The sequence below is a fragment of the Lissotriton vulgaris genome, chromosome 2_2 (genome assembly GCF_964263255.1).
Source record: "Lissotriton vulgaris chromosome 2_2, aLisVul1.2, whole genome shotgun sequence".
NCBI lineage: Eukaryota > Metazoa > Chordata > Amphibia > Caudata > Salamandridae > Lissotriton > Lissotriton vulgaris.
This window is the reverse complement of record NC_141688.1, coordinates 287,688,066-287,976,423: the sequence shown is the minus strand read 5'-3', so window position 1 is coordinate 287,976,423 and position 288,358 is coordinate 287,688,066. Positions and strand designations below refer to the sequence as shown.

At 45.9% G+C, this 288,358-nt stretch overlaps 1 protein-coding gene across 1 annotated transcript; it reads left to right on the top strand.

Moving 5' to 3' along the window:
• Nucleotides 1–244,654: 244,654 nt before the first annotated feature.
• Nucleotides 244,655–247,513, top strand: LOC147729321 (uncharacterized). Its single transcript, XM_086959914.1, has 2 exons — nucleotides 244,655–244,790; nucleotides 246,580–247,513. Exons 1-2 carry the CDS (start codon nucleotides 244,655–244,657, stop codon nucleotides 246,978–246,980), a joined length of 537 nt encoding a protein of 178 aa, XP_086816040.1. The 3' UTR covers nucleotides 246,981–247,513.
• The last annotated feature ends 40,845 nt before the right edge of the window (nucleotides 247,514–288,358 follow it).

Here is a 288,358-nt window from a genome sequence, read left to right as displayed (position 1 = left end):
ATAAGGTGACCCAAGCCAATCTAGTTATGCACCTAGGGTACATGGAATCCATTTTACAGAGAGAGCAGATAGCCTGGGGCCCTGATTAGCAGGGAACCAGGCCAACTAAGTCGAAAACCAGCTAAACACAGGCAAAAAATCTGGGGTAACCATAGTCAGGTAGCCACCTTCCTACAAATAGCCATCATTATTTCATTTCCAAAAGGCCTGCTTTGCCACACTCACCATTTAAGTGAACAGGGTGAGCAGGGCACGGTTGTTTCACGGAATATTAACTGCTCACATAACAGTGCACTAAATTAATTTCAGGTCCCGCCTACTGTTGGCTAATGGCAATATTTTCCTAATGGCAACACAGACCTAAGGGCAGCGTACACATAAGTGCAGATGATTTAATCATTATTCAAGTAACGCAGCATAGAGAACACATTTGCTGTGTGTGCAAGGGGATAACTACAGCACAAAGCCATGTCGACCGCATGGACAAGGGAAGGCCAGTGTGGCCTGGCACAGAATGTGGCTGACATTTTCCATTCGATCTGCTCTTGGATTTCAGCCATTAAGTTGTGCATGGTAGAGCTTTGCTAGGATATTGTGTGAGTATAGATCCCTAAGACAGATACAAAGTTTAAGCCAACAGTTGGGCACGTTTCTTCCACCCCAATCCTTTCCAACCATTTACCAATCGTTTGGCCAGCAGCATACTACATCGGTTACAGGGCCGTTTTTTTTACATTACAACATTGTCCTTTCTGTCTGTCCTTTCCTTTCGTGGTTCCTGTGTCCCTCTCCTATCTATCTTCCTTAGCCCTCCTCCCATCACCACTAGTCTATCCCATTCATTCCCCCTTTCCCACTCTCACCCGTCTGTCTCCCCCTCACTTTCTTCCTGCCCCCCTCCCCACACCCCCTTGATCCATCCTCTTCCCTCCCCTTTCTTCGATCCCTGTTCTCTTCTTCCTCACTCTTCCATTACTCCCTTCCTCTCTCTGCGTTTCCCTGCTCTCCCGCTCGTTGTGCCTGCCCTCAGTCAGCTCCTCCGCTCTCTTTCACTGTCCTCTCCCTGCCCCCATCATTCTTAGAGTTCCACGTGCCACAGGCGCACCGTGTCTCAGGTGTCTCATTAGACAGGTATCCCTCCCTGGGTAACCAAAGCACGCTCAGCTGGTAGAGTCCGGTGCATGACGTGACATACAAGCATCCGTCTTAACATCAGCTTGCGTGTGCCCTGCCCCCCCCCCCGAGGGAGAGTCAGGGGGAGTTAGTACCTTCTCTCTTCTCCTCAGCAGGTCCTGCTCCAGCCCCTTCCCCAACCCCCCACTAACCTGGAAATCTTAATAGACGTCTCTCTTACTTAACTGCCAAGGCTCACATGTCATTAGCAATACTTTCGACTTTTTAACCCACAGCATGTTGCATTCATGAACTTGTAGTTTTCCGCTAACAGAGGAATCATTCTAAAAATTCCAGCATTCTAAGTGCTGCTGGCTAAAAAGCCCAGACTCACCGAAGGTGTCACACATGGCATGACGTCACTTGGCGCCCATGTCCGCGCTCCACGTTAAAATTATATCAGAGACAGAGCTGGGCTCCACATGGCTGCACCCTGTCCAAGTAGCAGGGACATTATCAGACAGACTCTATGGGCCTCAAGCAGCCGTCTGGATGGACTGCTGTGGCTGCAGCAATCTCGGCTGTGCATTCCAGTCTCACCACCATAATCGCCGACAGTTTGCTTGCGACAGCATGGCAGCATGCATGTCACATTAAAAAGAATGCATTATCATTATGCCAGGCTTATCAGTGCTAGTGCTGGAGTGGCGGCACTGCGGCACCAGGAAAAAATTTTCTTACGTGGTGGTGGTGGGTGGTGTGTGGCGGTCCGGACCCGACCATCCGTAGTAGGCAGGCACACTGTCTTGGCACAGTCAGACTCTAGACACTGACACTCCCTCAGCACTTCCACACAACCAACGAAGAAGACGAACTGGAGACTCGAGTGGAATGAACAGACTACTGCTGGTGGTCACTCTCTACTCACTGGTCTTGTTGCGGTCCCCATGTCCAGAGCATTGGAGAGGGCGAAGCCGAGCGGCGAGGCCATGATCGTACACTACGACTGAGGGACTGACTGACTGTAGGTAGCAGCAGGTCAGTGCGCGTGACAGCATGGCAGCATGCATGTCACATTAAAAACTAGAATGCATTATCATTATTATACCAGGCTTATCATCAGTGCTAGTGCTGGAGTGGCGGCACAGGAAAAAACTTACATGGTGGTGGTGGGTGGTGTGGCCGTCCGGACCCGTACAGTCTGTGGCACAGTCTAGACTAGAGACTCCCTCAGCTCGCAATTAGTTTACACTGTCACACAATCAACGTTGACGAACTGGAGACTCGACTGGAATAAACAGACAGACTGCTGGTGGTCACTCTCTCTACTCACTTGTCTTGTTGTGACTAGACTCTTCTTCGTTCGTTCGTGATTCTCTGTACTTTACTACTTTCACTTTCTTTTCTTTTTACTACTTGTTGTTGTGCCAGGCAGCAGTGCACCACGCACGGTAACGTGACAGACAGTGTAGAAATGGCCAATCACCTCGACATGGCTGGAATTAGCCATATGGTGATTGGCCATACAGTGCGGTCCCTAAGCAGAGCAGCCAACAGTCACCCACGCGCGCCACCATCCTGCTGCAGCAGCCAATCCTGGCGCAGCGTTAACAGCAACACTGTGCCAGGATTGGGCTACGAGCAGGATACAATCTGCCCATTAGGAGACCGGGGGCCCCTGGTCCCTGCCTGGCAGTCCCTGTGTCTCGAGTACCATAGAGGGGGGGGAAGGGAAGGTCTACTACTATGCGCATGCGCAGGCAAGTAGAAATGTGTAAGGCTCCTGGATTCTACATGCGCATTGTTGCGCTGTCTACTCTGAGTCTCCGACTGCACTGTTGTGCACTGCCTCCTCCTGTCACTCTCCCTCAGCCCCGCCCCCCACGGCCCACGTCCTATACGATGCCCGATTCTGTCGGGCTTTTCCAGGCAGGTAGAGCGCAGTGCGCTAGATGATTTAATTATCAGACATCGATGCATTTTTTAAAAAGCCTTTAAATGCATTTGTGGCATGTGGGGTCGTCCATGGCTAGTGGGGCAACGCCCCAACGCCCCCAATGGACGCACCGCCACTGCATGCAGTGGGACCACAGGGGCCAGACAGCTGTGCAGGCCGCTGTAATAATGAGACTTGTGACATCAGATTGTGTAATTGTGGGAGAGCAGAGGGTTGCTACGGGTTCTCAGGCAGTGGGACCACAGGAGTCACACAGCTGTGCAGGCCGCTGTAATAATGAGACTTGTGACATCATATTGTGTAATAGTGGGGGAGCAGAGGGTTGCTACTAAGTATGGGCGAAATTTGCGAATTCACGGTCCGCGAATTCGTGCGAAAATGACAAAAAAATCAGCGAGTTCGCAAGTTTTCCCGCAAATTAGCGGATTTTTGTGCCATTTGCACAAATATGTGACCACGTGTGCCTGTAACTTTGCCAGCGCTCAAAAAGGCGCTGAGGTCCCTTGAGTGAGCTGGCCATTATAATGGGGATGGGCGGGAAGACGTTTCACACCGCTAGTGTGTGGTGGACGGGGCCAAACGGGCGGGGCTTCTATGCGAGTTCACATGCATCTTGTTTATAAAGGGTCAGAAACCGAGCAGAGCGGCAGATGAGGAGAAAGCAGCCTCCTAGTCACAGGAGCTACACAGGGATGGCCCTCGGGAAACTCATGGATGCAAAAATGCATTTCGCACAGGACCCCAGAATCCTTCAGATGTCCAAGATTACTCTGCTGCGCGTGTTGGTACAAAGCCATTCTAATCCTGCTCAATGGGTTCAGGCGCTGCTGCTGGACAATGTCCCATCTCATACTAAACTACCCCGTACAGGCATATGCTGGCGCTGGGCAGTAGGGTGCAGTGGCATGCGGGTGCTATACGCCTGGTACATGCGCATACAGGTGTCAGGGGGGACACGTGTATTGGTGTTGTGTAGCAAGTTATGACTTTACATTTTGACTGCACCAGACAGTGGTACCACCTACAAGGATCAGGAGCATCCAGGCACCAGACTTCATGGTGCAAGAGCATAATGGTGCTGTGCGGTACGGGTATATATGTACTGGGGGCCGGAGGGAACATAGAGCAAGGTGTGCTCACACCCAGAGGGCTCCCAGGCAATTGAGCACAAATGATTTTCACACTGGCACACCCACTGGCCCACGGGGCAATTCAGTAGCGCAGGTGCTCACACCCAAAGGGCTCCCGGGCAGTTTAGCAGTGCCACCCTCTGGTTCATCACTTCCACCCTCTGGTTCATCACTGTCACCCTCTGGTTCACCACTGCCACCCTCTGGTACATCACTGCCACCCTCTGGTTCACCACTGCCACCCTCTGGTTCACCAATTTCACCCTCTGGTTCATCACTTTCACCCTCTGGTTCATCACTGCCACCCTATGGTTCATCAGAGCACCCTCTTGTTCACCACCGCCGCTCTCTGGTTCATCACTGCCACCCTCTGGTTCATCATTGCCAACCTCTGGTTCATCACAGCACCCTCTGGTTCACCACTGCAATCCTCTGGTTTATCACTGCTACCCTCTGGTACATTACTGTCACCCTCTGGTTCATCACTGCCACCCTATGGTTCACCACTGCCACCCTCTGGTTCATCACTGCCACCCTCTGGTTCACCACTGCCATTCTCTGGTTCATCACTATCACCCTTTGGCTCATCACTGCCATTCTCTGGTTAACCACTGCCACCCTCTGGTTCATCACTGCCACCCTCTGGTTTATTACAGCACCCTCTGGTTCACCAGTGACAACCTCTGGTTCATCACTGCCACCCTCTGGTTCATCACTGCCACCCTCTGGTTCACCACTGCCACCCTCTGGTTCATCACTGCCAACCTCTGGTTCATCACAGCACCCTCTGGTTCAACACTGCAATCCTCTGGTTTATCACTGCCACCCTCTGGTTCATTACTGTCACCCTCTGGTTCATCACTGCCACCCTCTGGTTCACCACTGCCACCCTCTGGTTCATCACTGCCACCCTCTGGTTCACCACTGCCATTCTCTGGTTCATCACTATCACCCTTTGGCTCATCACTGCCATCCTCTGGTTCACCACTGCCACCCTCTGGTTCATCACTGCCACCCTCTGGTTCATTACAGCACCCTCTGGTTCACCAGTGACAACCTCTGGTTCATCACTGCCACCCTCTGGTTTACCACTGCCACACTCTGGATCATCTCTGTCACCCTCTGGTTCATCACTGCCACCCTCCGGTTCACCGCTGCCTCCCCCTGGTTCATCACTGCCACCCTCTGGCTCATCACAGCACCCTCTGGTTCACCCCTGCCACCCTCTGGTTCATCACTGCCACCCTCTGGTTCATTACTGCCACCCTCTGGTTCACCACTCACACCCTCTGGTTTACCACTGCCACCCTCTGATTCATCACAGCACCCTCTGGTTCATCACTGCCACCCTCTGGTTTTACCACTGCCACCCTCTGGTACACCCCTGCCACCATCTGGTTCATCACAGCACCCTCTGGTTCACCACTGTCACCCTCTGGTTCACCACTGTGATCCTCTGGTTCATCACTGCCACCCTCTGGTTCATCACTGCCACCCTCTGGTTCACAACTGCCACCCTCTGGTTCACCACTGCCACCCTCTGGTTCACCCCTGCCACTCTCTGGTTCATCACTGCCACGCTCTGGTTCATCACTGCCACCCTCTGGTTCACCACTGCCACCCTCTGGTTCACCACTGCCACCCTCTGGTTCATCACAGCACCCTCAGGTTCACCACTGCCACACTCTGGTTCACTACTGCCACCATCTAGTTCATCACTGCCATCCTCTGGTGTATCACTGCCACCCTCTGGTTCACCCCTGCCACCCTCTGGTTCAGCCATGCCACCCTCTGGTTCACCACTGCCACCCTCTGGTTCTTCACTGTCATCCTCTGGTTCACCACTGCCACCCTCTGGTTCATCACTACCACCCACTGGTTAATCACTGCCACCCTCTGGTTCATCACTGCCACCCTCTGGTTCATCACTGCCACCCTATGGTTCATCACAGCATCCCCTGGTTCACCACTGCCACCCTCTGGTTCACCACTGCCACCCTCTGGTTCATTACTGTCACCCTCTGGTTCATCACTGCCACCCTCTGGTTCACCACTGCCACCCTCTGGTTCATCACTGCCACCCTCTGGTTCACCACTGCCATTCTCTGGTTCATCACTATCACCCTTTGGCTCATCACTGCCATCCTCTGGTTCACCACTGCCACCCTCTGGTTCATCACTGCCACCCTCTGGTTCATTACAGCACCCTCTGGTTCACCAGTGACAACCTCTGGTTCATCACTGCCACCCTCTGGTTCACCACTGCCACACTCTGGATCATCTCTGTCACCCTCTGGTTCATCACTGCCACCCTCCGGTTCACCGCTGCCTCCCTCTGGTTCATCACTGCCACCCTCTGGCTCATCACAGCACCCTCTGGTTCACCCCTGCCACCCTCTGGTTCATCACTGCCACCCTCTGGTTCATTACTGCCACCCTCTGGTTAACCACTCACACCCTCTGGTTTACCACTGCCACCCTCTGATTCATCACAGCACCCTCTGGTTCATCACTGCCACCCTCTGGTTTTACCACTGCCACCCTCTGGTACACCCCTGCCACCATATGGTTCATCACAGCACCCTCTGGTTCACCACTGTCACCCTCTGGTTCACCACTGTGATCCTCTGGTTCATCACTGCCACCCTCTGGTTCATCACTGCCACCCTCTGGTTCACAACTGCCACCCTCTGGTTCACCACTGCCACCCTCTGGTTCACCCCTGCCACTCTCTGGTTCATCACTGCCACGCTCTGGTTCATCACTGCCACCCTCTGGTTCACCACTGCCACCCTCTGGTTCACCACTGCCACCCTCTGGTTCATCACAGCACCCTCAGGTTCACCACTGCCACACTCTGGTTCACTACTGCCACCATCTAGTTCATCACTGCCATCCTCTGGTGTATCACTGCCACCCTCTGGTTCACCCCTGCCACCCTCTGGTTCAGCCCTGCCACCCTCTGGTTGACCACTGCCACCCTCTGGTTCTTCACTGTCATCCTCTGGTTCACCACTGCCACCCTCTGGTTCATCACTACCACCCACTGGTTAATCACTGCCACCCTCTGGTTCATCACTGTCACCCTCTGGTTCATCACTGCCACCCTATGGTTCATCACAGCATCCTCTGGTTCACCACTGCCACCCTCTGGTTCACCACTGCCACCCTCTGGTTCACCACCGCCACCCTCTGCTTTATCACTGTCACCCTCTGGTACATCACTGCCACCCTATGGTTCATCACAGCCCCCTCTGGTTCACTACTGCCACCCTCTGGTTCACCACTGCCACCCTCTGGTTCACCACTGCCACCCTCTGGTTCACCACTGCCACCCTCTGGTTTATCACAGCACCCTCAGGTTCACCACTGCCACCCTCTGGTTTACTACTGCCACCATCTAGTTCATCACTGCCACCCTCTGATTCATCACTGCCACCCTCTGGTTCACCCCTGCCACCCTCTGGTTCAGCACTGCCACCCTCTGGTTCACCCCTGCCACCATCCGGTTCATCACAGCACCCCCTGGTTCACCACTGCCACCCTCTGGTTCACCAATGTCATCCTCTGGTTCACCACTGTCATCCTCTGGTTCATCACTGTCACCCTCTGGTTCATCACTGCCATCCTATGGTTCATCACAGCACCCTCTGGCTCACCACTGCCACCCTCTGGTTCACCACTGCCACCCTCTGGTTCACCACTGCCACCCTCTGGTTCATCACAGCACCATCAGGTTCACCACTGCCACCCTCTGGTTCACTACTGCCACCATCTAGTGCATCACTGCCACCCTCTGGTTCATCACTGCCACCCTCTGGTTCACCCCTGCCGCCCTCTGGTTCACCCCTGCCGCCCTCTGGTTCACCACTGCTACCCTCTGGTTCACCACTGCCACCCTCTGGTTCATCACTGCCACCCTCTGGTTCATCACTACCACCCTCTGGTTCATCACTGTCACCCTCTGGTACATCACTGCCACCCTATGGTTCATCACAGCACCTTCTGGTTCACAACTGCACCTTCTGGTTCATCACAGCACCCTCTGGTTCACCACTGCCACCCTCTGGATCATCACTGCCCCTCTGGTTCGCCATTGCCACCCTCTGGATCATCACTGTCACCCTCTGGTTTATCACTGCCACCCTCTGGTTCATCACAGCACCCTCTGGTTCACCAGTGCCAATCGCTGGTTCATCACTGCCACCCTCTGGTTCACCACTGCCACCCTCTGGTTCATCACTGCCACTCTCTGGTTCATCACAGCACCCTCTGGTTCACCCCTGCCACCCTCTGGTTCATCACTGCCACCCTCTGGTTCACCGCTGCCATCTTCTGGTTCACCACTGCCACCCTCTGATTCATCACAGCACCCTCTGGTTTACCACTGCCACCCTCTGGTTCACCCCTGCCACCATCTGGTTCATCACAGCACCCTCTGGTTCACCACTTTCACCCTCTGGTTCACCACTGTCATCCTCTGGTTCATAACTGCCACCCTCTGGTTCATCACTGCCACCCTCTGGTTCACCACTGCCACCCTCTGGTTTACCACTGCCACCCTCTATTTCACCCCTGCCACCCTCTGGTTCATCACTGCCACCCTCTGGTTCATCACTGCCACCCTCTGGTTCACCACTGCCACCCTCTGGCTTACCACTGCCACCCTCTGGTTCACCACAGCACCCTCAGGTTCACCACTGCAACCCTCTGTTTAACCCCTGCCACCATCTAGTTTATCACTGCCCCCCTCTGGTTCATCACTGCCACTCTCTGGTTCACCCCTGCCACCCTCTGGTTCAGCACTGCCACCCTCTGGTTCACCACTGCCACCCTCTGGTTCATCACTGTCACCCTCTGGTTCACCACTGCCACCCTCAGGTTCATCACTGCCACCCTATGGTTCATCACAGCATCCTCTGGTTCACCACTGCCACCCTCTGGTTCACCACTGCCACCCTCTGGTTCACCACTGACACCCTCGGGTTCACCACTGCCAGCCTCTGGTTCATCACTGTCACCCTTTGGGTCATCACTGCCACCCTCTGGTTCATCACTGCCACCCTCTGGTTCATCACAGCAGCCTCTGGTTCACCACTGCCACCCTCTGGTTCACCACTGCCACCCTCTGGTTCATCACAGCACCTTCTGGTTCACAACTGCACCTTCTGGTTCATCACAGCACCCTCTGGTTCACCACTGTAGATTATGGGGAGAAAGCACACCTGCCCAGCCTCAACCGGGGGCTGGTTAATGTGTCACTGAATATGAGCTTCAATTTGAGCTTCAAGTCCGGCACCTGCTTCCTTATCTGTAAGTGCTTCCTGTTCTGGTTTAATTTTTGTGACAGCCTGGAGCACTGTGCCATACTTGTAGTTGTAACTAATCTCTGACCGTGCTTCGGGAGTCAGAGCAGGGTCAGAGAATAGTTGCAAGTAGGCAACAACTCTGTAAGCACCACTCAAGAAGCACTTACAGGGTTACAGCAGGTACCCAAGTTGAAGTAAATTTCTTCTTAACCATTTTTTAAATGGTTACAAAGAAATTAGCTTCAACTTGGGCACCTGCTGTAACCCTGTAAGTGCTTCATGTACTTCAGTTTTTGAAAATCTGTCCCGGACGCGATTTCGCGGATTTTTCTTCAATTTCGCGAGATTTGCGGACCGCGAAATTGCAGAAAATCCGCAAATTCCGCGAACGGAACGGATTTTACGCCCATGCTTACTCAACTCCTCGATCACCACAGCCCATTTCCCCCAGAATTGTTAACACGCAATGAGAAGCATTTGTTGAAGAAGCCATCCGTGGACCCAAGAGTACTGAAGTACTTCCGTTCCATCTCTTTGATCCCCTTCCCAGCCAAGGCCCTTGAGTAGGCAATCAACAACAAGCTCACTGGACATCTGGAGAACTATGTCTCAGAAAAAGCCACAGCACCAAAACAGCTCCAGTCACAGCCACAGATTACATGTTGCTGGACCAGGGAGAAAACAGTGGCCGCATCCTCCTTGACCTCTGAGCAGTGTTCGACACTGTATCCCACCAGACTCTGATCAACAGGCTCCACCAGATCACAAGCCAAGTGGATTGCATCATATCTCACAGGAAGAGAACAGAAAATCCTCCTCCTCCCAACTCCTCGCTCGTAAAAGAACATCACCTGCGGTGTACCTCAAGGCCCATACTTCAGCCCAACTCTTATCAACACATATATGACCACCCCGTCAAACATTGTTAAAAGCCACGGACTCAATATCATCTTCCACACTGACGACAATCAACTCATCCTCTTGTACTAACAAAAACCATCAAGGACATGTTCCGAAGGTGCATGAAAGACATTGCCAGCTGGATGAATGACTGCCTCAAACTCAACACAGGCAAGACAGAAGTACTCATCTTCAGGAAAGGCAAGTACACACACTAGAACAACGAATGATTGCCCCTGGAGTTAGGCTCAACCCCGACAGCCACCAACAGGTCCGCAACCTTGGCATCATCCTCGACAGGCAGCTATCCATGAGGAAGCAAATCTGTGCCTTTTCCACTGCTTACTTCCTCATGCTTCAAAATGCTCAGGAAGGTTTTCAGATGGCTCCCTACCAACACCAGGCGAACTGTCACGCAGGCTCTCGTCATCAGGAGACTCGACTACGAGTACTCTCTATATGTTGGAATAACAGCCTGACTCATGAAGAACCTCCAGATGATCCAGAACACAGCGGCCAGGCTCATCCTTGACCTACCCAGATGGACGCAAATAACCCCTCACCTCAGCAAACACTGTTACTAGTCATGAAGAGATGCCAGTGCAAGCTATTCGCTACTCACCCACGCAACGAAGGCACTACACAACGAAGGACCTGCGTACCTCAACCAACGCATCACTTTTCACCAGACCACCAGGAAACAGCGGATGGCGCTCCTTCTCCCAGTTGGCGGTCAAGACCTGGAACAAACTTCCCCTACATCACAGAGCCTCACCATCGCTCCAGCACTCGAAAGTAGGACCTCAAAACCTAGATGTTCAACCAATAGAAGAACAAGCAGCATGATCAGACAGCGCCTACAGACCCTCACAGGTTAAGCAGCCGCGCTCTACGAAATCTGATTGATTGATCGATAAAAATACAGCAAAACGTAGGTCTCAGAGGCTCCCGATGCCACTGCACCTGCTGCACAAGTAGAAGCTGCGCCCCTGTGCACACTACTGGAGATGTGAAATCGAAAGACAGAAAAAATAGTTGAGATGAGGCCGCCAGAAATGGACCCATTAATGAGTATGTAAACTCCAGAACTGTAAGTTATAAGCCCGATGCTGCCTTCAGCACAGAGGACTATGAGTGCTGCGTCACCCTACTCGATGCAGTAACAACACGCGTACATTTATGACTCTGTCTGGACGAGCAAGAAACACTCGCTGTTTTCTTCCAGAGCCTTGAGATGCTTCAAGTATCCCCAAAGCCCTTGTCCTGTGTATAGGAAAAGAAATCCCTGGAGCACTGTCCATGTGACATCCTGCTCCTTATTTTCTTTGTGTGGCAGACGCAGTGTGTTTTCTTATACTAGAGAGGCAGGTGCTCTACATTTTTTTTAAAAAGTTAAAAAGGCAAACTTTATTGAAAAGAAACAGAGGAAATAAAACAGTAGTAACAATCACAGTATGTTAACATCCTCAGTTGTTAAATACATTAAGTTCTGCACACCATTTTGAATAAAATATGAGAATTATCCTATATGAGGTCATAATAGCATAAGGAAAATGAAATTAACATACCACAATAATGCAGGGAAAATATATTAATTAAGATAAAGTCAGTTAGGTACCTAAGAAGTAAGGGGGAACTGGATACTTCTTCTTTAATGGGTTGATGTAAAGGAGCAGTTACAGTGGAGGAGTTACCGGAGACCATAGACTCTCTCAAAAGCCAGGCACAATGGGGTGACATAGGCTCTGTCTAATCTATGATTGTAACAAATACCATACCACCACGCTTGGAAGGAAACATTGAGAGTGTTTTTCCAATTATTCGTTATTTGCTGAAATGCAACAGCTATTAATAAATCGTCAATGTGCCCATTGCAATCTCAATCATTCTAGTCAGGCGAAAGGCTCCCCAAGAAAAGGTTTTACATGGTTTGTATGTTGTTCACCAACTCTCTTGAATGCTTTGGGCACACTCAAAGTGGTACTCCTTTTAACATAGGGGACTCCCTCCTGCATAACAAGACTAACACTTGGCAGCTGCTGATTAATAGATGTGGGGTTCAGGGCTTTTTCTCTGCACCTCAGTCTGGAACCCCTGGGCTCTCCCTGTGTATAATCCCTGATTATATGTAGCTCCTAAGATGGCACACTGCTTTAGAGGTTCTGGCCCTTAATTCTGAGTGGTCCCTAACTCTTGATATGGCTGGCGTATGGAGTAATCATTCAAGTAGTGGTCTACTAATGCAAAAAAACTGCAGTCTCTCTGTCTGGACAGTTTACCAGCTAAGAGCTTGTGAAATATCTAAGAGGGAAAGCACTTGAAAATGAGGAATGGCAGTAGCGGCTCCTGGTGGGAGTGCTGCAGGGTGGCCGAGGGCAAGGGTGTGGGGGTCGTAAAATCTGGCATACGGATGATCAAAGTTAGTTTAATAAATAAATAAATAACTAAAACAAATTAAATTGTACGCGCTGCAACCCAAATGCATTGCAGCGCGCACCATTTTATTAATTTTATTTATTTATTTCTTCACTTTCCTCCAATCGGCCGTATGCCGGAGATTACTACCCCCCACTCTGCCCCTCCCCCGCCCCGCCTCGCCCACCCCCTCACCGCAGCACTCCCTCCAGGGGCCGCAACTGAGGATTGGCCACGGAATCAAGAGCAGAGACACTGATCCCCATTGTACGTCCAGAGTCAAGAGCAAATGTTGACAACCAGGGTGTCCCTGCTGCTCCGCATTACCAGTACCCATGGCGCTGGTAATTCTGGAGCAGTGAATACCGCATCTCTGTTCCAGCCATATTTAGAATGGACTGCAGTGGCGTAGGAAGGAGGATGCATTGGGTGTGGGCCGTCCCGGGTGTCATCACTGAGAGTGTAGGTGACAAAATGGCAAAAATTTGTGTTTTAAAATCATATTTTTGCCATTTTGTCACGCCGGGGGAGCAGTTCTATTGGTCATGGCCTGAGAGGAGCAACACCTGAAGAAAGACTCTGCCTCAGGGATCAAAAGCCACAAACTGAGGAGCAGCTCTATTGTAGCATGGCCTGAGAGGAGCAACACCTAAAGAAAGACCCTGCCCTAGCAATCACAAGCCACAAACTGAGGAGCAGTTCTATTGTAGCATGGCCTGAGAAGAGCAACACCTGAAGAAAGACTCTGCCTCAGGGATCAAAAGCCACAAACTGAGGAGCAGCTCTAATGTAGCATGGCCGGAGAGGAGCAACACCTGAAGAAAGACTCTGCCCTAGCAATCACAAGCCACAAACTGAGGAGCAGTTCTATTGTAGCATGGCCGGAGAGGAGCAACACCTGAAGAAAGACTCTGCCCCAGCGAGCACAAGCCACAAACTGAGGAGCAGTTCTATTGTAGCATGGCCGGAGAGGAGCAACACCTGAAGAAAGACTCTGCCCCAGCGAGCACAAGCCACAAACTGAGTAGCAGTTCTATTGTAGCATGGCCTGAGAGGAGCAACACCTGAAGAAAGACCCTACCCTAGCAATCACAAGCCACAAACTGAGGAGCAGTTCTATTGTAGCATGGCCGGAGAGGAGCAACACCTGAAGAAAGACTCTGCCCCAGTGATCACAAGCCACAAACTGAGGAGCAGTTCAATTGTAGCATGGCCGGAGAGGAGCAACAACTGAAGAAAGACTCTGCCCTAGTGAGCACAAGCCACAAACTGAGGAGCAGTTCTAATGTAGCATGGCCTGAGAGGAGCAACACCTGAAGAAAGACTCTGCCCCAGTGATCACAAGCCACAAACTGAGGAGCAGTTCAATTGTAGCATGGCCGGAGAGGAGCAACAACTGAAGAAAGACTCTGCCCTAGTGAGCACAAGCCACAAACTGAGGAGCAGTTCTAATGTAGCATGGCCTGAGAGGAGCAACACCTGAAGAAAGACTCTGCCCCAGCGAGCACTAGCCAAAAACTGAGGAGCAGTTCAATTGTAGCATGGCCGGAGAGGAGCAACACCTGAAGAAAGACTCTGCCCTAGTGAGCACAAGCCACAAACTTAGGAGCAGTTCTAATGTAGCATGGCCCGAGAGGAGCAACACCTGAAGAAAGACTCTGCCCCAGCGAGCACAAGCCACAAACTGAGGAGCAGTTCTATTGTAGCATGGCCTGAGAGGAGCAACACCTGAAGAAAGACTCTGCCCCAGCGAGCACTAGCCAAAAACTGAGGAGCAGTTCTATTGTAGCATGGCCTGAGAGGAGCAACACCTGAAGAAAGACTCTGCCCCAGCGAGCACTAGCCAAAAACTGAGGAGCAGTTCTAATGTAGCATGGCCTGAGGGGAGCAACACCTGAAGAAAGACTCTGCCCCAGCGAGCACAAGCCACAAACTGAGGAGCAGTTCTATTGTAGCATGGCCTGAGAGGAGCAACACCTGAAGAAAGACTCTGCCCCAGCGAGCACTAGCCAAAAACTGAGGAGCAGTTCTATTGTAGCATGGCCTGAGAAGAGCAACACCTGAAGAAAGACTCAGCCTCAGGGATCACATGCCACAAACTGAGGAACAGTTTTATTGTGGCATGGCCTGAGAGGAGCAACACCCGAAGAAAGACTCCGCCCCAGTGATCACCAGCCACAAACTGAGGAACAGGTCTATTGTAGCATGGCCCGAGAGGAGCAACACCTGAAGAAAGACTCCGTCCAAGGGAACAAAAGCCACAAACTCAATAACAGTTCTGTTGTAGCGTGGTTGAGATTGCCATGTGGAGCACCTGCACGGGATACTTTGCACGCATGGTTCTCTCTTATCATTGACAGCCATTGTTTAGTTTGCATGGTCCAGACGCAGGAGGTCAGATACCTGTTAACCGGAACCGGGTTGACTTCTTTGGCAGCGTTTATCTTCCAATCAATCAATCCATCAATCAGGGTTTCTAAAGCGCAAGCTACTCACCAGGAAACTGGTCTCAAAGCGCTGGGGGCAGGGTGAGTACTGCAGTGTCAGGAGGAGCACTGGGTTCTATCGAAGAGCCGAGTCTTGAGCTCCTGTACGAACTTAGGGAGCAATGCAGTCTGCCGGAGGTAGAGAGGGAGGGAGTTCCATGCCTTGGCCGCGAGGAGGGAGAAGAAGCACTTGGAAGAACTCTACACAACTATGTAGTGATAGCGAAGGCACAATAGATGATTGAAGTAGAGTTTATTACAATATTCAGCAGGTGCTGCGCAGCAGCGAGATAACACAGGACCAGCACACAGCCAACTGCCTTCAGGTTTTAAACCAACACGCTAAAAGGAATGCTCCTGCAGAACATCTTGGCAAAGCATTCCAGAACAGGGTAAGAGGACACTACAAACTGTTTGGAGGAAGCCGGGGACTCTTGTCTCTTTCCTCTGGAAAAGTAAAGCATGTCCTCCAGGAGTGCACATGAAGACTGTGCTGCTCCCACCGTACAAGGGAAGGAGGGTGGAGCCTTTCATTTCACAGGACCAGCTTTTTACGGTAAGGAGTTTGACTCTTGCAATACTGGAAGGACTGTGGTCAGTACCCAGCCTGACTTACCTTGCTCTGTAAGCGCCAAGAACTCTGAGGGGACCAGTGTGACTTCCCACTCGTAGCCCCTCTGAGAGGCGCTGTTGTGACCAGATCTTTGAGTGAGCCCGAGTGTCTACACACTCCTACCCGCACTTTAAGAGAGGATCCTTCTCAAAGCACTTTGCGTTGTATTCAAAGCCCTCCAGAATAAGGGTCCAAAGACATTGCAGACCAGACTGAGACGCTCCAGAAAGATGGCTGCATTCAGCCACAGCTAGTCTAGTGCTGGAATATAGATTCAGTAGGGAGCGTCAGGGGGTGGAGCCTTTACTATCAAAGCTGCTCAGGTCTGGAGTAAGCTCCCTCTTCAACTTAGATCTCAGACTGACTGCCTTAAGTTTAGGAAAGCCCTCAGGACCAGGCTCAGGACCAGGCTCTTCCAAAAATAATATTGATCTGATGATAGCTACCATCCACTCCTTTATTCTCTTTTGTCCTCTGCTTCTTACCATGGCTTTAGCGACTTTAGCATCAGGATACCAGTCTGGTCACAGTGCGCTCTATAAATGTATCATACAATACAGTATAATACTCCTCTCGCCACTGAGAGCTGCTACGAGCTATCACAACTCTACATCAGGGCCCATGTGCTTTCACTCTCTGAGAGCTAATGTGAGTGGCCATCACTCTGAGTGAGGGCCAGTGTGCCTTCACACCATTGTACTATCGAGAGCTGCTGTGAGTGACAACGACTCTACCCGAAGACCCATGTGCCCTCACACTTGTTCTAACCACGAGCACCTATGAGTAACCAGGACCCTGAACCAGTGCACCTGCGCCTCTTTCAGCCGTGAAAGCATCAGTGGCGTAGCAAGGTCAGGTGGTACCCGGTGCGGAACATTTCTTGTCACTCCTTCAGTGCCATTTTGCCACCCCCTCAGTGGTGACAAAATGTAAGAGGGCTATGTGCAATTCCTAAATAGCGTGTCGCAATTTATTTGCAACTCTATTTTTAACAATTGCAAATCGCTATTAGGAAGGGGCGTTCCCTTCCTAATAGCAACCCCATGTACAAATGTTTTGCGATCACAATTGCAGTCGTAAAACACTTGCAAATTACCACTCTCTTAAAGACGGTGATAATGCACTTGCAAATGGGATGGGGTACCCAGGGGACCCCTTCCCCTTTGCAAAAGCCGGGAAACATATTTTTTAGGGGCTGGCAGAAGTCCCAGGGACCACTGCCTGCCCTTAAAAAATAAAATGAATATGTTTCATTTTTTTAAATGCATCCCGTTTTCCTGCATTAAAAAAACCTACTTTATTTAAAAGCAGTTCCAGACATGGAGGTCTGCTGAACCCAGCAGGCCACCATACCTGGAAGTACCAGCCATTCCCAATTGGGTTGCAAATTGCGCATAGCTCATAAATATTAATGAGCCTTGCAATTTGCGACCCCATTTTACATTGGATTTAGTGCCACGCAATTTGCGGCAAATTGCGTGGCACCGGGGGCGGCCCGCACCCACCGCAACCCCCTTCCTACGCCACTGAAACCATCCACAATTCACTGTGACCGTCCTTGGGGGTCTCTCTGCCTCCACATTAGTCGCACCCCTGAGAGCATCAAGGAAGAACAAGGACCCCGCTGAGGAGGCCCGTGATCCTCTGCAGTCAGCATGTGTGCTTAGAACATTTGTAGGTGGCACTGAGCTGACCCTGGAGCTTGAGGGCCCGTGCCCAATGAACCGTAGGCTCTGCATCTCCTTCGTCCAATCAGAAGCACGGATTCACCGGTACAGTCCCGTCTTTCTATCCCTCTGCTCCTCCCCATGGGACCTTTCTCAGGAGTCTCAGGGCACCCAGGGGTTACTGGGCTCAGATTGTAACAAGAACAGCCTTTTGTCGCTGTGTGTTGGGCTTAACTACATTGAACCAAAGCTGAGAGCCAAGCCCAGCCCTTAGCAACAAGCTCCAGATGCTCAGGGAAGGGGAGCAGTCCAAGGCTTAGTCCTGGATGGGGGTGCGGTTAGAGACTTTTGGCCCAATGGAACAGCTGTCAACGAATAACACGTCACTGTCCAGCCAGTACTTTAATGCTATCACAGGGCATCAGAAGTCTTATACCAGTTCTATTTTATAAACCACGGTACTCTGCGGGCCACCCTGACTGCATCCTGTGGACAGGTGGTCTACGGTACTGCACACTGTCCCATGGCCCTGTAGGGGGTATCTCAGGAGAGTTGTCTTCATGAAGCTCGTGTGGTTCAAGTTTCCTTATGCTGAAAAGTTCTTGTACCAAAAATTGAACTATCCCTCCGGCTCGTCGGCGCCTCAGTGACGCAGGACCTTCCCATGCTTGATGGTGGTTTACGCAGGCAGGTGCAGCAGCTCAGCTTGGGTTGGTTGGGAGATTGGTGACGTGCAGAGCCCCCCTAGCAGGGCTCGCCTGCTCCTCCAGGCTCAGCCAGTGTTGGTTGCGGTCCATGGTGCGTGCTCCAGAGCACACCTGGGCAGGCAAGTGTCGGCTGCACCACTACTGATGGTGGAGCAGCATTGCTCATAGTTGGGTAAGTCATTCTCCTTTGGTTCTTTTCTAGACCCATACAGCAGCACCCCCCAACCAAAGCAAGGAAACACCCCTTCTACCACCCTGACTCCAATGGTGAGTCAGGATATGTCTGTGAAAGAGGAGGGGACTGCCTTCTTACTGGGCACCGTCCACTCTCTTGCAGCCACAGACCACTGCCATAATTAGACGTTATAGAACTAAAATGACTATGTGGGGAGGAAAACATACTTTCAACACTAACTACTTGTGTCTTATTAGTTGGACACATCAATCATTTATTGATGTATTCATGTTATAGGACAAAAGTAGTTGGCATTGAAAGAAATGTTTTCCTCCCAACAGAACCCAATGTCGTTCTATAACATTATATACCTAGGTTCTGAGGGACACAGGTCAACCCCACTGTAATTAATGGACATAATGTGGTGAGCACCTCACGCTTTTTGGTGCTAGCTTCTTGAAGTGGCCATTATGTGTGCCGAGACGAGGGTGAAAAGCCACAGCGCTGCTACAGAGAACTCAACGCAGGGCGCAAGCTCCCCAGAGCCACGCCTGGACCTTTCTACATCCCAAAGTTCTTTTGTCTACTGAGAAATTGGCTACTGCCCTCACTTCATGGAGAGAAAGAAGAGAGTTTGCTGCCAACAAAGACAGTGCCTGGTCAACAAGGCTCCTTTCCTGAAACAGAGTTGAGGACCGCGAGGGAAACTCTACTGAAAGAACTGAGTTATGTGATCGTGTGACCAGAGCTGCAGTAATTCAGTAATGCACATAATTGACACTACCCCTTTGTACCTTTACCTCTGCTTAGTTATGGGTAGGTCTTAGATACAGTGGATTCATTACAGATCAGTTCACAGTGAATATGCCGTCAGAATTCGTGAAGTTATTTCCTTTAATAATCCATGGCCATTGACACTGGTGCTGGGTGTGCTGTGTTCTACCCCTCACTGATTTATATTTTGGTGGACCGGTTTGTCCGTCACAGCCGTGATGTATATCAGGTACGCTAAAATAAAACTTGTATAGCATATGATAGAATTTATATTTCGGCAGACCGGTTAGTCCGTCACAGCTGTGATGTATATCAGGTACGCTGAAATAAAACTTGTATAGCATATGATAGAATTTATATTTCGGCAGACCGGATAGTCCGCCACAGCCGCTGGGATGCCCGAGGGTAACCGTGCGCTATATAAGATTCCAAATAATAATAATAATAATGTATATCCGGTACGCCGAAATATAACTCGTAAAGCATATGATAGGATTTATATTTCGGCAGATGGGATATTCATCACCATTGTGATGGAGTAAACCGCCCACCGAAATCTAAATAAGGCCATATGACTTGACTGTCCCACCTCACCACCCCCTGAAAGATAAAGTCATGTTGCTACTGTTGGATCTGTAAGCAGTGTTTGACACATTCACCCTTTCCATTCTTAACCACAGGCACCATGAGGCTGGCCTTTATGGCAGGGCGTTATACTACTTCAGGAACTTCCTTGCCAGTGGAACCGAACAAGTCTGTACAAACTCTTAGAAGTCTTGACTGATGCATATGAACAAGCGAGCACCTCAGGGATCGTGCCTGAGCCCAAGTGTGTTTAACTTCTATGTGGCTCTGGTGGCCCATATCGTGAGAGTCTGCGGTGTGGAGATTGTGCCGTATGCTGACGATACTCAACTTCTTATTTCCTTCAGCCCTGATCCAGACGAGGTGAAAGGCAAATTTGTAAATTGAATGAGGAAAATTGCTACCTGGATGAGTAACAACTGTCTACAGTTAAACAGCGATAAGACAGAGATCAGGTTGTTTGGCAAAGCGACTATGATATGGGGCCAGATGTACGACCCTGTTTTGCATGCGCAAATGGGTTTGCGAACCGTTTGTGCATGCAAAATGTAAAAGGGCTATGTGCAATTTCTAAATAGCGTGTCGCAATATATTTGCAACTCTATTGTTAACAATTGCAAGTCGCTATTAGGAAGGGGCGTTCCCTTCCTAATAGCAACCCAATGTACAAATGTTTTGCGCTCACAATTGCACTCGTAAAACACTTGCAAATTACCACTCTCTTCAAGAGGGTGATAATGCAATTGCAAATGGGATGGTGTAGGAAGATGGCTACCTGACTATGGTTACCCCAGATTTTTGCCTTGTGTTTAGCTGGTTTTCGACTTAGTTGGCCTGGTTCCCTGCTAATCAGGGCCCCATGCTATCTGCTCTTTCTGTAAAATGGATTCCATGTACCCTAGGTGCATAACTAGATTGGCTTGGGTCACCTTATCAGCCCCTGTACAGAGCACTATAGGTGCCCAGGGCATAGGTGCATCCAAGGCCCACCAGGGGCTGCAGCATATCTTTTGCCACCCCTGGCTGGCTATCTAAAATTGACACAACTGGCTGATCACTCAGCTGGGGCAAGGTGGTGTAATCACCCCTTGCTTAGATATAGTATGCCTATATCTAAACCTATCTGGACACATATAAAACTGTGAGCCACTCCTATGGCAGGCCTTAACAATCCTGAAGGCAGAGTGCGTGGTTTAATGTGAGATGGTGCTCTAGCATGAGCTGAGCCTGTCTGCAGCTGTCGGGACCAATTCCCTTAGCGGTTCCGGGATAATGCCAAACCATATACTATTAAGTGTATTATAATCCTTGCGGTTATATGTCAACTTTGGTCTGGCTCTATCAAAACATGTCGTGTAAGGTGTCATACGAATTGGAATACTACCCCCTTCGCCAGTCCTGGCGACGGGGGTAGCATTCCACCCCTCTAGAGGGGACGACATGTTACTTTTGCTAAAACGCAGTTGATTTTTAAAAGAGCCTCAGATCCACAAAATGGATGCTTCTGCCACAGACACATGTCTGACCTCCTCCTGCTGACCGAAACTCAGCAGAGGAGGCCTGGACAAAGGCTTTCCTGTTGTAGGGCGGTGTCACACCACCCCAGACAGGAGATAGTGGATTGTAGCAGGGAGGTTTGAAAGAAACCAGAAACCAGCAGGGAGGTTTGAAAGAAACCAGACAGTGCCTGGGGAGACAAGGCTTCCCCTTGCATAATCCGGTCAAACCGGTTCTGTGGCACACCAGCCCCAGCTCCAGTGTGACCTGGACAAAGGAAAGGGGATGTAACCGCCCCCCTTCCTGGTCCCACCCATAGGAGGGGACCTAGCAGGAGATCCGCCCACCAGATTGTAATAAGAGTGGGAGCAGTGCCAATGCAACTCAGATCATCCTGAGATAATCCTGAAGAAACATAAGAAACGAATTCTGGACCCTTCGACATCCTACTCAACGTAGAAGACTGAAGAATCTCCCTTGTGGTCAAGGAGTGACCACCCTGTGCAAACAGGCAACATCCAGCCCTCGACCCTTGCTTTGTTGCAGTTCCCGAGCAACAAAGCAGTTCCCGAGCAACAGAGATCGACGAGATCAAGCTTGCCTGCCTTCTCTCAGCCCGATCCACAGTCCCTGCAGAGCTGAGACCAGTGGACGCGACCGGAAGCGTGGGGTACGCCATCTTGAAAAGGCCACGAGACGCTGACCGTGCAGCCCACGAGTGACCCTCGAAGCTGTACACCGGGGTTTGAGAAGCCCCAACCCAGAGCTACACTTGCACCAAAGCTACCCCCTCCACACTCGACGAGTGCTGCGTGGGGCCCTTCTGCTTGTGTTGGCTTGACGCGTTGGCCCAGTCACTTGCCAGCTGGCTTGTGGCCCCTGTGCCAAAGAAAACTTGAAAACGACTCGCTTTCCTGTTTGCTCCAGGTCTGCACCAGCTCCTGTGAAAAGGAGCCCCCACTCTGACCCTTCTGGGCTGAGTGAGAAGCAATCTCCCGGTTCCGCGTGGATTGCTTTTGCCAAGTGCTGTTTGCTGCAATATTGAAGCCGACGGTGCTGACGGCGAGAGCCTACGTGGGACATATCGTGACCTGCTCCTGGACGTCGCAGATGCCCCAGAGCCCACGTGACAGTGGAGATAAGCCTCTCAACAACCATCTGATTGCGCCCGACATTGCCTGGTTCTGTCCTGGTTCCACCCTGGTCACTGCTGAGTGACCCAGACTCTGTCCCCTCTGCTTTCAGATTCATCTCGACTTCGATCCACCCTTGGATCACACCGGACACTTCTGCTTCCCATCGCCTGCAGCCTCTACAGCTCCAAGCACCAAGAACCTGCGTGTCAAAACCCGACGCCTCTTCGACCCTGTGCACCCACTTCCTGTGGGTGAGGTAACATTGCAACGCCGGTGTTCCCACACTGGTACACACCTCTAGGGTCTGTGTATTAAGTTTTGTTCCTCTAGGTTCTGCGGAAGTATCTTTAAACTAACTTTGTGTAACTTTTACGCACCATTGACTTTGTATTGGTGCAAGCTGCACTTTACGTGCTGCACCCAAATTCCGTGGGCTACTCCCGACTTCAGCATTGCTATACCTGACTGCTCCCAGCGATTCTCTAGGCCCTAGGCCTAACCACTGTTCGATTGGTATCTCTTATACCACTTTTTTAGTATATGGTTTGAGTGGCCACCCGCCCTCATCCAAAATTGTGCAACTTTGTATGTTATACTGTGCTTTTGATTTAACACTTGTGCCCCTTTCCTCATAAAGAGTACTGGGGATTAATTTAGAAATAAACACATATATTTTTATAATATATACTTGTGTGGTGTCCGTTCATTTGGTATTACAGGATTGTATGTGGTAAAACAGCTCTCTTAACACGACCTCTTAAGTTAAGCCTTTAAGGCTGCTTAGTCCATGCTAGCCCTAGGATAGCTTGTCTACAAGGTTGACTTACAACCAGACACCATAAGGGATTGTTTGGACTGATACAAGGTGGTTCCAGAATTGGAAACACCACATATCAGGCCAACTTCTCACAGATGGGGTACCCAGGGGACCCCTTCCCCTTTGCAAAAGCCGGGAAACATATTTTTTAGGGGCTTGGAGAGGTCCCAGGGACCACTGCCTGCCCTTAAAAAATAAAATGAAAACGTTTCATTTTTCAAAATGCATCCCGTTTTCCTGCATTAAAAAAAAACCTGCTTTATTTAAAAGCAGTCCCATACATGGAGGTCTGCTGAACCCAGCAGGCCACCATCCCTGGAACAAGTAGGAAAAAAGGCTGTATAGCAAACCAATTATTGTTGTACCGCCCTAATGGTACATAGAATCACAATATTTTGCGACCTTATATGATTCATGAATGATACAAAAATATATATCAAAATTCAGAGACCATTTTATTTATATTTTTTTCTCTATTTGTTATACATATTAGTTATCATTTTAAAATATTTTTTCAATTAATTTGACAAAATACATTCAACTACATACATCACATATAATCACATAACAACATAAGTAAAAAGAGGGAGGGAAGGAGCTATACGACATATTCAGTCGGTGGAAAATTTGAAGGAGGCAATGCGGTGGAATAGAACTATGAGCGTTTCGGCCAGTAGCCTTCGTCAGGTGCCCATCATTCGCTAGTTATAGACACGACAATGTGCAACATAAATCTAAAGAAAAAAGAACACAGAATTAACATATATAAAAATATCGGTCGCTATTATACAAAAAATCTTACATCTTAAAAAACTTTAGGGTCAGTATTTACATTGAACCATGTTCTCCATTTCATGATATAGATAGCAGCACCAAAAACATTGACAAATCAGTAATCTTATTTTTCATTTGTCAATCTATGTATTAATTTATAATTTCACTTATTTTTCACATCAAAACCCCCAATACCTACAACGTCAGTATGTGGGCATTCTCTTATCTCTGTAGATAGCTGTCTCTATTGTGTCTATGTTTTATTCAATAGACACCATGAGATGTTATGAACTATATGTTCAATATCTCACATTATACAAATTCCATCACCTTCTAACTTGGAGCCATCGTTTATTAATAAGACAGATATATGAAAATAAAGCATAGAAAAAAGGGGGGAAACCGAGTAGTAAGTAGGGATCCCCTTTTTCTAAAAATTGTATGCTCATGGCCTGTCCATGAGGGGAAATGTTGTCAATGATATATCAATCACATTTTTGGTAGCCAGCAGTGTTTCATGTACCCCCAATGCCAGTTGTAAGCTAATTGTACTGTCTGATTCTTATCTCCAACATTCCATTTTCCTTTCTAGCACTCTTTCTATCTTTGTATATAGCAGTTTATGCAAAGCATCTGGGATGTTATGAAGGGTAGATAATCTCCTTTATTGGTTAAATTGGCCGTACATTGCTTAAGACCTAATTCTCTGGGGGAATTAATCTAGACATTTCATCTTAACTAGTTTCTATTGCGAACTGTAAATTAGTAATTTAAAAACATCATCATCCCATGTTAAAAAATTGCTACACTAAAATCATATGGATTTAGTGATGAAGAATTTGCCTCTATGGTGGGATCATCTGTGAGCTTTGAAACTAGAAATACAACCAACGAAGAGCAAAGTGGAGACCTAATAAAATTACTAGCTCTAAAAAAGCCGGAGTGATCCCTCAAGGCCTCCAGATAAAAAACCTCCCTGGTTTATTTGTCTACCTTAAGCATTTTCTAGAACGTTGGTCCCTCATTGCAAATAGATGCTTGAGGGACCTAATGATGCTTATTGTAGAGACTGTAAGGGAAGTCCTGACACAATTAGCCCAGGAAATCACAGAACTCAAGGATAAAATCAAAAATTCCACTGTAATACTCGATATTAAAAAAAAGCTGGAAGACATAGAGATGGATCTCAACTCCTAAAGTGAGTATCTAACCAAGCGAAAGGTGGACAAACTACAAAAAGATCTTCACTTCTTTAGCAAGGAAAAAGTTTACCCCTATCTAGTGGAAAACTGTTAGGGCCAATCAGATGGTACAGATCAAGATAATATGACATACCACCCAGAGCCTAGACCTAATAAATTTACCACCTTCTCCAACTCCTCTGATTCGGGCAGCAACTCAAGCATGTCACCATACCAATCCAGAGGAAACCGCTTTAGATCTAATCAAGGTTATAGGCCTTGTTTAGGGAGGCGCCAACAGCGAGGCAATTGGAGACCGAATTATCGACCCCAATACCGGTACCAATATCAATACCAACAAAACCAACAATATCAGCCTCAGGGACAATATCCACAGAATCAACCCTACCAGCCTCAGGGACAGTGTCAACCCCACTTCCAGGACCATCAGCAGAATGCGGACAGATACTTGGAAACAATAAATGCCCGCTATTGGAGTGAGTAAAAACTATCCCTATATTTAATCTAAGCAGTCATGATGCTAGTCCTTCCACCTTTTCCATATTACCTAAGGGACTCTCATTTGTTCCCCATTCTGGGTTGAACAAGTTTGAGTTATACAATGATATGGTAAGTTTTTTCCGAAAGATTCGGCTCAAAAGTTTTTTCTCTAACAGAGAATGTGACACAATAGAACAAAATAAATCTGGTTTGGCTCCAAAATCGGTGTTCACACCCACGCTTGATCAGGTAGCTCCTGAAGTAGGAATTTTTGAAAAGATAGTGACTACAAAATTAAGAAACATAACCAAACATATACCACATACCCCTTATAACATCTCGATGGATGAACATAAAGACTCTACCCAAATAAGTGTCAAAAGTTGTGATAAGGGGGGTGGGATTGCCATTTTAGATACAGACAAGTATATTGACAAAATGGAACAAATGCTCAATGATACCACCTTTTATACTAAAATTTCGAGGGATCCTACAGCCAAGATTAAGAACAAAATATCTAAAGTTAAAGGCACTAAACAACGGAGATATTTTCCCCAAAGAATATGAATATATGAATGTGGACGACCCTAAAATGGCCAGTATATACGGCGTTCCAAAAGTACACAAGAATGAATATGATCCGCCGTTTCGCCCCATTGTCACCACCATTGGTAGTGTCACTGAACCAATATCCAAATATTTGGATGCAATATTGCGCCCACATATTGGGAAAATATTGGGATACATTCAAGATACTAGACACATTATTACCCAACTGGAAGGCACAGCGTTCAATGCTCACAGACAGTGGATGGTGACATTGGACGTTGAAAGGATTTACTCTAACATCCCGTGTGCAGGAGCCATTGAAGCCACTAAATGGTTCATAGAATCCTTTAACATTGATTGTAATATGTATTTTATCTTGGATTGTCTTAATATCATCTTGGAAGACAATATTTTTGAATTTAGAGGCAACCTTTACAGGCAAACAAAGGGAGTCAGCATGGGCGCTTCTTGCGCTCCTACGATTGCAAACATTTATGTAGCACATTTTGAAGAAAAGCATATTTTTAACGAAGTAGCACCATTTTTTGAATCGATATTTTACTGGTCAAGATATATCGATGATATCATTTTTATTTGGGATGAAAATGAAGACGTATTACAAGAATTTATATCTTGGCTTAACGCCTGTGACCCCAATCTAAAATTTTCTGAAAAAATAAGTAATTCAGAAATAGAATTTCTGGATCTTAAGATAAAACACCATGAGGGACAGCTTGCCATGGACCTCTTCGTTAAACCCACTGCTCGGAATACACTCCTACATTACAGCAGCTTTCACCCAACATCACAGAAGGATAGTATACCATTCAGTCAATTCCTTAGATTCAGGAGAAATTGTACCAGATTGATTGACTATGACAATAGGGCTGCTGTAATGAGGGAGAAATTCAAAGAACGTGGCTACCCACATTGATTAATACATGAGTCATACAAAAGAGCAAGATACTAAAACTAAGCGAGATGCTAGCTTGGTGTTTGTAACCAGACATTCCCTGTTGAACAACCTTATCCGCCAAATTTTGTATTCAAATTGGCATGTGTTGAATGTCAACAAAACCAGCAATGATATTATACCGAAACCTCTTTTTGCATACCGAAAGAACAAAAATCTAAAAGACCTAGTAGTCAGATCACGTATGCCAGCAGTGAAGGAAAGTAGTCAAAGAAACATTATTACCGGGGCTCCGGTAATAGGCAACTACAAGTGTGGAATTTGCAAAATTTGTCCGCAAGCCATTGAGACAAAAGACTTACAGTTCAATGGCATTTCTATATCTTCGACTTTTATGACAAATTGCAAGACAAAAAACATTATATACTTGTTAGTTTGCCCATGTAACAAGGGCTACGTTGGAGAATCTTCTCGCTCAGTGTGCACACGAGTTACTGAGCATAAATCCGCAATTCGTACTAGAAAAATGAATGCCCCACTAGTAGCCCACTATGTGGAACTTGACCACAAGCCAGAAGAGATACAGTGGACAGTTTTAAAAAAAATTGTCTCAAAACCAGGGATCTGTGTGGACAAAATCCACCGCAAATGTGAAGTATACTGGATATTCACTTTAGATACAATAAGATCAGGGTTAAATTAAATTCTGAAATCCCATGGGAACAAGCCATTATATATTGGTCTTATTCAAGTTCTTTTACTGATATACTAACAATGAAATACCAACATGCACTACGTTATTATATTGTACATATGTATTATCTATGGGAACAAGCCATTATATAATGGTCTCATTCAAGTTCTTTTTCTGATATACTAAGGATGGAATACTAATATGCACTATGTTATTGCATTGTACATATGGTTGGTCCAAACAAAATGATAAAAGTAATGTTGTCCATAATTTAAAAATAATAAAAAAGTTGTTAAGTCAGTTTTCCACAGTAATAATACGATCGGTTAGGGTCAGTTTGATTACAAATTGTCAAATCCGCCCCTTTCGACTGACCGTATTAGTTAATTTCATGCCATGTTTATGCGCCCGTTAAAACACTAAACGTGTGGTGTTTCACTCGAATAAATGTTTTCTAAGTTGGAGAAACACTAGTAAAGTTATTTATCCGTTTTTTACCTTCATAACAGAAGAAGCCTTGACTAAGTAATATCTGTCAAGTCTGCTTTCTATGTTTTAACCAACTAGAAGTCTCCCTTGGCAGCCAACCCTACGTTACGTGCATACGTCATATAGATGTGCCAGTTAACAACAGTACACCTGATATGCATTACCTGAAAAACGCGGGACTGTGGTTGTATATAAACGCCTTAAATGAAGAGATACTTGTTTAAACATTTGGCCACCGAGACAAGCAGATGTCAGACGAGAACCCCCGTTTACCGTAAAGCCGTGTGCAAGTAAAGGTACGTTCCAAAATCGGCTATAGTCAGGATGAGTTTAGATATCTAAAAGGTTGTCCAGTATAATAGAAGTGTAGACGCTTATTAGCGTTTTTCTCGCTATTTCTGTCTTTTCAGACAATTTATCCTACTCATCATAGAGAACGACTGTCCGCCATCACATCTATATCAGGTACCATATGTCCAGCATATTAGACGACCCAATATAAGGCCTATTGTCTTATGTAAGTTATTACATATTTAAACGATCTCATTGGCGGTTTTTCAGATTGAGAAGCTATAAGGTGGATGTTAGCAGCTAACACATCGAAAAAAGAATGTTGACATGTATGTATATGTATATGTATGTATGTATGTATAGGCATTTATATAGCGCACTACTTACCCGGAGGGTCCCAAGGCGCTTCGACCGCTGCGAAACCCTTCCTGGCTTCCCTGAGAGATGGTCCCTTAATGGGTATCTCCAGGGTGAGACCAGGCATCCCCGGCGGTCTGGTGGGGCCGTTAGTGAAGATGAGGCAAGCTAATGCCCAGAGTTGCCGAGTGTGAACGCTGATCAGAGTGGGCACCGAGGCGAGAGAATTATCGAGTCCGCTGACCCTGGTCCAGAAACCTGCCGCGCCGGGAATCGGACGCGCCGGGAATCGAACCCTGGTCCCGGGCCGTCCTCTGCTCTCAGGTCTGCCGCCTCTAACCAGTGCGAGCGAGTCTTCTACTCTTAAAACAAGGCACCGTGAAAGGTAATAACATTTATCTATAGGTCTGTTACTCTTGCAGGAACTGAAATGGACGCATATAAATGCAATTAGATGTAAATATCGTCTGCTTTTATCCTAGTCTGACTACTTGGGAATATCCAGCCCGTTTTTTCTGTGTATGAATTCATTAACATACTGTTATATTATCAAGGATATCTAACTATCTTGTCTCGATAAACAGATTAAGTAAGCCTCAACAGAAATTCATTACATCTTCATTTTTTAGATAAAGATGAGGGTTTGAAAAAACATACCCGTAACTGCATTTATATTTTAGGATACACAGGTAAATATAAGCTACTTGTGTGCCGTTTGTTTAAACTCGTATGCAGCTGATGGCAAAGGATACGTAGGCTCCCTATAGGGACTAATAGTTAAAGAAGGGTGATATTTAAGCAAAGTGAGCATAAAAAAGCAGATCCTCCTGTATTCATCTTAGGTATAAATGTCCATCGTTCTGCTTATATCTCAGGCCAAAAAACAACTCCCAAATTCGGAAATATCTTTGGCACTTCTTCCCGAGGGATAAAAAATATTGTCCAGTGCGCAGACGTCCACTAGCTGCAGGGACGTGCAAAATATCCCCAGAAGGTATAATTTTGAACGTAGTAAGATCCTTTCGTGATACTATAGGTCCATAATTCCTTAAAATGACTCTCTTTCTTCCTCTGCAGAAAAAATCAAGTGCTCTCTTCAATAATAACAATAAAGGGGAATACTAAATTGAAGCACCACTAGATACCACACTTGTGAGTACCAGTTAGTCATCTTACTGCCATTATCTCTTAAATTCACGCTACATTCTTTTTCCTTTGCCTTCCCCCCTTTTTTCTATGCTTTATTTTCATATATCTGTCTTATTAATGAACAATGGCTCCAAGTTAGAAGGTGAAGGAATTTGTATAATGTGAGATATTGAACATATAGTTCATAACATCTCATGGTGTCTATTGATTAAAACATAAACACAATAGAGACAGCTATCTACAAAGATAAGAGAATGCCCACATACTGACGTTGTAGGTATTGGGGGTTTTGATGTGAAAAATAAGTGAAATTATAAATGAATGCATAGATTGACAAAATAAAAAATAAGATTACTGATGTGTCAATGTTTTTGGTGCTGCTATCCATATCATGAAATGTAGAACATGGTTCAATGTAAATACTGACCCTAAAGTTTTTTATAAGATTTAAGATTTTTTGTACAATAGCGACCGATATTTTTATATATGTTTATTCTGTGTTCTTTTTTCTTTAGATTTATGTTGCACATTGTCATGTCTATAACTAGCGAATGACGGGCACCTGACGAAGGCTACTGGCCGAAACGCGCGTAGTTCTATTCCACCGCATTGCCTCCTTCAAATTTTCCACCGACTGAATATGTCGTATAGCACCTTCCCTCCCTCTTTTTTCTGATGTTGTTATGTGATTGTATGTGATGTATGTAGTTGAAAGTATTTTGTCAAATTAATTGAAAAAATAATTAAAAATGATAAATAATATGTATAACAAATTGAGAAAAATATATAAATAAAATGGTCTCTGAATTTTGATATATATTTTTGTATCATTCATGAATCATATAAGGTCGCAAAATATTGTGATTCTATGTACCAATAGGGCAGTACAACAATAATTGGTTTGCTATACAGCCTTTTTTCCTACTTGTTTACGTATTCCCTACGAATAGGAAACCGAGTAGTAAGTAGGGGTGCCCTTTTTCTAAAAACACCATCCCTGGAAGTACCAGCCATTCCCAATAGGGTTGCAAATTGCGCGTGGCTCATGAATATTAATGAGCCTCGCAATTTGCGACCCCATTGGACATTGTTGTACATTAGATTTAGCGCCACGCAATTTGTGGCAAATTGCGAGGCACTAATTCCAATGGTCATACATCTGGCCCATGGTCTGCAGAATGGTGGCATTCAGAACTCGGCCAGCTCCCTCTCCTAAGCAGGTAGTGAAAAATCTTGGAGTGAAGTTAGACCATTCTCTTTCCATGAAAGACCAAGCTAATGCCACCTGTGACCTCTGCTTTGCCACCATGAGGCTCTTAAAAATGCTCTCCCGTGGCTTTCTGACACTTCCAGGAAGGCTCTTGTTCAGGCCCTGATTAGCAGCCGCCTTCACTATGAGAACGCCTTGCAGACATCAGCAGACGACACTGTGCTGTCCAAACTGCATATGGTCCAGTATACTCCTGCGTGGCTAATATGTAACCTTCCTTCATGGTCGCCCTTCTCTCCAATTCTCAGGAAGCGTCACTTGCTGCCAATTAAAAAGCATGTAATTTTCAACATATGTTGTCTGACACATAAGGCGCTTCACAAGTCTCGTCCTTCTCTTTTGTTCACTCGACTGTACCCCCACCTGTCCTCGAGATGTTTAAGATCCTTAGATAAGGCACTTCCGGTGATCCCACGCATTTGTACTCTAAGATATGGCGGCTGATCTTTCTCTTATACAGCCCCCTATCACTGGAATAAGCTCCCCCTGAGTCTTCGCTCTTGTTCAGACTTTGCCACCTTTAAGAAGGGTTTGAGACCTGGCTGTTTTATAATACCCTATCCTTTTTCAGAGCAGCGTAGCGCCGAGATACTCCTCCGCGCGTGAGTCGTGCACGATACCAAATGTTCAAATAAATAAAAAAATTAGAAAGTCCAGAGGAGACTCTGGAAGAGGTTTGCGGATTATCGGGGAATATATAATCTGGAACAAATCTCAGCTCGCTCAATAGATTAATAACGACCACAACTGACACGAGATTAGAGAGTCTACCCTGCAATCTGGGGACGACTTGACATATACTGCTTTATATACTGGATTTATGACACTTCAGTTTATTGTTAATAAGATATGTTTATTTGCATATTATCTTTCTCTGTCTAATTGGTGGCAGAATCTCTACATTATTATGGCTATTCTGTATATTGTACTGTTTTGGCACTACACCTTGACAGGCATCTCTTGGCTGTTGACAATAAAATGTTGTTGTGAAAAAAAAAAGTCCAGAGAGGAGGTAGTTGGGAGTTCAGTCAGCTGCAGCAATAGGAGGCTCATTTGGCTCCAAGGACAGTATCAGGATGTGCTAATTGCCCTTGAATCCCACGGGCACTGGAGAACTGCCTGGCAATGCAGTTGGCATCCAGCCCCCTGCCCCTGCATTGCAACACTTGGCCTGGCATTACATATATATCTATACTACTATTATAAAGCGAAAACTTGGAACCTTTGAGGCGGGTAAACTCAAAAAGTACACTACCAATCACAACACCCATTACAGCGTTGGAAAGGGGAGGTCCAGGAGATAGACATAGGCTATACATATGGACACCATATACATTAAAAAGGGGGGGGCGTCCTCACTGGTACAGTAGTCCCTTGTGGGCGTGTGAAAAGATGTGGGCGTTAATCTGGCAAGATGTGGGCATTAACAATGTCCACGATGCAAGGATATGTGGGCGTTACATGTGGGCGTTAACATTGAGAGGGGCAAGATGTGGGCGTTAACATTGTCCACGATGCAAGGATATATGGGCGTTAACATTGAGAGGGGCAAGATGTGGGCGTTAACATTGTCCACGATGCGAGGAGATGCTGGTAAATCAAACTGTATTAAAACAGGTAAACCAAACAGAATGACAGCGCAGTGCACACTTCACGGTAAAAAACAAAACAGTACAACACAAAACAGTATTAGAGCGTATGCGAGGAGATGTGGGCGTTAACATTAAGAGGGACAAGATGTGGGCGTTTACATTGTCCACGATGCGAGGACATGCTACAGCGTAGAGATGTGTCGGTGTAATGGCGTGTGGGCGGGGCGTTACGGAAACGCGTCGTTCGGGGTCCGGACAAGAGAGCTGGAAGGAGCAAGGGACCCACACCCGACATGCTCAAGTGCCCAGCTAATGTACTGCCCAGCGTGGGGAGGAGCGGCGGGGAGGAGCGGCGGCGGCGATATGCTGGAGTGCCCAGCTAATGTACTGCCCAGCGCGTGGAGGAGCGGCGGGGAGGAGCGGTGATGCTGCTGGGGGAGGAGCGGCGATGCTGGTGAGTACTCTAGCAAAGCCTACCCGGACAACGTCTGCACGGGCTGCTAGTATATATATATACGAGTTGACCTTGATGTCGGTGTCTGGAGGATCTCGCTAACATCCATTGACTTACAAAGGTGCCATCTTGATAATATGTAGGAGGTGGAGAAGCCAGTCGTATCCTGTTTGCCACAAGGTGGACAGGTCACGTGGTTGGACCTGAGCATATATCCGCCAGAACAAAGCAGTAAATGAAGCAGGAAGTGACAGGTCCCCAATGTTGAAGGCACGTGCAGTGTGCCACATCCAACTTTGGCAGGAGACTTTGTTAAATATTGCATTAATTTGTTTGCATGAGCTGAAAGCCATTTTGTATTTCTGGCAGCCATCTTGTTTGCCATGTGCTGCCACGTGCTCCCTATGTGCTCTGTCCTCACTCAGTGTTGACTGCTCTTGTAATCTGCCTAGATACGAACTATATTCAGCATCTTCCACTTTCGTACATGCTCAGTTGAGCTTGCAGCTGTCCTTGCAACTGTTCCTAGTATGTAAATGTCAGGATGTGTTTGCTAAAAACAGCCACTGTTAGCTCCTCCCACTTTGTTAAGCAAGCAGATCTTGCATTCCCATCTTAAGCATTTGCATGCTTAGATGAGCCAGGACTGCCCCTTGGTCTTATTCTGACTATGTAACCCTAAGCATATATAAGGCCCCAATTTTCTGTACTCCTTAGACTGCCTCATTCATTTGCGTAGTCTCCCTCATCTAAGGTTTAATAAATATGTATTTTATATTACAGCTTCTGTGCCAATTTCTTCTTTGTTGGGTTAAAAGGACCAAGTTGTATCAGTGGGACCCCTGAGAAGGTTTCTATTTTTTTTACAACTAGAGCATTCCAGGGCAATCTGCAAGAAAGCGCTGCCCTACCCCTCCTACCTGAGAGGGCGGGGGCACTTACGGGTTTGAAGGCCGACCTCAGGCTTCTGAGGACGAGACATTTCTGCCAAGGAGTGTGAATACGCGTCTGTTGTTCCTTTACAATCATTGTCAAGTGACCCTCACATGCTTCTGCCCTGGCTTAGTTCACTCCCAGGCCTTTTATCTCTCAATTCTTCTTTCATCCACATAATAGTCTCTTTCCTTCCCTCCATCTAGGCATCTCCCATTGCTACCTACCACACCACAAGCAAATCTCCTTCTGCCTTCGCTCTGTCCCTTCTTCTCACCTTTCCTCTTTCTTCCATCCTTCATTCCCTCCATGCTCCAACTCTGGGGAACATCCTTTACAACGAAACTCTAACAACACGGTACCATTACAACACAGGTTTTACAACGAAAGTCGTTACAACGACTTTTGCTGGAGGGCGCTCTAGGATAGGGAATAGTTTAATTTACTATCCAACACCTTCCCTACTATCCACGGGGACTGGAGTTGGAATAGTAAATTAAACTATTCACTATCCAGCGCCCCCAACACAAGTCGTTGTAACGACTTACATAGTAAAACCTGCGTTGTAACGGTACGCGTGGTAATACCACGCGTTGTACCGTCATACATCCCCCACTCTTCTCCCTGCAATCCATTTTCTAATTCTCTTCCTTTCCCCTTTGTCACATCCTATGTTTCTCTTTTTTACCTCTGCTTCCGTTCTTTATCTCCTTCTTTCCCTCCTCCCCGTCATTTCTTCTTTCCTTGCTCCCTCTACTCCATTGTCCTTTCTTCTCTCCTTGTTTCCCTTTATCAAGGGACTCCACCCTTCCCTTCTTGCTTCCCTCTAACTTTGTCACACCTTCTCCCCTTATTTATGACCAGCTCACAATCCCCCACGACTCCGCTACATCCCATAATGCTCCCTTCTGTTTTTGCTTCCGTTTATCCCCACACTTTTCTCTCCCCTTGCTTCCTTCCAGCTTATCCTCTCTTCTTTCATCCCTTCTCTCAAGCCCCATCTTTTTCTGTCCTTCTATACCTGCGTCCATCTTCTCTTCCCACCTTTCTTCCCTCCTTCCTGCAATCTGTCTTCTACTCCTTCCTTCACCATCCTCTCCTCTTGCCTTCCTTCATCCCACACTCTCTTCTAATCTTGCGTCCCTCTATTCCACCCTCTTTTCTCCTTGTCTCGCTCCTACCTGTGGTACTGCTCCACTCATTGCTTCCTCCATCTCTGTATTTTCTTCTCCTCTATCTTCCCTTCTTTTAATCGCCATTTCTCTCCTTGTTTCCTTCATTCCTCTCTTTCATCTTTCTCTCCTCATAGCTTCCTTCATTCACCCCTTGCGCCTCTTCTACACAATTTCCCTTTTTCTCCTCTTCCGTTCCTCGGAAGAGGATAGAAACGGTGAGGAAGAAAGAGGAAACGAACTAACAATTTAGGGAAAGAAGAAAGAATGAGGTAGGATAAAATAAGGCATGGTAATAAATTAGAAGCGTGAGAAATTTGCATAATTTGCTTTTTCTAATTACATGGGGCCTTATTTATGAAGGTCTTGCGCGACTTTTACGTGACTTTTAAAATGGGAAAAAGACACGCACCGGTGGCGCAAGGCCTTCATAAATAAGGCCCATGGAATTTTAGCAAAATTCCGTAAAATGATGTGCTGTTTTTTAGCAAGAAATGCGTCGTCGCATCAGTTGTGAATGCAAGGACGCATTTAACAACAGAACCGCATGCACCCGTTCACGTTGCTGTTGTTTGCATGCATTCGCTGTAATTTGTTGCCGTATATGGCATGTTTCTCTGTAAATTGTAATTCCAAATGACGCAAAATTACGCAGAGTGGCGCAATTAGGGGAATTTCGCGACGAGCAGACCGCAGCATTCCCGAAATTACACGACTCACCCTAATGTGAAGAAGGGCGGATGGAGAAGAAGGTAATAGTGGAGAAGGGTGGCTCACTGGTTAGAGGAGGCAGACCTGGAAGTGATGTAAGGAAGGAGTTACTAGGGTTAGAAGAAAGAGGCCGGTAGAATGGGAGAAGGTGAAAGCAATGAGCTTTATAGGACCAAAGAAGAAAGTAGAGGAAGGAAAACTTAAAGAAGAAGGCAGTAAAGGAAGGCAAGCAGTAAGGATGGGAGTAAAGAAAACAGATGGACTGATGGAGGGTAGAACATTTATTAAGGGGAAAGATACAGGAATTGGAAAAGGTGAGAAGGAGTCAAAAGAAGACAGAAGAAATTATAGAGAAGAGCAGGAAAAGAAGTGAGACGAAAGGGATCAAGGAGAGAGAAAATAACTTACAGAGAGGAGAATAGAAGGGATCTAAAGAAAGAGGGAATCGATGAGATCGGGATGCAGATGGAAAGTAATGAGGTCTATAGTGAAGAAAGGAAGGACATGTTGTGGAAAGGTGTTCTTGTATTCTCTGTGAGGGTCCATACCAGGGGCTACAGTACGCACCAAATGTGGAGCCCCGCCACAAACAAAACACACAGCCCTTTCTCTTTGATCCGACGCAAAACACACAGCCCTTACTCTTTGATCCGACGCAAAACACACAGCCCTTACTCTTTGATCCGACGCAAAACACACAGCCCTTACTCTTTGATTCGACGCAAAACACACAGCCCTTACTCTTAACTCTGACGCAAAATTTGCAGTACTTACTCTTAAATCCGAGACAAAACACACAGGTGCATATAATCAAGAGACGGCGATGAATAACGCAAAGCACGCTTAGCGCTTTTTTATTTATTGCTGTCTATCTCTGGAATTTATCGCCCTGGTAGCACATTATTAACAGCCCATTTCTCCAGGGCGATAATAATTCAAGCGATAGCGGGAAAATCGCAGTTTTGCAGGGAACATCGCTGGTTTTCCAGCGATGTTCACTGCAAAACGGCAATAACTTTGCTGATACGACCCTGTGGTCGTACAAGCATAATCCACCCCCAATGTTAGGGATAGGTAAGTCTGCATTTTAGCAGACGTTAGTTCTTGGAGAAAACCGCTGCTTGTAAATATCGCGATGTGCACATCAGCGATATTTGCAAGGTTGTACTGCCCAGTGATGCCCACTTTGCATCTCATTAGAGGTGCAAAGGGAGGCGTCGGGTAAAAAAGTGCTAACATGCGCTAATGCATGTTAGCATCCACTTGTAAATAGGGCGAAAAGATTATCTCTGCTTTTTTTGGCTTTACTCTTAAATCCGACACAAATCACACATCCATTACTCTTAAACCCTCTGCTTTAATAGAACCAAATTACCCTTTTTAAAAGCTCTGAGCAAAAAAAAAAACAATTGTGCAGAATTCGTTCTATCCTTTCCAGCTGGGACCGTGTCCTGGGGTCACGGACCCCAGGGGGCTGCTATGCAAATGCTGCTCGCGGCCTTACAGCCTTACAGCCAAATCTCCCCATCTTCTCCAAAGGGAATGGGACACAGAAGCTGGTTTGTTCTCCTCCGTGCCGAAAGTGATGGCATTCAGAGCGGGCCCTGGGTTCCCTTCTTCCCTGAATCTTCTAATCTTAGTGTCCAGATGGGGTTCCCTCCACTGCTGGTTAAATGATACAGACTCCTGCTGGAGGGGCGCCTGGTGCTAGGCAGAAGTGTCATTATCCAATCACACTGGACAGCTCTCCCGCCATGTCTGCTCCAGGCGCACGCCCTCCCACGCGTCCCTGGGCGGGGTCGCTTATGGAGTCTGGCGCACGCGCCCAGGAATGCAGCCGCCATTGCACCCCTGCGTTTGGAGTGCAAATAGTTACAAATTAGCCGCGTCTGGAGCCGTTTATGGGGCAGGGACCAGGGCCCATCTTCCAAGCCAAGAGTTTAGCTGCAATAGGCTTGTTGTGTTCCTGTGCGAAAGGAGGGGTTGTTGGGTGCAGGACTAGGTGGAGAGCTTGTGCACAAGCAGAGGTTGGACCCGCTGGGCCATCCGCTACAAGAACTATCGCTAACCAGACACTTTAGGTTGAATCTTAGCAGTGATGGGCCCACGAGTCATGGGGCATATTAGCAAGGAGTAGCGATATTTATCGCTAAATGTGCTTATCGCTGCCTATCGCTGGATATGTTAGCGAGAAAACCTACTATTAGCAATGTTTTTCTCCATTGTGCTAAAATATCCAGCGATAGTGGCGAAATGCGTGAATATTGCTGGAAATCCAGCGATATTCACGCATTAACGCCAATGGGGGCTTAATCTGATAATCCACCCCCCGTTGACTATACAGGTAAATCAACTTTTTAGCAGGCGTTAGATTATAGATTCGCCTGCCTTGCTAATAGGCGATAGCTGTGTTAGCGACTGTTTTCTGTCGCTAACAGTTTGGGTGCGCCCACTTTGCATGTCATTAGCGATAAGTATCGCTGACATGCAAAGCGGCCCCAAACCTGTAGCTATCACCTAAAAGCTGTCGCTAACTGCTGTTAATGACAGCTTGCTGATAGGGCGATAAAAATATCAGCGCTTTAGCGGCAAAAAGTGCCGCTAAAGCAGCGATATGACCCTTGCTAATATGCCCCCAAGTCCTTGCAGATCCTGTTGGCTACTAGACTCTTCCCCAACCAGAGATGTGATTTCAGATATTTGCTGTGCTATGATCTACGGCGTTACAGATGGACCAAAGGTGAACCTATGCGTCTCTGCATATCATACTGATCCCTGCAACCCAAGACGACGCATGAGTGTCATGCACAGTGCACAGGCAGTAAGAGAAACAGAAAGGGTCTCATTCACAAAAAAGCCCAAGACTCTGTAGGTATAAACCTCTGAACCATTCGCCTCTGAACCATTGGCATAGAGGGCCGAGAGGACAGCGTCTGCATAATCTGTCCTCAGTAGTAACAGTGTAAGGCAGTGCCTCCCAAACTGTGCGCCGCGGCGCCCCGGTGCGCCGTGATGAGAAGCCCGGGGCGCCGCGCCGCCACGCACCATGTGGTAAATAGGAGCTGCAGAAACTTGCGGGGGTGTTTGAAATGGCACTTAAGAAAGGGTTTGGCCAACTACGTCTACGTGCGTAGTCTTCTCCTTACTCTGCCTACGCAGCATTTTAATAGTGTTGTTCCTGCCCGCCTTGCCTCACCGTTCCTTGCCTCGCCTTCCTTGCCTCGCTGTGTTTTACCTTGTGGGACCCTCTTCCCTCTTCAGAAGAAACTCGGTGAGTAAGGGCTTGTAAGCCTTGTACATAGCTGCCAAGGTTTCAGTTTGCGATGTGTCACATTTTCATAATTTGATTGCAATTATGAGTGACATTTCGACAACTATGAGTGGCACTTTCTCAGGAGAAAAATCAAGCAATGAAGAGGACGGAAACATATACATTTCAGAAATAACACCCATTTATACGAGAAACTCTAAGGCGATCTTAAAACTGCTGCAAATCACCAGGAACGGAAGTTGCCCTTCGCGGCTCCCACCCACCCACACATAGATGTAGCCTGTGGTTAAGTTTAAAGGTATTTATTGGGCATGTTTTCAAAACTCAACCTTATGAGCAACGGCCTTTAACTTTAGCTGACGGGGATGTGACCTGCTACGTGGAAGAATTGAACTTTTATATTCAACTTCAATACTCAATTATGAAGTCGCTCCCATGCCTAGAAAATAAATATTCTCCTAACATCTGCTGAAAGATTTTCTTCCAACCTCTGCAACGTGTGCTGTGGCCCCTGCGGGACTAGCAGCACACTTCTCCTAAGGGGCTCACTTCCTGAAAATATTAATTAAATTGCTGTAGCAGTCTTTATATGAAAAATATCTTCACCATGCCCTAGTCGCCTTTAGTCACGTGTGCTTTGCACATTCCTCTCAGTGGCCCGGTTCACATCTCAGTGGCGCTTAGTTAAAGATGAGAACTCTAACAGCAGCAGCATTGCACTTGTGAAAGTGTTGGTGGTGGTACTAAAATATACAACACCTCTGATATATTAATATAGGTTCTTGGGATCTGAACAGTTACAGGAGTAACACCAAGGTTAGCATTTTGGGCCAACGTGTTTAACTAAAACATTTATTCCACTGTGCTGCCCGAAAACACTATTAGGCACTTGGTCCGGGCACCCTGTGACGGACATTCACTAATTGGCTGACAGCAAATTTGCCAAGGCCCGATCGGCTGCAAAGTCCAGGTTCCTGTCTCTGAGAAACAGGTCTTTAGAAGCGGGAATAGACACAGACAAAGTGAGAAAGGCGGAAATGGAATTTTTTTTTCAGTCTCTGCTGAGAGCAAGGCTCGCTGCAAAGCCAGTGCTTTTGCACTGCTGCTGTCCGTGCTGCTTCTGTTGTGTGGGGTCGTTCGGGTCCAGAAGCGTACTTTGCTCCCACCCAGTTTGAAAGATTTACTCTTCCACCAACAATGCCACACTGAATGATGCACGTCCAAACAACTTTGCGCTGCAAATTCAAAGTGCAGTGCGATTTCAAAAGATCAAGAAGGCAGGTTGGGGTGAACGGGGATTCATAAAATTAAAGCGGGTGCCGCGTGCAGGATGCAAGTTTCCAAAATGCCTGCTGGTCCGGAAGACAAAAAGAAAGTACACTTCACTTACTCTGCCAGCACCGACCCCATTGATTGCACCGGCACCACAGACAATCCCGGCCAGTGCCGCGGCCGCAGTCTGGATCAACTGGACTGCTGGCAGCAGCTGAGGCAGTAGTCATCATGCTCACCACCAGCACGGTCAATTCATTATGGCGGCCACATTTTGAGAGCTGCAGTGGCAGGCCCAAAGCCTGCTAGCTGCGAAATTAGTGAAATTATGCCGCACAGCCACGCCCTCCTATGGTGTTTGGGCCTATTTAATCATATTTGGCTTGAATCTTGTATCGTTTTTCACTTAACAAGTTTTTATTAAACAACTGTTATCTTTTTATTTTGTTACAAATATGATTAAAATACCTTCACTGCATCTCAATTAATTTAGGGAAGACAACAGGAAGTACTCCCGAGGTCTGGTTTACATCCCGCGCACCGGTAAAAAATGGTGGGGAGCCACGGCCAACTGCCAATTAGGTCAAGGGAGCCACGGGCCAAAAAAGTTTGGGAACCCCTGGTGTAAGGCTACACATTCAACCTTCAGGGGTGACGTCATTGTAAGTGGACAGGTATGCACATGTCTGTATGCGGTAGCTCTCTGTACCACAAGACCATAGGATTCCAGCTGCAGCTCACTGGTGAGGCCCAACATGTCAACACATGGCCAGGATTGGCCGTGTTCCCACATAGAGGACAGGTGGCTAAGAAGGTCACACCAGACGCTTCCTTTTGGGAAGTGCTTAATTTGAGCAAGTGGTTTCTGGTGCTTGGCATTTAATTGTCAACATGGCGCTTGTGACAGTCTGTCACAAGGCGGCGCTCTCTGAGATGACCACAAGAACAGTCAATTAATCCAATATGCAGTAAAAATGACTAATACCTGCTGCCCAAGGCATTCCTATAGCCTGGAATAGTCTGAAGTGTCACACTTGTAGGAGTTTGATGATTAGTAGTTTTTTGGTGTTGTCATTTGGCAGCATGGAAGGGGCAATGTGTGTTGCCAGCTACAAGGGCCTCCTGATGGGAGCCATGCAGCTTATTTTTAATGAAGCACTACTTTTGGGACCGGGTCAACACTTATTTTCATATTCTTGCACGCTGTAGCGGCACTGTGAGCAAATGAAGATGGGCTGGCATGCTGCTCAGAGTAATTCCCTCTGAATGCAATGTATTCATGCATCCCGTCCATCAGTTCTTGGTGACCACTTTCACCAGCTTGTGCAGATACACCTGATTTTTGCTCCCTGTACAAAGCATGGGCGCGTGTCTTCCTCATCTCCCCTCTAGCTTTAGGAGATTCAAACCTTTAATTCTTTTTCCTGTGCAGCCCTTGATGATGTAAAGTCAGAGGGCAATAAGAAATAAGACGCACTGGGCCGTATTTATGACCCCAGTTTCGTCGCTCTTGCACCACACAAGATGGCACATGCACGGTGCAACCACAAAATGAGTCTTATGGAGCCGCCCGAGGCCACTTTGTGGCCCTCAGTGGCTTCATAAATCTTGAGTATAGCAACGCAGGGCAAATCGCTGCGTTATCATACTCTGCGCTAGGGAGGCATTCCTTGGTGTGCCCATACAGCTCCCATAGTTTTTGATACATTCGCTCATTGCCAAGAACTGGTAAACCTACGAAAGTGTCAAAAAGATACGCTTTCCAAGTAGAGCTGTAACGAGGAGAAATATCTTTATTTCTCCTTGTTTCTTCATCTTTCTGTGTTCTTCACTCTGCAGCACACAGAGAGGAATTTGCCTCCCAGGTGCCCTTCCTGCACAAAAAAGAATCCTGCATGCAAGACAGGCACCCTTGCACCATGCCTGCATTGGCACTAGTCTGCCCAAACTGACAAAAAAGACAGGCATCCTTGCACCATGCCTGCATTGGCACTAGTCTGCCCAAACTGACAAAAAAGACAGGCATCTTTGCACCATGCCTGCATTGGCACTAGTCTGCCCAAACTGACAAAAAAGACAGGCATCTTTGCACCATGCCTGCATTGGCACTAGTCTGCCCAAACTGACAAAAAAGACAGGCATCCTTGCACCATGCCTGCATTGGCACTAGTCTGCCCAAACTGACAAAAAAGACAGGCATCTTTGCACCATGCCTGCATTGGCACTAGTCTGCCCAAACTGACAAAAAAGACAGGCATCTTTGCACCATGCCTGCATTGGCACTAGTCTGCCCAAACTGACAAAAAAGACAGGCATCTTTGCACCATGCCTGCATTGGCACTAGTCTGCCCAAACTGACAAAAAAGACAGGCATCCTTGCACCATGCCTGCATTGGCACTAGTCTGCCCAAACTGACAAAAAAGACAGGCATCTTTGCACCATGCCTGCATTGGCACTAGTCTGCCCAAACTGACAAAAAAGACAGGCATCTTTGCACCATGCCTGCATTGGCACTAGTCTGCCCAAACTGACAAAAAAGACAGGCATCCTTGCACCATGCCTGCATTGGCACTAGTCTGCCCAAACTGACAAAAAAGACAGGCATCTTTGCACCATGCCTGCATTGGCACTAGTCTGCCCAAACTGACAAAAAAGACAGGCATCTTTGCACCATGCCTGCATTGGCACTAGTCTGCCCAAACTGACAAAAAAGACAGGCATCTTTGCACCATGCCTGCATTGGCACTAGTCTGCCCAAACTGACAAAAAAGACAGGCATCTTTGCACCATGCCTGCATTGGCACTAGTCTGCCCAAACTGACAAAAAAGACAGGCATCCTTGCACCATGCCTGCATTGGCACTAGTCTGCCCAAACTGACAAAAAAGACAGGCATCTTTGCACCATGCCTGCATTGGCACTAGTCTGCCCAAACTGACAAAAAAGACAGGCATCTTTGCACCATGCCTGCATTGGCACCAGTCTGCCCAAACTGTGCCAGCGCTGAAGAAACGGGAGGTATTCACCATATTTTTTTCAATATGGTGCATTCCTTACCTTCCCTAGTCATGCACTAGAGGTCAGCTAGCTGACTTGCTGCTGTGCATAACTTTTTTGTAAATATGCCCCGGGGCGTTGAGGTGCTTTTCCGAAGGATCACTCCCTGAATCACATCCCATCCTGATTTCTGCAACTCAGGGACATCACCTGACTTTTTATGCGGTTAGTTCAAGAAAACACCTTTAGCAGTTTGGGCGGGTAATGTTTAAGTGGTAGGGGCCAGCTGGCACTTTTTTATTAGGGATCAGCACTTATTTTTCCTCAACAGACTTTGATCCAGAGCAAAAGGAGAGAAGAGAAAGATGGAAAACAGTGTCAAAGGGAGAAATCTGGGATGAAAAAGAACCAGCAAAAGTAAGATAAAGGGACAGAGGCCCACATGCATCATTGTTACATTTTGCACTTCCTAATTTGCGAAAAATAAGGAATCGCAAATTAATAAGTGCAAAATGCTATGCATCATTGTTTTCGGTATTCATTTGGGATTCGGTAAAAATCGCAATTTTTACCGAATCCCAAATGAATACCGAATTCTTAAGTGCATTTTCGCAATTCCTATTGATTCCTATGGGCCAAAAGGCCCATAGGAGTCAATGGGAAGGCATCAGCAAATTGCGAGTGGCACTTTGAAAATTTCATGGGTGCAGGGGGGGGGTCCAAAGGACCCCCCCATGCACCCCTGAAATGTATTTTTCGCATCATGTTTCACACACACATGTCCTAAGGACATGTGTGTGTGAAACATGAATGTAGAAAAAAAAACATTTGCAGCATTTTAAACACTTTTTCCAAATTTACCGAGTGGTTCAACCATTCGGTAAATTTGGCACCCTAATTGCGACTTTGCACTTGTGAAAGTAATGATGCATTGCTTTTAAGAAATCGCACATCTGCGACTTCTTAAAAGCACCCGCAATTTTAGAACTCACAACAATGTTACGAATTCTAAAATTGCTTCATGCATCCCAAAAAGCACTTTTGCATTCGCAAACGGCCGATTTTAAGTAATCGCACCGTTTGCGACTACAAAAATGCTTGATGCATGTGGGCCAGAGAGTGTCTAATGGTGGGTTAAAGAGGCAGGAGGTAGAATCAAGACCACGCTGCTTTGGCATTGGGCTCCTCAGCGCTCATGGACGTCTGAGCAAACCTTTGGGCCCCGGCACTTATCCTTTCCAAAATTAAGCACTGTGCAAACATGCACATAAAATCATTCGACACTTTGAAACTGTTTTTAGTAGAGGGAGCACTTCATTATAAGTCCATAGGAAACCTGAACGTTAGTAAACAGCGCCCCCTTGAACAGGACAAAACTAATGAACTGCATCAGTCAGTGGATGCCACAGACAGGCACACCAAATACACTGAACATGGGGCAGCCTGGCACATGCTACAGGACATCCTCTGGTTTAGGTAAATTGATATGAAGAATTCCGCCACGTGGTTGGCAAGACGATGAAAACAGAAGATTAATAAGTAGGTTCAGAGAGAAGAGGCAGATAGAGCTACGTGCTCAATGTTCAATCAAATATTTGTTTTTACAATCAGTAGAACTTGTTTTTGACAGAATTACATGGCAATATTATTAGCCAATTTCGATACGCCTGATTTACCAACCTAAGAAGGCTGAAGCACTGGTTCATGCTTGGCAGGATTTCAACTCCCCATTGTGTGATCACTGAATGCCAGCTGCAAGAGTTGCCGCACTGAACTCCCAGGCTGGCAATCTAAGACCAATAATACCACACAGTGCAATGTTTATATTCAAGACAACAAACACAAGATGTTGGTGGGTTCAGGGTCTCCATAGGTAAGTATTCTGTTTCTTTCCAATGATGTACCTGCACTTCAGCATCATTGTGGTTGGACGTCTTGATTCTTCAAGGCCCTACGTGGAAAGAAATTCCAAAGAGAGCAGGCAGTGGTCCAATGCTTACTGTCCTTCGGATCCAAGGAGTGTCTTTGTGGGTCAGCTGATGGGATCCTGTAGGATCTGAGGTGGTCCAATGCTCACTGTCCTTGGACTCCTTGGAGGGGATTTGTGGGTCAGCTGATGGGATCCAATCAGATCTGTAGCGGTCCAATGTTCACTCTCCCTTGAATCCAAGGACTGTCTTTGTGGGTCAGCTGATGAAATTTGATAGGACTTGTAGTGGTCCAATGTTCACTTTCCTTGGGATCTAAGGAGAGTCTTTGTGGGTCAGCTGATGTGATTTGATGGGATCTGCTGGGATCTGATAGGGTCCAATGTTCACTATCCTTGGGATGCAAGGATCGTCTTTATGGGTCAGCCGATGGGATCCGATAGGGTCTGTAGTGGTCCAATGCTCACTATCCTTGGGATCTAAGGAGAGTCTTTGTGGGTCAGCGGATGGGATCTGATGGGATCTGATGGGGTCCAATGTTCACTATCCTTGGGATCCAAGGAGCATCTTTGTGGGTCAGCCCATGGGATCTATTGTGATCTGCTGGTGGCAGGTTCACCAATCTTTGAAGCTGGTGACATGCGGCCTATGCAGCAGTCCTGGCATCTGCATGATGATCCTACCAGGTGAAGTGCCCCAGTACGAGGTTCAGGACCATGACCGCACAGCAGGCATTTAACAGCTTTTACCGCCCTCTTTAGGAGATGCTAACCGAAATGAGCAGCTTGAGAAGTGGCCAATAATAAAGATTCATTATTCATGTGAAAAGAACTCCACTCCTCTTACTTGCGGGTGTGAACATCCCATGCGTCTGGAAGAAGGAGGAATGGTCACACCAGAGAAAGCGCAATGTTCTCTAAAGACAAGAGACGTGGCACCCCAAGAAGTACATGAATCAAGCATCCGCATTAAAACACGAAAAGTAGGCATCCTTACCACGGATGCCACCACTTACATTTTTTTTAAAAATTATTTAGAAGCGTATAAAGCGCGCAGCAACCCCCCATGTGGGTGTCCCGGCGCTTGGATAGGTGAAGGATGAGAGTATACTCAGCAGTGTAAGCACTCGAGAAGAGTCAGCTCTTAAGGTCACATCGGAAGATAGATTCTGATTTGGACTGCCGCAAGGGCAGAGGCAGGCTGGTCCAAGTCTTGGCGGCGGACACCGCAAAGTGTCTACCGCCCATTCTGAAGCGGCCGAAGCAGGGGGTGACAAGGAGGCGAAGATGGTTGGATCTAAGTGCGCGGCTAGTTTGTGCATGCTTAAGCCGAACTCTAAGGTAGGTCGGGCCCGTACCCTGCAGTGCTCTAAAAAACAGAGTGAGTGAGATCGGAATGAATGCCAGGACTTACGGTATAAGTGAGATTGAAATGGGTGCCAGCACTTACTATATGAGTGGGATTGGACTGGGTGCTAGCACTTACGGTATGAGTGGAAACGGAATGAATGCTAGCACTTAGGTCTGAGTGGGATTGGCATGAGTGCCAGCACTTATGGTATGAGGGAGATCAGAGTGGATGCCATCACTTATGGTATGAGTGGGATCGAAATGGATGCCAGCACTATCGGTATGAGTGGGATCGGAATCAATGCCAGCACTAACGGTATGAGTGGGATCGAAATGGTTGCTAGCACTTACGGTATGAGTGGGATCGGAATGAGTGCCAGCACTTACGGTATTTGTGGGATTGGAATGAGTGACAGCACTTACGTGTGAGTGGGATCGGAATAGGTCCCATCAATTACTGTATGATTGGGATTGGAGTTAGTGCCAGCACTAAGGGTGTGAGTGGGATTGGAATGGGTGACAGCAATTACGTGTGAGTGGGATTGGAATGGGTGCAAGCACTCACGGTATGAGTGGGATAAGAATGGGTGCCAGCACTTACATGTGAGTGGTATCGGAATGGATGCCAGCACTTACAGTATGAGTAGGATCGGAATAGATACCAGCACTTACGGTATGAATGGGATCGGAATAGGTCCCAGCACTTACGATATGATTGGGATCAGAATCAGTGCCAGCACTTACGGAATTTGTGTGATTGAAATGGGTGCCAGCACTTACGGTATGAGTGGGATCGGAATGAGTGCCAGACCTTACGTTATTTGTGGGATTGGAATGGTTGCCAGCACTTACGGTATGAGTGGGATTGGAATAGGTCCCATCAATTACTGTATTAGTGGGATTGGAATGGGTGCCAGCACTCACGGTATGAGTGGGATCAGAATGATTGCCAACACTTACATGTGAGTGGTATCGGAATGGATGCCAGCACTTATGGTATGAATGGGATCGGAATAGGTCCCAGCACTTACGGTATGATTGGGATCAGAATCAGTGCCAGCACTTACAGAATTTGTGTGATTGAAATGGGTGCCAGCACTTACGGTATGAGTGGGATCGGAATGAGTGCCAGCACTTACGGTATTTGTGGGATTGGAATGGTTGCCAGCACTTACGGTATGAGTGGGATTGGAATAGGTCCCATCAATTACTGTATTAGTGGGATTGGAATGGGTGCCAGCACTCACGGTATGAGTGGGATCAGAATGATTGCCAACACTTACATGTGAGTGGTATCGGAATGGGTACCAGCACTTGCGGTATGAGTGCGATTTGGAATTGGTGACAGCACTTACGGTATGAATGGTATCAGAATGGATGCCAGTATTACGGTATGAGTGGGATCGGAAAGGATGTTGGCACTTACGGTATGAGTGGGATCGGAATGTTATGCCAGCACTTATGGTCTGAGTGGTATTGTAATGGGTGCCAGCACTTACGTGTGAGTGGTATCCGAATGGGTGCTAGCACTTAAGGTATGAGTGAGATTGGAATGGATGCCAGCACTTACGTGTGAGTGGGATCCGAATGGGTGCCAGCACTTAAGGTATGAGTGAGATTGGAATGGATGCCAGCACTTACGTGTGAGTGGGATCCGAATGGGTGCCAGCACTTAAGGTATGAGTGAGATTGGAATGGATGCCAGCACTTACGGTATGAATGGGATTAGACTGGGTACCAGCACTTAAGGTATGAGTGAGATTGGAATGAATGCCAGCACTTACGGTATGAATGGGATTAGACTGGGTACCAGCACTTACGATATGAGTGCGATTTGGAATTGGTGACAGCACTTATGGTAAGCCTGGGATTGAAACAGGTCCCTGCACACGGATTCGTGAATAAGAATCAATTATACCCTGTGTATGTTATGTTTTGAAGCCATTGAAACGTAACTTTCTGGTTATTGCCTTCGCTTCTAAGTGGGATATTACATTCTTAAGGGTGGATCCCTCGCTTTTCACATCCAAGATCTCGTGAAATATGTCTTACCAGGTACAGTCTTAAAAGCATCATAAACATCCAGGCGAGGTGTGTCAGAGGAGCACAGCATCGCTGGTCAAGTCACCAAGGACAGTAAGAAAATCCGAAGATGCCTAATTTTGTCATGGCAACAAAAAAAAACAGGTACCATTTCCCCTACGGGTGTGCAGTGACCATAACCAGTCTGCCTGGTGGGATCTATGGATGCAGTGCGGGTGCACGCTTGTGCGTCCAGGAGGGTCAGTGCCCAGAAACATTCAGAGCCAGCATGTGTGATGGCCATTGTGGTCACGTGGGGGTTGCACATCTCAAAGAGAGGGGAAGAAAGGCCATCACAGCCACTGCTTTGCTTATTTCTAGCTAAGCCTCTGAACACAGGCGCCTGTGGGCCAGGCTGTTGGCTGAGGTGTCTAGTGCAGACCTAGGCAACACATTTATGTGTGCAACAGGCGCGTGAAATGAAGGCGTAAACAGTTCTGATAGAGCTCTCTACAGCTGATAAAGATACGTCATAAGGGTTACTTAGCAATGTGGCTCCCAAAGCACAAGCCAGGAGGCTGTAATTGTGGGCTGGAATACAAGAGCACAGTGAACGTGTGGCCAGTTGTTCCGTTCTATGTGGAATATACATTATATGTCAACCGTTTCATAATGTTTCATGAGACATCCTAAACTAAGGGGATTCAAGGTGTCCGCACTATTTCTTTCTAAAATAATCTTGTGTTAGTCGTGACTGAGGATCCCTTGCAAGACAAAGGGGAGCGTTTTGAGCAATTTCACTATTAGAAAAGTTGTGGGTTTTCTGAAGAAAATTGATATAAGGCAATGTAAAGAATGTCTTCAGACTATTACATGTCGTTGGTCTTACCTCAATAGGTGGAATGTTGTGCCTTCCGGAGAGTCATATATTATATGACCCTTTAGCATCACCCTAAGTGCAGTGAGCAAGTTGAAAGACTGAATTGCAGATCACAAATGGATTTCATCTAGTTAATCTCGTTTGCTGAATTGTAAATCTATCGACCATTCCGAGGTTGTCACACAACACAAAGAGAACCACTGTTCTTAGCCACCAGCAAGGCACAACCAGATGTGTGATGAATTGCCCTGACAATGAAGGGTGTAGTGTACAGACAAGATAAGGAAATGCCAAGCCAAGCATTATCAAGACGTTAGCTATAAGCTCAAATGAACTACCAGAACGTCTGACGCGGGGTACCCGGTTGCGCAACTTGGGGGTGAGTACAGCACTCGAGGGCAGGAAAGGGCTGTGTGCTCATCAACAAGGAGACACTCGTCGCTCACGTGTGATTTATTGACGTGGGTCACCACCCCTATCATCCCAAGTGAGTATGTGCCCATGTGGCTACTGGTACTGCTGAGACATAGGGGCACCAAGGATTGTGCTACCTAACAAGAGTGTCTGCAGCTACCCTCATTGGCTTGAGGGTACCTGAAGATGACGCACAGTTTGATCTTCAGCGCGCACTTGATTGAAACGAGAAGCAGAGGGGCACAGGTGCCAGGCCTTATTGTTGGCACCAAGGGTGGTAGTCTAATTGAATGGCTGTACATCTTCTCTCACTCCTTCGGCCGGCCATATCTTTTAATTAACTTTGATTTCTGGGACTTGGAGTTTCCATCTTAGAATTTCAAGCACAGACTGAATAGTGGCAGTATACTAAGTGCCGGTGGCATTAACGGGGACTGTCTAAAGGCGTCACCCATGACATGGGCCTACTTGGCAGCTCTGTCGTCGCTGATTTCTGGAGAGAGACTTCAGATCAAACAGAAGTTGCCCTGTACTATTCCTCTCTCGTGAACAAGGGCGACTGAAGGGAAAAAAAGGTAGTAGAATTTCATTATGTGCTTTGGCTGATCGAAGACAGCTGGACTCCTGTAAAAACGAGCGCTTAGCTGCAAGTGATAATTGCTTCCAGGCGGCAATGAAGAAGGTGTCAGGGTTACACTAATCTATAATCCATTCCCCTTCTCCCTGGTGCATTAGGAGAGAGCACAAGTTCAAACAAATTGAGTTCGAGAAGAAGGCGACCCTGACTGCAGCATGGATACAGGTCTGGAGAGGCAAGAACTCTCAGGGCCAGCACAAACGCTGGCTCAGGGGTCAGGCGAGTTGAGTTCTAGCAACGATGCTGGTCTCAGGAGTCATGAGCCAAGCGAGCTCAGCTCTAGCACGGATGATGGTCTCAGGTGTCAAGGGCGCTATACTGTAGCACAGATGCTGGTCTTAGGTGTCAGGAGTCATGAGTCAAGCGAGCTCAGCTCTAGCACAGATGATGGTCTCAGGTGTCAAGCGCGCTCTGCTGTAGCACAGATGCTGGTCTTAGGAGTCAGGAGTCATGAGTCATGAGTCAAGCGAGCTCAGCTCTAGCTCAGATGATGGTCTCAGGTGTCAAGGATGCTCTACTGTAGCACAGATGCTAGTCTCAGGAGTCAGGCGTCATGAGTCAAGCGAGCTCAGCTCTAGCACAGATGATGGTCTCAGGTGTCAAGGATGCTCTACTGGAGCACAGATGCTGGAGTCAGGAGTCATGAGTGAAGCGAGCTCAGCTCTAGCACAAATGATGGTCTCAGGTGTCAAGGATGCTCTACTGTAGCACAGATGCTGGTCTCAGGTTTCAAGCGCGCTCTACTGTAGCACAGATGCTGGTATCAGGAGTCATGAGACAAGCAAGCTCAGCTCTAGCACAGATGATGGTCTCAGGTATCAAGGATGCTCTACTGTAGCACAGATGCTGGTCTAAGGAGTCAGGAGTCATGAGTCATGAGCCAAGCGAGCTCAGCTCTAGCACAGATGATGGTCTCAGGTGTCAAGCGCGCTCTACTGTAGCACAGATGCTGGTCTCAGGAGTCAGGAGTCATGAGTCAAGCGAGCTCAGCTCCAACACAGATGATGGTCTTAGGTGTCAAACGCGCTCTACTGTAGCACAGATGCTGGTCTCAGGAGTCAGGAGTCATGAGTCAAGCGAGCTCAGCTCTAGCACAGATGATGGTCTCAGGTGTCAAGCGCGCTCTACTGTAGCACAGATGCTGGTCTCAGGAGTCAGGCGTCATGAGTCAAGCGAGCTCAGCTCTAGCACAGATGATGGTCTCAGGTGACAAGGATGCTCTACTGTAGCACAGATGCTGGTCTCAGGAGTCAGGCGTCATGAGTCAAGCGAGCTCAGCTCCAGCACAGATGATGGTCTCAGGTGTCAAGCGCGCTCTGCTGTTGCACAGATGCTGGTCTCAGGAGTCATGAGTCAAGCAAGCTCAGCTCTAGCACAGTTGATGGTCTCAGGTGTCAAGGATGTCGTACTGTATGCTTTACTATAGCACAGATGCTGGTATCAGGAGTTATAAGCCAAGCGAGCTCAGCTCTAGCACAGTTGATGGTCTCAGGTGTCAAGGATGCTGTACTGTAGCACAGATGCTGGTCTCAGGTGTCAAGCGCGCTCTACTGTAGCACAGATGCTGGTCTCAGGTGTCAAGCGCGCTCTACTGTAGCACAGATGCTGGAGTCAGGAGTCATGAGTCAAGCGAGCTCAGCTCTAGCACAGTTGATGGTCTCGGGTGTCAAGGATGCTGTACTGTATGCTCTACTATAGCACAGATGCTGGTCTCAGGAGTCATGAGCAAAGCGAGCTCAGCTCTAGTCTAGCACAGATGATGGTCTCAGGTGTCAAGCGCGCTCTACTGTAGCACAGATGCTGGTCTTAGGAGTCAGGAGTCATGAGTCAAGCAAGCTCAGCTCTAGCACAGATGATGGTCTCAGGTGTCAAGGACGCTCTACTGTAGCACAGATGCTGGTCTCAGGAGTCAGGCGTCATGAGTCAAGCGAGCTCAGCTCCAGCACAGATGATAGTCTCAGGTGTGAAGCGCGCTCTGCTGTAGCACAGATGCTGGTCTCAGGAGTCATGAGTCAAGCAAGCTCAGCTCTAGCACAAATGATGGTCTCAGGTGTCAAGGACGCTGTACTGTATGCTTTACTATAGCACAGATGCTGGTATCAGTAGTCATGATCCAAGCGAGCTCAGCTCTAGCTCAGTTGATGGTCTCAGGGGTCAAGGATGCTGTACTGTAGCACAGATGCTGGTCTCAGGTGTCAAGCGCGCTCTACTGTAGCACAGATGCTGGTCTCAGGTGTCGAGCACGCTCTACTGTAGCACAGATGCTGGAGTCAGGAGTCATGAGTCAAGCGAGCTCAGCTCTAGCACAGTTGATGGTCTCAGGTGTCAAGGATGCTATACTGTAGCACAGATGCTGGTCTCAGGTGTCAAGCGCGCTCTACTGTAGCACAGATGCTGGTCTCAGGTGTCGAGCACGCTCTACTGTAGCACAGATGCTGGAGTCAGGAGTCATGAGTCAAGCGAGCTCAGCTCTAGCACAAATGATGGTCTCAGGTGTCAAGATTGCTGTACTGTATGCTCTACTATAGCACAGATGCTGGTCTCAGGAGTCATGAGCCAAGCGAGCTCAGCTCTAGCAAAAATGATGGTCTCAGGTGTCAAGGATGCTGTACTGTATGCTCTACTATAGCACAGATGCTGGTCTCAGGAGTCATGAGCCAAGCGAGCTCAGCTCTAGTCTAGCACAGATGATGGTCTCAGGTGTCAAGCGCGCTCTACTGTAGCACAGATGCTGGTCTAAGGAGTCAGGATTCATGAGTCAAGCGAGCTCAGCTCTAGCACAGATGATGGTCTCAGGTATCAAGGTTGCTCTACTGTAGCACAGATGCTGGTCCTAGGAGTCATGAGTCAAGCGAGCTCAGCTCTAGCACAGATGATGGTCTCAGGTGTCAATCGAGCTCTAATGTAGCACAGATGCTGGTTTCAGGAGTCAGGTGCCATTAGCCAAGCAGTCTCAGCTCTAGCACAGATGATGGTCTCAGGTGTCAAGTGCGCTCTGCTGTAGCACAGATGATGGTCTCAGGTGTCAAGGATGCTCTACTGTAGCACAGATACTGGTCTCAGGAGTTAGGAGTCATGAGTCAAGCGAGCTCAGCTCTAGCACAGATGATGGTCTCAGGTGTCAAGGATGCTCTACTGTAGCACAGATACTGGTCTCAGGAGTTAGGAGTCATAAGCCAGCGAGCTCAGCTCTAGCACAGTTGATGGTCTCAGGTGTCAAGGATGCTGTACTGTAGCACAGATGCTGGTCTCAGGAGTCAGGCGTCATGAGTCAAGCGAGCTCAGCTCCAGCACAGATGATGGTCTCAGGTGTCAAGCGCGCTCTGCTGTAGCACAGATGCTGGTCTCAGGAGTCATGAGTCATGAGCCAAGCGAGCTCAGCTCTAGCACAGATGATGGTCTCAGGAGTCAGGCGTCATGAGTCAAGCGAGCTCAGCTCCAGCACAGATGATGGTCTCAGGTGTCAAGCGCGCTCTACTGTAGCACAGATGCTGGTCTTAGGAGTCAGGAGTCATGAGTCATGAGTCAAGCGAGCTCAGCTCTAGCACAGATGATGGTCTCATGTGTCAAGGATGCTCTACTGTAGCACAGATGCTAGTGTCAGGAGTCAGGCGTCATGAGTCAAGCGAGCTCAGCTCCAGCACAGATGAGTCTCAGGTGTCAAGCGCGCTCTGCTGTAGCACAGATGCTGGTCTCAGGAGTCATGAGTCAAGCAAGCTCAGCTCTAGCACAGTTGATGGTCTCAGGTGTCAAGGATGCTGTACTGTAGCACAGATGCTGATCTCAGGTGTCAAGCGCGCTCTACTGTAGCACAGATGCTGGTCTCAGGTGCCAAGCGTGCTCTACTGTAGCACAGATGCTGGAGTCAGGAGTCATGAGTCAAGCGAGCTCAGCTCTAGCACAAATGATGGTCTTAGGTGTCAAGGATGCTGTACTGTATGCTCTACTATAGCACAGATGCTGGTCTCAGGAGTCATGAGCCAAGTGAGCTCAGCTCTAGTCTAGCACAGATGATGGTCTCAGGTGTGAAGCGCGCTCTACTGTAGCACAGATGCTGGTCTTAGAAGTCAGGAGTCATGAGTCAAGCGAGCTCAGCTCTAGCACAGATGATGGTCTCAGGTATCAAGGTTGCTCTACTGTAGCACAGATGCTGGTCTTAGGATTCATGAGTCAAGCGAGCTCAGCTCTAGCACAGATGATGGTCTCAGGTGTCAATCGAGCTCTAATGTAGCACAGATGCTGGTTTCAGGAGTCAGGTGCCATTAGCCAAGCGAGCTCAGCTCTAGCACAGATGATGGTCTCAGGAGTCAAGCGCGCTCTGCTGTAGCACCGATGCTGGCCTCAGGAGTCATGAGTCAAGCGAGCTCAGCTCTAGCACAGATGTTGGTCTCAGGTGTCAAGGATGCTCTACTGTAGCACAGATGCTGGTCTAAGGAGTCAGGCGTCATGAGTCAAGAGAGCTCAGCTCCAGCACAGATGATGGTCTCAGGTGTCAAGCGCGCTCTGCTGTAGCACAGATGCTAGTCTCAGGAGTCATGAGTCATGAGTAACGAGTCAAGCGAGCTCATCTCTAGCACCGATGATGGTCTCAGGTATCAAGGTTGCTCTACTGTAGCACAGATGCTGGTCTCTGGTGTCAAGCGCGCTCTACTGTAGCACAGATGCTGGTCTCAGGAGTCATGAGTCATGAGTAACGAGTCAAGCGAGCTCATCTCTAGCACCGATGATGGTCTCAGGTATCAAGGTTGCTCTACTGTAGCACAGATGCTGGTCTCAGGAGTCAGGTGTCATGAGTCAAGCGAGCTCTTCTCTAGCAAAGATGCTGGTCTCCGGAGTCAGGAATCATGAGTCAAGCGAGCTCAGCTCTAGCACAGATGATGGTCTCAGGTATCAAGGTTGCTCTACTGTAGCACAGATGCTGGTCTCAGGAGTCATGAGTCAAGCGAGCGCAGCTCCAGCACAGACCATGGTCTCAGGTGGCAATCGAGCTCTAATGTAGCACAGATGCTGGTCTCAGGTGTCAAGGTTGCTCTACTGTAGCACAGATGCTGGTCTCAGGAATCAGGCGTCATGACTCAAGCCAGCTCAGCTCTAGCACAGATGATGGTCACAGGTATCAAGGTTTCTCTACTGTAGCTCCGTAGCTGGCCTCAGGTGTCATGAGTCATGAGTCAACCGAGCTCAGCACTAGCACAGACCATGGTCTCAGGTGTCAATCTAGCTTTACTGGAGCACAGATGCTGGTCTCTGGAGTCAGGCGTCATGAGTCAAGCCATCTCAGCTCTAGCACAGATGATGGTCACAGGAATCAATGTTTCTCTACTGTAGCTCCAAAGCTGGCCTCAGGTGTCATGAGTCATGAGTCAAGCGAGCTCAGCTCTAACACAGATGATGGTCTCAGGTATCAAGGTTGCTCTACTGTAGCACAGATGCTGGTCTCAGGAGTCAGGAGTCACGAGTCATGAGTCAAGAGAGCTCAGCTCTAGCACAGATGCTGTTCTCAGGAGTCAGTGTCATTATTTAAACGAGCTCAGCTCTAGCACAGACCATGGTCTCAGGTGTCAATCTAGCTCTACTAGAGCACAGATGCTGGTCTCAGGAGTCAGGAGTCATGAGTCATGAGTCAAGAGAGCTCAGCTCTAGCACAGATGCTGTTCTCAGGAGTCAGTGTCATTATTTAAACGAGCTCAGCTCTAGCACAGACCATGGTCTCAGGTGTCAATCTAGCTCTACTAGAGCACAGATGCTGGTCTCAGGAGTCAGGCGACATGAGTCAAGCGAGCTCAGCTCTAGCACAGATGACGGTCTTAGGTGTCGAGGTTGCTCTACTGTATGTAGCACAGATGCTGGTCTCAGGAGTCAGGAGTCATGAGTCAAACAAGCTCAGCTCTAGCACAGATGATGGTCTCAGGTGTCAAGCACGCTCTACTGTAGCACTGATGCTGGTCTCAGGAGTCAGGTGTCATGAGTCAAGCGAGCTCAGCTCTAGCACAAAAGATGGTCTCAAGTGTCAAGGATGCCCTACTGTAGCACAGATGCTGGTCTCAGGAGTCGGGTGTCTGTTTTCAAGCAATCTTAGTTCTAGCACAGATGCTATCAGCATGAATGAATCAAGCTCGGCTTAGCACGGATGCTGACCTCATGAGTGAGGCTAGCTGAGCTCTAGCACAGATGCTGGTCTCATGAGTGGAGCAAATTCGACTTTAGCACAGATGTTGGTCTAATGAGTGAAGCAAGCTCAGCTTTAGCACAGAAGCTGGTGTCATGAGTGAAGCAAGCTCAGCTCTAGCACAGATGATGGTCTCAGGTTTTAAGCACGATCTACTGTAGAACGAATGCTGGTTTCCAGACTCAGGTGTCTGGAATCAAGAAAGCTCCATTCTAGCACAGATGCTGGTGTCATAAAAGAAGCAATCTCAGCTCTAGCACAGATGATGGAGACATGGGTTAAGTGAGTTCAGCTTTAGTGAGCACTGGTCTGAGCAGTTAAGCATACTCTACTGTAGCAAAGATGCTGGTGTCAGGAGTCAGGTGTCCGGAGTCAAGCAATCTCAGCTCTAGCACAGATGCTGGTGTCATGAAAGAAGCAGTCTCAGCTCTAGCACAGATGCTAGTGTCATGTGAAGCGAGCTCAGTCTAGCATACATGCTGGTGTCATGAGTGAAGCGAGTTCAGCGCTGGAGCAGATGATGGTGTCATGAGTGAAGCTAGCTCAGCTCTAACACAGTTTCTGGTGTTGTGAGTGAAGCGAGTTCAGCTGTAGAACTGATGATGGTCCCAGGTGCCAATCCTACTCCACTCTAGCAGAGATCCTGGTCTCAGGGGTCAGGTGTCCAGAGTCAAGGCAGCTCCGCTCTAGCACAGATGCAGGTGTCATGAGTAAAGTGAGCTCAGCTCTAGCACAGATGCTGGTGAGTGAAGAGAGTTCAGCTGTAGAGCAGAAGATGATCTCAGGAGCCAATCATACTCCACTCTAGCACAGATGCTGTCTCAGGAGTCAGGTGTCCAGAGTCAAGGCAGCTCCGCTCTAGCACAGATGCTGGTGTCATGAGTAAAGCGAGCTCAGCTCTAGCACAGATGCTGGTGAGTGAAGATAGTTCAGCTGTAGAGCAGAAGATGATCTCAGGCGCCAATCATACTCCACTCTAGCACAGATGCTGTCTCAGGAGTCAGGTGTCCAGAGTCAAGGCAGCTCCGCTCTAGCACAGATGCAGGTGTCATGAGTAAAGCGAGCTCAGCTCTAGCACAGATGCTGGTGAGTGAAGAGAGTTCAGCTGTAGAGCAGAAGATGATCTCAGGTGCCAATCATACTCCACTCTAGCACAGATCCTGGTCTCAGGACTCAGGTGTCCAGAGTCAAGGCAGCTCCGCTCTAGCACAGATGCAGGTGTTATGAGTAAAGCGAGCTCAGCTCTAGCACAGATGCTGGTGAGTGAAGCGAGTTTAGCAGTAGAGCAGAAGATGATCTCAGGTGCCAATCATACTCCACTCTAGCACAGATCCTGGTCTCAGGAGTCAGGTGTCCAGAGTCAAGGCAGCTCCGCTCTAGCACAGATGCTGGTGTCATGAGTAAAGCGAGCTCAGCTCTAGTACAGTTTCTGGTGTTGTGAGTGAAGCGAGTTCAGCTGTACAACTGATGATGATCTCAGGTGCCAATCATACTCCACTCTAGCACAGATCCTGGTCTCAGGAGTCATCTGTCCATAGATGCCGGTGTCATGAGTGAAGCGAGCTGAGCTCTAGCACAGATGTTGGTCTCATGAGTGAAGCAAGCTCAGCTCTAGCACAGAAGCTGGTGTCATGAGTAAAGCAAGCTCATCTCTAGCACAAATGCTGGTCTCATGAGTGAAGCAAGCTCAGCTCTAGCACAGATGTTGGTCTCATGAGTGAAGCAAGCTTAGCTCTAGCACAGATGTTGGTCTCATGAGTGAAGCAAGCTTAGCTCTAGCACAAAAGCTGGTCTCATGGGTGAAGCAAGCTAAGCTCAAGCACAGTTGCTGGTCTCATGAGTGAAGCGAGCTCAGCCCAAGTAAGTGGTACCCAGGGCATGTGAGTTAAAGGGGTCACCAGGGCTTGCAGCACTGATTGTGTCACACTGTGTGACCCAAGTAAGAAGATGACCGCAGGCCTCCTCAAACTCGACTTGCCCCTAATCATGTGCAGCCAGGTCACAGCACTATTTTAATATATGCCAGTCATCCCTAAGGGAGCCCTCCTGAGCTCAGGAAATGGGGTGTATTATATTAAAACTCTGAACATGTAAGTGTAAACGTATATGTCCCTATAGTAACCTGCTTCCATTAGGTGGCCAAAGCATAATATGGGCTGGCACCCGGGCACCACCAGGTTGCCAGCTCCATTATGGTCCAACTGAAAAGTGTCATGCTTGATATCAGACATCTTGTCTCATCAAGCCCTACTTTTTTCCAAAGTCGGATTTAATGTGACATACACCCCGTGGCTGCATTTGAGTTTGCCCCACTCGTTGCCCTAGCTTTTTCTGTGCCCTGGCTGACAGGCTACAGCTGCTACCCCCAAGACAGGAATCTGACCCCTTTCAGGAGGTGTGAATTCTCACAGGCGTCAGAGACAAAGGCCTGTCTGCGTAGGAGGTGTCACATCCCTCACTGACTGTATGGCTAGTGAAGTGGCACATCAAGGTGGTGAGCTTCAAATCACCCACCGCCTTTGATATGCAATCAGGCTTCCCCCCAGAGGACGAAAAAGCCGCCACAGGCACCTTTGCAACCCGGGCTGGTAGGAAAAGTATGTAGTCAGAAGGCTAGCTACAGCCCAACGTTGGCTAACCTGGTCTGTGCAGCCGAAGAAGGGTTCAGCCATTTTTAAAAGTGGCGGAATAGAAGCTTTTGGGTAGAAACGGTGCCATCCTCCACAGGATGTGGTCACCTCAGAGGCAGGCTGGCCACTTGGTCTAGTAGCCCATTGGCTACCAGCATCCACACTACTAATGCCCAAAAATCTAGGACTTAAAGGAGCTCCCCTGGCACCTGAACCTCAGATCTGATCGACTTGCAACAAAAGGACAATGAAAAGAGTATTCCACTTCAATAACTGCACAAACAAAAAGGCACCAAGCACTTCAAATGTGGCAACCACCCTGCAACTGCATGACTACAACTCGTTCTGGACCAGAGACGCATTCAAAAGGAAAGAGGAACTCCTCTGCGAGCCAAAGGCAACTCAAGAACTCCCTTGGACTAGAGGTACTAGTCTCTTGCAACCTGCAGGCAAGGTCACTCCCGGAACCAGATCATCACTGGCCTGCTGGGGGAATCATCCAAAAAGTAAATGGTCTACTGCATCGAAGGAAACATAGTCCTGACCTCCAGCAAGTTTCAGGTGGCTGCTGTTTTCTCCTGGACGTTAAAGTAACAGAAGGCTGAGCTTGCCCCCGCCAAGGCTTGTTGGGGGACAGACCAGCTACCACAACCTTTGTTCTGCATTGTGCCTCAAGGGAACCCCACAGAATCTTCAACCTAATGCCTCGGTGGCCCTGTTGTCGAGAGTTTGCACCCCATTCCTCATCAGAACCGTCTAAGTGGTAAAACCATCAAATCTGCGACTCCCCCTTCATCACTAGAGACAGCCAGGGCAACTCTGCGCCCCGGCCCTACGAGCCAGGCAAAAATCAAGTGACTATCCGTGCTTGGTCTTGGGCCCGCCTCTCCTCTACACCCTGTGGTTCCCACTGTACTCGACCTGCAAATGACCGGCTGTCATTGGTATTTTCCCCTTTGAGCACAATGTTAAACTTTTGCAAAAGTGATGTGCACTGATTTTGTTTAATTCATGATTCTGGTTAGACTCATGTCATTGTATACATTTTTGGTATGTATATTCATATAAAATCTGAATTATATTTATAAATTGGTACTGGATTTCTTTGGAGTCGCAAGAATTACTTATCATCCATGTTGGCACTTGAAATTCTTAACATATATTTTTCTAGTAAAGCCTGCCTACTCTGTGCCACACCATGTGGACTGAGCTAGGGATTTAATATAGTGAATCTAAAGGACCTATATGGGGTATTGTGAGAGTGTTGCATATTGAAGCCTACCATCCTCAATGCATAGTAGTCCACTTTCCTACATTGGTGTTTTTAGGACCCTGTGTAGATCCTCCATACCAAAGTAACTAAAGAGTTGGAAGGTAGGAAAAAGTTTTACAAGTTTTTGTAAAGTTTAAAAAGGTCCCAACTTTCAAGTAAAAGGTTAGTGCACAATGGAGGCTGACAAGAACGTCGACCTGTCCCTCCTCCCAGCCCTGAAGATCAGTGATTGAAGGCTTATAAAATAATTAGGGGCGTTGGCTTTAGAACAGCAGCCAAAGAGGTGGATCTTGAGAAAGCCCTCAGTTTCTATGAGAAGGGTAGGCCATTCTTCAGAAGAAGTAACTTAGAGCTTCAGTATAAGGCCCTGGCCGAAGTAGAAGATTAGGGGGGAGAGTGTGAAGACCAAAACTCTGTACCCATCCTCAGACCCCATTCACCTCCCTTGAGGAAGAGCTGGACCTCCTCTCACTAGAGGTAAAAAAGAGTGACCTTGAAGAAAGGAGACTAATCCGTAAAGGAAGAAGGGTCAAAAAGGGATTCAAGCCCACAGATAATGGTGGCAGCCAAGTCAACAGAGGACAATTTTGACCCAAGATCCCCAAAGGGATTGTCCCCAGGTTTAAAATGATCCAATCCTGCTAAATGCATCAGCATGTTCTCTTCTGCTACACCAGCATGCTCCCTCCCGACTACACCAACATGCTGCAAACCTGGTAGACTAATATGCTCTGGCCTACTACACCAGTATGATCCCACCCTGGTAGAACAGCATGCTCCCACAGTACTACACCAGCATGAACCCAACCTGGTACACCAGCATTCTCCCTCGTTACTATACCAGCACAATCCCACCCTGGAAGACTAGCATTCTCCAGCCCTACGTACTGCACCAGCATGATCCAACTTGGTTAGACCAGCATGCACTGGTCCTACTACACCAGCATGTTCCTATACTGGTGGACTTGCATGCTCCCCCTTCTACACCGCGAAACAAAAAGGGATGATGGACGGAGCGTTTGAGAAAATCAAACACTCACCCCCAGTGGCAGAGTGGGCTAAAGAACGGTGATGGATTAAACCCAGATCTTTTCACTGGGTGTGAGTGTTTGATTGACTCAGATGCTCCGTCCATCACCACCCCCTTTTGTACCGCTTTTGGCTGACATAAGTGTGGCAGGGTATGCTTAGACGTGAGTCCCTTGTTCACTTTGCCACTGGATTCAAGCAAGCTGGGCTGAAGACGGCTGAAATGCCTGAAACCGGTTCTCCGAAGCTTGTTTCCGGTCCAGGGAAGACATGGCTTGGCAGTTCGGGCTGGACTGTTCCCATGAGGCACAGGGTCAGACTGATTTGCATATAGCCATGTCTGAACTGGGGTGGCAGAGTGGACTACAGAACGGTGATGGATTAAACTCAGATCTTTTGACTGGGTGTGAGTGTTTGATTGATTCAGATGCTCCGTCCATCACCACCTCCTTTTGTACCGCTTTTGGCCGCCATAAGTGTGGCAGGGTATGCTCAGACGTGAGTCCCTTGCTCACTTTGCCACTGGATTCAAGCAAGCCTGGCTGTAGACGGCTGGAATGCCAGAAATCGGACCTAGGAAGTTTGTTTCCGGTCCAGGGAAGGCATGGCTTGGCAGTTCGGGCTGGACTGGTCCCATGAGGCACAGGGTCAGACTGATTTGCATATGGCCATGTCTGAACTGGGGTGGCAGAGTGGGCTAAAGAACGGCGATGGATTAAACCCAGATCTTTTGACTGGGTGTGAGTGTTTGATTGGTTCAGATGCTCCGTCCATTACCACCCCCTTTTGTACCGCTTTTGGCCGCCATAAGTGTGGCAGGGTATGCTCAGACGTTAGTCCCTTGCTCACTTTGCCACTGGATTCAAGCAAGCTGGCTGAAGACGGCTTGAATGCCAGAAACCGGTCCTCGGAAGCTTGTTTCCGGTCCAGGGAAGGCATGGCTTGGCAGTTCGGGCTGGACTGTTCCCATGAGGCACAGGGTCAGACTGATTTGCATATAGCCATGTCTGAACTGGGGTGGCAGAGTGGGCTAAAGAACGGTGATGGATTAAACCCAGATCTTTTGACTGGGTGTGAGTGTTTGATTGATTCAGATGCTCCGTGCATCATCACCCCCTTTTGTACCCCCTAATACACGAGCATGATCCCATCCTGGTACACCAGCTTGTTCCTGCCGTACTTACTGCATCATCATGACCCCTCCCTGTTGCACCAGTCCTCTGCTGTGCTGAAATCGAGGGCCACCTCACCAAGGGGGCGACAAAGCATCACAGTTCGTCTCTGACACGATCGCTGACACTGGCAGCCCGGGTGGCAGTGCATGCCAAGAGTGAGAGCAGTTTACCACCGTCCACCGATTACCCTGTTCCGCCGCTGAGGTAAGACGCTCTGAGTGCCGCTGCAGGCCTCACCACCCCCGCGGAGAGACGTACATGCCCCCCAGGCCAGACCATGCAGCTGCCTCAGGGATGTCTCAGTGTTTGTTGGGGGGAGGGAGGGGGGTTAGAAAAGGATATGTTCGGGTCCCTGGCAGCGGGCCAGAGGCAAATTAGATGCAGAGATTTATGGCAGGGGCATAAACTGGGGAATGTGTCTGTACTTCCATTCCAAGGGCTGCCTTTGTGTCATATAATATGACATGTTATTACTTAATAATCGAAACTTCTCGTGTTTGCTGGAGCCTGCTGTGAACCGGTGCATCATTGATTCCGCGTGGAGGGCCTGCGAGCTCTCAATGACATTTCAAGCCGCCCTCACTGCATATTAGGGCTTTACTGAGTCCTTCCATGCCAAGTCCCAGATGCCCCAGCCAGGATGGAACCATTTGTTTCTGTACCGCCATCACGGGGGTTGGCAGACCTAAAGTTACAGAAGATGTGACTGTGTGGTTAACCACCTCCCTGCTATCGCTGGAGGTGGGCGAGCCGCAGAGGTTGGTAGGCAAAGTTTTATACACGTTTTAATGACTTGTGGGCAGGTGGTGGGAACTGTTGTTTCAACGGCAAATGCAGTAGGACAGGTTATAGGGACGTCGGTGGTTGTTGAGGGGGTGGACAATTTTGCTTCACTTATTACATGGGAAAAGAGACGCAAAAGTGGTGCAAGGGGCTTGTATACAAGCCCCTTGCACCACTTTTGCGTCACTTTTCCCATGTTAAAAGTGAAGCAAAATTGTCGCAAGGGGCTTGTATACCATATGGCTTGGCCATACCACCGTGAAGCGTAAGAGTCCATTTTTATTAGGATAGGTTTACAAAACAGTATTCATCTTCAAAACAGCATTAGCATAGCAGCAAACACTTCGATACATCATCCCTTTCTTCACCCCACAATTCTCACCTCTCACCAAGCTTTCACCCCAACACCCCATACCTTGCCACCTTCTTAACCCTTTCACTCACTGACCTCCCATTCCCCAATCTCTCTCTTTATCTTCTCCTACCAAACACCCTCCAATGAAGCCTACTTGTCCTGTTCCAAGAATCCCACATACTGCCTTCCTCTGCCTGTGCTCCCCTCATCCTCTCCCCCCGAGAGGTGGATACACCTGCATCTGACTCTCCACCCCCTCAACAACCACCGCCGTCCCTATAACCTGTCCTACTGCATTTGCTGTTGAAACAACAGTTCCCACCACTCCCCCTAATTTTATAGGGTGGGTGGATGGTCCTTCTTTTGTCATCCACCATCTGGTGGTGCACAGGAGTCGGGAAGAGGCCGTCCCCCCCATTCCTGACCCCTTAAATGACTCTCCCTAACTCCCTCCCCTTACACTGTCCCTACCTATCCCCTGAGCTGAGCTCATCTATTCCACAAATTTCTCAGGAGGAAGGTGGGGTTGGGACTGTTTGTGCCAGTCACTCTGTCTGGGTCCCTTCATCGTGAAATAATCACACACCATACCGCCATGAAGCGTAAAAGGCCATTTTATTAGGACAGGGTTGCAAAACAGGTGTTCAACCTCAAAACAACATTAGCATAGCATCAAACATCATAATATGCCATACCCTTCTTCACACAACAATTCTCACCACTCACCACACTCTCACCCCAAGCCCCATACCATGTCTCACTTTTTCTCCTTTCACTTCTGACCTCCTTCGTTTCCCAAATGTCTCTCTCACTTCCTCCATCAAAACATCCTCCAATTTGCCCCAGTGCGTCCCACTCATACCCCACCATAGCACTTCAGGCCTGCTACTGGGCAATTCCAAGCTCCACCCATAAATCTGCTGGTCTGCCTATTTAGCCGCCCAATGCACAAAGGAGTGTATAACTATCCAAGTCAACAGCTTACTCATCCCAGGCCCGCTCATGCACCCTACGGTGAAAAAGAAGTTGTTATTAGTTGACGCGCTACCCATCTCACGCAAAAAAAACCTATTTCAGCACGTAGCACTCATAACATCTAGAACTCCAGCTGCCTATGCTCTGAATCTGGTTCCAATTCCATCCCATGCGCACTGCTGCCATCACTGCCCAAATCCTATAGGACTACGTCTCGAGGGTGGCTCGATTCTGCCCAGTTTATGCAATGCCATGAGCAGTATTGACAGTAGTAGAAAAGCAGCAACCCTCGTCCCACCTTCATGTAAAAGATAGCTCCTGCTTGCACTCTGGCCAGACCTAAAATCTGCTATGCTCAGTCACTGGGCACAACTCAGTTCTATCATATCAACAACTAGGCAAACCTCTAATAAAGCCTAGCAACAAGCCAAATGTTATCGTCTCACATTAACTTAATCTAAATCCGGTATTTGTAAAGCGCGGACTACTCACTATTAAGGGTCCCAAGGCGCTGGGGGCCATTGGGGAGATTTAGTAAGCCTTTGCCCAGAGTCACATAGTGGCGAGCTGCCGTGAGCCCTGCACTATGGAGTCAGCCGTCCTGGCCGCTGCACCGCACCTCCTTTCCTGCTCCCTGCTCTCCACCCTACAATTTCAGAATCTTCCCCAAATTTCATCCCTCGCTGGGTCACAATCCCAGTACAGTTTCCCATGAAACAAAACTACAGCCAATTTCCATGTGACAGTAGCAATAAACCGTTGTCTATTAAAAATAGAACAAAACGTATCACTCTCCCATCCCTGTCATCGTGGTTCTGTATCATCAGCTTTTGTGGGCTTCCTTTAAAATTCTCAAATTTGTTCCATGGCAGACTATAGCTCCTCTTTGTAGAGTCCGCTAAAGACCTCTCCACTAGCCCAATCACTCTTACTCTTCCCAGGGTCAAATGCCTGCAGTTAAAGGCGTCTCGCTGCCCTCTGCTCCCAGTGCTAATATGCAAAATCGATGCCACTGTGAATAAGATAATGAATCTGCTATATCATTGTTCTCCTCTGGCACATGTTTTACCCTCAAAACAATGTTCAATCGCAAACAGTCAAACAAACGAAGAACACTCAGATCCAGGCCCTCTGTCGGATCACCAAATCCACTACCGTCATGTGCACATTGAACATCACCATCCTGTCAGCCAACTTCCCTCCCCACATTGTCAAAGCCACCAACAGCTGAAACAATTCCAAGAAGGTAATGACACTTCCCTGTTGCAAATAGTGTGACAGCCACCACTCTGCACACTACCTTCTGTCCGAGAACAGGATAAAACCATGTGCATCTGCTGTATCTGAGAAATTCTGTACCTGTCAAAGCATGTTATCCTCCAGAAATATCATTGACACTCCATTGACTTCTTCCAAAATGTCCTCCAGATACATAGATCATCTCACACTGCCAAAGAAATGCGCACTATTTGGAGAGGTAACACTGCACCGACATAGCCACGCCCAACCTCCTGCAACAAGTCTGTTCACCCCTCACCACTCTGCATGCAAAATTCAAGAACCCCAGCAACTTTTGCACCTTCTTCAACTCTAGTCTCCTTTCTCCAATCACCTCAACCAAAATCTGTTGGATCTCCCACACCTTCAATCGAGGCAACCTTGCCACCAACAACTACATGACCAGCTCAATCCCCAAAAATGTAAAAACCTTAGTGGGGCCTACTGTCATTTTAGAGGCTAAGGGAACTCCCAGTTCCTCTGCTGACAGCTCAAAATGTCTCAGGGACCGCTACAATCATCTGACTTCTGCAACAGAAAAGCAGCTAGTTAATGTGACACCTCATGGTGCCCACTCTTTTTTGTAAAGTCTCACTGTAGAAAGGTGCTGATAGACTCAAACAAAGCACACAAGATGGCTCAGCCCATAGGCAACACTCTGTCCACGTAAATGGCACCCCCAAATTGCACGCCCTACAATGTAAAGTCCTCCGGATGTATGGGCAACAGTACAAAAGCAGATTTTACATCATATGTTGCTAGCTCTACCCCCTTTCCGCACTGTGTCTCCAACCGTATTGCATCGTCCACTGATGCATACACCACTCTAGTGTCTTCTGTGGCAATGACATCATTCACTGAGGCTCCCTCCGGCCTGGACTAATAGAGTATTATCCTTAACTCCCCATCAACTTTCTTGGGCCCACCCCCAGCGGGAAGATTGTCAAGTCCGCTAGGAGCCAATCATAGAAAGGGCTTACAATACTCCCTCCTCCACTTCCTTCCACAACTACGCTGCCACCACCTTCGGTGCTGCCTTTGCTGATTGAAAGCTGTCCAACCACCTGCGTCCCCTTGAACCCTGGTAACTTACCTGAAAACCTTTCTAAAAACCCCAATCCAACCTCACGTCTGCCTCCCTGTTTGGGTAGATAGCAAGCCTTGAGAAAAAAGCCTCAACCTTAACTGGAATAGGAGACCTTTGGCTCAGCTGGACCCTGATGTTCCCTTCCTCTGGATGCTCTCCACTGTTCTGCAAGGCAGCCAATGTGAAACGCTGAGTGATGTAGAGTCTCCCCCCAAATTTGGAACATCTTCTCACAGGGTGTGAGTGTTAGTAAGTGTATTAGATTATTACGTGGATGATTTAATCAGTGATGTCATGTGAGATGTTATCAGTGATGCCATCAGTGATGTCACTGACCATGTCATGAGTGTTGTAATATGTGACGTCATCAGCAGTGCACTGCAGGGGCACAAGTTATAGTTAGCTCAACTAACCATAACTGACAAATTTCTCTGGTTTTGTACAACTGAAATGTCCAACTAACTATAACATCCCTGAAACCTTTGTTTTTTTCAGTGAATTTCCTACGTTTTTAAATGGAAGTTTCTAACTATAATGTCACTGAAACCTATGTTTTTTTTAAAGTGAATTTCAAAGGTTATTTAAATGGTCATTTCTAAGTATAATGTCTCTGAAATTTATGTTTTTTCAGGGAATTTCAAAGGTTTAGTAAATAAAAATTCTAACAATAATGTCCCTGAAACCTGAGGTTTTTTCAATAAATTTCTTATTTTTTTTAAATGCTAATCCCTACCTATAACTTCCTTGAAACGTCTGTTTTTTCAGTGAATTTGTAAGTTTTATTTTTAAATGCTAATTTCTCACTATGCCTACGACAGGTGCAGAAAGAGGTAGAAAGGTGCAGAAAGAAGCAAGAGAAGTGCAAAAAGATGCAAGAGAGGTGCAGAAAGTAGAAGAAAGGTGCAGAAAGGAGCAAAAGAAATGCAGAAAGAGGCAACAGAAGTCCAGAAAGAGGAAGAAACATGCAGAAAGAAGCAAGCGATGTGAAGAAAGAACCAACAGAAGTGCAGAATGATGCCTACTTTGACTGTACCTTACAACAGACTCATACAAAGTAGGCTAATCTTTAATCTATCTCCAAAGATGTCTTAAACCTCACTTATCTCTTGAAGGTTCAATATTCATCGATTGCTCAGAATATTAGGCCTACCAAATATAAAACAGCAATCCTAGGCAAATCACTGTTGTAAGTCTGACCAGGTTTGTGTAGGTTTGCATGCGTGTCTCTGCTTTTACCTAGTGACACGTTATATAAAAATAAACATACAAATACTTGAATACCTATGTTTCAAACAGCATACTCTGTAAATTTGTTTACGAAAAGGTAGAAGCAAGAGTAGTGTAGAAAGAAGCAACAGATTACAGAAAAGGAAAGAGCGGTGCAGAAAAAGCAAGAGAGATGCAGAAAAAAGAAAAAGAAGTTCACAAAGAACCAACGCATGTGCAGAAAGAGGCAAGAGGGGTGCAGAAAGAGGAAAGAGAAGCACAGAAGAAGACAAGAGAGATGCAGGAGGAGGCAGGAGAACTGCAGAAAGAGACAAGAGAATTGCAAAAACAGGCAAACGGGGTGCAGAAAGAGGGAAGATGGTTACAGAAATAGGCAAGAGAGATGCAGAAATTTGTAACAGAGGTGCACATAGAAGCAAGAGCAGTGCAGAAAGAACCAACAGAGGTGTAAAAAGAGGCAAAGGGGATGCAGAAAGGGGTAGGAGAGGTGCACAAAGAGGCAAGAGAAGTACAGAAAGAAGTAGGAGGGGTGCAGAAAGAAGGAAGGTAAGTGCAGAAATAGGCACGTAAGGTGCAGATTGAAGCTAGAGCAGTGCAGAAAGAACCAACAGAGGAGCATAAAGAGGGAAGAGGGGTGGACAGAGGCAAGAGAGGTGTAGAAAAAGGTAGAATCAGTACAGAAACAGGCAACAGAAGTACACAGAGGCAAGAGCATTGCTGAAAGAAGCAACAGAGGTGTAGAAAGAAGCAAGAAAAGTGCAGAAAGTGGCAAAGAAGGTACATAAAGAGACAACATGGGTGCAGAAAGAAGCAAGAGCTGCTTAGAAAGAACCAAAAGATGTGGAGATAAATGCAAAAGAGGTGCAGAAAGAGGCAAGATTTGTGCAGAAAAAGGGAAGAAGGGTACAGAAAGAAGCTAGAGAAGTGCAGAAAGAGGCGTGTGAGATGCAGAAGGCAGGAAGAGAACTGCAGAAAGGCAAGAGAGTCGCAGAAACAGTCAAAAGGGGTACAGAAAGAGGGAACAGGTGTGCAGACAGAGGCAAGATAGGTACACAAAAGGGAAGAGTGGTATAGAAAGAGGCAAGAGGGGTGCAGAAATTTGCAACAGAGGTGCAGAAAGAAGCACGAGCAGTGTGTAAGAACCAACAGAGGTGCATAAAGAGGCAAGAGGGGTACAGAAAGAGGCAAGAAAAGTACAGAAAGAAGCACAAGAGATGCAGAAAGAGGCAAGAGAACTGCAGAAAAAGGTAAGAGAAAAGCGGAAAGAGGCAAGGAAGGTTTACAAAGAGGCAAAGGGGTACAGAAAGAGGCAAGAGGGGTGCAGAAAGAAGCAAGAGAAGTGCAGAAAGAAGCAACAGAGGTGCCAAAAAAGGCAAGAGAAGTGCAGAAACAGGCAAGAAAGGTGCAGGAAGAGGGAACAGTGGTGTAGAAGGAGGTAAGAGGGATACAGAAATTTGCAAAAGAGGTGCAGAAATAAGCAAGAGCAGTGCAGAAAGAGCAAAAGAGAAGTGCAGAAAGAAGCAAGGGAGGTGGACAAATAGGGAAGAGGGGTGCAGAAAGAGGCAAGAGGGGTGCAGAAATGTACAAAAGAGGATCAGAAAGAAGCAAGAATAATGCAGAAAGAACCAACAGAGGTGCAACAAGAGGCAAGAGGTGTGCAGAAAGAGGCAGAAGGGGTACACAAAGAGGTAGCAAAGTGCAGAAAAAAGCAACAAAGGAGCTGAACGAGGCACTAAAGGTCCAGAAAAAGGCAAGAGAAGTGCAGAATGAAGCAACAGAGGTACAGAAAAAAGCACAAGAAGTGCAGAAACAGGTAGGAAAGGTGCAGAAAGAAGGAACAGGGGTGCAGAAAGAGGCAAGAGATGTGCCGAAAGAGGGAAGAGGGGTGCAGATTGAGGCAAGAATGGTGCAGAAACAAGCAAGAGAAGTGCAGAAAGAGGCAATAGAATTCCTGAAAGAAGCAACAGAGGTGAAGAAAGAAGCAAGAGAAGTGTGGAAAGAGGCAAGTGAGGTGCAAAAAGAGGCAAGAGGGGTGTAGTAAATGACAAGAGAACTACAGGAGGAGGCAAGTAGGATGAAAAAAAGGGAAGAAGGGTGCCCAAAGAAGCACGAGAGGTGCAGATAGAAGCAAGAGAAGTACAGAAAGTAGCAAGAGAGGTGCAGAAAGAGGGAAGACGAGTGAAGGAAGAGACAACCAGGATGCAGAAAGAAGCAAAAGAGGTGCAGAAAGAGGCAAAAGATGTGCAGAAAGAAGCAACAGAGGTGCAGAAGGAGGCAAGAGAACTGCAGAAGGAGGCAAGTAAGTTGTAGAAACAACCAAAAGAGGTGCATAAATAAGGAACAATGGTGCAGACAGAGGCAAGAGAGGTGCAGAAAGTGGGAAGAAGGGTGCAGAAAGAGGCAAGAGAGGTGCAGAAATAGGCAAGAGAGGTGCATAAAGAACCAAGAGCAGTGCAAAACAACCAACAGAAGTGTAGAAAGAGGCAAGAGGATTACGGAAAGAGGCAAAAGAAGTACAGACAGAAGGAAGAGGCAAGAGGGTACAGACAGAGGGAAGAGAGGTATAGAAAGAGGTAAGAGAGTTGCACAAAGAGAGCAAAGGGGTGCAGAAAGAAGCTTTAGAGGTACAGAAAGAAGCAAGAGAAGTGCAGAAAGAAGCAACTGAGATGCAGAAAGAGGCAAGAGGGGTGTAGAAAGAGACAACAAAAGTGCAAAAAGAAGCAACAGAGGTGCAGAAAGAGGCGAGAGAAGTGCAGAAAAAGGCAGGAGAGGCGCAGAAACAGGCAGGAGAGGTGCAGAAAGAGGAACAGGGGTACAGAAAGAGGCAAAAGAGGCACAGAAAGAGGGAAGAGGGGTACAGAAAGAAGCAAGTGAGGTACAGAAAGAGACCACGGTGGTGCAGAAAGAGGCAAGAGAGATGCAGAAAGGGGAAGAGATGAGCAGAAAGAGGCAAAAGAAATACAGAAAAAAAGGTGCAGAAAGAAGCAATAGAAATGCAGAAAGAGGCAAGAGAGGTGCAGAAAGAAGGAAGAGTGGTTTGCACACCATTAGTACCAATTTAATACCCACATTTAGCAATATGTAGCAGGTGACTATTCTAGGTTTGCAAAGGGACGTCCACCACTGTAACACTTGTCGCTGCATTTTTGGTAACGTTTGAGCCATTTGAGCTAGAAACAAGGGGGCAGATTTATGATGCCCTTGCGCCGCAATTGCGTCACTTTATGTGACGCAACTGCGCCGCAAACAATGCGCCCTATTTACAACGTGACGCATCTAGGAGATGCGTCACATTGTAAAGCCCTGCGCCATAAGGAGGCATTCCTGCGCAGGGGGGGGCGTTCCTGCGCAGGAACGCCTCCTGAAAATGGCTGAGTGACATCTATGAGATTTCACCTAGTCACTTTCAGGCCAATGCTGCGTCAAAACCCTGTGCCTGCTTGATGCAGGCGTAGGTCTTGATGCAGCATTGTGTAGATGGGGCACCCCCGAGCCTTGCTGGAGCTGCGTCGCGCATCGCGCGTGCCGTTTTTGCACCATGGTGCGCCGCATTATAAATGCGGCACACCATGGGTAGCGGAGCTGTGGCGCACTGTGGCGCACGTTAACTGGCGCATCCCTGGGGATGCGCCAGTTAACATAAATCTGCCCCAAGGTTTTTTTTGTTCAAATCTGCAGATTATGCAGCAGATGATGTATTATGTGGCAAACGCAGAAAATGTTTAATTGTGCAAAAGTCGGGGCAGCCAAACAGTTGCATAATTCCATTGGCCCTGCTCATACCTCTGACTAGGTCCAGAAGTGCCCCGCAGTGGATCCTTCTTTTTTGATCTCATTGAGTTTATAGTTTAGCTTCTATGGAAATGAGGAAGACTAAACCTGATGTTACCACTCCACAACACAGACTGTCATACCACACAATTACTCACCATAACACATGATACCACTCTATATAATTTCTATACACATAAATACCACAAACTTTCTAACCACATAATTTTACTGCACAGCATACCACATAATTCCACCACACACAACCTACATCCACTCCACTCCAAGAAACATTAATACAACACTTTTACATTTAACAAGGCGACTAGTAGTCACGTTTGCAGAGAGGTGGAGAAAGGGGCCCGGGACTCCGACCACGTCTCAGGTATTCCGCTGTATAGGACTTAGAGGAGGTAGCAGGAGGGCTTCTTCGCATTTGCAGAGTGGTGAAAAAAGGGGGCATGGCCTCCGAACACCTCTTAGCAATCCCTATGTGTGGAACTTACTGGAGGGGTAGTTGCCTCCAAGGACAACCTTGGGGGCTAACTATCCCTAATACTACCTTCGGTAAGTCCTACACAGCAGCATTGGTAAGTTCTCATAGCAGGCCACTCCCCCTTTACCCACCAGTCTGCAAATGCAGTGCCTGGTGTGCTCTGTGATGGGTATTAAAGTTCTGTTTGCTGCTGGGTGTGGTTAGGGGCTAACTAGCCCTCCTGTTACCTCTAGTAAGCCCCACACAGTGGGATTGCTGATGGGTGGACACAAGCCACGCCCCCTTTGTCCACCACTCTGCAAACACGCCTCCCGGCACGCTCTTGGTTGGGGGATGAAGTCCACTTGCCTCCTGAGGGTCCCTGGGGGCCAACTAGCCCTTCTGTTACCTCCAGTAAGCCCCACACAGCTGGATTGCTGAGTGGTCTGAGGCCACGCCCCCTTGTTACACCACTCTGCAAACGCGCCACCTGGCACACTGCTGATTGGGGGATAAAGTCCACTTCAGTCCTGAGGTCCTCAGGACACAAGAGGACCTCATTGCCCCGCCAGCAGTGCGCGAAGAGGCGCGTTTGCAGATTGGTAGACCCATTTATTTATTTATTTATTTAAATGGGAAGGGTGCTGCAGGGCCCCCATCCCTAAGCTGATTTAGGCCCCGGGGACTCCATCCCCATGGCCATGGCAACGTTCTTTCTTTATTTCTTTTTTATTTCTAAGGGAGGGGGACCACGTGCCCTCTCCCCCCCCTTCCCTGGGCCACTTCTGGCCCTGATGACCTTCTCCCTCTGGCCTAGCCTTGTTTGAAAAAAATATATTTTTTTATATACGGTAGGAGGGCCACATGGCCCCCCTTCCCTGTGCCACTTCTGGCACCGGGTACCCCATCCCCCGGCCAGCCTTTATTTTTAATTTTAGAGTGGGGCCGCGTAGCCACCCTCTTGAGGCCAATTATGGCCGGGGACCCCATCCCTTGGGCCAGCCTTCCATTTTTTTTGTTTTTTATAAATGAATTAAAAGGGAGGGGCCAAGTGGCCCCTCCAAGGCCACTTCTGGCCCCGGGGACCTCATACCCTGGGGTCTGGTCTTACGTTAGGGACAGCATAGGGAGCTCCAATGCCCTCGTGGTCCCAACCTCCTGCGGGAGCCGGCATTGCTTTTGTACAAATGGAGCTGCTGGTTGCTGCTGACATACAGCTCCCGTTGTCCAAAAGCAATCTACTTTGCTTCATGGAAGCGAAGCAGAGTTTGTATGACAGGACGGGAGCTGTGCTCCCGCCCTGTGATAGCAAACTACAATGGCCCTGGGCCCTGGTCCCTGCGGGACCCCTGAGCAAGCCTAGGGGGTCAGGGTGTTTCTACCCTCCTCCTTTTCGTAATTTTTAATCTTGTTTTTCCTATTTTCTTTTGACTCAGCTGCCAAAACCTCTTGGTTTGGAGTGTTGACAGCCAATCAAAATGAAGCTCGTGATTGGGAGGGTTCGCGAATCCTCCTTGGTCACCAGAGATCGATATTTTTTTATTTTTTTTTATTTCTCAGGAACTACTGAACAGATTTACACCATTTAAAAAAAAGAACGCTTTATGAAGAAAGAACTACCTTTTTGCCAAATTTGGTGTAATTCCGTTCAGCAGTGCGTTCTGTAGCTTTGTCTAAAGTTTCCTACGGAAATTAACATAAAGTTAACGAATTTTGGGAGCGTTTTTTTTTCTCGGCCCCTATTCGACAAATACCTCCGAAACCATACAAGACAGAAGCTAACCTGAGTGAGCCACTAGTTTTGAAAATTTTGCAGACTCGTCAAATGACGCCAAAGATATTGGCAATGCTTTTCCCATGGAAACTAGGTCCTAACTATACCTGCCTACTGGCGAGCACCAGTAGGTAATAAATATATACACACACATAGATACACACATTTACGTGGCTACAAACCCTTAGCAATGGCAAGACCTCCATCCTGCGCACCCTTACCCCTGCCCCACTCTGTTTTTGAGCTGGATGCAGACAGGAGCCTCCTCGTGTGATGCTTGGCAGAAATTAATAATGTTATTTTAGACTTCAGAGGCCCCTGTGAAAAGGTAAGCTACCTTTCAATTTTGCTTCGCAGGATGGGTTGACTTTTGTCCCAAAAACTGGGACATGTAGATAAAATTAACAAAAGCATGGGGACACCGGGGCAGTCCTCTGAAAACCGGGACTGTCTGGGAAAATCCGGGACTTCTGGTCAACCGACCCTAAGCCAATGGCTCCCCTGTACCCCTCAGACCTGTCCCTAACGCCTCCATCCCAGAGAATGCCCTGGACCTTTTACATTATTGCACCTTTTCTAGCGGTACCTCCTTTTCCCTGCATAGAGGCTCCTACCTCTCCTCTGTATCCTTTAGAAACTGGTGCTGCTCCCTTATCTTTACCTCCAATCCTCTCCTTGTCACTGTGACTGCTGTTCCGTCCCCAGCCCCGTCTCTACTTCAGCATCTGATGCCTGCAATTGCCCCAGACCCACCACTCTTTCCTCATCCACCTGTCTGGTCTGTAACTCCCCTTACTTCTTTTTCATGCCCCAGTCCCTTCTTGCAGCCCCTGCCCCTTCTCCGCATGCCAGACAGACAAAACTAATGGCATATCACACCCTACATGCCTGGTCTCTGCTACACTGCCTTGATGCTCCGCGTATACTAGTGTGCAGCTGCTACTGCTTGACCCCTAACCCCCTCCCCTTGACCTGGGCCATGTACCGGCCCGGTACCTGAAACGTGCTCTATTTTTGTGGGAGACTGGGCCTCCTCCCTGGTGCACTTTTCTTAGCCGCTGGAGACTGTGTGTCCCTTCCTCACCCCGCCCCCCATTCCCCCTTACCACCCCCACCGTGGGGAAGAGCAAGCAGCTACCGACATGTCTCCTGACACTGCACCTGCCAGGTGGCTCAGTTCCACCCAATCCTGGTGCAGCACGCCTGCCCTGCCGCACCTAGAGTGCTCAGGGTGTCCCGTACCACTCGCTGATTGGCCTTGCCCCCAATCCTCTTACACTATCCTTATTTTTCTTCCCCACTACCCAGTGGTGCACAGGAGTCAGGAAGAGTCAGGGAGGTTCTTTCCATGATAGTGGGAGTGATGTGGCCGTAGCCATGGGCAAACCAGAGAATTCAGGGGCAGAGCCGAGCCAGCGCTTGCACACTCGCAAGATGTAGAATGTAGGTGTCAGAGGCGCAACTAGAGTCAAATTTCGGGGGGGCTAAGAAAAAATTTCGGGGGGGGGGGCTGAACCTTTAATCAGTAGGCAGAGTGAAGGTGCAGGGGCTCTTAGAAGGGGTGAAACAACTGCAAGGCCTAATTAGCATTCAAATGGTCTTTTAAAGACCTGTGAAACGTTCGGGTGCGGCTGTGTGTGTGCCCGGGATCTGTCTCATCCCGGGCTGCCACACACGAGTGGGGGGGGGGCGCTGAAGCCCAGTGAGACCAATGGGTGTTGCGCGCCTGGTAGGGGTCATTAGTAAAGCAGGACAGCGAGGAGGAGAGCAGCGATGTAAAGGAGGAGCCGGCCCCAGGGCAGGTAAGTGCCTTTTAATTAGTTTGAATTCATTTGGGGGGTCTAGGGGCCGGCTATCTATGCTCCTCCACGGAGTCGTAGTTTTGCCTGAACTACGCATTCGCAATGGAACGCGGAGTAGGAAAAACTACGTAAACTCCGCTGGCGGAGCGTAGATACCCGCCCATGGTTAATTATCACCTGCTTCCCGTACTAGCAGACTCATTCACAGGTAGCACACTGTAGTCGTCCAGATGGGATGCTACTAGAGATCAACCCGACTGCAATTAGGGGTAGAGGCATGTACGGGATGTGAGCAGAACCCTAATATGTATTAGTACCTACAATGCCTAATGATATTGTTGTGCTCTACGCCAATGTAAGTTATGTAATGTAAACAGTTGAGGCATCCCGAAAACATTGGCTTGGAATGTGAATGTCTGCTATGTTAATGGAAAATCCAATCAAATCATTTAAAACAAAAGAATGAAGCAGCCATACATCTCAGAGGCATCGCTGGTTGCCTGTCTGTTTTGGTCAGAGAACAAATGGTGAGAGAGATCCTCAGTCTAGAGGAGGTACTCATGGCTGCGAGAGCAGAGGACTGTACAGACCAACAGACCGCTGATATGAGCACAGACTCCCAGGGGAGCACGAAGGGGAACCATAAAAACCATAATCGCTCTTGCCACTGTCCCGTCAGCAAGCCTGGACGCAGGAAGAGCAATCTGACTTTAAAATGGCCGCCACGCATGACCTCCCCAACAACAAATGAAGCTCGCTGACTCCCAATGCCCCCAATTTGACTAAGCGGAGCACAGACACGCATGAGAGCACAAAGGGAACCCCTTGGAAAAAACTAATCGCTCTGGCCAGGGCCGGCCCAAGGCATGTGCAAACTGTGCACCTGCACAGGGCCGCCAAACCCCAGGGGCCGCCACGACGAGGATCAGATCAGAAGGATCACTGGCGGCCCCCTGGCAGAATTTGGCGGCCCCCGGGCAATGTGTGTGCATTGTTGTTTTCACTGAATCAGTTTCACTTGCTGGCCCCACCAGCACCGAGACAAACACTTCTCAGATGTACTTTCATAAAATATCGATCCCTCTCACAGCCTCACAGAAAGATCTATTTAAATCGAGGTATACAGTTTACAAGCAGCAGTCACAAAAGAACACTGTTATTAGTGTAATTACTCGTGTAGATAATTCATCTAGCATTCAGACAGTGGCTGTGAAGCTCTTACATTCAGGGATTGGAAAATTCAAAACCTGCCTTCAGTCATCTTTTAAGGACTTGTGTTACCTACACACATGCCACTTTTTCCTCCTGTAAAGCTTCGTGTGCAACCTCATGTATTGTGTTTGTTCACAATTGTCACTTTTGCCAATTGTAACTTAACGTTTGCTTTTGTAATTTGTTCACTTGTAATTTTCTCCTCATGTTTCACTACTGTTCCTAGCAGCGCGCGTGCCATCATTTTCGCTTTTTTTCCAAACAGGAAGGCTTTTTTTCAAGGGCCAACAACAATTAAAAGAATGATTTGAGCGGAAAGCTAGGGCTTATGGCAAGTATAACAATGTGTGTGAATTATATGAGTCCACAAACCATAGATTGCTTAAAAACAACAAGAAAATGGTGCCTGGTTAGACCACCGCTGCTGGCATAGTTCCTTCGCCAAAACACATAACATTTCAGAGCCAACTGGATTAGGTCTTTTTTTTGGGGGGGAAGGCAAAGCAGATTTTTTGTAAGGGCGAAAGGCTTCCTATCTTGGATCTCACAGGACGTGCTCCTTGTTGTTTTTGAAGCCCGCTGGGGTATTGGTACAGTGCCCCCTCACCAGTCTAAGGGAGACAGGCAGCTAGCTGGTGGCAGCTATGACTAGTGAGTGGAACAAGGGGGCTTATTTACAAGCCCCTTGCGCGACCAGTGCGTCACTTTTAATATGGGAAAAAGTGGCGCACCGGCGGCGCAAGGGGCTTGTAAATAAAATAAGCCCCAGGGTTTTTACTGGTATCCTTGGTCTATGCGGTAAGTCGTGAGGGGGTGACACCATGAGTTACCCGCACCGGGTGACACCAACCCTAGTGACGCCACTGTATATAGGCATAGAAATCATAACCATATTTAGACTTGGCTCCGCCCCGTCCGGACCCCCTCTTCCGGGGCCCCCTCCTACGCTCCCTGCTCAGGGCCACCATGAGCCTAGAGCCGGCCCTGCTCTGGCCATCGTCCCGGCAGCAAGTCTGTACGCATGAAGAGCATTCTGACTTCAAAATGGCCAGGGGCACTCCTACTAGACGCATCCCTCCCCCACTCACCCCCCCCCCCCACATGGCACCAGGGTTCTGAATGTGCCGCCGCTCCCGGAGTCCACACTGCTTGCCGTTGAATGCACACACAACCCTCCGGCTGCCGTGCAGCACCTCACGGCCAACGCGTGACCACACCAACAGCGTCAACATGGCCTTCACCACCTGGCGCACTCTCACCCCCACCGAGACGGCTGACTGCAAGCTCTCCAAGATGGTGACGCGCCTGCGGCTGGCCTCCAGCTTCTTCTCCCACCTTCACTCCTGGACTTCTTGACTTTTGTTTTGTCCTGAACGACACTTTGCTGCTGTTTTCGGACAGTTTCTCTGGACTCTAGCCCTCCTCCCATTCCCTCGTCCTTTAACTCGCTTCCCCGTGGATGATCCTCAAATGTTCCCTCCCTCTTCTGCTTCCCCTTCTCTCCATACCCTTGCATCCCTCCCACCCTCCCTTTGTGCTGTGACTGCATCCACACTTACGGAACTCTGCTCTTTGACGTATTGTAATAACTCTAATCAATGGTATTTGCTTTAGACCTTGCACCATATACCATTCCTATGTGACTCTTAGAGTATTTTCAGTCATATCCCCTCCCTATGTATATAGAGATAACTCTAATCACTAGTGTATGCAGTAGACCTTTGTACTCTCTACCATTCCTATGTGACCCTTAAAGTATATCCGGTCTGATCCCTTCCTTCGTATATAGAGATAACTCTAACGACTAGTCGCCTATGAGACTGTTAGAGTATATCCATGTGTATCCCTTCCCTATGTATATAGAGATAACTCTAATCACTAGAACATGCAGTAGTCCGCTTTGCTCTCTTCCATTCCTATGTGACTTTTAGAGTAAATCCAGTCTTACCCCTTCCCTATGTATATAGAGATAACTCTAATCACTAGTTTATGCAGGAGTCCGCTTTGCTTTCTACCATTCCTATGTGACTCTTAGAGTATATCCATGTGTATCCCCTCCCTAAGTAGATAGAGATATCACTAGTATATGCCTAGAGTTTATCCATTTGTATCTCCTCCTTGTGTGACTTTATCTCTTGTACATTTGCAATTTTTTCTGTTTGTACCTTTTTTATAACGCATGTAATCCAAAGTCCGTATGTTTTCAACTGGTTCTTATGTAAGTAAAAAATTTGCAAATCTGTGTTCCGATTGTAACTTTCAGTCCTTATGGTTGAAACTGGGTCCTATGTAAAGCGCTCTGACACCTTCGGGTAAAGTTTGCGCTATATAAAATCGCATAAATAAATAAATAGATAAATAAAATGGAAACTGGAATAGCCTAGAGCGAATCATAATGGACCATGAAAAGTAAGCAGAGACACAAGGTTGATAGCCATAAAGTAATGTCTCAGTTGTGTTTCTGATGTGGATTCTCCTTCCCACACGAATGTAAATTAAATGTAATGTAAATGTAAATTGTTACTTGTATAGCGCACTACTCACCCGCAAGAGTCTCAAGGCGCTTGTACAAATACCACTGTGGAACCCATCCTGGCTTTCCCTGTGAGGCGTCCACTCCTGGGCACCCCCAAGGTGGAGGCCAGGCATCCTTAGTGTTGTGGGGGCTGTTGTGGAGATTAAGCAAGCTATTGCCCAGAGTTGCAGAGTGGGACTCCATGATTGGAATAGGCACTGAGGCGAGAATTATCAGGTCTGTGGAATTTTGAGCCCAAGACCAGAGGCAGGGAATTGAACCCTGGTCCCGGGCTAGACCTCTGCATCAGGATCTGCCGCTCTAATCATTGAGCCACACTTCTCCATGAAGGGTAATGTCCTGCCACTGGACAAGTATGCAAAGGTTACTGGAAAGATAATCATTTCATTATGGTTTGTAAAGCAAACAAGAAGTCTGGAAGAGAAAATGGATGCCTGAAAATTACAGAAGCACTGTAGCCAAGCCCACAAGTCCAATGGTGACATCCATTGAGGCAAGTGGAAACGAATTAAAGTCAACTGTCATCATAGCTGTCTTCTAAAGGTTCTTCAACGTCATTGTCGAGCGACAGTGAAGAAGATGGCTGTGTGATTATAATGTCAACCAGTAAAATGAGGTGCACATGTAGGTTTGTCTGCATGCCGATAAGAACCCAAGTCCAAGAGGGGTGGACAGTGTCTTAAGATGACAGTAAGGGTGAATGGTTGCTCCATGTCTTTTATCATCGACAGTGGTGAATAGATAAAGATCATGCAGGCAGAAAAATGCAACAAATTGTCTCCGGTGCTCCAACTCACAGTACATGTCGAAGACACAGGTAAACATGTGGGTTGCCTACAAGCCATTGTAAAGCCAATAATTTTTTGTAGCAGCCATGCGGCACAAGAAGACGTAAGTAAAAGTGGCAACTCATGTTCTTTGAAGTACTTTGTCAAGTGAATGTTTACTCATTTTCACTACTGCTGCTGACATGAGGCTGATCTCTATTAATTATAACTTAAATGCACATGCTAAAATAGTGAGTAAGTTCCTGTTGTTTCATGGACTAGGAAAACCTAAGACACTGAAAGTGCACCTTCACATTAAAGAGGACATTGGTCCTGTTGCTCAGCGGAATCGTTGAATTGCTTTCCATCTGTAGGAAGCCGTTGATAAAGACCTCAAAACGCTGTTGAAGCATGATATCATTGAACATTCTACTGGTCTGACTCCATGTGTTTCACCCATAGTGATAGTGCCAAAAATGGGCAGTGGAGGTGCCGTGCACATTTGTGTTGATATGTGTCACGCTAACAAGGCAATCGAGAGAGAACGACATCCAGGGCCCCACATTGCAGACATGATTACACAGCGGAAGGGCACCAAAGTCTTTTCCAACCTTGATTTGAATAAGGGTTATCATCAACCCCAACTAAAATAAAACTGCAGGTACATTACTACCTTTGTGACCCATGTGTGGCTGTTCAGATATAAAAGACTACATTTTGGTGTGCCGTCACATGCAGAACTTTTTCAGGATGTCGTTCGCCGCATAATACAGTATGTCACACATGCTTTTAATAACAGTGATGATGTAATAGTACATGGGGCGACTCAAAAGAACATGAAAAAGCCCTTACACAAGTATGCCATTTACTTGCTGATGAAGGTCTCATTTTGAAAGCAGAAAAGTGTGAGTTTCACAAAACAAAAATCAAATTCTTCGGGTTTATTTGCTCTGAAATGTGGATGACACCAGATCCAGCGTAAGTGCAAGCTTTATCATCCACTTGTCCCCCACAGGATGTGACCATGCTGTGATGTTTCCTTGGCACACACAGCCAGTTACTGTTCCTGGTACATTCGTGACTTTGCCACAGCCAGTGCTCCATTGAGAGTTTTAACAAAATAGTACGTTCTGTTGAAGTGGTTACATGAATATGATCAGGTCTTTAAGAAAATAAAACATGCAATTGAGAACATGCTTGAAATGGCCTATTTTGATCCAAAACTACATACTGAGATTTTGGTAGATGCATGCAAGCATGGTGGGACTGGTTGGGAATGGATCCTTGCCCAGTGCAATGGGCACTACAGTGCACAGAGACTCATTGTGGCGTATGCAATCTGGAATCTGCCAGAGACCGATTCTGCATATTTGCTAGCTGAGAAAGAAAGCCTAGCTTTAGTGAGAGCTTGTGAACACTTCCATGTCTTTCAATAAGAAAAGCAATTTACACTTGTCACTGATCACCAGGTGTTGTTCATCATTTTTTGAAATCCGAAAGTCAAGATGCCACTGCGCCAAGTGGTTTGGGTTGCGACTGCAAGAGTATGATTACACTATTGTGCATAGGGCAGGGAAAGATAAAAATCCGGCTGACTATATATAGTACCATTGCAGTGTCACAGTACAACGTCTAAAGCATCTGAGGCATTTATTTACTTCATACTCAAATCAAGCATGCCTGCAGCTGTATCTTTGGACCAAATATGTGCTGCTACGAACACCGAGCTAGATATGCTTGTTCTCAAAGATATTATTTCACGACACTCCTGGAGTAACATACTCGAACTCTTACAGATGATTTTGAATATCAAAAGTTCAAAAGAATTTGCAACATGCGGTGTTACCATCATTTTTACGTCTTGCAATAGTTCACCTTTCAATAGCAAGGAGTTTAAGGACTTTCTCACTAATATGAATATCAATCAACAGAAAAGTACACCTCTCTATCCATAGACAAATGGTTTTGCCCAACAATTCTTGGGAACCCTAAAGAGAGTAGTTCAGTGTGCTTGAGTAGATGGAAGTGACCTCAAGTCAGCTTTACTTTCACCCTTCATGCTTACAGGTCAACTCTCTATTTCATGACAGGAGAAAGTCCTGCTACCTTGATGTTCGGAATAGCCATGCGACCAAAAGTGCTACAACGGACCACAAACATTTATTTATGTATTTATTGTAGAGTTTTGTATAGCGCTAGCCAGACCCGAGGGTATCGGAGTGCTTCACAACATGGGTTAAAGCAGCATCAATAGGAGGATATACATACATTGATTCAAGGCATAAGAGGAGGTCTTAAGTGGTTAGAAATAAATACAGGTCAAGGAGCCACAAAGTCACAATAATGAGCATATGCCAGGAGGGAAAGAGGGAAACGTTTTGGTGAGGTGGTGATTCTGACCAGTCGAGTGCAGGATAGGGCTTTTCAGCCGAGATCAACCGTTCGGGAGAGACCCGTTATGGAAGTAGTCTTTGAGTTGTCTTTTGAATTGTAAGAAGGAGGGAGTAGTTGTGATATGGACTGAGATGGAGTTCCACATTTTGGGGGCATTTCCAGAGAAGGATCGTGACGCGTTTTTTTGTTTGCGGATTTTCGGCGGGATGAGGAGTAGAGTGTTGGAGTTTCTAAGGCATCTTGTCTGGCCTGCCCTCTTGAGTTTGACGGCCAAGTAGGCTGGTTTTCCTTTGTGAAGGGCTTTGTGAGTGAGGCAGGCCGTTCTGAAATTAGCACGGATTTCAATTGGGAGCCATTTTAGCTCTTTGAGTACTAGCGAGATGTGGTCAAACTTCTTTACTCCGGTGACCATTCTGGCTGCTGCCTTGAGCGTGGATCTGAGAGGTGCTAGGTGATATTTTGCTGCACCTGTGAGGGCTGCATTCCCGTAGTCTAGTCTTGAGAGCACCAGGGATTGAGTGGCTAATTTGAGGTCATTAGGCGGAAAGAAGGGTTTAATTATGTTGAGAAGCTTCAGGTTAAGGAAGGCTCTATTGGCGGAGTTCCTAATGTGTTAGGTCATGTCAAGTTTGGGGTCGAGGGTGATTACGAGCGATTTTACAGAGTGAGGGTGAGATTGACGTTTAGGGTGTCGATTGCTTTTAGCCATTCTGTGATTTGGGAGTTCTCCTCTTTGTTGGAGATGAGGAGGATTTCTGTTTTGTCATTATTGAGTTTCAGGTGGTTTTGTGATAGCCAGTGTTGGACTACTCTAAGAGTGTCGTTGAGTCTGTGGATATCATCTATGGATGATGTTTCAAGGTACATCTGGGTGTCGTCAGCATAGAGGTGGAAGGGGATGTTCGACTTTTTGAGTATGGTGGTGAGGGGTTCCATGTAGATGTTGAACATTTGAGGTGAAAGAACTGAACCCTGGGGAACACCTCTACTGACGGGGTGGAAGTCTGATGAAAAAGTTTCTGATCTCTATTCTTTGGCTGCGGTTCTGGAGTCAGGAGGAGAACCACTTGAGGACCACCTCTTCTGCTCCTACCCTATCATGGAGTGCCTCGATGAGTAGGTTATGGTCAACCGTGTCGAAGGCAGCCGATAGGTCCAGGAGTCAGCATGTTGACAGATGCTGTCTAGAAAGAAGACCTATGCTGACAAACACTGATGTGCTTGGGAAATGGTTTTCAAGGTAGAAGACCAGGTACTAGCTAAACAAAAATGGAAACACAAGTCTGGTGCTACATTTGATGCTGAGACACTGAGGGTTCTGAGGTGCAAAGGACATATGGGGACCACTAAACTTCCCGGAAAGTCCTTGCGAGAGACTCATCACAATTCAAGCACCTGCCTTGATGTTCTTCAGCTCCAGATGTTAGAAGTGAGACATGTCCACCTGAGAATCCGAATAAAACAACTCAGGCACCTGCCTCGGCATCCACCTCCAGCCGAGGTAGGCCTCTCGCCTACACCTTATCAACCTCGGACAACGAGATCTGGAATATTGGTTCAAGCACCTCAATGACTCATTGAGGAACTATAATATATATATATATATATATATATATATATATATATATATATATATATATATATATATATATATATATATATATATATATATATATATATATATATATATATGATATTCCTACTTTTATTTACCAAAGGGGTAGATGTTGTGTCTTCTGAGTGAATAGCAGGACTACTCTGATCCATGATGTACTCAGCAGGAGAATTATATACTCGAATTGGTGTGTCTGGGTGCAGTTAATAAAGTTTAAAATGCAGTATGTGCAGTTAACAAGTGCACTCAGAAGAATAAAGATGTGTACTACAGAGCTAATGTGTGTGGCATGGTCAGTTACATGCTACTGGGCTGCGGAGGATGCCACACAAAGTCCCTGAGTTTTCTATCTGTGTCTCAACGAGAAGCAAGTAACCAGAATCATAGTAGTACCATGTAAAAGTGGCAATACCAGGATTGAAACTATGGACTCTTCCTGCAAAGATCAGTGGTACAGTGATTTGAACGCACTGAAGCTTCTGCTCTGCAAAATAGAGGAGGATCAGAGATGTAATTCGAATTGCATTTATATAGCGCGTACTACTTCTGATGAGACAAAGAAGCACTTTTAGGCGGGTAGCATTTTTCTACAGAACCCAAGTTTAGTTGTTAGCCCAGAGAATATTAATTATTAGGAAACAATTGCATGCTAGATTAAAATATTAGGGGTTAGGTGTGACCATTAGTTTGAGCAGTGGCGGATGGTTGACGGGGTGAATAGATAAGCAAGATTTGATTTTCTACTGTTAGGGTTCATGGATATGGTTCCAAAAAAGAGGAGGTTGTGGTGCATGAGTTGAGGTGTGGGCAATTTGTCGAAATACAGTAATAGAGTTATGGCAGACAGTATATGACTAAGGGCTATGTGTATGTGGCATTTTTGTAGTGGCAAACGGCCTGATTCGCAGAATCGGGGTATTTGAAACTGCAAAAATGCTTGTTTTCATGTACAAAGTCCAAATTGCGATTCTGCAACTTGTTACTAAATCACAATTTGAGTCTAGCGATTCAGTATTTTGAAGGGGTGTGTTTAGGGCATCTCTTCCTAATACCAGTATGCAGTGTTATGTATGATTGTTTTGCAACTAAAATGCACTTTCACAATTTACCATCAACTCAAAGTTCTTCCAACTCTTTCACAAATAGGACGGGTTTCCCTAGGGACCTCTTCCCTTTTCAGAATGGCTGAATAAATATTTATTAAGAGCAGGCAGTGGTTCCAAAGACCAATGCTGACTCTTAAAAATTGAAACTTAAACTTGAATTGTTTTGCTTTTAAATGGCCCCTGTCTTCCTTTAAGGAAAATAGGCTGCTTTTAAAAAAAGACTGGTTTATTTCAAAACAATCACAGACTAGGTGGTCTGCTGACCCCACCAGGCTCACCATTCCTGTGATTGCAGCAAATCCTAACGAGTCGCAAATTGGAGCATAACTCATTAATATATATGAGGTAGGTCTATGTCTAATCCACTAGGAATCACTAATGAAACTCAAAAAAGTTTCATATATTAGGGATTGCGTTTTCCAACTTGCGATTCACAGGAAATTGCAGTTAGGAAATCGCTATTCCTAATCTTCGTACATCTGACATTTAGAGTGAATTCTTCCAGAGAGGGTAAGACAAACTGAAGATGAAGGGGTAGATCATTCACTAGAAAGGGAGGAGAAAGAAAAATCCATAATCTTCAGTCAAGGTCACTTTTCATGCAATGTTTTAGGAATACAGTTGGGAAAGGTTTATTGAGATAACATGCAACCTGAAGATGTAAAACTCCATATGTTTGCACTGATGTATGGGAAAAACGTTTGATGGGCTATGGAAGAGCAGGCTGCGTACCTCTTCATAAAAACAAGTTTTTCAGTAATTCCTTCGAGTTTTAGAAATCTTGCTGACAGGTTTTGCCCTGGAGTGGTGCAAATGTTGAAATACAGCAAAATGTTCGGAAAGTTTAGAGCTTAATTATAATCAATAATTGTGCTGAAATTAGTTTATTTCTGCATTTAGGGCAATACTTTATTTGCAATAGGGTGCACTTACCAGGTCTGTGCCCAGTGCACCCAGTTAAAAGTGCTCCACAATACAGGCAAGAGGAGCACCGCTCCACTTCTTTTTGAGCAGTGCAAATTAGTGATATCATTTTGTTTTTCCGTACTGAGGCACTTTTGTTTACCTAACAGGGCGGGCTGGGCTGTCATCATAGCAAGCAGGGGAGGAGTGGTTGGTGCACTTAAGTGCGTAGGACGGTTTGGCCGGCTGTTTTGGGCCAGCCAAACAGACATGCACACTCAACATTTCTCCACCCGGCTGTATTGCGCAGTCGGGGGAAAACATGCACACGCTCCCTCTCCCTCTCTGAGGGCCGAACCAGGCCACTCAGACCAATCACGATGCTGCTGTCAGGCTGGTGATGGCAGCATTGTGATTGGTTTAGGGAAGTCCAGGAGCCTGTGTGCGTTTGTACGTCAACAGAAGAGGATGGAGGAGAGGTGGTGGCTGGCAACCAGGTATGTTATTTGTTTTTTCTACACCTCGCCCCACTCTACCCATAATATACTGTGGCAGCCGCCACTGCTCTATACATAATAAGTGCCTAGATGTCATGGACTAAAATGTGGTTGCTAACTCCTCCTAGATCAAGTAAACGCTGTTCAGCCCAGCTTCCTTCATTCCTGCATCTCATAAGGTAGCTCAATGGTTTATGCACTATTTCGTGGAATTTTTGTGTCAAATATGTAGCAGCTCGGTTTTTCTTTACACACTTTGAGAATTTTTTTTAGGTTTAAAGCATTTTATTGGTACAACACAAAGAAACAAGCATCCATGTATGTATGTATGTATGTATATGTATAGTATGTATAGGCATTTATATAGCGCACTACTTACCCGGAGGGTCCCAAGGCGCTTCGACCGCTGCGAAACCCTTCCTGGCTTCCCTGGGAGATGGTCCCTTAATGGGTATCTCCAGGGTGAGACCAGGCATCCCCGGCGGTCTGGTGGGGCTGTTAGTGAAGATGAGGCAAGCTAATGCCCAGAGTTGCCGAGTGTGATCGCTGATCAGAGTAGGCACCGAGGCGAGAGAATTATCGAGTCCGCTGACCCTGGTCCAGAAACCTGCCGCGCCGGGAATCGAACCCTGGTCCCGGGCCGTCCTCTGCTCTCGGGTCTGCCGCCTCACTTCCGGCGTTAGTGTCTCCAAATGGCATCTCAACTGAGGACTAGACTGCAGCGACACATAAAGGTAAGCAGTGTTGCAGTTAACATAACAATCCCCCTTCCAAACTTCCCCCCAACACATACCACCCCCATCCCTTCACCCCTCCCCATCGTCCAGTGCGTAGGCCTATCCCTTGCCATCTACCCTGACCACCCCTTAGTGCAGGAGTGTAGCCCAGTGTTCATTCAAGAAGTCGGTTCTTCGGGCATCGTAAGCCTTAGGAGGCGGAGGTATCTTGGGCAGGTGATTTCCCTGAATTCAGTGAGCAGTAGGGTCTGGAATGGCTGCCAGAGGTCATCAAATTGTTTAATATCCCCTGCCACTGTAAGTGACAGTTTCTCCATTCCTAACACATGCCACAATCTATGGAGCCAACCGGTGATAGAGGGAAGCGTGGCGGTAGGCCAGTGTATAAGAATGTTCTGTATCGCCGAGCCTAAGGCAGTGGCGATCTGTCTGCCCCTGCGGGATCTAAGAGGATATCTCAGCCCATTCGGGAGCCCTAATAATATGTATGCTGGGAAGCGTGGCAGTTCGGTGTCGAAATGTGAGTCAATGTCATCTATTACTGCTTTCCAGTAGGATTCTAGGAGTGGACAGTCCCATAGAATATGTGTCAGTGTGCCCACCTGCCCACATCCCCTCCAACAAGTGTTATCCTTATGATCGTCCATTTCATGTACACTTTCCGGGAACCGTTGTATTCCATCTGCCTCCAGTCTCTGGAGTTGGCATCTGTCCCCGAGTGTTGGAAGCTAACAGTAGTAATGTAATGTAAAATGTAATGTAATGTAATGATGATACTTGTAAAGCGCACTGTTACCCCATCTCGGGGTGTCCTGGCGCTGAAGACCACTGGGGAACCCGTCCTGGCTTTCCCTGTGAGATGGTCCCTTCTGGGTATCTCCAAGGTGAAACCAGGCATCCCTGGCGTCTGTGGGGGGCTGTTGTAGAGATGAGATTTTTCTCAGGGGAAAACCCAATAAACCCTTGTAGGCTTGGGCAGTTTATGGTTCAAAACATAAGGTGCTACAAGGGACTTATTTCAAAAATATTTTCTCTTAGTCCATGAGTGGTGCCACAATTTCACACTCTTTAGTATCCAAAGGATATCAGATTTGTTTTAAACACAGCATAAATACATGGAAGGTGAAGATAAAACAGAGCAAAAGAAGGGATGTTTGTTTTGAATCAAATCTTTACTTTGTAAAAGTGACAAGGGATGTGAAAACACAAATTAATTAAAGCAAGAAAAGTCATGAACAAAGAAAGACAATGTTTTTCAATGGTTCATAACATTGAGTATCAGCTCCAGCTAGTTCAAACAAACAACCCAAATTGAACAATAACCACTTGTTATTGTTCAATTTGGGTTGTTTGTTTGAATGGCACCTCCTGCAGGGGGCGGCCCGCCACCGCCTGGTCCTGGAAGTGCTTGTCCGATTCCCACCTACTCCATTCCACCAGGTAACGCAGCTGTGCCGCTTGAAAGTACTTGCGGAGATCCGGAATCCCTAGAACCCCAGCCTCTGGGGCCAGCATGTAGAGCGTCCTTTTCCTTCTGGGTTTCTTGCCCTGCCAAATAAAAGATCTGCCTGCGTTTGTTGAATCCACTCCGTGGGTGGCCGGAGCGGCAAGGCCCTGAATAGCTACAAAATCTGGGGTAAGACCGTCATTTTGACTGCAGCTATTCTGTCCAGCAAAGAAAGAGTGCTGCGGGTCCACCGTCCAAGCTCCTCTTGGATCTTTTTGCTTAGGGCGGTGTAGTTAGCTGCCACCATAGCCGGCAGTGTGGGAGCCACCTGGATCCCTAAATAAGGCACCAGATCTGACGACCAGAGCATTGGGGAGAGGCCTTGTAGGTAAGATCTAGTGGCTGGCGCAAGCGACACGTCCAAAGCCACCAATTTCCCCACATTCATCTTGAAGCCCGCCACAGCGGCAAAGGAGTCCATCTCCTCCATGCACACCGGAAGGGAAGTCCGGGGTCTATCCAGCGACAGTATAACGTCGTCCACATAGAGGCTTATGGTGTGAGTGAAGCTCCCAAGCCTCACCCCCGTCGCCGCCGTATTAGTACGTATCCGCTGGGCAAAGGGCTCCATATAAAGGGCGAATAGCAGGGGCGAGAGCGGGCATCCCTGCCTAGTGCCCCTTTCGATGTCAAAACTCCGTGAGCTGAATCCATTCACTCGCACTATCACCGACGGGAATTTCTAGCCTATACTTACTTTCTGCAGGACCTGTTCTAGATAGGGCCAGTGTACCCGGTTGAACGCCTTTTCGGCATCCACCGCCAACATCATTCTCTCTCCGGGGGTTCGGGAGGCTTTCTCAATGAGGTGAACGATCCTCTTAGTCTTAACCACCGTCTGCCGCCCGGGGACGAATCCCGCCTGATCTGGTTCTATAAGGCCCGGCAGATGGGGGGCCAATCGGGCTGCAAGAATCCCGGTGTATAGTTTAAGGTCTACATTCAAAAGGGATATCGGCCTGTACGAGCCGCATTGCGTCGGATCTTTCCCGGGCTCGGGAATGACCGAAAGAGAGGCCCGATAAATATTTTTTTTAACGTGTTTTGAAACTTTTCCAAATTATAAAGTCAACTATAGGAAAACACTCATAAAAAGTGAGCCTTGTGCTACAAAGTAAAAAAAAAAAAAACACTTTTACTGGAGCAATTCTTCTCCCAAAACTTTTTTGCAATAATATTTGAGTGGGTGATTACAATCCTATGCGCACTTAGTCAGGAAGCTTGGCACTTCAACAAGAAGTAGAGACATTTCTGCCTTCTCCTGAGGCATAGTTTTACTTTTCTCTTCCAAATCTCTGAAGCCAAGTGTCCCAGCCCACATGAAAAAGACATCAGACTTCAGGTACATCTGCTGCCCTCTGTCATTCAGCCCTATAACCCACAACTGCCACTCTGCAGCCACATAATTTGGGTAGCATGGCTCAAGCATAATATAATCTCTTTGTAGTGTTTTAAGGACCACTTTAACGAGGACATGTCACATGCCCAATGCATTAAACATGGTATATTACTGTATAACTAGAACCCCTGCCTTGCCAAAACAAACAGCAACTTCCTGTCACCCCCTACCTTAAGCCTCCCCTTTACCAGTGCATTGTGCTGCTGACCAAACCCAACAGTTTCCCCATCTTACCTGAATGAAACAATGAATGAATGAATGAATGAAAAAGCTTAAAGAGTGGGCAGCTTCTACTGGGAGTTTCCCAACACTAAGAGAATTGAGGGAAACTGCAGTTTTCAGGCCCTGGAGAACGGCCACGTTTAAATTAGCTTGTGGGTTACAGAACCTCATTTTAATGAGTTACATATTAAGTGGCAACTTCTTCCATGCCTGGGTGGCCCAAAAAAAAAGGAAAAGCCACCTCGTCTTTTATGTTGGATTTAGGAACTGCCGCAAAAAGAGCATATGCCGTCCCTATCCTTGCCAAGGCCTTCATCTCCCTAGCATCTCTCAGAGCCTCATAGCTCAGTATTACTCATCCCCACTCCCTACCCTACCAAGGCTGACTGCCCAGTCCTGGAGCCTTGCCAAACCTCCTATCGCCCCTTTACCTGCCCCAAAGCTCACCACAGAAGGAAACCACACCCTCCGAGCCCTAAGCTAAATACTCAATTAACTTCCACTCCTAAAAATACTGACACGTTCTCCCTCAAATACAACTCATTGCCAAACTCAGTAAGAAGCACTGAATCATGTCTAAACAACTGCTTAATTTGAGCCTGTGGTTTCCGGTGCTCATCACTGGCACATAATTGTCAACACCAGTGCTTGTTACAGTCTGCCACAAGGTGGTACTGTCAGGCTAATTTTGGGATGACCACAGCAACAGCTAATTATTAATGTAATATACATTAAAAATGACTATACCTTGCCGTCAGAGTCATTTTTATAGCTTTGCGGGCTCAAATAGACCGAATATTCACACTGGTAGGAGTGAGATGGTTTGTAGTTGTGTTGGTAATGCCATTGGCAGCATTGGGAGAAGCAATGTGTGGTGCACAATGCAGTGGCCTCTAGACGAGAGCCCTGCCCCTTATTTTGTTTTACAAATTAAGCACTGTCATAATCATCATATATAATTCCCTTGTGTACCAACACATGAAAACCATCCTTCTCACAAAACCCAGCACCTCCCTGTTAATATTTCTCAGTATTCTATCCTATCATCACCAACTCTGTCCAGACCACTGCTGGCCATGATCACTCCCTCTTCCCCTCCCTCAAATCTCTCTTCATCTCTTTCAGCCGCGCCACCCCGGATAACTGAACCAAATCTTTTTCATCCAAAATGACTGCATGCACATTCGGACACCCCCTACATTTCTGCAGGTCTGATAACGTAGGTAATTACCCATAACGCATTCCTCATTTCCCCCACCACTCTACATTTACTTTCACTACTCACATACCTAATTTGTGTCCATAATGTCTCTTCTCTGCCTGATGCAATGCTGATTTAACAAAATAAACCAGTATCTTGCTGTCTACCAGAACCCGAAAGCAACTTGAATAGTGAACAAAAAGGAATGTTAATTCTTCTTTTTATCTTTAAACATTTAGTTATTAAAACATATTGGTCACAAGTATATCAGCATTTAGTACAGTTTCATACAAATGTTTATCACAAAGCTTATCCAACAAACGTATGGAATGCTTGCTCTTAATCCCAAGCAACTGCATTCGCACCCTACAGTTCCAAACCAGTTGCAGCTCAGCTCCTCGAGCACTAATGCATGCAAGCTGGCCACCACCACCTTATGTTCTTTACCTCCTGCACTGAGAAACCCAAACCCCCAGCCTCCGTTGCTGCCTCAAACCTAAATGAGCGTGTTACAAGTTCCTGAGGCCTCAAAACCATATTCTTCAAACCTATTCTTAGAGCCTTTGATAAATGATAACTTGTCAATGCTAACTTGCATCAGAATTTGGCGGTGCAGTATCCAACAGGCTTTAAGATTTATGAAACGACAAGACACGATGCAATACACGTGACTTTGCTGATTTGCATGTTCCGTCGGGAGGGGCTTGATGACCCTTGTATAGCCTTTTCAACTGATGCCGAATTGATGGGACGATCTTCTTATTATCTAACAACCACTGCTTCATTCTGCCTCGTGGCGGGGACATCGTCAAAACAGGAAACTTGGGAATCACTACATCTGACCGTCTCCAGGCTGCCTACTACGAATTGATTTTACAACTCAGTTGAGGCTTCATAAGACACAACAGGAGACTACTGACATCCTTGAGCGGTCCGAATACGGCGTCTGACACATTGTGGCACAGCGAGAGCTGGCACTCTCTGCAAACATACACGTGGTGAATTGAGACCACGTCAACCTTAAGGTTTTGCCCTGAAGAAGCTCTCTGCATGGGAGCGAAACGTGTTGGCTGATTAATGAAATTGGAATGTTCTTACAATTAATCGATTTCTAAATAAAGAAGAGACTTTTCTCATCCACTTTGACTCATTGGACTTTGTGAGCTGCGCACCCCCATCTCATTTAATCTATTCTTGATCTGGAGCACAGGCTGGCGTAGGGGTGTCTGCACAGCGATCCTACATTTGGGTACTGGTGTGAGGTGCGGCTTCGAGGGTCCGCCGTTGCTGTTCTGTTCTCTGTTTTTTTGCTTCCTATTCTTAGAGCCATTGATAAATGATAACTTGTCAATGCTAACCCGTTCTCCTGCCTAAAAAAAACACCATAATCTTCTCCTCTGCAGAACTCGTACCCACTAATATGGAAGTCGAATCATAACACACGAGCTCTTCAAAACAACTTCTTACTCTCTGTCCTGCTTCTAAATTCCTCACCTAGCTTGACCCTACATTCTCCTTTGAACACACTCCAACCCTACTTCCACAATAACTCTGAAACTTTAAACTCATCCAAAAACATCCAAATCATAAACAAGCTAAACCTGACTAATTCACACCTTCTAAAACTCACCTCTCCAGGCACCCCTAAATTCTCTCTCAAAAAACGGGTGTAATCGGGCTTCTCAACCTACCTTTAGCCCCTCTTTCTCCGTCCAACCCTCTGGGGCCTGCTGCCCTGGTTCTTCTGCTGATGGCTACCCCTAAAACAGCGCAGCATAAAATGCAATCCTGGCCAGTGTCACAGAAATCCTCCCTGGTGAAAGACCTTTTTCTCTCGTGGAATATTTAATGCATCGCATCCTTCATTCTCTCCTACTCCCGATACCTTCTTCGTTTTCACCCTTCTTCTTTTTCACGCGTCTCCTTATATTCTTCAGCCATGTTTGTACACATGACCTCCTGGTAGGTTCTACTAACGATTTTTTGATTAACTGTAGTATTCTCAGTCACCTAGGGCCCGATGTAGGTAAATCTTTTTTACCACTTCATAAATACCGATTCATACCGAATCGGTAATTAAGAAGTGGTAAAAAAGAGAAGGGCAGATGTAGGTAATTTTATTTTAAAAATTACCGAATCCATTGATTCCTATGGGCATTGAAGCCCATAGGAATCAATGGGCATTACCGATTCGGTATTTACCGATTCGGTAATTACCAATTTCTGCAAGGGTGCAGGGGGTGTCACTTTGACACCCTCTAGCACCCCCAATACTGGCTTGTGTGCCATGTGGCACACAGACATGCCCTAAGGGCATGTCTGTCTGTCACATGGCATAGGTGTGCGTGCACACATGTGCATGCACACCTGAAATCGGTATTTTAACACCCAATTGGATTGGGTGTTAAAATACCGAATCTGAAAGGCCTGTGGGACTCAGAAGAGTCCCACCTACATCTGGAAGATACTGAATCGGTAAAAATACCGATTCGGTATTTTACAGATTCTGTAAATTTACCGATTCGGTAAATATACCGAATAGGTAAATACTGGTCCCCTACATCTCAAAGTGCCAAATACCGGTCGGAAACGGCCGATTTTGGCCGTTTCCGACCGGTATTTGCCCCCTAAATCGGGCCCCTGGTGCCCGCAGCTTTGGCATTGTGAACAAGACAAGGCATCCGCAATGGTAGTTTACTTTCATTATTCGTCTGGAGTCATTAACACATTTCTGTAACATTTTAAAGCACTTTATGTTCAAGTTTATATGTACCAATATGTGCTAAAAATACCGGCCTTATACCGGTGAAAAACTGGTTAGGTGGCAACCCCAAGTGACCTTTCTTTCTGCAGCCCCTGCTCCGGTCGGAAATCTTAATGCAGATATCTTACGCCTCCTGCTGAAGCTGCATAAAGCCGGATGGAATCTAATATAGGTTAATATAACCCCCAGCGATCAATGGGATAGAAGTCTATTCTAAAGCGCTTTGACACCCTCTAGGCTTGTCCCCGCTATAACAACTGTCACATAGATAAACACTAATAAATACGAATGTCCTGCTCGCGCTTCGGGCTTGAAAGGACATTATTTTAAGGAGCCCGGACATGAAGGCTGGAGCATTACAAACTGGACATCACTGCGTCTGGGCGCCTTTTGACTGCAATAAACGAGAGGCGCTGCAAGGCTGCCCTCTCTAGAACAAACACTCCGCGACGCCACCTCCAGCTGTGCATCAATCGCCCCTTTCAGCCTTTGGGGTTCACTTCGGGATATGGGACTTTCCGCCTCTGATCCCATTTCGCTGCGGCTGTGCGCGTGCCTCCAGCGGCGACATGTCGTGTGTGTCCGGTCGCGTGGCCCCGGGCCGCCCTTCTCCTTGCATTGGTCACGGCGCGCGCTGCTTTCATAGGTTCTGCCCAGGCGCCTCGTGCCTCCTCTCTGTTCCTGCTCCAGCGCTTCCGGTTCTAGCCCTAGTTTCAGAAACGTGCATTATATGGAGTCCCACAAACTGAGTCCTTCCTGGCGCCTGGAGGTTAACGAGCTTTGGGGAGGGTGAGATGCGCACACAGATCCGGGGTGCCCTTGGACATGGCAGGACTTCTAGATTTCTCAGTGAACAGCTGCCAAATGGACATCAGTGTGCACATGATCGACAAGGTCAACTTGGGACAGAAAATAGTTCAAGGCATCAAAACAAAAAAAGTGACCCCCTTTAGTGAATTTGAATAGTGAATTAGTGAATTAGAACGATAAAAGTTAGCCATGTTTGAACATTGGAGCAGTTTTGAAATTGTAAAGGCAGGCTGTATAGGTGTTTTTCAAGGTATTTTAAATTGCATGGGTTTGAGATGTCTGGAGGTAAATTTTTTTATTAAAATCAGGGAAATTAGCAGTAAAAACCAACACACCAGACCATAAAACAGGCCCACAAATGAATCTGTCAGACCAGCCCATCGGACACTGCCCGGTTGCCCCGTAGCAAAAAAATACACTGTTCCCTAGTAACAATGCTTTTAATGCAAAGAATGAAATTGGGAATATAATTTATTCAAGGTAGTATTTGAAAAACAATGTTAAGACGCATAGCAGCACAGTGAATATTGGTGCAAAACAAACATGCTTGGTGCTCTGTTTTGAGGTGATACACTCAAGTGATAAATCGTGATCAACCAGAATATCAAAAAATACAAGAAGTGCATGGCCCGCTACAGCAAGTTCTCACCAATCATATAGGGTCCGCGTTTTTAAAGTCAAAGGCGTTTCGATCCCTATAAAAATGGTGGGATCATCATAAGGACTCATGGGAATACAACAGGTCACAGAGAAAGATTATGTAGGATAAATCTTTATTTACTTGGTTATCCCTGGAATATTTTCCTTTGATGAATGGTATCTTTGTTTTTTAGGAATGATATCCCCTTTCTTTTACCACACGGATGGTTTAATCACTGCATTGGTGGTGGTCCGAATTTTTTCTTGGGTATTGGACCTATGTAGTATGATTACAAGGCCACAACAGTAATTGCCCTGTAATTGTACAAAGGTAGATTTTGGAGCCTTTGGAACCTTAGAAGCAATTTGTGATCAGTCAAGTGGGTGCCTATGGGAGTACTGGGCTTTTGTTTGGTGCTGTGCTGGTTTTTAATTAGTCTAACTGGGATCCTGCTAATCAGGACCCCAGTCTTTCTGCTTTCCCCCTAAATTGGTTATGTTATGTACCTAGGTACACCTCAGATTGGATACTGGGGTATCCTTGTCAGTCCCAAGCATATAGTACCCATGTACCCAGGGCATAGGTACCCCAGAGGTTCCCCATGGGATGAAGCGTGTATTATGCCACCTATGAGAGGCCATTCAAAATGGAACTACAGGCCTGCCATTGCAGCCTGTGTAAGTTGGTGCATGCACCACTTACTTAAGAGATAGGTTTACTATAACGAAGAGTCACTACAATTAAAACCTATCAGTCATCCCTACAGCAGGCCTTATCAATCCTGAGGGCAGGGTGCTTGGTTCTAAGTGAGAGGGTGCCACTGCAAGAGCAGGACACCCCTGCAGCCTACGGAGTCTATTCTCCCAGGTACTTAGTGCTACAGTAATTTACGATATATTGAGTGGCATTATGGGACTGTGTAATGACCTACTCTAAAACGGATGAAATTAACCCTATTGTGTTTGGTGTTAAACATTGTGGAATCATACCCCCCTATGATTCCACCCCTCAGAAATGTGCTTTCCTGGTGCTCACAGTACCAGCCTTCTAGTCCCGGGCAGCCCAAAATGGTTGCTACCGACCAGAGACACATTTTTGTCCTCCTGCTGCTGAGCGAAGCTCGAGTGGGGGAAAGCAGAATAATAGACATCCTGTCACAGGGAGCTGTGACCACCTCCCAGACAGGTTTCGTATATTAGGCCTCGGTGGGTGCGCTTGCCAGTGACCGAAAGTCTGCATGAGGGGCACATTTGGTATTCCTGTGCATAGTCCAGTCCAGTTCAAACCAGTCCTGGGAGCCATTGGCTCCTGCTCTGGAGCAAAAAAGGACAAAGGTCATAGGAGTAACCTCCCCACTGCCCAGACCCTCTCCTGGGAGGATCCCCTGAATCTGTCCAACCTTCTCCCGTGGGTACAAAAGGGGCTTACCTGGCTGTAGGACGCTAGTTTATACGTAGTCAAGATTCAGAACAAGAAACCACTGAACTTCGACCATCTGGACACTCTGGAATTCGCTGGACTTCATTTGGGCCAGACTTCTTCTCCCTCTCAGTCTGAAGCATCGTCTGTGCCCGTGCACCATACAGGCTCCGCGCAGGACCTGTGGAGCATCAAGAAGAACCAAAGATATCTCCCTTGGAGTGAAGTAGTCACTCCCCTGCAACCGCAGGCACCACATCTCAACTGACCGGTATGCTGCTCCTGAGCTCCTACGGACTTCAAAGGCTTCAGCGACACAGGAGGTGGGTTTTCAAGTCCCTCAAAGGTCTGTGCTGCCCTCTCACCAAGTTTGAGGTCAGAATCCCTTGTGGGGGCTGCAATACCCATATGCTTGTTAGCATGTTCAGAACAAGTGCACTGGGCTCCTATTGGCCCTAACCTCTGGTACCATTTCCTACTAAGAACTCTGGCCTCCTCACACCGAGTGCTCCGTGAGCTGCTGCTTTGTGTAACTACTTGAGGTCTGCTCACGACTCCTCTGCCTCCGGCCTGTGGGTCCCCTTGAGGGTCAACTTTGCTTGTCTTGGGCGCCCCTGGTTGCACCAGGCTTGCCTCAACTCCTCTGTGTTTGATGAGTGCCCTGGACCTTGCTGGGCTGAACCATAACCTTCTTTAACCTTCTGCATGGGTTGCTGCTGCCAAAGCTTGTTGGTGCTCTGCCGGTCCCAGACCCCTCAGCACTCAACATCCTTTGTGGAACAGCATGCATCCAGCTCCTGCTTGTCCACGACATCTCCTGGTCCCTGTGGCTGCAGAGTCAAGAACCCCCTCAACACACCTGAAGCACCCTACATCTGTGAACTATCGTCTGCAGAGCTCCTGGTCACTCCTGAATGACCCAGACTCTGTCTCTTCTGCTTTCAGGTACTCTTCAACAAGAATCCACCCTTGGATTCCAATGGACACTTTTCCTCCTTCCAGTTGTGGCTCTTCTTCGAAGTCCTCCATTGAGTTTGACTGTGGTTTCCGAAGTAACTTCAGCCATAGGGCTGAAGTTATGTCGGAAACCACAGTCAAACTCAATGGAGGACTTCGAAGAAGAACAAGGTATAAAACAAGGACCCCCTGAATCAAAAATTAATCCAATTCCTAGGTCAGGAACATATATGTATGAGAAATAACAACCTAGGCAATTGTACCGTCTTGTCTACACAATGATAGATGGGAGAGCCAAAGCATTGACAAATGAGATTCGGAAATTTATTGTCACAATTATTTATTTATTTATTTTTTAAAAGAGACACATTGTAAAATACTTCAATAAAAAGATCTGTATCTATATGCAATAGAGGACAAATCATATACAATATTATAAACACCAAAATCACACAAAATAGAGAAAAAAACATAAATAGTGGCACAACAATAACTTCGACGCGCGTTTCGGCGAACCAGCGCCTTCTTCAGGAGTAGTCACGTATTGCCTACAAAGAAAAGGTGTGCAATAAAATACTTACTCGAAAGTACAACACTCTTGATCATTCAATAAGACAAGTAAAAAAATATTTTCTTCCCCCTTAATATTGCTATATTCTTCATCATAGTAATATTAAGGGGGAAGAAAAGATTTTTTTACTTGACTTATTGAATGATCAAGAGTGTTGTACTTTCGAGTAAGTATCAGTTTTTTAACTTGTTATTATCGAGATAGGTGTAGATAAATAGCGGTTAGCAGAGACCCTTGGTGTCGCCACTATAGGAACCACATGTAGGGATGGTTTAAAATAAGTACTGAGGTAAATCATGCTTTATAGACTTCAATTATATTTGAGTCTTTCTTGTCCATTTGTTGGGGAAATGAAAAACATTCACCACAGTCATTATGAGTTCTGTGTTGTTACAATTGATTCTTTTAAAATTTGTTTATTTTGATTGCATAGATCATTTTAAAATTATATTTTGACTGTATCCTTTTGTATTAAATGTATTTTATTGTACACCTTTTCTTTGTAGGCAATACGTGGCTACTCCTGAAGAAGGCGCTGGTTCGCCGAAACGCGCATCAAATTTATTGTTGTGCCACTATTTATGTTGTTTTCTCTATTTTGTGTGATTTTGGTGTTTATAATATTGTATATGATTTCTCCTATATAGCATATAGATACAGATCTTTTATTGAAGTATTTTACAATGTGTCTCTTTTAAAAAAAATAATAATAATTGTGACAATACATTTCAGAATCACATTTGTCAATGTTTTGGCTCTCCCATCTATCATTGTATAGACAAGACTGTACAATTGCCTAGGTTGTTATTTCTCATACACGGACTTCGAAGAAAAGCCACTGCTGGAAGTAGGAAAAGTGTCCATTGGAATCCAAAGGTGGATTCTTGTTGAAGAGTACCTGAAAGCAGTCTGGGTCATTCAGGAGTGACCAGGAGCTCTGCAGACGATAGCACCTGGCCTCTCTACGATAGGTAACTCTGATACTATGGTATCCATGGGTGGGGTGGCACAACAACCTCTTAAGTCCACAGGGTTTCTAAGAACCCTGTGGAAGTTTAAGGACCCTTCCAAGTAGTCTACTTGGAAGGGTCCTTAAACTTTAAAACTTCAACCGCGACTCTCCCATAAAATTGTACGGTGCACGCAGTCATGTTCCCACACTGCACAAGTCCTCCATGGGGTCCCTACTTACTCACCTTGGGTGGTTCCTTGGGGTCCTGCGATTCTACATCCTCTATACACTGTCTTGGCTCGCGTTGTGGTACTTATACCACTATTTTAGTATATGGTTTGGTCTCCTCCTGGAGCCCACTGTGTATTAGTGCTACTTATGATTGTTTCTGTGCTATAGTATTGTGTGCTTTGTGAGTATCTACGTGCAGAAGATACTGTGTCGTGCTTAGAGTGTTATATCTATAAATACATATTTTTAAAATTACTGTGTGTTTCTCCTTTCATTTAACCAATACTATATGGTTGATTCTGGTAAAACAAGCTGCTTAACATTCCTTCAAGACTAACCCTCAAGGTTGCTCTCCACAGCTACACTTGTATAGCTTTCTAAGGTTATCTTTGACCTCTTAAATCACCATAACGGTTGTTTGGATTGGTACAAGATTCCCACTTTGATAAGTGGACAGCATATACCAGGCCAACTTCTCACAGTCAGCATGGAGTCCTTTCGGAACAATGAGTTTTCAAGGGTATATTTCCTATATGATTGTTAAGAACTTGCTGTAACCGGCCATGTTGTTCTTGTGTTTGTTGATACACTTGTTGTGTCTTGACATTTTTTTCATAAACTGCTATTGAATAAATTATATTCACAATTTGGTTCTTTGCATCAAAAGTATTGTTACTAGGGACCCGTGTTTTTTTTGTTATAGTTCTTACCCCAGGTCTCCAGTGATGCTTGTGTCTCCCTTGTTGAAATATAATTATGATTGCCCCATAGGGCACTCCGACACTGATGAGCAACACGTGGCTGTCACCCAACAGAGGCAAGACCAAAGGCTTTTTGTCTGAGCCTAGAACAGTTACCATGATCCGAGCAGTTCCAAGGACTGGGTCTGCCTAAGTTCTTATATACGAAATTAGTGGGTGTTTCTGCATTCCTGCAGGGTATGTGGCAAGAATCCTATAGGAATCCTTGCAAAGACTGCAAGTTTCCAAGGGCCAGATGTAGGAAGGGTATTACGGGTCGGTAACGGCCTAAATCGGTCGTTACCAACTGGTAATAGGCTTTTGTGATGCAGGCGGGCAATTTACAGATTCGGTAAATACTGAATCGGTATTTACCGATTCGGTATTTACCGAATCATCATTTACCGATTCGGTATTTACCGAATCGGTAAATGACATGTAGGAAGCACTTTAAACACTGCTCATGTGCTTTAAGGATTCATTATTTACCACCAACTAGTAGTTGGTGGTAAATAAGGAATACCTTTGAAAATGCAAACAAATGCATTTTCAACGGTGCCATATGGCAGACATACATGCCCTTAGGGCATGTATGTGTGCTACATGTGCACGCAAGCACTTTTCAGGGGTGCAACAGGGTGTCAATGTGACACCCTGCCACCCTTGAAGCTTTCCCTATTTTACCGAATCGATATTTACCGATTCGGTAATTGACATTCATTCCTATGGGCCTCCAGGCCCATAGGAATGAATGGCAATTACCGAATCGGTAAATACCGATTAGGTAATTACCGAATCTTAACGATTCTGTAATTTTTACCGATTTTTTATGTAGCATTTATCGATTCGAAAATACCGAATCGGTAAAATTTTGTATTTTCGAATCGGTAAATTTCAATTACCTACATCTAGCCCCAAGTCTTTTTGTAAGAAACACAGGAATGAATTTCAATCCTAAAATAATAGATATAAAAATATGCTTCCTATTCAGTCACGATTGTATTCCTTTCCTCGTGTCAAAGGTGAACTTTTTGCGTAGTGCTCCCTGTACACTTCAAGGCCTCTTGGCGCTCATGGTTTCCTGATAAGCATTTAGTTGCTGGGGGTGACAGCATAGCTTTGAGATGAATTGCTCATTTGCAGTTGCAGTAGTGTCCTCTTCTTAGAGAGCCGGTGTCCACAGTGCAAAGAGCGCAAACATCCTTCCTAGAAGTGAGACCAGGGCTTTTACTAGGATGAAAAAGTGGAGAGTCCCTAAAAGGGGCGCGGCATATAAAATTAAGAGCATGGTTTAAACATTTGACAAATCGTCTCATGGCATTCCAGCCAACCCACACATCTGCAACTGGCATACATGACCACTGCTAGGTGCTCTCTGCGGTTGTGGAGAGGCCAGGGATTGGATGAGCATGTATTCTGACACCTTTTAGACCCACTGACAGGCGCTGGGAGAAACTCGCACTTCCTTCAGCCACAACTCAAGCATAGCCCGTTATAAGAACCTGGAGGAAACTCAGTTAAAAAAATAATAAAATAACACAACATCATGGAAATAACTAACACTCTTAGGAAATGCAAGATTAAGTCAATCAAAATCATGTGACCTATAAATAGGAACACCATGAATTAATCTAACGTTATTTACATTCGCTGTTCAGAAATCGATCTTTGTTTTTGCCAGTAAAATAAGGACAAGAATGCGGGCTCGAAAGGGGCCCGTTTCAAAGTACCTTTACAATTACTACCGGGTCTGAGGGTGGAGGGACCCCACCCACTAAAAGCCTAGAGTGAGACTATGTTGTTTTAAATGTTTTTATTTACAATTCCTCCGAAATCCCCAATGTTAGTTAGCTGTCTGCCGTGTTTTGACTTTGCTGCTAGAGGGACTGTCACAAATATGGACCCCCATTCCGCCCCCCACCCTAATGCTACTCAAGCAACATTCCCTCCGCAGTGCTGTTCTCCCACTGGCCACTGGGACAGAGTCAACAGCGGGAGCAACTCAGCAACTCCCCCTCAAAAGAAGCAGGGCGTGGGGCTTGGGTGCCAACGACTGGTGGGCGTCCCACTGCTGCCAAGCCCTAAAGAAAGCCCCTAAACACAGGCCCAGTGGAATATCTACAAAGGTGGGTTGCCAAGTGTCCCTTGAACAGTGACAGGGGAGGTTTAACCGTAGATACCTCGCGTTGTAATGGAAGCAGGTAAATAGCATAGTGGGATAATGTATGCGCGCTGCACGAACCTGCCTGCCACAAATTTAAAGCGCAGAAGATACACTCAACCTTTCATCCATCCAATGTGGATGAATACTTGAGTTGTGTCTTTGTAGCACCTGTTACTATAGTGCCACGAGGACCGTAGAACTGGTCATTTCTCTGATTATGGAACAGAGAGCTTCAGGCAGAGCAGAACACAGTGTGGGAGGGAGCTACAGTGCATGAAAAGACACCTGTTGGCACAGCAGGGGGGAGGGGGTCATACCCCAGAGAAATTGGGAAATGAGATCGCCTCTCTTCCACTGAGGCTGCCCACATATTAATGCAGTGAGAACATTAACCCATTGAGCTGCATTAAGTGGTAAATTTACTATTACTGCCATTACTACCTGCTGTTCATAAAACTCAGACGATTAAGGCCTTGATTGCAGAGATCTGTATTTATGCACCAGGTCTCACAAGGTTAATGTACCTGCTGCAGAGGCCTGCTGTGTGTATTCCTCAGAACACACACACACACACACACACACACACACACACCCGCACACACACACACACACACACACACACACACACACACCCACACACACACACACACACACACACACACACACACACACACACACACGCACACAGACAAGCACGCATGCACATACACACACACACACACACACACTGCGAGGTATGTTATTTACACACAGTGGCTTTCAGCCCGGCCATAGGTTATAATCTGTGAGCTTCAACGTGGCGCTCATTTCTTCTGTCCCCATTTGTCATGGCGTGCAAGCCTCATGTCTTTGTCTTGTCTTTGGCCCTCCCTGGAGCAAGAGCCAAGTTCTTGTGAACATCCACTACTCCCGTTTTTGGAGCACATTCTTTCTCTCTGTGCTCAAGCTCTCCATGTGTGTGCTATGTCTCTACACTACTCTACGCTACACCACTCTACTCTGCACCACTCTACACCAGTCTACTCTACTCTATCCCACTGCACTCTTTGCCACTACACTCTACTCTGCACCACTCTACACCAGTCTACTCTTCTCTATCCCACTGCACTGTTTGCGACTACACTCTACGCTGCTGCAGTCTCCACCACTAGATCCAATTCTAAATCCGTATTTGTAAAGTGCGAACTAATAATAATAAGAATAAAGTCATTTATAAGGCGCCTGGCTGTACCCACTGGTGTGTACCCGCGCTAAGAAGCAGATTCAGTGAGCGTAAAATGGAGGATAGGACTGTAATTGGTATAGCCAGGTTTTCAGGCCTCTCCAAAAGATGGACACAGATTTCTCTGCGTGCACCAGAGGTGGGAGTGTGTTCCAATTTTTGGCTGCCAGCTAGCCAAAAGAGCCTACTCCCATCCTTGCCCTTTTAATCTTTTGAGCAGGTGAGCTCCTGACCTCCTGTCGATCTTAGCTGCTGCTAATGGGTCAAGAGGTCATGCAGGTAACTGGGGTATTTTCCCTGTATACTCCAGTGAAGAAACACAAGGCTTTAAAAATAATTCTCTTCCCAACTGGCAGCCAGTGAAGGGAGTCAAGGGCTTTAGTCGCTGAGGCATGCCTAGGTAAATTGAGAACTAGGCGTGCCGCCGCATTCTGAATGTATTGAAGTTGTTGCCGGCTGCATTTGATGCTCCCAAGTATAGGACATTCCCATACACCAGCTGCGAGGTCACCAGGGTGTGGGCTATAGTTTTTATTGCCAATACGAGAAGAAAGTCTAAGGTTTTCCTTAGCATTTTGAGGGTGCCAAAGCATCTCACTGCCACCTTCCTAGTGTGGGACTCGAAGGATAGTTTTGGATCGAGCCACACTCCAAGATTCGTTTCCGCTGTTTTAGGCGTGGGGACACAGGCCCTAGCCTCTGGGCCACCAGGCTGAGCACCAGATGGAGGGAGATTTCCCAATGACCATGACCACTGTCTTACTTCAATTCAGCTGTAGGCAGTTATTCGACATCCATGAGGCCAGGTCGTTAAGTCAGGAAGAAAACCTCATCGCTGACTCACTAGAGTCTTTTGCTAGGATCACTACAAGCTGGGTGTCCTCCGCATATGACACCATGGTGTTCTTGTATCTGTCCATAATATCTGCCAACAGGCTGATATAAAGACTGAAAAGAGTGGGGCTTAGCCCTGTGGAATTCCTTGGAGGAGTGGCAGAGTTTGAGAGCGGTAATGGTGCTGCGCAACCTGGACACTACTGTCCTGTAAGAAGGACTGCATCCACTTTACTCTATCCAGTTCGCACACCCGGAGATGTTGAAGTAGTAGTTTGTGAGTTACCGTGTCAAAGGCGGCACTAAGGTCCAACAGGACCAGGGCCGCCGTCTAACCGGTGCCCACCCATCTACCGAGAGACTCTGTTGCAAAAAAAAGTGCTGACTCCGTTGAAAATGAGGCTCTGAAACCTGATTGTGTAGGGTGTAGAAGATTGTGTATATTGTGTAATCAATTGTGTAAATTGATATGAGACTGTTTATTAACAACCTTCTCTGTGATTTTAGAGATGTAGGGAAGCAGAGAGATGGGGCGCAGGTAATCAAACAACTCGGGGTTAGCAAAGGGTTTTTCTTTAAGGCTAGGACAATCAAGTGCTTCCATGATCCAGGGACCTCCCCACATATAAAAGATGAGTCCATTAGTTGCTGCACGAAGGGTAGTATCAATTCTTTGCCCTCCCTAATTCTACTAGGTGCAGCTGGATCGGTAGAGTAGACAGATTTAATATTTAAGGCCTCCTCCTTGAGCTCTGTAGCTGGGTTAGAACGGAGTAAACCCCAGCTCAATAGGTCTCTCATGCTGTGCGGTAGGACCATTACGGGCTTCCTCAGGGAAAGTATTGTATATCTTTGATATTTTTAGTAGGATGGAGTCAGCAATCTGATTGCATCGCCCCTCAGAGCTGGTAGGAGAGGTCAGTGTACTCTCTAGAAATGCAATCTCTTTAAGAGTGGCATACAGTTCCTTAGATGAATCTGCTGTTTTTATTTTCTCCTTATAGTACATTGTGCGTCTCTTTTTTAGCAGAGCATGGTACATTTTTTTGCTGTTTTATAAGCCTCCTTGGATTCTTTGGAGAATACTACCCTCCATTTATGCTCCAGGCACTTAAAGCCTTGTTTAGCGATTGTCACCTCTATAGTTTTATACCAGGGCGCTGATTTAGACCATCTCTTCTGAGTCTTTGTGGCCCAGGGTGCTGCCTCATCAACTACTCACCCCTAAGGGTCTCAAGGCGCAGGTGGCCATCTGGGAGATTAAGTGAGCTATTGCCCAGAGTCACATGGTGCTGAGCTGAGCTGCCACTGCCGCGGGGGATCGAACCTTGAGCCACGCACTCCGGAGTCAGCTGCCCTGGCTGCTGCACCACACCCCTCCCTCTCCCACCACTGCACTATATGCTACTGCACTCTATGCCACTCTGCTCTTCTCTACACCATTTGATGCCACTGCATTCTACGCTACTACACTCTATGCCACTGCACTACAGGCCACTGCACTACATGCCACTGCACTCTACTTTTACCACTCTGAGCCACTCTACTCCATGCCACTGCACTCTATGACACTGTTCTCTTCTCTGCACCATTCTAAGCCACCACACTCCACGCCACCATACTCCAAGCCACTCTGCTCTTCTCTGCACCACCCTACACCACTGCATTTTATGCTAATGCACTCTGTTCCACTGCACTCTACACTGCTGCACCACTCTACGCCTCGGCACAATCTACTCTGCACCTCTGCAGTCTATGCCACTCTACTCTACACCACCATATTCCATGCCAGTACTCTCTTCTCTGCACCACTGCACTCCATGTCACTTTGCTCTGCACCACTGTGCTCTGCACCACTATAATTAGCACCACTCTACTTCACTGCACTCAATGCTGCACCAATACACTCTACACCACTGTACATCTATTCTGCACCAATTTACTCTGTGCCACTGCACTCAATGCCACTCTACTCTACTCCACTGCATTCTACACCACTGCCCTCTACACTGCATCTCTCTACACCACTGCACTCTGCACCTCTCAACTCTAAACTACTCTACTCTACTCTGTGCCACACTTCTCTACACCATTTTACTCTAATCTGCACTACTCTACGCCATTGCACTCTTCTCTACACCACTCTAATCTATGCCACTGCACTCTACTCTGCACTACTGCACTCTGAATAACTGCACTCTACGCCACTACATTCTATTCTACACCATTGCACTCTACTCTACGTCATTGCAATACCTCACTGCACATTACTCCCCAACACTGTGCTATACACCACTCTTTAATCGTACCACCCTACTTCACTACACTGTACTCTGCACCACTACACTCTGCACCACTGCACTTGTTGCCACTTTCCTCTTCTCTTCACCATTCGATGCCACTGCACTCTACACCACTACACGCCAATCCAGTTTGGAGCTTGGATGCTGGTCTTGAACCGAGATCCTGGTCTTTGGCAAGGACCAGGATATCTGGTCGAGTGAATGGTGGCCTCCATCGTTGGGAACGTGTCCATCTTCTTCCCAATTGGCCAAAAATCTCGGCGTTATGTTTGATACTTCCTTGTCCATGACCCTACAGGTTAATCGAACAGTGGCCACGTGCTGGGGAGTGATTAAGATCCTGAAAAGAATTGTGCACTATCTTTCCCCGCAAGCGCGCAACCAGATAGTGGTTGCTTTAGTGGGTTCCAGGCTGGATTACTGCAATGCTCTTTATGCAGGTGTCAACAAGGGACTTACGCAGCGCCTTCAGGTTGTCCAGAACGCTGCTGCGCGCTTTGTCCTAGCCCTACCCAATGCATCTTCTGCCATGATGGCCAGGAAAAGCCTCCATTGGCTTCCGATACAACAAAGGATCTCTTTTAAGATCTTGTGTTTGGCTTTTAGAGCTCTTTCGGAAGATTCTACTAGCCCTTTGGGCTCTTTGTTAACTCGTCATATACCCTGTAGAACTCTTAGATCATCCGAACTTGATTTACTGGTGGTCCCCAGAATCAAGAAAGTTCGCTGGGGCAGCAGAGCATTCTCTAGTGTGGCCCCGAGAATATGGAACTCTCTCCCACTAGAGATTAAAGCCCAACCATCTTTGTTGCTTTTTAAAAAGGCGCTTAAAACTTGGCTGTTCATCAAGGCCTACTTGTAATAATCGCATTCTGCCTTTGCTAGATTTTTTGGTTAGGCGCCTTGATGCCCCTGGGGCTTAGTAGGGCGATATATAAATTTATATAATAATAATAATAATAATAATGCTTGTTTCTGGTCCAGGGAGGACCTGGCCTGGCATTACACCCTGGGCTGCTCCCATGAGAATCAGGGTTGACTGATTTGCATATGGCTGGGTTCATACTGGGGTGGCATAGCTATCAAAAGAACAATGGATTAAACACACATCTCTTGACTTGGGGTGAGTGGTTGAAGTTTTAGCACTCCATCCATTATCTTGTTGTATTTGCTAGGTAGGTGTCTGCATATGTCAAGATCAAGGGCCGTCCTTGGGTCTCACACAGTATTTCATTTGTACTAGTGGTTTCCAGTACTTGGCACCTGTACTTAATTGTCGACACATGCTTATTACTGTCTGCCACATGATGGCACTGTTTAGCTCATTGGAAGATGAGCGCAACAACAGTTGTTTAAATATACAGTAAAAATGGCGAATACCTGCTGCCCAAGTTATTATTATGTCTTTGGGGGCCTGGAATAGTCTGAATTGTCACATCTTATAGGAGTGTGATGGTTAGTAGTTGTGTTGTTACTATCATTGGCAGCACCGGCAGGGGCAATGTGTGGTGTAAGCTGCAGTGGCCTTCTGACCAGGGCCCGGGTGCTTATTATTTTTATAAATTAAGCACTTCATAGAGTGGCACTGAACTGTATATGGCGCAACACATTGCAATGTGCATTGTTTTGGGTCAATTGTCAGCAAGATACTGGGTTTTAATATTTTAGTCAATTTTAATTCTTATTCCATGTTATTGTGGTCCTGAAGGTGCTTCTGTTTGGACATTGTTCATGTCACCATCTGCACAGTCCTCTCTTAGGTCCCAGGACCTGGAGAAAGGGCCCGACGTGTTTTTCTTAGTAATGAAAATAGTTCCCAAAAAGGTAAATTCATGAATTTTATCAATTTGGAAATTTTGGAAAGTATGGATGGGAATTAAGGTGTATGTTGCGTTCCTAGGTGCACGTGAAATTGCTCATACTTCTGAAGCACAACTTAATATATATATTTTTAAGTTAGCAAGTGTGAAGCTTGCACTTTTCCGGTCAAGGCCGGGCAGCACATGCACTGCTCTGAGAGGCATGCTGTATTCGAGTATGGAGTTGAAGCCCCTCCCACTCTCCGCCCATATTTTTCATTGGCTTGTGTGATTCTCCTTCATACATGTTGGCTTTTGATTCGCTATTAGGCTTGTTAGTCAAATCTTAGTACCGCCTTGTCTTCATTTGTAACCTCCCATGAGGACTGGCCCTTTTACTTCTGTTGTTACACTGTATGGCTAATTTAGTCTGTAAACACTATTTTCTTTAATGGGTTTCTCCTACTGCAGGCACGACAAACTTTCCTGTAACATTCAGCATGCCATGTGCGCTTTCACTCTCCAAGCTGCCAGGGACAATGGCGGCTGCTTCTTTAAAATGAAATAGGTCTAGCATTTACAAGAGTTTCAGCTATAATGTTAAATATTATTTATGTGTTAATTATCAAAACATATAAATTACAGGCTTTGTCATTTACAATGCCAATAGTTTAAACTCTCTCGGATACAAGACCTATTGCATTGCAAATACTTGTTTGACGAAAGGGCAGCGTTGGCATCATTGAGAGGCAAAGAGAAAACGTGCCCCGTTCCATGCACATTCCCACAGTCGTTTTTGTGCAAGGCCAAGCTGCCCAGTCACCCCTCTCCACCCTCCCCGAGCCCAGGCCCCCACGCTCCTGCGAACCGCACCCTGGCCTGTTCCCAGCATCTGCAGCTTACGCTCCAATGGGGCTCTTGGAATTCTTAATGGGAATGTTTTGAATATGTGTTTAGAATTCAGAGAGCCCATTGGATTATTCAGAGGAGTTTTGTTTCTGAAGAGAATTGTTATGGCTTTGTGTTCCTTGTATCGCCTGCGGTGCCCCCGGGCCTGGCTTCTCTTGCTGTGCTTCCTCGCTCGTCACGTTCAGTGCCAATTGCTGAGCGCCATTCCAACTTGTAGTTCCAACATCTGGGTTCAGTTGAAATATACAAAAAGACGACTTGTGACTGCCTTCCTGGGTGTCTTGGTGCCAGCTGAAATTACCAAACAAGTCTGCACCGTGCCGCCTTCAGAATCGCAGCAGCAGGCTGGCTGACTGCCCGTAGCGCCAGGCAGATGTGCGTCATGGGATGGGGGGGGGCCAGGGTGAGGTACTTCCAGTGCTTGAAATGGAAAAATAGAAGTGCAGGTACTCTGTACCACAGTACCTGATTGTTTCTGAGAAGTGCTGGTACTCTCCCTCTCAAAATAAACAAGCATTTACAATGGAATGGTCTCGGCATTATTAAAGGTAGAGCTATTGGCATTGATCATGACATTTTTTTTTAAATCCTAAATAAATGGCATTGTCATTTACATTGCCAATAGCTTAATCGGTAAATAAATGGCACTGTCATTTACAATGTCCATAGCTTAATCGCTCGCAAATGCATGACCTATTGCAATTACACCCACACAGAGCCACACACACAAAGCCACCCACACACACATAGAGCCACCCACACAGAGTCATTCACATAGAGCCACCTACACAGAGCCACCCTCACACAGACAGAGCTACCCACACATAGAGCCACCTAAAAAAAAAGCTATCCACACATAGAGCCACCTACAAAAAAGCTATCCACACAGAGCTCCACACACACACACACACACACACAGCCACACACACAGAGCCACACACACACACCCAGAGCCCACACACACACACACCCAGAGCCCACACACACACAAACCGAGAGCCCCCACACACACACCCAGAGCCCACACACACACACCCAGAGCCAACACACACCCAGAGCCACACACACACACCCCGAGCAAAACACACACACCCAGATCCACACACACACACACACTCAGAGCCACACACACACACCCAGAGTGAGGTTCCGTGACGGTTCCGTGACGACTTGAACCCGTGTTTTCAAGTTTGTCGGAAATATATAATATTGGTATCAGTGAACCGCAAATGATCCATTTAGTATATCCTGGTGTTTTCGCTACGCTACGAGCAAGAGCACTCCTTCTATTGACATATTTCTGATCTACCCACGGCATCCATCTTAGATCATGGCCGCCATTTTGTGATTCTTGCCCTCACATATGCAATAACCTGTGATCACTTCATTTCGATTAAGGACACGTAACCTTAGCCGGAGATTCACCTCTTTCATAACACGTGCACCTTAAACCAGATCACGCTGTAGCTGCATGACTCGACAAAGGCTGCCTCCTCTGCCCGAGGCCAGCCCTGCCAAACTGGTCTTCGTGTCCATTGTACCTGATCATGATTAGGCGGCCGAAGCCGGTAGCCTTGCCCATTTACAACCCACAAACATCCCTTATCCCACTTTTCTATCTTCCACACCTGGCTCTGTTTCTTTCTTTCTGAATCTTTATTAGGGGGAGGTAACGAACTTTACGATGAGGCGGTCCGGGTCCTGAATGCAATATTGACAGGGAATTGTGACAAACTAGTGGGAACCCCTCTCTTCGCAATGTTTGGCCTCAGATATTATCGACGGTTCCTGTGTAACGCCAAATATTTATTGTTTTAGACACAAAGGTTTTGGGAATGTATTACATGTAAAGAATTCGCCCCCAGCTTAAAATTTAGTATATAAGGAGCAACCCGCTTTGTACAAATGGAACAGGCTCCTGATTACTGCCCGTGTGTAGTATCTGTGACTTCTGTGTCCCTGCAGTAATAAACCTTTGGTCTTTGACGCCACCATCGAGAAGCCCGTGTTTCTGTTCATTTGTGCACCAAGGCAGGTTGGAACTCCGGGGTCTTTGGGTGTTGTACCCTGACACCTCTGGACGGAACCAAAAAGTCCAGAACTCCAATTGGCGCCCAACGTGGGGCGACGTCATTCGGTACCGGTCCAAAAGCCTGAAGAGTTCGAGAAGCTTCGTGTGAAGATTCCTGAGGGAGGCGCCCCACTTCATCGATCCCGGCATATCGCAAAAGTGGCCCGAAGTTCTCTTCCACGAGGGTTTCCCGTTCAGGACGGCTGCAGTGGGCCGTTGCCTTGACCGTCGCCCTGTCTTGGACCCGAGGTGCAGTCCTTAGTACGGCGAGACGTGACGGGTTTCTCCTTGGTGACGTCTTCAGTGCAGTGACTCAGTTAAGTATTTAGTGATAGCTAGCTGGTTACTTTGTGAGGATTGTTAAAAATCCTTGATCGGTTCTTGGTTTGGTTTGGTTTTGTCAGATTATCACTGGTTGTTCTAGTTACGATAATCTATTTGGTTTAGTTTGGGTATCGATACATCAGTTCGTTTTGGTAGGCCTAAGTTCTTGGTTCGAGTGCACATATTTGTTCCGTGTTTGTTTGTTTTGTGTTCCGGACTGAAAATGGTAAGTCGGAAAATGTTGTCTTGTTTTAGTTGCAACAGTGACTCACGATTGGAGGACTCTTGTCTGGTTCCTCCGATTGGGACTCCCCTATATGATTTATATTGTAAACATGGTGTGGGTCCTATATCTTATAATGAGGTATGGGTCCGTTATTGTAAGAAGGATGGTGTCCTTAGTTGGCCACTGCATGGTAGTTTTGAACCAGAGATTCTCGACAACTTAGAAGCGAAATTGTTTAGGAAGAAAGCCCGGCCGGCAATGTTTGATTCTTTCCGTTACTGGCGAAAAGAATCCAAACAGAGAGAAATGAAAAGGTTGAAGAAAGAACAGAAAGAACAAGAAGAGTTAACTCTAGAGCAAGCGACTAAACAGTTGCAGGCTAACGAGTGCGAGAAGGCCATAGATGTAGCTATTCGAGAGCATAACTTAGCGATTGACAAGTGCTATCCTGCCTTGCCATCGAAAATGGCTAAGATACTGGAGGATTCTGAAAACGATCCTCTGTTATCTTATCTGTTAAGGTCACCTCCACCGTATGCACAAGGTGCTACGGCTCCGCCTGTCCCGAATGGTCAATTGCCGGTTGCTGGACAACCTGGTGCTCCTGCTCCTGTCCCCCAGAATCAAGTTCCCGTACCTCCTGTGATAAATGTGAATGTTCCTACAGCTCCTTCTCTACCTGCACTGCCAGCTTCCATACCTACTTCTGTACCTACTGCTCCAGAAACTATTTTCCTCGATACTCCTACTGTTCCGTTATCTATTCCTACCTCTACTGCGTTCTCTACGTCTGCGAGTGTGCTAACTCCACTTTCTGTTCGTCGAAGAATCACTGATTCTGTTACTAATATGCTGTCTCCTATATATAACACTTTGATTAAGACTCCTACTCCTGATTCAGTTCAGAGACGTAGTCAGCTACCAAGTACTGAGGAACGAGGAGTTTTAGATTCCACGGCTCTCAGATGGATTTCGAAGAGTAGAAGATATAGTACGAGAGATGTGTTAGACACATTTATGCAGTGGAACGAACCAACGCAACGGTACGTCTTTGATGAGATGTGCTCGTTGTTACGGGAGGAAATAGAAGAAGATGATGTCGAATCAGATTTGGAAGATTTAATTAGGATTCAAAAAGAGTTCGCTGCTGGAATGATAGTGGGTGAGAATATAAAGGAAGCGATGGAACTTATTTTAAGTTTTAGGAATGATCCATCTCTTCGTTCACCGAGAGACTTAGAAAAAGGTAAAATGAAGCCAAGTCGCCAATATCCTATGAGGGAGGTTCCTCCAATTTGGCGCGAAGCAATACAACGTGATGATAATGCAGGAATTGCAGCTGCTCCAGCACAGTTCCAACGAGTATGGATACACATTCCATGGAAGCGAGCTGAAGTGTTAGCGGTGAAACAGGCCTTGCCAGATCCACGTAAGAATCCAGCTGGATATTACAAGGAATTAACACAGACAGTTGAGGCTTGTATAATGAACCTAGCCGACATCGATATGTTGTTTGGTAACGTAGTTCCGCAACCAGTGTGGGCTAAAATCCGTAGAGAGGATCATCAAGCTGCCTTAGGTGGTGATTGGGCAGCTATCACTGCAGCAGATGGTCAACAAATAGGTGGTGCGAAACCCGAACCTTTAATTGCTAATCTGCCAGGTAGAATAATTGATCTAATGAAGACTCTGATGCCAGCATTACGTGTAAATTGGGACAAGTTGTCAGCATGCAGGCAGAAGAAAGACGAAAGTGTCTCCGACTTCTTCACGAGGTTCGAAGAGACTTTTGTAGATCATAGTGGTCAGGACATGAGTACAGAAGGAGGGCAAAGACTGTTTGTAGATAAATTAGTGCATAATTTGTTACCTGAATTATGCAATAAATTAAAGGATTCAGAAAGTGCGTGGGCTGTATCTACGACAGCGCAAATACTTGCGACTGCACAGTACTACGAAAATAGAGATAAAGAGGAAAAGGAGAAATCAGAAAAGAAAACGAAAGATTTAAAAACTAAAGTTCTTTTGCAGCAGGCGTATCCGCCTCGCACGAATCAGACTAATACGCAGCAAGGTTCATACCAAAGGACAGATTATGGTTCATCAAGACCTCAATATCAGTGGAATCAGTGTGCGTACTGCAAGAAAGAGGGTCACTATAAAAATGAATGTCCAATCTTAGCGCAAAATAATGCAGCAGCAGTTCAGAGAGGTCGTGGTGGTTTTGTGCAGAATTCTAGAGGACGAGGACGAGGTGCTATGCCTCCACAAACGAATGATCATCCCTCCAATCACTTTGATCAGCGAAATGGACAATCTGCTCAGCAAAATAGATCTCAACAGTATCTTGTTGAGGACTATAATGAAGTAGATGAGGGTTTTCAGCAAAATGGGTACTAGGACAGCCATGGACAGAGAGAGGGAGTAGTATCAGTTCCAGTGGATCAGAGTGGGCCTTATGTCGCAGTAGCAACATCAGGTGTGGTCGAACCGTTTCTGTTGGATACTGGTGCCGCAAAAAGTTCTATCATTCATGCGAAACTCCCTGGCGCACCTTTGTCTGGCTCAACAAATGTTTCCGTAGGTTTTTCAGGCGCCCCTGTTTACAACCCGATATCTGGTCCTTTGTCTATTTCTGTTGGACCGTGCCAATTGAAAGCACCCCTGATTTTGACGACAGGTTGTAATGAAAATCTGCTTGGTTTAGATTTGTTAAAACGACTATATGCGACATTGTACTGTTCTCCGGAAGGAGTACAGCTTACGTTGGGTAAAAATATCATCTCTCCGATGTACTTGTCAATGGATGCACTCCCGCCAGAGCTACATTCACTCCCTGATTCTCTTTGGGCGACTGGTCCTAATGATGTAGGTCTCCTAGAAATTCCACCGTATGTGGTAACTTTAAAAACAAATGTGAAATTTCCAAGAATTCCCCAATATAAAATATCGAGTGAAGGTGAGCGTGCACTGTTATTGATTGTGCAAGATTTGATTAAGAAAGGTGTGGTTGAAGAAACTAGGGGAAATGTCTGTAACAGTCCTGTCTTACCGATTCTGAAACGAACTGATCCCACAAAACCTCCAGTTTATAGGTTTGTCATAGACCTTAGAGAAGTTAATAAGATTGTAGTCCCGCAGTTTCCTGTAGTGCCAGACATTACTGCCTTGTTAACATTGATTCCTGCCACAGCTACATGGTTCTCAGTTATTGACTTAAAGAATGCCTTTTTCAGCATTCCGATAGCCGAAGAAAGTAGGGATATTTTCGGCTTCTGTCTAGGAGGTCGCAGTTTCAGATTTAAACGCGCTCCACAAGGCTATTGTGAAAGTCCATCCATTTATAGTCAAGCATTAAAAAGCCAGTTAGATTCTTTTGTCCTTCCTCCAGGTTCTGCCCTAGTACAGTACGTAGACGATCTTCTAGTGGCTGCAGATGACAAGGAGACTTGCAAAGCAGCTACAGTTTCCCTATTGCATCATTTGTCTAATTTGAATCACAAGGTGTCTCCTTCCAAAATGCAATACTGCTGCCAAGAAGTGACCTACCTAGGTCATCTCTTGTCAAAGGAGGGAAGGAAGTTGACCCCAGAAAGAATAAAAGCCATTACGCAGATGAGTGTTCCACGCACACAGAGAGAAGTACGTGCCTTCCTAGGTATTACCTCTTACTGTAGGCAGTGGATTCCAAATTTTTCTCTGTTAGCAAAACCATTGGTAGCTTTGACTGGGAAAAATGTTCCGAGTCCGGTGCCATGGTCTGATGAATGTCAAGAGAGTTTTACTGAATTACGAAAAGCATTATGTTCAGCTCCTGTATTGGGTACACCTGATTACAGTAAGCCATTCACGCTCTACGTTCACGAAAGAGAAGGTTGCGCGTTGAGTGTTCTGACACAGAAGTTTGGTGATAAACAACGCCCTTGTGCGTATTTTTCATCAACATTAGATCCGGTAGCCAGAGCGTTACCTAGTTGTTTGAGAGCTACAGCGGCAGCTGCAGCTTCCATTCGACAATCTGCTGGTTTGGTGATGAATAACATGCTAGTGGTCATGGTTCCTCATGCAGTGGATACACTCATGAACCGAACGAAGACTCAACACCTCACCAGTGCGAGATTATCTGGTTACGAGCTGACATTACTAGCGAGTCATATTCAGATCAAAAGATGCAATGTATTGAATCCAGCAACGCTGTTGCCGACTGATCAAGAGTCGAGTGATTCCGAGCCACATGATTGCCATTTCAAAACGGAGGAAGAGACAAAAGGACGCATCGATTTGAAAGATACTCCCCTATCAGATCCGGATGGTACGCTGTATGTGGACGGGTCATGTTTTAAATTGGAAAATGGTGATGTGACTGCTGCCTACGCAGTAACGACTTTGAAGACGATTGTGGAGACTGCAAGAGTAAGTCAGAATTCTGCCCAAGCTGCAGAATTAATAGCTCTAACGAGAGCGTGTGTTTTAGCTGAGGGAAAGAGAGTGAATGTGTTTACAGATAGTCAGTACGCATTTGGCGTGGCCCATAGTTTTGGCCGGTTGTGGAGAGAAAGAGGTTTCATTACGTCCCATGGGACTAAGATCCAGCATGGTCAGCTAGTTAACGACTTGTTGGAATCTCTAACCTTGCTGACTGAAGTTGCGATTGTGAAGTGCAGTGCTCATAAAGCAATCACGGATGATGTTGGTCGTGGGAATGCTTTTGCTGACGAAATCGCTAAGCAGACAGCTAGAGACACGATGAGCAGAATGTATGTTGCTACGTCTGCAAGATGGATTACTGAGTCTGGAATGTGTGAGGATACTATGGAAAGTGTGAAAGAGATTCAGAAAGAAGCGACTGAGGAAGAGAAACGTGTATGGAGAGAAAGTACGGGCAAGTTGGACTCGAATGGATGTTGGATTGATTTGACAGAACAGCAGCGTTGGATGTTGCCCGATGCGTATGTGCTTGCAGTAGTGACGATGGCGCATGGAGTAGCGCATATAAGTTCTAAAGGGATATGTAAGATGTTAGCTCCGGTCTGGAAGAATGAGGGAATCAGTAAGTGTGCAGAGAGAGTGGTGAAAAATTGTATGGTGTGCTTGATGCATAATCCTGGCAAGGGAACTCCAACTCCAGCTGGTCATTTCGCTCCTCCTTCCTGTCCCTTTGAAGTGATTCAGTTAGACTTCATTCACATGGAACGCTGCAACAATCTAAAGTACGTCCTGGTGGTAGTCTGTGCTTTTTCCAGGTGGATAGAAGCATACCCACTAAAGGACAACACTGCCCTATCTACTGCAAAATTCTTCTCAAGGAATTTTTCCCTAGGTATGGAATGCCACGGATTGTATGGTCAGATAACGGAAGTGAGTTTATAGGGAAAGTTATGCAGAGTGTGTGTGCCGGCCTAGGATTGAAACAGAAATTTCACAGTGCAAACCATCCCCAGTCTGCTGGTTTAGTCGAGGGTTATAATGGCACCCTCAAGCTGAAAATAGCCAAAATACAAGCATCCACAGGTTTAGCCTGGCCAGACGCACTTCCTTTGGCCTTGTTATCAACGAGAGCAACAGTACATTCTAGAATAGGGCTTAGTCCATACGAGATTGTGTTTGGCCGCCCGGCAAATATCTGGGGTGTGCCGAGGCCTAAACAATTTTGCTCCATTGAATATCCTATGTTGATAGACTACCTTTACGACTTGACTGCTAAATTGAGTCTTATTCATCAACAGGTTTTCGATGCTTTGCCAAAACCTCCGGAGAGTCCAGGGCACCAGCTGAAACCGGGTGACTTCATTGTAATCAAGAACTTCGCGAGGACGAAGAACCTTCAGCCAAGATTTGTGGGGCCTTTTCAGATCTTACTGGCAACGAGGACAGCAGTTCGTGTAGCTGGCCGCAAGCACTGGATACACGCCTCTCACGTAAAGCGTGTTCCTTTGCCGCTCCCTTACGACGACTGGGTGAAAAAGGGAATTGGTGCCTCCGAATCTGAAATCACACCGAAGTTCATCTCTTTCAGCGATGCCGAATTGATTACTGACACTTCAAAACCTGACTCTCCTCCTGAAAAGACTCCTTTGAACATTGAACATTTGTCTCCAGCATCAGAAGAAACTTTGCTATCTGCGAACTTAAACTCTGCAACAGCTGCTAGTGATATGCTATTTTCCGATCAGACAGTACCAGCGAAGCAGAGATACAACCTAAGAAGCCATAAAATGGACAAATAAAGCAGGCAACTGCATATTGTGATTTTGATATATTGAACTTTTGCCTTCAGCCAGGAAGTTTGCTATTGTTTATTGTTTTTAAAAAATTGCCTTGCCGTCTGGGTAGCCGTAGGGTCGTGGCTGTGTGCCTAGTTTGAATTTGCAGGGGTCTGACACAAGGTCGATCTTTCTGTTGGTTCTGGGAACTCCCAGGGCTGATAGAGGCATTTTCATCTACGTACACATCATCAGTGGTCGCGAGCGGATTGTAGAAGATGGAGCTTCCTGCGCTGCAACGAGAAAATGTGATTTATGTTCGCAGAAACAGACTTAATAGAATTCTTCATAGCAAATGCTTTTTGATGCAATGTGCCATTACATTTTTGATTATTTTAGCAACATTGGTGGGTGGAATCGTCTTTAGTGTAAATTTGATTTTTGTGCCAGTTACTACAGTACCTCCCCTTGATCCTGCTATTTCTACTGTTTCTTCTATACACTCTTTTCACTCATTTCCGGAACATGAGCAAGCCAGACGCTCAGAGTTCATTAACAACACTTTTGTACAGCTCTTGCATCCACACCAACTGGTAGTTAACACTACAGACTGCTGGGTGTGTGGCTTGATACCCCACACTATGGACAAAGGTATTCCATATCTGGTTTTGCCTTACAGCTATAATGGATCATTTCAGGCATTCCAAACCATCTTTGCTTATGCCCTTGAAACCTATCCTCCACGTCCACCGCGTTCCACTAAATATAACTCTGCCAACAAAGCCTTAGTCCAGGGAATTATTGACATGGTCAAAGACGTCAATAATACTCCATCTTACCCTAGAGACGAATTGCGAGTATATTTAAGTTGGAATACTTCAGAGTATCGCCTTAGTTTAGGAGAAAGCAAGCGTAAAAGCTCAACTCCAATCTGGGTCGTACCTCACCGAGGTCAGGTCTGTTTGCAAGGTAATGGGAGAAATCCGAGAGCTCAGCTAGGGAGGAGTGAGTGCGTAGAGACTTACGTGTTTCCGGCTAACTCTTCCCCTGCCTTTCATACTGCTAGAGGTACCTACTTCATTTGTCGAGACAGAGCTTATACATGGTTGCCTGCCGACTTTTCAGGATCATGTTACATTGCTCGATTGTTACCTCCGACATACACTGCTTCATCTGATTACCACAGAACCAGAATAGCGAGAGGTGTCTTCAGCAAGGAAGATACCGCTGGTCAGGAAGCTGGAGACTTCTTCAAAGGCTTCCTTCCGTTCTGGGGACCTATGGCCAATAGTAGAAACATACGTCAGCTAACACGGGTAGTTGAATCTACTATTACCGAAACTGCTGGTGCCCTTAGCAATCTGACAGCTGAGCTTCAGGCGGATAGGCTCATGACGTTGCAGAATCGTATGGTTCTAGACGTTATACTTGCAGATCAAGGTGGGGTATGTAGAATGATCCAGTCGAGCTGCTGTGTCTTTATTCCTAATAATGCTCCAACAGTCTATGAGGCGATCTCTAAGTTGCACAAGATTTCAGATTCCATACATGTAGACAAGGGAAACTGGTCCTTCATGGAGTGGTTTTGGACTCTGATATCAGCGTGGGGATGGAAGGTTCTGATGGTCATTGGTGTCATCTTAGTATTCCTATTCTCATGTTGTCTGATTATCCAGTGTGGTCCTGCTCTGTGTAGTCTTTGTGCTGCAACTTGTCTCAGAAAACCACCTGCGTTTGGAGAAAAGACACGAGAAAGGATGATGATACAACAGCATGTCACTGACCTGATGAGCATAGAACTAGATTCTGACATAGACTGAGTAATTGCCTATGTAAGGGCAAAAGGAGGGTCTGAGGTTCCGTGACGGTTCCGTGACGACTTGAACCCGTGTTTTCAAGTTTGTCGGAAATATATAATATTGGTATCAGTGAACCGCAAATGATCCATTTAGTATATCCTGGTGTTTTCGCTACGCTACGAGCAAGAGCACTCCTTCTATTGACATATTTCTGATCTACCCACGGCATCCATCTTAGATCATGGCCGCCATTTTGTGATTCTTGCCCTCACATATGCAATAACCTGTGATCACTTCATTTCGATTAAGGACACATAACCTTAGCCGGAGATTCACCTCTTTCATAACACGTGCACCTTAAACCAGATCACGCTGTAGCTGCATGACTCGACAAAGGCTGCCTCCTCTGCCCGAGGCCAGCCCTGCCAAACTGGTCTTCGTGTCCATTGTACCTGATCATGATTAGGCGGCCGAAGCCGGTAGCCTTGCCCATTTACAACCCACAAACATCCCTTATCCCACTTTTCTATCTTCCACACCTGGCTCTGTTTCTTTCTTTCTGAATCTTTATTAGGGGGAGGTAACGAACTTTACGATGAGGCGGTCCGGGTCCTGAATGCAATATTGACAGGGAATTGTGACAAACTAGTGGGAACCCCTCTCTTCGCAATGTTTGGCCTCAGATATTATCGACGGTTCCTGTGTAACGCCAAATATTTATTGTTTTAGACACAAAGGTTTTGGGAATGTATTACATGTAAAGAATTCGCCCCCAGCTTAAAATTTAGTATATAAGGAGCAACCCGCTTTGTACAAATGGAACAGGCTCCTGATTACTGCCCGTGTGTAGTATCTGTGACTTCTGTGTCCCTGCAGTAATAAACCTTTGGTCTTTGACGCCACCATCGAGAAGCCCGTGTTTCTGTTAATTTGTGCACCAAGGCAGGTTGGAACTCCGGGGTCTTTGGGTGTTGTACCCTGACACCTCTGGACGGAACCAAAAAGTCCAGAACTCCAAGAGCCACACACACACACACAGAACATCACACACACACCCAGAGCCACACACACACACCCAGAGCCACACACACACCCAGAGCCACATACACACCCAGAGCCACATACACACACAGGAGAGCAAGCACAGCGAGGGGGCAGGAGAGCAAGCACAGCCAGGGGGCAGGAGAATGAGGGGGCAGGGGAGCAAGCACAGCCAGGGGGCAGGAGAGCAAGCACAGCCAGGGGGCAGGAGAACGAGGGGGCAGGGTAGCAAGCACAGCCAGGGGGCAATGGAGCAAGCACAGCCAGGGGGCAGAGGAGCAAGCACAGCTAGGGGGCAGGGGAGCAAGCACAGCTAGGGGGCAGGGGATCAAGCACAGCCAGGGTGCAGGGGAGCAATACACACCCAGAGCCACATACACACCCATACATATCCTTCTACTGTTGTAAAGTGCTCTGATGCCTTCGGGCCATGTCCAAGCTATATAAAATGCTAAATAATCTCAGAGAGTTTTGTGTAAGGCATTGTGGAAATGTGTAGTATGAGTGCCCATTTTCATTGAGACTGGACACAACTGTACACATTTTTGTGAGTTATGTGTTTTGTGGAAGGCATGAAGATTATGGAGTTCTCTAGGCAATAATAAAAGCTGTATTTTGGGTGGAACTGCATAACTTCTGTCCAATTGAATGCTGTACTCATGTCCACCAATATTTGGACAGAGGGAAAGCCCCCTCTCTAGAGTGCTTTTTCGAACTATTTTTCTGTTGGTCACATAAGGTAAGCAACACCTGAGCTGTCAAGTCAGGGCTAAAACTGGGTCTGAGATCTGAGCATTGCCTCTGTATGTTGCTTGCAATAAAACAAATCACTCAAAGTGATTGTGAGGTTAATGCTTGGGTTGCTTATACAGTCTACACTTTTACTTTCCATTTAGGGGCTTGTAGTCATGATTGCATAATAGGCTGAACGGGACTTCAAATCCCAGAATGCAATGCAATGAACCATGGACCTGATTGGCTATGCACACGTGGAGCTGAGAAGCTTGGGGGCTCAGCGTAGGGACAATGCAAATATAAGCATATCGTACATTTGCATCATGATTGATACTGACTACTTGGCAAGAGCTACGTAATACTGTACATTTAATGGCACTTTCAGGACGAATGTTTGGGTGCACACTTTTACCTGAGGGGGGAGGGGGGCTGTGCACTGTTGTTCCCTGCATCTCTGTGCACCGCCAGTGCTAAACAGGTAGGTGAACGTCAGGGACCAAACGCACGCCTGACTGCTTGGGGTGAAATCGTTGGTCACGTATGAATATTTTAGGACTAGCAGCAGGGTGGCATATATATTGCACCCACCATATCTATAGCGAGGCGCCTCCTTGGAGTCAAGCACTCATGCAAGGATGCGGTGCCGCGAGAAGCTGCTAGGTGGGGCGGTTACAATTTCAGCAGGCCACAGCAGTTTAGGAATTCAGTGGGCTGTATATTTACTAACGGCTGCTGTGGGAAGATATGCGGGCGTTCGAGGCTTCTTTCTCTGCCATGCGGGATGACGGGGGCATCTTTATGTTGCGTTGAGACTGGCCTTTAACTCTGCTATGGAAAGCAATACGGCATCTGGGCAGCACTGGTGTAGTATACTGGGCTGCAGCCAGGTGGCATTGAAGCGCTTCTCTCCCAGAGGCCGCGGCAGCTTCCCTGGCGCTGCGGGCCTCTAGAGATGCCGGTTTCCTTCTGCGGGTGCCTCTCAAACTGCTCTGGCCTGCCCTGTAACAGCACCAGTTCGCTCCGTCACCCGATTACTTCATTTAGAGATGGCCCGCTCTCACCTTGAGCGGGCTCCGCTCCCCCTTCCCAGGTGAACCGACGGGCAGTGTCGGCTGAGACTGCCGACATGGGCTTATTTCAATCCTGGGGTGGGTTTGACATGCTGTGCGGGGAGTTGCAGCCTCTAAACCCTTGCGGGCTTTGTGAGAGTTTTCCTCTTCCCGCACCCCAACCATTACTCAGCATGGCGAGAGGGGCTGGAAGCATTGTATGAATATTTTAGGACTAACAGCACGGTGGCATATATATTGCACCCACCATATCTATAGCGAGGCGCCTCCTTGGAGTCAAGCACTCAGGCAAGCACGCGGTGCCGCGAGTAGCTGCTAGGTACGGCGGTAACACTTTCAGGAGGCCACAGCAGTTTAGGAATTCAGTGGGCTGTATATTTACTTGTGGCTGCTGCGGGAAGAAATGTGGGCGTTCTAGGCTCCTTTCTCTGCCATGCGGGATGACGGGGGCATCTGTATGTTGCGCTGAGACTGGCCTTTAACTCTGCTATGGAAAGTGATACGGCATCTGGGCAGCACTGGTGTGGTATACTGGGCTGCAGCTGGGTGGCGTGGAAGCACTTCTCTCCCCGAGGCCGTGGCAGCTTCCCTGATGCTGCGGGCCTCCAGAGATGCCGGTTTCTTTCTGCAGGTGCCTCTCAGACTCTCAGCATGGCGAGGGGGGCTGGAAGCATCGTAGCGCCACCATCTTTCTCCGAGGCGAGGCAGAAATGCCTCGGAGAAACACACGGCCATTTTAGGATTCAGGCGTGTTTTTTGGCGTTCTGAGTGACGGATGATGTCACAGGTCGAAAGAATGCAAAGAAACACGCCCGAATCCGAAAGAGACGGGGCTTGAAAGTAGTGATGCCCCTGTCCTCCAATGGCTGGCCTCCGTTTAGGAAGCCGACCAATGGAGGAGAGACGCGGGTTCAATCCCCCATACTAGAAATCATTAAATCTCCTACCGGAGACTGCGCATGCGCAGCCTTACAGTCCTCGACCTAAAAAGTGCTGGTACGCCGTACCGGACAGAAGTGGCCCATTTAAAGCACTGATTACTACTAATGCATATATTCCATGACTATACGCTAAAGAGGATAAGCCATAGCTTCATTAAACGTCTCCCATCCTGTCTCACCACTGTACCAGTGGTTTCCTGTAGTGCTGCTAAAAAGTAAGCATAGCACTCAGTTCAAAGGGCGCTGCCTCCAGGTGCTAGCGTGCCAATATGCAATTTCATGGTAAGATTATTGCAACATCTGTGGTATTGACACATCATTCACAATAAGCTTTGAAGCCAGGTGCACATAAATATTGGTGAAGTCCGGGAGGTCACATAAAGATCTGGTCCTGGTGGGGCGGGGGTAGAGAGGGGTGGTTGACTTGGTGGTTGATTTGGCTTTAAATCTTATCCGAAGCCGAGGCAGTGATACTGCGGTGCTCAGGATGGTGCTCTACGACTGTCCCCAGCCCTCCGAGGTACTCTATGTCACAGTGCTGGGGATGTGCGTAGTTGGTGCTTGCACTAGGGGACCGCAGTATGGCCTGCATGCCCAGCGCCATGTCCCAAATGGTGCCAGGAGGATCCCTATGCTGTATTGGCTCCCAAGTGCGGAGACACACACGACTGCGGGCCTCCGTCACGAGTGCGTGGACTCCTCCACAACTGCCGGCCTCAGCCACGAGTGCGGACACTCCTCCATGACTGCGGGACCTCTGCCACGAGTGCGGAGACTCTCCCACGACTGCGGGCCCCGACCACAAGTACGGAAACTCCACCACAACTGCGGGGCCTCGACCATGAATGCGGAGACTCTACTGCGGGGCTTCGACCACGAGTGCACAGCCGCGGCGCGTCCATTGGGGCGTGTGGGTGTAGCCCCCCTGCCCGCAGCTCCCTCGGCGTTAGAACTTAAGTAAACTGAATCAATACTTAAGTTCAAACTAGAGGCCGATGGAGAAGTAATCAGCATGACGTCGGACCACCCACGAAGGGGGTGGGCAGTCTGGCGTCATGTTGACTGACATGACGACTGTCACTAGGGATAGCAGCAAAACACAAGTGTGCATGAGTGGGGACGGAGGGCGAATTTTCGCACCGTGCCCACGCATGCGCACTTGTGTTTCCCCTTGTTTGCGCATGGCCATAAGGAGCCCTAACGTGCCTCGGGCGAAAATTAGCCGTGCCCTTTGCCATGCCTGGCGCTGCTGGCAGCGCCAGGATTGGCTGAGAGGGGCCACTCCAGGGCCGTTCGTGAACAAGGCGCTAAGCCGCAGAGGTGGCACAAACCGGCGGGCTGAGTTAAGTTTGCCTTTTCTTTATTTAATTCAATTGAATTCCTTGCCACCTACCCCCGCGTGAACACCCCCGTGAGCCGCGACTGTACTTACACCTTCGAATCTAGCGCCTGCATGCCAACTATACACCAGGCACTGTCCTTCCTGTACAAACAGAGGCAGCGCACTTGTTTGTGAACCAGGAGGATTCGTGCACGTCATAGAGGAGTTACTGTCTTTTTGGAAACAATTTCCAATGGAGTGGGCCGTCGTGGGTTTCTCTAAGGAATATTTCTCGTTAAATGAATTCACGTGTAAGTAAGATACTCCGAGAGCGCTCACCCCGGCGATAAGCTCCTGCCTTAGAAAGCCAGGCGTGGTGCTCCCCATGTACTCCCTCCCTATGGACGCGGTCACCTGCGCGCGCTGCCGTTCAATACTTAATAGGGTGTCTGGTGAGCGAAGCGCAGGTGCACTCTCCTTGAAGCAGCCCAAGATGCTTCCTAGAACTTCTTGCATCCTGTGGTGTCCACTCCCTGACCACTGCTCAAGATGCTGCCTTCAATAATTCAACACAGGTTAGTTCTGTTGTTTCCTCTTGTTTTTTTTCCCTCAGAACAATCAGGAAGATTTCCCGTTTTTTTCCCTTCCTGCCCTGAAGATCATAGTGATGGCAATGGTGCTCTTGCGCCTTGATTACGGCAACATTATCTATAATGGCGCACCGGCCTATGCCATTCACCGCCTGCAACTAGTGCAGAAACAGGCTGCTCGCCTGATCCATGGCCTGCCTAAATTCCATCGTGCCACTCCTCTATTGCAGGCACTACACTGGCTGCCGGTGAAAGAGCGAGCCCTGTTCAAGCTTGGTTGCCTTACTTTTCAGGCCAAAATGGGCACCGCTCCGGAGTTTATTTGTTCTGCCATTAAGCCTTACACACCGGGCAGAGAGCTTCGCTCCACTCACATGGCACTCTTGACCACCCCTCGATTTAAAAAGAAGAAGGCTGGTGGAACAAAATTTGCGTTTCTCGCTCCTGCGTTTTGGAACTCCCTCCCTGTGGCACTCCGCACCACATCCTCCTACACAGAGTTCCGAAAAAGCCTTAAAACCCTGCTCTTCTCCCGAGCTTTCGCTGTCTAACTTCCTCTGCTTCTGCTGCTACCTCGCAATCTGAAAAGCGCCATGAAACCGCGTGGTATAAGCGCGCTATACAAATGTTTTTAAATTCAAATTCAAATCCAGCGCACAGAACATGAACTCGCAGCGCTTGTGTGCAGAGAATCAGCTGAGAGGGCAGGCGGGTGCTATCATGACCACATGTAGGCCACGTCTACTGTTACACCAAGGGTGGCGCGTGACTGTGGGGATGAGGGAAGGCCGGCTCGGCGCTGTACTGGGAGGTGCAAGGGCGCCAAGTGAGCCCGCGTGGGTAGCCCTCACTTTAATTGCTGTGCCTGTCATCTAGCTAGGAGTTTGTATTGTGAGTGGAAGATGCGTCGAAATCATATACGTGTATATACTACAGAGGTGCCTCATGCATCTACAGTTAAGGTTGATCTCTTGTGGTCTGAGGTCGAGAGCTGCCGACTTTGGTGCTCGAGCCTCGGGGTCCGTCCACATCCTGTGATTCTGGGCAAATAACTTAATCTGCCAGTGCCTGAATGTGTCCTTGTGTAACGTAACCGGTGCTCATGTAAAGCGCTGCAGTACTTCGGGTCGAGTTTGCGCTATATAGATCTGCCCAAAAATACCTTTTCCGGGACCAATCTGACGTTTGAATCCTTGATAACTTGACCCCACCTGACCCAGGGACATCTTAAGGATTTAGGGGCTCTGGGCCAAATATATTTTGGGGCCCCGTTCAGGATAGGTTTGAATTTAGGATGCAATTTCAGCTCATTCATGCCCTCTTTGGCTGGGTCACTGACACTACACAGACACACGTCCAAATTCTAAATGTGTTTAAATCTAATATTCAGGGATAGTAATGTGTATTTTTCAATACTGTAATACAGCAGCAGCTCAGTAATGTTACTGCAAATAATTTCAGTGAATCTCCCTTTTATCATATATGAGTTCCTGACCTGTTTAGATCTAAAAGAAACTTTTTATGGATGTTGCATGAAATTTAAACACCAGTATTTCTCTGCAAAATGTCTGTAATGGGTTCTGTGGTTATACTGAATAAGCAGCTACCTATGTTATGCCATCTATTAATGTAATAACTGCACTTTAACATTTTCTTTATTAACCTTCTTGCTTTCTGAAATTTGCTTGAAAATGCACGATTTTTCTTCTCTTTTTTTCAAAATTTCCCTCTTATGGGGTTCGGGCTCGCTCGCTACGGTGCAGTATGCAAATCAGTTTCCGGCCCACCACTTTCAAATGTCACCAGCCGCCCCAAACTGGCACTGTCTGCAAACTCAGCTTCAGAGTTTTCACTCGTGCCCCTTATAAACACCTGGATGCAGCTCACTTCAAATCATGCTCTATACAAGTAGTATGCTACACTAAAAATAAAATACAGGCACACAACGTGCTGGTACTAGATAACACTGAATACAAGATTGAGCAAATACATGTGAAATATAATCAGGGTCTAAAGGGCAGACATGGATCCCCTTCACGTTTTATACGTTCATTGTTCAGAAATCAATCAATGTTTTTAATATAAAAGTTGTAGGGCTCGATAGAAACACAGCCTGGGCGGTTCCCGCGCAGAGCCCAGGCTTCAATGCGCAATGACACGCCCCTGCGCGGGAGTTAAGTGCTCCACAGCGGTGAACCGAGTCAGAGTGTGGCGTAATACCGCTGCCTGTGCCAGGGTGCAGGGTCCTACCTTGCAAGTGACTCCGAAGTAAGCTAGTTATGCGTCGATTCACGGTCATTTGTCACCAGTAGCGCCTCATCTCACAGTGAAATTTGCAACAACGACCAAGCCAAAAACTACATTTATACCTGTCGACCAGAGCAAAAAGGGATTTTTGTATCAGTCTGTTTGTGACAATGTCAGTACCGAATTGGTGCATAGTGGCCTGGCACTAGTGCACAATTCACTAGAACAAGCGCAGAGTTATCCCGCAGCAGGGCAGAGGTGCTCTCCAGGCGCTATGTCCCTAGTGCCGAATTGTAATCGGGTCTCTTCTACTCCTGGTTAGGGGTGTAACTGCGGAAGAGTACTTGGGCTGGGATTCCGGGAAGGGGCGTGGGGGGTGAGGGGGGGGGGGGGAGGGGGAGAATAGTTTCCACTCAATCTGCTCCAGCACAGAATGTTTTCTGTCAGGTCCAATAAACCGAGACCAGGACGAAAGAGTGGCAGGCACGGCTCTGCGCCCCAGAGCAGGCAGCCCTTCAAAGGCGGGAAAATGCACAGGCCTGGCATGAACACATTATGCAATTAAACACATCTCAGGAGCGTGGGACTGGTGTATGTCACGGCGATCTGTGCCAATGGACTGCCTGGTGTGGAACACTTCTCCAGTGTGTCCAAGAGCACACGTGGCACCAGTCATGGAAATAGAGCGGGGGTATTTGGCGCTCTCCGCCTTGAGAATGCTGCTTGTGAGACCCTGTTCTAGACCATTCTTGATCCAGTCAACCGCAAGCGGGCTGGTTTGTTTGAAAGTCTGGGGGACTTTCCGACAGGGCCTGCCTGGCCTGCTAGACCAGTTCTGCTCTGACAGAGCTGGGGACGTGCCATGTAATGGGTTTGTTATTGGGTACAGTACAGCTCTATTGGCTAATGCGAGCCACAGAAATAAAACTCTTTGCACATGAAGTTAATGCAGTTTCTTGTGACCAGCACCTTAAGCATGTAGCTGCACACGAATCGATTATTGCGGTTGCCTCCATCAGGGTTGGATTGGGATAAAAAATCAGTCCGGGCACGCTAAAAAAGTGGCCCACATTTGCACTTTGGCTTTCAGCAAAACACTGCTTCGGCGAAATTTTATTTTAAAAATGGGGGTAGTGTAAAAAGATAATGCACGGATTAGTTTGCACTGGTGAAACACACCTGAAAAGTGAGGTCACGTACTTCTGCTCCCTACCCCCGCTCAGTATGCATACATTAGTGGGCTGGCCCAGCGAGAGAAAGGGAGTGACACCTCTGCCCATTGATAAAAGGGAGGTATAGGACGCGCATCTGTCTCCAGAAAGGCTGCTCAGGCACCTACTATATCCAAACAACGCAGAAACCACCCAAACCGGCCCCGACTGCTAAAAAAATCAGCCCACAGCTGGAACTGGACATTGGCCCTTCGGGCATTGCCCGAGTGCCCGCGTTACCAATCCGGCCCTGATGGCCGGCACACTGACAAAGGCAAAGCCAAGAGGTCTCGCCTGTCACGGGCATTTCTCAAACCTTTGGCTTTGGCAGTACTTTTTTCCACTGCTATTCTTTCGACAACAAGGAAAAAACTGCTAATTTGCAAAACAAGTGATGAATGCGTCATGACGCGGCAACCATTTTGTTTTCATTTTAATTTACATTCCAGGATGGTGGACACCCGCCCTTGAGGTGCATCAGAGGCAACGGTTAATACTGGCCTTGACAAGCAGGACTTTCAACAACAGGCAGCTAAAACTGATGGTAGGGAAATCTAAAATTAAAGTATGTGAGAAAAGTATAAAGTCAACATACTCACTCAAGATCAAAACTGAAACCATCACAGCAAGAGTACCTCAAGCATTGGGGGCACATGCATCAACCTATTTAGGAAGTGCAAACGGTGCGAATCGGTAAATTCGGCTGTTTGCGCTTCCTAAATACGTTTTTGGGATGCATGAAACAATTTTTCAAAATTCGCTTTTTTTTGCATTTCCTAAAAATGCGAATGCATTTAAGGAATCGCATTTGTGCGATTCCTTAAATGCAATGCATCAATTTTTTTTAAAATGCGAATTTTGAAATAGGAAGTGCAAATTAACACGAGGTTGACCCTCGTGTTAATTTGCGAAATTCTTTAAAAAAGCACAAAAATGCTTTTGGAAAGTGTCATGTTACAGACACACATGTCCTTAGGACATGTGTGTGTGAAACATGCACTTTAAAATACATTTCAGGGGTGCAGGGGGGGGTCTTTTGGACCCCCCTCTGCACCCTTGCAATGCATCAACAAATTGCGAATTCCAAAAAATAGAAATGCAAAACAGCATTGATTCCTATGGGCCTTTAGGCCCATAGGAATCAATGTAATGCCATTCCTTAATTGCGATTCGCAATTAAGGAATCGCAAATTCCGAAAATTAAGAAATCCTAAAAAAATGTAGGATTTCTTGATGCATAGGATTTTGCAATTCCTAAATTGCGATTCCTTAATTTTCGCAATTTAGGAAATGTAAATTCCTACAATGATGCATGTGCCCCCAAATGTTTACCCCTTTGTGCACATATTTCAACACTCATCATATACACGTAACTTACACACTGCCACAACACTGCCTCCTAGACAGTATCTTCTTGACAGAATCTTGGCTCGGGGACATCAGTCAGAAACGATGGAATAAATTGTACCCTCATTAGAGAAAAGAAAGGTCAGAAGAACTTCCCCAGATGTGGGAAGGGTTGCCTGTCATTCATGAAACACTTTCTCATCTCTTAAAATGCAAACACCCCCTCCCTTCTCTCTTTTAATTTACCCACAGTAGTTTATTCCTAAAAAAGTATCTTTATTCATGATGTCTACTATGCACCTAAATCTCATAAAAAATGTGTTAATGAAATCCAAGAACACATTACAACTCAGCAGATCTGCCCCAACACTTTATACAAAGGTCACTTCAGTATGAACTGCACAAACAAGAAAGACGTGAATTCCTAAATATTCTATAAACAACAGAAATATAAAACGCCTCTACACGTTTCCAACTCACAGAAAAGAAAACATATTGGGCTTAATCACCAGCTCAGACGTTGAAAGGTCGGAAAACTATCTTTTCCATTTTTAAATTGTCTCACCAAACAATCGGGAAAAGAAACCACATTTATAAAACCTCTACTTGGATCCCTCAAAGAAGTCACCACAAGAGCCTTGGAAACTTCCCATAGAAAATGTATCCCTTACAACAGTAATGCCCGAGATGTGTACTTGGATGCAGTGCTCCAAAATAAAAGCGAGAAGTTGAAAATGAGAAAAAAACGAAAACAATAATGTAATATCCATGGGGCATATTAACAAGGGGTGCGATAGGCAATTATCGCCGGTTTAGCGGCTGTTTTCGGCCGCTAAGCGGCGATAACTCTATCGCCCTATTAGCAAGCTGTTGCTAACTGATGTTAGCAACAGCTTTTAGGCGATAGCGAGTGTTTTGGGGCCCGCTTTGCTTGTCAGCAATATTTATCGCTAATGATGTGCAAAGTGGGCGTACACAACCAGTTAGCGACTGAAAGCAGTCGCAACGTCCCTATCGCCTATTAGCAAGCAGGCGTAGCGATGGAAATATTCCCGCTATCGCCAAAAAACTAACGCCTGCTCAGATCAGTTCTTAGCCATGTTATCCAATGGGAGGTGGATAACATGTTTAAGAGCATTTCGTCGCTAATGCGTGAATATCGCTGTATTCTCAGCGATATTCACGCAATTTTGCTGCTATTGCGCGAATATCTCCAAAAGTTGTTAATAGGAGTTAGAGATGTTAGCGACTGTTTTCAGTCGCTAACATCTTGGCACGCCCACTTTGCATGTCATTAGCGATAATTATCGCTGACAGGCAAAGTGTGCCCCTAAATGCCCGCTATCGCCTACCAGCTGTCGCTAACTGGTGTTAGCGACAGCTTGGTAATAGGGCGATAAAATTATCGCTGCATTAGCGGGAAAAAGTCCCGCTAATGGGCGATAATGCCCTTGGTAATATGCTCCGCAGTTCTTAGCCATGTTATCAAATGGAAGGTGGATAACATGGCTAAGAGCATTGTCACAATAATGCATGAATATCGCTGATTTTTCAGCGATATTCATGCATTTCGCAGGATTTTTACCGCTTTTGAGATAAACCTTGATAATATCAAGGTATCTCAGCGGTAAAAAATCCTCGGTGCTCGGCGATATTTTTTTCCCGCTAACCAACCAATAGCGATAATTATCGCTATTGCTTGGTAATATGCCTCTAAGTGCCTTAAAATATGAGAATTTTATTTTACAAGTCTGTTAAATCAACACAAGATCCAGAAATCAATAAGTAAGCCAAATAACTTTTTCAAATGGTAAAAACAGGCCAATGCTCTAGCGTGCACCTCTGCTCACCGAGAATGAAAATGCAATAAGTTTGTAAAAATCGAATTAAGTGGAAATCACATAAGTACTTACACACAACCAAGAATGGGGAAAGCACTCCTCAGGAAAAACAAGTAGGGACATTTCTCTCAGATCGCAGAAGAACACTTAGATAAGGTTATCTGTTCACTGAAGCTCAATTTTTACCTGGACCATCCTATGTCACCATTTCCTAATAAAAGCAACCCTCCAGTGCTTCTACAACAATTGGTGACAGATACATTAGTCCTGTCTGCAAGAAGGCACGTTTCACGACTGTCTAATAATCCACCAATTAATTCCATTGAAATAATACTTAAAATGACCCAAATATAATTACAACTTACAGACCAGTAATACATCTCCCATGTCTTGGAAACTCATAGGGGCACATGCATCAACCTATTTAGGAAGTGCAAACGGTGCGAATCGGTAAATTCGTCCGTTTGCGCTTCCTAAATACGTTTTTGGGATGCATGAAACATTTTTTCAAAATTCGTTTTTTTTTGCATTTTCTAAAAATGCGAATGCATTTAAGGAATCGCATTTGTGCGATTCCTTAAGTGCAATGCATCATTTTTTAAAAAAATGCGAATTTTTAAATAGGAAGTGCAGATTAACACGAGGTTGACCCTCGTGTTAATTTGCGAAATTGTTTCAAAAAGCACAAAAAAGCTTTTTGAAAAGTGTCATGTTACAGACACACATGTCCTTAGGACATGTGTGTGTGAAACATGCACTTTAAAATACATTTCAGGGGTTCGGGGGGGGTCCTTTGGACCCCCCTCTGCACCCTTGCAATGCATCAACAAATTGCGATTTCCTAAAAAAAGAAATGCAGAACGGCATTGATTCCTATGGGCCTCTAGGCCCATAGGAATCAATGTAATGCCATTCCTTAATTGCGATTCGCAAATAAGGAATCGCAAATTCCTAAATTTAAGGAATCCGAAAAAAGTTTAGGATTTCTTGATGCATAGGATTTTGCAATTCCTAAATAGTGATTCCTTAATTTTCGCTGTTTAGGAAATGCAAAATCCTAGATTGATGCATGTGCCCCCTAGTCCTTTTACCATGATTGCTGATCAAAAATGATAATGTTTGGGTGACTGACCTATCAGTCTGGGTGGAGTAAAGACTGCAGCACTGAAACTTTCGCTATCGAAATTCTCGAAGACGTTAAAAAACACGCCTTTCTAAAACAATTTAGATGAACTAACTTAGCTGTGATGCATTGTGCCGCACATTACTGTGGAGCTGTAGAAACGTCTGTCAAACTATGACATACGGCATTTATAGCACTTAAGAAATATTCTGGTCCAACTGATAGCTCTCTAGAAGATTTAAGATGCCTCAGCCCAGCTGTGCATCACTGTGGCTCATACTGCGGTGTCGCCCTAGAAAACGACACCTTCCACAATCCTAGGAACTCACCTGTATAGATTCTAGATGATATAAAACGCTCCTGATAAGACAATCGCCATTAGAAAATTTAGAAACTGAGTCATCAGTGGTGATCATCTGAACTTTGTGAATCTCTAAACAGGACAGCATTCAATAATTTCTAGAGTAATTTATTCTTAATACATTAATTGTTAGTTGTTAATTAATATTAATTAATTAATTACTTGACAATTAATTATGTCAATTGTTTAATTAGATTTATAGGGGTCAAAGGTGGGGAGTAAATTAATTGAAATTAATTAACAATTAGTTATAAAACGCTATTAATTATTTAATTGACAATTATTTTACTTGTGCAATTAGTTTCTTTTAGATTTATTTTTAGGTGTGGGTTGTGGGGTTTATAGCGATAAAAGGTGGGAACTTGAATGAATTAATATTTAGTTTCTAATAAAGAATCTTTAATTAATAATACTTATGTTATTTGTGCAATATTTGTTTTTAGATTTTATATGGAGGTTGTGGGATTTGTAGGGGTATGGAATGGGAAGTGAATTAATTTAAAGTGATTAAAAATAATTGTTTAATTCATATTAATTATTAATTTAATAATTAATTATGTTAATTGTGGAAATACGTTTATCTGAAATATTATGAGTGTGTTGTGTTTTTGTGGGTATATTGTGGGAAGTACATTAATTAAAATTCATTAAGTGTTAATATTTAAATAATAAAAATTGTTTTGATGATACATTTTTATATTAATAGTATAGATATTTTATTTAAGTTAAGTGTTAGGTGTAGGTTGAGAGTATTGTGGGGTTATAGAGTGGGAAGTCACTAAATGAAATGTATGTAATAAATAATTAATTGTTAAAAAATGATTTCTAAATTAAAAAGTTAATTTGTAGGAAAAATATTTTTGTAATTTATTTATAATAATATGTGTAGGTATTTCTGATGTGCATGTAACATTGTAATATGTTTTATTTAAATTTTTTTTAATATTAAACATATTTGTATTTTTTCAACATATATATATATATATATATATATATATATATATATATATATATATTATATATATATATATATATATATATATATATATATATATATATATATATATATATATATATATATATATTACCTACTGGCGGTCGCCAGTAGGTATATATAGTTAGGATTTTTTCTCTATGGGATTTTTGAAAATTCTATGTCTAATAACTTTGGCGTTTGTGGACGGAATCGGCTGAAATTTTCAGGAAAATGGCACATTTTGTTTCTGAGCAGCCCCCGAAAATTTGGAGGGGTTTCGTCAAGGGGGGGCCGAGAAAAAAGGGGGGTCCCAAAACGCGTTTTTCCCATGTTAATTTCCATAGGGCGGTTGGCCTCACTTTTAGCTCGAACGGCTGAATGGATTTGCACGAAACTTGGCAAAATTGTAGGGACTGTTAGCCCGATGTGCCTTTGCAAGGTCTCAATATATGTGCTTCAGTGGATTTTGAGAAATTAACGTTTAAATCAAGATATATATCTGTAACAGCGTTCCGGGCAGCGATCCGGTTAGCGAACTTTTCGCGTATCGGAACTTTGCGATGCGAAGCTGATTGGCTCTCCGGTGTCTGTCAACATTCTAAACAGTCCGGAGCGGCCGCCATTTTATCTCTTGGTAGGATCGAGAGAGAAGAAGAGGTGAAAAACGAAGGGGGAATTTAATGAAAGGGGGCAAGGTAGACCCCTCTTGACCCCCTAGGAATGATGTTGGGGTTATTAAAGGGTCCCGTGGGGAAAATAAAAAAAAAATGATTTTTCACGGTAGAAGCGCTTCACGGGCCGCGAACTGGGCCGCAAACTGGTAGCGAAACGGGAATTCGCCATTTTGTGCTTCGTTTTAATTGTTTAGAGACAAAAATTATCGCCGCACATCGGCCACAATGCATGAATATCGCTGAAAAGTCAGCGATATTCATGCATTATCCAGCAAATGCTCTTAGCCATGTTATCCACCTTCCATTGGATAACATGGCTAAAAACTGCTCTGTGCGTGAGCTTTTTTTTTTTTTTTGCTGCGTGACGTTTGTTAACGTTCGATTCGATGGAAATCAGGAAGTGTTGACCACCATTTTGTCACTGCGAGTAAATATTTTGTTATAAATGAATCCTTATTGATAAACATTGTCTGCACCATCTTGCGTTTTTGTCCAATGCCACAATTTTGTCGTGCACGGCAGCCATTTTAGATGCCTTGACCAGGGCCACTCTCTGCACGCCGCCGATCCTCAGCATGGCTCCCCACCCTCGCAAGCATCTCCCCCACGCACTGGTCACCCCCGCTCTTTCTCTCATGCATGGGCCATATACTTCCCCCCATCTGCGCTGCTCTTCTCTGAGAATCACACCCTGTGCCCGCCCGACACCTCCCTTTCACCCTATTCACTACCGCACCCTCTGACACTCCTCTTCCTCTGTGTCCGATTGTCCAGGCCGGACCTAGGCTATCACCTAGCCCTGCGGATGTAGTTTATGGCCCCAGCTGTAGAATATCCAGACATGCCAACCCTCCCGATTCAGGCCTGAGACTACTGATTTCAGTGCTAGTCTCCCGCCTCCCGATTCCTGCAAGCAAAAACCCGGGGGCATATTACCAACAACTAGCGATAATTTTTGTCTCTAACTTGTTTAGAGACAAAAATTATCGCCGCACATCGGCGAATTTTATCGCACATAAACCTTGCTATTAGCAAGGTTTATCGCAAATGCGATAAAAAACGGCCGCAATGCATGAATATCGTTGAAAAGTCAGCGATATTCATGCATTATCCAGCAAATGCTCTTAGCCATGTTATCCACTTCCCATTGGATAACATGGCTAAAACTGCTCAGGGCAGGTGTTAGGTTTTGGAGATATTCGCGCTTAGCGCGAATATCTCCAAAAGTTGGTAATAGGAGATAGCGATGGTTAGGGACTGTTTCCAGTCGCTAAAATCTTGGCACGCCCACTTTGCATGTCATTAGTGATAAATATCACTGATATGCAAAGCAGGGCCCAAGATGGTCGCTATCTCCTTTTAGATGTCACTAACTGGTGTTAGCGACAGCTTGGTAATAGGGAGATAATTTTATCTCTTTTTTTTTTGGCTTTTAAAGCCCAAAAAGCGGAAATAAACCCCCTTGATAATATGCCCCATGATTTCTCGGGGGTTTCAGCTGACAGGGCTTGGTATTGTGTTACGTGCTAATTCTTCCAGGAAACGTCAGAGGGTCGATGCAGGGGTTCTAGAAGGGGTGATAAACCATTTAAGCCTCATGAACAAGCGCATGGTCTTTTAAAGATTTGTGAAGTACTCGGGGCGGCGGTGTGTGTGTGCCCTCATTCAGGAGCGGGCGGGGGTGGCACTGCCAGCAACTTGCCAGGCCAGGCAGTGTTCAACACGTGCATCACCCTTTCTCTGCCTGCTATTGCGCTCCATGCTTCGGAAAGGTAAGAAAAAGAACGTGCATTTGAGTTTGAAATGTCCGATCTTGTAGCAGTACACTTGCAAAGCCCACACATGACAATAACCCGATTCAAGGCCCCATTCACCCGATTTTTTAAACATATATAGCACTCCAACAAAGTTAGATTTTAAAACTTTATTAACTTTTAACTATAATGAACGGAACAAAAACTGTAAAAACATTTAAACATTTTTCACCCAAAAAAGCAACAATTGTCAGAAGCTGTCTTTTGTGCGAATAGTCCCAAGGCAGCACAACGTGCTGAGTTCTGGACGGCACCCAGGTGATGTCGCCTGGGTGCCGCACTGGTTTTGGTATCCTACAATGCTGCTCCGAAAATTGGCGTGGGGCGTCCCGGGTGGGGCGGGGGGAGGCCTCGTCAGTAGCGCTCTGTTGTGCGAATAGTCCCAAGGCAGCAGAACGCGCTGAGATGTTGATGGCACCCAGGTGATGTCCAGTAAACTGCCGCACTGGTTTTGGTATCCTACAATGCTGCTCCGAAAATTGGCGTGGGGCGGCCCGGGCGTGGGGGAGGCGGCGTGAACGGGCCTCCCCAGGTGGCGGCCATCCAGCTGAGTTGCGCCCGCTCTTGCGGCTACAGCGTCTCGCTCACCATGTTGTTGAGTTGCTCCCACTCTTGCAGTGCAGCGATAGGCGGCTGCCACATGACTCTTAAAATGGCGGACGGCTCTTCGGTTTTGGGCCTGGTCCACTGAAATGGCCCTGGGACACCTTGGAACTCGGACGCTTGCCTGCTAGGGCTTGGGCTCCATTCTCGAAAAGCGTCCCCTCAGCCGTGAAGATTCTACAAAAGTCTTGGGGGCCCCCGACTCCCGCAGGCTTCCGGTGGGGAGCGGCTGCCATGATTGCTCGCGGAATGACCACGACGGAGCTACGAGATGGTGGTGCTCTCATGCTGACGCCAGCTTTAGTCTGAAACATCCAGAAACAAGGTGGGGCTTTCATCGTTTGTGAAAAAAAAATGTTCTAAACCAATGAAAAGTGTTATTTTTAGGTCATATGACCAAGCCTTCCATCTTTAGGAAACCAAAAGTAAAATGAACCAATGAAAAGTTTTATAAACAAGTCACATGACCTGTTATGCGGCATAGGGCTACAAAAAGCGTAGAAAATCCGTTGGCACGTGAGGCGGCGTCAGTAGCGGACCGATGTGCGAATAGGCCGAAGGCAGCACAACGCGCTGAGATCCGGATGGCACCGAGGTGGTGTCCAGCAAATTGCCGCACTGGTGTGGCCATCCTACAATGCTGCGCCGAAAGACGGCGTGTCCAGCTGAGTTCCGGTCACTCTTGCGGTACAGTGAGTCGAACGCGCCGAGATCCGGATGGCACCGAGGTTGTGTCCAGCAAGTTGCAGCACTGGTGTGGCCATCCTACAATGCTGTGCCGAAAGTCGGCGTGGGGTGCCCCGTTGGCTTATGAGGTGATGTCAGTAGTGGACCGATGTGTGAATAGGTCGGAACCAGCACAAGGCGCCAAGATCCGAATGGCAAGTCCTGGATGTTGAGTGCCATAGTTGAGAGTTCTGAGCAGTGCTCGTAAGACTATCTGAAGCTTATTTGCACCTGCTGCAGCTTCACTGTTGCCCAAGGTGGTGTCCAGCAAATTGCTGCACTGGTGTGGCCATCCTACAATGCTGCGCCGAAAGACGGCGTGTTCAGCTGAGTTCCGGTCACTCTTGCAGTACAGTGACTCGAACGCGCCGAGATCCGGATGACACCGAGGTGGTGTCCAGCAAGTTGGCGCACTGGTATGGCCATCCTACAATGCTGCGCCGAAAGACGGCGTGACCAGCTGAGTTCCGGTCACTCTTGCGGTACAGTGACTCGAACGCTCCGAGATCCGGATGGCACCGAGGTGGTGTCCAGCAAGTTGCCGCACTGGTGTGGCCATCCTACAATGCTGCGCCGAAAGTCAGTGTGGGGTGCCCCGTTGGCTTATGAGGTGATGTCAGTAGTGGACTGATGTGTGAATAGGTCGGAAGCAGCACAAGGCGCCCTGCACTGTTGAGCTTTTTTCAATGCCTGTTTTTTGTTGTTTCCCCTCCATCAAAAACAAAAAAAAAATATAAAACTGTGCAAAAATACAAAAAAATGTTTAGAAAAGCAGTGCTTGTAAGACTGTCTGAAGCTCTTTTGCACCTGCTGCAGCTTCACTATTGCCCTGGTGTGGACAAAGATCGCCCATGACTTAGGCTGATTGAGAGTTTGTAGAAAAATGGCTTCAGATTTTCCACATATTACTCTTCAACATTCTTCCTAAATGTAACAATGTGAGACTCACTAGGAGAACGGCTGTTTATCTTTCCTTTCAAAATGCTGCCAACAATATTTTCTGAATGGAAGACACCATCTTGTAGCATAAAGGGCCGAAAGGGGTTCTGGTCTGGCCGATTGTTGGTGGAGACATTTTGACTATATCTTGGACCTGCCCGGCCTCGCCCAAAATGGCGCCGGTATAAATGGGACTCGTAACTCCTTGCCCGCAAATGTATATCTAGAAAATTTTATTGTAAGTGGCCCTGTCTTATTTTAATTACAAAATGTACGTCCACCGATTCCGCAACTGTTAGACACCTTAGTTCTTGCAACCTAATGGCCCGCTCGTTACGTTCCTCTACAGTGTAAATGTCTCCTCATCATATACGATTTCAGTTTGCTCCGTGGCCGGCCCAGGTGGTTATAGGCCCGTATTTGTATACTGACATTTTCACAATAAAGGTTTTTAAATCAAACACGGTAGTAGTATTTACATTGGTAAAGTTTTTACTTTTAGTCACTGTTTTCGAATCAGTAAAAGGCAAGTGAAATAAAGCAGTCCAATTACATGACGGATAAAAGGTATAATATGTAGGAACGTAGTAAAGATAAATGGTCAAGGGCAGTTGTGTTTTCCACTCCTGCAACATAAAGTGATCGATAAGAATCTGATAATCAGGCGTATCGGCGACTAAGACAGCAGGCCCAGTCTCTTTTACTCAACGGCTCCGTCATGGAACGAAGAAACGCCCTTTTTCTCGAAAAAGGAATATATTTTACTTGCAGGACAGTTGTAAATTTTCCGGGAAAGTACATTAGCCTGGAATATTATAACATATATGTTTTAAAAAAAATAATGTTCGAAAACAATAAAAAGCGTAATTTTTAGGTCATATGACCAAGCTTTTCATCATTAAAATAACAAAAGTAAAATGAACCAATGAAAAGTTTTATTAACAAGTCACATGACCTGGTATGCTTACGTTACGCGCTGCGCGCCGCGCCCCGGATCACTTCCGGGTGCGCTAACGCGGCGTGTCATATAACGCATTACGCGACAACGTAGGTCAAGAATATAGTCAAAATGTCTCCACCAACCAGCGTTCGGAACACAACCCCTTTCAGCAGTCCAAAAAGTTCTGTTAAATGACAACAGAGGGGACAGGCAACAAGAACCATCAGTCAAAGAGGGGAGGGCAAGTTCTTCTCTTCCGGGTCATGTTGGGGCGCTACCGGAACTGATCGAATTGGTAGTCTACAGTGTTTCTGGATGTTTCAGACTAAAGCTGGCGTCAGCATGAGAGCACTACCATCTCGTAGCTCCGTCGTGGCCATTCCACGAGCAGACATGGCAGCCGCTCCCCACCAGAAGCCTGCGGGAGTTGGGGGCCCCCAAGACTTTTGTAGAATCTTCACGGCTGAGGGGACGCTTTCGAGAATGGGACCCAAGCCCTATCAGGGAAGCGTCCGAGTTCCAAGGTGTCCCAGGGCCATTTTAGTGCACCAGGCCCAAAACCGAAGAGCCGGCCGCCATTTTGAGAGTCCTGTGGCAGCCGCCTATCGCTGCACCGCAAGAGCGGGAGCAACTTAACTACATGGTGAGCGAGACGCTGTAGTCGCAAGAGCGGGCGGTAAACAGCTGAATGGCGGAAGAGGCACAGTGTAGCAAAAGCGGGCGGAATGGCAACTAAAACGGTAAAGGGGCGCCCCACTACAGCGTGTCTTCAGGTCAAACGGATTGTGGGACAAAGTCCAGAATAGAAGAGTCATCAAAAGGCAAAAAGTTCCGCCGGACCCCGGGAGCCGGCCGCCTATGTCGGGGGCGATCTCAGGCTACACCAGTGCTATAAGACTTGGGGAGGGGGTCGGAGCCAAGCGTCTTCTCCGAGTCCGTGCCATCACACCGCCCCTCGGTGGCCTCCGTCAAGCGGTTTAGGGAGGTACCATATAACATTGTTTTCAAATGCAGTCAGGTCCACAAACGACCCTCACTTACTTTAAGAATAGTGAAGCTGCAGTAGGTGGAAATAAGCTTCAGACAGTCTTACAAGCACTGCTTTTGTAAACATTTTTTGTTTTTTTTGTATTTTTGCACAGTTTTATATTTTTTTTTTGTTTTTGATGGAGGGGAAACAACAAAGCACAGGCATTGAAAAAGGCTCAAACTCAGAACTCTGAACTATGGCACCCAACATCCAGGACTTTCCATCCGGATCTTGGCGCCTTGTGCTGCTTCCGACCTATTCACACATCTGTCCACTACTGACATCATCTTATAAACCAACGTTATGTAAATAGTTATTTAATAAAATGTTTTACCCTGTTTCTTTGCTGGTGTGTTGTCTATATTTTTAATATTTGCATAGGGTTTGTCGTTATTTTGGGCGGGGTGGGTGACGGAGCCGAGCTGTCTTGCAGCCCTCATGGTGTGGAGCTCAGTTCATCTCACTATTTTCGTATTTCTCATGAAGGGTTGTTTATAATATTTCTATTTTAGCGAGGTCAAAAAGAGATCCAATTAGTGGCCTACTGATTTTGCTCGATTACTTTTATTTTTTTACACGATTTTTCACGATCTGCAAAGACTAAACAGAGTATTGCGACTTTGTGCTTGTTTGTAAATAGAGAATGAACCAAAGAGAATCAATTGAAAAACAGTAAATGCTTGGATAATAATCAATCAAATTGAGAGACAAGCAGGCAGGACGGATTACAACGGGGGTAAAGGCCTGCGTTAACTACTCTTCACTATCTGCAAAGAGAGAGTACTACTAAGAGAAAAGAGGGGAGGGGGGCAGCGTTCAAAGCACATCAGCGTGCATAAATACGAAAATGTTTTTATCTATCACGTACTTGACATTTTAAAGCTTTTCATATTTGCTATTAAAAAACCAATGAAATTCACAGAAAAAACCATAGGTTATAGTGGATATATAGTTAGGAATTTGCATTTACAAAACCTTGAAAATTCAATGAAAAAACCATTGGTTTTAGGCCATATATAGGTAGGGATTTGCATTTACAAAACCTTATTTTACTCGCATAAAACCATTGAAATTCCATATATAGTTATAAGCGCTAACTATATATCGCGCACCCGCAATCCACTGCTGATGATGTCACATATTACATCATTCATGACATGGTTAGTGACATCACTGATGACATCACTGATGACATCTCAAATGACATCACTGATGACATCACTGAAAACATCTCATTTGACATGACTGATAACATCACTGATGATATCATTCATGTGATAATACCATGAACCTCTTCAGACTCTAATATAACCTTAGATACAATCAGTGTAAACAGACAGTCACAGACTGTCACTCATCCATGGAGTTACTCACACACCTAGTCAGTTATGCCAAAAATCAATCACACCTAAGCATGGGCGAATTTTGCGAATCTCGCGTTCGCGAATTTTGCGGATTTGCGAACTCGCAATCCGCAAAATCCGCGAATTCTCGCGAATTTGCAGATTTTTTTTTTGTGTTTGCGCGGGTTTCTGCCAGTTCGCGAGGGTTTTGTACAATGTCGCAAATTGCGAACTTACCTGTCGGGTCGCAAGTTTCGCGAACTTGTTGTTTCTACGTGTCCAGCCTGTTTGGGACACTCTTCTTCATCACTGCCACTCTCTGTCACCACTGCCACTCTCTGACTACTCATGCCACCCTCTGGCCCACCCATGCCACCCTCTGTTTCATCACAGCACCCTCTGGTTGTCCAGTCAGTGTACATTATTGTGGCAACGCAAGCACACCTTCCCTGCCTCAAGTGACCTGAATTAATTTGGGGCTGATTAATGTGTCACAGAATATTTTTTTAGCTGGCACCTGCTTCCTTAGTGCTTCCTGATTAGTGAACTTTTGCACTTGCTAAGTGCTTTCATTGTTGCAAAATTAGTTACAACACCTGCCCTGCCCCAACTGACAATAATGAATTAGGGGCTGATTAATGGATTTGAACTGCCAGCCTGGCTCCTGCTTGTCTCCCTTAGCTGTAATTCAGGACCTTTGTGGAATATGTGTAACTATTCTGAGGTTCAGAGCAGGGTCACATAATAGTTGCAACTGGCAACTGAACTCTGGAGGGGCCCCTCAGCAAGCACTACAGGAAATGGCTACTAATGATGAGCCTGAACTTTTGAACCTGGTAAGTAGTTTCAGTTTTGATTAGATCGTATTTCTGCAATTTTGCACTTATTCGCGGGGCGCGAAGTTGTACTGGGAAGCCGCGAACTCACGCGAACAGTGCGAGCAGTGCGAGCAAAATCCGCTGCTCGCGGATTTGCGGATTTTGCGGGAGATTCGCGAATCTCGCGGATTGCGAATTTCCCGAAAATCCGCAAAATCCGCGAGCGAAACGGATTTTCCGCCCACACCTAATCACACCTCCATTTTCTCAACTATACAGTTATACACACCTTACTTATTCAAACATATACTAACACATATTTACTTTACTCTCTTATACAATCTCTGATACATGTTCACAATGATCCATACAGCCACTCACACATTCACTGGCTCTTATGCACAGTTATTTATAGATGTCAACTCTCACATGTACTGTGTTTTACATATGTACTTAATTTGACATGTAGCACTGAGATATCCATTCACTCACTAATACACTCATGCACAGTCAACCGCCCATACAGCTGTTTGCACATGCACTTTTGAATCTATACATATAGTGAATCAACTACTCACACATCTATGTACAGAGTCACACACCTTCCAGCCACCCATACACACACACTCAGTTTCCCATACAAATACTTGGACAACCAATCAATAACCCATACAGTTACTCATATAGCTACTGATCAACATATGCAGCAGTTTGTAGAACAACAGATATAATGATGCACAAATTAAAACAGTTTAGTCACTAACCCATGCACTCAGTGAGACACATTTAATCACTCACTCAATCAGTCAGTCATGCACCTAGTAAATCCTTCATCCAGACACTTATATATCCACTCATTCTTCAATATGTAAAACATATTTTAACTTTACAGAAACATACAGTCACTGGATGTTGTAATCAGTGATGTCATCAGTGATGTCATTTGAGATGTCATCAGTGATGTCATCAGTGATGTCACTAACCATGTCATGAATGATGTAATATGTGACATCATCAGCAGTGGATTGCGGGTGCGCGATATATAGTTAGCGCTTATAACTATATATGGAATTTCAATGGTTTTATGCGAGTAAAATAAGGTTTTGTAAATGCAAATCCCTAACTATATATGGCCTAAAACCAATGGTTTTTTCATTGAATTTTCAAGGTTTTGTAAATGCAAATTCCTAACTATATATCCACTATAACCTATGGTTTTTTCTGTGAATATATATATATATATATATATATTTTTTTTTTTTTAACTTTAGTTCAAGATATTTTGTTGGTTTTTATTGTTGCACTGATTGTAGCGGGAATAGTCAAATTTACCCCTCTGCTATTCAGCATTTTCCCTACTGTTCCACTTATTGAAGTGGGAATAGTAAATGTTACCCCTCTGAAATTTAAAACTTTCCCTAATGTTGCAGTGACTGGAGTGGTAGTCGTAAATTTTACCTCTCGGCAATCCAACACTCACCCTACTGTTGCACTTATAGGGGTGGGATTAGAAAATTTTACCTCTCCGCAATCCAACGCTTAACCTACTGTTGCACTTACAGGAGTGGGAATTGTACATTTTACCCTTCCGCAATACAACACTTTCCCTACTGTTGTATGGACGGGAGTGGGAATAGTACATTTTACCCCCCGCTATCCACCACTTTCCCTACTGTTGCATTTATTGAAGTGGGAATGGTACATTTTACCTCTCCGCAACTCAACACTTACACTACTGTTGCACTTTTAGGAGTGGGAATAGTAAATTGTACCCTTCTGCTTTCCTACACTTTCCCTACGATTGCACTCACTGCATTGGGAATAGTGCATGTTATTCCTCTGCAATCCAATACTTTCCCTACTGTTGTTCTAATTGGAGTGGGAGCAGTACATTTTACCCCTCTATAGTCCAACAATTTCCCTTCTGTTGTACTGTCTGGAATGGTTATTGCAAATATTACCTATACACAATCAAACATTTTTACTGCTATTGCATTTACCGAGAGAGATTTGTATATTTCACCAAGTTTTATTATTTTTGCGTTGCGTGAAGTATTTTTGACGTCCAGCATGAGTGACTCCCACTCTAACACTGTACCCCTAAACTTCCAGATCCAGACCAGCCCCAAGACCACGCTTCGTGGTACTCTCATCTACAGACTGCCTGGACCCTGCACTCAGTCTGCAAGCACCATAGCAGAGCTCTCCGCACCCCACAGAATCACCTCCATGGACTACATTCTACTCAGGGACCTGAACTTCAGCTCGACAACCGCAACAACCCCAACACCACCGCTCTCCTCGACAACCATACCAACCTCGGACTGAAGCAGCTGGTCAACACGCCCACATAAACAGCTGGACACACTCTCAACCCCATCTTTGTGGGAGGAACTAACTTCCAGTACAGCCACACCACCCAGCATCCATGGACTGACCACCACTGCATCCATTTCACCTTCAACACCAACACTGCACCCATGCCACCGCCACGGCCGCCACAAAAAAACTGTAGCAAGGTCACAGAAGTACTCCTCATCACCACCCTCCTCCAAGACCCCCCGGCACCACGACCAACACCAACTCTGTAGCTACAGAACTTCACCTCTGGATCTCCCACTGCGCCGACAAACTCGCACCCCTCCGACACCCCGTCAAATAACGCCTGCTGAAGGCCGCCTGGTTCACCACTGAGCTACAGGAAGCCAGACGCTCTTACAGACACCTATAGAAACCTGGCAAAGCCTGAAAATGACGGAAGCAGGGAACATCCCCAGGTGCGCCCTGAAGGAATATCACCAGCGCATAAGGGACACTAAACGGACCTTCATTAGAGAAAAAGTCCAGACCAACGCGACCAACGCCAAGGAACTGTTCAACGTCATACAGCAGTTCATAAAACCCACCAGTAAAGCCGCGGACATCTCACCTTCCCAGCTACTCTGTGACAAACTCAGCTCATACTTCCAACTGAAGATCAAGTCCCTCTATTACAACTTCAACGAACCTACACCTGACAACATTTACCCCCCTACTCTGCCGATAGGCCATCCATCACGACCTGGACTACCGCCACCGTCGAACACACCACAACTACCATGCAGAAGACCCACTTAGGAGCCCCCATGGACCCCTTCCCACCGCACATATTCCACAGGGCCGCCGCCGCCATTGGACCCGAACTAGGACAGACCATTAATGCCTCCCTCATGTCCGGCATCTTCCCAGATGACTAGAAATGGGCAGAGGTAAAACCACTCCTTAAGAAACCCACAGCCGACCCAACAAACCTGAAAAACTGCCGGCCCATCTCTCTCCTCCCTTTCGCAGCAAAAGTCACTGAGCGAATAGTGAAGCCACTGAGATCATCTGCGGCATCCCCCAAGGCTCATTCCTCAACCCAACGTCTACATGGCACTGCTGGCCCAGGTCACACGACGGCACTACCTTAACAACATATCCTACGCCGACGACACCCAGTTGATCCTCTCCCTCACCAAAGACCCCCACACTGCCCAAACCAACCTCCATGAAGGAATGAAGACCGTCGTCACTGGATGAGAAACAGCAGACTAAAGCTGAACTAGGACAAGATGGAGGTCCTCATCCTCGTATCTACCCCCTCGGCTTGGGACGATTCCTGGAGGCCGACTATACTAGGAGCACTCCCTACACCCACCGACCACGCACACAACCTAGGGGTCATCCTCAAATCCACCCTCTCCATGACGAAGCAGGTAAACGCCATCTTCTCCTCCTGCTTCAACACCCTCTGCATGCTTCGCAGGATCTTCAAGTACTACTCGACCAGGGACACATGGCGGCCCTCATCCTACTAGACTAGACCTCTTGGCAGCCTTCGGCACCATTTCTCATTGCACCCTTGCAGCCAGACTTCACGATACAGGGATACAATGAACAGCCCTCGACTGAATCCGAACCTTTCTCTCTGGCAGAACCCAGAGGATCAGACTCCCTACCTTTATCTCCAAACCCACCAATATCAAATACAGAGTACCCCAAGGTTCATCTCTCAGCCCCACGCTCTTCAACGTCTACATGGCCCCCCTCGCCGCCATCGACAGACAGCATAGTCTCAGCATAGTATCCTACGCCGCCGACACCCAGCTCATTCTCTCATTCACGAAGAATCCCAATGACACCAGACTCTGCTTCCAGGAAGGAATGAAGAAAATAGCAGCCTGGATGAAGGACAGCTGCTTGTAGCTCAACTCAGAGAAGACCGATGCCCTCATCCTTGGATGCTGCAACTCCACCTGGGACAACATCCGGTGGCCCCCTGCCCTTGGAAATCCACCCACTCCTACCGACCACGCATGCAACCTCAGCATCATCCTCGACTCCTCTCTCTCCATGAACCAACAGATTAACGCCATCGCCTCCACCAGCATCAACTGCTTGCGCTTCCTCGGCAAAACCTCCAAGTGGAACTCCCCAACTGCAGAAAGACCGTTACCCACGCACTCATAACCAGCAGACTGGACTACGGCAACTCCCTGTATGCTGGAATCAACAACACCCTGCTACACAGACTCCAGTACATCCAGAACGCCGCTGCCAGACTCGTCCTTAGAACTTTGCATCACGAACACATGACCCAACACCTGCGAGACCTCCACTGGCTCCCCATCGAGGAAAGGGTCACGTTCAAACTCCTCACCCACGCCTCCAAATCCCTCTACAACATCATACCCAAATACCTCAACAAGAGAGTATCATTCCATGCTCCCAAGAGTAGCCTCCACCGACCTCGCCCTGGCAGAGGTCCCCCGCATCCGCAGAAACAGAATGGGCGGGAGAGCTTTCTCCTACAGCACAGCCAAGACCTGGAACAAGCTCCCCGTGAACATCAGACGCTCCCAACCGTGCCCGCCTTCTGGAAGGATCTCAAAACATGGCTTTTTGACTGATCCGGAGCTGTCCCCGCCCCACCCCCCAGCACCACGAGAACCTCATGGATAAGTAGTGCGCTATATAAACCCTTGATTGATTGATTGATTGATTGATTGATTGATATGTATCACATTGCTATCTTGCACATGCTTTGTATTACTTTTTTGACTGGTCACGGCTGAATTGACATAATGATTCTGCTGTGCTAATTAATATGGTCTTTACTTGAAAAAAAAGTATGACTAATTAAAAGTTATTTATTTTTCAAGTTTAAAAAAAAATCTTTAGACATGTTAAGTTTTGTTGTTTAGGATGTTTGTGTTCTGTGTGTCGATGATATATTTCATTGTTAAATATGTTTTAGGTGGGGGTTCTTTTATAGTGTTTGTGGGGGAAAGATGTGTTGGGGTTTCTACTTGAACGTTCTGTACTCAATGTAGAACTGGAATGTGAAAGTGGGGCGCTGAAAGTGTCCCCCTAACAAAGAGGTGGGGGATGGAGATAGCATAGACTAGTCTGTACATTAGTGCCAATGGTCAGTTGAATGAGCAGAGAAACAGAAGACAGTATGTAAGTCAACAGTTGACACCAACTATTGAGTTTACCTATTCCTTGCATAAGAAAGTAAACCCATGTTAGACCCACATGTACCAGCAGGAGGATAGCCGAGGGCCTCAGGCTGAGCATCCTGCCAGATCCACGGTACCATACTTGGAGTTTGGAGGTGGCATAGCATTACTGTACTGATATAAATTCAATTAAATGCAGTGAAATATGTGGAAGTGAAATCTAATTAAAACAAATATGATAACATACTTGCCTTAAGAATATGAAGCTACTGTTTTCAATAAAGTAACATATATTAAATAACTCTGAAATGAATTTACAGAAAAGTTATTCTGGTAGTGATTAGGGGTTTTCTAGGGTTGATCCCAGAGTGAGGGCAAGCCTTCCTTGTTTCATGGCCCATCTACTACAGAGGAGGCATTCTTTATGGGGACCGATAACTAATAGCCAATCACATAAGAGTGAAATGCTTGTCTGAACTGATGCCATGACGCTTTGTTCAAGCCATTGCTGAAAGGGGGTGCCCAAGCATTCATTGGCTGTAGGGGGCTGGCTGGCCTAAAGCCCTTCCTGCACATTTGCTTATGGTTTACTAAATATGCTCTGCAGACAGCCACAGCTGAAAGACTCAAAGCATATCCTGCAGGGTCCGGTGGCAGTGGGACCACCACCGGCAGCCTGACGCGGGCAGTCCAACCGCCATCGTAATGAAGTCCTTTGTGTTAGAAAAAAAAAAAGAAAGTTCTCTGACAGATGCACCATTATTTGTTTGTATTATATACAATACTGCAAACATGTTTGCTTTTGTCCAAATAAAAGGAAGATGTATGCACCATAGCAAAAACAGAGAAAACGGATTGTGAACGCATTTACAATATATGCTTTGCTTATGGATATGTTAAAATGTGTAATAGAGACATCACCAAAGGAAGCTTAGATTAAAGCCAAAAAAGCCTAACAACTGATTTTGCAGTTTGTTATGCAAAATGGAACAAATGGATTTTTCATAAAACATAGGGGCATATTACCAACAACTAGCAATATTTATCGCTAATTGCGCTTAGCGACTTTTTTTTATCGCTGCCTATCGCTGGATATTTTAGAGGAGAAAACATGCTATTAGCAACGTTTTTCTCCATAGCGCTAAAATATCCAGCGATAGCGGCGTAATGCGAGAATATAGCTGAGAATACAGCAATATTCTGGCATTAGCGACGAAATGCTTAGCCATGTTATCCACCTCCCATTGGATAACATGGCTAAGAACTGGTCAGAGCAGGCGTTAGTTTTTGGCGATAGCGGGAATATTTCCCTCGCTACACCCGCCTTGCTAATAGGCGATAGCAACGTTATCGACTGCTTTCAGTCGCTAACGGGTTGGGTACGCCCACTTTGCATGTCATTAGCGATAAATATCGCTGACATGCAAAGCGGGCCCCTAACCGCTCGCTATCGCCTTCAAGCTGTCGCTAACTGCTGTTAGCGACAGCTTGATAATAGGGCGATAGAATTTTTTCTCCTAAACGGCCAAAAAACGGCCGCTAAACCGGCGAAAAGTGCTTATCGCCCCCCTTGATAATATGCCCCATTGTCCCATCTGTCACATTAGAAAACTGAACCTCTTTAGCTCCTCCTAAATTAGATGTCTGAGTAAGAAGGTCTCTCAATGCTAATGTAAAACCACTTCCTATAGCGTACCTACTGGATCTGTCGGAGAGTTCACAATATAAAGCCCCTTTCTACTGTATTTCTTACTAGGTTACACCTTGTAATGCCCCTTTCAATTACATAAAATAACAGAATGTGTATTTGTAAAGCGCACGTTCACCCAGCGGTCTCTTGGCGCTAAATCACAGATGCTCATTGTTACCCAACTTAATGGTACTGATTTTATTGCCCTCAGATGGATGAAAGGCTGACTGCACCTGCCGGGATTTGAACCTGTGACCATGAGTTCGAACACAGGTCCCTGTAATGGACGCATTAGTCCACTGAGCCACCAGACCCGGCTTACATTTTGCACCAGGACAGCATCATCAACGTCTCCATCAGTTAAGTGCATTAGAACTTCTTCCTGTGGGGCTTCTTCAAGTGCTGCCCAATCAGATGCTCTTAAAGAAGAACTCAACAAAGGGGCAGAGCCAAAGAACTGGGGTGAACTTACTGTTGGACCAAAACTGAGCATCTCCTTAACACCTGATCCTCAGATCAGCAATACAAGGCTTACTCTGAAAAGTGATGTGGGGTAAATAGTCAGGAATCCACAAAACACAAAATAACATTTAATAAATCAATAACCATCCAGGGCTTTGCATTGAAGAATAAGAGGCACTTAATTCACGCACAACAAAGTACTGCACATAAAAATACAATAATGTATTCCCAGGAGAGAAAAAGTGGCCACAACTTCCAGATACAAATAGCTCCAATGTGGAATGCCCTTCCCTTGCTTTTGAGAGACATCTTGTGGCTTGATAATTCAAGGCGGGCGAAATGAAATTATCGCCGCTTTTGCGGCCGTTTTCGGCCGCAAAGCGGTGATAATTTCATTGCCCTATTAGCAAGCTGTCGCTAACATCAGTTAGTGACAGCTTTTAGGTGATAGCGAGCGGTTTGGGGCCCGCTTTGCATGTCAGTGATTTTTATCGCTAATGACATGCAAAGTGGGCGTACCCAACCTGTTAGCGACTGAAAGCAGTCGCTAACATCGCACTCGTCTATTATCAACGCAGGTATAGCAACAAAAAAATTTGCGCTAAGCGCGAAAATCGCTGAAAACTAACGCCTGCTCAGACTAGTTCTTAGCCTGTATATCCAATGGGAGGTGGATATTCAGACTAAGTCCCTATTAGCAATAATACCTGAATATCGCTGGATTTCCAGCGATATTCATGCATTTTGCCGCTATCGCCGGATATTTAATCGCTTTGGAGATAAACGTTGCTATTAGCACGTTATCTCTGCGACAAAATCCGGCGATGCGTGGCGATAAAAAAATTTCGCTAAGCTTATTTAGCTATAAATATCGCTAGTTGTTGATATTATGCCCCCTTGAGTTTTACTGTTTTGGAAAACATGTGATTCCTCTGTAGAGAAGGGATATAATCATCTTGATTCGATTTTTAAATTTTGACCTTTGGGTACTTGCTTTATTTGTGTTCTTCTGACTGTTAACTTGGTTTATTCGTATTGAGTTCACTGCGTTATGGATGTAATATTGTATTGTAGCGGTTGTTTGCAGTGACATTGTTGGCTCAATATAAGAAATGAAACAAAACCGTGAAGTCCAGAGGGTGCTGAAGTACAGGCCTGTGCTCTCGATGATCCTAGGGCTGCTTGCCCAAGGCTGTCGAGGTTCTAGGCCTGACAATAAGGGGGTGATTACGATGGTGGACGGACTAAAGACCTTCTACCATTGTTGCGGGGGTTGGGGCCGGAGCCTATAAGGCTGCAGTCCCGCACATGAGATTACGATGCAACCGCCACCGTGGCAGTCGCATCGTGTATCTCAAACATGCGGCGGGTACTGCTGACTGTAGCACCCACCACAATGTCCTAAATGCACTGTTTGCATTCCCCTGCACTACGTGGCAGGAGTCACGCAGTGCCTACCATCTGGTGCAGGGATATGTAGGGGCCACCAAAGGTGCCACCCCAGTGCTAAACAAAAATCCGCCGGCACACGGGGGACCCTCAACGGGTCCCCAAAGTACATCCCCGCCAGACTTTACATGGCGGTTTTACCGCCATGGAAACACTGGAAGGGAGGCAGCTTCGTAATGTGGCAGACGGTGCCTGCCAGGCACTGCCAGCATTCTACTGATTCGATGCGGTCCGACAGGCAATCATTACGATTGCTGCTGTCGGACCCGTGGCGGACGGACTTTAAGTCAGCCACGCACTGGAGTTCTGGACTTTTTGGTTCCGTCCAGAGGTGTCAGGGAAAAAAACCCAAAGACCCCGGAGTTCCACCTGCCTTGGTGCACAAATGAACAGAAACACGGGCTTCTCGATGGTGGCGTCAAAGACCAAAGGTTTATTACTGCAGGGACACAGAAGTCACAGAAACTACGCATGGGCAGTAACTAGGAGCCTGTTCGATTTGTACAAAGAGGGTTGCTCCTTATATACTAAATTTTGGCCTTCAGGCGAATTCTTCACATGTTAGTACATTCCCAAACCTTTGTGTCATGAACAATAAATATTTGGTGTACCCAGGAATCGTCGGCAATATCTGATGTCAAAACATTATAAACGAGGGGTTCCCACTTTTCCATCATAATCCCATGTCAACTTTTCATTCAAGACCCGGACCGCCTCATCGTAAATTTCGTTACCTCCCCCTAATAAAAGCCCAGAAGGAAAGGAGCAGAGCCAGGTGTACAAGATAGGAAAGCAGGATAAGGGGTGTTTGTGGGTTGTAAATGGGCAAGGCTACCGGCTTTGGCCGCCTAATCGTGATCAGGACAATGGACACGAAGACCAGTTTAGCAGGACTGGCCTCTGGCAGAGAAGGCAGCCTTTGTCGAGTCATGCAGCTACAGCGTGATCTGGTTTGAGGTGTACGTGTCATGAAAGAGGTGAATCTCCGGCTAAGGCTATGTGTCCTTAATCGAAATAAAGTGATCAGAGGTTATTGCGTATGTGAGGGCAAGAAACACAAAATGGCGGCCATGATCTAAGATGGATGCCGTGGGTAGATCAGAAATATGTTTATAAAAGGAGTGCTCTTGCTCGTAGCGTAGCGAAAACACCAAGATATGCTAAATGGATCATTTGCGGTTCGCTGATACCAATATTATGTATTTCCGACAATATTGAAAACACGGGTTCAAATCGTCACGGAACCTCAGACCCTCCTTTTGCCCTTACATAGGCAATTACTCAGTCTATGTCAGAGTCTAGTTCTATGCTCATCAGGTCAGTGACATGCTGTTGTATCATCATCCGTTCTCGTGCCCTTTCTCCAAACGCAGGTGGTTTCCTAAGACAAGTTGCAGCACAAAGACTACACAGAGCAGGACCACACTGGATAATCAGGCAGCATGAGAATAGGAATACTAAGACAACACCAATGACCATTAGAACCTTCCATCCCCACGCTGAGATCAGAGTCCAAAACCACTCCATGAAGGACCAGTTTCCCTTGTCTACATGAATAGAGTCGGAAATCTTGTGTAGCTTAGAGATCGCCTCATAGACTGTTGGAGCATTATTAGGGATAAAGACACAGCAGCTCGATTGGATCATTCTGCATACCCCACCTCGATCTGCAAGGATAACGTCTAGAACCATACGGTTCTGCAACGTCATGAGTCTATCCGCCTGAAGCTCAGCTGTCAAATTGCTAAGGGCACCAGCAGTTTCGGTAATAGTAGATTCAACTACCCGTGTTAGCTGACGTATGTTTCTACTATTGGCCATAGGCCCCCAGAACGGAAGGAAGCCTTTGAAGAAGTCTCCAGCTTCCTGACCAGCAGTATCTTCCTTGCTGAAGACACCTCTCGCTACTCTGGTTCTGTGATAATCAGATGAAGCAGTGTATGTCGGGGGCAACAATCGAGCAATATAACATGATCCTGAAAAGTCGGCAGGCAACCATGTATAAGCTCTATCTCGACAGATGAAGTAGGTACCCCTAGCAGTAAGAAAGGCAGGGGAAGAGTTAGCCGGAAACACATAAGTCTCTACGCACTCACTCCTCCCTAGCTGAGCTCTCGGATTTCTCCCATTCCCTTGCAAACAGACCTGCCCTCGGTGAGGTACGACCCAAATTGGAGTTGAGCTTTTACGCTTGCTTTCCCCTAAACTAAGGCGATACTCTGAAGTATTCCAACTTAAATACACTCGTAATTCGTCTCTAGGGTATGATGGAGTATTATTGACGTCCTTGATCATGTCAATAATTCCCTGGACTAAAGCTTTGTTGGCAGAGTTATATTTAGTGGAACGTGGTGGATGTGGAGGATAGGTCTCAAGGGCATAAGCAAAGATGGTTTGAAGGGCCTGAAATGATCCATTGTAGCTGAAAGGCAAAACCAGATAAGGAATACCTTTATCCATAGTGTGGGGTATCAAGCCACACACCCAGCAGTCTGTAGTGTTAACTACCAGTTGGTGTTGGTGCAAGAGCTGTACAAAAGTGTTGTTAATGAACTCTGAGCGTCGGGCTTGCTCATGTTCGGGAAACGAATGAAAAGAGTGTATAGAAGAAACAGTAGGAGTAGCAGGATCAAGGGGAAGTACTATAGTAACTGGTACAAAAATCAAATTTATACTGAAGACGATTCCACCCACCAACGTTACCAAAATAATCAAGAATGTAATGGCACATTGCATCAAAAAGCATTTGCTATGGAGAATTCTATAAAGTCTGTTTCTGCGAACATAAACCACATTTTCTCGTTGCAGCGCAGGAAGCTCCATCTTCTACAATCCGCTCGCGACCACTGATGATGTGTACGTAGATGAAAATGCCTCTATCAGCCCTGGGAGTTCCCAGAACCAACAGAAAGATCGACCTTGTGTCAGACCCCTGCAGATTCAACTAGGCACACAGCCACGACCCTACGGCTACCCAGACGGCAAGGCAATTTTAAAAACAACAAAACAATAGCAAACTTCCTGGCTGAAGGCAAAAGTTCAGAATCTCGAAATATCGCAATAGGCAGTTGCCTGCTTTATTTGTCCATTTTACGGTTTCGTAAGTTATATCTCTGCTTTGCAGGTACTGTCTGATCAGCAAATAACGTTTCACTGGTAGCTGTTGCAGTGTTCAAGTTCGCAGATGACAGAGTTCTTTCTGATGCAGGGGACAAATGTTCAATGTTCAAAAGAGTCTTTTCTGGAGGAGAGTCAGAGCTTGGAGTGTCAGTGATCAATTCGGCATCGCTGAAGGGGATGAATTCTGGCGTGCTTTCAAATTCGGAGGAACCAATTCCCTTCTTCACCCAGTCGTCGTAAGGAAGTGGCAAAGGCACACGCTTTACATGGGATGCATGCACCCAGTGCTTGCGTCCAGCCACACGAACCGCTGTTCTCGTTGAAAGTAGGATTTGGAAGGGGCCGACAAATCTCGGCTGAAGGTTCTTCGTCCTCGCGAAATTTCTGATGACAACAAACTCGCTTGGTTTCAGCTGATGCCCTGGACTCTCCGGAGGCTTTGGCAAAGCATCGAAAACCTGTTGATGAATAAGACTCAATTTAGCAGTCAAGTCGTAAAGGTAGTCTATCAACATAGGATATTCTAGGGAACAAAACTTTTTAGGCCTTGGCACGCCCCAAATATTTGCCGGGCGGCCAAAAACTATTTCGTAGGGGCTAAGCCCCACTCTAGAATGTACAGTTGCTCTCATTGATAACAAAGCCAAAGGAAGTGCGTCTGGCCAGGCTAAACCTGTGGATGCTTGTATTTTAGCTAGTTTCAGCTTGAGGGTGCCATTATAACCCTCCACTAAACCAGCAGACTGGGGATGGTTCGCACTGTGGAATTTTTGTTTCAGCCCTAGACCCGCACACACACTCTGCATAACTTTCCCTATAAACTCACTTCCGTTATCTGACCATACAATCCGTGGCATTCCATACCTAGGGAAATATTCTTTGAGAAGAATCTTGGCAGTTGATAGGGCAGTATTGTCCTTTAGTGGATATGCTTCGATCCACCTGGAAAAAGCACAAACTACCACCAGGACATACTTCAAATTATTACAGCGATCCATGTGAATGAAGTCTAACTGAATCACTTCAAAGGGGCAGGAAGGAGGAGCGAAATGACCAGCTGGAGTTGGAGTTCCCTTGCCAGGATTATGCATCAAGCATACCATACAATTTTTCACCACTCTCTCTGCACACTTACTGATCCCATCATTCTTCCAGACTGGAGCCAACATCTTACAAATTCCTTTAGAACTTATGTGCGCTACTCCATGCGCCATTGTCACCACTGCAAGCACATACGCGTCAGGCAACATCCAACGCTGCTGTTCTGTCAAATCAATCCAGCATCCATTCGAATCTAATTTGCCCGTACTTTCTCTCCATACACGTTTTTCTTCCTCAGTTGCTTCTTTCTGAATCTCTTTCACACTTTCCATAGTATCCTCACACATTCCAGAATCAGCAATCCATCTTGCAGACGTAGCAACATACATTCTGCTCATTGTGTCTCTAGCTGTCTGTTTAGCAATTTCATCAGCAAAAGCATTCCCACGACCAACATCATCCATGATTGCTTTATGAGCACTGCACTTTACAATCGCAACTTCAGTCGGCAAGGTTAGAGATTCCAACAAGTCGTTAACTAGCTGACCATGTTGGATCTTAGTCCCATGGGACGTAATGAAACCTCTTTCTCTCCACAAACGGCCAAAACTATGGGCCACGCCAAATGCGTACTGACTATCTGTAAAGACATTCACTCTCTTTCCCTTAGCTAGAACACACGCTCTTGTTAGAGCTATTAATTCTGCAGCTTGGGCAGAATTCTGACTCACTCTTGCAGTCTCCACAATCGTCTTCAAAGTCGTTACTGCGTAAGCAGCAGTCACATCACCATTCTCCAATTTAAAACATGACCCGTCCACATACAGTGTACCATCTGGATCGGATAACGGAGTATCCCTTAAGTCGATGCGTCCTTTTGTCTCTTCCTCCGTTTTAAAACAGCAATCATGTGGCTCGGAATCACTCGACTCTTGATCAGTCGGCAACAGCGTTGCTGGATTCAATACATTACATCTTTTGATCTGAATATGACTTGCTAGTAATGTCAGCTCGTACCCAGATAGTCTCGCACTGGTAAGGTGTTGTGTCTTTGTTCGATTCATGAGTGTATCCACTGCATGAGGAACCATGACTACTAGCATGTTGTTCATCACCAAACCAGCAGATTGTCGAATGGAAGCCGCAGCTGCCGCTGTAGCTCTCAAACAACTAGGCAACGCTCTAGCTACCGGATCTAATGTTGATGAAAAATACGCACAAGGGCGTTGTTTGTCACCAAATTTCTGTGTCAGAACACTCAACGCGCAACCTTCTCTCTCGTGGACATAGAGCGTGAATGGCTTGCTGTAATCGGGTGTACCCAATACAGGAGCTGAACACAAGGCTTTTCGTAATTCAGTAAAACTTTCTTGACATTCATCAGACCATGGCACCGGACTCGGAACATTTTTCCCAGTCAAAGCTACCAACGGTTTTGCTAAAAGAGAAAAATTTGTGATCCACTGCCTACAGTAAGAGGTAATACCTAGAAAAGCACGTACTTCTCTCTGTGTGCGTGGAACACTCATCTGCGTAATTGCTTTTATTCTCTCTGGGGTCAACTTCCTTCCCTCCTTTGACAAGAGATGACCTAGATAGGTCACTTCTTGGCAGCAGTATTGCATTTTCGAAGGTGACACCTTGTGATTCAAATTAGACAAATGATGCAATAACAAAATCGTAGCTGCTTTGCAAGTTTCCTTATCATCAGCAGCCACTAAAAGATCGTCTACATACTGTACTAGAGCGGAACCTGGAGGAAGGACAAAGGAATCTAACTGGCTTTTTAATGCTTGACTGTAAATGGATGGGCTCTCACAATAGCCTTGTGGAGCGCGTTTAAATCTGAAACTGCGACCTCCTAGACAGAAGCCGAAAATATCTCTGCTTTCCTCGGCTATCGGAATGCTAAAAAAGGCATTCTTCAAGTCGATGACTGAGAACCAAGTAGCTGTAGCAGGAATTAGTGTTAACAAGGCAGTAATGTCTGGCACTACAGGAAACTGCGGGACCACAATTTTATTAACCTCTCTAAGGTCGATAACAAACCTATACACTGGAGGCTTTGTAGGATCAGTTCGTTTCAAAATCGGTAGTACAGGACTATTACAGACATTTCCTCTCGTTTCTTCAATCACACCTTTCTTAATCAAATCTTGCACAATCAATAAAAGTGCACGCTCACCTTCACTAGATATTTTATATTGAGGAATTCTTGGAAATTTTACATTCGCTTTTAAAGTTACTACATACGGTGGTATTTCTAAAAGGCCTACATCATTAGGACCAGTCGCCCAAAGAGAATCAGGGAGTGAGCGTAGCTCTGGCGGGAGTGCATCCATTGACAAGTACATCGGAGAAGTGATATTTTTACTCCCTCCGGAGAACAGTACAATGTCGCATATAGTCGTTTTAACAAATCTAGACCAAGCAGATTTTCATTACAACCTGTTGTCAAAATCAGAGGTGCTTTCAAGTGACATGGTCCAACAGAAATAGACAAAGGACCAGATATCGGGTTGTAAACAGAGGCGCCTGAAAAACCTACAGAAACGTTTGTTGAGCCGGACAAAGGTGCGCCAGGGAGTTTCGCATGAATGATAGAACTTTTTGCGGCACCAGTATCCAACAGAAACGGTTCGACTACACCTGATGTTGCTACTGCGACATAAGGCCCACTCTGATCCACTGGAACTGATACTACTCCCTCTCTCTGTCCATGGCTGTCCTAGTACACATTTTGCTGAAATCCCTCATCCACTTCACAATAATCTTCAACAAGATATTGTTGAGATCGATTTTGCTGAGTAGACTGTCCATTTCGTTGATCAAAGTGATTTGAAGGGCGATCATTTGTTTGTGGAGGCATAGCACCTCGCCCTCTACCTCTAGAATTTTGCACAAAACCACCACGACCTCTCTGAGCTGCTGCTGCATTATTTTGCGCTAAGATCGGACATTCATTTTTGTAGTGACCCTCTTTCTTACAGTATGCACATTGGTTCCACTGATATTGAGGTCTTGATGAACTATAATCTGTTCTTTGATATGAATTCTGTTGCATATTAGTCTGATTCGTGCGAGGCGGATACGCCTGCTGCAAAAGAACTTTAGTTTTTAAGTCTTTCGTTTTCTTTTCTGATTTCTCCTTTTCCTCTTTATCCCTGTTTTCGTAGTACTGTGCAGTCGCAAGTATTTGCGCAGTTGTGGACACAGCCCACGCACTCTCTGAATCCTTTAATTTATTGCATAATTCAGGTAACAAATTATGCAGAAATTTATCGACAAACAGTCTTTGCCCTCCTTCTGTGCTCATGTCCTGACCACTATGATCTACAAAAGTCTCTTCAAACCTCGTGAAGAAGTCGGAGACACTTTCGTCTTTCTTCTGCCTGCATGCTGATAACTTGTCCCAATTAACACGCAATGCGGGCATTAGAGTCTTCATTAAATCAATTATTCTACCTGGAAGATTAGCAATTAGGGGTTCGGGTTTTGCACCACCTACTTGCTGACCATCCGCTGCAGTGATAGCTTCCCAGTCACCACCTAAGGCAACTTGATGATCCTCTCTACGAATTTTAGCCCACACTGGTTGCGGAACTACGTTGCCAAATAACATATCGATGTCTGCTAAGTTCATTATACAAGCCTCAACTGTCTGTGTTAATTCCTTATAGTATCCAGCAGGATTCTTACGCGGATCTGGCAAGGCCTGCTTCACTGCTAGCACTTCAGCTCGCTTCCACGGAATGTGTATCCATACTCTTTGGAATTGCGCTGGAGCGGCTACAATACCATTATTATGATCAGCTTGCACAGCTTCGCGCCAAATTGGAGGAACCTCCCTCATTGGATATTGGCGACTTAATTTCGTCTTGCTTTTTTCTAAATCTCTCGGTGAACGAAGTGATTGATCATTCCTATAACTTAAAATCAGTTCCATCGCTTCTTCTATATTATCACCCACTATCATTCCAGCAGCAAAGTCTTTCTGAACCTTAATTAAATCTTCTAAATTAGATTCAACATCGTCTTCTTCTATTTCCTCACGTAACAACGAGCACATCTCGTCAAAGACATACCGTTGCGTTGGTTCTTTCCACTGCATAAACGTATCTAGCACATCTCTCGTGCTATATCTCCTACTTTTCGAAATCCATCTGAGAGCCGTGGAATCTAAAATTCCCCGTTCCTCAGTACTTGGAAGCTGACTACGTCTCTGAACAGAGTCAGGAGTAGGAGTCTTGATTAAAGTTTTATAGAAAGGAGACAGCATGTTAGACACAGAATCAGTGATTCTCCGACGAACAGAAAGTGGAGTCAACACACTCGCAGACGCAGAGAACACAGTAGAGGTAGGGACAGATAACGGAACAGTAGAAGTATCAAGAAAAATAGTTTGTGGAACAGTAGGTGTAAGCGAGACAGATGGTATAGAAGCTGGTAATCCAGGAGGAGGAGGAGGAGCCGTAGGAACATTTATATTGACCATAGGAGGTACAGGAGCTTGATTCTGAGGGACAAGAACAGGAATACCAGGTTGTCCAGCAACCGGCAATTGTACATTCGGTAAAGGTGGAGCCGTAGCACCTTGTGCATACGGTGGAGGTGACCGTAACAAATAAGACAACAGAGGATCGTTTTCAGAATCCTCTAGTATCTTAGCTGTTTTCGATGGCAAGGCTGGATAGCACTTGTCGATCGCTAAATTGTGCTCTCTAATGGCCACCTCTATGGCTTTCTCACACTCGTTAGCCTGCAACTGCTTAGTTGCTTGTTCTAGGGTCAACTCTTCTTGCTCTTTTTGTTCTTTCTTTAACCTTTTCATTTCTCTCTGTTTGGATTCTTTTCGCCAGTAACGGAAAGAATCAAACATTGCCGGCCGGGCTTTCTTCCTAAACAATTTTGCTTCTAAATTGTCGAGAATTTCGGGTTCAAAACTACCATGTAGTGGCCAACTAAGGACACCATCCTTCTTAGTGTAACGGACCCACACCTCATTATAAGATATGGGACCCACACCAAATTTACAATACAAGTCATACAGGGGAGTCCCAATCGGAGGAACCAGACATGAGTCCTCCAATCGTGAGTCACTGTTGCAACTAAAACAGGACAACATGCAGTTTTTCCGACTCACCATTTTCAGTCTGGAACACAAAACAAACAAAACACGAAACAGATATGTGCACTCGAACCAAGAACTTAGGCCTACCAAAACGAACTGATGTATCGATACCCAAACTAAACCAAATAGATTATCGTAACTAGAACAACCAGTGATAATCTTACAAAACCAAACCAAACCAAGAACCGATCAAGGATTTTAGCAACCCTCACAAAGTAACTAGCTAGCTAACACTAAATACTTAACTGAGGCACTGAAGACGTCACCAAGGAGAAACCCGTCACGTTTCGCTGTACTAAGGACTGCACCTCGGGTCCAAGACAGGGCGACGGTCAAGGCAACGGCCCACTGCAGCCGTCCTGAACGGGAACCCTCGTGGAAGAGAACGTCGGGCCACTTTTGCGATATGCCGGGATCGATGAAGTGGGGCGCCTCCCTCAGGAATCTTCACACGAAGCTTCTCGAACTCTTCAGGCTTTTGGACCGGTACCGAATGACGTCGCCCCACGTTGGGCGCCAATTGGAGTTCTGGACTTTTTGGTTCCGTCCAGAGGTGTCAGGGAAAAACACCCAAAGACCCCGGAGTTCCACCTGCCTTGGTGCACAAATGAACAGAAACACGGGCTTCTTGATGGTGGCGTCAAAGACCAAAGGTTTATTACTGCAGGGACACAGAAGTCACAGAAACTACGCACGGGCAGTAACTAGGAGCCTGTTCGATTTGTACAAAGAGGGTTGCTCCTTATATACTAAATTTTGGCCTTCAGGCGAATTCTTCACATGTTAGTACATTCCCAAACCTTTGTGTCATGAACAATAAATATTTGGTGTACCCAGGAATCGTCGGCAATATCAGATGTCAAAACATTATAAACGAGGGGTTCCCACTTTTCCATCATAATCCCATGTCAACTTTTCATTCAAGACCCGGACCGCCTCATCGTAAATTTCGTTACCTCCCCCTAATAAAAGCCCAGAAGGAAAGGAGCAGAGCCAGGTGTACAAGATAGGAAAGCAGGATAAGGGGTGTTTGTGGGTTGTAAATGGGCAAGGCTACCGGCTTCGGCCGCCTAATCGTGATCAGGACAATGGACACGAAGACCAGTTTAGCAGGACTGGCCTCTGGCAGAGAAGGCAGCCTTTGTCGAGTCATGCAGCTACAGCGTGATCTGGTTTGAGGTGTACGTGTCATGAAAGAGGTGAATCTCCGGCTAAGGCTATGTGTCCTTAATCGAAATAAAGTGATCAGAGGTTATTGCGTATGTGAGGGCAAGAAACACAAAATGGCGGCCATGATCTAAGATGGATGCCGTGGGTAGATCAGAAATATGTTTATAAAAGGAGTGCTCTTGCTCGTAGCGTAGCGAAAACACCAGGATATGCTAAATGGATCATTTGCGGTTCGCTGATACCAATATTATGTATTTCCGACAATATTGAAAACACGGGTTCAAATCGTCACGGAACCTCAGCACACGCCTGCCATTGCAATCTGGCGGGCGGGATAAGGCCAGCATGATTGCGGTGAATCTGCCACTGGCAGGCTGCCAGTGGCGAATTCACCGCAATCGTAATGACCCCCTAAGTTACGGGGTGTGTGCTCCGGGGAGACCCCATTTGTATAGACTAAATATGGGTTCTATAAACCTAGTTAGTAGCACATTGGCCTCATAGCTGCTGCCGTCGGCCGCCGACCGTTCGTAGCACCACCTGGCTGGTGCTGCGAACATTCAACGGCTGACGCGGCCCCGCACACTCTTTGGAACGCCCAGCACTGCACCGAAGTAACGGCCGCAGCTAAGGCGTTAGAGCTGCTGAAGTGAATGCAAGACACTGTGCTCTGGTCATTTTATTTCACGATTTTTAAGTGCTTATTGGAAAACGGTGGCAGAAGGTTGTTAGTCTCTAGGACTATCTCCATTTCCTCTCTCTCTCTCTCTCTCTCTCTCTCTCTCTCTCTCACTCTCTCTCTCTTTCTCTCTCTGCCTCTACCATCTCTACTGCTTTCTCTCTTTATCCTTATCTCTCTCTCTCCTTCCCTCTCTCTCTCTCTCTCTCTCTCTCCTGCTCTCTCTCTACTCCTTCTCTCTGTTCTCTCTCCTCCCGATCCTCTTTCTCACTCTATCTTACCCTCTCTCTCTCCTTCTCTCTCTGTCTCTTTCTCTCTCCCCTCCCTCCCTTATCCTCTTTCTCCCTCTCTCTCCCTCCCACACTCCCTCTATTTCTAGTTTTCTTTCTTTCTTTCTTTCTTTTTTTCTTTCTTTCTTTCTTTCTTTCTTTCTTTCTTTCTTTCTTTCTTTCTTTCTTTCTTTCTTTCTTTCTTCCTTTTTTTCTTTCTTTCTTTCTTCCTTCCTTTCTTTCTTTCTTTCTTTCTTTCTTTCTTTCTTTCTTTCTTTCTCTCTCTTTCTTTCTTTCTTTCTTTCTTTCTTTCTTTCTTTCTCTCTCTTTCTTTCTTTCTTTCTTTCTTTCTTTTTTTCTTTCTTTCTTTCTTTCTTTCTTTCTTTCTCTCTTTCTTTCTTTCTTTCTTTCTTTCTCTCTCTTTCTTTCTTTCTTTCTTCCTTTTTTTCTTTCTTTCTTTCTTCCTTCCTTTCTTTCTTTCTTTCTTTCTTTCTTTCTTTCTTTCTTTCTTTCTCTCTCTTTCTTTCTTTCTTTCTTTCTTTCTTTCTTTCTTTCTTTCTCTCTCTTTCTTTCTTTCTTTCTTTCTTTCTTTCTTTTTTTCTTTCTTTCTTTCTTTCTTTCTTTCTTTCTTTCTTTCTTTCTTTCTTTCTTTTTTTCTTTTTTTCTTTCTTTCTTTCTTTCTTTCTTTCTTTCTTTCTTTCTTTTTTTCTTTCTCTCTCTCTTTCTTTCTTTCTTTCTTTCTTCCTTCCTTTCTTTCTTTCTTTCTTTCTTTCTTTCTCTCAATCTCTCTCTCTCTCTCCCCTTCTCTCTCTCTATTCATGTAACTCTCTCTCTTTCTCTCTCTTTCTCCTACCCTCCCTCTCTCTATCTCTCTCTTTTGTTCTCTCTCTATCCCTCCCTCCCTCTCTTTCGTTTACCTGCTTTGTCTTTCTCTCTCTTTCTCATTCTCTCTCTCTCTCTCAACCTACACCAGTCATGAGGTTGTCCAGGGCTGCAGTGGCTGATCCAACGGAGGCTTTTTTATTTCATTCTAGTGTTTGTTGTCCTATCCATACCATTGTAAATGAACTTCTCGTGCAGGGACCCGAGATACCTGGGTGCTGTGCTCAGCCGCCCCAGCCCTGCTGGCCCCTCTCAAGCCCCACTGGCAGGGTTCTCTCTCATCTCTCCCTCTCTGGATCACTCTGCTCAGCCTGGTACTGTTAATCGATCCCAGACTCCTTTAATTGGAGATTCTGCTCCAGCGGTCTGCGGAGCCGTGGATCCGGTAACGAGTAATTGTTCTGCACGTCTCTGGTAATAAAGGAACCCTGGCAGAGACGTGGCCGGCTTCAACTCCAGCCAACAGGAGAAAAGCTGCCTTCATCCGCGTCTGGCCTTACAAGAGAAGAAACGCGAGAGGGGCTCCGACATGTTGGTTTAACCTCAGTGGGCCACTTGAGGCTTGGATGAAACCCAAGGCTTCCAGATGGCCCCCCTTCCTTCTCAGGGGCTTATGGGCGCCAATAAAGTGATGGGAAATATTAATAAAATACGACAGTGTCGGAAATTAGCTCTTCCGGCTTTAAAATGAATATATTCATAGCTGCAAAGTGGCCCCATGCCACGGGTGACAGCTTCGGTCTGTCCTGGTATTTTAACTAACAGCAAATCCCAGAATGCAGCGCGATGTTGGCTTAAAACCCTGAAACCTGGGACAGGGCTTTGGGTCCAAATGGATGAAACTCCCACGAGTCGAACCCAAACATTTGAAATTCAGGAAGATCTTGAAAATGGTACTTTTCATTCTTCTCTTAAAAGGGGGAGGGGGGAGCGGTCCACGGGTCGTGCTGAAGAAAGTAATTCAAGGTAACTCTCCCGATTGGATGCAGAGCTCTATAGTAGTAATCAAGTTGTACCTGCGACGTGCAAGCGCACTGAAGTTACAGAAAGGGGAAACGCAGCTCTATAGAAAACTAAATACAATAGGCCTGGGCAAGCTAATGCCGTCACACGCACACACACTCACGCACACATACACTTCAGATGCATTTTTCTAGGAAGGACTTCAAGCACAGAGTTTCTCATTCTTCTATGTTTTTTGGACCAAAAACAGAAATTCACGCAGGCGCAAAGTAACCAGATGACGGGTGCCTTAAGAATTTAGCGTAGACGCTAAATTTAGCTGCCTAGCGCCAAAGCAGGCACCCTTGTACCACAGTGCAAGGGTGCCCGCTTTTCAAGGAATGTTTTTCATATGCAGAAAAGTGTCCCTTCCTGCACATAAACAATCACTAATGGCGATTTGTAACTTATATGTGTGATTTTGCAGCACACATGGAAAGAGCAAAAATGAGGAAAGATGAATACCTCCTCATTGCACCTGTTTAAGACCAGGTTTTACTTGGTCCTATTATTGGCGCTGCCCCATATTTACAGCAAAACACACAAGTTGATGGACGGAATGTTGCACATTGGCAAAACATTCACCCGAAGTCACAGATCTGGGTTTAATCCATCATTATTTTCCTCACCATGCCACCCCAGTTCAGACATGGCCATATGCAAATCAGTTCTGACCCTGTGCCTCATGGGAACAGTCCAGAACGAACTGCCAAGCAATGTCTTCCCTGGACCGGAATCAAGGATCCTAGGACCGGTTTCGGTCTATCAGCCGTCATCAGCCAGGATAGCTTGACTCCAGTGGCGTAGTGAGCATGGTATCCACGTCTGGGCATACCCTTCCCACATAGGATGAACAGCAAAACACACAAGGTGATGGACGGAATGTTGCACATTGGCAAAACATTCACCCACATATTTTGCATTTGGCTGGGTTCAAACTGGAACAGCCTGGTGACCAAAAAAACAATGGATTTCGGCCCAGATCCCTGTACTGGGGTGAATGTATATCATTGTTCTGCATTCTGTCCATCAACTGTTGTTTTTGCATTTGTCACCCTGAGTGGGATGGGTATGCTCAGACATGAGTACTGTGCTCTCCTTGCCACTGGAATCAAGCTATCCTGGCTGATGAGGGCTGAAAGCACGAAGCCAGTCCTAAGATGTTTGTTTCCAGTCCAGGGAGGACCTGGCTTGGCAGTTAGGGCTGGACTATTCCCATGTGGCACAGGGTCAAGACTGATTAGCATATGGCTGGGTTCAGGAGCACAAGGTGAGAAAGTCCTTCAAGTCCGAGTGCACAAGGTGAGAAAGTCCTTCAAGTCCAGGTGCACAAGGTGAGAAAGTCCTTCCGGTCCAGGAGCACAAGGTGAGAAAGTCCTACAAGTCCTGGTGCAAAAGGTGAGAAAGTCCTTCCAGTTCAGGAGCACAAGGTGAGAAAGACCTTCACGTCCAGGTGCACAAGGTGAGAAAGTCCTTCAAGTCCAGGAGCACTAGGTGAAAACGTCCTACAAGTCTAAGTGCACAAGAAGAGAAAGTCCTTCCAGTCCAGGTGCACACGATGAGAAAGTCCTTCAAGTTCAGGTGCACAAGGTGAGAAAGTCCTTCTAGTCCAGGAGCACAAGGTGAGAAAGTCCTTCAAGTGCAGGAGCACAAAGTGACAAAGTCCTTCAAGTCCAGGTGCACAAGGTGAGAAAGTCCTACAAGTCCAGGAGCACAAGGTGAGAAAGCCCTACAAGTCCAGGAGCCTAAGGTGAGAAAGTCCTTCTAGTCCAGGAGCACAAGGTGAGAAAGTCCTTCAAGTCCAGGAGCACAAGGTGTGAAAGTCCTTCCAGTCCATGAGCCTAAGGTGAGAAAGTCCTACAAGTCCAGGAGCACAAGGTGAGAAAGTCCTTCAAGTCCAGGTGCACAAGGTCAGAGTGTCCTTTGAGTTCAGGAGCACAAGGTGAGAACGTCCTTCCAGTCCATGAGCCTAAGGTGAGAAAGTCCTACAAGTCCAGGAGCACAAGGTGAGAAAGTCCTTCAAGTCCAGGTGCACAAGGTCAGAGTGTCCTTTGAGTTCAGGAGCACAAGGTGAGAAAGTCCTTCTAGTTCAGTAGCACTAGGTGAAAACGTCCTACAAGTCTAAGTGCACAAGAAGAGAAAGTTCCTTCCAGTCCAGGTGCTCAAGATGAGAAAGTCCTTCAAGTTCAGGTGCACAAGGTGAGAAAGTCCTTCTAGTCCAGGAGCACAAGGTGAGAAAAGTCCTTCAAGTGCAGGAGCACAAAGTGACAAAGTCCTTCAAGTCCAGGTGCACAAGGTGAGAAAGACCTTCACATCCCGGTGCACAAGGTGAGAAAGTCCTTCAAGTCCAGGAGCACCAGGTGAAAACGTCCTACAAGTCTAAGTGCACAAGAAGAGAAAGTCCTTCCAGTCCAGGTGCACAAGATGAGAAAGTCCTTCAAGTTCAGGTGCACAAGGTGAGAAAGTCCTTCAAGTCCAGGAGCACAAGGTGAGAAAGTCCTTCAAGTCCAGGAGCACTAGGTGAAAACGTCCTACAAGTCCAGGTGCACAAGATGAGAACGTCTTTCCAGTCCAGTAGCCTAAGGTGAGAAAGTCCTTCTAGTCCAGGAGCACAAGGTGAGAAAGTCCTTCAAGTCCAGGAGCACAAGGTGAGAAGGTCCTTTAAGTCCAGGAGCACAAGGTGAGAAAGTCCTTCAAGTCCAGGTGCACAAGGTCAGAGTGTCCTTCAAGTCCAGGAGCACAAGGTGTGAAAGTCCTTCCAGCCCATGAGCCTAAGGTGAGAAAGTCCTTCAAGTCCAGGAGCACAAGGTGAGAAAGTCCTTCAAGTCCAGGTGCACAAGGTCAGAGTGTCCTTTGAGTTCAGGAGCACAAGGTGAGAAAGTCCTTCCAGTCCAGGTGCTCAAGGTGAAGTCCAGGTGCACAAGGTGAGAAAGTCCTTCAAGTCCAGGAGCGCAAGGTGAGAAAGTCCTTCAAGTCCAGGTGCACAAGGTCAGAGTGTCCTTCAAGTCCAGGAGCACAAGGTGAGAAAGTCCTTCCAGTCCATGAGCCTAAGGTGAGAAAGTCAGTCAAGTCCAGGAGCACAAGGTGAGAAAGTCCTTCAAGCCCAGGTGCACAAGGTCAGAGTGTCCTTCAAGTCCAGGAGCACAAGGTGAGAAAGTCCTTCCAGTCCAGGACCACTAGGTGAGAAAATCCTTCAAGTCCTGGTGCACAAGTTGGGAAAGTCCTTCTAGTCCAGCAGCACTAGGTGAGAAAGTCTTTCCAGTCCAAGTGCAGAAGGTGAGAAAGTCTAGACAGGTATGAGGTTGCCCATTTTATATATTTATTTATTTGTGAGATTTATATGGCGCAAACTTGACCTGATGGTATCAGAGCGCTTTACAGAGTACGCACAACATTAACACGAGGCACGTTATGAGTGCATAGAAGTAAATATAGTAACAGTAAAAAATAAGCACAATAGTAACATGAGGTACATAAAAGGTACATAAAAATATATATAGTAATGGAAAAATGTAAATAGTGTGCAACAGGATATGGAACAAAATAGCAGCACATACAACGGTTACATATAGCGCCAATAAAAATAGACAGCAACAATTGTATAAAAGAGGAGTCCAAAGGACAGTAGGCTACATGAGCGCGGAAAGTCCTGAGGTAGATACAAATGGAGTCGCCAGGGAAGGAAGAGTAGATGCATAGATTGGCCGAGGTAGTGAAGGCACATGGCATCTTAGCACTAGTGTTGAAGGCAACTTGGCACTTTTCAAAGTACGAACAATATCAGTAACACGAGGTACAGAGAGAGAAAATAAAAATATAAAGTACACCAGGAATAGTGGGATATATAAGCAGAATAGCAGTGATACCTGAGTTACATAAAAGTGTGAATAGTCATACAAATCGACAGTAAGACAAAGAAGAGACAATCAACAGGGTATAAAAGAGTTCTGAGGTAGTTCAGGAGGGAGAATGCAGGGTGGGGGGACTAAAGGCACAGTTATCCCGAGGTAGCGATGCGTAGAATAACGAGGGGGTGAAGTGAAATAGATCCAAGACTCGGGCAAGTTACGGAGTGACAGAAGGCAGAAAACAAAATGGAGGGCGTAGTCAAACAGGGAGCGGGGGTGTGGTCAAGTCTTCAGTGAGAGATATATGTGTTGGATAGGAATTCTTTTACGTTTTTCTTGTAGAGGGATGTGGATGGGTTGCATCTGATCTCAGTGGGCAGAGAGTTCCAGATTCCAGAAAATGAACGTTAGTAGGGGTTTGTAGGTTTTCCTTTTCTTGAACTTTTGTGGGTTGAGCAGTAAGAAGCTTGTACTACTGGAGGATCTGTTCCCACCTGAAAGGGTCAGTTTCAGGGACAGGTAGGAAACGGTCTTGTGGTGCAATGCTTTATGGGTGATGCAAGTGATTTTTAGATGCATCCGGGCCTCAAGTTACAGCCAATTCAGTGTATGTAGGTGAGGGGTGATGCGATCACTTGTGTTAGATCCCGTGATGAGCCTGGCTGCTGAATTAAGATTGGCCTTAAGAGGAGCAAGTGAGGTTTTCAGAAGGCCGACAAGAGTAATGCTACCATAGTCCCGTGTTGGAAGCACAAGTGCATGAGTCGCAGTTATGAGGCCAGCCGCGGGGAGGAAAGGTTTTAGTTTTCTAAGGATATGCGACAGATGGTCGACTCCTCTGGTGATGGCGCTGATGTGTTTATGCATGGAGAGGTCTTTGTCTAGGTTGATACCCAGGGATATGTTGGAGTTGACGATGCGTGGGGTGCAGTTAAAGGCAGAGAGAAGAGAGAGGCATTCTTTGACATTAGAGGTGGAAGTGGGTGGAGTGATGTAAATGTAAATGTAAATTGATACTTGTATAGCGCACTACTCACCCGCAAGGGTCTCAAGGCGCTTGTACGAATACCGCTGAGGAACCCATCCTGACTTTCCCTGTGAGGCGTCCACTACTGGGCACCCCCAAGGTGGAGGCCAGGCATCCTTAGCGTTGTGGGGGCCGTTGTGGAGATTAAGCAAGCTATTGCCCAGAGTTGCAGAGTGGGACTCCATGATTGGAATAGGCACTGAGGCGAGAATTATCAGGTCCGTGGAATTTTGAGTCCAAGAGCCGCAGAGGCGGGGAATTGAACCCTGGTCCCGGGCTAGACCTCTGCATCAGGGTCTGCCGCTCTAATCATTGAGCACACTTCTCCACAGGAGTTTAAAGGGGAGGGGATCAATGAAGTTGTCCGAAGATTTCAAGGAGGTCAGAAGATTCAGAGTGCTAATCTCATCAAGGGTTTTGAAGCTGGACCAGGAGGCATCCTTTTTGGGCAAGAAAAAATTGTTAAATGGACAAGCTTCCTAGGCCATTGTGGTGAGGAATCGGGGGGGCTGGGGCTGTAGAAGACTGAGTGCAGTCTGGATGTTGTTGCTAATTAACAACATGTTCTCTGCAAAAAAGGAGGCAAAAGTTACACAGTTAGGGGGTGCTTTGTTATTTGAGGAAGCAAGATTGCTTTTGCAGGTGTATTGATTTCTGATGCTTTCAAACTGTTTCTTAGGTCTATTAGAAGTATTGTCAAGTTAATTTTGAAAGAAAGATGCTTAGGAGTTCCTAATGAGCCTATTGTAGGCATGGCGTCTTTGGTGTAGGAGTATGAGGTTACCCAAGGATAGGGTGAATCGCCATACTCTTTCTGCCAGCCTAAAGAGACGCCGTTCTTTGTTAAGATAACTGTTGAGCCACGGGTTGGATAGTTTGGATGGGATTCTTTTTAGTTGTTTAGGGGCAAAGGTATCCATGATGACTCATGTAGAGGTGGAGTAGTGATCAGTGAGGTCTTGGGCTGCTGTCATGGTGGGAGCAGGGTTTCACAGCTCGCAGTAGATAGAGAGAGGGAGTTAATATTATGGGCGTCACAGGTCCAGTGTATGGTTTCTTAGGATGGCCCTCGGAGGTGATTGCTTTTATATTTAGGGAGAAGGTGACACAGTGGTGGTCAGTCTAATCGCATGGGAGAATAGAGTGAACATCTAAGGTGTTCATGTTAGCTAGGATTAGGTCGAAGGTGGCTCCTTTCTCGTGGGTCGAACCGTTGCACGCTTGGATGAGGTTGAGATCCTGGAGGAAGGATTTAAAGCAATTCATGATGGAGTCATTGTTGTTGTTCCAATGGATGTTGAAGTCATCTAGGAAGAGCTGTTTGATATGATTATCCTTGATGGAGGCAAAAATCTATGATCTGTTCGATGAAAGAGTGATTACCCCCAGGGGTGTGATAGAATGTGTGGAGGAAGCATTTGGAACTGCTGGTGGTGAAGATGTAGACCTTTACTGCAAGTTGCACCAACACTAGGTTGTGTGGGTGTCCCCTGGTCACAGGCTCAATGTGCAGTTCTCACACTGCCAAAAGAATTCTTCTTATGAAATAAAGTTTTTAATCAATTTTACTTCAATAATGCTTTTTTATTGAAATTCTTTGATTTTAATAATCAATTCATGATTCATCCAAAATATAAGATCCAAATTAGGTTCTCATTCGTGTATATCCATTAACTCAATCCCAATGCATTTCGGCAATTTGCCTTCATCAGGGGTAATCTGTCAAGAAATAATATATGTCTTTTCTAAACGTATCACTCTCTACCATTCATCATTAGAGGCAATGCTTAAATGAATTAATAAACGCTAGTACATGAAACATTAAATTCAACAATGCGTGATACAGTGTAGCAGCATAATGTGACAATCATAATAAATTCATTTGTGTAACATCATTGTGAACTTTAACCAAGTGATAAATGCCCTGTATTACATGTGACGATATCAATGTGGCTCGCTTATATCATGTAAAACAGCATTCAAACTATCAGAAACGCCAGGTCATGGACACAAATTATATCTGAATGCTGAATAACTTTACACACGAGGCTTTATATTGCGTTCTATGTTAATGCAATTCCATGAAGATCATTAGGAATTCTTCACCTTAGTGTAATCTGTGTTTTCTGTAACGCTTTTCGAAAACGCTGTAAAGGGGCAAGTGGGTCCCTGTATTGCGTTTATCATTACCTATGCGGTTGTTTTCTGCGCTTGGAGTTCGCATTAGCTAACACGCTAAGTTTATCTAATCGCGGGTATCGTGAATCGACTAACAAGGTTTACAAGCGCCGCTTACCGTTAATCTGGACTCCACTATCTTGTGTACACCATTCTGGGACTTTCCGCCATTGCTTGTGTCGGCGGCGTGTAATGCAAATAATCACGTGTATATGGGGCGGGTTATATCTAAGTTCACGAGTGCTTAAATCCACAGGTTATAATTGTGGACTAAGTGATCGTTGAATAAAGTTACATTCAAAATGAATAGCACACTTTGCTCACGGGCTAACTGATAGCAATAATTTTTGTTATTTACAGTGTTGTGTAAATCACGAAAACCATATATCCAACAGACAAAATCTTCGACCTTACAGTATCCGACGTTCATACAAGGTTAAATAAAGTACTGCTAATGAAATTAAAGATAACATCCAAATTCAGTACGATCATTAAGCCCGTGGGGCTTGAGTGTCTGTAAAAAGTAAATCCAGTGATTTTCACGTTTCAGCAATAGTTTCTTGTTGTCTTTTTCGTCATTTTTTTCTACTTTTTCCAAAACACATGCCTTAATTTGACTGATTTGATGTTTTGCTTTAATGAAGTGAACCGCTACTACTGATTTGATGACTTTTGTCCTGATGTTACTCTTGTGTTCATTAAGTCTTGTTTTCAATTTCCTCTCTGTTTGTCCTATGTATAGTTTACCACAGGGACATTTGATCATGTATATTATGGTGGTAGAATCACACGTAGCATTCACTCTTAATTTAATTCGGTGACCTCTCATTGGATGGGTAATACTGTTACCCTGTTGTATATTGTTACAATTATTACAATTCCAACATGGAATAGTGCCTTTATAGTTCTCAACTGGTGATGTCTTGGAGGGAGTTTTAATGATTTCACCTACATTTTGTGCTCTGTTAAATGCAAAGATGGGAGCTTGTTGAAAAGTTTTATTGAAATCAGGTTCAACTTGTAGTAACGGTCAGTGTTTTTTAATGATGGTTTTGAATTGTTTAGAAGCTGTGGAATATTTACTCACACATGTGATTTTGGACTCTTTATTTATTCTTGTGGCTTGTAATAGTTGTTTTCTATCTTTCTCTTTGACTCGATTATGGGCTTGTTGAATAATGGTGCTTGGGTACCCTCTGTCCTTGAATGAGACGATCCTTTTAACCCTTAACAGTTGGGAATAAGGTAAATGTTGTCTTAGTACCAATGGATGGAAACTCTGGTAGGTTAACCTGTTGCTCCGATCCGTTGATTTTATGAACAGTGTAGTCTCAAATTTGTTGTCTTTGTTGACAATCGTTACATCCAGGTAATTGATACTCTCACGTTGGGTTTCAAAAGTGAATTGAATGCGTTCATCAATGTCATTAAGCTCCTGCATATTGTTTACAAATTCATCTTCTCCACCTTTCCATAAGATAAAAATGGACCTTTAGACACTAACATGAGGGCAGAGAAGAGGTGGGAGATTGTTTCACAGAGAGTGGGGCTCTTCAAATACAGGCTAGGCCACCACTCCCTGTGCATATTGGGCAATCCTACCTAAGGATGCCATACCTGGGGGCGACCAAGAAGTCCAAGGGGTGGTTAGAGGAATCATTTAACCAGGATTCCGTAAGCATGAGAATATCAAGGGCCTGATCAAAGATAAGGGCAGCTATATAAGCCGCGTCATTCACATCTGAACGACAATAAATAGCCTTTGTATTACTATAAACACATTACAATAGTAATCACACAATATACACTGTGTCAAATGGCACTAGGCAATATTTACAGGGGATTATATACACATGACAGGGCCAATTGGGCCACTGTCAGAACTTTAAAAAGCACAAGTAGCACATATGAAGCACAACCAGTAACTACTGGTAAAATAATTATCTGCATCATATATAGCAATATAAACGCATTATGTCTGCATTACCGTAGGCAAAGACAAATTAGGAATAAACCACATTAGGAATAAACACATTATTCCTAAAACAAGAGTACTGCACCCCAGTACCACAGATAAAGTGAACACAACACCTTAGAATACACACTGAAATAACCCCAGCCTAACTGGCATTCTCTAGGGGGGCCCAATGCCCTTTGTCCAGAATGTCAAGGCGTTATTCTAGAGCCTTCCAAGTGACCCCTTGGCTGCCAATGCAGCCAAACTCTGTGTGCAATGCGCTGGGAGCGTGGGAGTGTATCTCACTCCTTTCTTATCAAGAAAAGAAAAATGCCCCCATCGTTGGAGCTGCCGCACTCCTGCGGTGCAGCTGGAGAAATTAGACCTGGATCCACGGTGCCTCCTGAGCCCCCACTGGTACTCTAGAAATCAAATGGCCACCTGGTTGCAGCTGCTCGTGCTCTCGCAGCTGAAGAATGCAAAACACTGGCACTAACAGTGCCTCAAGAGCCTCATTTACTGGGCTCCTCCTAGTGCCCTCGATCTGCACCAACAACGCTCACCCACTTCAGCCCCCACTCACCGGGGTGTTGCAGGACCCTTCCGGTCTTCCAACGCGGCAGGAAGGCACCGGCCATGTGCCACGGTGGGTGCCTGCTCCCGGGGGCCTCTCCTCACTTCTCCAAGCAGCTGGTGAGGTGTGTGTGGCTCCAGGGATGCAGCGCTAGGCTGAATAGGTGATCTGCATTTGGAGTAGTGGGAGGAGTAGTCCCCTGACCCTGAATGGAGATCAGACATTGACTCTGGAATAAGCTTCACTGCTCATTAGCAAGCTACCTAAGGGTATACAGTGAGTGTAATCACCCCGCCTTGACCAGAGCAGTAGGGTCTGCCTGCAGTGGCGGCTGCTCCCGGGAAGCAGTAGTGGGACGAGGAGGGTTAAAAAAAAAGATTATTTACCTGCTGCCCGGTCGGCTGGCCGGTTGCCGCCTCTCCTCCGCCCTAACCATCCTCTAACTTCTGGTAAGGTAGCAGCCCAGCTCCCCTTAGTCTATCACAATGCTGCAATACTGCTTTTTGATTGGTCTAAGTGCTGTCATTTAGCACTCAGACAGGGACTGGGAGCCTGGGCTATATTGTTCTCCACCCAGACTATATTACAGTTTGGGTGGATAACAAGCACAGTGCGAATGACTGGCCGGCCCAAGACGGTCGGCCAAACAGTTATGGGCACAGAGAGAGTACCACCACTCCTCCTCCTTCTCTGCCCAACCCTGCCCACAAAACTTCCTCAGCAAGGAAAAATAAAATGATAATAACATTGCGTTATTATAATTTTATTTCTCCTTTTTTGCAGTGCTGGAACGAAGTGGGGCGCTGCTCCTCAGCCTTAGTGGAGGAGCCGCCCTTGTCTCCCTGACTGGGGGCATCCCTCAAGGCTACCAGAAAGTGCGGGTGTCAACACCCCTGGATCTGAATACCCTTCCTTTTGAATTGGCAAAACATCAGCTACTCATAGACTTCTCTGAGGGTTTTGTTGCAGCTCTGGCCGTACCCCCTCTTTTTTGTGAGTAACACATTGCGCAGAGTACCCCTGAGGTGGGTGATTGTGGGGGGAGGGGGATTGCACCTCTGGCGAAGAGGTCCACCCTATCCAGGTCCACCAGGTAGACGACTTTCTCTTAGGAGAGGGGACTGAGGAGGGAGATCTAGAATGGGAATCCATTAAACTAGATCTGGAATCTCACCAGGCATCCAAGGCCAAGGACGCACACCTGGAAAGAACACCTGTCCCCCTACTCTTTTTTTTCCATTATCTCTTTACTAATTTTGAAATACAGTCAACAATTGTGAGCTGTTTGCAAAAGCATCTATGCATAACTACCGACTAGTTATTTATATGCACAGCAGATTAACAGCTTCTTTCACATATTAGCAACAATTGAGGCATGGGTTATCCCCTTATCCTCATGGTTATACATAGGGGGCCAGATGTACGAGCATGAATCGCAATATGCCATGTACAGCCGTGTTTGAGAGTCTGTTCGCGATTCCTAATGGAGTCGCAAATTGCATGCCTCATCTATATTCATGAGGCACTCGCAATTTGCGACCCCAGGGTAATGGCTGGCCCTCCCAGGGATGGTGGCGTGCTAGGTTCAGCAGACCGCAATGTCTGGAACTGCTTTTAATAAAGCTGTTTTCTTTTAATGCAGGCCATTTTCCTTTAAGGAAACTGGGATGCATTTATTTTAAAAAATTGTTTCATTTTCTACGGGCAGGTAGTGGTCCCTGAGACCACTGCCTGCCCCTAAAAAATATTTTCCCCTGCACTTGTAAAGGGTAAGGGGACCTCTGGAGACCCCTTCCCATTTGCGAGTGCATTATCACCCTCTTGAAGAGGACAGTAAATTGCAAGTGTTTTGTGACCGTAATTGCGGTCGCAAAACATTCATACATGGGCTAGAGAATTGCTATTAGGAAGGGATGCCCATGAAATGCCCCTTCCTAATAGTGAGTCGCAATTCCTATTTAGCGAGTCTCAAAAAAATAGCATCTAGCTAAATAGAAATTGTACATGGCCCTATTAGTATTTCATGCGCAAACGGGTCGCTAACCCGTTTGCGCATGCAATTTATAGTAGTACATCTAGACCCATAGACACATACGCAATAGTATATCTGCAGTTGGGAGATACAGATTGCTCAGAGGCCCACGTAAAACAATTACAGATGACCATTACTACTCAGCCGCAACGAGTAGTTAATTTGTAAAAGAAATAAGTGCTGGGGTTCTCAACGAAGACAGCTTGCACCAGCCCATTCTTCCTGTTAGTGCTACCTAAAACAGAACCAACTGCTAACCATGAAAGTGGGGGGGAATGTGGCGTAATGACCAGAGCTGCAGACTTCGGAGCTGGAGAAACATATTCGAGTCTCAGTGTCGGCTCAACATCCTATAATTCGGAGAAAATCGGTAAATCTTCCCGTAAATGAATGTGTTCATAATAGGGGCTCATAGAAAAGTGCCAGTGTTGTTGATTAAGTGCCGTGCTAAGAGCACCGGAAACCACCAATTCAAGTTAAGCACTGCCCGCAACAGGAAACGAAATTGCAAAGCCAGTTTTAGTCATAGTCACCTGCTTTCCTAGCTATTCAATGTGCAGCCAGCCACCAAATCCCACCCCATCAGGGTACCAAGCTCTCATTATGTATGTGTGCCCATCATATGTGCTACCTCTTCAGTGAATATGTACACTACCCACAGGATATCCTTTGTACGTGGCATAGCCCCTGCCCACGGATGCCCAGTGCAGGTGGGGAGTGGTGCACCCCAGGTCACGCTTCTATATCAACCCAATCGTGAAAAAACAGATCTGTCGCTGCTCAATCGTCTGTTTTAGATTTTAGCATGGTCAGGTAATTGTCCCATATATCTGCAGGAGGACCTCTGAGGCCCTACTCACATAATTTATACCTCGCATACGCCTCCACCATCCCCCATTTAAGATCATTGAGCCACATTTGTCGCGGGGCCCAGTGACTTCGTAGCCATGGCAACATTCCGCTTAGTCAAAGAGTACGCTAGGGGTATAAATGTCACTGCATATTAGTAGTAGTAGTATAGCTTTATTTCGATACGGTACATATCATAAAAGCAGTACAAAAAGTAAAATCATTACAAAGATGCATAATATAAAATACCGTAGGGAATCATAATAGACATTAATACATAAAATACACATTAAGCTAACCTTACAAGTGTTTGCACTAGTATCTAAAAACAGGTCACAGAAAAGAGAACATTATTGAATCAATAACTTTCTTGCAGATCTTATACGCCATGCCCAGCCAAGAAATTTTGCCATGCAGCATGCAAAGAATGGGCGGGCATCAGAGCGCAATATACGTAGGGCTTCTAAGTGTGATCTTGTTCCCAGACTTCTGCACAAGGGCTTTAACCATTTCAATCTAGGAGCCGCATAGACACTGCACTCAAACAGAAGGTGGGCGTCAGACTCGACCCTTAAGTCGCAAAATGGACAAAATGGGACCGTTTGAAAGGGAGGATTCCAAGAGGAAGTGAACAATCCTAAGGGGAGAACACCCACCCTAAATTTGAAGTAGAGTGATCTGTCTCCAGAGCTGTGAATTAGGTCCAAATAAGGTTCCCTGAAGGGGAGATCTTTAACTAGTAAAAACTGGGCAACAGATTTGCAAAGATTGGAGTTACGCATTCTGTTATTTTTTACCCATAGCCAGTAGGCGTTCTTTAGAAGCAGCTTGGGCGGTGCTGTTCTATTGGCCCAAGCATCTCCCAATCCCAGCTCATAGAGCAATCGTTTTACCTCCCTAAACCAGGGTATCTTATTACAACCTGGGAGAGACAGCAGATCTTTCAGGGCGTCAGCATAACTACACAATTCTGGGACATTCCATACCCGGGACCAAAGTAGCAGAGGGCGCAGTTTTGCTTGCTCACAAATTGGGCGAGTGCCTGCATCCAACAAGAGGGGGATTGTAGGAGTGCTGTGGGGTAGCCTCATCAGATCTTTGTGGAAATTGTTTTCCATCTTTGTCAACGTATCGACTCTCTGCGTACCCCACAGTTCGGCGCCATATAAAGCTGCGCTTGCAACCCTTGCTCTGTAGATATCTAGCGCTGCCCCGATAGGTTTCAATGAGGAGGCTCGTTGTTCCTTGAGCAAAACACCCGTGACCCTTTTGTGTGTCAGAAACACCTTTTGATGGTGTGCCTTCCAACTCATTGAGTCACACAAGCGAATTCCCAAGTAATCAAATTCTTTGACTCTCTCCAGGGGGGTGGAGTCCAAAACAGGTGGGGCGACGGATTTCTTGGGGGGATTAAGGACAAGGAATTTGGTCTTGCTTATATTTATAGCTAAACCCCTGCTATCACAGAAGGATTTAAAGCTAGAAAGCAATTTCTGGATGCCTGCTGGAGATTTCGAGATCAGGAGGGTGTCATCCGCAAACAGGAGCGTTGGGATCTTTCTGCCCGCCAGGGTAGGCGCATCCGCAGGGTGTTGCAGCAGATGCTCCACCACTCCGTTGACATATAGAGAAAACAGAGTGGGGGCAAGCACACACCCCTGGCGGACGCCCCTGTCTACTGGGATGCGAGATGTTTTTTCTCCCTGGACACCCCACCTGATCTGGGCGAAATTGCCTTCATGAAATTTTTTAAGCAAGAACAACAGGTAGGTGGGTAACCCTAGACCATCGAGGACATTCCATAGTAGTTCCCGTGGGACTAGGTCGAAGGCCGTTCTCAAGTCTATAAAGACTAGATATAACGTACCCCCTCCCAGCACCACCACCTTCCAATATATCATCAGAAGGCGGAATGTTTGCTCGATGGTGCCTGTCCCTGTTCTAAAACCTGCCTGAAAATCAGACAGGATCTTTCCCTCGTCGGCCCATTGCAGGATCCTTCCAAGAACAACTTTACCCGCAACCTTCTGGGTTGAATCCAGCAAGCTTATGGGGCGGTAGTTTGCTGGGTCGTCCCTGCTGCCTTTTTTAAAAATAGGCACAACTTCTGCACCCCTCCAGGAGTCAGGAAAAGATCCCCCTAACAGGGCCTCATTTAAAAGTAGAGCGATTAATCTGCTCCATACTACCGGGTAGGATTTGAGTAGGTCCCCTGGGATCCCATCAGGGCCTGGAGCCTTGTTGGGGACAATGCCCCTAATAGCCCCTTCAACTTCCTGGCTAGTGAAAGGGAAGTCTATAGGGAGAAAATTAGCTATTGTAATGGCCAAAGATCCCGGGCATGGAGGTGACAAGTCCAGTGCAACAGAATAAAGCTTGGAAAAGTGGGCAAACCAAGCATCACCCGGAATATTGCAGGTTATTTGTTGGTCAATGGGCTTGTTCCTTGCTCTTAGGAGATCCCAAAACCATTTCGAATCCTTCAGGGTACTAGCTTCAGTTAGGTCACACCAGAAATGGTATTCATGAGCCTCTTTTGCCTCAACCACTGTTTTTTTGTAAAATTTCCTCGCGGAACTAATGGCGACCTTGTCCCTACTCTTTACTGCAGCAATAAGCTCCCCCTTAGCAATACGACATTTAGGAGAGTACCAATTGTCTCTAGCATTGGAATCTCTTTTGGAACCCACCCTGGGTTTAGTATGTTGAATAGTAAACAATTTACTCAGTGATACTATGGTCTCTACAAAAAATGGTAAGACTTTTGTGCTGGCTGGGCTTATAGCGTCAAGCCGAGGCTCCACCACTGACAAGATGGACCCGGCTTGCGCCAACCTTGCCTCATCAGCTTTAACTTTTGCCCACTTCAACCGCCTACCACAATTGGACGGAACAATTTCATGGGATGACTTCCAAATGGGTGCATGCTTGTACATCTTGTTTTGCCAAATTGGAGAGAGGGTTAAGCAAAGGGGGTTGTGGTCACTATCGCAAGATGCTACAACCTCCATGTCCAGGTGGAATGGCCAGAGATTGTAATTCAGGATGATAAAATCAATTCTGGAGGAGTGACCCGGTCTATTGTAGGTGTGAGCTCCCAAAAGGTCCGATTTTGAGCGGCCATTCGCTGATCTCAAATTATGCTCCAAACAGAGTGCATTGATATCTATCGCACTTTGTGTCCATTTGGGAATCGGGTCCAGGGACAAGGTCGGGATACCCCTTCTTGCATCTTCCTCGAAAGAATTCAAAATATCTTCCTTTGCCAACGGTTCGAAACAACAGTTGAAGTCGCCTGCAAGGAGAATATAAGAGTCAATCTTGCAAGCAGCTAGGTCGTTGCTAAGACCTGTCTGTGGTAGGCTTGATGTCCCGCACCTGGCGCCCCTCAGATATAAGTTGAAGACCTCTAACATCTTGCCTCCCTCGCAATAGATTGAGATCCTCTGCAAGTCAGGAGAATGAGTGGACCTATGACTCACTTTTAATCCCAAAGCAATTCTAACCCATATTAAAAGGCCTCCAGATGGACGACCCTTTGAACCCCTTTGTTGGAGAGCTGGGACAAAATAGGTAGTAAATCCTACTCTATGTTTTGGGTCCAAGGTCCAGGTTTCTTGCAAAATGCAAATGTCAAATGGCTCTATGAACACATTCCATTCGGGATTATCAAAGTTCCGATTTAGCCCTGCCACATTCCAGCTTACAAACTTTAACGGAGGTACAGCTATGATAGGTTGGCTGGGGGAGTAAGCAAATGCAGTTGAAATAGGCACAGCCACTAGGGGTGACCTATCAAGGGGCTCATCTTGGGAAACTTTGTAGGAGGTTGTTGTAGGGACCATGGTTCCCTCCGGCTGAATTCCTAAAGATGATGGTGTCGCCTGTATAGGGGCCCTTGGTAGGATATGCAAGGGTTCCGACTGGACATCCCTACCTTGTGGTCTAAAGGCTCCCAATGCAGTCAGCTCGGCTTGATCTACACTACACTTAGCTAACAAGCCCCCCTCAAAAATAGAGCTATGTGGTGTTTGGACTAGGCCAAAATGATGTACAGCTGCTGAGGGTTCGATGCGTGCACAAAGGGACCCGGGACACCCATGGGCTGGGAAAGATGGTTCATTGCCCGCTGTGTGGGAACCTGAGTGCCTAGGGAGTCAATCTACTTCCTCCAGGCCTCCGAATCTGTTTGAGATTGGGAAACCATTCCAAAGTGAAAGAGGATCCACTTGATGGTTAAAATGGTTTCTCCTTGGTTGATGATGGACTAATGACCAATTGTCCATCTGATTGTGCATTGGTCGTGGGGGGTAGAAGAAGGACAAGGGTTTCGGAGTGACAGAAGACCCTTCACTACAAGGCCACGAGCATATGTGCTGTGCTGTGTGCGGGTCATCGAAAGTTACAACTATACAATCCCCCGCATTCGTTTTCCTAGTTGGACCCACCCAGGAAGTTCTACGCACCATCAGCACTTTACTTCTACGGCCATTGGGGATAGGTCTATTGACATTAAGCCAATGCATTATTTTATTTTTCAAGGACCAATGATCCTCGTATTGGCCATTGCTGATCTGTGGAACCCCCATCAACACAACTACAAAATCATTTGCTTCCGGGGGAAGGTCAATATAGCCCCCTCTAAAGTTGTTCTTAACCTGGAAGTCCCGGGTAGGCGGTATAATTACCTTGTCAGGCTGGAGTTTTGGAGTTAGCCCATCTTTAGAATTGACAGGTAGGTGGGTTGGGGTCCGCTTCGAAACCTTGGGGACTGTAACAGTAGGTATTTGATCCACTTTCACAGTCCTCGGTTTAGGGACCGGGCGTACAATCGTGGGTATAGTGGGCTGGCTTTGGTGTGTTTGCGCTATGGGAGCTGGAGAAATAGCATCAACTACAGGGAGGCCCTGGTTCTCAAGACTTCTCAAACCGAGAGTGGCCAGAGCAATAATGCTCTTTTCCATCTCAAGTAGATTATTTTCGATTCGTGAAAGTCTGAGATCTAAGGGGGAAAGGAGCTTTTTAAGGGATTCCCAAACCAGATCTATAAATTCCCTATCATTATTACCCAAACCATCTATCTGTAAACCTTTAGTCACCGGAGTGAAAGCAGGTAATTGCTCGATGGTTGTCCCCACCCCAACTCCCTCCAGTGGTAGCTGCTCCCCAAGTGGCCGAGCAACTTTGATGGTGGGTGTTGGGCCATTCGTCGGTATCAAATGTTGTGGCACCGCGATTTTCGCCTTCTTCCGTGAATAGGCGGAACGAGAGCGAGCCTTCCGGTTTAATTGGGTGGCACTAGGGGCACTAGGGGCATTAAAGACCACTGGGGGGGGAAGGGTAGTAATGGCATTCTGGGCGCAAGAGGTGGCGGGCGCGCTCACTTCCAGTAGATTAGGTTGTGGGATGTGGTGTGGGGAAGGGATAAGTTGGGGAGGAGTCGAGTGTACCTCAGCCTGAGAAACTATACAGTTAGAAATGGGAGGACGCTCTGGAGTGACCGCCGCAGCTATAGAGCCCAAGGAGGATTTTTTGGAAGTAGCAATGACTTCAGACAGTCTTCTGGCCGCTGCCAACTCGAGAGATACCCGAGTCTGAAGCTTAGATATTTCCTGGTCAATGGCAAAGTTAGTGCGGGTAATGAAGTCATCCATTGGACCACTAATTGGGTGACCACCTTTGGAGGCCTTACTCCTGGTTATTCTAGTGCACATATCTTAAGCAAGGGGCAAGGCCAACCAACAGAATATATATAAGAAAAAGGAGGGCGTGGATCGAACTTTACGGTCCTCTGTGGTAGAGTATAGCGGGCGAAAGAGAATGGGCCAGTCCAGTCCTCTTAGTCTTCGAACGGCCTCAAACGGTCCCGCCCTTGTCCCGGGCTTCTCCCGGCGCTACCGCGCGCTACCGCGCAGCGGTAATAGCAGTGTCGCTTTATCTGACTATAGGGGAGGGGGAGGAGCAGACAGGGAGAGCGGCCCAGGTGTTCACAATTGGGTCTGGCAGGCGCTCCTGGGAACCGTAGTCCCTGCGCAGCGCCTGCACTCGCTCGCAGCCCCGCCTGTCACTCGCCTGCTGTTGCTCCCGGTGAAAGTTCTTCCAACGCCGGTAAGATCCCCCCACACGCAGCGGGACCCGCGGAGCGGGTTCCGCAAGAAGTAGGAAGGGATAAGGGCTTCAAATGCAGTGGGTGAAAGGCTCCGTCCTGGATGCTTCAGACCAAACTTAGAGTCCCAAATGCTGCCTCCAGCACACGAGTCTTGTGCGCAGGGGAGGGGGAGGAGCAGACAGGGAGAGCGGCCCAGGTGTTCACAATTGGGTCTGGCAGGCGCTCCTGGGAACCGTAGTCCCTGCGCAGCGCCTGCACTCGCTCGCAGCCCCGCCTGTCACTCGCCTGCTGTTGCTCCCGGTGAAAGTTCTTCCAACGCCGGTAAGATCCCCCCACACGCAGCGGGACCCGCGGAGCGGGTTCCGCAAGAAGTAGGAAGGGATAAGGGCTTCAAATGCAGTGGGTGAAAGGCTCCGTCCTGGATGCTTCAGACCAAACTTAGAGTCCCAAATGCTGCCTCCAGCACACGAGTCTTGTGCGCAGGGGAGGGGGAGGAGCAGACAGGGAGAGCGGCCCAGGTGTTCACAATTGGGTCTGGCAGGCGCTCCTGGGAACCGTAGTCCCTGCGCAGCGCCTGCACTCGCTCGCAGCCCCGCCTGTCACTCGCCTGCTGTTGCTCCCGGTGAAAGTTCTTCCAACGCCGGTAAGATCCCCCCACACGCAGCGGGACCCGCGGAGCGGGTTCCGCAAGAAGTAGGAAGGGATAAGGGCTTCAAATGCAGTGGGTGAAAGGCTCCATCCTGGATGCTTCAGACCAAACTTAGAGTCCCAAATGCTGCCTCCAGCACACGAGTCTTGTGCGCAGGGGAGGGGGAGGAGCAGACAGGGAGAGCGGCCCAGGTGTTCACAATTGGGTCTGGCAGGCGCTCCTGGGAACCGTAGTCCCTGCGCAGCGCCTGCACTCGCTCGCAGCCCCGCCTGTCACTCGCCTGCTGTTGCTCCCGGTGAAAGTTCTTCCAACGCCGGTAAGATCCCCCCACACGCAGCGGGACCCGCGGAGCGGGTTCCGCAAGAAGTAGGAAGGGATAAGGGCTTCAAATGCAGTGGGTGAAAGGCTCCGTCCTGGATGCTTCAGACCAAACTTAGAGTCCCAAATGCTGCCTCCAGCACACGAGTCTTGTGCGCAGGGGAGGGGGAGGAGCAGACAGGGAGAGCGGCCCAGGTGTTCACAATTGGGTCTGGCAGGCGCTCCTGGGAACCGTAGTCCCTGCGCAGCGCCTGCACTCGCTCGCAGCCCCGCCTGTCACTCGCCTGCTGTTGCTCCCGGTGAAAGTTCTTCCAACGCCGGTAAGATCCCCCCACACGCAGCGGGACCCGCGGAGCGGGTTCCGCAAGAAGTAGGAAGGGATAAGGGCTTCAAATGCAGTGGGTGAAAGGCTCCGTCCTGGATGCTTCAGACCAAACTTAGAGTCCCAAATGCTGCCTCCAGCACACGAGTCTTGTGCGCAGGGGAGGGGGAGGAGCAGACAGGGAGAGCGGCCCAGGTGTTCACAATTGGGTCTGGCAGGCGCTCCTGGGAACCGTAGTCCCTGCGCAGCGCCTGCACTCGCTCGCAGCCCCGCCTGTCACTCGCCTGCTGTTGCTCCCGGTGAAAGTTCTTCCAACGCCGGTAAGATCCCCCCACACGCAGCGGGACCCGCGGAGCGGGTTCCGCAAGAAGTAGGAAGGGATAAGGGCTTCAAATGCAGTGGGTGAAAGGCTCCGTCCTGGATGCTTCAGACCAAACTTAGAGTCCCAAATGCTGCCTCCAGCACACGAGTCTTGTGCGCAGGGGAGGGGGAGGAGCAGACAGGGAGAGCGGCCCAGGTGTTCACAATTGGGTCTGGCAGGCGCTCCTGGGAACCGTAGTCCCTGCGCAGCGCCTGCACTCGCTCGCAGCCCCGCCTGTCACTCGCCTGCTGTTGCTCCCGGTGAAAGTTCTTCCAACGCCGGTAAGATCCCCCCACACGCAGCGGGACCCGCGGAGCGGGTTCCGCAAGAAGTAGGAAGGGATAAGGGCTTCAAATGCAGTGGGTGAAAGGCTCCGTCCTGGATGCTTCAGACCAAACTTAGAGTCCCAAATGCTGCCTCCAGCACACGAGTCTTGTGCGCAGGGGAGGGGGAGGAGCAGACAGGGAGAGCGGCCCAGGTGTTCACAATTGGGTCTGGCAGGCGCTCCTGGGAACCGTAGTCCCTGCGCAGCGCCTGCACTCGCTCGCAGCCCCGCCTGTCACTCGCCTGCTGTTGCTCCCGGTGAAAGTTCTTCCAACGCCGGTAAGATCCCCCCACACGCAGCGGGACCCGCGGAGCGGGTTCCGCAAGAAGTAGGAAGGGATAAGGGCTTCAAATGCAGTGGGTGAAAGGCTCCATCCTGGATGCTTCAGACCAAACTTAGAGTCCCAAATGCTGCCTCCAGCACACGAGTCTTGTGCGCAGGGGAGGGGGAGGAGCAGACAGGGAGAGCGGCCCAGGTGTTCACAATTGGGTCTGGCAGGCGCTCCTGGGAACCGTAGTCCCTGCGCAGCGCCTGCACTCGCTCGCAGCCCCGCCTGTCACTCGCCTGCTGTTGCTCCCGGTGAAAGTTCTTCCAACGCCGGTAAGATCCCCCCACACGCAGCGGGACCCGCGGAGCGGGTTCCGCAAGAAGTAGGAAGGGATAAGGGCTTCAAATGCAGTGGGTGAAAGGCTCCGTCCTGGATGCTTCAGACCAAACTTAGAGTCCCAAATGCTGCCTCCAGCACACGAGTCTTGTGCGCAGGGGAGGGGGAGGAGCAGACAGGGAGAGCGGCCCAGGTGTTCACAATTGGGTCTGGCAGGCGCTCCTGGGAACCGTAGTCCCTGCGCAGCGCCTGCACTCGCTCGCAGCCCCGCCTGTCACTCGCCTGCTGTTGCTCCCGGTGAAAGTTCTTCCAACGCCGGTAAGATCCCCCCACACGCAGCGGGACCCGCGGAGCGGGTTCCGCAAGAAGTAGGAAGGGATAAGGGCTTCAAATGCAGTGGGTGAAAGGCTCCGTCCTGGATGCTTCAGACCAAACTTAGAGTCCCAAATGCTGCCTCCAGCACACGAGTCTTGTGCGCAGGGGAGGGGGAGGAGCAGACAGGGAGAGCGGCCCAGGTGTTCACAATTGGGTCTGGCAGGCGCTCCTGGGAACCGTAGTCCCTGCGCAGCGCCTGCACTCGCTCGCAGCCCCGCCTGTCACTCGCCTGCTGTTGCTCCCGGTGAAAGTTCTTCCAACGCCGGTAAGATCCCCCCACACGCAGCGGGACCCGCGGAGCGGGTTCCGCAAGAAGTAGGAAGGGATAAGGGCTTCAAATGCAGTGGGTGAAAGGCTCCGTCCTGGATGCTTCAGACCAAACTTAGAGTCCCAAATGCTGCCTCCAGCACACGAGTCTTGTGCGCAGGGGAGGGGGAGGAGCAGACAGGGAGAGCGGCCCAGGTGTTCACAATTGGGTCTGGCAGGCGCTCCTGGGAACCGTAGTCCCTGCGCAGCGCCTGCACTCGCTCGCAGCCCCGCCTGTCACTCGCCTGCTGTTGCTCCCGGTGAAAGTTCTTCCAACGCCGGTAAGATCCCCCCACACGCAGCGGGACCCGCGGAGCGGGTTCCGCAAGAAGTAGGAAGGGATAAGGGCTTCAAATGCAGTGGGTGAAAGGCTCCGTCCTGGATGCTTCAGACCAAACTTAGAGTCCCAAATGCTGCCTCCAGCACACGAGTCTTGTGCGCAGGGGAGGGGGAGGAGCAGACAGGGAGAGCGGCCCAGGTGTTCACAATTGGGTCTGGCAGGCGCTCCTGGGAACCGTAGTCCCTGCGCAGCGCCTGCACTCGCTCGCAGCCCCGCCTGTCACTCGCCTGCTGTTGCTCCCGGTGAAAGTTCTTCCAACGCCGGTAAGATCCCCCCACACGCAGCGGGACCCGCGGAGCGGGTTCCGCAAGAAGTAGGAAGGGATAAGGGCTTCAAATGCAGTGGGTGAGAGGCTCCGTCCTGGATGCTTCAGACCAAACTTAGAGTCTTAGAGACTTATTGTATCAGCCCTATTTTTATTTTGTTTTCATTTTATGCATTTTTCTACAGACCAGACTTTACCCGAAGGTGTCAGAGCGCTGTACAATAGAACCAGTTACGTTACATGAGAGCAATGTTACAAAAGAGAACGTTACAAAAATAAACAGGAGACTAGAAGAGGTAGGGTAAAACCATAGAAGGCAAGAACACAATATCAAACACAACAAGCAAGGGTGAGGAATGCACAAGAAAACAATATTACAAATTTACAATGATGAACGAACTTCCTAGAGAGTCTGAGAGTAAAGGTATTAGTTCTGAAAGTGTCTTTGGAAGGGAAGAGATTTGAGGTCAGCTTTGAAGATCCGGGTAGATGTGTTGGCACGGAGCCCTAGCAGGCATTTCTCCAGAGTTGGTACAAGGGGTTTTTTCATGAGCTCAGTCACAGTGGCCACTACATCCCCTCAATACCTTGCGATTAAGGGGCAAGTACATACCGTGGGCCTCATTTATGAGGCTGTACGTCACTTTTACGCCACCGATGCGTCACTTTTTGTGACGCACTAGTGGCGTAAAAAATGCGCCTTGATGCGCCATATTTACAAAGTGACGCATCTAGGTAGATGCGTCACTTTGTAAACCCCTGCGCCACATTATACCTGCGCCAGGTATAATGAATGCAAGGGGGGCGTTTTGACGCAAGAAAGGGTCATAGAAGTGACGCAGTGAAATCTATAAGATTTCACTGCGTCACTTTTAGGACACAAATGCGTCAATTTCTTACGCCTGCCTCACAGCAGGCGTAAGACTGATGCAGGCCCTTTCACATGGGGCTTTCTCCATGTGAAAGGACACATTGCTGGAGTTGCGTCACTTTTGTGACACACTCCAGCAATGCGTCACTTTTGCGCCATACAGATACGTCAAAAATACTGACGTGTCTGTAACTCCTTGCGTCATGATGTGTCATACTGTTAATATGACGCATCATTGGTGTCGCAAGGAGGGCGCAGTGAAAAGTGACGCATCGCTGTTTTCATGCAGCGATGCGTCACTTTTCATAAATGAGGACCCGTGTGTTGGAAATCCGCTATCTGTGAGGAGAATCTGGGGCATTTGGGCTCCACACCGGGAACATGCGTTCAGCTGCAATGGAGTAAGGTATGCCTGATGGAGGCTGATGTTCTGGGTTCCTGGACAATATTTTTACCTGCCGCTTCACCTCTTTCTATTGTCTGTCAGTCACTTCCTGCCCCGCGGTGGCTACCCATCTGCCCCGCAAACAAGGATTCTCCACCAGGCGGGACCCCAGGAGGACACCATCACATCCGTTTTGCCCCCTTCATGTCCCAGTAAATGTCCCAGTGTTTCAGAGGGGTTCTTTTCAGTCTACTACTGACCCCATGGCTTCTTGATGACTACATCAGTGTATTATAAGTGAAATAATGGCCCAGGCGTATTTCTCCTTCACCTCTGGTTATGTGAGTGATATAGTGTGACCAAACATGACCCCCGATGTGGACAGTCCATTCTCTAACCAGTGCCTTGTTTCGTGGTTTATGGTGAGTGCATTAAAATCTGGAGGCGCCCACTTCAACAGGGCCGGAGAATATGGTGTGCTTGGCATGCCAGCATGTATGTATTTATAACAACAGTACTTTGCCACCCTTCATCTGCCCTCGGGTCCAGCAACCACTCTTGTAATGATCGTATTCTAATGCCTGATGTTACCTATACACCCTCGGGGGTCATCATATTCGATAACCGTTTCATTGGCCATTGCAATTGGGTAGCAGCATAATACAACTCGTAATTAGGTGCCCCCGGGCTCACCCATCCTTTGCGTAATACAGTTTCTGCAGCACCACCCTCTTTCTACCATGCCCTTAGACCAACTCAAACAGGACACTGTCCAGTTCCTAGAAAAAATTGTGTGGAGAAGCTTCACCGGAGAGACTGTGAAATAGTATAGCAACCTTGATAGTGCCAGAATCTAAGCTATCTCCACCCTCCATATCGGTGACAGGAGAAGGGTCGAACGAGCCATGCAAAAAGTCAACCCACCCTATCACCTTCAGTACGAGCCACATACTCTGTATAATCTATCCGTCTAATCGCGACACCAGAGATCTGTAATCTCAACACAGTTCAGAGAGTTTGTCTCTTGCCCGGCCCCATCCCCAATCTTACCTCTTCCGCTCTAATTTGATGCTAGAATAAATCAATTTTTCCCATTAACGTGTGCATTACACCAGAGGAGGTCTTAATACGTAGCCCCAGGATCAATGTTTTTTAAAGGCATCCCATTCAGTGCCCCTCCCAGACGCCCTGCCCTCATTTTCAGCAAAGGTTCAATAAATGTGTTCCCCAATAGTTTCCCTGGAAGGAGTGTCTAACAAGGCATGGGTGTGCAGCCTCCATGTAGGCATGACTGTGCAGCATCTGTCCCATCCCACCACACTTTAAGGGGTCTGTGATCTTACAGGGTCCAGTCCAGGTATTCAGCTTCCTAAACTTACACTGTCATTGCTAGGTTACACAGCAATAGGTCGATTATCGTGTGGAGTCGGTTATGGAGCAGCAGTAAGAGCATTCCACCTGTCGGGGTGCACTGTCCTCCACACAACGTGAACTTACCTGTCTGTGGTCCAAGTGCTAAAAAAAGAGCGATGTTGTTAGACTGGCCATGCCCGATAGTGGGATTGATGACCTGTCTAAGCAGATACCAAGTATGCAGTTAAAATCTCTGCCCCACATACATGGGGCTCTTAAGTCCTACAGCAGCGTGGGCGATAGGGCATCCAGGAACCAGGGTAGGTGGCTGTCACATAGTGCCTCACTTTGTCAAAAATGGTGTGATGTATCAGTAGGGGGACCGAAGGCGAGAGCCAGATCAGCACACCCCGGGCCTGCGAGGAGTATGTTGTCCCTCACTACTTGTCCCCTCCCCTTCTTGTAAGGTCCCTTGAGTTCCCGAGAGATTAAGTGTGTCTCCTGAGTATATGCCATGTGTACTCCCCTGTGCTTTAAATATGTGTCTATATTGTGCTTTTTTGATGGTGTGGCCACCACACGCACGTTTCAAGTTGATGAAGCGGATATTTCTGTGATACAAATACATTTGTTTCCAGTTCTATAGTTTTCTTTGAGCTACTTAAGAATTGACACCAGCAAGAATTCACAAAATGGTCGCACGATTCCATTTTGTGTGTCAGTCAGCTGCAACGTGCAAAGCAACGCAAGGCTTTCCGAGAACAAGCGTGCCAGCTTCCAGCTAGCTATTGCAAAACTTCACATTACCCATCAGTGTCAGCATGACCTGACCGGTCCCATCCGTGCCATGCCCACATGTACGAGAAACACATATTTCACCTTTATGGAAAAAAAAACAAGTCTGCCTTTGCCGATGACACGTAGGCAGCAACTCCAGACCATAGGCGTGTTTTTGGTCCTTAGAAGGTATCACACCAGGGTTGGCCCTCACTGATTGGTCCAGCAGGACATAGTCTGATCTGTGTTACGTATTTTGTTATGACCCACCCTCTGAGGCTTGTACCTATAAAATGTCTCTGCACTGTCATACCAATTGGGCACTCAGTAAGCTTTGCTAAGGTCTCCGTGCCGCACTATTATTTGCATTCTGATTGCATTCTGATTGGGTTCCCAATAAACCTTGCAAACTTGTGTGCTGAGAGAGAATTGTTTATTTCAGTGTTGTCATTTATCCTTTATTTTTTCAGCTTCAACAAAGTCATAGCAGTGTACGTAACTGGTTCCCTCTCCTGTGAGTACGCCCTACCAGTGTGGTGTATAGTTGTGCACTACATAAAAGGCAGAGCCAGGTGTGAAGGTGGTGCTCCAGAATTTTACTAACTATACCTGATGCATCCAGCAACTTAATCCTCATAAAGTTGAACAATTGCATAATATCCAACTCTCCTCCCCAGCTCACAGTGGTGAGTTGACCAGTATAACTCTCACCCAAAGTAGGTGGTCAGTCGGTCCAACTTGGATATTCAGAGTAGGCCGACCCCGGTCAACCTGCTGCTGAAGTACCTACCCCTGTGGCAATCACAGTTACCATTTCTCCACTCCAACAGTGTATTATAAATCGTGTACACCCCCCTCCTACTGGTCCCCTCGTGTCATAAGAGAACCACAGCTTTCTCAATATGCAAAAGGGGGAGTTACTAACAGTCTAATCAAATAATCTGATCAGAAGTCATTGGTTGTAATGTCTGAACCAGTTCATAGTTTCAGCTTGACCTCCTCTGTCAGTGCATTGGCAACTCGAATTGGGGACTCACGAGGGGTCTGGAGTGATGGTGTATCAGTACTGCCTTGTAGTTCAAACTCCGCCACCACCTTGGCTCGCGCCTTAGCTTCCTGCGCTTTCAAGGGCTTGGCCCTCGCAGTCCTGTTGGATCTTTGATTTTAATTTGTATTGTGTCTTTGCATACTGGGCAGCTGTCCAACCTTACCCCTTGCCCCCTTTTCACAATCATCCAATAGTGATGCAAAGAAGACAGTTTTATCTGAGTCCAGCAACCTGAGTGTAGTAGGGAACATGAGGAAGTATTTTTGCCGAGGTGGCATCGTTTCCGGTTAACTACCAGAAAGTACTTGTGGTTTGTTTGAATCTCTTTCATAAAATCTGGTAATATATGCACAGTTCCCTTTCTCCACTTGCAAAGGACCTCTACTTCTAGAGGCCTGTAGTATATGGCCTCAGTAGTTGAACAGCTTTGCCACCATCAGTCGAGGGTGAACCCCTGGTGGGGGATTTCCCGCATCAGAGAGTTGAAGTGCAACTTCTTTCCCCAGGATAGTATCTGTCAACCAGTTCTTAAGGTACAGCTCCTTGCTGGGGCTCTCCATACCCTCTGGCAGGCCTGGGATACGCATGTTTATGAGACAGGAGCGGCCCTCAATTTCATCTGCTTTCACTTTCAGGATACCCACCACCTTACTTGACTCTTGTATCTGGGTTTGCATTTCCATTACAGTCAGTCGCATGGTCACCAGTGCAGATTCTGTAATGTTCACACAATCTGCTAGTTTCCTGTGATCAGCGTGCAAAAGGGACATCTCAATCGTTAATGCATCTAGTTAATGCTGGAGCAGTGAAGAAAGAGGGAGTATGGGAGTTTACAAGGGACTATGACGAGGAGCCTGCACTGTGATTGGCTGAGACTTTGTTCTTGCTTTCCCCACTGTTGATGGAAAATATAGTTTATTGTGGTTTAAATTCGGCTACTGATGATAAAAGTGAAGAAAGTACAGTATAATCCTTGTCTCCGATACCGACATCGAATTCGAAGTGTGACTACTCGTTCTATTGATTTCCCAGGCATTTTATCCACACAGCAGATGATTTCCTCCACTGCCGTCAGGGTAACTCAGGTGAGCAGATATAAGCATAGTTGCTCCGACAGGCACTGAACATAAGCCGCACATTCATTGATCTTTTTTTCCTAATTTGTACTGCATAGGTATTAATTCACAGTCGCACTCGTCCGGATTGCAGCAGCATCAACACATGCCAGCTGTATTTAGGTTTAGCGTCCCATGGTTGCATCTAAAATCACGCATGCAGATTAGGTGAAGCCACGTGCAAGAGAGTGTCCTGAGCTGGGGCACAGAAATGATTGACCGCAGAAGTTGATAGGGAATTGACTTGGGCACCCCTAGAAAATATAAGTATTTGAGCACAATGCCTGCTCAGGAATTTGGGTATTTAGACAAAATATTGAGTTTTAAATATCTAATTGTAGAAAAATTGGAAATAAATGTTGTAATATAAAAATATCATGATGCGGAAATATCGTTGGCAAGAATATAGATTCAAGCAAACACAAGATGACGATGGCGAACTGAAACTTTTCGGAAACTCACCCCAGTCACAGATCTGGGTTGAATCCATCATTGTTCTTTCGTTCACTTCGCCACCCGAGTTCATCCCCAGCCATATGCAAATCAGTCTTGACCCTGTGCCTCATGTAAACAGTCCAGCCAGAACTGCCAAGCCAGGTCGTCCCTGAACCGGAAACAAGCACCCTTGGACCGATTTTGGAGTAACACCCCTCATCAGCCAGACTAGCTTGAATCCAGTGGCAAAGTGAGCAAGTGACCCACGTCTGGGCATACCCTGCCAACTCAGGGCAAACAAAGTAAATACAAGGAGATGATGGATGGAGCGCTGAAACTTTTCAGACTCTCACCAAAGAGTATAGAGTTGTCAGATAAGTGATATCGTTTTCAAAGATTTTTGTTTTTGTTAATATCGTTTTCAATAATATAGTTGTAAATATCATTTAATTATCTTTATGTGTGTAACTTCATATACTATTTTATGTGTTGTTATTGTTTGTATCATAGTCAATATTATTTTTATATATAGTTTGTAATTTTTTGTGATTTATATCTTTTAATTCAATTGCTAGTATTAATTTATGTTGTTGGAGCGGGTTGCTAGGTTTGTAGGGGTGTAGAGTGGGAATTTGGGTAAATTGTTATTAAATATTAATTTATCAGTAGTTATTTAATTGATTCTTAATTATGTAAATTGTTTAATAAATATTTTTTTAAGTTATACATTAGGTGCTGGGTGCTAGGTTTGTAGGGGTATAGAGTTGGAAGTTAATTATTAATTAATTAATAATTAATTATTATTTATTAATTGTTGCTTATTCGTTTATTAAAACATAATTATTACTTTTTAAATTCATATTTGATTGAATATTAATTCTGTTAATTTTTTAACATATATCCATTTTAGTTACACTTCAAGTGTGGGCTGCTAGGATTGTGGGGGTATAGTGTGGTAAGTTAATTAAGTAACAAATAATTGATAATTAATCATTGCATTTTTTATTGGTCATTTTTAATTGTTTAATTGTTCTTTACTTTTAAATATATAATTTTTAGGTTCATTAATAGAGTTTATATTAAGAGTTTGATATTTGTTATACATGAATAGGGTTATGTTTAATAGAATTTATGTGCTTTGAAGTAAAGTAAATTCCCTACTGTTGCACAGACTGGAGTGGAAATAGTACATGTAACACCTACAGAGTGCAACGCTTCCTTATTGTAGCACAGACTGGAGTGCAAATAGTAAAGTTAACCCTTCCGAAGTCCAATGCTTTCCCTGTTGCACACACTGGAGTGGGAATAGTAAAGTTTACCTATCTGTAGTCTGAAGAACTGGATTTACCTACTTACTGGGTCTCGGCGGCGGGGGAACCGCCCAAGCCTTCCATACCCTTCATACGTAGTAAAAGGGGCCACAGAAGCCTTCATCTGCAGGAAGAACCCAGATTTATAGCCCGGGCTATGGAACAGAGTCCCAAGCTCGTCAGAAACAAGACAGAGGAGGCTGCTGCTTTACTCCACAGCTTACAAGCCTTTGTACCATGTAGGTTCAAACAGTTTACATATCCCTTTTGCACTAATGTGAGCAGGAACATGGGCCATTGTTACTACTTGTAGCACGTGACTGTCAGGTAACATCCATTGTCTTTCCATAGTCGTATGGCCCCAACAACCATCAATTCCCTCCTTTGCTAATTGCTCCTTCCACACCCTTAGTTCCTCGGGAGTAGTATGGGACTGAATATAAATCACACTCTGTACTGTGTTTTCAACCATCCCCTCGTCTGCGGCCTACCTAGCGGGACCTCCTACATACATTCCTTCCCTTTTCCTAAGAGCTGTTTGTCCGGCTGTCTGGTCAGCCAGGGCATTGCCTTTCCCAACATCATCTGTCTCTTTCTTATGGGCCAAACATTTTATAATGGCCACCTTTCTGGGGAGTGTCAGGGAGTCTAACAATCTGTGAATTAGGGGGCCATGTTGAATCTTGGTCCCACGGGAAGTAAGGAAATTCCTTTCTTTCCATAACCTCCCGAAGTTGTGGGCCACCCCGAAAGAATATTGGCTGTCAGTATAAATATTTAAGCTCATCCCTTTGCTTATCTCACAAGCTCTAGTGAGGGCCACTAATTCTGCTGCTTGAGCAGAGCACTGCGGAAACTGAGCTGTTTCTACTACTTGCTCTAATGTCGTGAGGGCGTCGGCGGCTGAGGTGTTGCCATTTGGCCCTCTGAGACATGATCCGTCCACATACAGTGTACCTGCTGGTTCTGCTATAGAGGTGTCCTGTAAGTCAACCCGTCTCTTCGTCACCTCCTCTGTCCTTAATATGCAGTCATGCGGGTCTAAGCGGGCATCCTGAGTGTCCAGTGGAAGTAATGTGCCGGGATTTAGTGCAGTGCATCTTTTTATGTCAATGTGGCTGGCAAAAAGTGTCAGTTCATATACTGTGAGTCGTGCGCTAGTGAGGTACTGTGTCTTGGTGTTATTAAGGAGGGTATCTACAGAATGGGGGACCATCAGAGTCAGGGGGGATTTCATGACCAACCCCGCACTCTGACGGACCAAGAGAGTGGCCGCAGCGGTCACCCGTAGAGATCCTGGGAGAGCCCTTGCAACAGGATCTAAGGTGGCTGAAAAATAGGCACAAGGCCAATGGTGACCTCCGAAAGTCTGGGTCAAGACAGCGCATGTACAGCCGTCTGTCTCATGTACAAAAAGAAAATATTGTTTGCTATAATCAGGAGTACCGATGACTGGAGCAGTACACACAGCCCTCTTTAAATCTTGGTAGGCCTGTGCATGCTCTCTAGTCCATGGAAAGGAACTGTCTGATATTTCTTTAGAGGTGAGGGCAAGAAGAGGTTTGACCATGTCCGAAAAATTGGAAATCCACTGTCTACAGTATGAGGTTAGGCCTATGAAGGTTTGCACCTGCTTTTGTGTTCGTTGGGCGGTCATAGCATTGATAATGGCTACACGATCAGCGGTGAGCTGCCTTCCCTCCTTTGAGAGGAGATGACCTCAATAGGTCACCTTCTCTTGACAAAACTGAAGCTTTTTCAACGAGACTTTGTGAATATGGAGGGCAAGGTGGCCTAACAAACAGAGAGTAGCTCCTTTACATGCTGTGGCAAAATTTGCAGCAATGAGGAGGTCATCTACATATTGTAATAGTGTGGAATTATCAGGGAGTTCCAATGAATCTAGTTGACATTTTTGGGCTTAACTATAGATACTGGGGCTCTCGGTGAAATCTTGAGGGCCGCAGCAGAATCTAAAGCTCTATGTCCCTTGTATTCTGTCTCAAAACGGGTAAATAAGTCAGGCACATTCTCATCTTTTTGCTGCCTACAGGTGTTTATTTTATCCCAGTTAATGACAGTTTCCGGCAAAAGTGTTTTCATAAACATTATTATTTTACCGGGCAAAGTCAGGATGGCAGCTTCTGGTTTAGTGCCTCCTACCCTTGCTTCTTCCATAGCCTCTAGGTCAGCCCATTTACCTCCCAACGCTACTTCATGGTCAGTATGTTGAATTTTGTCCCAAATTTCAGTGGGGACAACTGTACCAAAAAGTAAATCTATATCCTCAAGAACGAGAGTACCTTCAGATATAATCTGACCTAATTCTCTCTAAAAGGCAGCCAGAATCTTCTGAGGGTCTGGTATTTGTCCTTTTATCGGCATTACTTCTGACCTTTTCCATGGAACATGAACCCAAAGCCTGTACCAGTGTGCCTCAACAGCCCCTCGGCCATTATTTTGGGCATTGGTAAGTGCGTTAACAAAGACAGGGGCTGCCTCTCTCATTGGCATAGCTGTTTCTAGAGGGGTGTTGGGAAAAGCGGTCATATCACGGTAAGCCATTAAAGCAGACATAGTGCCAAACATCCCCTCTCCCAGAACATCGCCTCCTTTTATTTGCGACCTAAAGTCCATTAATCCGGTGGGTTTCTGCATAAGCGCATTCTCAAATCTGTGCATGACCAGTGGCAAAGGCTTTGCGCTACTTAAGATGCTCCGGCGAGTTTTCCCATGGATCCCTATTGAGTGTAGAAAAATACTGGTCCAGTCCTTATTAATGAGCAGGCTGGATTATTGAAACTCTCTGTTCGTGGGAATGGCTGACTATCTTTTTTCCAAACTACAAGTCGTATAGAACGCTGCGGCGAAGGCAATCTGTAATAAAAAATAGTACGACCCAGCCAAAAGCTGCCTGGGAGAGCTCCATTGGCTACCAATGAGGCAGAGAGCCACTTTTAAGCTACTGTGCGTAACGCATAGAGCACTGCACAATACGGGTCCTCGTATCCTAAAAAATAAAATCAGATTTTATGCTCCTTCCAGGAACTTGCGCTCCCGTACGGCAGCTAGAGCAAGAAATACTCGTGTGAAAACAGCTAGGATGGGTGGACGGGTGTTCTCCCACCTGGCGGCAAACAGCTGGAATGAGTTGCCTATGGAACTTAGATTAATAGACTGTTACTTGTCCTTTAGGAAGCAATTAAAAACATTTATTTTCCATAAATCTGATTAAATTATAATTACGACCCTGTTATCAGTCAACCACTCACCGCTTTTGCAAACTTCACGCGCAGTTAATGGTTGTGATTGCTGCAGTACTGGCACGACTGAGATGTCAGCGCTGCGTACTATTTTATGCCTGAAAATTTAATTTAAAAATCGATAGCACTCACTTAAACTTACCCACTGTGTTGTGTATTACATCTGTACCCCGCCCCGTTCCACCGCGGCTGGTGCTGTTTGTGTGGAGGGCGAGGCGCCATCTTGGGTGGGGCTGGACCGGAGCTAGCGGTCTAGTTCTTCCGGGAGGCAGGGCATAAAACGATCTAACGCCCAGGGCTCCTCGAGAACGAAAGGTTGGTGGCAGCAACTTAGCTCTCTGGGAACCTATTGCTTTTGCAAACTTCACGCGCTGTTAATGGTTGTGATTGCTGCAGTACTGGCACGACTGAGATGTCAGCGCTGCGTACTATTTTATGCCTGAAATTTTAATTTAAAAATCGATAGCACTCACTTAAACTTACCCACTGTGTTGTGTATTATATCTGTACCCCGCCCCGTTCCACCGCGGCTGGTGCCGTTTGTGTGGAGGGCGAGGTGAGGCTCCATCTTGGGTGGGGCTGGACCGGAGCTAGCGGTCTAGTTCTTCCGGGAGGCAGGGCATAAAACGATCTAACGCCCAGGGCTCCTCGAGAACGAAAGGTTGGTGGCAGCAACTTAGCTCTCTGGGAACCTATTGCTTTTGCAAACTTCACGCGCAGTTAGTGGTTGTGATTGCTGCAGTACTGGCACAACTGAGATGTCAGCGCTGCGTACTATTTTATGCCTGAAATTTTAATTTAAAAATCGATAGCACTCACTTAAACTTACCCACTGTGTTGTGTATTATATCTGTACCCCGCCCCGTTCCACCGCGGCTGGTGCCGTTTGTGTGGAGGGCGAGGCGAGGCGCCATCTTGGGTGGGGCTGGACCGGAGCTAGAGGTCTAGTTCTTCCGGGAGGCAGGGCATAAAACGATCTAACGCCCAGGGCTCCTCGAGAACGAAAGGTTGGTGGCAGCAACTTAGCTCTCTGGGAACCTATTGCTTTTGCAAACTTCACGCGCAGTTAATGGTTGTGATTGCTGCAGTACTGGCACGACTGAGATGTCAGCGCTGCGTACTATTTTATGCCTGAAATTTTAATTTAAAAATCGATAGCACTCACTTAAACTTACCCACTGTGTTGTGTATTATATCTGTACCCCGCCCCGTTCCACCGCGGCTGGTGCCGTTTGTGTGGAGGGCGAGGCGAGGCGCCATCTTGGGTGGGGCTGGACCGGAGCTAGCGGTCTAGTTCTTCCGGGAGGCAGGGCATAAAACCAAATGTGTATCCGGGAGCGCAGCGGGCGCAACGAATGCGCGCCGAAGTCGCGCATAAGTCAAGCCCGTCTGCGCCCATCTGCGCCCGTCTGCGGCTGACCGGGGCCTGGAGCTAGAACCCCTGGTCAAATTTACACCTATTCTTCCCAGTACCTGATACTGCTAAGATCTACAGATAATTTATGCCCACCATTACCATCGTATGTACTAAAGCGCGCTGCCACTTATGGCATCCTTAAGCCTAATTATATAGCCGGCAAAGTTATGCATCCCAACCCCCGCATTTCCCCTCAACCCTTACCAGAACTAGAGACTACGCTTAAATGTTACTATTTGAACACTAGGTCAATGGCCAAACACCATATGGACATATTTTTTCTGCTGCAAGCTGAGCAACCTGACATCTTGCTCCTTAAGGAGACTTGGCTAAACGCAGATTCATTACCATATATTCTGGTGGCCGTTCCTTCTGATTATTACATTTTAAATGTCAATAGACCTGCTGATAAAAGGGGCGGAGGAGTAGCAGCCATTATCCGCAACATCTACAAGTTCTCATTATTACCATCTCTTGACCTCACTGGGTCAGAGAACATTGTTTTTAAAAAGGACACTGATAGTGGATCACTATTAATGATCCTCATCTACCACCCCCTCAAACCATGCCTATATTTGCTGTATCACTGGCAGAACAACTAGCTCCCCTCACTATTAACTATAAAAAAATTGTGTTGCTGGGCGATTTTAACATTTGGCTAGATACCACTGCGTTGGACACCCAGGCAGCTGCGCTGAAAGAGGCATTATTAGATCTGAACTTAACTCAACAGATTCACTCGCCAACCCATGAAAAAGGGCATAGCCTTGATCAAATATGGTCTCAGAATATCCCCCTGGCTATTTGTTCCATTACTCCTTGTATTTGGACGGACCACTTTCTGATACACTTTACACTCGCCATTGCGAAGAGTAGAAAGCAGCCTTTCCAGATAGGTGGGAAAGTTAGAATATGGAAGAACACTGACATCTCAGCTTTTCTGGACACTTTGATATCGTCTCTTCCCCCTATGGCTCAGGACATTGATGGCATTGAAGAAGCCTATTCCAACTGGCTACGACAGGCAGCTGACGCTCATGCCCCATGTTCAAACATTCCCCGCTCCCGCCCTAATGACGCTCATAAGTGGTTCACACCTCACTTGAAGTCTCAAAAACTTGAAGTCCGTCAAAAAGAGCTGAAATGGCGAAGTGGCTATTTGGTACAAGACAAAGCCAACTACCGCAAGGCCCGTAAGAACTACCAGAAACTTGTCCTAAAACATAAAACTGACTATTTCTCGGAGAAAATTCTGAACTCTCACAATAAATCAAAAGAATTGTTCAATATTGTAGACGGTCTTAGTGGTAGTGACAGAATTACTCCATCGGTCACTCCTACTCAGGACCTATGCAACCCACTGAACTCTTTTTTTCTCAATAAAATCTGTACCATAAAACAAAGCATTTCTACTACTCTGCCCCCCCCTCTCCTGGATGATGCGTATCATAAGTCTTTGATGTTGGAATCCTTTCCCCTTATTGATGGTGATACCCTGTCCAAGTTGTTTGCCAGGGTCAAATCGGGCTCACCTGACGATATCTGCCCCCCGTACATCTTGAGAGAGGTGGGAACAGCTATTCCTGAGGGTGTGCTTTCTCTGTTGAACGGATCACTTCTACAGGGTAAAGTCCCCAATAACCTTAAAAAGGCCTTACTCATCCCCTTGATTAAGAAAGTCGGAGCAAACCCGCTTGACCCGCTAAATTACAGGCCTATATCACTGCTGCCATATTGTGCTAAGCTATTGGAGGCTCACGTTTGCGCAAACATGTCTAAATTCATAGAAGAAACAGAATATCTTGAACCTAATCAAGCCGGCTTCCGCTCGTGTCATTCAACTGAAGCAGTCATCCTGGCGGTACAAAACACCCTGAGGCGGAATGCGGACAACGGGATTCACCAGGCCCTGGTTTTATTGGACCTTTCGGCAGCGTTCGACACGGTTGATTATACCATCTTGGTCAACTGTGTCGAACAAGCTGGTCTTAGGGGACCTGCGTTGAATTGGATCCGTTCATTTATTACTGGCCGCACTCAATCTGTAAGACTGGGCCCTTTTACAGCTCCCACTATTTCCACCACATGTGGAGTACCTCAGGGCTCATCTTTGTCACCTTTACTTTTTAATTTGTACCTACGCCCGCTACTGTACTCCCTAAGAAATGCGAAAGTTACCATCTTTAATTATGCAGACGATCTGCAACTCATCTTCCCTCTGAACACCAAGGACTCGGTGGAGGAATTCCAAAACACCATGTCACATATCCAGGGTTGGATGAGTTGCAACCATCTGAAACTCAACCCAGGCAAGACTGAATTGGTCTTGCCTGGGCAGAGCGTATTAAGTTGGAGCCCATGCTTTTGGCCATCTGGCATGGGGAATCCACCTTCTATTTCGTCTTCAGTTAAAAGTCTGGGAGTACTAATTAGTGAGGATCTCTCTTTGAAAAGACAGGTAGGCGCGGTAGTGTCCTCTAGCTTCTTTCAATTAAAGAAAATAAGAAAAATTGCTTGCTTTTTCTCACAGGCTGCCCTCATCCAGGTCATAATTGCCTTGGTTTTGTCTCGACTAGATTTCTCCAATAGTCTCTATTTGGGGCTCCAAATTGGAGAGTTAAAACGTCTTCAGCTAGTCCAAAATCAGGCTGCCAGACTAATTCTGAGCCTTCCAAAAAGGCAGTCTATTAAACCTGGGTTGTGAGGAAATATAAATTTTATGGTCAAGATTGTGTTCCCTAGCGTGTACCCCACCGACTCCATGTACCAGCTTAAAGTGCATGTAACTTCCCTCCTGTGCCAGCTACGATGACGCAAATACATTTGCGTCCAACGTTAACATGTCCTCTTTCAGACCCACCCTGAATGGGTTGAATAGTCCGTTCCTAAGTATGCTATGCCAACGTCTTTTTGTAGTGTACTTTACACGTTTTTCAGCTCTGGCAAAGTAGGCCCTGAATTTCTGCCATTGAGCCATTTTTCTGGCTTCTGACTCTGAAAACCTCAGCCCAGGCTGCCTCTGTACCCGTGAACTCTGACTTACTTCCAGCGCGGCCCACCGTGCTCAGCTCAGCCTGCTGCCTGCCAAGACTGACTATAACCTTCGAGTTATCTGTTCCGCTCCTCGAAAATACATTCCTGCCTACTAGCTTCAGTAAACATCCCCCTCATCTGCAGAGCAAAGGGCTAACCTGTCTCCGTGCAAGTAATTCATAGCCTCTGTTACCATGCTCCCATGGAAGGCCCATGCCCCCACGCTTCTCATGCAGACACTCAGGCGCTTACACACGCACTCACAGTCAGTATAGAATAGCTTCTGCCCCAGAGACCTTTCCCTCTCGATAGTATGGTTCCCAAACATCAGATATCAGATATGATAGAAGTACAAGTTGATCTGACATGCCAGACTTCTGTCTCTTTCCGTCAGTGTAAATGTCAAGTTTCCTGCCCCCTTCCAGTTTCACGTCAATCACACGTCATGTAGCTGCGCGCGCATCCAAGTCTCCGATTTCTGCTAACATTGCAACATTTCTGTTTAGTGCCACCCACTTGTGACACCTGCCTGTGACACCTCTAATTCACGCCTAGTCCACGCCTTCTGATTACGTACTAGCAACACGTGGATACTGTTATCTTGTCTTCTCTCAGCTGTTACGCCTACTATACTGTTTTCTATGACATGAATTAAGTATATAAGCTATGTACTGTCAATAAAATGCAGCGTGCGCTCTCTCTATCCCTTCCTGGACCCTGTGTGGTTGCGGGAACATGATAGCCAGGTCATGACCATTCCTTTTTAAGGAATAAAACCCCTAAGAACTCTAACACCACGGACTCTGGTTCTTTCTTTCCGATTGAGTTATTATTGATTAAGTACTTACCTGCATAGAAATTATGATAGTAAATTAAATATTTACAACATTTTGGCGCCCGAATAGGGACCCCTCCCCCACCTCACGCGCCGGTTGGTGCGTTGCAAGCTCTGTCCCCTGCCATCAGTTAGAAGGAAACTACGCGTACTGGCAGGATTTCCTGCATCTCCCTCTGGCCCACGGAGGTGACGAAGACTGTGATCAGTACCCAGACGAGGCGGTGAGGAGTGCGGAGGATCCCGACCAGAGCCTAGCCGAAAGAAGCAAGGTCCGAGGTGTCAAGAGGCCCACCAGTTTCCCGAAGTTTTCCGAAGTTTTCCGAAGTATCCACGTGTCGAGTCGAGTCGAGTCCAGTTCAGTCCAGTCGAGTTTTCCGAGGCCTTCCGATTTCCGTGCTTCCCGGTGAGTACCATTGCTGGGTCGTATCAAGACGGGTTTGGGTACACAAGTCCGGTCTGCACTGTTTTTAGACAGTGTATCTGTGCTGTTTAGCAGTACCTCCGTTATTTCAAGGTCTGCACTGTTTTTAGACAGTGTATCTGTGCTGTTTAGCAGTACCTCCGTTATTTCAAGGTCTGCACTGTTTTTAGACAGTGTATCTGTGCTGTTTAGCAGTACATCAGTATAAAGGGGTAGTGATATATGTTTTAAATGTTTTTCATGTGATTAATGTCGTGGTATGAGTGTGACTGTTTTTAATGTGCATTATTGTATGTTCTTGTATAAATAGCTGTATTCAGTATTAAGTAGGTAAGATCGAGCTTTCAGTACTAAGTAGAAACAAGATGCAGTTTTTCAACAAGTTAAAGCAGATAGGAACTAGGAAAGGGATACTGGAGGAAGAAATTCCTATTCCCCCTAGGGACACTCCAGGAAACTTCATGTACCACAAGCATGGCTTAGATGCCATATTGTATCTAGATTTATGGGCCGATTATACAAAACATCTAGACGAGAGACACAGATGGCCAGTTACTGGAACATGGGATGCTGAGTGCATCATGAAAGTAGAGGAAGCACTATGGAAAAAGAAAGCCAGACAATCTCAGAAAGACGCCATAGAATTTTGGCGTAAGGAATCACATAAGCGTGCTGAAAAAGCACTACGTAGAGAAGACAGACTTAGAGAATCAGATAAAGCCCAAGAAAACGAATTAGTTACTGAAGGGATCCGAGTAAAAACAGAGCAAGTAGACCGTGCACGAAATAACCTCGTAAACGGTATGTATCTCGCGGCCGAGGGTTCGCATGAGGCCCTTTCAGAAATACCGAAAAATCTGCCGTCACCATTGGTGCCAACTAAAGTAAATCACAGGACCACTAAAGACATATTCCTGAATTCCTATCTAGAGGATGTAGCACCCGCTTACACCAATCTGCCTGTCCGCGCCCTGCCTAACGACAGGGATGGGGGTGGTAACCCGCCCCAAGATCATATTCCGCCAGTACCACAACAGATTCCTCATCCACCTCCACCACTTCCCGCAGCTAAAACAGATCTACCGAAACCACGTCTACCTGACGCTACCAAAGGACAAATTCAAGTTCAGATACAGACTCCACAGAGAGATAATGCCCAAGCTTCCGCCTCAGGAGGTGCGACTGGGGGTCTTCACACCCCACCATTGACACACAGAGTAAACCTTAGGGATATGCAGAGTCCTCTCACGTTCAAGTCACCCCGTCTTGACATACTCAAAGAAAAACTTTCAGTTTGCAGATATGATCCAGTACCCGGCAAAAACGACAGAATGATGATGGCCTCACTACGGTTAAGATCTGCTACTGATTTCCTGCTGTTATTTGCAGGGATGAAGGAGCGCCTAGATAGAATATATCAGTTCATTCAGACTGGTAAAGACCCTGACAGTGTTAAGGATGCCATGGAGCATCAGAAAGTTGACATTCAAGCACAGATACTACGTTTTTTCATAAATTGCCTAATAAGAGAAAGAGACAGGCCTGAGACAGATCAGGATGAATTAGATGGACTCAACAAGTGGGGCCAAAATATATCTGAAGGAAAACATGATAAGGGGGCTTGCATAGCCAGTATGTACAAGAAAATAAGAAAAACAGTGAGAGAAATGCACGAAAAAGAGAAAGAAAGGGCCTCCTCCGAGGAGGAGGAAGAACTCGAAGAATCAGAAAAGACTACAGATACTATAGCGTATGTAGGTAAGGGAACTTACCTTAGGAAAGGTATCCGTCCGGAAAGCAAGAGAGTTTTTCTCTCTGCCTTAACCAACCCGAATTCTTCTGAACACCAGTTCCAGGAGACTGATAAAAGACTCCGAGACCGAGTGGGGTACCACATACTAAATTCAATGGATGAACAGGAATTAGCCCGGTCAGCCATATTATGGGCTGAAAATCCGGATATGTATAATGATGACACCGTAGCACAGACATTCCTGAACCTCTCCCCAGACGAGCAGAAATTAGCAGGTGTATACATGATGCAGCACCTCCTCACGAAATACAGAAATAAACATTCCGATCCAGGTCCCTTACACGAAACTCTAGAAGCACTACTCATGGATAGATGGAGAGGTCTAAGTACCAAGTTAATACAAATAATTCTAGAACAACGACATAGATATGACACTTTTGTAAGCTCTGAATATGTTCCCGCTCCACCCCCAGAAAGAAAGATGTATCGTATGGAATGCCTGAGTGGCATTGAAAGTCAGAACCCCTTACGAGAAGTACACCCAGTTATGGGTGAGGATAATGTCTTGAAACGCGTGTATGTACACACGCCACTGACTAAGTTAGAACTGTTAGAAATGAAGAAACTAGTACCCTGTCATGATAAAGACCCTGCAGGTTTCCACAGAGAGCTTAAAGACATGTTACTGATGGGGGATTACACATATGAAGATATCATGAAAATGTTAAAGGTACTGCTGCCTACGGGCATATACGAGAAACTCAAGGAAAAGGAATGGGAGGTGGGAGACAAAAAGATTGTATGGGCAGAAATAGAAGACGAAGAGAACAAGCATGTCCCAGGGGTAGGCCTTGGGGAGAAAACTAAAGCGTTACCAGGTTTGATAGTACAGGTTCTGCCAAGATTACTGACAACTAGAAAGGAAGACTGGGATGCCATCTCAGCATGTAAACAGAAACCCGACGAAGATACTAGTGACTTTTATTCAAGATTCGAGAAATGTTTCATTATTAATAGTGGTCTTAAACCAAGTAGCGAGTCGTACCCGCATCTTTTTGTATCAAAGCTAGTCGAGAATTCCCTGTTAGCGGTTAAAAACCGTGTATACAAAGTCGAGAGTACATGGCAAGCAAATACGCCATCACAGATGTTACAAATGTTACAATACCATCAGAATAGAATTAGAGAGGAACAGGATCAGGAACAGAAACGTATGAAAGACACAAAAATGAAAATGTTAGTAGCCCAGTCGGTCCACACCGACGGAAACAGAAAGGGTACGACCCAGACAAGTCACGCCGCAGTTCCCGTTAAAGGGACATGCAACTATTGCAAGCAGCCAGGTCACTACGTACATGAATGCCCAGTTCTGAAACACAATATAGCAACAGGTAAAACTAAAGAGAGACCGCATCCACCAAGACAAGATCAGGTCCAGCAACAGACCCCACAGAATGTACAGACCTCACAGAACACACAGCCTATGCATGCTTCATCCCATACAGCACAGACAGTAGCGGTATCTCAGCCACAGCCTCTTGCCGCGACTCAGCAGGTTTCCCAACAAATGTACCAGTATGCCCAATCTGCTTACCCCGATTACCAGCGATACACATGAAACAGCCTAGAGAGGGAATTTGGCTTGCCTCTTATTGAAATTCCTGTAGATCAAGAGGGTCCTTATGTACACAGTCAAGTATTGGGAAAAGATAGAAAGTTTTTAATAGACACAGGGGCAAGCCGTACCACTATAAGCCATGACGAAGTCCCAGGGGCACCCCTCTCAGGCTCACAGAATGTTTCCCTTGGTTTTTCAGGACAGCCCATTATAAATGAAGTATCAGAACCAGTCCCCCTGGCTGTGGGTCCATTATCACGTGTTACAGACTTGTTACTTACGAAATCATGTCCAGAAAATCTGTTAGGTATCAAAACATTGAAAGCTCTAGGAGCCATAATTTGCTGTTCCCCGGAGGGGGTTAGACTCTTTCTGGGGGATTTCAAGGGTCATTATGTTTTGCGAGAATTCGACGTCAGATTGAAAAATGTACCAGATCACTTGTGGGCAACAGGCCCAACTGATGTAGGTTGCATGCATATCACACCATACCGTGTTACACTCAAGACAGGAGTTGTTCTACCACGAATCAGACAATACAAGTTACCACCCGATGCTGTAGTGGCTTTACTGAAAATAATTGAAGAACTGATTGTCCAAGGAGTGGTCGTAGAGACCGACTCCAATATCTGCAATTCCCCTATCATTCCGATTCTTAAACGTACTGATCCCAATGCACCGCCAGTATATCGGCTGGTGATTGATCTGAGAGAACTGAATAAATGCATTATTCCACAGTACCCTGTGGTCCCCGATATCTCTTCTCTATTGACTGCTATTGATTCAGAAGCAACGTTCTTTACTGTAATTGACCTCAAGAACGCCTTCTTTAGTGTACCGATTGATCCAGAGAGCCAATACCTCTTCGGATTCAGTTTAAATGGACGAAGTTTCAAATTTTCACGCGCACCTCAAGGATTCACAGAAAGCCCCAGCATCTATAGTCAAGCACTGAAAAGACAATTAGATTGTATTCAAATGCCAGTTAACACTGCTTTACTGCAATACGTCGATGATCTGCTGATCACCGCACGAAGTGAGCCCGAATGTGAACAAGCATCACTGACAGTTTTACATTTTCTGGCCGACAAGGGACACAAGGTGTCTCCTTCGAAGCTACAATTCTGTGGTCAGCAAGTTGTATACTTGGGTCACTTGCTGTCCAAAGTGGGGAGACAGCTCACTCCCGATCGCATTCAGTTAATTGTAAATATGCCACAACCCCAGACACAAAAGGAAGTGCGGGCCTTCATAGGCCTCACCTCGTACTGCAGACAATGGATTCCTCAATATGCATTTCTAGCTAAACCACTCATCCAGTTAACAACACAGGAGGCAGCGACTTCGATTGTCCTCCCTTGGACTCAAGAACATACACAAGCCTTTGAGGAACTAAAGAAAGCATTATGTCAAGCACCAGTTTTAGCAACACCATGTTACAGCAAGCCGTTTACACTTTTTGTTACAGAACGTGATGGTACAGCATTGTCTGTCCTCACCCAAGATCAAGCAGGTTCACATAAGCCTTGTGCTTATTTTTCAAGTACATTGGATTCAGTAGCCCAGGCACTCCCTGCGTGCTTAAAGTCTGTAGCAGCAACAGCCTTAGCAATCAGACAGAGCGACTCAATTGTTTTAGGACACCAGTTAACAGTACAAGTTCCACATTCTGTAGAGGTTCTTTTAAACAGAACCCAGACTCAGCACTTGACTATAGCACGACTGACAGGTTACGAATTAACGCTATTCCAGCCTCACATAGAAATCAGACGCTGCAGTATTCTGAACCCCGCAACACTGTTACCTACAATTATGACAGATCCAGCCCCGCATGATTGTATAGAGATCATTAATGCAGTTACAAAGCCTCGACGAGACTTAACAGATGTTCCACTGACAAATCCAGACCTGACACTTTATGTGGATGGTTCATGTATGAGAACAAGTACAGGAGAATTAGTGGCCGCATATGCAGTGACCACTGAAACCAAAGTTAAAGAAACGCATCGTATTGACACACTGTCTGCTCAAGCGGCAGAGCTTATTGCTCTGACCCGAGCCTGTATTCTAGCCAAGAACAGAAATGTTAACATATACACTGATTCCCGTTATGCGTTCGGAGTTGTACACGACTTCGGCATGTTATGGCAAGAACGAGGTTTTCTGACCTCTCATGGTGCCAAGATCCAACACGGTCCCCTCATTCAAGCACTGTTAGAAGCAATACATCTGCCATCAGGTATATCCGTCATGAAGTGTAAAGCACATACTAAAGTTACAGATTCTGTTTCCCAGGGTAACGACCTGGCAGACCAGACAGCAAAACATACAGCATTGACTCACACTCAGACAACTGACATGACAAAGACAATAGGACCGACAAATTGTATGACAGTCAGGAATCCCACACTAGATGTAATCGATATTCAGACACATGCTACCCCAGACGAAATAAAGAAATGGATTGAACTAGGAGGGATCCAGACAGATCAAGGTTGGATGACGAAGGGAAAAGCCACATGGTTTCTCCCCGACTCTATGGTTCAAGTCATGGTTAATACAGCACATAGTCCAGCACACCTAGGAGAAAAAGCAATGCTAGACAGTTTACAAAATCTTTGGAGCAATAAACACTTACGAGCAGCAGCAAAACAGAAAGTGCGTACTTGCATGATCTGTTGTCAGTTCAATCCAGGTAAAAGCGTCCCTGTAGAGCAAGGTGGATTTCATCCTCCCGATCACCCTTTTGAAGTCCTCCAGATGGATTATATCCAGATGGACCGTTGTCGAGGATTCAAATATGTCCTCGTAATTGTTTGTGCACTTTCCCGTTGGACCGAAGCATACCCAGTCCCAGATTACACTGCTCCGACCACTGCCAGGCAGCTGGTTCGTGAATTTTTCCCACGGTACGGCTTGCCTCGTGTCGTGTACTCAGATAACGGACAGCCATTCTCATCTGAATTAATGAAGCAGGTTTCCTTGCTGCTAGGATATCAGTGGAGATTCCATTGTGTCCGACATCCCGAAGCCGCAGGCCTTGTAGAAAGGCATAACCAGACATTAAAGACACGCCTTGCAAAAATATGTAAAGAGAAAGGGGTCGACTGGATAGTCGCCCTGCCCGTGGCACTATTCTACATGAGGATGGTTGCCCACTCGAGATCAGGACTATCCCCGTACGAAGTGGTCTTTGGTAGACCACCGAATATGTGGGGGACGCCCATTCCGAAGAAGATTACTGATGTTGACTGTAATATGTTGACAGATTACCTTGCCTCCTTGATGTCTGCACTCCAATCATGTCGTTCACAGGTTGCCGCAGCTTTCCCCGACAACACTGATGTAAAGCCACATGATGTCCGTCCTGGGGACACAGTTTTAGTACGGAACTTCGACAGGAAGAGTCCGCTGGAGCCCCGCTGGAAGGAGCCAAAGACCGTCCTTCTTACAACGAGGACCGCAGTGAAACTGGAAGGCAGAAAGGGGTGGGTCCACACGAGCCATATCAAAAAATACAATGAACTGAAACCAGATCCAGGCTCGTCCACCCCCACCAAAGACTGTATCAAAACTAATGATTTTAAAGTCTCCGAACGAGAGAAAACTCCACAAGAAGAATATAGATCAAAGCTCCGATCTAGCAAGTCAGACAGTTTAATTGTTTAAGTCCTCCCCTAGGTGAATCGGTTAAATAGTTTCTGACATGTATCCCCTAGATCGAGATAGAGAGAGAGAAAGACAATTAAAGAAACGTACATATTGTAAATCACTACGTAGTCACTGTATGGTGACATTATTAATTATGTTTTTTCTAAGTGTTCTGATAATTATTGCGAGTATACTGCTCCCCATCTATTATCCTATTTTCAAGCGTGAACAATCTGCTTATAATGTTTCTGCTGAACATTCTTTTAGTAAATTACCTCCACATGAACTTTCTTACAGACTTGCGCTGCGCAACAACACATTCATTAGTATGTTACATCATTCCCATCAGACTAACAATGCTACAAACTGCTGGATATGTGGCCGACTCCCTCCCTACCAGAAATACAAGGGAGCTCTACCCCTCTTTCCGTACCCGTTCACTCACAACGGTTCCTGTGGTGCCTGGTTTAGAATAATAAATTCCGTAGATCCTGATATTGCTGTTTTCAAAGGGAGCTGGGTTTGGGGAAACTTGAACTTAGTTCTGCTTAATGCCTGTTATCCTGACAAGAAGGGACTCCCCATTAGAATAGGAACTGATCTAGAAAATGAAGTTTATGGATTAGGTAATTACACAATTAACCTTATGATCCTTACTGTTGAATCCGAACCTGCTCCAGTTCTGCCCGCTATGTCAGTACTACCAGTCACTGGTGAATTATGTGTCAGCAAGAAAGGTTCAGTACACTTAGGCCATAGTAAATGTACTATTGTGGTCGAATTCAGTGATCAAGGCAAGTCTTCTTTTAGAGCTACCGGTCATTCCTATTTTGTTTGTGGTCATACCGCATACATACGTTTACCTCCAGATTGGGATGGTACCTGTTACATTGCATTCCTTCTGCCACCTGTTTTTCTAGCTCCTCCTGACTATCACAGAAATACAAATCTAGTAAAGAATAGGCTCCGAAGAGATCTCTCGCTTGTCGACTATACAGAAACAGCATGGGAACAATACACCGATTTTAATAAAGGATTCTTTTTCTTCTTGGGTCCCGTCCAAAATAGTAAACTAATACGCAGATTAACTAGAACACTTGAAGCAGTAGTGAATGAAACTGCCTCCGCCTTAGGTAACTTAACAGAAGAGCAGTCCGCCATGCGGGTTGTTGTTCTTCAGAATCGTCTTGTTATTGACGTCATCTTGGCAGATAGAGGTGGAGCCTGTAAGGTCATCGGGTCAAGTTGCTGTATTTTCATCCCAGAAAACGCGCCCACAGTATATCAAGCTATTACACGTCTTCATAAAATTGCAAATCTGATACATCAGAATCCAGGCACCTGGACTTGGTCCGGTTGGTTCTGGACAACGTTAACCGCTTGGGGATGGAAGATCCTATCCTTCCTAGGCATTGGCCTAGTCCTAGTATTCAGTTGCTGCCTGTGCCTACAGTGTGGGCCAGCGATTTGTGGACTGTGTGCCACATCGTGCATTGAACATTCCAGTTTCCTCTCAAAACGTGAAAGAAAGAAAGAAGAACAAATGATGTTACAAGAACAAACTGATCGATTCATGAGGATCGATATATCATGAAGGGTCCGTAGGGAACAAGGAGGGAATGAGGAAATATAAATTTTATGGTCAAGATTGTGTTCCCTAGCGTGTACCCCACCGACTCCATGTACCAGCTTAAAGTGCATGTAACTTCCCTCCTGTGCCAGCTACGATGACGCAAATACATTTGCGTCCAACGTTAACATGTCCTCTTTCAGACCCACCCTGAATGGGTTGAATAGTCCGTTCCTAAGTATGCTATGCCAACGTCTTTTTGTAGTGTACTTTACACGTTTTTCAGCTCTGGCAAAGTAGGCCCTGAATTTCTGCCATTGAGCCATTTTTCTGGCTTCTGACTCTGAAAACCTCAGCCCAGGCTGCCTCTGTACCCGTGAACTCTGACTTACTTCCAGCGCGGCCCACCGTGCTCAGCTCAGCCTGCTGCCTGCCAAGACTGACTATAACCTTCGAGTTATCTGTTCCGCTCCTCGAAAATACATTCCTGCCTACTAGCTTCAGTAAACATCCCTCTCATCTGCAGAGCAAAGGGCTAACCTGTCTCCGTGCAAGTAATTCATAGCCTCTGTTACCATGCTCCCATGGAAGGCCCATGCCCCCACGCTTCTCATGCAGACACTCAGGCGCTTACACACGCACTCACAGTCAGTATAGAATAGCTTCTGCCCCAGAGACCTTTCCCTCTCGATAGTATGGTTCCCAAACATCAGATATCAGATATGATAGAAGTACAAGTTGATCTGACATGCCAGACTTCTGTCTCTTTCCGTCAGTGTAAATGTCAAGTTTCCTGCCCCCTTCCAGTTTCACGTCAATCACACGTCATGTAGCTGCGCGCGCATCCAAGTCTCCGATTTCTGCTAACATTGCAACATTTCTGTTTAGTGCCACCCACTTGTGACACCTGCCTGTGACACCTCTAATTCACGCCTAGTCCACGCCTTCTGATTACGTACTAGCAACACGTGGATACTGTTATCTTGTCTTCTCTCAGCTGTTACGCCTACTATACTGTTTTCTATGACATGAATTAAGTATATAAGCTATGTACTGTCAATAAAATGCAGCGTGCGCTCTCTCTATCCCTTCCTGGACCCTGTGTGGTTGCGGGAACATGATAGCCAGGTCATGACCATTCCTTTTTAAGGAATAAAACCCCTAAGAACTCTAACACCACGGACTCTGGTTCTTTCTTTCCGATTGAGGTATTATTGATTAAGTACTTACCTGCATAGAAATTATGATAGTAAATTAAATATTTACAACAGTTGAAACATTTACATTGGCTGCCTGTTGCGCAGCGAGTCGCATTCAAAACATGGTGTATTCTATTTAAATCTTTACAAGACTCTGGCCCAAAGTTCATAAAAGATCTGTTCCTCAGATACAATCCTTCCCGAAATCTTCGTTCCGCTCAAAAATCTCTACTGAGTGTTCCTTCTTATAAAAGGAAGCGTCTAGGAGGTTGCTGCTTTGACCATCTTGCAGCCACCTTCTGGAATTCCCTTCCTCTACAATTGAAATTGAGCGGTAATCTTCTTAGCTTCAGACACTCCCTTAAAACCTGGCTATTCTCACAGGCTTATTGCTGAGTTGCATTTTACCACTTTTAACTGTTGTGTTTTGTTCTCTCCTATAGCGCCATGAAGCCCTTGGGCGTACGAGCGCTTAATAAATACATATTAACATAACATAACATAACATACTGTCATGATAGCGCCGTGATATCCTATTTAGGATGATTGTTTGCATTTTATAAGCACCATTGACATTGACCTTGACAGGGTACACATACATTCAGCCCAGGTGGGCTGTTCCATAATCGTCCACTGGGAAAAGGTGGACCATATTTCTTTAAAGGCATAAATATTACCGTTACTTATTCAACATTCACACTGTTGCCTCAGTAGGTCATTTTCTCGTAGGGACAAAAAGCTGACTGCAGAGCGCACGGAGGCCAGTCGGGGGGAATTCAGCAATTTATATAAATCCTGCTTAACTGTAGAGCACAGGGAAGTAGGAAAAGGGCGTGTAAGGGTAGAGCCGCAGGGGTTGGGCGGCCGGAGACTTGTTGTTATTCCCGCAGCAAAGACAGGGTTTGCGGGCGTGGTCGGTGTCATAGGAAAAATCGGGAGGGTTGGTGTGACAGGGAGAACAGTAAGAGGGGCAGTGGAGGCAGGAGTGGGCTGTGGCGTGGGGACATGCAGGGTGTGAGGCATCAGGGCAGGGTACATTGGGGCATATGCAGGAGGGCATTCTAGAATGCTATCAAGCAAGGAATCACCTTCTTCTCACCCTTCCATATGGCCCTTTCCTTTCTCCTCATGAGCTGGATAACACTTTTGTACCCGAGCCCCATGCTCCCTATCGGCTATTTCTACCGATTTTGTCATTTGATTTTTGTAAATTTTTTCTGGCGTGGTCGGCCATTGAAATACGTTCCAGTTTTCTTTCTTGAGTCTTCCGCTTTCTAGCTCTCTGCTCTATCTCTTTCTTCCAAAATCGGACAGATTCAAACATAGACGGGTGTGTTTTTCTTTTCATTAATTGTTCCTCTAAGTTGGCGAGAACTTGGGAATTAAAGGAGCCATAAAGTATCCACCGTAATTCCGCGTTACTTTGTTTCGTATATTTTACCCAGAATGAGGAAAACATTATGGCAGAAGGGCCATGTTTAACAAACATCGTATTGCCAGGGGTCCCTTCTGGAGGAAGTGGACAAGCCGCCTCCAGCTGGGAGTCCTGCGTACACATACAACAACATAATCTCTTGAACTTACTGCTGACTGGCATGCTTGAAAACAGATAACAGACACCAGCGGGTTTTAAAACTCACCTCGCTTGCTTGGCTTTTGCAAAAGTCAAAAACAGTAGAATCATACAGAACAGACACCAGCGGGTTTTAAAAAAACTTACCTCGCTTGCTTGGCTTTTGCAAAAGTCAATAGCAGCATGGCTTTTGCAGAAGTCATTAACAGAAACATACAGACTTGGTGGGTGATCAGTCCACCCTTACCTTACAGGAGTAGTTCTCTTCTGCAGACGTAGGGCTGTCTCCTGCTCCAGAAATTATTTGCTAGGGGGCTTCAGCGAGAACGCGGTCATGTGGCCCAGACCGGGTGGGGAGTAACAGCGGGCGAGTCGTTCGGCTTACCGGATTGCAAGAATCCCTCGAGTAGGGTACCTCCGTCGGAGTCTCTCCGTGCACCTCCTCAAATTCACCAGGCCTGACCTTCGTGCTCGTGGAGTTCCTGTTCAGGCGCCATTTGAAGAACAGATTAACCCACTTACTGGGTCTCGGCGGCGGGGGAACTGCCCTAGCCTTCCATACCCTTCATACTTAGTAAAAGGAGACACAGGAGCTTTCGTCTGCAGGAGGAACCCAGATTTATTCAAATAGCCCGGGCTATGGAACAGAGACCCAAGCTCGTCAGAAACAAGACAGAGGAGGCTACTGTTTTACTCCGCAGCTTACAAGCCTTTTAATTGTTCTTTACTTTTAAATATATAATTTTTAGGTTCATTAATAGAGTTTATATTAAGAGTTGGATATTTGTTATAAATAAATAGTGTTATGTTTAATAGATGTTATGTGCTTTGAAGTAAAATAAATTCTCTACTGTTGCACAGACTGGAGTGGAAATAGTACATGTAACACCTACAGAGTGCAACGCTTCCTTATTGTAGTTCAGACTGAAGTGCAAATTCTAAAGTTAACCCCTCCGTAGTCCAATGCTTTCCCTGTTGCACATACTGGAGTGGGAATAGTAAAGTTTACCTATCTTTAGTCTGAAGAACTAGATTTACCCACTTACTGGGTCTTGGCGGCGGGGGAACCGCCCAAGCCTTCCATACCCTTCATACGTAGTAAAAGAAGACACAGGAGCCTTCATCTGCAGGAAGAACCCAGATTTATTCAAATAACCCGGGCTATGGAACAGAGTATCAAGCTCGTCAGAAACAAGACAGAGGAGGCTGCTGCTTTACTCTGCAGCTTACAAGCCCTTTATACTTTTTCATTCTGATCTTTTGGCTGGTAGTTCATTGTTCAATCAGGGCAGTGTTTGCAGTTGATAACCAGATCCAGACGATGTTTGTAGATGGTGACCTGGTCAAGGCTTGGTACACAAATCATTGTTCACTCTGGTTGATCAAAGCTCGGTCTTTCAGGTCATTGTCCGCTCAGCTTGATCAAAGCCGGTCTTTCAGGTCATTGTTTAATCACCCTGATCAAGGCCCAGCAGTCAGACCATTGTCCAGATAACCTGATCACGGTGTCAAGGATGTTTACCAGGCTGGGAGCAGGAGATGGAAAACAAATCATTTACACAGGGTGTAAGTCTCTCGTGGCTTTCTTGTGAACTGCAAAGAACGGGGGGGGGTTGGGTGTGAGACAGTTCCTAGGCAGAAATGCAGGCTTCAAGATGGTTGTTGATGTGTTAGTTAGATTTTCCTCAGGTATCAGCAGAAACGACCAGGTGGGTCGTGTGGAAGTGTTTAACACGAGGTGGCAATGAAAAAGCAATGGAGTCCCGGTTCAAATTATGCTGATCAGAAGAACACTTTTCCTCAAGTCCAACAGTTGCCCTACTGTTGAACAGACTGGAGTGGGCATAGTTAATGTTACCCCTTCGTTGTCCAAGACTTTCCCTACTGTTGCACAGACTGGAGTAGAAATAGTAAATCTTACCCCTCCAACTCCAATGCTCTCTCTACTGTTCCAGTGACAAAAGTGTATCTCTTATTCCCAGATTTCAATATTTTTATAAGATTGTTGAAATATATCACATTTTCTTTGTTTGTTTATTTTTTATATTATTTTTGTATATATATAATTTGTATAGTTTTTTGCAACATTTTCAGTAGATGTCTTTTTTGTTTTTAATTTTATTAATTTGGTAATTTGTTTAATGTTTTAAATCTTATTTGGTACAACTTGTTATGTTTTATATATTTATAAACACATATAGATAGAGATATATGCTTTGTATAGTAGTACATTTAGAAACATGTGTGTGTTTATATAAGTATACATTGATCTATAGTATTACATCCTACTTAAATGTATTCAACTAACATTATATTAAGGTTATATATTAAAATATGTAAGTTGTTTTTAATATATATATTAAAAAACGATTTTTGTGTGTTTTCTAACGATATTTGTGTGAAACTATATATTTTTTTTAATTCTTTTGTAGTTACCATTATAAATATTGGGAAACAATATTTTTGCAATCGATATTTCAACACAATATTTCTGTTTTATGATATTGTTGGATCGATATTATGTTAGTGAGCCGGAATTTGTGCACCAAAGTCACGTTAGCCAATCTTCGCATGCAATAAAGATTTGTGTTTTTTGCACTGCCCATTGTGTGACACAGCCATTGTTCTTCCGAATAGAACTCCTGTAGATGGGGTTTTCCTTGGAGTTCTGGAACCACTCTTGTCCATCTCATGACCCATAAAAGGTTCACACGGTTAACAGTATAATACCAGTAGTTCAATCCATAAATAATAACAGTTCTAACAGAAGCCAGAAGCAGAGTTACAGAACAGCATTCGCTGTGAGACTATTGCATTCTAATCTTTCAAAGAAGCGTGGAATGCAACAGGATTGCTTTACGTTGAGTGTGCATATCATATATATATTCAATTATGTATTTTTTCTTCTTGGCAGAATTTAATATTTACTCCAGGAACTTAATTTCCTCAGGAATATAATTTACAATTCGGGTACAAAGGCACGATGATCTAAATGTTTTTTTCCAATTTTATCGCTGAGGTTATCAGGCTCTAAATTTGGAGCAGTTTGTTATAGTATTTTTTGAGGTACACAGCTTGTTTATATTGAAGAGGGATTTTATTTCTCCTCCGTAATTCTCTAATTATTTGTTTTGGGTTGTGTGTAGAAAGCTCTCTGCTGACTCCACATGGTCAAACTCACTTAAAGCCATTACACAAAGAACAGAATTGAGTTTTTGAGAATTGCCAAACATGACTGATTGTAATCCTGGAAATCTCTGCACTTTGGATCCAAAGAAGGCCCACATTGGGCCCAATTTCAAAAGTGGCACTTACTCCTGAATTTCTAGGTCCGTTGGCCGATGCAGCCCCGCCCGTGCAATAGAATGCCCGCAGCGTGGCGGATTTTGTGCCACGCTAAACGGGTTAATATTGCGATTGTTGATACTATCACTAATGTCATTTATTGACATTATTTGTGTGTGCGGTGATGTATGTATATATATATATATATATATATATACATACATCACCACACACACAGTCGCTAATATTAACCCATTTAGCGCAGTGCAAAATCCTCCACACTGCGGGCATTCTATTGCGCGGGCGGGGCTGCGTCGGCTAATGGACCTAGGTCCTATAGAACCATATAGAGGAACTAGGTCTTTGTCTAGGGTGCCAAGTTCCTTTTTCCACTAATGTGGCTATCAAGTAATTATTGTCTAAAGTGCAACGCCAATAAGACGGAGATTCTACCCCTGGGTAAAGATGTCCATTTTTGCCCTAAGGAGTGGTGGCCGGAGGACTCGCCTGTGACGCCTCACTCAGTGGAAACAGCTAGAAACCTGGGAGTCTTTTTTTTTTTTTTTATCCTCATTTGTGTGCATAGCTCCAATCTACCAAAACCAAGGAAAAAACCAACTCAGAGCGATAAGCCAACTAGTCATGTATTGTGCCAACTCAGCTTATAGCTGGTAGGGGAATTTATATGACACAAAGCTAGACCAGTTCCCATCAGCACTAAATACAGTGACCAGTCTTAAACCCGCTTAGGATGGTACCTCAGTTGATAGTGCCCGAATTATCGAGACCCCTTTGGTATCAAGACTGTTAGTCTTGTTAGCCAGGATAGGCAATACACACATTAATCATAGGACCTGGGGAAAAAAAAAAAAAAACCCCAGATGTGGTCACGACTATACAAGCATTGCCCAGAACGCTCTACTATTCGGATTTCCTATCCTGGCTAGATCAAGTTTGGAAATTTGAAGGAGTGATGTTCGCCATTCATGTACTGTAGGTGGTTGCACATCTTTCCAATGTCTGCATATCTCCCTGCGTGCCGCAAGTATGGAATAAAATATCAATCTGGTTGCTGCATTGCAGGTTTTATTTCTCAGACCAAAGATAACCAGAGCGAGGTCTATAGTGACATGTTCACCCAAAGATTGTGATAGGTTATTCTTAATAGCTTCCCAAAATTCTGATAGGCTTGGACATTCTAAAAACATATGTGTATCCATGGCTGCAATTAGCCCGCATCTAGGACATTTAACTGGACCTGTTAATGAGAATTTGGTTAACCTGTAGGGAGAATAATATGCCCTATGTATGGTAAAAAGGTGGTTCCTACAAAGCCACGAAGGTTTGACTAACTCCCAAAGCAATGAACAAGAAGCAGTCCAGAGCTCTTCCACATCTAAGCCTGGCATTAGTTCTGCCCACAGTGTAGTCGGTAACTGAAAATTGATATCTATTTCATCTATTATTTTGTTATACCAACGCGAGATTTCTTTTTTTGCCACTGGGCAGTCTAATAAACAAGTTACCAAGTCACTGAAACCGCCTATTGGCTGCTTGTTACGACGCAGTGGCTGATCTTTATATGACTGAGCCCAACTGGAAATCTGGATATATTTAAATCTTGACAAACCAGGGCCTACTTTATTGATGAGATAGTCCCATGGGAGTAAAGCCCCGTCCATGAACAGGTCATCCCAACAATAGATACCGGCTTCTATTAGCGGATTATTAAGAGCGTCTATTGTCCATAAGGGAGGAGCGGGTAGATTCCATATCGGAGCCTTCGCAGAATAATAGCCAATCTTTATCGCTTGCCTAATTTTGTACCATGTGGATACAAACCCTTTTAGAACTTTCAGTTTTATCTTTTTAAAGAATTTGGGATCACCAAACTTAAACAAGAAACCGTCATGATTAACTCCTTCGCATTCCAATAAGATAGAGAAAAGAGGGCCCATCCCTGTAGATATAGGGGTTTTGAGCAACATACGCATATGCGATAACTGGAATGCCCATGCATATATTTGAAGGTCTGGACCAGCCAGCCCACCCTTCTCCCTACGACGCCTAATTTTTTTCCACGAGATTCTGGCACTTTTGTTGTTCCAAATAAAGCTGGTAATCGCAATCTGTAGTTTTGAAATTAATTTTGGATCAAAATAAAGTGGTATTGAATTAAATAAGAAAGAAACTTTCGGTAAAATGCTCATCTTCACCAAATTAAGTTTACCCAGAACAGAAAGCGGAAGATGAGACCAATCTCTCATGAGTTTCCAGCACTCTGCGGCTACTTTATTAAAGTTGAGAGAAGCAATCGCGTTAATTTACTTAACTATGTTCACCCCCAGATAAGGAATTTGGCTTTTAAATGTCCCATTATTATTAGTTCTATTACAATTCCAGGACATTGACTCTGTCTTGAGGGCATTGATTTCATACCCTGACACTTTCCCAAATGTTAGAGCCTGTTCAATTATCTCGGGGTATGCCTCTTCATAACTTGTGGAAAAAATCATAATATCGTCTGCATAAAGTGCCACCTTCTTATCCCAGCCACCATAAATAAAAGGTTTAATGAGTAAGTTGTCTCTAAGAGTCTGAGCAAAGGGTTCTATATACACGTCAAAAAGACGGGGGGACAGGGGACAACCCTGTCTGGTTCCTCTCATGACCTTGAAGGGCTCTGTCAAGCCTCCATTAATTAGCAGTGAAGCAGATGGATTACGATATAGAAGCTCTATCGTCCTCCGAAATCTATCCCCAACGTTAAATCTCTTCAAGGCCTCCGATAAGTACAACCAATTCACCCTATCGAAGGCCTTGGTAGCGTCCAGAGTAAGAACCATCAGTGGAATTTCCTCCTTTATAGCAATATCCATTGAACCAATCAATTCATATGTGAGTTCACTAAGCTGTCTCCCTTTTATAAACCCCTTTTGGTTTGAAGCTATAATATCAGGAGCTACCCGACCGAGCCTATTAGCTAATATAGATGTAAAAATTTTATAGTCGGCATTTAGTGTAGAAATGGGCCTGTATGAGCCACAGTCAGAGGCGGGTTTACCAGGCTTCAGGATGAGGGTTATAGAGGCGTTATTCCATGAGTCCGGTGGTAATTCGCCCTCTCTAAGAATTAGATTAAACAAAGTGGCCAGCACTGGTGAAACCTCCGAGACAAGTTTTTTGTAAATCTCGCAAGGCATCCCATCAGTACCTACCGCCTTTCCACTCTTTGCTTTCTTTATGGCCTCCTCAACCTCTAATATGGTCATTTCCCCTTCCAAAGAGCAAGACTGTTCTGTTGTTAAGGACGGAAGAGAAATGTCCTCAAGCCAATTAATTATATCACTCTGATTAGGCTTAAGATCGTCTTGATATATGGATTGAAAAAAAATTCTAAAAACTGCTCTAATTTCCTTATCCCTGGAAACAGTGCCCTCCGCTGATGTCACTGAACAAATATTGTTACGGACCCGATCAGATTTAGTTTTCCAGGCAAGTAGTTTTCCTGCACCCTCCCCATATTGGAAATGCGAGAGTTTACTTGCCTCCCATCTCTGTATAACCCGCTTCTCCAGAACTGCTGACAATGAAAGCTTCAACCTAATCAATTCTGCTTGCTTAGCGGCAAGGGTTTGATTATCTATAGAAGCAGTGTTATCTATATCGTTTTGTACTGTCAAAATGTTTCTTTCAATAGAGGTAACTTCGTCTTTATATTGTTTAGTACGGTAAACTACTTTATTTTTAATAAGACCTCTTAATGTACTCTTAAACGCGTCCCAAATTATTCCTATGGGGGCTGTATCCTTATTAGTACTAAAGAAGTATCTTGTCTCTGATTGTAAAAAAGTTATATCCTCTGTTGAGGATAGAAAAGATCTGTCGAACGACCATATTCTAGTGAGAGGTGTCATAGCCAGTTTTAGTTCTAGCTCAACTGCAGAATGGTCGGAGAGATGTATTGGATTGTAATGTATTGAGGTGATGTTTTCAACTAGAGCTCTACTTGTGAGAATGAAATCAATTCTGGATCTGTGTCTATATTTCCAGTTTCTGAATGAGAATTCTTGCCTTGGACCCTCTTTGAACCGCCAAATATCTATGTAGTCGTATTGGTTCATTAAACCTAACAGACAGTTCCTGGATTTGGAGATGATTTTCTGCCTACTATTAGGGGATTTATCCAGAAGTGGATTCAAAGTTATGTTGAAATCTCCAGCTATAATCACAGGGTCTGGGAAACTAAGCAACTGGCTGAAGAGGGTTTCTAATATTGAGGGGTCATCTATGTTGGGGCCATAATATCCTACAAGTGTAAGCTTGGTGTCTACTAATTCTATTGCTGCGATAGGCCATCTCCATCCTGTGTCTACTTTCTGCTGTTTTAGTTTAAATGTGACGGATTTTTTGAAAAAAATCGAGACCCCCCGTGTATTAGAACCTTGTGTTGTCGATATCGATGATTCTATCCACCTATTCCTGCGGACCAGATCGAGTATCTCACTCTCGATTAAATGAGTCTCCTGGAGGATAATGATTCCCGCATCGACATCTCGAAGATACTGCATAATTTTGTTAGCACGTGGTTTGGTGCGGAGACCATTAACATTCCAGGATAACATTTTTAGTTTACTCATTAAATTGTGAAATTAGGTCATTTATTAGGGCTGACTGTAAAAAGAAGACATTGGACAATTCAAGCAAATTGTTACTATGTAGCTTAAGATGAAAAGAAAACATTGTAATGAAAAAATTATTTCCACAAAAAGATTGGACCTCTTTTTTAGAAGTGTGGTTGTGCCCCCTTACCCCAACCCCCCCGTTCCCTCCCCTACACCCTCCCTGGGAAAACCCCGTACTCACCAACCGGAAAACCTCCGGAAGTAAGTGCCCCTAGTTCTTCCCCATCTCGTCACCACGTGCCTTTTAATTTATACAGTGTGACTCGCCATTACATTCTATGTTTATCTAAGTTGCGAATATAGTTATGTATAGTTGTGTGTTTATGCTTGTTTTTAGGATTTTTTTTTTTCCCTTCCCTTTTCCCTTTTCTTCCCCTTTCCCCTTTTTTTTCCTTTTTTTCCCCTTCTTCCCTTCCCATTTCTCCTTCCCTTTTCTCTTTTTTTTTTTCCCTTTTTTTTCTTTTGTTCCCCCTTTTTCTTTTCTTTTTTTTTTCCTCCTTTTTCCCTTTTATTTAATTGTATTTTTAATTGTTCCCCCTTTATCCCTTTTTTTTTCTCTTTTTTTCCCTTTAACTTTATAGTTTGCTCTTTATGACCTTCTTTTATTAGTCTTTCTGCTTTTTAGTCTTTTCTGCTTCAATGGAAAAAAAAAAAAAAAAACCTATGCTTCCACTGTATGGGGGTTCTAAGATTTAAGAGTCAATAACGATCTTTTAATTCAACTGATTTTGGTTGAGAGTTAATTCAACAGGTCTTAGTATCACTTAGTATCACTCCCTTTGTTTCTTATTGCCTAGGGACAATAAGAGATCATCTGCAGCTTGCACTGATCTAATGTTGTGCATTTTGTTGTCCAGCATAATTTTAAGGGATGCAGGGAAACCCATCTGTACTGTAGCACCTAGCTTACGAAAAGCGTCCATCCTTTGTCCAAGTTCCCATTGTTTATCCAAGGTGAAACGGGACAGATCTGAGCGAATCTCAAAATTATAGCCTTGATATGTTTGCGACTTAAGCTTAAGTGCCTGGTTCAAAATGTGCTCTTTCAACGAGTAGGTGTGGAAATTTACGAGAATTTTTCTAGGTTTAGACCGCTGGATGTTACGTCTGAAAGGATCTCGGTGTATGCGCTGAATATCTGCTGCTAGCTCCTCAATGGATTGAGAAAGATTTAATGTTTCTTTTAGTAAAGTAGTTATGTAACTCTTAATATCCACACCTTCGCTTCCCTCAGGGATATTCAAAATGCGTATATTACTCCTCCTTGCATTGTTTTCTAAAATCTCCATTCTTTCAGAGAGGGCTTGATCTTCTTTCCTTAGTTTTGCGATGTCCTCCGTGGTACCCTCAGCTCTCATTGATATTTGGCCCACAGTCTCCTCTAAAGCTTGAGTTCTTAACGTCAAGTTGCCTAATCTCTCATCCAGAGACTCGCAAAAGCTCCTTATCTCTCTCTGGTTAGAGGCTGACTCAGCAAAGCCTTGCTTAATCTCAGCAGAAAATGCTGCAAACATTTTTTGTACTGAGTCTACAGATATTGTTTCAGCACATGAAACAACCGCATCACTTAATTCTTGCGGAGTTTCAGAGAATATCCCAGCCTCAAAAATATCTTCAATGTTGGAGTTGGTATTGGGGATCTCGACCGGATCATTCCTTCCGACTGCTGGAGGAATAGGTAATAATAATTCATCCGCTACCTTTAATATATCAGCGTCTATTGTGACTAAGTCCGCTGTATTTTTAGGCACTGAACTCTCTATCTCAAGCTCTTCCAATGGACTCTCCTCTAATTCTGTTGTATGAGACAGATCAATATTAGCAGCTTGATTCTCAACTAGGATGGTTAAGGTCTTGGGTGGCAAAGCTGACTCTTTGTTTTCCATGGTCTCAAACCCGAGTTTGGAAATGTTGTTGCTAGATTGGACTTGATCTTTCCCAAGGTTCAGAATTTGAGGGATTGCCTTGAAATAAGAACGCAAAGATGCGGTTACTCTGGGAATGGGAGCTGTGGAGGGTTTTGCTTTAGAACGTTTCCTCCCCCTTTTTGCTTTAACCTCAGTAGAGAGATATGAGGATGTTTCCTGATCTGATTGTGGGCTTTTTCCTATTTCAGAAGCTTTCTTATCTGTCTCTTCTTCAATGTCTTTCAGTGTGCTCTTTACTTTTCTTTTGCGAGATAAGCTGGCCCCCACTAAGTCCTTTGCTGCACTCTTTCCTCTTAGCTTCCTAACGGACTCTGGAGCACTCATGTGTGCCAAGGTTTGGCTGAGGGATGTGTAGTAAGCACTGCTGTTAATCACCTCATTCACACAGTTTTTACTTACTACAAATGTTGCAGAAGGCCTCGGAGGACTCGGAGGAACCGCCTTTTGTTGTAGCGCTTATGTACAGGGAAGCGTGTGTTTTGATACCTGGTGTAGTGCTAGGTCCGATTATCTGTTTGTGAAAGGCACCGTTGACTCCGTTAACGCCGTTAACTCTGACAACGCCGAGGAGACTCTGAACCCGTCTCACTCTGCACAGCCCCAAAGCGGCTTCTCTCCACAGATGCAGCGCAGGTGGCTCGCCACACGAAGGGCGTTCACTTCCTCGTTTGTCTCCGCGGCTGTCGAGGCTGCCGAGGCTGCCGCGCCCTTCCTCTCGGTCACAGCTCCTAACACCGAAGACACGGCACATCGAACCAGGTAGTGTTTACACGCTAATAAGCTGAGAAGCGTTTAGACCATAAGATCGTAGAAGTTAGGAAATCAAAAACCCGCAAGTTGCAAGTTGCTGGCGATAGCGAGTCAGGTTCCTGAGCTATCAGCTAGGCATCCGAGGGACGAGACGGAGCGGAGCACTGCCGCAGTCAGCCGACTGCCGCCATGTTTTCCCCCTAAACAATCAGGGCAGTGTTTTGCAGTTGATAACCAGATCCAGACGATGTTTGTAGATGGTGACCTGGTCAAGGCTTGGTACACAAATCATTGTTCACTCTGGTTGATCAAAGCTCGGTCTTTCAGGTCATTGTCCGCTCAGCTTGATCAAAGCCGGTCTTTCAGGTCATTGTTTAATCACCCTGATCAAGGCCCAGCAGTCAGACCATTGTCCAGATAACCTGATCACGGTGTCAAGGATGTTTACCAGGCTGGGAGCAGGAGATGGAAAACAAATCATTTACACAGGGTGTAAGTCTCTCGTGGCTTTCTGGTGAACTGCAAAGAACGGGGGGGGGTTGGGTGTGAGACAGTTCCTAGGCAGAAATGCAGGCTTCAAGATGGTTGTTGATGTGTTAGTTAGATTTTCCTCAGGCATCAGCAGAAACGACCAGGTGGGTCGTGTGGAAGTGTTTAACACGAGGTGGCAATGAAAAAGCAATGGAGTCCCGGTTCAAATTATGCTGATCAGAAGAACACTTTTCCTCAAGTCCAACAGTTGCCCTACTTTTGAACAGACTGGAGTGGGCATAGTTAATGTTACCCCTTCGTTGTCCAAGACTTTCCCTACTGTTGCACAGACTGGAGTAGAAATAGTAAATCTTACCCCTCCAACTCCAATGCTCTCTCTACTGTTCCATAGGCTTGAGTGACAAAAGTGTATCTCTTATTCCCAGATTTCAATATTTTTATAAGATTGTTCAAATATATCACATTTTCTTTGTTTGTTTATTTTTTATATTATTTTTGTATATATATAATTTGTATAGTTTTTTGTAACATTTTCAGTAGATGTCTTTTTTGTTTTTAATTTTATTAATTTGGTAATTTGTTTAATGTTTTAAATCTTATTTGTTACAACTTGTTATGTTTTATATATTTATAAACACATATAGATAGAGATATATGCTTTGTATAGTAGTACATTTAGAAACATGTGTGTGTTTATATAAGTATACATTGATCTATAGTATTACATCCTACTTAAATGTATTCAACTAACATTATATTAAGGTTATATATTAAAATATGTAAGTTGTTTTTAATATATATATTAAAAAACGATTTTTGTGTGTTTTCTAACGATATTTGTGTGAAACTATATATTTTTTTTAATTCTTTTGTAGTTACCATTATAAATATTGGGAAACAATATTTTTGCAATCGATATTTCAACACAATATTTCTGTTTTATGATATTGTTGGATCGATATTATGTTAGTGAGCCGGAATTTGTGCACCAAAGTCACGTTAGCCAATCTTCGCATGCAATAAAGATTTGTGTTTTTTGCACTGCCCATTGTGTGACACAGCCATTGTTCTTCCGAATAGAACTCCTGTAGATGGGGTTTTCCTTGGAGTTCTGGAACCACTCTTGTCCATCTCTTGACCCATAAAAGGTTCACACGGTTAACAGTATAATACCAGTAGTTCAATCCATAAATAATAACAGTTCTAACAGAAGCCAGAAGCAGAGTTACAGAACAGCATTCGCTGTGAGACTATTGCATTCTAATCTTTCAAAGAAGCGTGGAATGCAACAGGATTGCTTTACGTTGAGTGTGCATATCATATATATATTCAATTATGTATTTTTTCTTCTTGGCAGAATTTAATATTTACTCCAGGAACTTAATTTCCTCAGGAATATAATTTACAATTCGGGTACAAAGGCACGATGATCTAAATGTTTTTTTCCATTTTTATCGCTGAGGTTATCAGGCTCTAAATTTGGAGCAGTTTGTTATAGTATTTTTTGAGGTACACAGCTTGTTTATATTGAAGAGGGATTTTATTTCCCCTCCGTAATTCTCTAATTATTTGTTTTGGGTTGTGTGTAGAAAGCTCTCTGCTGACTCCACATGGTCAAACTCACTTAAAGCCATTACACAAAGAACAGAATTGAGTTTTTGAGAATTGCCAAACATGACTGATTGTAATCCTGGAAATCTGTGCACTTTGGATCCAAAGAAGGCCCACATTGGGCCCAATTTCAAAAGTGGCACTTACTCCTGAATTTCTAGGTCCGTTGGCCGATGCAGCCCCGCCCGTGCAATAGAATGCCCGCAGCGTGGCGGATTTTGTGCCACGCTAAACGGGTTAATATTGCGATTGTTGATACTATCACTAATGTCATTTATTGACATTATTTGTGTGTGCGGTGATGTATGTATATATATATATATATATATATACATACATCACCACACACACAGTCGCTAATATTAACCCATTTAGCGCAGTGCAAAATCCTCCACACTGCGGGCATTCTATTGCGCGGGCGGCGCTGCGGCGGCTAATGGACCTAGGTCCTATAGAACCATATAGAGGAACTAGGTCTTTGTCTAGGGTGCCAAGTTCCTTTTTCCACTAATGTGGCTATCAAGTAATTATTGTCTAAAGTGCAACGCCAATAAGACGGAGATTCTACCCCTGGGTAAAGATGTCCATTTTTGCCCTAAGGAGTGGTGGCCGGAGGACTCGCCTGTGCAGCCTCACTCAGTGGAAACAGCTAGAAACCTGGGAGTCTTTTTTTTTTTTTTTTTTTTTTATCCTCATTTGTGTGCATAGCTCCAATCTACCAAAACCAAGGAAAAAACCAACTCAGAGCGATAAGCCAACTAGTCATGTATTGTGCCAACTCAGCTTATAGCTGGTAGGGGAATTTATATGACACGAAGCTAGACCAGTTCCCATCAGCACTAAATACAGTGACCAGTCTTAAACCCGCTTAGGATGGTACCTCAGTTGATAGTGCCCGAATTATCGAGACCCCTTTGGTATCAAGACTGTTAGTCTTGTTAGCCAGGATAGGCAATGCACACATTAATCATAGGACCTGGGGGAAAAAAAAAAAAAAAAAAAAAAAAACCCCAGGTGAGGTCACGACTATACAAGCATTGCCCAGAACGCTCTACTATTCGGATTTTCTATCCTGGCTAGATCAAGTTTGGAAATTTGAAGGAGTGATGTTCGCCATTCATGTACTGTAGGTGGTTGCACATCTTTCCAATGTCTGCATATCTCCCTGCGTGCCGCAAGTATGGAATAAAATATCAATCTGGTTGCTGCATTGCAGGTTTTTTTTCTCAGACCAAAGATAACCAGAGCGAGGTCTATAGTGACATGTTCACCCAAAGATTGTGATAGGTTATTCTTAATAGCTTCCCAAAATTCTGATAGGCTTGGACATTCTAAAAACATATGTGTATCCATGGCTGCAATTAGCCCGCATCTAGGACATTTAACTGGACCTGTTAATGAGAATTTAGTTAACCTGTAGGGAGAATAATATGCCCTATGTATGGTAAAAAGGTGGTTCCTACGAAGCCACGAAGGTTTGACTAACTCCCAAAGCAATGAACAAGAAGCAGTCCAGAGCTCTTCCACATCTAAGCCTGGCATTAGTTCTGCCCACAGTGTAGTCGGTAACTGAAAATTGATATCTATTTCATCTATTATTTTGTTATACCAACGCGAGATTTCTTTTTTTGCCACTGGGCAGTCTAATAAACAAGTTACCAAGTCACTGAAACCGCCTATTGGCTGCTTGTTACGACGCAGTGGCTGATCTTTATATGACTGAGCCCAACTGGAAATCTGGATATATTTAAATCTTGACAAACCAGGGCCTACTTTATTGATGAGATAGTTCCATGGGAGTAAAGCCCCGTCCATGAACAGGTCATCCCAACAATAGATACCGGCTTCTATTAGCGGATTATTAAGAGCGTCTATTGTCCATAAGGGAGGAGCGGGTAGATTCCATATCGGAGCCTTCGCAGAATAATAGCCAATCTTTATCGCTTGCCTAATTTTGTACCAAGTGGATACAAACCCTTTTAGAACTTTCAGTTTTATCTTTTTAAAGAATTTGGGATCACCAAACTTAAACAAGAAACCGTCATGATTAACTCCTTCGCATTCCAATAAGATAGCGAAAAGAGGGCCCATCCCTGTAGATATAGGGGTTTTGAGCAACATACGCATATGCGATAACTGGAATGCCCATGCATATATTTGAAGGTCTGGACCAGCCAGCCCACCCTTCTCCCTACGACGCCTAATTTTTTTCCACGAGATTCTGGCACTTTTGTTGTTCCAAATAAAGCTGGTAATCGCACTCTGTAGTTTTGAAATTAATTTTGGATCAAAATAAAGTGGTATTGAATTAAATAAGAAAGAAACTTTCGGTAAAAGGCTCATCTTCACCAAATTAAGTTTACCCAGAACAGAAAGCGGAAGATGAGACCAATCTCTCATGAGTTTCCGGCACTCTGCGGCTACTTTATTAAAGTTGAGAGAAGCAATCGCGTTAATGTCCTTAACTATGTTCACCCCCAGATAACGAATTTGGCTTTTAAATGTCCCATTATTATTAGTTCTATTACAATTCCAGGACATTGACTCTGTCTTGAGGGCATTGATTTCATACCCTGACACTTTCCCAAATGTTAGAGCCTGTTCAATTATCTCGGGGTATGCCTCTTCATAACTTGTGGAAAAAATCATAATATCGTCTGCATAAAGTGCCACCTTCTTATCCCAGCCACCATAAATAAAAGGTTTAATGAGTAAGTTGTCTCTAAGAGTCTGAGCAAATGGTTCTATATACACGTCAAAAAGAAGGGGGGACAGGGGACAACCCTGTCTGGTTCCTCTCATGACCTTGAAGGGCTCTGTCAAGCCTCCATTAATTAGCAGTGAAGCAGATGGATTACGATATAGAAGCTCTATCGTCCTCCGAAATCTATCCCCAACGTTAAATCTCTTCAAGGCCTCCGATAAGTACAACCAATTCACCCTATCGAAGGCCTTGGTAGCGTCCAGAGTAAGAACCACCAGTGGAATTTCCTCCTTTATAGCAATATCCATTGAACCAATCAATTCATATGTGAGTTCACTAAGCTGTCTCCCTTTTATAAACCCCTTTTGGTTTGAAGCTATAATATCAGGAGCTACCCGACCGAGCCGATTAGCTAATATAGGTGTAAAAATTTTATAGTCGGCATTTAGTATAGAAATGGGCCTGTATGAGCCACAGTCAGAGGCGGGTTTACCAGGCTTCAGGATGAGGGTTATAGAGGCGTTATTCCATGACTCCGGTGGTAATTCGCCCTCTCTAAGAATTAGATTAAACAAAGTGGCCAGCACTGGTGAAACCTCCGAGACAAGTTTTTTGTAAATCTCGCAAGGCATCCAATCAGTACCTACCGCCTTTCCACTCTTTGCTTTCTTTATGGCCTCCTCAACCTCTAATATGGTTATTTCCCCTTCCAAAGAGCAAGACTGTTCTGTTGTTAAGGACGGAAGAGAAATGTCCTCAAGCCAATTAATGATATCACTCTGATTAGGCTTGAGATCGTCTTGATATATGGATTGAAAAAATTTCTAAAAACTGCTCTAATTTCCTCATCCCTGGAAACAGTGCCCTCCGCTGATGTCACTGAACAAATATTGTTACGGACCCGATCAGATTTAGTTTTCCAGGCAAGTAGTTTTCCTGCACCCTCCCCATATTGGAAATACGAGAGTTTACTTGCCTCCCATCTCTGTATAACCCGCTTCTCCAGAACTGCTGACAATGAAAGCTTCAACCTAATCAATTCTGCTTGCTTAGCGGCAAGGGTTTGATTATCTATAGAAGCAGTGTTATCTATATCGTTTTGTACTGTCAAAATGTTTCTTTCAATAGAGGTAACTTCGTCTTTATATTGTTTAGTACGGTAAACTACTTTATTTTTAATAAGACCTCTTAATGTACTCTTAAACGCGTCCCAAATTATTCCTATGGGGGCTGTATCCTTATTAGTACTAAAGAAGTATCTTGTCTCTGATTGTAAAAAAGTTATATCCTCTGTTGAGGATAGAAAAGATCTGTCCAACGACCATATTCTAGTGAGAGGTGTCATAGCCAGTTTTAGTTCTAGCTCAACTGCAGAATGGTCGGAGAGATGTATTGGATTGTAATGTATTGAGGTGATGTTTTCAACTAGAGCTCTACTTGTGAGAATGAAATCAATTCTGGATCTGTGTCTATATTTCCAGTTTCTGAATGAGAATTCTTGCCTTGGACCCTCTTTGAACCGCCAAATATCTATGTAGTCGTATTGGTTCATTAAACCTAACAGACAGTTCCTGGATTTGGAGATGATTTTCTGCCTACTATTAGGGGATTTATCCAGAAGTGGATTCAAAGTTATGTTGAAATCTCCTGCTATAATCACAGGGTCTGGGAAACTAAGCAACTGGCTGAAGAGGGTTTCTAATATTGAGGGGTCAGCTATGTTGGGGCCATAATATCCTACAAGTGTAAGCTTGGTGTCTGCTAATTCTATTGCTGCGATAGCCCATCTCCCTCCGGTGTCTACTTTCTGCTGTTTTAGTTTAAATGTGACGGATTTTTTGAAAAAAATTGAGACCCCCCGTGTATTAGAACCTTGTGTTGTCGATATCGATGATTCTATCCACCTATTCCTGCGGACCAGATCGAGTATCTCACTCTCGATTAAATGAGTCTCCTGGAGGATAATGATTCCCGCATCGACATCTCGAAGATACTGCATAATTTTGTTAGCACGTTGTTTGGTGCGGAGACCATTAACATTCCAGGATAAAATTTTTAGTTTACTCATTAAATTGTGAAATTAGGTCATTTATTAGGGCTGACTGTAAAAAGAAGACATTGGACAATTCAAGCAAATTGTTACTATGTAGCTTAAGATGAAAAGAAAACATTGTAATGAAAAAATTATTTCCACAAAAAGATTGGAGCTCTTTTTTAGAAGTGTGGTTGTGCCCCCTTACCCCAACCCCCCCGTTCCCTCCCCTACACCCTCCCTGGGAAAACCCCGTACTCACCAACCGGAAAACCTCCGGAAGTAAGTGCCCCTAGTTCTTCCCCATCTCGTCACCACGTGCCTTTTAATTTATACAGTGTGACTCTCCATTACATTCTATGTTTATCTAAGTTGCGAATATAGTTATGTATAGTTGTGTGTTTATGCTTGTTTTTAGGATTTTTATTTTTTTTATTTTTTTCCCTTCCCTTTTCCCTTTTCTTCCCCTTTCCCCTTTTTTTTCCTTTTTTTTCCCCCTTCTTCCCTTCCCATTTCTCCTTCCCTTTTCTCTTTTTTTTTTTTCATTTATTTTTTCCCTTTTTTTTCTTTTGTTCCCCATTTTTCTTTTCTTTTTTTTTTTCCTCCTTTTTCCCTTTTATTTAATTGTATTTTTAATTGTTCCCCCTTTATCCCTTTTTTTTCTCTTTTTTCCCTTTAACTTTATAGTTTGCTCTTTATGACGTTCTTTTATTAGTCTTTCTGCTTTTTAGTCTTTTCTGCTTCAATGGAAAAAAAAAAACAAAAAAAAAAAACTACGCTTCCACTGTATGGGGGTTCTAAGATTTAAGAGTCAATAACGATCTTTAAATTCAACTGATTGTGGTTGAGAGTTAATTCAACAGGTCTTAGTATCACTTAGTATCACTCCCTTTGTTTCTTATTGCCTAGGGACAATAAGAGATCATCTGCAGCTTGCACTGATCTAATGTTGTGCATTTTGTTGTCCAGCATAATTTTAAGGGATGCAGGGAAACCCATCTGTACTGTAGCACCTAGCTTACGAAAAGCGTGCATCCTTTGTCCAAGTTCCCATTGTTTATCCAAGGTGAAACGGGACAGATCTGAGCGAATCTGAAAATTATAGCCTTGATATGTTTGCGACTTAAGCTTAAGTGCCTGGTTCAAAATGTGCTCTTTCAACGAGTAGGTGTGGAAATTTACGAGAATTTTTCTAGGTTTAGACCGCTGGGTGTTACGTCTGAAAGGATCCCGGTGTATGCGCTGAATATCTGCTGCTAGCTCCTCAATGGATTGAGAAAGATTTAATGTTTCTTTTAGTAAAGTAGTTATGTAACTCTTAATATCCACACCTTCGCTTCCCTCAGGGATATTCAAAATGCGTATATTACTCCTCCTCGCATTGTTTTCTAAAATCTCCATTCTTTCAGAGAGGGCTTGATCTTCTTTCCTTAGTTTTGCGATGTCCTCCGTGGTACCCTCAGCTCTCATTGATATTTGGCCCACAGTCTCCTCTAAAGCTTGAGTTCTTAACGTCAAGTTGCCTAATCTCTCATCCAGAGACTCGCAAAAGCTCCTTATCTCTCTCTGGTTAGAGGCTGACTCAGCAAAGCCTTGCTTAATCTCAGCAGATAATGCTGCAAACATTTTTTGTACTGAGTCTACAGATATTGTTTCAGCACATGAAACAACCGCATCACTTAATTCTTGCGGAGTTTCAGAGAATATCCCAGCCTCAAAAATATCTTCAATGTTGGAGTTGGTATTGGGGATCTCGACCGGATCATTCCTTCCGACTGCTGGAGGAATAGGTAATAATAATTCATCCACTACCTTTAATATATCAGCGTCTATTGTGACTAAGTCCGCTGTATTTTTAGGCACTGAACTCTCTATCTCAAGCTCTTCCAATGGACTCTCCTCTAATTCTGTTGTATGAGACAGATCAATATTAGCAGCTTGATTCTCAACTAGGATGGTTAAGGTCTTGGGTGGCAAAGCTGACTCTTTGTTTTCCATGGTCTCAAACCCGAGTTTGGAAATGTTGTTGCTAGATTGGACTTGATCTTTCCCAAGGTTCAGAATTTGAGGGATTGCCTTGAAATAAGAACGCAAAGATGGGGTTACTCTGGGAATGGGAGCTGTGGAGGGTTTTGCTTTAGAACGTTTCCTCCCCCTTTTTGCTTTAACCTCAGTAGAGAGATATGAGGATGTTTCCTGATCTGATTGTGGGCTTTTTCCTATTTCAGAAGCTTTCTTATCTGTCTCTTCTTCAATGTCTTTCAGTGTGCTCTTTACTTTTCTTTTGCGAGATAAGCTGGCCCCCACTAAGTCCTTTGCTGCACTCTTTCCTCTTAGCTTCCTAACGGACTCTGGAGCACTCATGTGTGCCAAGGTTTGGCTGAGGGATGTGTAGTAAGCACTGCTGTTAATCACCTCATTCACACAGTTTTTACTTACTACAAATGTTGCAGAAGACTCGGAGGACTCGGAGGAACCGCCTTTTGTTGTAGCGCTTATGTACAGGGAAGCGTGTGTTTTGATACCTGGTGTAGTGCTAGGTCCGATTATCTGTTTGTGAAAGGCACCGTTGACTCCGTTAACGCCGTTAACTCTGACAACGCCGAGGAGACTCTGAACCCGTCTCACTCTGCACAGCCCCAAAGCGGCTTCTCTCCACAGATGCAGCGCAGGTGGCTCGCCACACGAAGGGCGCTCACTTCCTCGTTTGTCTCCGCGGCTGTCGAGGCTGCCGAGGCTGCCGCGCCCTTCCTCCCGGTCACAGCTCCTAACACCGAAGACACGGCACATCAAACCAGGTAGTGTTTACACGCTAATAAGCTGAGAAGCGTTTAGACCATAAGATCGTAGAAGTTAGAAAATCAAAAACCCGCTAGTTGCAAGTTGCTGGCGATAGCGAGTCAGGTTCCTGAGCTATCAGCTAGGCATCCGAGGGACGAGATGGAGCGGAGCACTGCCGCAGTCAGCCGACTGCCGCCATGTTTTCCCCCTAAACAATCAGGGCAGAGTTTGCAGTTGATAACCAGATCCAGACGATGTTTGTAGATGGTAACCTGGTCAAGGCTTGGTACACAAATCATTGTTCACTCTGGTTGATCAAAGCTCGGTCTTTCAGGTCATTGTCCGCTCAGCTTGATCAAAGCCGGTCTTTCAGGTCATTGTTTAATCACCCTGATCAAGTCCCAGCAGTCAGACCATTGTCCAGATAACCTGATCACGGTGTCAAGGATGTTTACCAGGCTGGGAGCAGGAGATGGAAAACAAATCATTTACACAGGGTGTAAGTCTCTCGTGGCTTTCTGGTGAACTGCAAAGAACGGGGGGGTTGGGTGTGAGACAGTTCCTAGGCAGAAATGCAGGCTTCAAGATGGTTGTTGATGTGTTAGTTAGATTTTCCTCAGGCATCAGCAGAAACGACCAGGTGGGTCGTGTGGAAGTGTTTAACACGAGGTGGCAATGAAAAAGCAATGGAGTCCCGGTTCAAATTATGCTGATCAGAAGAACACTTTTCCTCAAGTCCAACAGTTGCCCTACTTTTGAACAGACTGGAGTGGGCATAGTTAATGTTACCCCTTCGTTGTCCAAGACTTTCCCTACTGTTGCACAGACTGGAGTAGAAATAGTAAATCTTACCCCTCCAACTCCAATGCTCTCTCTACTGTTCCATAGGCTTGAGTGACAAAAGTGTATCTCTTATTCCCAGATTTCAATATTTTTATAAGATTGTTTAAATATATCACATTTTCTTTGTTTGTTTATTTTTTATATTATTTTTGTATATATATAATTTGTATAGTTTTTTGTAACATTTTCAGTAGATGTCTTTTTTGTTTTTAATTTTATTAATTTGGTAATTTGTTTAATGTTTTAAATCTTATTTGTTACAACTTGTTATGTTTTATATATTTATAAACACATATAGATAGAGATATATGCTTTGTATAGTAGTACATTTAGAAACATGTGTGTGTTTATATAAGTATACATTGATCTATAGTATTACATCCTACTTAAATGTATTCAACTAACATTATATTAAGGTTATATATTAAAATATGTAAGTTGTTTTTAATATATATTTTAAAAAAAAATGTTGGTGTGTTTTCTAACGATATTTGTGTGAAACTATATATTTTTTTAAATTCTTTTGTAGTTACCATTATAAATATTGGGAAACAATATTTTTGCAATCGATATTTCAACACAATATTTCTGTTTTATGATATTGTTGGATCGATATTATGTTAGTGAGCCGGAATTTGTGCACCAAAGTCACGTTAGCCAATCTTCGCATGCAATAAAGATTTGTGTTTTTTGCACTGCCCATTGTGTGACACAGCCATTGTTCTTCCAAATAGAACTCCTTTAGATGGGGTTTTCCTTGGAGTTCTGGAACCACTCTTGTCCATCTCTTGACCCATAAAAGGTTCACACGGTTAACAGTATAATACCAGTAGTTCAATCCATAAATAATAACAGTTCTAACAGAAGCCAGAAGCAGAGTTACAGAACAGCATTCGCTGTGAGACTATTGCATTCTAATCTTTCAAAGAAGCGTGGAATGCAACAGGATTGCTTTACGTTGAGTGTGCATATCATATATATATTCAATTATGTATTTTTTCTTCTTGGCAGAAATTAATATTTACTCCAGGAACTTAATTTCCTCAGGAATATAATTTACAATTCGGGTACAAAGTAAGCATGGGCGAATTTTGCGGATCTCGCGTTCGCGAATTTTGCGGATTTGCGGATTCGCAATCCGCAAAATCCGCGAATTCCCGCGAATTTGCGGATTTTTTTTTTTTTTTGTGTTCGCCCGTGTTTCTGCCAGTTCGCGAGGGTTTTTACAATTTCGCAATTTGCGAACTTACCCGTCGGGTCGCAAGTTTTGCGAACTTGTTGTTTCTACATGTCCAGCCTGTTTGGGACACTCTTCTTCATCACTGCCACTCTCTGTCACCACTGCCACTCTCTGACTACTCATGCCACCCTCTGGCCCACCCATGCCACCCTCTGTTTCATCACCACACCCTCTGGTTGTCCAGTGTACATTATTTTCGGCAAAGCAAAGCACACCTTCCCTGCCTCAAGTGACCTGAATTAATTTGGGGCTGATTAATGTGTCACAGAATATTTTTTTAGCTGGCACCTGCTTCCTTAGTGCGCCCTGATTAGTGATCTTTTGCACTTGCTAAGTGCTTTCATTGTTGCAAAATTAGTTACAACACCTGCCCTGCCCCAACTGACAATAATGAATTAGGGGCTAATTAATGTGTCACTGAAAGAATTTAAAGTTCCAGCCTGGCACCTGCTTGTCTGCTCCTTTAGCTGTAAATCAGGACCTTTGTGGCATACAGTTAAGGTCAGAGCAGGGTCACACAATAGTTGCAAGCAGGCAACCGAATTCTGGAGGGCCCCCTCAGGAAGCAATACAAAGAATCGTTACAAATCATGAGGTTGACCTTTTGCACCTGCTCATTGCTTTTGCTTTTGCTGAAATCGTTTTGCGGTTTTTTTCGCGCTATTCGCGGGGCGCGGCGTCGTGCGAAACCGACCGCGGAAGCCGCCAATTCGTGCGAATGAGCATTTTATTTTTTTGCGGCTTGTTGTTTCGCGAGTTTTTTTGCAGTATTCGCGAGCCGCTTGCAGCGCAACACGCGAATTTACCCCAAGGTCGAGTACGGGCGCGGCCATTTTGTTTGCGTGACGTATTTCCGTTTCCGCCCGCTATGTATAATCTCGCGCAGTAAGCGCATTGCGAGTAGAGGTTCGCACGAGATCGCGCGGGAAATCTAGAGGTTCGCACGAGATCGCGAGGAAAATCTCGCGCGAACTGACTTTCGCGCTCGGAAACGGGCGCCGGCCATCTTGTTTTTCATTCATTTCCTGTGTCTGGGCATGGTGTTTAATCCTCTTGATATCTTTCCCATCCTTTGCTTGTTTTCAGTTTTTTTTTTACGATTTTGCTTCTTATCTATCCCTCTCTTTTCCTAGCTGTATATTTTTGTCTTTTCTGCTATTTTTCTTTACTTTTAAACTACTTTTGTAAACTCTTTTCTTTTCTTCTTCCCTATCCTATTCTTTCTTAATTTTCTACTTCTTCCTACCTTACCTGCCCAGACCATGGTCAAGCCAGGCGCCGTGAAGCTGCCCAGGCACTTGAGGGCCGCAGCGGCGGCGGGGAGTAGTGCTGGACCCAGTGGCAGGACAGCAGGCGTGAGATCGAGGGGGGAGCAGGTGACGCGCCGGGAGATATTCAGCCCGGAGGAAGTGGGCGCGCTGGTCTACTTCGTCCAGCGCCGCCTGCCCAGGACCATCGCGGGAGGCGGCAGGATCGCGGCCGGCGGCTACAACATGCGGGAGCGCCGGAAGCGGTGGGAGAAGGTGTGCTGGGCCATATCCCACCTCTACGGGGTCCAGCGCACCTACAGCCAGGTCACCCATCGCTGGACGGACCTCCTGGACCGCGAGCGCGACCTGCTGGACCAGCTCGGCTTGGAGATCCCCGGGCTTGGTGAGTAGTAGTAGCCATTGGCATTTAATCACTCACTACTATGATGTTTTCTCCTGCTCTGTGTTGTTGTATTGCAAATATTTGTTTTTTACATGGAGCAAGCCAATAATGCCGCTGATGACGATTACATTGTAGTTAAATTATATTTCAAAATCTTCTGTGCATTTCAGGTGCACTGGTCTCCTTCTCAGTGGGGTTGCTACTATGCTTATTTGTTTTCTATTTCGTGGTCTCATTGGCCTGAGTAACTATTATGTATGAGTGTACTTAACAGAACTGCGTAATGCTAGACACTAGGGGGCAGATTACATTTACAAGCCCCTTGCGCCACGTTTACGTTGCCTTGCGTGACGCAACAGCGGCGTAAACGTGCCGCATCCCTGCAAGTCATTTACAGCATGACGCATCTAGGGAGATGCGTCACGTTATAAAGCCATGGGCCTGCACCACAATGGGTGCGTTCCTAGTACGCAGGGTGGGCGGTCCAGCGGCTGTGCGCCTCGCAAAATTGCCTGCGTGAAATCTACAAGATTTAACGCAGGCACTTCTGCGACGCTGCTACGTCAATTCAATTCCTTATGTCTGCTCGAAGCAGGCGAAAGGACTGACACAGCATGTAAAGTATTGGGTGGCCCTGAGCATTACTGGAGTTGCATTGCGTTGGCGACGTGACTCCAGCGATGCGCCGCTCTTACGTGACGAGATGCGTCACGCAAGTGCCTACCCTTGCGCCAGGGCGCGCCGCATTGTAAATGAGGCACATCTGCCGTGTCGCAAGGGTAGTTTTGCGTGACGCATTTGATCTGGCGCATCTCTGGAGATGCGCCAGAACGCGTAAGTAAGTATGCCCCTAAGGGGCAGAATTGCAATTACCGTCGCATCCCTGCAAAGTAGCAGGGATGCGCCATTAATTGTGCGGCCCGCTACCACCACCAAACATGGTGCGCCGTATTTGCAATGCGGCGCCCCATGGGCCCAAAACGTCACCGAAGCTTTACTGCTGGAGTTGCGTCGCTACGATGGCGCAGCTCCATCAATGCTCTGGGGTACCCTATCTCCCCAATGCTGGGTCAAGCCGTACGTCTGCTTCAAGCAGGTGCAGGGTTTGTGTGACGCATCATTGTCCTAAAGGTGACTGATTGATATTTTGTAGATTTCCCTCAGCCACTATTAGGATGTGTTCCAGCGCAGGAATGCCCTCCCTTGCGCCGGAACGCCCCCTGATGGCGCAGGGCTTTATAACGGGATGCATCTCCCAAATGCGTCACGTTGTTATAATATTATACGCCGCACCATGGCGCCCTTTTTTGTTTAGCTGCTGCGTCACAAAAGTCACGCAAGAACGGCGCAAAAGAGCCGCAAGGGCTTAAATCTGCCCCTTCCTTTGTAACCCTGACAATAAGAAAAATAGTGGCGGTGGATTGATAGTTTGACTATTTAAATGACTGGTAATGTAGCAGGCAACTGTTAGTGTTGTCACTGATCTGACTGAAATCACAATGGAGTTTGTCTGTCACTTTGCGTCTTGCCTGCGGACTGCTGCCTGCCAGTCCTAGGTGAACGTTTCAGTACTTTGTTTAGTGAGTTACGTGACTTTCGAAGTCACAGGTCCGCAAATAAATAAAAAGTAACCATAATCAATATAATTTCGCGGAAATATTTTGTTATTGTTCTTTTGAAATGTTTGATTTGGTTGACATTGACAAGCAACAATCATCCATGTTTTCTGTTCTTTCTTTCATGTTGTACGTCAGCTCCCCCCAGGGGCGAGAGGAGGACACAGGAGCAGCAGGCGGCGGATGCTGTTCAACAGGGCCAGGATCGGGCAGGCGAGGGCTCCTCTGCTGGCCCCAGTAAGTTTTCATTTTAGACTAGTACCTATTTTTCCTAGCGTTCCTCATTTGAATTTTTTCAAAATTGTCTTTGCTCTTCTTGTAGACTGTATCTAAATTCTTATCCTGCCTCTACTATGACTCCCTGTGGTATTACTAGATTATTCTTATTAGTCTGTCTGTGTAGCTAACTAAGATTGCACGGTTGGCGAAACTCCCATGATTCTAGTCAGCAATAGCTCTATCAACTTAGTGCAGTCCTCTGGGATTGTCCATAATGTCTTTTGAAGTGTTCTATCTGGACTCATGCTTGCAAAAATTGCAAAACCTTTCGCTCAGTCACTCTAGTCTGGAGGACCAAAAAACACAGATTGTATTTAAATTTAAAAGCTTTATTAAAAGTAAACACATTTATTAAAATGAAGTCATAATAAAACTAAACGTTTAACTGATAATGGAAAAGTGGTTAGTGCTGACAATTAATTGAAGACATTTCTTGTGGTCGAGCCGAGCTCTCACCTGGTTTCAACTTGATCTTGTTGTTAGAAGTCCATCTTCTGTCTGTGTGGAGAAAAATGGTGCGTGTTAAAAAATCAGCCTTCATCAGTTGTGCCAAAAAGTGCAGCAAGACAACCTTCCCTGGAAAAAGGGACATTTTTTTTAACTTTAACGTAGACAGTCACAAATTACATTGTTTTCACATGTCTTCATTCCTAGACCAAATACTAGTGACTAGTGAGTGCTTTATTCTAAGATTCTTAAATGTACTTTGTAGGTGGAACATCTGGTGGCGGGGCCAGTGTGGTGGTGGTGCTCGACACGGAGGCGGAGGGCAATTCATCAGGGGAGGAGGCGGCGGCGGCGGCTGTGAGAGTTGAGACGGTGGTGGCGGCCAGAGGTAAGCTCTTATATATTCCTTACTTATTGAGATTGAAGACTAGCTGGGAAGGCAAGAATATGAGATGCATGGCTGGGTGAATGATGAAGCAATGATGGGTGGAAGGACAACAGCCTGGGTGGGTGACACAGAAACTGTATGTGTCCATATACCTGGATCATGCTACTATCTGACTCTTAGATAGCATATGTGTATCTAGAGCAGGGGTACTCATAGTACGGCCCGCGGGCCGGTGGTGGCCCGGCAAGCCTTCCTTGGCGGTGCGCAGACCTTGCAGACAATCACTGCTCCCCCGGCCCCCACAGAGCAGAGGCTTTTTTGTATTTCACCTGTTAGCGCCCCTGCATCTCCACTCTGACAATCACTGCTCCCCCGGCCCCCACAGAGCAGAGTGGAGATGCAAGGCCACAAAGAGGTGAAATAGAACAAAGCCTCTGCTCTGTGGGGCCGGGCAAGCAGTGATTGTCAGGGTGGAGAAGCAGGGGCGCTAAAACAAACAAAGCCTCAATAATATGTTAATGGTCTTTTAAAGACCTGTTAAGTACTTTGGTGTTGTTGTCTGTGTGTGCGCGTTGAGGAAGCGGTCTCAACCCGGGCTGAAGGCTGACACAGATAGACACACACACAGTGAGATGACAGAGGGAGAGGGAGGGCAGGAGGGAGAGAGAGATGGAGGGAGGGCAGGAGGGACAGCAGGAGGGAGAGAGATGTATGTAAATGCTGGGTCTGGTGGCTCAGTGGATGAGGGCATCTGCTGCAGGGACCTGTGTGCAACCTCATGGTCACAAGTTATCGTTTTGCTTTAGCCCCGCCCCCTCTGACTCCGCCCCCACCAGTGCGGCCCTCGGCCCCAAACTACACTGTAAATGTAGCCCCTGAGAGAAAGTTTGTGAGTACCCATGATCTAGAGAGAGTAGATGGTCAGTGGATGAACTAAGTGTAACTTTGAAGAGCATGTAACACTGCACCCGCACGTCCGTTCCAGTGTAGGAAAGGCAAGGAAAAGAACTTTTAATTTTGTCCAAATACTACCATAAATAGTAGCAGTAGTTTGTATTGCAAGCACTGCATAGATCCGGTTATTATGGTGGCCACTCCCTACCTCTCTTAATAAGTTTAGTAGTACTCAGTCATTCATGTGTGGATGTATCACTGCCTGTCACTCAATAAAAAGCAAAGCACCTAAAGTCATCCCATATATAAGCAAAAACATCCCATGTGAAGTGATAGATAATCAGATTATTTATCTTCTTCAATTTTCCATTTCTAGTACTCATTTCCACTGTAGGGTGAAAGTTAAATTAATTAAGCAGTAGCCCTTGAGTTGTAACAGAGTATTCTCAGTGCCACCCGTAATAGAAAAGTAAGAGATTCACCACCTGCATGTACTGGACGGGTACAGTAACGCAACGGCAACGCAAGTCTAGGTCACTCCTCATGGCGTGCGTCTCTTTTTCTCGGGTGCAAGTTTACCGCGCTGGCATTATGCCGGCTTGCAGAAAATAACGTACCAATTTTCCAAAACAAGAGACAAGAAGAAGAATAAGACTGGTGTACTTTCATAGTCGACTCCAATGGAAGTCCACAGTGCTCATAGAATTTGTTCCTTAAACTCCCACTAATGTTAGAGCAAGGATGAAGAAGTGTGAGGTTAGATAGATACTGGCCTCAATAGTTATGTAATGCGCTTGCAAGTTGCTAGTTGTACTGCAGCACACATTTCTGCTGAATGATTGAGTTAATCTTAAAGAGCATTGGTTACAGACTATGTCTTTCTTTCTTCATATAGGTTCTCCTTCCAAACGAACAAGGAGGAAGGAGCTGGCTAGAGCGGCCCGGCAACGGAGAATCGAGGCCACTGTTGCGGAATATCGGCGGCTGGTGGCCCTGGAGGACGAGGAAAGTGTGCGGTCGACAACAACGACAACGTCGTCTGCATCGGCCTCCGTGGCCCCACCGGCTGCCACCCAGCACAGTGGTCCACCGAGACTGAGCCGGGCTGCCAAAGGCAAACGCCACCGCCGAGCAGCAAGGCCAACAGCTGCTTCTCACAGGCCTTGCACCTGCAAGGCAGTGAAGGCACGCCTGCGCCGCACTACCCTGATGGTGTCCCGCCTTCAGCAGGAGCTCGCCTTGCTCCGCGAGGAGCATGATGCCCTGGCCCAAAAAGTTAACAGCATCCACCCATAGTGTCCCTTGCCCCTTTTTTAGAGACTTTTGGGGGGTGGGAATTGGGAGTTGGGTTTTTGGGGACTTTTGAAGGACAATCGTTGGGGTTAGGGAGGGTCTTGCGGGAGATTATTTTGTTAGGGATATAAATATACTTTTTCAAACTTTATCTGAGCATACCTGTTTTTTACTGCTTGCCTGGTGGGTGGGGGTTTAACGTTGACTGTTTTCCTGAAAGTTTAGTTCCATTTTCTTCCTTTAAGTGTAAATGCCCAAATGTTTTCAACACTAAGTGCCTCTCACAGACTAAGTGAAGTGAATCCAAGAGTCCTAGGACTTTAGTAGTACTACCTTCAGTCTCTCGTCTCTCGTACTAATACTCCATTATACCCCCAAACCACCAAACGCTTATCTTACCTGTAATTTGTGTTTGAAAGTAGGGCTAGGCCCAGGGCTGGCTCCACGGGAAACACCGAATAACGTTGGCAATCTTGGTCGGATAAAATTTCCTCATAGCGGTGGTACTAGTGGTGTGACACAGTGGCAGTTGCATGCCTATGAAAAAAAAGAAAATGAAATCTGGTTTGTCCTCCTGAGCAATTCAACGGTACAACTGAGAATATAGCAGGTGACAGAAGTACAGTAGAGCAGTGCCACATTGTAGCCTAACAAATGGTAAAGTATAACTACTAATTCGGTTGAAGTTCTTTCACATTAGCAATGGTTCTTTGTCAAGCAGAGTAAGAATATATCATCGACAACTGTGGAAAGAAAGAATGCGACAGTACAGGGCCTGTGTGGAATTATTGATAACTATATTCAACATAAGGTCTCTGTAGCCAGATACCCGAGAGCCTTGCTGGTCACTATAAATCCATTCACAACAACACTCAATGGGGTTGGTCTGGAAGGTGTCACGTTTACTCCCCGTGATCCAGTCGATGCAAATATGGTTCCACCTCCAAATGTCACCAACACCCAGAAGTGTAAACACAGGGTGTTCGAGGCATTAGGCGAGGGAGAAAAATAACAAACTAAAATAAAAAATGTGGGATGGGTAAAGGTAGGGTCAGCAGGGAAAGGATACCTGTAAGAGAAGACAAGACAGGCATCAGTGAAGTGATGTCCTAACATACAAGGGTACTCTCATATAGTCTCACTAAATAGTCTGCAAGTCTCCCGCCTACTCATGGGAAATGTAGTTTCATAGTACGGTAGGCGCTTAGGGGCTGCGTAACCTGACAGAAGGTATAGTAGATAGAAAAGGAGAAATTGCTTTTTTTCTAGGTGTCCCCTCACTCACCAGGGTTGCCCCTTGGTGACATGCTTCATCATTGGGGCCATCCCAGTCCTCTACGGCCTGGGGCGTGCTGCGACTTGCGAATTACGTAGGAGCACTTACAAATGACTATGTGTGGTGCAGATAGTGGAGTGGACTAAGTGATGTGTTAAGGGATCAATGTAGAAGCAGAGAGAGAGCAAAGAAATGCAGTCACAGTCAGAGAAAAAGGCAAGGGATACTGTATCTATGTGGTTGTAGTGGTCCTGTTGGAAGTGGTAAGTAAGTTGCCCGCAGAAAAAAAATCCTCCTATTAGCGGCACTCCTCCATTGCAGCCGACGCTTCGTCCACCGATGTTGGTCACCAGAAGACACCCTGTCCACTGCCTGCCTGATGCTGAATTGTGGCTCGCTACTGTGAAGCCTGACTCCATCCTTTTTTCCCCATTGCAGAGACTGAAACCCGGCCTGTAATTATTCAACGAAAAACAGGAAGTGATATAATATTACAACACCACTGATAAATAAATATAAGGTATGTAGGCTGTGGAGTGCAAAAAGTCACAATTTGTTTTTCCTAGTAGACAGACAGTACAATGTTTTTGAAAGTGCGTACTCTGAGTCACCTTTTGAAGGATAAATAAGTATGGGCAAATTAATGTAGCGGATCTTGCCCCTCAAGCTAGGTGTACTGTAAACTGTGTTTTAGAACAAAAATAGATCTTCCTAGCAGTGCTCCCACCCAAAAAACGAGGCCTAGCAGAAAACTGGAGACAAAACTTACTTTGAAAGTAAAAGTAGGCCGAAGTACCCTAATTACCCATTACCCCCCGTGGATTGCATTCAAACCACTTGCAAGCAACCAAGCAAAAGTAGCCATAGCCAGCATCGCTCCAAGACTCGAAATCCCCCCCACTCAAACACATGCAATAGAAATACTGCTAACCCTAACGAACCCTAAGTTAAGAATAGTGGCAAAGGCTTTCTTTAACTATGCCAAATCCCCCCTTTCCCACCATGGATTTTCTTCAAATGACTTGCAACCAAAATTACACATTCTCACGAGTGCTCTAAGACCCCAGAACTCAGTTTGAAAAATCTAGAACACCCCGATACACATGCAATCCTGCTGCTAGGGCTAACCCTAACGAACCCTAAGTTACAAAAAGTGCCAAAACTAAAGGCTTTTCCGCGCGGATTTTGTCCCAACCACTTCTACCCGGTATTAGACCTTCCCAGGAATGCCCCAAGACCCGGCAACCCACCCGCCAAGAAGCATAACACCCCCAAACAGGCCAAAAGCAAAATCTCATACTTGCAATATTTCTGGGCCTTCGGTCCAAACGCGCTGCGTAGCTAGGCCATAAGTCGGGGTTGGCACGACGGATTTCCTGAAAAGCAAATGCAATCAAGATTAGAGTGTCCCAGCAGTGCTCCCAGACCACGAAACTCACCCAGAAACACCAGGAAGCCCCCCAAACAGGCCCCCGAAAACGCTACATAGAGCAAAATGTCAGAAATAGCCCAAAAAAAAATCGGCCTGGATTTAGTCCCAACCACTTCTACCCGGTATTAGACCTTCCCAGGAATGCCCCAAGACCCGGCAACCCACCCGCCAAGAAGTATAACACCCCCAAACAGGCCAAAAGCAAACTCTCATACTTGCAATATTTCTGGGCCTTCGGTCCAAACGCGCTGCGTAGCTGGGCCATAAGTCGGGGTTGGCACGACGGATTTCCTGAAAAGCAAATGCAATCAAGATTAGAGTGTCCCAGCAATGCTCCCAGACCACGAAACTCACCCACAAACAGACGGAACCCCCCCTAAGAGCACCTCAAAGGCAAGCAAGTCATCAAAAACACAAAAAATTTTCCGCCTGGGATTTGGTCCAAAACACTTTTATCCGGTATTAGAGCTTCCCAGCAATGGCCCCACAGCCGTCAACCCAGGAGAAAACGAGTAGAAGACCCCCAAACAGCCAAAGAGCAAAAGTACAAAAATGGGGACTTAGTCAATTTTTCACAAATTTCCCAAATCACTCCGCGCGCGCTCTGCAGCTAGGCCCTAAGTCCCCTCTGCCACCATGGATTTGCTTCAAACCTCTTGCAAAGTAAAGTAGATATAGCCAGCAGTGCTCCCAGACCACGAAACTCACCCAGAAACACCAGGAAGCCCCCCAAACAGGCCCCCGAAAACGCTACATAGAGCAAAATGTCAGAAATAGCCCAAAAAAAAATCGGCCTGGATTTAGTCCCAACCACTTCTACCCGGTATTAGACCTTCCCAGGAATGCCCCAAGACCCGGCAACCCACCCGCCAAGAAGCATAACACCCCCAAACAGGCCAAAAGCAAAATCTCATACTTGCAATATTTCTGGGCCTTCGGTCCAAACGCGCTGCGTAGCTAGGCCATAAGTCGGGGTTGGCACGACGGATTTCCTGAAAAGCAAATGCAATCAAGATTAGAGTGTCCCAGCAGTGCTCCCAGACCACGAAACTCACCCAGAAACACCAGGAAGCCCCCCAAACAGGCCCCCGAAAACGCTACATAGAGCAAAATGTCAGAAATAGCCCAAAAAAAAATCGGCCTGGATTTAGTCCCAACCACTTCTACCCGGTATTAGACCTTCCCAGGAATGCCCCAAGACCCGGCAACCCACCCGCCAAGAAGTATAACACCCCCAAACAGGCCAAAAGCAAACTCTCATACTTGCAATATTTCTGGGCCTTCGGTCCAAACGCGCTGCGTAGCTGGGCCATAAGTCGGGGTTGGCACGACGGATTTCCTGAAAAGCAAATGCAATCAAGATTATAGTGTCCCAGCAATGCTCCCAGACCACGAAACTCACCCACAAACAGACGGAACCCCCCCTAAGAGCACCTCAAAGGCAAGCAAGTCATCAAAAACACAAAAAATTTTCCGCCTGGGATTTGGTCCAAAACACTTTTATCCGGTATTAGAGCTTCCCAGCAATGGCCCCAGAGCCGTCAACCCAGGAGAAAACGAGTAGAAGACCCCCAAACAGCCAAAGAGCAAAAGTACAAAAATGGGGACTTAGTCAATTTTTCACAAATTTCCCAAATCACTCCGCGCGCGCTCTGCAGCTAGGCCCTAAGTCCCCTCTGCCACCATGGATTTGCTTCAAACCTCTTGCAAAGTAAAGTAGATATAGCCAGCAGTGCTCCCAGACCACGAAACTCACCCAGAAACACCAGGAAGCCCCCCAAACAGGCCCCCGAAAACGCTACATAGAGCAAAATGTCAGAAATAGCCCAAAAAAAAATCGGCCTGGATTTAGTCCCAACCACTTCTACCCGGTATTAGACCTTCCCAGGAATGCCCCAAGACCCGGCAACCCACCCGCCAAGAAGCATAACACCCCCAAACAGGCCAAAAGCAAAATCTCATACTTGCAATATTTCTGGGCCTTCGGTCCAAACGCGCTGCGTAGCTAGGCCATAAGTCGGGGTTGGCACGACGGATTTCCTGAAAAGCAAATGCAATCAAGATTAGAGTGTCCCAGCAGTGCTCCCAGACCACGAAACTCACCCGCAAACACCAGGAAGCCCCCCAAACAGGCCCCCGAAAACGCTACATAGAGCAAAATGTCTGAAATAGCCCAAAAAAAATCGGCCTGGATTTTGTCCCAACCACTTCTACCCGGTATTAGACCTTCCCAGGAATGCCCCAAGACCCGGCAACCCACCCGCCAAGAAGCATAACACCCCCAAACAGGACAAAAGCAAAATCTCATACTTGCAATATTTCTGGGCCTTCGGTCCAAACGCGCTGCGTAGCTAGGCCATAAGTCGGGGTTGGCACGACGGATTTCCTGAAAAGCAAATGCAATCAAGATTAGAGTGTCCCAGCAATGCTCTCAGACCACGAAACTCACCCACAAACAGACGGAACCCCCCCTAAGAGCACCTCAAAGGCAAGCAAGTCATCAAAAACACAAAAAAATTTCCGCCTCGGATTTGGCACAAACCACTTTTAGTGCTTCCCAGCAATGGCCCCAGACCCGTCAACTCACCTGCAAAGAGGTAGAACAACACCCCCACAAGTGCTGAGTCTTTCTTCATTGGGCGTAAACCAGCCCTCTGCTTTGATGGAAATAGGAGTCTGGAGGAGGAGGATAGAGGAGCATGTTCTTCTGAACTTGTGAACCTGAGGAATGCAGACTGCGGCACCTTCAAATAAATTAGCAAACAAGTGAAGACAGTTCTGCTGATGGGCTTGTCTTTGTGATTATCTGATTAAAGTTTGAATTATATTAACTGTGCACAACAAAGAAAGACAGACACACAGGAATAAAAGTGAATAAGGATGAAAAAGAAAGTTATTGATTCGTTGTCTCATTTTCAGGGCTCGAAGTCGGAATCACGGTCCAGGAATAAGAATAAGGCTTCGTCATCATACTCTGCGAATTCAGCCCGGGTGAGGTCAGTGCCACCTGACAGAGTAGAAATTCCCTCATCTATGGTGCTGGCCACCTCCTCTTCATCCGGCACGCTCTCTCGTACTCTTATATCTGGTGGTATGAGGTGCTGATTCATCTTGATCATTGTTAACCTCTCCACATTTTTGGGCGAGAGGCGGCTCCGTTTGGGAGTTACAATCCCACCAGCCGCACTGAAAACCCGTTCAGAAGACACACTTGCGAGTGGGCAAGACAAGTAGTTTAAAGCCAGGTTGGTGAGCTGTGGCCACAATTCTTTTTTCCCATGCCAATACGCCAATGGGTCAGAATTAACATAGACCTCTGTGGAGTCATTCAGATAGTCCTTCACCATCGACTCAAGGTCCTCCTCCAAGGTTCCTCCACTTTGCGTAGCTCTTGCTGTGCCTCTGACCTTTTGAGAACCAAACCCACGCAGAGCTAGCCAATCCTCTTCAGCCTCCAATGTTTCTGCTGTCTTTCGTGCAGATGATGCGGTTGCCGGTGTCTTTAACGGCTGAGAGGTCACTTGTGCCACAGCCACAGGTGCAGAAGTGGATTGTTTTGACTGGGGATGGCCTGCTGATGTACTGCCATTTCCTTCAATTTCCAGCCGTTCTGTTTCAAACTTCTTGGCTGACAAGGCTAGCCAACGTTTGTACTTTGTAACATCTTCATCAGCAAAAGGAAAGAATGCTCTGCCTGCCAGCGCCTTTTTGTAGCGTGGATCCAGAATAGTAGCACAAATGTAATGCTGTTCTGAGTGGATCTTTTGAAGACGTTCATCACCTTGTAGGAGCTCTAATAATTTCTCAGCCAGAAGCAAAGAGTCTTTCTTTTTGTCATCTTTTCGAAACACAGAACACACCTCCTTCAGTTGGTCCTCCAGCATGTACAACAATGGGATAGCTTTTCCCAAATTAGAGTCCTCCTTGCTGACTGCACGTGTGAAGACCTCAAAAGGACGAAGCATGCGTGTTAGGCTTTCAACTATGTTCCATTGCGGCCCACCCATCCTCAGCTCCTCTATACCCTCTTTCAAGAAATATTGATCGAGTTGCGTATACTGCTCATACAGACGCTCAAGCATGTAGAAGGTTGAGTTCCAACGTGTTACCACCTCCTGGATGAGTGCTTTCACTGGCATTTGACTTTGATATAGCATGCTCCTCAGCTGCTTGCGGGCCTTAAAAGAATGCCTGAAATGCTTGCATATTTTTCGGCAGTTCTCCAATACACTGTACGCTGCACTGCGTTTATTACCCAAGAATTTTTGGACAACCAGGTTTATACAGTGCGCCAAACACGGCACTCTGAAATAGTAACCGTCCCTCATGGCCTTAACTATATTGGAGCCATTGTCTGTGGAAACATAACCAACCTTGCGTTTTAGTGGGGACAGACAGTTAAGGACCTTTGTGTTAAAGACATCCAAAATGTTTTCTGCTGTGTGACGTTTCTCCAAACCAAACATGGCTAGTGTTGCATGTTTCCGAGCACCTTTAAAAACAATGTTAGTGTCAACACCTGAGTTTAGCTTTGCTTTAGCCCCTGAAAAAGAGACCCAGTGTGCAGTGATGCACATGTAATCAGCGCCTGCGCCACTGGTCCACATGTCTGTTGTCAGATGTATAGTGTGAACAGCACTCTTCTGCAAAGCTGCCCCAATCACCTTCAGAACATCTTCATGTAGTGCTGGAACCGCAACTCGGGCAAAATAGAACCGGCTAGGAACCTTCCATTTAGGGCAGAGCGCTGTCACTAATTCTAGAAAACCAACCCCTTCTACAAAAGAAAAAGGGAGAAGGTCCAGAGCTAGCATTTTAGCCAGCTTAGTGTTATACAGACGGGTCATTGGGTGGTTGCGTTCATATTGCGCTTCTGTAAACAACATCTTTTTAATGTTGCCCTGGACCAATGATTTACGGGATGATGATGATCTCTTCGACCCAGTTACGCTCGCTGATGAACTTTTCCGCATTGATGTCTCACTCTCTCCCACACTCTTAGTGTGGCTCCCATGGGGTGTGCTGCTGACATGGGAACTGGGTGTAAGTGAAGTGTTTGAATCGTCTTCTACCTCGTCATCAGCAGATGACAAATCAACGTTTTCATTACGTGCAATTCCGGCTTTCTTGACCGCCTCTAGGTGCGGAAACCATTCGACAGGGTGCCTTCTCTCAAGATGACCTCTCTGGCCTCCGGTACCATAGTTAGAACCAAGCTTACCACGACTAAATCGAAGCTTACAAAGGCTACAAATGGCTACGTTTTCCTTTTTTGGGCAAACACTAAAGAAGTCCCAAACTGGAGACTTGAAATGTCTTCGGGGGCCGGAGGAGGCGGCGATACTGGTGGTGGTGGTCCTGCTGCTAATGACAGATGAAGTGGAGGATGTGGATTGCCGAACTTCAGTACGTTTTGCACTTTCACCACCACGAATTGAGGTCGAGGACGAGGTGGGTACCTTCTTGCGAAGAAATATGGAAGCGGTAGGTTTTGGTGTACTACTTAACTCCAAATCTAATGATTCCATTTCCATTGCCTCCTCGCCGACATCGTCATCACGCTCAGCAGCTTCTCGGGATAGGGTCAAAATGTCTCTTTGCTGCATGCCCGGTGGGGCTGCAGTGACCTTTGTGATGACTGGCTCGTCGTCATCGTGAGAGGCTTCATCACCAGCAGTATCTGTCACTTCTTGTTGAGCCTCATCACACTCCATAGGTTTGAGTTTTTGGACGACCTTCCTTTTACGCTTAGGTAACGGTGTCAGATCATGGTGTGCCTCTGCCTCACTGTCAGACCGCAGTTGTGGTTCCCAAGACAGATCACTTGCACCAGAACGAGGTGGGCTTGAAGAAGATGTAGACACCCCCCTTGATCTTTTCCTTGCTAGGGATGTGGAAGACAATGAATGATCATCAGGAGGAGTGGCTTCCAATGATACCTCAGCTTCATTGTCGATTTCCAAATGTGCCCCTACTTCGGGAGGAACAACTATTGTGGGCACTTGTGAACGTCCAGGCACCTTTGCTTGCGCATCTCCTTTTGCTGCCTCTCCTTCCACATGTACTTGGGCGTGTACTTGCACATGGTGTTGTTGTTGCGGCTGTGGTTGTTCAACACTTGTCAGATGAGTTACAACAACCTGTGTTGATTCAGGGACATTGCTGCTACTTTCTTGCGATGAGCCAACATCACTGGTCGATGGTGATTGGAGAAGTACACTGACTGCCTCTGAAGCACTCAAGGGCTTTGACTTAAGTTGGCGTGGTGGTGGAGGCACTGAACCCAATGGAGCAGGGGTGCTGCTCTCAGGTTGGTCCCCAGCAGATCCTGCTGCTGCAGGCGTACTTTTTTTTTTGCTCCCAAAAAAAGTGGCGGGTGGCACACCAGCCTCCTTGGTAACTTGCTTCTTCTGCTCCTTACTAGCAACTTTCTTGCTAGAGGAGCTACGGAGAACTTTCTTTGGGGCCATCTTCTTCAGAGCAGGTCAGACAGCAGGCCGCAGTTGCACGAATTGTAGAGTTGTCTGAGGCCAGACGTGACGTCGCGTGACGTTATGCTGCACACACACACCGCTGCAGGACTTCTTCCTGGCACTGGTGGTTCTCTTGAGTCTTGTGCACCTAAAAAAAATGGAAGACAGAGGAACATCAGTTCAGTTATAGAGCACAAAAAAATCGAAAAACACTGCAAAATCAGCACAATCCCAATCCATCCATGCCCTCCATAATGTTTAAATTCAAGACAACCCACAGAAAGACTAGGCCCATGCAAGACTCACTACCCCTGGCATAAATAAAGGTTGAAAAGTAGGCAAAATGGTTGGAGGCCTAACAACAAAGCCTGCATTCAAAATGGCCACTTGCCTGCCAGCACATGGCCAGTGCCTGTAGCTGCACTCAAAATGGCCACCAGCCACATGGCATGTCCCTCCCCATGAACACCCCCAAAAATCGAAAAACACTGCAAAATCAGCACAATCCCATTCCATCCATGGCCTCCATGATGTTTAAATTCAAGACAGCCCACAGAAAGACTAGGCCCATGCTAGACTCAAATACCCCTGGTGAAAAGGCCACAAGTACAGGCCCAAAAATCGAAAAACACTGCAAAATCAGCACAATCCCATTCCATCCATGGCCTCTCCATGATGTTTAAATTCAAGACAGCCCACAGAAAGACTAGGCCCATGCTAGACTCAAATACCCCTGGTGAAAAGGCCACAAGTACAGGCCCAAAAATCGAAAAACACTGCAAAATCAGCACAATCCCATTCCATCCATGGCCTCCATGATGTTTAAATTCAAGACAGCCCACAGAAAGACTAGGCCCATGCTAGACTCAAATACCCCTGGTGAAAAGGCCACAAGTACAGGCCCAAAAATCGAAAAACACTGCAAAATCAGCACAATCCCATTCCATCCATGGCCTCTCCATGATGTTTAAATTCAAGACAGCCCACAGAAAGACTAGGCCCATGCTAGACTCAAATACCCCTGGTGAAAAGGCCACAAGTACAGGCCCAAAAATCGAAAAACACTGCAAAATCAGCACAATCCCATTCCATCCGTGGCCTCTCCATGATGTTTAAATTCAAGACAGCCCACAGAAAGACTAGGCCCATGCTAGACTCAAATACCCCTGGTGAAAAGGCCACAAGTACAGGCCCAAAAATCGAAAAACACTGCAAAATCATCACAATCCCATTCAATCCATGGCCTCCATGATGTTTAAATTCAAGACAACCCACAGAAATACTAGGCCCATGCAAGACTCACTACCCCTGGCATAAATAAAGGTTGAAAAGTAGGCAAAATGGTTGGAGGCCTAACAACAAAGCCTGCATTCAAAATGGCCACTTGCCTGCCAGCACATGGCCAGTGCCTGTAGCTGCACTCAAAATGGCCACCAGCCACATGGCATGTCCCTCCCCATGAACACCCCCAAAAATCGAAAAACACTGCAAAATCAGCACAATCCCATTCCATCCATGGCCTCCATGATGTTTAAATTCAAGACAGCCCACAGAAAGACTAGGCCCATGCTAGACTCAAATACCCCTGGTGAAAAGGCCACAAGTACAGGCCCAAAAATCGAAAAACACTGCAAAATCAGCACAATCCCATTCCTTCCATGGCCTCTCCATGATGTTTAAATTCAAGACAGCCCACAGAAAGACTAGGCCCATGCTAGACTCAAATACCCCTGGTGAAAAGGCCACAAGTACAGGCCCAAAAATCGAAAAACACTGCAAAATCAGCACAATCCCATTCCATCCATGGCCTCCATGATGTTTAAATTCAAGACAGCCCACAGAAAGACTAGGCCCATGCTAGACTCAAATACCCCTGGTGAAAAGGCCACAAGTACAGGCCCAAAAATCGAAAAACACTGCAAAATCAGCACAATCCCATTCCATCCATGGCCTCTCCATGATGTTTAAATTCAAGACAGCCCACAGAAAGACTAGGCCCATGCTAGACTCAAATACCCCTGGTGAAAAGGCCACAAGTACAGGCCCAAAAATCGAAAAACACTGCAAAATCAGCACAATCCCATTCCATCCGTGGCCTCTCCATGATGTTTAAATTCAAGACAGCCCACAGAAAGACTAGGCCCATGCTAGACTCAAATACCCCTGGTGAAAAGGCCACAAGTACAGGCCCAAAAATCGAAAAACACTGCAAAATCATCACAATCCCATTCAATCCATGGCCTCCATGATGTTTAAATTCAAGACAACCCACAGAAATACTAGGCCCATGCAAGACTCACTACCCCTGGCATAAATAAAGGTTGAAAAGTAGGCAAAATGGTTGGAGGCCTAACAACAAAGCCTGCATTCAAAATGGCCACTTGCCTGCCAGCACATGGCCAGTGCCTGTAGCTGCACTCAAAATGGCCACCAGCCACATGGCATGTCCCTCCCCATGAACACCCCCAAAAATCGAAAAACACTGCAAAATCAGCACAATCCCATTCCATCCATGGCCTCCATGATGTTTAAATTCAAGACAGCCCACAGAAAGACTAGGCCCATGCTAGACTCAAATACCCCTGGTGAAAAGGCCACAAGTACAGGCCCAAAAATCGAAAAACACTGCAAAATCAGCACAATCCCATTCCATCCATGGCCTCTCCATGATGTTTAAATTCAAGACAGCCCACAGAAAGACTAGGCCCATGCTAGACTCAAATACCCCTGGTGAAAAGGCCACAAGTACAGGCCCAAAAATCGAAAAACACTGCAAAATCAGCACAATCCCATTCCATCCATGGCCTCCATGATGTTTAAATTCAAGACAGCCCACAGAAAGACTAGGCCCATGCTAGACTCAAATACCCCTGGTGAAAAGGCCACAAGTACAGGCCCAAAAATCGAAAAACACTGCAAAATCAGCACAATCCCATTCCATCCATGGCCTCTCCATGATGTTTAAATTCAAGACAGCCCACAGAAAGACTAGGCCCATGCTAGACTCAAATACCCCTGGTGAAAAGGCCACAAGTACAGGCCCAAAAATCGAAAAACACTGCAAAATCAGCACAATCCCATTCCATCCGTGGCCTCTCCATGATGTTTAAATTCAAGACAGCCCACAGAAAGACTAGGCCCATGCTAGACTCAAATACCCCTGGTGAAAAGGCCACAAGTACAGGCCCAAAAATCGAAAAACACTGCAAAATCATCACAATCCCATTCAATCCATGGCCTCCATGATGTTTAAATTCAAGACAACCCACAGAAATACTAGGCCCATGCAAGACTCACTACCCCTGGCATAAATAAAGGTTGAAAAGTAGGCAAAATGGTTGGAGGCCTAACAACAAAGCCTGCATTCAAAATGGCCACTTGCCTGCCAGCACATGGCCAGTGCCTGTAGCTGCACTCAAAATGGCCACCAGCCACATGGCATGTCCCTCCCCATGAACACCCCCAAAAATCGAAAAACACTGCAAAATCAGCACAATCCCATTCCATCCATGGCCTCCATGATGTTTAAATTCAAGACAGCCCACAGAAAGACTAGGCCCATGCACCACTCACTACCCCTGGTCAAGGCCCCAACAACAGGTCAAAAATCGAAAAACACAAAATTTTACAAAAAAAAAAAATCGAAAAACACAGAAAAATCAGCACAATCCCAATTCATCTATGGCCTCCATGATGTTTAAGTTCAAGACAACCCACAGAAAGAATCAGTCCACCCACCACTGAGTACCCCTGGGAAAAGGCCCCAAAACAGCCCAAAAATCGAAAATCCCAAAATTTTAGTTGCAGCAACTGTAATGCCCCAAACAAACTTACTTGTAAAATTTCTAATCCAACAGTGATCCAAAGAAAGTCAAAAAGGCCTCAAATCCAAAGATCCAGCAGCATCCACAAAAGGTAATCCTTCCAGGTCCACATCCGAATGAAAAGTGACCAGGAGATGGACAAAGCACTGGGAGGAGCCTGCTGAACAGGAACAGGAAGTTGAAGACTATGGGGCACTTCCTTCCTCCCACCCCCCTGCCCCCCTCCCCAAAATGGACTCCTCGCTAAAAAAGTGCAGGCAAATGTCAAACTAAGGAGTTATTCACATAAAAATCATCATTTCTAGAAGGTTTATGCTGCTTGCTGGTGGATTTCTTGTGCAGAATTGCAAATTTATATTTTCGCGCGCCGCATCTCAAATCTCGCAATTGCGAAGTACCGCGAGACGTGATCTCGTCGTACTCGCGTTGACAAACTATCGCTGGCAAGCCGCGATGACGTAATCGCGCTCGCCAATTCCCGCGGGATCACACAGCAAGATCCAAAATGGCGCAGCACTCGCAAACTATCGAAAAAAACAACTCGGCAAACGATGATAAACGCCGCGCGCCGCAAAAATTGTATCACCAACGCCGCGCGCCGCCAAAAAAATCCGCTGCGTGCGAATTTGCGGATTTTGCGGGAAATCCGCAAATCTCGCGGATTGCGGATTCCCCGAAAATCCGCAAAATCCGCGAGCGGAACGGATTTTCCGCCCACGCTTAGTACAAAGGCACGATGATCTAAATGTTTTTTTCCAATTTTATCGCTGAGGTTATCAGGCTCTAAATTTGGAGCAGTTTGTTATAGTATTTTTTGAGGTACACAGCTTGTTTTACATTGAGGAGGGATTTTATTTCCCCTCCGTAATTCTCTAATTATTTGTTTTGGGTTGTGTGTAGAAAGCTCTCCGCTGACTCCACATTGTCAACCTCACTTAAAGCCATTACACAAAGAACAGAACTGAGTTTTTGAGAATTGCCAAACATGACTGATTGTAATCCTGGAAATCTGTGCACTTTGGATCCAAAGAAGGCCCACATTGGGCCCAATTTCAAAAGTGGGACTTACTCCTGAATTTCTAGGTCCGTTGGCCGATGCAGCCCCACCCGTGCAATAGAATACCCGTAGCGTGGTGGATTTTGCGCCGCGCTAAACGGGTTAATATTGCGATTGTTGATACTATCACTAATGTCATTTATTGAAATTCTTTGTGTGTATGGTGATATATGTATATATATGTATATATATACATACATCACCACACACACAGTCGCCAATATTAACCCATTTAGCGCAGTGCAAAATCCTCCACGCTGCGGGCATTCTATTGCGCGGACGGGGCTAACGGACCTAGGTCCTATAGAACCATATAGAGGAACTAGGTCTTTGTCTAGGGTGCCAAGTTCCTTTTTCCACTAATGTGGCTATCAAGTAATTATTTTCTAAAGTGCAACGCCAATAAGACGGAGATTCTACCCCAGGGTAAAGATGACCATTTTTGCCCTAAGGAGTGGTGGCCGGAGGACTCGCCTGCGTCGCCTCACTCAGTGGAAACAGCTAGAAACCTGGGAGTCTTGTTTGACTCCGCTCTTTCTTTTGACCAACATGTAAGGAATGTGGCAGGAAGTTGCTTCAGTATCATCAAATCCCTAAAGAAAGTTTTTCATTTCCTGCCCACTGATTCGAGAAAGACTGTGGCTGTGGCCCTTATTCTTTCACGTTTGGATTATTGTCACGGCCTGATGGCCGGGATTAAAAAATCCACGTTGAAAAAATTACAGAGTGTGCAACATGCAGCGGCCAGATTGGTACTTAAATTACCAAGGAGGTCCTCTGCCTCGGCTGCACTTAGGATTCTACATTGGTTGCCTGTGCACAAGAGGATTCTATTCAAAATCCTGCTGACAACTTTCAGAGCCCTTAATAAGACAGGACCTAAGTACCTCTCAAGACGCTTCACCCGGTATGATCCCTCAAGAAGTCTGAGATCCTCAGGCGTAAACCTGATTACCATCCCCAGATTCCATTATAAAACGAAGGGGGAAAGACTCTTTCCGTGTTGGCATCAAAGGCTAGGAATGTCATGCCCAAAGAACTCAGACTCCTAGCCCATGAGAATGCTTTTAGGAAACAACTGAAAACTTGGATTTTTAATCTATCTGATGTTTTTGTAATGGCTTCCATCTAGTTCCCATCACTGTACAGTACATTATTTCAGCACCAGGATGCTCCTTTCGGAGCGACAGTACGTGTTTTACAAAAACCCAATACAAATACAAATACAAATATGCCAATGATGGTGTTATATATGAGGAGAACAGTTTGTGGCTGTGATGCAATATGTGACATCTTTTGTGATGTCATAGTACTTGCCAATCGTATGTGATGTCACCAGTGTTTAATGAGAGAACCTGAGGAAAGCTTTTTTTTTATAAAACTCCACCACAGATTGCAAACGGAAGTCTTTACGTCGAATCAGCAGAAGGTGAATTGATTATGTGATGTCACATAGTCATCCTTTCGTTATAGGAATATATCACTGCACAGCCTTTCAAGTCATTGTAGTCATCGTGCAAGAAAACACTCCACTCTGTTCTTGAAGCGTAAAAGGCCATTTATTAGGACAGGTTGTAAACATAATACCTCAACCAAAAACATGAAGTTGAACTCTAAACAATTCCCTCCCCAAACATTACATTCTTCATCCATTCCCCTCACTTCTTCTGCACACTTCTCGTTCCCTTCTGTGACCCCTTCCAACTCCCCATTCACCTCCTCGTTTGTCTTTCAACATCTTCTCTTGTCTCTCCCGCCAATGCACTCTTGCATCCTGCCCCCATCATTCACCTGTTTCTCCCCCACCCCCCACAGAGGGGTGTGTGCGCCCATCTGAGACTCCCCAGCCCTCCACAATACTGCCAACCCCAGGTTACACAATCCTCCTAAACTGCCCCACTAATAAACAGACCAACCCCGCCCTCGGAACTTGTAGGGTGGGTGGGTGGCCCAAAAATTCTCTACCCTTCCCAGTGATGTCGAGTGCAGGAAGAGGACGAGTCTCCTCCCCTGGCCCTTATAACCTCCCACCTATTCCCACCCCCAGTCCAACCCCCTGACCCCAGAAAACCGTGTCCTTTCGGCCTTTGCACATAATCCCCGGCCCGGGGGAAGGCTGGTCTGCGACCTTACTTCCACCGGGGGCCTCATTCACAGGGGAGCCTATGCCAAGACGGGGCGGCGGAAGTAACGGACTTTCCATACTCTTCTTAAAGCAATGGCCTTATGGAGACAAGCACTGGCGTTGCCAATAGGTCTCGCAGTAGGAAAGTTGGAGCTATTGGTTTTGTAAATGACACATTTATATTTATGTGTTGGTTTTGAAAATCGCGAAATTAATAGTTTTGTCATTTACAATGCCAATACTTTTAACTTTTGCAAATGTGACACTCATAGTATTTGTAATGCAAATGTTTTGTATTTACGTGACTTAGATGTATTGATATTACAAATAACAATGGTTATGAAATTTTTTAAATAATTAATACTTAAATAAAAGTTATTGTAATTTATAATGGCAATAGCTTAAACTGTTGTAAATACCTTTTGTGAAGATTATGTTCAGTGTATTTTATTGTGAGGAAAATAAAAGAACAGAAGTGAAATATTAACGTCTTTTTGTGACATTTGTGTAATGTGAGAGAGTGTGAGTGTGAGTGAGTTTGAAAAGGGTGATTGATTGTGATATGATGTGTGATGCTGATAGGGTGTGTGAGTGTGTTAGTGTGTGTGATTTTTAAGAACGTTATTGAGGGTGTGTAAGGGTCTTTGAGTGTAATTGTGTGTGAGGGTGAGTGTGTGTGAGGTGGTGTGAGGGGGAGGGTGTGTGTATTGCGATGGTGTGTGGTGTTGTGAGGATGAAGGTGTGTGCGTGTGCCTTTCTATGATGTAGAGGGTGTTATGGTGACAGTGTGTGTGTGTGAGGTGTTATGAGGCTGAGGGTGAGTGTGTGTGAGTGTGAGTGTAGGTGCGGCTGTGTGATCTGTGTGATTTTCTAGAAAGCATGCAAACTGAAGAAAGGCTAATTATAATGCGGGTTTCAACGTGACCTTACCTGAAAAAAAGCCAAGCAGTAACATTTGACTAATTGGTTCAAGGCTGAAACCGGATCTGCTTTCGAGGGGAGGTGAGGGGAGGCGGGCGGCCAGTGGTCGGCTTGGAATTGACCGTGAACGCCGAAGACAAAGGAATGCACTCTAGGCATGTCTACGAACGAAACCAAGGGACGAAACGAAAACTCTTCCAAATGTCCGCACGTGACCGTCGGAAGGACAAATATTAGCTAGGTAGAGGCAGTAGATTAATTAGAATTAAACATCATTACTGGAAACTTGGGGTGGAGTGTCTTGGTTGAGCTTTCCGAACAAGTCTGGGGATTGGTAGACCAAGAGCGGAAGTGCAGCTAAACGCACGCAGGGATGCCGGTCTTTCGCCAAAGGAATGTGTGGCAAATGCACATACACACGCACACTCGATGAGTAAACGAAACCAAGGGACGAAACGAAAACTCTTCCAAATGTCCGCAAGTGACCGTCGGAAGGACAAATATTAGCTAGGTAGAGGCAGTAGATTAATTAGAATTAAACATCATTACTGGAAACTTGGGGTGGAGTGTCTTGGTTGAGCTTTCCGTACAAGTCTGGGGATTGGTAGACAAAGAGCAGAAGTGCAGCTAAACGCACGCAGGGATGCAGGTCTTTCGCCAAAGGAATGTGTGGCAGATGCACATACACACACACACTCAATGAGTGTTACACATTGTAAGCGTTAGAAACAAATCTTGGCATACTCCCTTTTATTCACTTAAATGTGTTGTTGGTATAACACTGTAATGATCGCGAATTCTATTAAAACAAGCGGTGCGCGCTCTGTGCTGGGGGAGGGGGAGGGCCATTAGCCTGTAAGAACTCGCGGCAAGATCAAAGGAAGGGCGGGAGGGACATTGGGGAACAGATGGCCGTGAAAGGTTATGGTCCAAAAGCGCATGCCTGTGGCCACGTGAACTCGAAGAAAACCGCACGAAAAAACCTGTGGTTTCACGAGTATTTTGAGCACTTGAATTCTCACCATTTCCCATTCCTTTGGAATGGAAAAGGCGAGACCTAAAAAAGAACTATAAAGAGGTACAAGTCTTCCGGATATCTGCAAAACAGGACCTCGTAAACTCTTCGACTGTAGTATAGAGACCTTTGAAGTCACAGGTCAGTAGAGTCACAGGCCAGCTGAGCCACTAGTTGTGAGTGCCAAGACAGACCATTGACGCTCCAGTCAAATTAAAAAAAGCAGTTCAGACATCCCCAGGAGAAAGCCAAGCCAATGTGACCCTTTTTAAGTTCTTTCCGCGGCACAATTTGAATTTTTCCCACGCTTGTGTTTCCCAGTGTCACTCAACCCCTGTGTCCTCAGAGTGAGGCGGCCCGGATGCCTCGGCGGCCATCTTGCTTGAGAGGCTGCAGTCTCTTCATCTTGGCTTTCCTGCCTGTCTGGTAATACTCTGCTTCATGTAATTGAATTACTGGGCCGCTTCCGAGGTCAGCGCAGAAAAGCAAGAGGCCTTTGTGCAATATTTTGATAAAAATTATTTAGGGTCTCACCGTCTGAGTATCTCATAGAGGGCTACACATGGGCGATGATGTCTGAGTGAGTGTCTCACATAGGGCTTCAGAGAGTTTCAAAAAGAGAAGGGAAATCCAAAGAGAAAATGACTCTCTTTAAAAGATTCCCCTTGCCCTACAAAGCTCACCAGGCTTGACGTCATGCCGTAACTTCTCCACTAGTGAGAAGTGAGCGGTGTGAGCGTGCGCACCAGTGCTTAATTTGTAAAATATGAAGTGCCAGGGCTCTGACCAGGAGGCCACTGCAGCTTGCACCACCTATCGCCCTTGCCATCTCTGCCAAAACAACTACTGACCATATCTCTGGCATGTAAATGCGACAGGTCAGATTATTCCAGGTCCCCAAAGCTAAAGGAATGGCTGGGGAGGCAGGTATTAATAATTTTTTAATGTGTATTGTTTTCCTAAACAACTGTTCACTGCTCATCTCTAAATTACATGAGCAGCGCCACCTTGTGGCAGACTGCCCTAAGTGTGGTCTTGACAATTAGGTGCCGGTGCCGAGCACCGCAAACCAATTAAGTGCTGGTGCTCAGCACCGGAAAGCTCCGGCCCAAATTAAGCACTGGTGCTCACATCGATGTGCCTGCTGCCGCTGCAGTCCAGAAAAAACGGACCACCTGTGCCAGGGCACAAAACAGAGCACCGTTTCGAGGCCCCTTTAAAAAACTGCCAGTGCTCAGCACCAGTGAGATCCAGCCCACTTAACACCTTCGCTGCGGGCCGATTCCCCCGCTGTGCTGGGGGGTAGGGGGGACACACACAGCGCCCCGGTGCTCATGACAAGCTCAGCTCGTCATGAGCCACGGTACTCATGTGCTCATGACGAGCCACACCCGTTTCCATAGAACCCTCAGCACAGCAGGGGAATTATCCCCGCGTGCAAGCGTTCTAACGGCCGTGACGAGCTCAGCTCGTCATGAGCACACGAGAACCGTGACTCATGACGAGCTGAGCTCGTCATGAGCGTGGGAGGGGTTAAAGCCTTGGTCTCGCGGAGGACTTCAAAGAGGCGACACCGTCTGAGGGTCTGGCTTTGGGCTGTGCCCTGGGGTGAATGAAGGGGGACTCCGTGAAGGAAGGTACCTCCTCTCCATGGAATGGTTGGGCCGGGTGTGCACATCTTAAAAGGGACTGACTACAAAGTTTTTGTTTAAACGTTGCCGCAGCAAATGATGAAAACCGCGGGGCAGATTTACAAGGCCCTTGCTCCACTTTTGCGTCATTTTTAACAAGGAAAAAGTGACTTGGGGGGGGGGGGCAAGGCTCTTGTAAATAAGCCCCCATGTTTCTCCGCTACGTTGGGCAGTGGTGACTATGCCCGGCGCTCCCAAGATGCAGGGAAAGGACACTCAAAATGTAACGCATTTCATGAACAGGAGAGGCAGGCTAAACTAGCCACGTGCAGGCGCTGCATGGCCCGCTTGTGAAGCCAGGACACGGACTTCCGCTTTCAAGTAACATTCCGATGCATTCTGGGAGCCAAACCTTAATTCACTCCAATTAAAGAGCCAGATTTAAACTGTTTAGAAGGGGGAGTTCAGGCTTGACCCTGAACCAACGTCTTCCTTTAGGTAAGGTGTATTCTTTTCAAATATTGTAATTATTATGTACATGTTATTTCTATGTATCTTTTAGAGATGTCAGCACTGCCATGTCTACTGTATCTTAGCAACTGCCTTTGTCGACCATTTGGAACCTGGTGGAGAGGCAGAGAGAGACTGAGCAGTTGGCTGGTATGGCAGCTGTTGAGGGTTGCTGTTCTGCAACATAAATAAACCTCTTTTAATCATATATTGGTCCAACCATTCTTTAAAATAAGGTCCGTCCCCATAGGAGCTAGCAGTTGTAAATAGTTTCTAATGGATCCTTTAGTAGCAAATGTGTGTGTGGACATCGAGTGAACTGTGGACATAACACAACTTAACCCCATTTTATTTTGAATAAACAGCCTTATTTTTTCAAGAACCCTTTAGAATGTGTTCCAATTTTTCCGGTATGTAGTAGAGACAGCACCTCTATATGGCAAAGTATGCAATATTTAAAAAACTTTCCAAAATGTATCCCACAGATTACATTTTTTGCACACCAAAAAAACTATAGGGCATATTACCAAGCCTGGCGATATTAGAATATTGCCGCTTTAGCGGCCGTTTTTGGCCGCTAAGTGGCGATAATTCTATCGCCCTATTAGCAAGCTGTCGCTAACAGCAGTTAGCGACAGCTTGTAGGCGATAGCGAGCGGTTTGGGGCCCGCTTTGCATGTCAGCGATATTTATCGCTAATGACATGCAAAGTGGGCGTACCCAACCTGTTAGCGACTGAAAGCAGACGCTAACATCGTTATCGCCTATTATCAATGCAGGCGTAGCGATGGAAATATTCACGCTAAGCGCGAATTTCTCCAAAAGCTAACGCCTGCTCAGACCAGTTCTTAGCCATTATATCTAATGGGGGGTTGATATTATGGCTAAGACCCTATTGACGTTAATGAGTGAATATCGCTTTATTCTCAGCGATATTCACGCATTTCGCCGCTATTGCCGGATATTTTATCGCTTAAGGGATGAACGTTGCTAATAGCATGCTATCTCTGTGATAATATCCGGCGATGCTTGGCGATAAAAGAAAACTTGCTAAGCCCATTTAGAGATAAATATCGCAAGTTGTTGGTAATATGCCCCATTGTTACTTATAGTGCGGTTTCTTCTAAACCTGCTTTCGAAGGATGTTTTCCCCTCAATTTATTTACACTTCACAATCTTGGTGAACTTTGCAAAGCTTGCACATTCTAAATACAGCTTCACAAAGTTTGTGAAGCAAAATCTTCACAAATTCACACACAGCTAATATACAGTCAACTATCCATTAACCAGCCACTGGTGCTCATTTTATCTACTTTAGAAGGATTAAAGTGTGGGTCATCCTGCCCATATGTTAACCTGCAACCTGCATTCCACACTCAGATCTCCGGAACAGGCGCTTAATCCACTGAGCTATTTTTATCAGTAACTGAGCGCCTTTTGACCACTGAACATTCTGGACTGAACTCCTCCTTCAAACCAGTCCTACAGCAGAACCGCCTAACAAGGTATGGAAGACTGGGTCAGACAGTACTTGCTAAACATTATATGCAAAGAGGAATTTTTACAAAAAATAAAAACATTTCATTTGACTTTTTAGCTTAGTTAGGCCTCCCGGGCAGTGTGCGAGTCTCAGGAGTGACTGTGCAAACAGAGGTAAGATTACTACAGTATGTTTTCAATGATTGATGCCATTACACTGAGAACGTATAGGCGTCCAAATACAGGAGATGCACTTCATTCAGTGACGTCACAGTGAAAGCTGACCGTACTATAGTGACATCATACCGCTAAATACACTTGATGGCGTCACAGATGGCTGTCATTCGAGCAGTGCGAAGACACCTGGGGCCTCATTTATGAGGCCGCGCGTCACTTTTACGCCGCCAGTGCGTCACTTTTTGTGACGCACCAGCAGCGTAAAAAATGTGCCTTGTTCTACCATATTTACAAAGTCACGCATATACCTAGATGCGTCACTTTGTACACCCTTGCGCTACATTATACCTACGCCAGGTATACTGTATGCAGGGGGGGCGTTCTGACGCAAGAAAGGGTTATAGAAGTGACGCAGTGAAATCTATAAGATTTCACTGCGCCACTTCGAGGACATAAATGCGTCAATTTCTTACGCCTGCCTCACAGCAGGCGTAAGACTGACGCAAGCCCTTTCACATGGGGCATGCCCCATGTGAAGGGACACAGTGCTGGAGTTACGTCACTTTTGTGACACATTCTAGCAATGCGCCACTTTTGAGCCATACAGATACGTCAGAAATACTGACGTATCTGTAACTCCTTGCGCCATGATGCGTCATACTGTAAATATAACGCATCATTGGTGTCGCAAGGAGGGCGCAGTGAAAAGTGACGCATCACTGTTTTCTCGCAGCGATGCGTCACTTTTTATAAATGAGGCCCGAGAACTTACTGGCGTGCCATTACACTGACACGTACTTATCTAAGTGACCACACACTAATAAGGGAGTTACCCTAGTGCAGAGAAAAGAGACAGGGTATATGTATAGCTAACAACAAAAAGCTCCCTTTCCAACAGGCAAACTAATTACGGTAACTTGTTTTACAAGACAGAAGTAAAAAAGTAAAAAAGCCATACCAATTGTTATTAAAACATAGTTTAACTGTGGGATCTGAAAAAGAAAAAAATTATCAGAAAAATACAAAGGTTGTGAGAACAAATAACATTCAGCTGCATTCATTCACATTTTTTTCAAGGAAAAAATACGCAATGACAACTGAAATATTCATATAAATATTATATTTTGCATCTGCAATAAAGCTTCTATATTATTCAGAACCCTGGATACTTTAAAAAGATTTTCTCAAGGGTTAATTCGAATGATCAAAACTACTACAGAACCCTGGATACATAAAAAAAACAATCTAAAGTGCTGATGCAAATGAGTTTAACTCCTATAAAGTGCCATACACATAATCATAGAATTCAATACAATAAATAAAAGAATAAATATATTTTTCATATTTAAATAATACATTTATACAATGAAACTGATTAAAAAGACAGCAAAAAGATTGTATGTATACAAAACTGTGGAAGACCTGACAAAGTGACGTCACACTGGCTGTCATGCCACTGTAGCACTAGATGTAGATACCCATCGTGGCTGCAAATCCATTACAATGATAGGGACTATTAGTGAAATTACGTCTGATTAAACCCTTTGTGGCTTTAATTACGTGGAGATTCCTGAGCATAGAGCGGTTTTATGAGTCCAAAAAGCACTGAAAGTACAAAAGAGTGAGTCGCACTGGTCTGTGGATCCAGAGGCCACTGCCCCGCAGCCCTCAGATGCCCAGAGCGGTGCCAGAGTAAAAAGGGGCGCATGATGTAAAGCAGGGGTCTCCAAACCGGTCCTGGAGGGCCGGATCCATGCCAGATTTTTGGGATATCCCCATTGAGATACATGTAGTAATTTTAAAAATCTGGCATGGATCCGGCCCTCCAGGACCGGTTTGGAGACCCCTGATGTAAAGCAAGGCTGTGGCGTTTTGTGTTCATGCTTTTGCCACTTGTTATTGTTTTAACATTTGTAAAGTGCCTCGTTCTCCATTGGTAAGGCGCTGCAGGAGCTGTTTCCTTATCCGTTGCCACAGGTTTTCATTTGGCTATTTAGTATAATTTCTGAGCATAGTTCCACATGGTATTGGAAGCACGTCTGCAGAAGACGCAGATATAGTAACAGCTGCTGCTGCTGCACGAAGCAGCCACAGAGCTTGTAATTTATTTATTGATTATTTATGATGTATAAATGTGTTGGTCCTTTCCGATTCCGATTTCGATTTCCGATGGCGTTTCACTGATAGCTATCTTTACCGCAATGACAGTACTCTGATAGATTGCTTGCCGCCTCTGCAACTATCGCAGAGAATCCTGGCTACATCTGCTATGTTGCTGCACAAAGTTGGCCAGCGACCGACAGCGACTGATGCGCCCGGCATTACGGAATCTGGGACATAGAACATGCAGAGAGGCCTCGGACTGGTGTTTCTCGGAAACCACAACCTGCTCATTAGCTAGGGTCGGCAAATTCATCCACCACGTTAAAATGGCACTCGATTCCCAACTAAAGGCTACAGATCCGATGTGCCCCGACAGTAGGCTTAGTTCTTCCCCCGTCGCCCTAAAGTTATCAGCCCATAGTTAACCCAGGGAGTCGTCGAAAAGAAATTGGAACCATCGGACTCAGGTACTTAATCTGGGTCGGCTAAGGGTCTGATGCAGAATCCAACAGTTGTCATCTGGCTCCGCAGCGTGAGTGTGGACATCGAACTTCTACACGTCTCTTAGACTTTAGTAGGCGTGGTCTTGATAGAGCGCGCAGGTCACCCGACCAGCATTGTTATCAAATATGCACACTAGGGCCCATAAAACAAATATTTCATAATACTCTAATCAGGTAACCCACACTCTACTATCAGCAGTTCGGTTCTATTCTATTTACCACTGTGTACCTGACTTACCAATCCTCGTTTAGGTACCTAAGACCACAATGGGTCGAGGAGCTAGCTGTGGAGAAAGTAGATAGCACAAAATACATATACCTTTAAATTATGTTACTCTTATAATAACCACAAACGCAAGAAGTTTCAAAAACCCTTTATCTAGTTATCGTTTTCTTCAAGTTCAGTGAGCCACAGGTTAACACAAATCAAACTATCTATCACTAAGATTAAGAAAATAGTATAACAATGAATTAAGGCAAGAAACATTTGGAGATTTTGAAATAAAGAGAAGGGGAAAAATAAGGAACACGCTAAATATAGATCAACAGATTTTGTAAACTTCACTAAAGGCGGGTAAGAAAAGGGAACATACTATTCAGAGCAGACTTTCAGTTATCACTAACAGTCTATAAGAAACGAAACGTATGCAATCTACTTATCCCGATGTGCTTAATTTCTAAAGGGAGGGTAAGTGTGGGGCAAACTATATATGCATATGTGATTCTAAATTCGACTAAGGGTAGGGAGAGAATGGAACATGCTAATGCATCAGTTATACGAGAAACTTATTTATAGAGAGAAACAGGATAAAGACAAAATAAGTAACTCTGCTTTATTCAGAAAGGGGAAAAACTTAGATAAACCATTGTGGTAAATATTTGATTTACCGTCTTAATTTCTATGCAGGTAAGTACTTAAACAAAAATAACTCAATCGGAAAGAAAGAGGCAGAGTCCGTGGTGTTAGAGTTCTTAGGGGTTTTATTCCTTAAAAAGGAATGGTCATGGTACCAGATCGGATATCTTGTTCCTGCCACCACTGGGGTGCAGGAAGGGATAGAGCATACTTTATTGACAAGACATAACTTTTATACTTAAAGCGTATACTGGAAATCAATACAGTAGGCGTAACAGCTGAGAGAAACAAGATAAGAACATATACGTGTTAGCAATACGTAATCAGAGGGCGTGAACTAGGCGTGAACATAGAAACGTCACAGGTAGGTGTCACAAGTAGGTGGGTACTTGGCAGAATTATGCAATGTCAGCAGAAATCTGAAGCCTGGATGCGCGCGCAGCTGCATGACGTGTGATTGACGTGGAACTGGAAGGTGCAGGGGACTTGACATTTACACTAGCGGAAAGAGACAGAAGTCTGGCATGTCAGATCAACTCGTACCTAGATCATATCTGATATCTGATGTTTGGGAACCATATTATCTAGAGGGAAAAGGTCTCTTGGGCAGAGGCTACTCTATACTGACTGTGAGTGCGTGTATAGGCGTCTACGTGTCTGCATGAGATGCGAGGGGGCATGGGCCTACCATGGTAACAGAAGCTATGAATTACTTGCACAGAGACAGTGAGGCCGGGCCCTTTGCTCTGCAGCTGGAAAGATGTTTACTTGAACTAGTAGGCAGGAATGTATGTTAAGGAGCGGAACAGATAATTCGAAGGTTGAATACAGTCTTGGCAGGCAGCAGGCTGAGCTACGCGCCGTTAGCCGCGCAGGGAGTAAGGCAGAGTTCAGAGATGCAGGTGGGGGCTGCAACTTCGGAGCGTTTCAGGAGGCTTGGGGCCTGGACTTGCATCGGGCCTTGTGGAGCCTTAGAAACGGGTGCAATTTGACCATACATGCACCATATAAAGACGTTGGCATGGCATACTTAGGAACTGAATTATCGATCCATTCATGGCGGATCTGAAAGAGGACATGTTAACGTTGGACGCAAATGTATTTGCGTCTTCATAGCTGACACAGGAGGGAAGTTACATGCACTTTAGGCTGGTACATGGAGACGGTGGGGTACACGTTAGGGAACATTTCTTGACCATAAAATTTATATTTCCTCATTCCCTCCTTGTTCCCTACGGACCCTTCATGATATATCGATTCTCATAAACCGATCAGTCTGTTCTTGTAACATTATTTGCTCTTCTTTCTTCTTTTTGCGTTTTAAGTGAAAACTGGAATGTTCAATACATGAAGTGACGCACAGGCCACAAATCGCTGGCCCACACTGTAGGCACAGGCAGCAACTGAATACTATGACAAGGGCAATGCCCAGGAAGGATAGGAGCTTCCATCCCCAAGCGGTCAACGTTGTCCAGAACCAACCGGACCAAGTCCAGGTGCCTGGATTCTGATGTATCAAACTTGCAATTTTATGAAGACGTGTAATAGCTTTATATACTGTTGGCGCGTTTTCTGGAATGAAAACACAGCAGCTTGACCCGATGACCTTACAGGCTCCGCCCCTATCTGCTAAGATGACGTCAATAACAAGACGATTCTGGAGAACAACAACCCGCATGGCAGATTGCTCCTCTGTTAAGTTACCTAGGGCGGAGGCCGTTTCATTCACTACTGCTTCGAGTGTTCTAGTTAATCTACGTATTAGCTTACTATTTTGGACAGGACCTGTGAAGAAAAAGAATCCTTTATTGAAATCTGTGTATTGCTCCCATGCCGTTTCAGTATAGTCGACAATCGGGAGATCTCTTCGGAGTCTATCCTTTACTAGATTTGTATTTCTGTGATAATCAGGAGGGGCTAGAAAAACAGGTGGCAGAAGGAATGCAATGTAACAGGTACCATCCCAATCTGGAGGTAAACATATGTATGCGGTATAGCCGCAAACAAAGTAAGAATGACGAGTGGCTCTGAAGGAAGATTTGCCTTTATCACTGAATTCGACCACAGTAGTACATTTACTATGACCTAAGTGTACTGAACCCTTCTTTCTGACACATAAATCACCCGTGACTGGTAATACTGACATAGCAGGAAGAACTGGTGCAGCTTCAGACTCAACAGTAAGAATCATAAGGTTAATTGTATAATTACCTAATCCATATACTTCATTTTCTAGATCAGTTCCTATTCTTATGGGAAGTCCCTTCTTGTCAGGATAACAGGCGTTAAGCAGAACTAAGTTCAGGTTTCCCCAAACCCAATTTCCTTTGAAAACAGCAATATCAGAATCTAAGGAATTAATTATTCTAAACCATGCTCCACAGGAGCCATTGTGAGTGAACGGGTACGGAAAGAGGGGCAGAACTCCCTTGTATTTCTGATAGGGAGGGAGTCGGCCACATATCCAACAGTTTGTAGCATTATGAGTCTGATGGGAGTGATGTAACATACTAATGAATGTATTGTTGCGCAGCGCAAGTCTGTAAGATAATTCATGGGGGGGTAATTCACTAAAAGAATGTTCAGCAGTGACATTGTAAGCAGATTGTTCACGCTTGAAGATAGGGTAGTATATAGGAAGCAATATACTAGCAACAATAATCAGAAGACTTAGAAAAAACATAATCAATAATGTCACTATACAGTGACTATGGAGTGATTTACAATATGTACGTTTCTTGAGTTGTCTCTCTCTCTCTCTATCTCGATCTAGGGGATACATGTCAGAAACCATTTAACCGATTCACCTAGGGGAGGACTTAAACAAATAAACTGTCTGACTTGCTAGATCGAAGCTTTAATTGATACTCCTCTTGGGGAGTTTTCTCTCTTTTTGGAACTTTAAAGTCTTTAGTATCGAGGCAGTCCTTGGAGGGGGTGGACGAGTCAGTCTCTGGCAACAGTTCATTACATTTTTTAATATGACTCGTGTGGATCCACCCCTTTCGGCCTTCCACTTTGATGGCGGTCCTCGTGGTGAGAAGGACGATCTTCAGCTCTTTCCAGCGGGGCTCCAGCGGGCTTTTCCTGTCGAAGTTCCGAATTAGGACTGTGTCCCCGGGACGGACATCGTGGGGCTTCACATCAGTGTTGTCGGGGAAGGCTGCAGCAACCTGTGAACGACATGATTGGAGTGCAGACATCAAGGAGGCAAGGTAATCTGTCAGCATATTACAATCAACATCGGTTATTTTCTTAGGCATGGGCGTCCCCCACATATTTGGTGGTCGTCCAAAGACCACTTCATACGGGGATAGTCCTGATCTCGAATGGGGGACCATTCTCATGTAGAACAGTGCAACTGGCAGGGCGACTATCCAGTCGACCCCTTTCTCTTTACATATTTTAGCAAGGCGTGTTTTCAGTGTCTGGTTATGCCTCTCTACAAGGCCAGCGGCTTCAGGATGTCGGACGCAGTGGAATTTCCACTGATATCCCAGCAGAAGGGAAACCTGTTTCATGAGCTCGGATGAGAACGGCTGTCCGTTATCTGAGTACACGACACGGGGCAAGCCGTACCGTGGGAAGAATTCACGAACCAGCTGCCTGGCAGTGGTCGGAGCAGTGTAATCTGAGACTGGATATGCTTCGGTCCAACGGGAAAGTGCACAAACAACTACGAGGACGTACTTAAAACCTCGACAACGGTCCATCTGGATATAATCCATCTGGAGGACTTCAAAAGGGTGATCAGGAGGATGGAATCCACCTTGCTCTACAGGGACGCTTTTACCTGGATTGAACTGACAACAGATCATGCAAGTACGCACTTTCTGTTTTGCTGCTGTGTTTGTTGTACCAGAGATTCTGTAAACTGTCTAACATAGCTTTTTCTCCTAGATGTGCTGGACTATGTACTGTATTTATTATGACTTGAACCATAGAGTCGGGGAGAAACCATGTAGATTTTCCCTTTGTCATCCAACCTTGATCTGTCTGGATCCCTCCTAGTTCAGTCCATTTCTTGATTTCGTCTGGAGTAGCATGTGCCTGAATATCGATTACATCTAGTGTGGGATCCTTAACTGTCATACAATGTGTCGGTACTATTGTCTTTGTCATATCAGTTGTCTGGGTGTGAGTCAATGCTGTATGTTTTGCTGTTTGGTCTGCCAGGTCGTTACCCTGGGAAACGGAATCTGTAACTTTAGTATGTGCTTTACATTTCATGATGGATATGCCTGAAGGCAAATGTATTGCTTCTAACAGTGCTTGAATGAGAGGACCATGTTGGATCTTGGCACCGTGAGAGGTCAGGAAACCTCGTTCTTGCCATAACACTCCGAAGTCGTGTACGACTCCGAAAGCATACCGTGAATCTGTGTATATGTTAACATTTCTGTTCTTGGCTAGTATACAGGCTCGGGTCAGAGCGATGAGCTCTGCTGCTTGAGCGGACAGTGTATCAATACGATATGTTTCTTTTACTTCAGTTTCAGTGGTCACTGCATAGGCGGCCACTAATTCTCCTGTGTTTGTTCTCATACATGAACCATCCACATAAAGTGTTAGGTCTGGATTTGTCAATGGAACATCGGTTAAGTCTCGTCGGGGCTTCGTTACTGCATTAATGATCTCTATACAATCGTGCGGGGCTGAATTAGTCATAATCGAAGGTAACAATGTTGCAGGATTCAGGATGTTACAGCGTCTGATTTCTATGTGTGGCTGGAATAGTGTCAGTTCATAACCTGTCAGTCGTGCTATAGTCAAGTGTTGAGTCTGGGTTCGATTTAAAAGAACCTCTACAGAATGTGGAACTTGTACTGTTAATTGATGTCCTAAAACAATTGAATCGCTCTGTCTGATTGCTAGGGCTGTCGCTGCGACTGACTTTAAACACTCAGGAAGCGCCTGGGCTACTGAATCCAATGTACTTGAAAAATAAGCGCAAGGCTTATGTGAACCTGCTTGATCTTGAGTGAGGACAGACAACGCTGTACCATCACGTTCTGTAACAAAAAGCGTAAAAGGTTTGCTGTAACATGGTGTTGCTAAAACTGGTGCTTGACATAAAGCTTTCTTTAATTCCTCAAAGGCCTGTGTATGTTCCTGAGTCCAAGGAAGGGCAGTCGAAGTCGCTGCCTCCTGTGTTGTCAACTGAATGAGTGGTTTAGCTAGAAATGCAAACTGGGGAATCCATTGTCTGCAGTACGAGGTGAGACCTATAAAGGCCCGCACTTCCTTCTGTGTCTGGGGTTGTGGCATATTTACAATTAACTGAATGCGGTCAGGAGTGAGCTGTCTCCCCACTTTGGACAGCAAGTGACCCAAGTACACAACTTGCTGAACACAGAATTGTAGCTTCGAAGGAGACACCTTGTGCCCCTTGTCGGCCAGAAAATGTAGAACTGTCAGTGATGCTTGTTCACATTCGGGTTCACTTCGTGCGGTGATCAGCAGATCATCGACATATTGCAGTAAAGCGGTGTTAACTGGCATTTGAATACAATCGAGTTGTCTTTTCAGTGCTTGACTATAGATGCTGGGGCTTTCTGTGAATCCTTGAGGTGCGCGTGAAAATTTGAAACTTCGTCCATTTAAACTGAATCCGAAGAGGTATTGGCTCTCTGGGTCAATAGGGACACTGAAGAAGGCGTTCTTGAGGTCAATTACAGTAAAGAACGTTGCTTCTGAATCGATAGCAGTCAATAGGGATGAGATGTCGGGAACCACAGGGTACTGTGGAACGATGCATTTATTCAGTTCTCGTAAATCAATCACCAGCCGATATACTGGCGGTGCATTGGGGTCAGTACGTTTAAGAATCGGAATGATAGGGGAATTACAGATATTTGAGTCGGTCTCTACGACCACTCCTTGGGCAATGAGCTCTTCAATGATTTCCAGTAAAGCCACTACAGCATCGGGTGGTAACTTGTATTGTCTGATACGCGGCAAAACAACTCCTGGTCTGAGTGTAACACGGTATGGTGTAATGTGCATGCAACCTACATCGGTTGGGCCTTGTGCCCACAAGTGTTTCGGTACATTTTTCAATCTGACATCGAACTCTCGTAATACATAGTGACCCTTAAAGTCACGCAAAAAGAGTCTAACTCCTTCCGGAGAACAACATATCACAGCTCCTAGAGCCTTCAAGGTTTTGATACCTAACAGATTTTCTGGACATGATTTCGTCAGTAACAAGTCTGTAACACGTGATAATGGACCCACAGCCAGGGGGACTGGTTTCGATACCTCATTTACAATAGGCTGTCCTGAAAAACCAAGGGAAACGTTCTGTGAGCCTGAGAGGGGTGCCCCTGGGACTTCATTATGGCTAATTGTTGTGCGACTTGCCCCTGTGTCAATTAAAAACTTTCTGTCTTTTCCCAATACTTGACTGTGTACATAAGGACCTTCTTGATCTACAGGAATCTCAATAAGAGGCAAGCCAACTTCCCCCTCTAGGCTGTTTCATGTGTATCGCTGATAATCGGGATAATCAGATTGGGCATACTGGCACATCTGCCGTGAAACTTGCTGCGTTGCGGCTATGGGCTGTGGCTGTGATTGTGATACCGCTGCTGTCTGTGCTATATGTGGAGCATGCATAGGTTGGGAGTTCTGTGAAGTCTGTTGCTGAACCTGGTCTTGTCTAGGCGGATGCGGTCTTTCCTTAGTTTTACCTGTTGCTATATTGTGTTGCAGGACTGGACATTCATGTACATAGTGACCTGGCTTCTTGCAATAGTTGCATGTCCCCTTAACGGGAGCTGCTGAATTTCCTGTTTGGGTCGTGCCCTTTCTCTGACCGTCGGCTGGAACCGACTGTGCCACTAACATTTTCATTTTTGTGTCTTTCATACGTCTCTGTTCATGATCCTGTTCTTCTCTAATTCTGTTCTGGTGGTATTGTAACATTTGTAACATCTGTGATGGCGTATTCGCTTGCCATGTACTTTCAACTTTATATACACGATTCTTGACTGCGGTCAGGGAATTCTCTACTAACTTTGATACAAAAAGATGCGGGTACGATTCGCTACCTGGTTTTAGGCCACTATTAATAATAAAACATTTCTCAAATCTTGAATAGAAGTCACTGGTATCTTCATCGTGTTTCTGTTTACAGGCTGAGATTGCGTCCCAGTCTTCCTTTTTAGTTGTTAATAATCTTGGTAAGACCTGTACTATTAGACCTGGTAATGCTTTTGCTTTTTCACAAAGGCCTACCCCTGGGGTGCGACCTTTTTCCTCGTCTTCTATTTCAGTCCATATAATCTTTTTATCTCCCACCTCCCATTCTTTTTCCTTGAGTTTCTCGTAGATGCCGGTGGGCAGCAGTACCTTCAACAATTTCATAATATCTGTATATGTGTAATCTCCCATGAGTAACATATCTTTAAGTTCTCTGTGAAAACCTGTAGGGTCTTTATCATGACAGGGTACTAGTTTCTTCATTTCTAACAATTCTAACTTCGTTAAAGGTGTGTAAACATACACACGTTCCAAGGTATTATTAGTGCCCATAACTGGGTGTACTTCTCGTAAAGGGTTCTGTCTTTCTAAACGTTCCATATGATACATTTTCCTTTCTGGGGGCGGAGCGGGAACATATTCTGGGCCTAAGAAAGCGTTATATCTGTGTCGTTGTTCTAGAATTATTTGAATTAACTTGGTACTTAGGCCTCTCCATCTATTCATAAGTAGTGCTTCTAATGTATTAGGTAAGGGTCCTGGATCAGAATGTTGCTGTCTGTATAACGTGATGAGATGCTGAATCATGTATACCCCAGCTAATTTCTGCTCGTCTGGGGAAAGGTTCAGAAAAGTCTGTGCTACTGTATCATCATTATATGTGTTAATATTGTCAGCCCACAGCACTGCTGACCGGGCTAGTTCTTGTTCATCCATAGAATTGAGTACATGGTACCCCATTTGTTCTTGAAGCATTTTATCGGTAACTTGAAACAGATGCTCAGGAGAACTCGGTTTTGATATGCCAGAGAGAAAAACTCTCTTGCTTTCTGGGCGAATGCCTTTCCTAAGGTAATTTCCCTTACCCACATATGCTATCGTATCTGTAATCGTTTCTGGTTCTTCAGGCCCTTCTTCCTCGGAAGAAGCATTCCGGGCACTTTCTTTTTCTGTTTCGTGTATTTCTATTACTGCCTTTCTGATTTTCTTATACATGCTTGATATACAATTCATTTTGTCATGCTTTCCATCGGCTATATTTTGACCCCACTTGTTTAGTGCTTCCATTTCATCCTGGTCTACCCCAGGCCTGTCTCGGTCTCTTATTAAGCAATTTATAAAAAAACGCAATATATATGCTTGAGTGTCAACCTTCTGGTGTGTCAGGGCCTCCTTAATACTTTCGGGATTTTCCCCAGTCTGGACAAAATGATATATACTGTCTAGGTGATCAGACATCCCTGGGAATAACACTAGGTAATCTGCGGCTTGTCGCAAGCGTAATGATGCTATCAACATTCTATCTTCTTTACCGGGTACGGGATCGTATCTGCAAACTGGGAGACGTTCTTTTAGTATGTCGAGACGGGGTGATTGCAGTGTATGGTGCTTCAGCAGGTCCCCAAGGTGCAATCTGTGTGTTGTCGTCGGGGTCTGGAGACCCCCTGTCGCACCTCCTGAGGCGGAGGCTTGAGCATTACTTCTCTGTGGAGTCTGTATCTGTGTCTGAACTTGTCTCTTACTAGGATCGGGCACAAACGGATTCGGTATATTAATCTTGAGTGCGGGAAGTGGTGGAGGTGGAGGAACAGGTGGAACAGGCAGTCGAACGGGGGAACTTTGTGGTAATGGCGAGATATGGTTTGGAGGCGGGTTGCCACCTCCGTCACCGTCAGTAGGCGGGACGCGGGCACGTGGATTGGTGTAAGCGGGTGCTACATCGTCTAGATAGGCTGCAAGGAATATATCTTTGGTGGTCTTGTGATTTACTTTAGTCGGAATAATGGTAGCGGCAGGTTTTTCGGTATTTCTGAAGTGGCTTCAGGCGAACCCTCGGCCACAAGATACATGCCATTCACAAGATTGTTTCGTGCGCGGTCTACTTGTTCTGCTTTTACTCGGATTCCTTCATTAACTAATTCATTCTCTCGGGCTCTATCTGACTCTTCTCTATGTCTGTCTTCTCTACGGAGTGCTTTTTCAGCACGTTTATGTGATTCTTTACGCCAAAATTCTATGGCGTCTTTCTGAGATTGTCTGGATTTCTTTTTCCATAGTGCTTCTTCTACCTTCATGATGCACTCGGCATCCCATGTTCCTGTAACTGGCCATCTGTGTCTCTCGTCTAAGTGCTTGGTATAGTCAGCCCATAAATCTAGATACAATATGGCATCTAAGCCATGCTTATGGTACATAAAATTTCCAGGAGTGTCCCTAGGGGGGATAGGAATTTCTTCCTCTAGTATCCCTTTCCTAGTTCCTATCTGTCTTAACTTATTTAAGAACGGCATCTTGTTACTTAGTACTGAATACTTGATACGGAACACAGCTAGTTACACAAAAACACAATAATGTACATTAAACAATCACTCATACCACAACATTAATCACATAAAAACATTTGGAACATATATCTCTACCCTAGATACTGATGTACTGCTAAACAGCACAGATACACTGCCGGAGACAGTGCAAGAACTTGAATAACTGAACTTGAATAACTGATGTACTGCTAAACAGTACAGATACACTGTCTAAAACAGTGCAGACCGCATTTGTGTACCCAAACACGTCTTTACCGGATACATAATAATGCACCCGTCTAGATACGACCCAGCAATGGTACTCACCGGGAAGCACGGAACGGAAGGCCTCGGAAAACTCGACTGGACTGGACCGGACTGGACTCGACTTGACACGTGGATACTTCGGAAAACTGGTGGGCCTCTTGACACCTCGGACCTTGCTTCTTTCGGCTAGGCTCTGGTCGGGATCCTTCGCACTCCTCACCGCCTCGTCTGGGTGCTGATCGCAGTCTTCGTCACCTCCGTGGGCCAGAGGGAGATACAGGAAATCCTGCCAGTACGCGTAGTTCCGTCTAACTGATGGCAGGGGACAGAGCTTGCAACGCACCAACCGGCGCGTGAGGTGGGGGAGGGGTCCCTATTCGGGCGCCAAAATAATGTGGTAAATATTTGATTTACCGTCTTCATTTCTATGCAGGTAAGTACTTAAACAAAAATAACTCAATCGGAAAGAAAGAGGCAGAGTCCGTGGTGTTAGAGTTCTTAGGGGTTTTATTCCTTAAAAAGGAATGGTCATGGTACCAGATCGGATATCTTGTTCCTGCCACCACTGGGGTGCAGGAAGGGATAGAGCATACTTTATTGACAAGACATAACTTTTATACTTAAAGCGTATACTGGAAACCAATACAGTAGGCGTAACAGCTGAGAGAAACAAGATAAGAACATATACGTGTTAGCAATACGTAATCAGAGGGCGTGAACTAGGCGTGAACATAGAAACGTCACAGGTAGGTGTCACAAGTAGGTGGGTACTTGGCAGAATTATGCAATGTCAGCAGAAATCTGAAGCCTGGATGCGCGCGCAGCTGCATGACGTGTGATTGACGTGGAACTGGAAGGTGCAGGGGACTTGACATTTACACTAGCGGAAAGAGACAGAAGTCTGGCATGTCAGATCAACTCGTACCTAGATCATATCTGATATCTGATGTTTGGGAACCATATTATCTAGAGGGAAAAGGTCTCTTGGGCAGAGGCTACTCTATACTGACTGTGAGTGCGTGTATAGGCGTCTACGTGTCTGCATGAGATGCGAGGGGGCATGGGCCTACCATGGTAACAGAAGCTATGAATTACTTGCACAGAGACAGTGAGGCCGGGCCCTTTGCTCTGCAGCTGGAAAGATGTTTACTTGAACTAGTAGGCAGGAATGTATGTTAAGGAGCGGAACAGATAATTCGAAGGTTGAATACAGTCTTGGCAGGCAGCAGGCTGAGCTACGCGCCGTTAGCCGCGCAGGGAGTAAGGCAGAGTTCAGAGATGCAGGTGGGGGCTGCAACTTCGGAGCGTTTCAGGAGGCTTGGGGCCTGGACTTGCATCGGGCCTTGTGGAGCCTTAGAAACGGGTGCAATTTGACCATACATGCACCATATAAAGACGTTGGCATGGCATACTTAGGAACTGAATTATCGATCCATTCATGGCGGATCTGAAAGAGGACATGTTAACGTTGGACGCAAATGTATTTGCGTCTTCATAGCTGACACAGGAGGGAAGTTACATGCACTTTAGGCTGGTACATGGAGACGGTGGGGTACACGTTAGGGAACATTTCTTGACCATAAAATTTATATTTCCTCACCATCACCCATGCAACTTATATTTACCTAGGACAGAATGAAGATTAACCCTGGCCACGGGTCAGTTGGGAAAGGCGGGAAAGGACCCTCAAGGACTTAGGTTGCCAGTAGGTGAGCAGGTACAGCTCATGGGCAGTCAGGACAGGATAACCTCAGGATTTGGGTCAGGACTGGGCTCACCAAAGGGTACGACCAACACCTGCAGCTTCGGATGCAACGCCTGCGCTACCCCCTCTCTGCAAGGAACCAGCCAATAACCCCGATTGGGTTTTCAAATCTCCTAGCAAAGTGCTTCGCCAGCACTTAAGGTTTCCCAAACTCCGACTGAGTCTGGGGCAATGTCGGACAGAGTGCTCCGCAGCTCTCTGTATCAATCACCTATAGAGTTCATTGGGTCAGTGACAGGTCAGCTATTCGGACAAGTCAGACAATTTCTCTAGCTAAACCTGGGCAAATTATACTGTTTTCGGGACAATGTACCACCCACAAATGTTGCAAGTGACAAGTTCCCTAATTGCTGATTGGGCAAGTGAGGAGGTTAGGTCATGGTACCTCCTCGAATTTGGACTTTCTCAGACTTAATATTCATTTTCGAACCCACCCCTTACATTCCAGTTCCCATGACAAGAGAGGTTTTAGCAGACAATGGGGTACTCATACAGCCAAATACATTTGTTGCAATTGCAGGTAACTGTTCGTTTTCTTCAGCTAGGTCAGGGAGCAGGTTCCCATGAACATCTTGGCTTTGGCTTGACTGGTTCTACCCTGACTTCAAGATGGAGTAGCGGTGCTTTCCAGACCCCCCCCCCCCCCCCCGAGGATGGTACATGAAAAGTAAGCGAAAACAAATTAGAGACACAGAATAAAATTAATACACTGTCTACCGTGAATGGCTATACTACATCCCTTACTTTATAATAACTATAGCATTAGGAGTTAAGCGGAAAAGACGGCTTTGCCAAAGCAGCAGTGCAAGCATGGAGCATGTGAGAAACAAAGCGGCCATTTTAGCAGTACTGCACATGAGCGAATAGTTCCCTCCAGAACTGCGAGTGCGTCACATCACGTGGGCATGACCGACGCATGCGCAGACTAGATTCCTGCAAAGGAGCAACCATGTTATTTGCAAGCTTCATTAATATCAGTAGACACATAGGCAAGCGTCACTGGGACACCCCCGTGTAGTGTAAAATGCATTATTAGAAAGAGAAAACTTGTTGAGTTAGTTTCATTAATGTTATTCGAGGTTCTTGATACAAGCAAGTCGCGTCACATGCGAATACTTGCTCTATCAATCCCCTCTTTGATGATATTTACTATCATCACTATTAACTGGAACCAGATGCCAACTTGTCACATTTCTTGCATCTCAATCTCCTCAATCATTCGATTCATTTTCTCTTTCATTTCTTTATTAGGGTGAGAATTTTTCATTTTTTTATAAATTTGATTATTCAGTTCCTCCAGTTCCAATTCATCCACATTCCTCTTCACTCCTCTCTTATGCACAGTGTACTTTTTCTGATGTTTACAGCAAATGAATATAAGAAACACTACTATACTAATACCCATGATTGGCAACAGTATTTTACTCAAAAGACTTTTCCCTATGTTAGTAAACCAATGACCTACAGAGAAAAGACCATCTGTTAGTCTCTTCCAGGCACTGTCAACCTCCAGTGGTTTGAGCTCTTTTTCCAAATTTGCAATATTTTTCACATACCTTTCGATTCCTACACTTTTGTCAGGTATGTAAGTGCAACAATGTTGCGCTTTCAACATCCGACAGACTCCGACCTCCTGTGCTAATAAGGTGTCAAGAGCAAGCCTCTTTTGTAAAACCATAGATCTGATCGCAACCATCTCGGTATTGACCATTAGGAAACCTCCAGCAGTGTCAGTAGATAAACCGATCCACTACCGTTGACAATTTGCAAATTCTGTGTGTATTCAAAGAAACTCCCACTGCAGGTATCAATGCGCTGAAAATATCTCCCACTATTTCTCAAGCACTCTCTCTCTTTGTGCGGGCTAATTTGTTAGTCTTTGCAATGTTTCCAGTGTTCTTCCCCACATGGTATATCTTCGGAAAGACAATACCAAAGTAACAACTTCCGTACCAATGGTCCGGTAATTTGAAGTAAGCCTTGTTTGCGCATATAAAATAAATTCCAGGGAACACGGGCTCTGACCCATCTTTGAATCCCCAACCCCCAATTACCTTGTAATTATGTTCGCATTCACTGGAACCAATTAATATGTTATTATAATAGCTAGTCATTTCTCTATGAAGACAAAACTTCCCTTATTTTTCGAAATCCAGCAACAAAGCAGCATTTTCTCTACCATTTGAGGTACTGTCTATATTTTCTGCCCATTTAGGAACTTTCTGAGTTTTATCTTTGGCTTTCTTTTGGAAGCTTTCTCTTCTTTTCTCTACCATATCTAAAAATTCTTTCTCCTTTTCATGTAGAGAACAAGTCAGGTTATTCTTGTGTGCATCATCTATGTTAATTTTTCCTACAGTTAGAAAATAATCACCCATATATTTAGCTACATCTCTAGTCGTATGTACAGGATTCAGAGTCCTTCGAACAGGAAGTTCTGAAAAGGTCACGTCAAAGTTTGAGTAGTAATACTGTAACTGTCCTCTTCTGTAGAATAGGCTAGTCAATATGCTACAGGAAATTCCATAGGTCAAGGGTAAGTGGTGATAAGTCACACCTTCAGCAACTGAAGTAGGTAGTTTTATGCAAACATAACAGTCATCTATCTCCATTGTCTCGACATAATGGACTAATAGATTCGCAAAAACATTTAGGTGAGTTTTGTTCCGGATTTTATTGAAGTGTAAGTCTTCCTCATCTGGTGCTTCTAAGTCTACTTGTCTCCATTTCAATCTAAGTGGTCTGTCTAATGCATCTATACCTTTTGGAGTGTTTCTAGTATGTGATTCCACAGTGTCATCCGGTAGATTATTATTGGGGTACAGACTCGGGTTCTCGCTCATCATAGAAGGAATGGTTATGGTCAATCCTATCCAAAGTATTACAATTAATGCTACACTACATACACGTATTTGACAACACGTTTTACACCAATTACGCCTAGGTCTTCCATTTACACTGGAATCAGACATCTTGGGCTTAAGAGAAGTTTTCAACCCCTCTTTGTAACTTTATCCAAATTCTTACACCGAGCAACTTCAGGTCGGTTCTTCTTCTTCGGTGCTCTGAATGGCAATCACCTCTTCTTCACTTTCATCACTTATATCAAGATCTTCGAACTCTTCTAGTACCAGAAAAGTCCACTCAGGATCCTGATATTTACTGTTTTGTCTCCTTAGTCGGGCACTTTTTCTCTTTGGCATAGTTCCAGATTTCTCCTTTTCACTAGCAGCCTTTTTTCTGTCCTCAAGCTTTTCCTCTACAGTTTTCAGTCTCAGTCTCAGTCTTTTGATGTATCTTGGTTCACTTTTCTTTTTCTTGAATCTCTTAACTGGTACGGTTACTGAGCTTTCGTCTAATGATCTTTTGTTTTCATTCACTTGTGGTACATCTGCTTCGCGGGTTTCTGGTTCCCTACCTATCTGACTAGTTCCAGGTCTTAACTCTCCTTCTTCTGCCTGGTCACTAAGCTGGCCTTGTTCAGGTGTATGTAGGATTTGGCTTTGTTTTGTTTCAATTTCTTCTTCCTGAACACTTTTATCTATTTCTATCTGATCCTGTTCAAGCACTTCGAACCCTTGATTTTCTTCCGCTTGAACTTTTGCTCTATTTCCTAATTGTCCCTTTTCAATTTCAGGAGTTCTTGGAGGCGTGTCGATAGCCTATTCTGTCCCTGTCTGTCATTCTTCGTTGTCTGATCTAACATGAATCTCAATAATCTGGTTATCTTTTTCTATTCCTGTCTCGTCCTCATTATTCCACTCTCTATCTAAATAGGTGTATCTTCTGGTTCTTATGGGATCGAATGTCAGGTCAATTACTGGGACCCACTCGTCTTGACTGGTGCTTGGTTGCTCGTCATCAGCTACTTCAGGACCAACGTCAGGAGACCCCTCAGCTGCACAACCTTCAGCATCAGTTTCTTCGTTTTCAGTCACTCTTTTGGTATGACTGGCGTGGATCCACTTCGGCACACCCGCACACTTCACCGCTGTCGTGGTAACAAGAATCACTTGTCTCGGTTTTCTCCACTTCGGTGCAAGGCAACTCGATCGAGTGTGTTTCTTTAGCACAACCCAATCCCTTGGGTTCAGATTATGGGCTGGAGTTGTTGGCCTGGAGACGGCGTCTACCCCAATCTGGTGAGAGATAGAACACACTTGGTCACCCAGCTGCTTGCAGTACTCTAGCACCAAATCATCAGAAATGCTTAGCGGTTTGTGTCCTGGCACCCATGCTTGTCGCATTACTCTTCCCATCAGTATCTCGTGGGGGCTCAGGCCTGTCTTCCGATCTGGAATACTTCTGATTCCCATCAGGACAAGGGGCAAGGCGTCTCTCCAGTTCATTCCAGTAGAATCACACATCTTTCCTAATCTTGATTTTTTTTTTTTTTTGTATGTTCTTATATAGCGCTCGATCACCTGGGGAGGTATCTCGGCGCTTGCCTTGGGAACCCGT

Excerpts from the sequence above, each read along its gene's own strand:
- LOC147729321 (XM_086959914.1), top strand. The coding sequence starts at position 244,655 with ATGTACTTTGTAGGTGGAACATCTGGTGGCGGGGCCAGTGTGGTGGTG. Across the intron at positions 244,791-246,579 it reads GACGGTGGTGGCGGCCAGAG|GTTCTCCTTCCAAACGAACA; the intron begins GTAAGCTCTTAT and ends TTCTTCATATAG.